Raw genomic sequence first — 288,358 nt, forward strand, 5'->3', positions numbered from 1 at the left:
ACTAGCACTAGCCCATTTTTAGCAGTGATAAAGCTAGCAGACACTGCCGCAAAGTACAATTGGAACGCCGTATTGTACTCAAAGCGGTTGGGCGTATTCATGAGGGACTGCCGCATGAAGCTGCCACCGGCCTATGGAGTGGTAGGGGCAGTCAGGAGGAGAAGCTGTGCCTCGGACCGCCCCCTCATGAATATGCCCATCCGCTTTGAGCGTGGTCCGGCGTTCCTATTGTACTTAACGGCAGTGTATGCTAGCTTTATCCGAGGGTTTGATAAAGCACTTAATCACTTCTAAAAATGGGCTAGCACTAGGAGCTGCTTACCTTGTTATAGGTGACAGGTCCTCTTTAAAAACTTTCACACATGTAATGTCTCCATTTAAGAAAATGTCAAACTGTTTTTTGTCAAACTTTTTATTACCTTATTGAACAACTTCATTAAAAATATAAAGACTAAAAAAAATAAAAATTAATCACCCTGTAACTTTAACATTAAATATCCTATCCAAAATAGTTACATCCAAAAACCTTGTAAAACCACAAAACGTACTGTATCTGGCATCATTCATTTGTTACTATGGTGTTTAAATAATCGGCCAATGCTGAAGCTGGAGATGAAATCCCCACACGTATCGTTACCTGCAAGTAGCTTCCTCAGGGGTCTGAGGAAGCTTACACCCCCGAGGAAGCTACTTGTAGGGAGCGATACGCGATACGTCACATTTTTAAATGTTTTTATTATGTGTTTTTTGTTGTGATATAAATGTTAATTCTTTGACCTTTTTTTGCATGCTTCTGTTCTTTTCATGATATAATGTGTGAATTATGTCATCTTCACTGTGTATGTGAATTAAGAACCTTGGAACAAAACAGTAAGAAAACCACTGACCATAAGTGTGAACTATGTCATCTGCACAAATAAGAACCTTTGAACCACAGAGTAATTAAGGAGGAGATTAATCATAGGCTGGCGCATTGAATGCCGCTGTATGATAACCCCCCCCTCCCCGGCACCTACCACCACAATGGATACATAATTGTGTTAGCATAGCTTTGAGTAAATACCTGAAAACATTAAACTCTAAATGTTATGGTATGGTATTTAGAAAGTGTGCGGGTCCGGGGCAGGACGTCCCATCCATGCCCACATAAGGTAGAAGTGGCGTAGTCGCATCATTAATTCCAATTTCTTGCAGTAAACAAGAATTTGCTATTGTTTCATTGCTTCTACGCCAGAAAACTCGCGTAGAAGCACTGATAGATCTCCCCCTATGGGTGAGTTGCATTAGAAATACGAAGGAAATTACAGGAAATATACCATCATAATAAACACTGATAAATCTCCCCCTATGGGTGAGTGGCATTAGAAATACAAAGGAAATTACCGGAAATATACCATCAGAATAAACTCTGATAGATCTCCCCCTATGGGTGAGTGGCATTAGAAATATAAAGGAAATTACAGGAAATATACCATCATAATAAACACTGATAAATCTCCCCCTATGGGTGAGTGGCATTAGAAATGCAAAGGAAATTACAGGAAATATACCATCAGAATAAACACTGATAAATCTCCCCCTATGGGTGAGTGGCATTAGAAATATAAAGGAAATTACAGGAAATATACCATCAGAATAAACACTGATAAATCTCCCCCTATGGGTGAGTGGGATTAGAAATACGCAGGAAATTACAGGAAATATACCATCAGAATAAACACTGATAAATCTCCCCCTATGGGTGAGTGGGATTAGAAATACAAAGGAAATTATATGAAATATACCATCAGAATAAACACTGATAAATCTCCCCCTATGGGTGAGTTGCATAAGAAATATAAAGGAAATTATAGGAAATATACCATCATAATAAATACTGATAAATCTCCCCCTATGGGTGAGTGGCATTAGAAATACAAAGGAAATTACAGGAAATATACCATCAGAATAAACACTGATAAATCTACCCCTATGGGCGAGTGGGATTAGAAATACAAAGGAAATTATATGAAATATACCATCAGAATAAACACTGATAAATCTCCCCCTATGGGCGAGTGGGATTAGAAATACAAAGGAAATTACAGGAAATATACCATCAGAATAAACACTGATAGATCTCCCCCTATGGGTGAGTGGGATTAGAAATACAAAGGAAATTACAGGAAATATACCATCAGAATAAACACTGATAGATCTCCCCCTATGGGTGAGTGGCATTAGAAATATAAAGGAAATTACAGGAAATATACCATCATAATAAACACTGATAAATCTCCCCCTATGGGTGAGTGGCATTAGAAATACAAAGGAAATTACAGGAAATATACCATCAGAATAAACAATGATAGATCTCCCCCTATGGGTGAGTGGCATTAGAAATACAAAGGAAATTACAGGAAATATACCATCATAATAAACACTGATAAATCTCCCCCTACGGGTGAGTGGCATTAGAAATACAAAGGAAATTATATGAAATATACCATCATAATAAACACTGATAAATCTCCCCCTATGGGCGAGTGGCATTAGAAATACAAAGGAAGTTACAGGAAATATACCATCAGAATAAACACTGATAAATCTCCCCCTATGGGTGGGTGGCATTAGAAATACAAAGGAAATTACAGGATAAATCTCCCCCTATGGGTGAGTGGCATTAGTGGCATTAGAAATACAAAGGAAATTACAGGAAATATACCATCAGAATAAACACTGATAAATCTCCCCCTATGGGTGAGTGGCATTAGAAATACAAAGGAAATTATATGAAATATACCATCAGAATAAACACTGATAAATCTCCCCCTATGGGCGAGTGGCATTAGAAATACAAAGGAAATTACAGGAAATATACCATCATAATAAACACTGATAAATCTCCCCCTATGGGTGAGTGGCATTAGAAATACAAAGGAAATTACAGGAAATATACCATCATAATAAACACTGATAAATCTCCCCCTATGGGCGAGTGGCATTAGAAATACAAAGGAAATTACAGGAAATATACCATCATAATAAACACTGATAAATCTCCCCCTACGGGTGAGTGGCATTAGAAATACAAAGGAAATTATATGAAATATACCATCATAATAAACACTGATAAATCTCCCCCTATGGGCGAGTGGCATTAGAAATACAAAGGAAGTTACAGGAAATATACCATCAGAATAAACACTGATAAATCTCCCCCTATGGGTGGGTGGCATTAGAAATACAAAGGAAATTACAGGATAAATCTCCCCCTATGGGTGAGTGGCATTAGTGGCATTAGAAATACAAAGGAAATTACAGGAAATATACCATCAGAATAAACACTGATAAATCTCCCCCTATGGGTGAGTGGCATTAGAAATACAAAGGAAATTATATGAAATATACCATCAGAATAAACACTGATAAATCTCCCCCTATGGGCGAGTGGCATTAGAAATACAAAGGAAATTACAGGAAATATACCATCATAATAAACACTGATAAATCTCCCCCTATGGGTGAGTGGCATTAGAAATACAAAGGAAATTACAGGAAATATACCATCATAATAAACACTGATAAATCTCCCCCAATGAGTGAGTGGGATTAGAAATACAAAGGAAGTTACAGGAAATATACCATCATAATTAGTCTATATTGCCCTTTTTTTAATTTTTTTTTTTTTACTTTGTTATGTGTTGCTTTCTTACCCTGTTGTGGCATTGTACATGAGGGAGTGCTGCTGCTTCCATGTTGGACAGGCGCTCCTCCAATGTGTCAAAGGCCCCTTTAGGCTACATGCACACTGACAAATGCCCGCACAGCCACGACCCCTTCCCATAGCGATCCATTAAGCACGGCCCATAACACGGGAAAAAATAGGACATGTCCTATGTTTTCCCCGTGTACGTAGCAGTACGGCGCAGCACGTGTGGCCATTGCTATCTATGGGGGATGTACATACATCCCCCATGCGGTCATGTGAACAGTTTGTCTGTTTAGTGTTGAGAGCCATGTAAAGAGGTAAACCTGTTGTGGCTCTCATAATTTGATAAAACTATATTCTAAGAATCTCACAAAAATGCTAATCATATTTTCAACTCCATAGATTAAAAAGCATGAGTGTAAACAAATAACTGAAATATTAATATATGATACAACATAAAGGCAAATGCTAATAAGGCAATGGTTCAAAGCCGTAGTAATAAATAATGAAAAAGAGAAACTATAAGAAAGAGACTAGACATAATGGAGTAAATTTTCTACTACTGTCTAGGAATGAAACAAGTTACTAAGTTACTAGATAGTCTTCCCACTACAATAGATTTATCCCATTATCACAGTGTCACTTCACACCTCCTATTAGTTGTCTTAATTCACATCTGTGCATTAGCTAAATAGAGGCTCTAGACCACAAATTACACATGACATGACAAAAACATTCTTTATTGAATTACAGAAGATAAAACAAGTGATGAACACATTATAACATGGGAAAGGAGCTGACATAAATCACATGGACAGTTTACATAATACAATGCTAAGCATATACATGGCTAAGTGCTCATTTTTGCGCAGCCTTGACCAAACCCATTTTTTAATTTTTATATTTTGATGCAAACATTACAGTACACATAATACATTACAAGATAGAATACAATACAATGCAATGTACAAGGCATTATGCGATAACTTCCAGCCCTTGTGTATATGTGCAGCTTTCTATGGCCGCTCTGTGACAGGACTGCTTAGTGAATTCACAACTGTCACTATTTCCATTTCTAAAACCAAAGAATCTGGGACGATACTCCCAGAAACCCCTTATCTTATCTTATTTCACATCTCCTCAGATTGGGCTAAAGCAGATTCATGTTGTATAAACATATTTACTTTACACAAATGTTAACACTCTCTGAGCAGTTTTCCTGTCTAATGCAGTACATTGTCCGGCCACTAATAAAATATACATTAGTGACCAGTGTTTCATGTTGTCCCTCTTGTCCCTTGCTATCCTATGAGGTGCCCACTGCTATATAATGTGCTACCAATTACTGTACTGTACATTATGTGAGGTCCCCACCATCTGCTGATGTCTCCTATCACACACATGTCTGCTCCCTCACCTATCATCACTTCATCCTCCATCTCCTGTCATGTTCCTTGTAAATCTTCTTCCTGGGACGTCCTTGCTGCTCCCTGAAGTCTTGTGCTGAGATTCCTGCTGTGGGACCTGGTCTGATGTCTTCCTCCTGCAGCCACAGTAACCTTCCAACTGTCATCTCCCAACTGTCATCCTCCTCTAAAGGAAGCCTCTGATTGGTTGCTGATAACTAACACTTTTTTTTTATTTATAGAAGAATTGGATGATTCTTATTGGCTGATTATGTCACATCTTCAGAAAAAAACACACATCTGATTGGTTGGTTTTCACTGTTGTTTTTTAAATATTGAAAAATAACAAAGATTTGATTGATTAATTTTCTTGATGACAGAATCTAAACATTCTTTGGTTCAAATGTAAAACTATGTATGGAAAATGCAGCAATATGTCTCAGGATATGATCTTTAAATTTCATTTATAGTGTATTATCTACGTTAAACACTTTACGCATATAGACAGCAGGTGGCCGGACAAAAGTCGCCTCCTCCCTGTGTGACTTTCCTGTAAGCTCCTCCCTCACCAGAGCTTGGTCACGTGGCCATGGCGCTACTGGAGGTCCTATAGCCCACAAGGGAATCCTGTAGAGGACGTTAGGTGCTAGATGTTAGTGACCATACTGTGTAGGAGCAGAAAGCCTGGAGATCCCGGGGAGAGATGGCTGCCGTGTGCTGCTGAGGGGGAAAGGTAAAGAAGAGGCAGCTGTGTGTGACATGGAGGGGATGTGGGGGTGCAAGCTGTAGGCTGTATGTGACATGGGGGATATGTGAGGGTGGAGGTTGTGTTTAACATGGGGAATGTGGGGGTGCAGGCTTTGTGTGACATGGGGGATGTGGGGGTGCAAGCTGTGTGTGCCATGGAGTGATGTGGGGGTGCAGGCTGTGTGTGCCATGGAGTGATGTGGGGGCGCAGGCTGTGTGTGCCATGGAGTGATGTGGGGGCGCAGGCTATGTGTGCCATGGAGTGATGTGGGGGCACAGGCTGTGTGTGTTAGAGGATATGTGGGGGCGCAGGCTGTGTGTGCCAGGGAGGGGATGTGGGGGTGCAGGCTGTGTGTGACAGGGAGGGGATGTGGGGGTGCAGGCTGTGTGTGACAGGGAGGGGATGTGGGGGTGCACAGTCCTCATCTCCATTCCAGCATGGAGTCTCGGGTCTTCACTGACCTCTGACAGCCACAGGAGGTGCCGTGTGTAACCGGAGGGGAGAGGAGTTCCTGTGCCGCACCTGAAATTGCTGATCCCAGAAAAACACTTTCATGTTGGCCTTTAAGAATATTATTTATCAAAATTTTTTAAAATATGTACCGTATATACTTGAGTATAAGTCAAGGCACCTAATTTTAACACAGAAATCTGGGAAAACCTATTAAGTATAAGCCTAGGGTGGGAAATACCAGCTGTGCCCTAGTATAAAGCCAGCAGCCAGTGCCTCCTAGTATATAGCCAGCAGCACCTGCCCCCAGTATATTGTCAGTCAGCCCCTGCCTCCTAGTATATAGCCTAGTATATAGCCAGCAGCCAGCCAGTGCCCCCATTATATAGCCAGTGCCTGCGTCCCCTCCCCCGTATATATAGCCAAAAGCCCCCTGTCCAGCCTAAAAAAAAACCTGTACTCACCTTTCCGTCAACCCCCTCTTCCGGCTTTGGCTCCCCGTGTGGTCCCATCACATACACCATGACGTCGACCGCTTGCTGACATCATAGTGTGTGCCGATGGTGTCTGGTGGGACCCAAAAGAGGAGCTAGAACTGAACACAGAAGAGGACCTGCAAGGGCGTTGGAAAGGTGAGTACAGAGTTTGAGTATAAGCCGAATTAGGGATTTTCAGCAAATTTTTTGTGCTCAAAAACTCGGCTTATACTCAAGTATATACAGTGCCTACAAGTAGTATTCAACCCCCTGCAGATTTAGCAGGTTTGATAAGAAGCAAATAAGTTAGAGCCTTCAAACTTCAAACAAGAGCAGGATTTATTAACATATGCATAAATCTTACAAACCAAAAAGTTATGTTGCTTAGTTATATTTTAATAAATTTTAAAAATAAAAGTGTGAGTCAATTATTATTCAACCCCTAGGTTTAATATTTTGTGGAATAACCCTTGTTTGCAATTACAGCTAATAATCGTCTTTTATAAGACCTGATCAGGCCGGCACAGGTCTCTGGAGTTATCTTGGCCCACTCCTCCATGCAGATCTTCTCCAAGTTATCTAGGTTCTTTGGGTGTCTCATGTGGACTTTAATCTTGAGCTCCTTCCACAAGTTTTCAATTGGGTTAAGGTCAGGAGACTGACTAGGCCACTGCAACACCTTGATTTTTTCCCTCTTGAACCAGGCCTTGGTTTTCTTGGCTGTGTGCTTTGGGTCGTTGTCTTGTTGGAAGATGAAATGACGATGCATCTTAAGGTCCTTGATGGAGGAGCGGAGGTTCTTGGCCAAAATCTCCAAGTAGGCCGTGCTATCCATCTTCCCATGGATGCAGACCAGATGGCCAGGCCCCTTGGCTGAGAAGCAGCCCCACAGCATGATGCTGCCACCACCATGCTTGACTGTAGGGATGGTATTCTTGGGGTTGTATGCAGTGCCATCCAGTCTCCAAATGTCACGTGTGGTTGGCACCAAAGATCTCGATCTTGGTCTCATCAGACCAGAGAACCTTGAACCAGTCTGTCTCAGAGTCCTCCAAGTGATCATGAGCAAACTGTAAACGAGCCTTGACATGACGCTTTGAAAGTAAAAGTACCTTACATGCTCGTCTGGAACGGAGACCATTGCTGTGGAGTACGTTTCTTATGGTATTGACTGAAACCAATGTCCCCACTGCCATGAGATCTTCCCGGAGCTCCTTCCTTGTTGTCCTTGGGTTAGCCTTGACTCTTCGGACAAGCCTGGCCTCGGCACGGGAGGAAACTTTCAAAGGCTTTCCAGGCCGGGGAAGGCTAACCGTAGTTCTATAAGCCTTCCACTTCCGGATGATGCTCCCAACAGTGGAGACAGGTAGGCCAAACTCCTTGGAAAGGGTTTTGTACCCCTTGCCAGCCTTGTGACCCTCCACGATCTTGTCTCTAATGGCCTTGGAATGCTCCTTTGTCTTTCCCATGTTGACCATGTATGAGTGCTGTTCACAAGTTTGTGAAGGGTCTTAAATAGTCAGAAAAGGCTGGAAAACCAGATAATTAATCCAAACATGTGAAGCTCATTGTTCTTTGTGCCTGAACTACTTCTTAATACTTTAGGGGAACCAAACAGAATGCTGGTGGTTTGAGGGGTTGAATAATAATTGACCCATACTTTTATTTTTAAAATTTATTAAAATTAAACTGAGCAACATAACTTTTTGGTTTGTAAGATTTATGCATCTGTTAATAAATCCTGCTCTTGTTTGAAGTTTGAAGGCTCTAACTTATTTGCTTCTTATCAAACCTGCTAAATCTGCAGGGGGTTGAATACTACTTGTAGGCACTGTACAGTATTATATAAAAATCTTATTGTACAGCACTGTAACTAAGGTAGTAAGAAAATATAAAAATAAAATATTTTATTAATTTATTTTGTGTGTTTTTTGGCATCTGTTTTTTTCTCGGCTTCATATATGAAATGATAATAATAAATATCTTTACAAAAAGTTTTCATCATGGTGTGTTGATGACTTTTCTTTTTCTGTTAGTACATGAGCCGTTTAAGTTCTTGAGGCGACTGCAGTGGCTGCTGCCACTTGGGGCACATTTACTTACCCCGTCCCCGGAGTTCACAGAACGTGCATAGTCCGTAACCAAAGCACTGTGTCGCGATTCACTAAGATTGTGCACCTGATATCATGAATGTGTCATGCACCATCTTTTTAGTGGTGCATGTTAGTGCTAGGGCTTGTGATACAATTTGAAAGTTAAATCCCGCGCTCAGTCCGAATCTGTTGGACCGTCTGACAGCATGGCCTCCAATTCATGTCGAATGGAAACCAGTGCAGCTGCACCATAAAAAGGGTCGCGTGCGACACAATTGCAACACACCAGCTACTTAAATACCTGTGCAATCCATTTTTTCATAGAAGATAGAGCACAGTCCGGAAAAAGTGCGGCGCAAAGCCTAAGTAAATGAGCCCTATTGTCTGGTCGATCTCGCAGCTTCCAGCAGTTGGGAATGGATCTGGGATTGGGCCCGTCTTTCTCAGTCTTTTTATTGTGTTTTTAAAAATGCTGATCAAACGCTACATGTAATTGCGACCTCAGGTGCCTGGGAGATCTGATGATGTTTGCAAATCCAGGTCATCATGTAGTGTCCCAAAGTACACCTTTGGGCCCCTCCACATTAGTGAAAGGGTTAATGTTTATTAATGTCATGTTTTGTACTGAAGTACACTGTTTATAAAGTGATAACACTGTTCCTATTGCATTATCCATGTTCCTATGTCATGATCCATGTATGCTATGTGAATTGATTGTACCACTTTAAGGTTCAAGCCCCTGCTAGGATGGGAGGAAGAACCTGTATATGTAAGAGTTACCTAATATTATGAGTGTCAGAGCAGAGTATATGAGGAAGGGACCACCCCCCCAGACATGTGCTCAGTGAGTGTGTCCTCAGTCAGTGAGTGTGTGCTGAGAGTGAGGAGTGTGTCAGCCGGACACAGCAGCAGGAGCTTGACCACAGGCAAAATATCATCATCTGCAGCACAGAGAGGGAGAAATATAACCCCATCACCAAGGTGAGAGGCTAAGGACCCCCAAGTCACACAGTCTCCAGGAACAGGCCACGGCCTACAACAAGGAGACCATAGAGAAGCCAGAGGAGCTTAGGCCCAGACATAAGGGTCCAGAGGAGATAGAGAGCACTGCCACAGGAATAGGGGAGTGCAGCAAAGTGACAGTTTTGGGGCTTGGATCTTAAAAATACAGAACTGTATTGGAACAAGTGTAAATGTGCCTTCATTATATGGACATTTGTATGCTTGAAGTAAACTGAGCCATCAGCTGGGCCTGTTGGATCATCACTCCTGCCTCCTGGTTCTTATTTTACCATAAAGGGCGCCCCGATTCACCACCTATAAACCAGGAGATTATAAGCCGGGTGTTTGCCCCAGGGGTTACATCAATCCAAAGGGCGCCCCGATTCACCACCTATAAACCAGGAGATTATAAGCCGGGTGTTTTCCACGGGGGTTACACCAATCCACACCCCCTTCCGACGCTACAGAGAGCCCCACATCAGCCAGCAGACTACAGCGATTGGTGGGATTAACCCGCTAGCCACTGTGACCCTACGGCTAGCAAGTCACCCTAAGAAGCAGACCGCCACTCTAGGGACCCGCCATCTTGAAGCCTCTACGTGGGCCACTACGGTGCCGCATTAACCCCTCAGCTGCCACCTCACGTGAGAGGGGCTCCTGCATCCGGCCTGCTGACTGTCACCCACGGGCAAAACAGTGGTCCCGCTCTCTGCAATCGGACTCTTCACCATCTAAATACTGATGACCTGTCATCTCATTGGTGTCAATGATATCCTCCAGCGCAGAGTTCACCAGAGAGATACTGAGTGCATCCAGACTTCCTCCTGCAGTCTTAAACCTCCCAGAATGTGCCATGCTTAGCAATTTTTTAACCCCTTGCCGCAAAATCTCGTATTATTACATCGGCATGTGGCTCACAGGCTGAGCCCTCCCATTCTGGGTGGGTGTTCGCTGCATATTGCGGGCACTCATCACAGGTGTTAACCTGTTATATGCCAGAGGCAACGCTGCCATCTTGGGTCAGACTGTTGCTCCCAGTGACGTCATCGGGGAGCAACCATTGTTCGTCTGCCATGGTGCGGCAGACAGACTCAGAGCTGGAGATCTGTACCAATGTGCTAGTGGCCTCCCACTTTATTGCATCTACCTGCCAGCCCTCGATGGGCAGGACAAAGTCTGCTTCCTAGGACCAATGCCACCGGTGACATTCCCCTGCATTTCCTAGGCAACTCTACGAGTCAGCCCCCAGGTCCCTGGGAATTCAGCAGCCCCTGTGTGGGTCCCAGAAATGGTAGCAATGATAGCCTGAAACTGCACAAAAATTATACCCTTACATGGTTAATATATTTAAAAAAAAATTAAAACCTACATAGATCTGGTATCCCTGTGATCTTATTGACCCAAAGAATAATGGTGAGGTGGCCATGCAAGGAGCAATAATTCAGTTTCCTGTCCTAGCATATGGGATGTCAGTGTGCAAGGACCTCACCTGCAGGGACTTCAGAGTCCAAGTGCAGGATGAGGCCTGACCCATGTTACTCATCTGGGGACAAGCAGTTTTTAGATTTATGTTTTTGAGAGGGAGCACTGACACTATGTGAGGAGGGCAAAATACTTCACAAGAGGCATGGAAATTATTGAAGGCACAGGCACAAAACATATAAGGAGCACTAATGCTATTGACTTATATTGTCATAACGCACATTAAATAAAATTTAGAAAAAAATATTAGGTAAAAAACCCTTTACATTCACATCTATTGGAGTGCTAAAAACCAACCAAGTGATTCCCCGTATCCTTGTTTTTCCTAGTGGGCAGAGGGACCTGGTCCTTTATCCAACTAGGATTTATCCTGCTCATATAAAGTAAGCTAAATCCTAGTGGAAAGAGGGACCTGGCGCTTTTGTCCAAGTCAGTCACATTTCTAGTGGTCAGAAGGACCTGGTCCTTTTGTCCAAGTCTCTAGTGGGCAGAAGAACCTGGTCCTTTTGTCCAAGTCTCTAGTGGACAGAAGGACCTGGCCCTTTATCCAACTAGGATTCAGCCTGCTTATATAAAGTTATATAAAGTAAGCTAAATCCTAGTGGTAAGAGGGACCAGGTCCTTTTTATCCAAGTCAGTCACAGCCCCAGTGGAAAGAGGGAACTGGTCCTTTAGCCAACTAGGATTTAGCCTGCTTATATAAAGTAAGCTAAATTCTAGTTCGCAGAAAGACTGGATCCTTTTGCCCTCTGACAGTTTTCTGTGTAGAAGACACACGTCAGTACAATTTGGCAGGCCAACTGTGTCAAAATACTAGTGCAGGTTATTGCTGAAATCTATGCCATGTGGGACTTCGTGTAGATGTCAATTCCGGCGCCCAAGTGTTGAATGAGAATTACTAAGCAGTTAGAACATCTTAGCAAATACAGAGCCTCCCTTCTGGAGGTTAAGACTTGTGCACAACAGGTCCTTTAGACCACTAGGATTTAGACTCAACCAAAATAGCATCTACCGTAATTTCTATCTTTAACACATTTAAGAAAATGTCATTTTAGCCCTCAAAATTAAATTTTTGTAAAGAGTAATGGTAAAGGCTTTTTTCACAAATCAATAGCTCTTGGGATGTAAAACAACTATTATCTTTGTTACCTATATTCAGCAGTTTCTTTGCAAATAGCCCTCATATTACCTCAGTGCTGCAAGGGCTGATTCCTCTCCACGTGCTGATAAGCTCTATGAGTCTGTAGCTTATTTAGATTATATTTCTCAGACGGTTTCATTGGATGGGCAGAGTTGCTGCTCCCTGCTGACAGAGGAGGAGGTCATGTGACTTCATGTGAATTTAGCAGAGTTGGATGTGTACAGAACAGTGAATGCAGAGGTCTCCTGCAAATAGTGAGCTACACGACCTCCCTTTTCTGTGATTCTACAGAACTTTTTGTCTCTATATGCAACTTATTCTGCTCCCTCCCCCCACCTTGTCATCAGCAGTATCAGCTCTGTGCAGATAAGCTATTAACCCTTATTGCTCACACAGCCTGGTCATACACACAAAACAACTTAGATGTTTTGTCTTCTTTACATTGCTTGAAAAAAAATGCCACACCATAGAGATCCTCTGGCCACACTTGCTCAGGGTCTTCACATGGTGGGCAGTGGCAGGCAATGTCGGGGTTATGGAATGCCTGATGCACCTTTTCACCCTTGCACATCATCTTCTGGCTGCCTACAGATTTGTGACCACCTCTTCTTCCTCTGAGCTAAAATTGCCTAGGTAAGAGATTTGTCATAAAGCATAAGTGACTACTCCATGACCTGTTTTGAATGGTGTTGAGGTGGAGGTGTGTACAAAAATGGAGGTTGGACTGGTTGCATACAATGGGGCAGATTTACTTACCCAGTCCATTCGCGATCCAGCGGCGGGTTCTCAGACGCTGATTCGGGTCTTCCGGCGATTCACTAAAGGTAGTTCCCCCGATGTCCACTAGGTGTCACTGCTGCGCTGAATTCCGTCGGAGTTTACTGAAGTTCACCAAGCCTGGCCGGGTGCAGGTAAGTGCCTGTCAAGTGACACATTTTTTTTATTTTTGTTTTAAATACGGCGGTTTCTCCGAATCCGATGGGTTTTACGACGACCACGCCCCCCGATTTCCGTCGCGTGTATGCCGGCGCCGATGCGCCACAATCCAATCGCGTGTGCCAAAATCCCGGGTCAATTCAGGGAAAATCGGCGCAAAACAGTAAAATTCGGGTAACCCGATGTAAAAACGCGATTCAGGCCCTTAGTAAATTGACCCCCAATGTGTTGGTTCTTGAGGCCCTCTTTGCAATGTAATTGACCAATTCCTCAACTTTGACTGCCCTTCCATTCCAATACTGCTATTGTCACTTACAAGAATACACTGCAAACCCTGGCATCTACACAGTTCACTGTTTCAAATTATTATGCAAAAAGTGTTTAGGAGTGATAAGGTAAGAATTAAAGGCAAGACTTAAGAAGTCTGTCCCACATTATTAAGCAGCTTATATTTTCAGCCAAAATGAGAAACAAAAAAGATGTGTCAGCTGCTGAGAAGCAACAAATTGTGGAGTGTTTAGGTCAAGGCATGACTACAATCAACATTGCCAAGACACTTCATCGTGATAATCGCACAATCAAGAAGTATGTAGCTGATTCACAGCACACTTGTGTGCCTGGTGATAAAGGAAAATTGAGGACACTTTCCAACAGGCAATTACATAATTTTAAAAGAGCAGCTGCAAAAATGTCTTGTCGTAGTAGCAGACACGTTTTTGAAGGTGCTGGTGACTCCAACGTACAACAAGATGCAGGGTCCTTCAGAGGTTTGCAGCTGTGCATAAGCCATCCTGTCGACCTCCTCTATCCACTGCACACAAGCAGAAATGGCTCCATTGGGCCAAATAATACATGAAGCGACACTTCAAAACTGTTTTGTTCACTGATGAGTGCCATGCAGCGCGTGATGGTCCAAATGGATGGAGTGGAGGATGGCTGGTTGGTGGACACCCCATGCAAATACAGCTACGGCGCCAGCAAGGAGGTGGAGTAATGTTTTGGGCTGGAATCATGGGGAGTGAGATTGTCGGCCCCTTAAGGATCCCTGAAGGGGTAAAGATGAACTCCATAATGTATGTGGAGTTTCTCAAACAGCACTTCCTGCCATGGTTCAAGAAGAAAAGCCGTGCATTCTGCAGCAAGATTATTTTCATGCATGATATTTGCAGCATGTGACGGTGCATTAACACATCTGCATCTCTGTCTGCTAGGGGCATAAAAGGGGACAAACTTATGGTGTGGCCATGATGCCCCCTGGACCTCAACCCCAATGAAAACCTCTGGTGCATCATCAAAAGGAGTGTCTATGATGGCGAGAGGCAGTTCACATCTAAGCAACAGCTCTGGGGGGGGGGGGGTGTGTGTTATGTCCTCATGCAAAACAATTGAAGCAGAAACCATCCAAAAACGGACAAATTCAATGGACGAGAGAGTTCAGAACTTCTTTCGAACAAGGGGTGCTATGTGCATATAACATCACCTAGAATGAATTGACTCGAAAACTGTTTTATTTCAGTTTGTAATATATCTTATGTTTTTAATGTCACAAATGACCATTTTTTTTTGTTCTTAATAAAAATGAAAAAGTTGAAAACTCTGCTGTGCATAATAATTTAGAAGATAAATTTTTTAAAAATATACTGTTATCATAGGCAGTTTGTTGAAAAACATTTCAATTTTACTCAAATAGTTGATGACTGGAAAATTACAAATGACTGCAATTCATACAGGTAATTTTGGAGAATATGAGAAAATATTATTTGATAATAATTTGGCACACAAAGTACTTGTGCCAGAGGCACGGATGTATCATGGCCCTTCCCTACAGCACAAGCTCCATCACCACCAACACATTCCTGAGTGTGAAGGACCTTCTCCATCTTTAGCAGCCTGGACAGTTGGCTCATGCACAGCACTATGGGATCCATAGCCTTGTGCATAAAGAAGGAAATGCGGTAGCTGTAGAAATTACAGCTAGCACATGTCCAAACTCCTAATCATGTACAGGTAGGTTTACACTGTCTATCTCGCTCAGAAGAGAAGATGAAACGCGCACTGAGGTATGGCTACATAACCCTCACCTGTGGAATTAACTTTCTTAACTAGTATTCAAAGTTATTCCTACACTGGGGGACTTGATTTTCCTGTGGTGTCTAACACTGACATGTTGCCATATTTTACAACTATATTAGATTTTCTATCTAGTAGTTGTTTGAGTGTCTATTTTTTAATCATGTTTACATATGAATTTTAGTTAGGACTGTATATTTAAATTATGTTTATGTACAAAATTGTCTTATGCATATAAGCATATACTAGTTCTTTATATGGACTTTCATATGAATTGGACCTCATGTGGCAACACAAATACCGTATACTCTCGAGTATAAGCCGACCTGAGTATAAGTTGAGACCCCTAATTTTACTACCAAAAACTGGGAAAACCTATTGACTCGAGTATAAGCCGAGGGTGTAGTATACAGCCAGGCAGCCAGTCCCCCAATGTAATATACAGCCAGGCAGCCCCCCCCCCCCAACATAGTATACAGCCAGGCAGCCCCCTGCCAAAAAAAATAAAAACTTAATACTCACCCTCCGGTGTCCTGATCGTTGGCGCGGGTCCCGATGTTCAGTGCGCAGCTCCCGATCTTCGGCACAGGTCCCGGTGGCTCCTCTTCACTCTTCTTTCTTCTCTGTTCTCTCTCCGGCAGAGTCGCATCCATGCGATCTGCGGCGGGCGCACACTATCATAGGGTGCGGCCGCCGCGGATCGCATGGATGCGACTCTGCTGGCGAGAGAGCAGAGAAGAAAGAAGAGGAGCCGCCGCACCGAAGATCGGGAGCCGCGAGCTGAACATTGGGACCCGCGCCAACGATCCGGACACCGGAGGGTGAGTATTAAGTTTTTTTATTTTTTACTTGACTCGTGTATAAGCCGAGGGGAGTTTTTTCAGCACAGGGAGTTTTTTCAGCACGCGGCTTATACACGAGTATATACGGTAGTTCTTTTTCTATATGAATTCATAAGATTTATTTTTTTATATCTGAGTACATTTATATCAACTAGTATTAGTCTATTATCTTGCTTATCAAGGGTTTAATTATGTTGGGGCTCTGCTCTCTTTCTCCAAGATTGTAATTTTTTTTGTACATATATGAAGTATGCTTTTTAATATTAGTACAGGCAGTCCCCGGGTTACGTACAACATAGGCTCTGTATGCAAGTCGAAACTGTATATTTTATAATTGTAACTCCAGACGAAATTTTTTTGATCTGTGACAATTGGATTTTAAACATGTTGAGTTGTCATAAGAACCAGGATTACCAATAAAACTTAATTGCAGACTCCTTTGATACTGTAACTGTTACAGCTGTTTATTGTAGCCTAAGGCTAAAGTACAGTAAATTACCAACAGTAGGGGACCACCTGTATTCAATAAAGATCATTTATATATTTTTTGGCGTTAATAATTCATATTATTACAGTAGTTTTGAAGGACATATTACATTGTAGTGGAATCTGTTGTAGGTTATTTTGCCTGTATCTCACACAAGGTACTAGAGAACCCAAGAAAGGGGTGTCTGAACTGATGTCTTACTAATTAGAAATGTTTTAGACTCTTATCATTTGGAAGAAGAGATGCTTCTCCTGTCTGTATAAAGAGCCATAGCACAGATCATCAGATAGGCAGTTTATACAGTTCTTTGGTTCTAGGAAAGTTCTTGGGGGTACAATTTAAATTTTGGGACACTAAACCAACGGTCCATCTGGTTGGAATAGTTTCTAAAATTGTCCTGCCAATTTCCCTTAAAATGTTTCAGGGCATACGGTATATTAGCATTTTTGACTACAATGTAAAACTTAAGTGCACTAAATTAAAAAGCACCAATTTTATTAAGCACAAGTCTCATAATAAGTGCAGCACATCTTTTGGCATTCTTTAAGAATAAATCTATGTAATCCGATTTTTTGGCAAATTGTAGTAAATTTCTCATTCCTTCCATTACACCCAACTCATTTTTCACACCTTTTTAAAAAGTGCAGACACATGCAGGAATAGCAAAGCATGCATATGTTCCAAGCAGGACAAGTCAGGGGGTCCCCAAAACTGTATGACCTGTTTAAAAGACCTCTAACTTCATTGTTGCAACAAGTACAAGCAGTTGAAAAAAAAAGTACAAAACAGATAGCAATGCAGTATATGCTTTAATACAGACAGTTCTTATAAACAATTGGCAGTTTATTTACAAGTAACAGGGTGTTATTTTCAGTTCATTCACAGATTGTAATTTCATTGATCTTTACTGTAACCAAATCCCATACCTTCAAAATACAAGCCAATAATATGTTATGTTATAAAGTTGTGCTGCTGATGTAATCCCAGTCTTGCCACTTCCGCTGACATAATATTTTATTATTTAAAATAAATCAACTTCCTCCAGAGGAGATAAAAAGTAGCCTGTGTGCATATATTCCATTTCCACACATTCTAACCATTGTTAGCAACTGAAAAGGTCTAGCAAATCAAACTGAAAATGACATGAAAGAAAAGCTTATTGCTCTGCTGACATTTCCTCATACTGACCAATTCTCTGTCCACACCAAACGAGGAGGAACCAAGCAAGCTCTTGTAATTGCAAGAAGGTTTTTAACTATGGCTTTACATGATCTTTTTCAAATGAGACAAAAACATTATGAGGTTGCGGTCACAAGTTGCGTTTTGTTTGCGTTTTACACATGTGTTTTTTAAACAGCAGAAGCAGAGATTTACATTGTTGTCAACATTGTGTTTACAAAACACAAGCGTTTATGCAATTTACGCATGTGTTTATTACATTGTCAACATTGTGTTTACAATACGTTTTAAGGCAAATCTCCTCTTCAGCTGTTTGAAAATGCATGCATTAAACGCAAACAAAATGCAATGTGACAACGCAGCCTAACATGTTGGGAAATTTGATCATTGGTGGCATTGATGTCAGGACCTGCTGAACACTTGTGTTCTGACATTTCCATTTTTTAAAAAAGGTATACCATCATTGTTTGGGTGTAAGCAGTATTTATCATCAGAAATATCACAACCCAGAATTAAATAGATTACAAAAATGTAATTTATAAGCAAATTAGTCTAGTTCAATTCAACACACAACTTTGTCTCTGTCCACACTCAGGCTGGTTTCACATTGGTCCATGATCTGTCCGTGATTACAGAAGTGTCAGCTCTACTACATAACGGGAAACAAGAACTCAGTGCATCACGGACCAATGTGAAACTGTCTTGGTAGGGTGGCTTCTATTTTTACACATGCCATGCAACATGTCATCCTATTTCTAAGGCCAAGCAGAGAATATCATTCTGGGTTGTGTGTGTATTCAGTGTTCATGAACAATGTGTCTGAACTGACTACAGTTACACTATTATGTATAGTAAATATGATCAGGTCTTACATGTGATGCACTAAAAACCTGTATAGGGTGATACAGGTTTCTTTTCTTTGAATGCATACAACTGCTAGAGGAAGATATAAAGTCCCACAAAGGGTGTGGGGACAAATCTATTTTGATCACTGTATTTAGTGAATAAATTCATACATGTAAACGAGTGCATGTGGTAAAGTGATGTTTACGCACATACAGTCCCATCAAATAATGAAAGAAAACACACAAAATGGTTTTAGTGCAACATTGTCATGCGGGTTATTATTGCTTTAGGGGCTGCCTAATGTCACGAGTCTCACAACCATCTCTTGGATCTAGAAATCCAAAGGGAGGAAATAATGGACCCTCCAGTACTAGTAAAAAAGAATGAGGGAAAAGTACGGTAACTGTTCACAGACCAGTGAATCTTCTGTGATATAACCACATTTCCTACATACACGCTGATATGTGGAGCTTCATATTGACAATGCATTTGTCTTTCATTTTTAAAAGGCATTAACAAACACATATGCATTTTGTACAAAACGTATGGATATGGTAAGAAGCAACATGTGGGTTTTTTTGTTTTAAAATTGCTATGCATTTTAAAACGCAATGTGAACACATAGTGGAAACACAGCTGAAGGATGAATGCACATGGTTAGTATATACATTGGATTTTTTTATGCGATTCCCAAACTACCATTCACACATAGAAAATCTCCACACTGGGAATAACATGACAATTTTCTGCTGCTCTCTTTCTCCAAGAAAACCTCTAGATTTCTGCCTGGATTTTAGATGTACATCTAGTTTGGAGAGTCCACACCTGTGTGCATATAACCCTAAGGGTGATGCCACACATCGCCTTTTTGGTCTGTTTTTAAGCATGCATTTTCAGTCCATTAAAAAAAAAAACACAATAGTTTTTGTAAATGCATCAGTTTTTGACCGTTTACCATGCATTCGGCCGCTTACAATCTGTTTATCAAGATAATTGGGAAAAACGGTCAAAAACTGATGTGGTCAAAACGCATGTTTAAAAATGGACCAAAAACGCCATGTGTGGCATCACCCTAAGGGTGCGGTCACATGGTGCGTTCTTGGTGCATTTTTAAACAGGTTGCCATGCGTTTGGCTTGTTTGAACCTATTTTTCTCAATTTCTGCAAAGGTAAGCAGTTGTGTTAACATTTTCACAGCTGCTTACACTTCCAGAAATGAAGAAAAACAGATTCTAACCAGCCAAACGTATTGTAAAATACAAAAACGTGCACGTTCTACAATGCATTTAAAAACACACCAAGCTCTAATATGGCGTTGTATAGTGCAGATTTAGTCACAAGTGTAGGGGGCAGGATATTAGGTCATTTACAAAATATACATCTATTAAAAGTTCTTTTCTGCTTTCTTGATATATAAAGTGAATCCTCCTTTTACCTCATCAGTTAGACATTCCTGTCCATAAAATGGCCACAGTTGGAGGGTCATGTGATCTAACTGTCCATGAGCAATAGCCCTGCCAGGACCTTGATCTTAACTCATGAAAACGATCATAAGGTCCTAGAAGGATTGTTGCTCATGGACAGATAGAGGTCACACGACCCTCAACCAGCTGCCATTTTATGGTAAGGAATGTGCAGTTGATGAAGTAAAAGACAAGAGTCTACAATTTAAATATGAAGAAAGCGGAGCAGAACTTTTATGGATATATATTGGTAAATGACTTAATATCTTGCCCCCCACATATAACAAAAACATGAGCTAAACTGGCCAACCCCTTTAATGTATGAAAAAAATGTCCTGCTTTGAATGTCATTATTAGCACTAAAATTCTGTGCTTTAGTCTGTTGGATCGGACCAGCTTATGGTTCCATTTCCACAGGCTGAGTGCATTCATGTTCCATATACATCAGTATGCAATGTGCTCCTTGGTTTCCCCTAGTGGTGGCAGCAAACATTAAAAAATGTATACAGTAATTTAATGCAAACTAGGAAACTAGGACTCTGGAGTGGTATACAAGTAAAGAAAATAACCTGAACCATTAAAACAAATATATTTTGCAAATATTCAGCCCATAAGTTTAGATATAAGTAGACATTTAAGCTAATATAGTAACCCTTACAGAACCAAATGGCCAAATCCCATTACTAAGGCAGCAAATCCAGGGCATTGTTGGCACATGCATTGGAATGTTTTGAAACCTAAAATCTATTTCAACACTATACCTGCTGTACTACTTGCAGATTTCTTTTCATTTCTATTTATCAGCACTATCATTGCAGCATCATGACAGGTGCCTTACTAGTGCCCTATAGTGCAGGGAATGGAAACATTCCCAATGGGCAGCTACTATCTCTTTATTTATTACACAAATATACTTATTGTACAATCTTGACAAACCATAGCAAAATATAAACATCCAGGAGTAACAAAAGTAACATGTTTCCTTTATCAATAACTCTTTTTAGGACTAGATCATGAACATGCAGTAGAGAAATAATTGCTATGTATTTACAGTAACACCTAGACACAATGCATGTTTAGTGGCAGACAAGAAAAGTGCAAATCGCCTAAATTACCAAAAATATACCCCATAATGTCAGCTTGCAAACATTGCATGTAGTAAGTATCCAGACATCATTTGGGATTCAGAATTAATTTCTAAGAATGGGTCTACTGGGCCACAGTAGCCATTCCTTCAAAAGGCCATGACGTGAGACAAGTACATTTCATAGTGCTTGCTCTGAAAATGACAAAAAAGATTATATTATCTTCTTACGCTTTTTGTCAAAACCAATGTGTTCTGCATTTTAAAAATGACATACATATACGGCATGTAGATCTCATATACTGTCATATCAGCAGGGTCTGTCTGTACGGCAGCATCTTCTGGTTATATGATATACTATGGGATAGCAGAAATGTGCGCAGTTGTTATTTACTGCTAATGAGAAGCATGGTCCATGCTTGTGTATTAGGAACTCTCTTGTATTGCACAGACTGCAGTCTTCAGTATGCACAAAAATATACAATCATTTATATAAACCAATGATTTGCCAATATACATACTTCCCTTACAATGCTACATGTATATTAATTTGGGTTCATATAGGTCTGTCTAGATTCATTACAAAACACATGCTTAAATGTGAACCTGCCACCAGGAATGTGAATTTTAGCTGTTGTCAGGTTCCAATAACCTATGCCATGCCGATTTTAAAAAGGTCTGTCAGAATTCTTAATCATTTCAACACTTCTTTATTTCACATTACCTGGCTCCATGCCAGCAGTGTGTGTGGAGAGCCCTGGGGGAGGGGGGGGGGGGGCGCGGAGAGGATGGTCTCAGTCTCCTCATGCAATCTTATTCTCCTCCACACTATATCCCTAACTCCAATTTCTGCTCAATGCACAGGACAGGAAGTGGGGAGGGAGTTGGATGAGGAGAGGAGACTGAGACACAGATTTGCCACATGCTGCTGGCAGGGAGCCAGGTGATGTGAAATAAAGCTTAATAAAGTACTGACATCAATCTGAATGTTGACAAAGGCATTTTTAAAATGAGCATAGCATAGGCTAAAAATAACATCCATCGTGACAGGTTCACTTTAAAGAGACAGAACATCCACAAACTCAAAATCATCCACATGCCAGCTTTCTGAAGTCTACTTCTTTTTGTTTATTAGCTTTTCATTGTGCTTCATTGAGGAATTTTATGAGTCACCGTTGGCTTGTATGGCAGATTTAGTGTATAAGTTATGGATCTTATGCCCAATGTTAATGCAGTTAAGAATACACTGTGCTACATTAAATATAAATTTCTTATGTACTTCTATATTTCATAGCAAAAACATAAAATAAAATCAATCAACAGAATTTATTTTAATTATATTTAGTTCTATGTGACATACTACAGATACTGGACAAGAAAACATGTGTAACAAGGGGTAAAATAAATCATGGAATTACAATATATATATGTACTATATTAATGTGCATACAGTACAATATACAGCATGAGGTTAGAACCAATCAGGATGGTGCATCTTTTTCTGAGCCCTGTGGTAAGTTGTTTAAGATATAAAGAAAATATTAAACACTAAAGTGTCTAATAGATGTATTCCCATGCCACCGATCATGGCTTTCAGAGCAGCCTCTCCCTCAAAATCTATTCCAGCAAATTTCCTTTGCCTCACACCCAAAGTGATACAAGTACTTCTATGTTTGTATTTGAGTCTCCCTTACAGGGTGTTAACCCCTCAGGCTACTACCATTGGCACTTCCCACAGAAGTTAAAAAATAAATGGGAGCGGTCAGAGATTTAATTGGAGTGAGTCATTTTAGCAAAGGCAGTTAAGAAAAAACATAATACAACTTGCAGAGTACAAAAACCTCTTCACATTCCTCTACATGCACCTGACCATTAGAATACAGATGAATCATTAGTTTTCAAAAACTAAATATAAAAAGGAGAATAAAATAAAGGGTTTGAAAAGGGATTGTATGCATTTACACTACTGAAGGCCACTTCTCAGCATAGACTTCAATATCAGATAAGGAGGATCACATCTTTGGCCTCCCCAGTAGCAAGTTCAATGTCTTCATTATATACTTAGCATGTTGTGTACCCAGAAGTGCCAATTTTAGAGTGCACCTCAAAAATCCCTTTTAAAATCAATTTGTCATGGACAGCAAGCAGAAGTTTTGAAGATAGATCAATATGATTCCTTTTGGGTCAATAAGTAACGGTAAGTAAGTAGTGTATTACATCGGTTTGCTTCAAGGTCCACAAAACAATAATGTTAATAGGAAAAGGCAACAATCTAATTTTTATGTGTTTTTAGTGGTTTCCCAAATAATTTTAGACAACCCCTTTAACTAGAGACTTGTACTGCTATATCAGGACCATCTCAATTATTCAATTGGGTCTCTAGGGGTAGAATGTAATAACTATAATTATCTGTATCATGTAAATTGATACAAGTTTTATTTTGGTCAAAACAACCTAGGATCCGAATGTAAACCAAATATCTGCTTTTTACATTTACAAACTTTTGGAAGAGAAAGGAAAGTGGATACAGTTACTAACTCTGTAATGGAAACTCCCCAGAAATACAACTTTTCAGTAATGAGATTACAAGAAACGGCACAGGAAAACAAAGAACCATTTGCAGCCACATTTATAAATCACGCTAATCGTTATGTGTACTAATCTGTCTGGTTTAACACAACCAAACCATCCTGTCGACCTTAAAAGTAAAAAGTCGCAACTTCCGTGTTTTGTTCAATGTCTATGTAGTGTCTCAACTCTGTGTCCTGTGACGCTGTGTCCGCCTTTGTTTGTCTGCATAAAAATGTAGTGTGTCCAATTATTTTCCAATTGTTAACAATGGCAAATACACAATGCAAAGAGTAAGCAATAGGATGAGGTTGAAAAAAAAAAAAAAAGTATACGTCGTACCTTTGACTATAATGGGTGGGCGTCAGTTGTATAGTCACCGACAGCACAAAGACAGAAAAATAAACGCAAAAAATGGAGCCGAATCCGCTCACCTTGACAAAATTTCTAATTTCTGCAATCGTATATCAAGCTCTTTCTACGATTTGGGTATTTGCAGGTTTTAACCTCTACATTTTCACACTACTATTTTATTACTAAAAAGCCAGTGACCATTCCCCAATATTGTTCCTGATCAAAGCAAACTTCCTGCATTTCCTATGCAGATTTTCACCTTCATGAAATTCGCAACCACCTTTTCTAAAATGAACAAACACCTAACCTGTCACTATGCTGAGAGGAGATCGTTCTGACCTATTTGCAGATAAGGGTTTCATCCATCAGCCATATATCACCAGAGATATCCCATGACCCGGGGTTTGAATATAATTACATGGGCACTTTTCATGGGCACATATACTTTCAGGATGTTGAAATAAGACGCTGTATGGAGCCAGCAGTGTTCATCCTAGATTATGATTTTCTATCTCATTAGATACATATTCATATGCTGCCCTCTAGCTTCATGAGGTCATAAAAACTGTGGCATAAATATTGCTTTAAAACATGTTTTATAGCTTGTTCCTTCATATTTCTTTTTGGGAAAACCGGTGGCAAAATCCCTGTCCTACTTAGGATATATGGTATTTCAATCAAAATCCACATTCAGGCTTTCCACAGAAGATTTTGACCAGGAATATTCCAGCGGCAAAAATAAAAAAAGACAAATACTGTGTGAACATACCCCCTTAAGAATGCTTCAGAAACATCTTGTATGAAATAAATGGATTATATATCCAATGACACACAACAACCATATATCTTCTATGCCCCATATTAATATATATCCAAAGACCATGGAATCACATAAAATATCCGGCACAAACTGTCAGAAGCTGTCAAAATGGCCCTTTTTATAAATGTGATTCCATTGGTTTTATAGAAGATGACAGCATACCCTAGCATGCTGTAAAATAATGCAGCCCTGTAGAAGTTTGGTGAAGACTGTTCATTCATTAATACAATCACTATTTCTTCTACAGGAAATGATGAGAAGTTATTAGAACTTTGATTCACTTACACACCACTTGGCATTAAAAAATAAAAATAAAAAATCTAACCTAAAACCTAAAAATAAATAATGACAAAAGTGATAATATTTGATTATATTAACAATGCTATTTTAATAAAATAAGCTATGATGGCATTTCAAGGACTTATGGACATGTGCAGATACTGTAGCCATGTTTTCAGAAGGTCCACGTTTTACTGAAATAAGGCTTTGTTCATGAATTTGTGCTCCATACTTGCATTGTTCCGCAAACCAAAAGATCCTATTGACTTTAATGGGGCATCACCACGACAATAAGCCAATATGAATTCTGCCTCAGATGCATGGATTTCCATATAATCCAATAGATAAACGGGTAAAAGAAAATCTTAAAGTCAGAAAAACTACTAAAATGTTACTTTGGGTGAAAAGTCAAAAGGGAAGTTATTTCATCCAAACATTACACAGAAAAACAGCACCTAAACTTTGAATGCATACTGTGCAGGGATTGTTAGGCCTTGTAATCCCAAAGCACCCTTATAATGAAGAGAAACCCATTTATTTATAGGGCTAGCTGTCGTTGAAGATTTTTTTTTATACCACATAGTGCTCCACAGCGCGACATTAACAATACATTGTTATATTACAGCTACTGCGAAAATAGAAAACTATTCCTGTTTTCATGATACAAAAAGGTTGTAACCTCTATATCTGTGGCAGCGGCAGTCAATACACAACGATCCGTCACCCCGACAGACCACATTTAATAAATGTTACATTAGATGCTGTAAAAAAGATGTCACGGTACCCACAGAATGCCCCTTTTACAACCTAAGAAGGAAAGGACCTAATGGAGATGTGAACTAGCTCCAAGATGATCCATGTAGAATCAAAACTATAAGGAGTAATGCAACTTTTGGGGTACAACTGCATCTACTAGGTCAATGTTTGTATTATTGGTACATGACGTTAAAGAGTGTCTGCCAGGCTTCTTCTAATGTAAGTTCTACATATGATATTAGAGCATTCCATTATTATCTGTTACAGTACCTTGTATTCAGTTCAGATTTCATTACTAAGCCTATGGAACCACATACGTTGAGAAGCTGCAGCCTATTCTGGAAATGAGCTTGATAGTTGACAAATTGTTAACATATTTAGAAACTGATAATAATACTGTTGCTTAATGTATTCCTTAAAGTGGGACCAAACCAGAGCTGCATTTCCAGTAGTTAATGTGCCTATATACTGGTTAGAAAACAGGAAGAATCATTAAGGGGTTAGTTTCTGAACTCCAATAAAGTTGAACGCGTCCCTGGTATCCAGTTTCCACATTTTATGGCCGTGTACAGTGATTTACTGATATGTGCAATATTATGAGTCCAAGTTGCGACTGAACCACCGACCGTACATGTCAGTAGCAGTATAGAACCATTTACACAGCAATCTAAATCACAGCATCTTCCTTTGGCTGTAGTGCACCTTCCCTCCCTGCTCTCAGGTTGTTGCCAATACCATTTTCCTTATTGCCTTAGTGGCATGGTTGTTTTAATTATGACACACTTGTTTGAAGGGGTTTTATATAAAATAACCATAAAATATTCCTTAACCAGGAAATGAGTAGTGATGGATCCGTTCAGGAAATCAATTACAAGCTGGTATTATAGGAACAGGAAAAAGCCACTACATACAGCAAACACCATGTAGTAGTAATTGTGCAAAGACTGATGGACACAGCTCTAGCCAAGTGAGCAATGAGCTTGTGCCACTTTGTATAATCTGCAGGGCTGGAGAAGTAGAATTATCTTCCTCTTGTCTAGCACTTTAAGGGTTCAAGGCACTTTGCACAATTCTCTTTTTTACTGCTACCATCAAAGATAAGTGACATGACAGTATCTAAATTGACGATATGAAGGCACGCTGGAGTCAGGTCATCACTGGACAACACCCTATTGCTTTGAGTAACCCAGCTCCATTCTGCCTCATTATAACAAGACCATATGGCACCAGTAGATTCCAGCGGGAAAAGGGCAAGGATGCAGTGTCTTATGGCAGGTGAAACATCACCTTCACTGTGTAACTTGGATATGTTTGACTTTTTTTTATCCTACCGACAAAGTATTCCAAGACTTGCATCTGCAAACATAACACGACCATTGCATGACCTGAAGTTAGTGGAACAAGCCATATTCTTGTGCTGGTTACGTTCCAAGGTCCAGAACGTCTTGTGTGAAACACACAATGAAGGAGCGTTATCATGGGAGATCTTCGATGCCCATGTTTTACCTCGTAGATAGTTTTGTTATTTCAAATCAGAAAATTTCTTTTGTTTAAGGCTCAAAACTGTTTTGTCTTTTTTTTTTCTTGTAGCTCTTTTTGTAAATTTTTTTGCAGTGCACATTCAATGTATTCCACTAAAGCTAGGGGCTCAGTTTCACTTTTTTTCTCTGCCTGTAGTATTGCATTTCAAGTCAACAAAAAGTCTGCCGTGGCAATCAGAGGAGACCTGCTGAAGTGGTGCTCTCTTACATTTCCACAACATGCAAAAAAAAAAAAAATCATTGTCCTATGTGACTTCCACAATGGTCACATAGGACCTCACCAGTTTGTGTTGAGGTACCCTTCTTTTGTAAGGCTCAAGGTCCCAGAAAACACAACTCTTCTGTGCCAATGAGGTACGGGATGTGGCGCACAAGTCACATTTAGATATAATCCACAAGGAAAGCTTTGTGACAAGTCATCAGGCAAAATACATGGTGCGCAAAGTGTCTTGGTGAACTTGTACTGCCTTAGCCAAGGCCTGTGGATCTCTTCCATTGCTCTGTCCAGAAATGTGGCTGCCTTCTCCACTGCAAGAGATGCACAAAAACATAATTTATAATGTTAGTGGAAAAAATAGTACTGAACTCACATGCAAGGAACATTTCCAGAGGTCATTGTATTAACCCCTTCATGACTGCCATACAGCTATATATGTCCCAATTGCATATCCCCCTTGCAGGTAGCAGTTGACCACATGACCAAACCCGACAGCTGATCCAGTGAGCGGCTTCTTTCAAATTGCATTAAAGAGGGTCGGGCCATGCAGGAGGACAGGACATGTGACATCTATTAGGGTCTCTCCTGATCTTCCCCCTGACCGTTGTTCTCTCACTGAAAAGAGATGAACTTCCCATCACTAGAGCTTGCTATGGTGAGCTGATGGGGGGGGGGGGGGGGAGGAAGCTGGATGTTTGGGGAGTAGAGGAAGAATGTATCAAGGAGACTGAGCAGCAAAACAGTAGATTGGTACAGCACCAAAATGCTCCAGTTATTTAAGATAACTTTATTTAAAAATATCACGCTCTTAATCATAACCATAATAACTTGGGTATTTCTGTACTGGATCAAATCTGTTTTGCAGCACTATTAACTCCGGTCCAAGGAGGGATCCACAGCACATAGCCCTGAATAGTGTTAAGCTATTTGTATGGATCAAGTAGACTAAGCACATGCTGGTACAGCGGCATCTCACATGTCATGAAAAAAAAATAAGTAAAAATTGTTATGAAGCTCTTCCAAACAGATTTTCATTTAAAGAAAAGCCAAACAGAACTTCAAGCCTGGACGTTCAGGGACCAATAAACGTTGGTCATGTAAAGGTAAAGGAACTTGCAAGTCAAAGCCTAAGCCTAATGCAGTGCCCAAAAAAAGTCAAAGTCATGCTTTTTTTTTCTTGTTTTTTTTTTTTAAATGTTGCTGTAGTCCCATACACTTCTACAAAAATTGGATTTTTGTACTTACCATAGGCCCCCAACTGTCCTGCTAGGACAACCGTGAGGAGAACATCAATCCTTGATTTTGATGGATGCAAGAATTTTGGATGAATCATGGACCAGGGAGAAGCAAGGACTCAATGAACACAGAGAACCAACTACCCACTCAACCACAGGGAAAATTGGAGTATAAACTGGTCCAAAGGCCAGAAACCCATAGTCATGTGGGACAAAGTAGAAGGATCAACAGAAGAGGTTTTCCCTTCACCAGAGGCTGTAGAAACAAGTGATCTAAGGCTCATGGATGAAAAGTACCATGGACCTTCCCCAGACTTAGGAATAAAGGCCAAAGGGCAGAGGAATAGAATATCTCAAAGAGGAGGAATTCAACAGGAAAAGCAAAAGAGATACCTGCTTTAGCCAGACAAGACACTTGCAAATATGGTGGTTAAACAGCACTGCCCACACTAGATGGATAGAACCATTGTTAAAAACCAGGGCAGAGCAAAATGGCTAGGCAAGCTATGACCCCATTTGGTAGGCATCAAGCCTGAACCAGTGAGAAACTGCAGGGCAGTGTTCAAGGAAATAAATACTACTGTGTATAGAAAACCAGGCACAGTGTATTTCTCCAATACAGCACAACTAGGTCTATAACAAAGCCTAGGTTGCCTCTAAGAACATGGAGAGCTGAGCAGCTACAAAACCCAGGGACCATACCAGTGAGACATAACCTTTAATAAAGTTTCTATTTGCAGCTCTATTGCAAGGGCTTAATCCATCAAAAGGGACAGTGGGACAGACACAGCTATTAAGAGGGTGTCTGGAGTAACAATGATAAGGCCAAACTCCACAAATCTAAAAAGAAGGAATGGTTGAATACACGTGACTCCTGGTTGTATATGGTTCAAATTGGCGCACAAGTTAGGGAACCATCCCTAATCGCATTTAATAAGAAAGTAGCAATCTTCTTTAATTCAAGAAAATGATATTTACATTTGACTTTTAGTATGCAATTCAGAATTAACGTTTTGGTCAAATCAAATGAACTTCATCAAAAACGGATTGCCTTTGTAAGAGATGATGAGATAAGCGTGGTGTGCGTCAGTGGAACAGCAGGATTGCATACTGAAAGTCAAATGAAAATATCATTTTCTTGAATTCAAGAAGATTGCATTGCATTTGAGTGCAAAGTACTTTCTCATTAAATGGAAAAAGCAGGAGATGCAGAACATTCCCTAAAGGGAAGATGGAAGGTCTGATTAGAAGGAGGAGGACAGCCACAGAACTACCCTTCAGCAACCCAGTAGCAAGTCCTTGCTGGAGTCAATTGTCTATGTCAAGGGTAACTTGCAGAAAAAAAGGAGACAAGTAACAGAGCCAGCTACTAATGGTCTCCAACTCCAGGAAATTAGCATACCAGTATCTGCAGAAGAGAGGCCCGAAGATAAGGAAAGGGGAGACAGGATAATCAGAAGGGTCGCTGTGATACTTGCATGGCTTCCTTGAATGGTGTCCATGCACCAAAACTCTGATCAATACTGTAAGCTTTACAGAGTTGCTAAAACTCTGGGACCAGGAAGAATGCTTATGGTGCTATAAGCGGTTTCCAGGGAAAGGGCCTTTGTCGTTGAGGCTAGGCTAGTGACTTCTAAGAGAGCGATCATCATAATTAACGTCTTACTCGACCCCCACCATGGTACAGAGGAACATCGGAAACTACCCTGTAAACAGACAGTTGGATCATCCTAGGAGATAGGGGTATCCCAAGACTGTAGGATGACAATTAGACTGAGGGGTTCGATGGACTAGAGAAACTAAGGTGTGAACCTTGACAGAAACCATGATAGGGACAACCCTGCCTAAGCTGGCAAAAAAGAAGTGCTAAGGGCAGTCGACACAACATCAATACTATCTTGGGAGGTCATGATTAACCAATGAAGAGTGAAGGTGGGTAGACAAGATTACTTATCAGCCCTGAGACCTGTATTGGATAATGTTTGAGGCCAGAGTGAAGGCCAGTTGAGATGAAAGACCGAGACTAGATCAGTATTGAGGGTTTTTGAGCTGAAGTTTTAGAGTGGCAGTCCGATGGAAAGGGTTAAAGTTATAGCAATATCGTAAGAGATGGAATAGGCAAGCCCAATGTTCTCTGTCCTTGTTAATGGGCTTTGCTGAAACGAGAAGGAAAAAGGATAAGGCCCCACAAGAGCAAAGCCAGAGGCTATGTTGCAAGGGAACACCTCTGAGAGCTGTGAAAGACGGTCAACGGTAGTGGAGACCTAGATCATGACACATGAAACCAAGTTTCAAAGCACTTAGGCCCAGTGGTAGCAGGGAACTAAATTGGAAAGGTAATTTCATGGCCAGAGAGACTCCCCATGGAGTGCCCCAGTGGAAAGATGATTGGTACACCAGATGAGTGGATGGACAACATGTACCCCAGCTGGAATAAAATGGATGACAACCTGGGCAAAGGTACAGCGGAGAAAGGTGTACTGGCAGACCTGTGTATAGCGGAACTGGATCTCGGTACCACAGCCACATTATGACGGGAGAAGATGAGGAGTCTGTTGTTAGGCATAACATATGGACCCGATCAGTAGGAGTCGGTCTAAAAGTACAAAGCCATATGTAAGCTGGAATATGATGGAATTGAGAAGGATAGCATACTGACGGATGTCTTCAGGAACTCGCTGGGTTACCCCTTTACCACACTCTCAATCATATTGGTTTTACTGCAACTTTGGCTGCAGAATCAGCTTAGTGGTGGTGGGGATTAGTCTACCGTCTAAATAAGAGTGAATGTCTTATCTGGGAGAAGTCAACATTGTTGTTAAACCTTACAGCAGCCTCCTAGTGGATGGGCCTATGCCCATGGTGCTGCGTCACCCAATGATATTAAAGAGGACATGTCACCCATAAATCAGGCACTAGGAGCTGCTTACTAAAGTAAGCAGCTCCTAGTGCTTAAACAAACGCTGCATGGGTTAGAAGGATAGCGTCACCGTAAACCTCTGGTAACGCTCTCTAACACTGCGGCGAAGTACAATGTAAACCGCTCGCCAAACAGTCCGATGTTTTTAATGTCCTTTTAATAGATGGGCACTTTGTGGAGCAATAACAAAATCCTGGAAGATATATAAGGAACTCTTAAATATTGTTGGCTTTACTGGAGAGACCCCCATCTGGTTCAATAGGAAATTAATAGAAGCAGACAAAATACCGGATAGAACATTTTGGGGGAACTTGGGGATTAGACAGGTAGCACAGATATGGGAGGACGATAGGGTAAAATCATTTAGCAGACTACGGGATACGTATGGTCTAAGACAGTGATGGCAAACCTATCAGGGACCGAGTGCCCAAACTACAACCAAAGTCCACTTATTTATCGCAAAGTGCCAACACAGCTATTTAAGAAGTAAGTTATTGCTCCCTGCTCTGTCACAACATTCATCGTATCGGCTCCTAAGGACACCAATACAGTTGAAATAAGATGATCAAAGATTCTTTGAGTCCTCTGTGCTGATCTTTGTCCATGACTTGTGTGCCCATAGAGAGGGCTCTGAGTGCCACCTCTGGCACCCATGCCATAGGTTCGCCACCACTGGTCTAAGAGATAAAGATTGGATTCGTTATTTGCAACTTTCACATGCCTTAAAAGAGGATGCGCGTAGGTTAATGGTAAAATTTGAAACACATGCAGGACTTTAGTTGATTGTAAAGGGAGGGACCAATAGGAAGTTGGTCTCAAAAATATACAGACACGTGGTAGCTGGGGTATCACAGATGGAAAAATGTAAGGCTAAAAATAAATGGGAAAGAGCGATAGGTAATATTGAAGGAGTAGATTGGAAAAAAAATTCACAAAAACACAAAAAAAGGGTCAATTAATGCTAATCATAGGATTATTCACTTTAAGATTGTGCATCAGATTTATTACACGCCACTAAGCTTGTCTAAAATGGGGGTAAAATAAAACTCCAGATGCTGGAAATGTAGGGCTTTGGATGCTGATTTTTATCACTTGGTTTGGGGTTGTCAGATAATAGGGGAATTTTGCGAAGGAATTTTTGGGTATATTTCTTGTAGGATAGAAATTAATCTAACTAGGTCCTTTCAAACCGCCATATTTGGATTAATTGAGAATCCAGATATAGAAAGGAAATATGGCAGATTAATTCTTAGATTAATGAACTTGGCCTGTGTCTGTTTAGCACAAAAATGGGGTTCGGAAAACCCTCCTTCGATTGAAGCTTGGCATAGCTGTACACTTCGTATCAAAAACTTTGAGAAGAATATATCAAGGAAAAAATGGAGCTCTGGAAAAATGGGAAAAGATATGGACAAAATGGGAATAATGGGGGCTTTACTTCCTCCTTTTTTTTTTCCTCTTTTCTTTTATCTCCAGCGGATCAACGAGGGAGGAGGGCGGGGAGGTAGGGGATATGAAATTGCTTGTGTATACACGCAAATAATGTCAAAAATATCATATGTGGAATGTGAATTTTTGAACTTTGGCACTTATATGAAGAAGTTTGTGGGTAATTTTTAATAACCCGTCAATGATATCAAAGGTGAAATTTAAATTTTCGAATTTTGGCATTTGCATGTAGATGTTTGCGTGTCATTTTTAATATTTTGTACAATAAAGTTTGAACTTAAAAAAAAAAAAAACTGTCCGATGTATTCATGAGGGAGCGTGGGTTGGGGCGATGTCACCGCCGGCCTATGGAGCGAGCGGGCGGTCTGGGGAAGAGGCAGCACCTTTGTACCTCTGATGTTTCCGATAACGCTATCACTCTTAACACTGCGGTGTTTGTTCAAGCACTAGGAGCTGCTTACTTTAGTAAGTAGCTTTTAGTGCCCGATATATGGGTGACAGGTCCTCTTTAAGTAATGGCATTTCAGAGGTAAAAATAAATAGTTAAAAAAAAAAAAGTGTGTGTTGTCATGTGCATGAGGTCTAATTCTAACACAGAATAAATGTGCAAACTACAAAATACAGACGATTTGGAGATCAATAAAAGGTTTACCTTCTTTCCTACAGTCAAAGAAAATTAACATGGCAAATGCTAATTAATACAAATTACTAGTTAAAACACAGGAGCCTTTTAAGAAGATCCTATTATATATACAATGCTTTGACAGTGCTGTAAGGTAAAAGAGGCTAAGTCAAGATTTAAATTTAGCAACTACCTAAATGGAAGACACAGTGTGGGTAATTTAAAGTGTTGGCTAATAGACCAGTGCACTCCACAGTCTTATTGTGCGCTAGATATATGCTGCTGCTATTAGTTGATCTAGTTAAGGACTCTATTTTCTGGTGCCCGGGCTAGGCCACACCCCCTTTCAGCCTAAAAATGGACTAAAACCCTTAATTAATGTGGTGCCCGGCACAGATTGATAAATCTTCCGTAGTGTGTCTGACCAAAAGGAGTTTCTTTTTGTAAACATAACAGTTTTACCTCTCCTTACCCCCACCTGAGCTTAAAAAAAGTAAATCGAATTTAACACACACCTGTCATGTTCCTTGTCTACTAGGTGATACCGTGCTCTGAATGCAACCAGTCGAGCATAATAAGCAGGAGCCGGTATAGATACAGAACGTGTGCAGCGCACATATGTGTGACACAACTGGTACGTGAGGATTTGAAGCTCATCAGCAGTGAATCTGTTATCATCCCATAGAACATAGTAATGTGAAGGACGGCTGGTGCCCTGCAAAGATGATAAGACAAAAAAATATTTGCTTGTGCCTTTTGGTTATAAGATGCAAAAAAACACCAGACACACTATTTGGACGTCATGGCAATATTCTTTAACAGGCTGGATAAACATAAGGACAAACATTGTCCATAAGGCACAATCCCATAAACATAATGTTTTTGGTGTAGTGTTGAATAAAGGTTTAAGAAGCCCTAGAGAAGAAACACATTTACAGAATTTATGCATATAGTGCTTTGCAAAAGTTTTAGAAAACATGCTGCAAAGAATACTTTTAATAAGTGTGTTACAGAGTTGAGGATAAACTAGCAGCATTTTACCTGGATACCCGCATGACTGCACAGATAGAAATCAAACTCAAATGGATGTGTGATGTTGGTGTCAACAGTTGTCCCTGCCGGAATGTTACCACTTTTCCCAATCTGTACAGAAAAAAAAAACAAAACCATATGACAGACAATAATGACTAAACATTTCTAATGGATTATAATAATGGTATCATGTACATCCTACAGCATGTTTTTTTTGAAAGACTGAAAATCAGCATGGAGAAACATGGAGTTGAATACATAAACAAATATAAAAAGCATTGGAAGGCACCACATACCCGCTCACTGCGATCAGCACAAAACAGGCGTGTGTGGTGCCGCTTCTGTACAACAATGTAAGTTATGCCAGGCTGGTAGTCCTTCTCCAATTTGATACACGCATCCCTGATGGCCAGCAGCTCGTAATGCAGAATCTAAAGGAGCACAAATAAAGTTTTTTTGGGGAAAAAAAGTACCATGAACTACACCTGGAAACCAAGTAAAATTATTCCAATACTGGCCATGTAACTACCTGAGGGAGCTGTCCTTCTGGCACCCCATCTCGATAAAAGATGATCCTAGTAGGTTTAAAACGCGTAGACTTGTAAAATTGGATGAGGAGTTCCCTCACCATGTATGAAAGGTCCTCAATGATCTCCTGCCGAGGACGCTGTACTCTTACTGTTGCACAGTATCTGCTTGGATGAGCATCCATGCTACCTACAACCTGTATCGCATAAAAAGTAAGATACTGCTCAGTTTTTTCTTAGTATACATCAAATATTTCATCATATAAAAATATATTGCTTTGTTGCTCACAGCCGTAATTGAGGGCTTCTTTCCATCACCAGCTGGCGGGTGCGTAACATCTGCTCCAAGGAAAATGACTGGCTGCTGGAAGACCGCTGAGCTGTCACAAGGGAAACAATACACACTTAAATATGCTTATCCAAAATGACTCAAAGATGACCATCATGCCAGTTATTAATGCAGTAAAGACATTAGGACATTTGTGTAATTAAAAACCAAATGTATTAATGTGACAAATTTCTGATAAAGAGGTAAACGGGGAACTACTCGCATTTGAGCGTAAACAGACAGCCAAGTGTTAATGCTCAAGTGAGGGACCACAGATAAGACCACATTGTCTCACAATAGCATCCAATATGGAGTAGGTTTTAGCAAGTAAAAAACATACCGTTGATGAGGCACTAATATGTTGTTGATTCCACCTAGTTTTACATTGATCTTTAGGCACAAATTGCTTAGGGTCTGTGGGGATGTCTTGACAACATTTTTCACCTGGACACACTGGGTTGCCATGCCAAGAAGAGTGTCTCCCACGCGTTTCACTTCAGCTGGAAGTTATGGTTTAAAAAAAAAAAAAAAAATTAAATTATCACCATAAAGTGCTGAGTTTTAGAAAAGTGTATAGTATTCAACTCCGTGTTCAATCACTGAGCCTCTTTCTGTACAGCTAACTTTACAAGCTAAAATAAATAAACCTATATTTTTTAGACAATCTATTAATTATACCAAGTCTGTTTGTAGGACATGGACAGGTCTTCCTTCTTACCATATACAGGAGTTTTTCCTGGCAGTATGACTATAATAAGCTGCAGACCAGAATATGTATTCTTGAGGTGTCTGAACATCGGCTCCACACTGTCCGCGCCCTGCGCGTATTTACAGAAACATGGTTGACCCTGGATGGGCATCCCAGCATCCTTTGAGATCTTCCTCAGCTGGTCAGTAAAATTCCTGGAAATTTTTAATAGACAATTTTTAAATACACTCCTTCAGTGTTCTCCGGCAACCTCTTTGTACTGGGACTAACACAGCTCCTCACAAAGTGAAAGACATGCAATACCTTCCAAGACCACTACACTGTACAGAGTTCTACTTGTTCCAGTACAGTATAGCCACTGCAAGCAGCTGATGTATGAGGTCCTTAAATGGGGTTTTCCAATGTATTTTTATAACACTACATTCTGTTACCAAAAAAAATTGGAAAAATAAAAAAGGATTCAATTAACCCACTCCTCCTATCCCAGCTGTGGCAGCTGTTCTTTACAGTTTATACAGCACTAAGTGACGTCAGTAGTGATATCCACTTTTAGTAACCAAGACAAACTTAAAAATGAACATCATCCTGTCCAAAATTTTCAAACTGCCACTCACTTATTCATAAGCTATTTAGAAATAGAAGGCATATAAATATGCAGCATGAAGTTCTGAAAAGCACACAGTGGGGCTTACTTACCAAGGGTCCACGGATCGCATTTCCGTCTGATTTTTTCCTACGTTTTTGGGGATCGCTCCGCTGGGACAGGTATTTGGCAGGCAATTGTGTCACACGCGATTGGATTTTGGTGCAATCGCGACGGCTTTCATGCAACACAAAGCGGGGGGCGGGCCGTCGGACGATCCGACAGATTCGGCCAAACCATGGGATTAAGTTAAAAATTATGTTGCAAGACATGCACTTGCATACACCGGGAAGAAGGAAAACTCCGGCGGACCTGAGCGGAGAAGCGATACATGCAGGATATCCGGTGAACGATCTTTGTGAATCGTGGCAGAAAGCATTATCGTCGGATATCGCTCAGCGGGGATCATGACAGGATCAGGTAAGTAAATGTGCCCCAGTAACCATCATATATGATTGCTGTTTGATATTTCTGCATGAGTATCTGCTACCAAAATTTGATGCATAAAGCTTTGTAAAGCACCTGTTAACAACATGTTTTTCTGACATGCTCTACTACTGATGGGGGAGCAGGGGCTACTGCAACTACCATCGTTGAAGGAATGAGTTACTTTATTAAACACAACTGGAGGTGTAAGAGCTAGTGGGATTACTAATGAAAGTACATTATTCTGACAGCTGGGAAAGGGAGGGTGAGCATTCTCTCCTGTGACTACCATAAGAATTAGCCATGACTGAAATAAAACCAATTTTCTTGTAATATGTTTTTTTATTCATATGTCCAGAAATCTACTACTGTTATGTTAACATGAACTAAATATAATTGGCGAGTATGTGATAAAAGATAACTTTTAATCAATGCGGATTAAAGGATATTATAAAATCACAAAGAAATGCCGACATTAATCCTCTAATGCAGGGGTAGGGAACCTATGGCTCGGGAGCCAGATGTGGCTCTTTTGATGGCTGCATATGGCTCTCAGACTAATCATTGATTAATAGAGATCGGCGTTACCTATCTACTGGGGGGGCATGTGCCATGGTTACCAATATACTGGGGGGCATGTGCTGTGGCTACCTATATACTGGGGGGCATGTGCTGTGGCTACCTATATACTGGGGGGCATGTGCTGAGGCTACCTATCTACTGAGGGTCATGTGCTAAGGCTACCTATCTACTAGGGGTCATGTGCTGAGGCTATTTACTGGGGGGCATGTTATGTTGCTACCTATTTACTGGGGGCATTTGCTCTGGCTATTTACTGGGGGCATGTGCATATTGTATGGCTCTCACAGAATTACATGTTAAAATATGTGGTGTTCATGGCTCTTTCAGCCAAAAAGGTTCCCGACCCCTGCTCTAATGTATTTTTCTTATGTTAACATGAACCTACAACAAGGCATTTCTTGCCCCTTGTTTTTACAATTGGATAGCAGGCATCGCTACAATGTATCCAAGCTTGTTACAGACTCCTCAGGTCATCCTTATGTACGCTCTGAAACTACCTATACAGCTCGAAATACATCCTGAAAGTTTTTCAGTTAATTTAGGCTACTGAAGCATATACACTAGAACTATGGATTATATCCTTCTAACCAAATCAGTCATTTAACTAGTCAGCGCTGTATCATTCTTTGGTGAAATATTGAAAAAACTACCTAGAAAGCATTTAGTAGTCTACTCTGTATTTAGGGCCGTGGCCTTTTTTCACTACACATCATGAAAACCACCAAGAATCATATGTATTTTTTCCATTTTTGGGAGGGTGGAGGTATACCATTGTATCCATGCAAAAGCTGAAAGACTAGTGTGTGGAACCCTAAACGTTCCAATTAGTATCTTAAACAAAATATTTTCTTCTGATTTTTCCATATAGTGAAAACATACATGAGATGTTTCCTATGTGAAAGAACTTACTTAAGCACTTCCTCTCTACATTGTTTTTGCGGAGCAAAGCAAGCGATTGCCCAAACTTTAATTTCAATGCCGTTGTAGAACTGCTTTCCTCTCATGTCCCACACACCCTGGTTTGGTGTTGCAATTGCTCTGTTCTAGGAAAATAAAACACACAATAAACAGATGTCTTGCTTTTCAATTGGAAAATGTTTGAACAGCTTAAAAAACACGATAGTCTAGAATACAGAAACCGATAAGGAAATAATGCTTTATAAAAAAAATACCGGTATATAAAACCAGCTGTAAAAGGTTTGTTGTCTTACTCTTCCTCCATACTGCAATATGGGTGCTGGAAGGACCCTTCCTGTAACCTCTGTCATGTCATCTTTAACTTTGATTCCAAATTCTTGGATGTACGGATCCAAATTGTAGCTTGCATTCTTCATCTGTTAATACAAAGAAATGCATAAAATTATTTAAAGGCGTTTCTGTTTTAAAGAAAATCTATCAGCAGAATACTACCTAATAACTAGGTTATATCAAGCAGATTGACACCTTCCAGATCAAGAAAATCTCCCCTTTGATATAATCATGTTTCTAGGTGAAACAAAACTACAGATATACAATCACCAAATTCACACTAATGTATGCCCACACGGCTAAGGCCAAGCGGGCATACGTCGGCATCATCGTATGGCCCTTAACACAGGGAAAGATAGGACAAGTCCTATGTTTTTCCCATGTACGGAGCGGTATGGCGCAGCACGTGTGTGGTCATTGCACTCCTTGTGGCCATTGCCGGTCTAAGGGGGGCGTATGTACGTCCTTAAAGTTACAGTAAAAAAAATATTTTTAAATACAGAACTCCATTCAAGACCAACTTTAATAGTGGATATCTCCAGTTTTGTTTCCTAGAGAAACACAATCATGATATTAAAGGGTAGATTCTTTTTAATAGTGTTTCTAGGTGCCACAGTTGAGGACATATGATCGTATGAAGTGATCTCCTCTCCATCCTGTCAGCCGAAGGCAGAGAGCAGACGAAGTTTCAGAATACACTTTGCAAAAGTACATTCTTCCTCTAAACATATATGTACAGTGTCAATCCATCACCATGTTCTTACATAAATCAATAGAATTTTATTCCTGTTTGAAGTTGGCCACTGTCATAATGTTTATAAACATCCGTTCTGCACAGGCTATGTGCAAATAGGACATATATAGCCGTATAGCTGTATGGCAAGGGTTTGACATGACACCAGAATTGTGTTTCTAGGTGCCATTGGTCAGATACAGTTTAAAGTTGGGCAATGTCATGATGTGTATACACATGCTATCTGCATGGTGCATGTGCAAATATGACCGCTGTAGCCATAGGCAGTTGCGAAAGGGTTAACAAAGTAGATACAAATGTACCATAATAATCTGCAATATTGATTTTTGCAATTTGGCATAACACTTAGGTCATGCTCTAGATTAAAAAAAAAAAAAAAAAGGAAATAAAATTTTGAATAAAGGAAGGAATCAAAGTCACATCACCCACCAGCCGGCTGATCTCTTCCTGTCTGTCAGGTGCAGACCTGGCTGTTGCTTTGATCATAGTGGAGGTTTGGTTATCAGTCAGCTTCTTGATGCATCTCTGACCTGCCACAATATTACAGACCTGGAAAACAATTTATATGTAGTGTCAAAGTTTATTAATTAAAAAGGCTTTCCACGAAAATTATATTGTTGGTCCATCCTCATAATAGGCCACCCATAGACTGGTGAAAGGCCAACACCGACCATTCAACATGCAGTGAACAGAACCGAAAACAGAGGACAGAGATATTTACTTCTTGCTTTAACCACTGAGGAGTGACCAGCCTGGTGGCTGTACCAAACAGCTGTCCAGTGCATTGGCCGGGTGAAGACCCCACCAATATTGGTCAGAATTTGATATTGGAAAAAGCCTTTAAATGGAACCGGTCACCAGTAGACCCATTTTTTAGCACTCCCCTAGTCCCCACAGAGCATAGTACATACAATGCAAAAGTGTTTCTGTATTAAAAATTGGTTTTACAGAAAAAAAGATATGTTATATTGTACCTTTCATTAGCATCTGCTGTGTGACTAGGCAGTTGCCTATTGGGAGGGACTGGAAAGGAGCAGTTCCCCCCACCTTTGGGAAATTGCTTCTCATGTGACCTTTTCAAATATATGAAAACACCCATCACTTGGCTTAGCGACACCCCCTGCTCCTCTACAGCCAATCCTGAGTGTGGGGAGTTATTCATATAACTGGGTCACATGTTTCCCAAGGGTGGGGGGAACTGCTCCTTTCCAGCCCCTCCCAATTGGCAACTGCCTAGTCAAAGAGCAGATGCTAATGAAAGGTACAATATAACATATCTTTTTTCTGTAAAACCTATTTTTGTATACAAAAACACTTTGGCAGTGTATGTACTATGCTCTGTGGGGACTGGGGGAGTGCTAAAAATGGGTCTCCTGGTGACAGGTTCCCTTTAAGATTACTGTTGTTATAATTGTAACAGTGGGCCAGATATATCAAAATTGATGTGCATGGTATTCAATTATATGGCACAATTGACACTGCTATGGACAGTTTTATTATTGATGCACTTTCATTATACAGTGTGTGACACAATCGTGTCAAGTCACAGTAATAAACGTGTCGCAAACTCTGATTAAGCACTACCACATGTATCCATAAATAGTGTTCCAGATTGACTGATAATGTAAGAGAGAGTGTTAACAGTCCAAAAGGCATCAAATATATGTAAATGACTCTGGGTGATAAATGTTCACATGCATAAAAACTATTTTACCACTTCTTGCTGTTTAGCTAAAAAAAAAATTGTTAAAGACTCAGCAACCTCATGTGTATGCTTTGAGTTACATTTTTCTGCATCAAAATAGTTTGTGTGACCTGAATCTGTCCCAGTGTATCACTTTTACCGGGTTTTTTTTTTCTTTTAACTGTTACTAGTTAATAAAAATCTTTCAGCTCCCACCTCCAGAGGTAGATAAGTGTGCTTCTGCTCTTGCCCCACTTGCAGGCAGGGTAGATGAGGGTATTTTAGCTGTAAATTGTACTTTTGTTTAAAGTATTGGGCTACTGTGCACTCAACCGTCTGACCGCTCTCCAGCTGCAGTGGAAATCTAAAACACAAGATGAGATACAACTCTAAACTTAAGTTCTTTTCTGAGAGAGAAGCATGTGTAAACACCTTTATTTTTACTTACGTTTGATGACTGGCAGGCCTACGGGTCACATTGCAAACTCTGTATTTTCTTTTCATCTGTCCACAGTGTGTGACCTCCACTTTTAAACCTGTTCAAAGAATCAAAATGTCAATCACTGTGCTGAAACTGCAAAGCCTGTTCTACAAGGGATCATTCCACACACCATAGGTTGACCCAGATAATATTTGGAGTCAGAAAATTAGCGACAGAATCCATAGCAAAAACCAGAGGCATACACTAAAAAAAACTATGAAAACTATGGAAGATTAATTGCATTGGTCCAGATTTCAATATTATAACATTCTGTTTGGCGGGTCTGACCATTTGATTTCCATAGAACCGTCACTAATCCTGCATCTAATATGAGAAGAGGGTTTCTATTACCCCTACTAACTTAGCATGTGCACTGCCACTCCATTTATGCTCTATAGAACTTTTCTATCTCATGCAGACTCAATGGCCTGGACTGCATTCAATCGGGTAACATGAAAAACATTTAAAACTTAGGCCAATCCCTTTAGGTAAAATTGTCAGATTTGGAACCACACATAATAAACTTTCTGCCAGACACTAAGTGGCGCATTTATATTATGCAGGCGCTAAGTGCGACAACGTATGATGATAAATCCCAATGGGCAGCTGCCATGCACTTCCACCTGTGGGTTTGTGTTGTAGTTTAGGCACATGGTCTTTGAAAGGTTCACCATCACTGCTATAGGCAGTACGCACTCTACCAGAGGCGCCCCTCTTCACTCCTTTCCATGCACACTTGATATGGAGGTGGCATAATAGGGGAAATTATGCTGTTAGAAATATCGCCTATTTCAAGGCTTGTACATCAAATTACAGGCGTACAAGCTCAGATAAATGTGGTCCTAAAAGTATAATAGTACATAATTGGCCTCACCCATCCAAGACCTTCAATACAATGACTTACCTTTGATCTCTTTAGTGAATCGCACCCTTTGCGAATCTGTAAGTGGTTTGGGTTGCTCATCAATGTTCCGAATATCCAAAACCTCACACATAAATTCTATGACAGGTTGAGCTTTGTAAAAAGCAGTAGCAGACACTGGAAGCAGAAGCAGTTAGGGAAAATATAAGTATGGAACACTTCTCAAATTCCATGAAAAATCTAAACAATAAGCAAATACATGTATGCAAGAGCCTAATTTTCTACATTAATAGCTAGATGCAGAAAGTAATACATGTGTGTGAGAAAAGCTTAAATATAATCCTTAGCAGATTAACAATTCACTCTCACCATCAATGTTGAGCATCATGTTCCACATGGCTGGACGTACAGACTGATGGAACCCAAACCAGACTTCGCGGCCCCCTCCCAGTGGGTGATAATAACCTTCAGGAGGTGAGAAGAAGGATCGGCCTACTGGAGTATACCTATATATAAAGACCATTGCAGAATTTGCAGCATGACAGTAGCCTACTCTATTCACTTCGAAAAATCCAAAGACATTTGTTAAAGTCCTTACCTCATTGAGGCCAGATGCCTCATGGCTACATCTAGTGCTTGCACCGATTCTAGAGGAAGCTGAATTCGCCCACTCCCCAGAGCTTCATGTAGCATCCGCCAGCTTACCACGGCCATCCATTTAATGGATACTTTGAATATCCTATCCTTACCCTCCCCAGGTATGGTTACCTCAAAATCAACCTGCAAAGAAAACATATAAATATATATTATAGTATAGTATAGCCCTGTTTCCTGATGAAATACCCATGGCACCAGGTTCAAAATATAGCTTTACCCTTTCATGACCAATAGGCAATGCTGTAACTGTATAAATGTTCTTTTTTCCATCATAAACTGGTTTTCGGTCTCCAAATATCTGTGGTTTGAAATGTTGGACCATGTATTCAACAACTTCCCTGAAAATACGAAATATATATGGGTTAGAAAGACTAGCTATGAAACATGGAAGTCAAAGATTACAAAACTGTGGGCGAACAAAAGAAAACAAGATTGGGATTGCAGAAATTATGCTTTCCAGTGTATTTCCAATATATTTGCAGATATTTTATTTTATATTCATTATAAGTCATTAAGATACAAAATTGCACTTGTCTCACTAGATTGGATTATATACCCATCAGTCATAGCATTGAATACAGGTGAAATAACACCAGGGTGGAAGCCAAAAGGCAAGGATATGAGAAAATTTTACAAGATCCAAAATGTATAGTATGTGTGTGGTATATACACTTCTTCACAAAAGATTCTCACTTTGCCTACCCATAGCGCCGGCCCTGCAGCCACATGAGGTCATGCAACAGAAGGAAACCAGGGTTCAATGCACCTGGATGTAGTCTCACCATCTCCAGGGGTAAGAGCAATGACAAAATGTAAAAGTGACCAAAACAAAAGCCAAAAAGTATGAGAACAGAGAAATAAATGGTCTATGGTCACAATCTACAGAACCACTGTTTTATGGGTGATGTTTTGCTAATCATTTATACCGCCTGTTTGTTCCAATTTGCACAGCAGCAAAATAATTGATTCACAGTAAGAGTTGATTCATAACTGGACAGGTTGATTTTCACATTGTGTTGTCAACCTGTTCCCTTTCTTTTTTAGAGCAGTGTAGGTGTAAATATCTGCATAACCCCTTAAGGACGCAGCCATTTTACAGCTTAAGGCTCAGCCCCATTTTTTGTATTCTGATTTGCGTCTCTTTATATGGTTATAACTTTTGAACACTGTTACTTATCAAAGCGATTCTGAGATTGTTTTTCCCCACATTTTAGTGGTAAATTTTGGCTGATAAGTTATGCGTTTATTTAAAAAAAAAAAAAAAAAGAGAAAATGATGAATTTTTTGGAAATTTTTGCCATATTTGAAATTCGAAATCATCACTTTTTCAGCAGATAGATTAACCACCCATATAAGTTGTTGAATAACATTTCCAATATGTCTGCTTTACATTTTCATCATTTTTTAAATGTCTGGATAATTTATTTTCATGTTGCGCGGCTTACAAATCAAATTTCGATTTTCCATATTTTCAGATTTGACTATTTTGGGGATAATTATAGTTTTGAATAAAATGTTAAATATTTAGCATTAAAACCCATTATATACATCAACCCATTTTCAAATCTGCACCCCTCAAGCTATCAGAAACTGCTTTTAGGAAGATTGTTAACCACTTCAGATCTTCATAGTAATTACATCAAAACTGAGGTGAAATTTACAATGGTGTGTCGGTTAAACGTTCATTTAGTCCTAAAATTGACACATTTTCAAAAGAGAAAAAGAGAAAAAACTACTTAAAATTTGTTATACAATGTCTCCCGAGTACAGAGATCCCATACATGTGGCCATTACTTGTTTTATGGGCGCACAGCGAGGCGCAGAATTGAAGGAGGGACCTGCAGCTGCCAGGATTTTAGTTCTCATTGGCTCCTTTTGTAGGCTATACAATTTTAGCCTTTTTCGTTATTGGGGCCATTCTGTACTAGATTTTTACTTTTTTGTTCGTGTTCACTGTATAACCTAATAATCATGTTATCCTTATTCTATGGGTCGATACGATTATGGGGAAACCATACTTGAATATTTTTTATGTTTTACTAAATTTGCCAAATAAAACCCTAATGTGGGGAAAAAAAATCTATCATTTTTGCATCGCCGTCTTCCAAGTGGCATAACATTCTTGCTTTTTTTGGCTACAGACCTGGTTGATGGCTTATTTTTTTTGCGGGACATGATCACTTTTTATTGCATTTTTTGTGGGATTAAATAGGTAAAAATCATAATTTTTGGCAGGTTTTTTAAGTTTTTTTTTTTTAACGACGTTCATTGTACCAATTCAATATTTATTTTCTTTTATTCTACGGGTTGTTACGGACGCGGTGATACTATATATATGTGGGGTTTGTGTTATAATGCACAAAAAAGTCTAAATCACATGTCTCTTTATATGTTTTGGGACTTATGGGCATTTTTATTTATTTATACATTTTTTATGAAAACTTCTTTTTTTTTTTTTTAACCTTTTTATTAGTTCCACCATGGGATACGAACAAGCAATTCTCGGATTGCTTGTTCATGATAATATCCTGCAATACTGATGTATTGCAGGGTATTAGAAGTGTCAGCCTAAGCACATGCAGGAAAACTGAGATATTAACTGTTAAACTGCCGTCAGGAGTGGCACCTGATCGTGGGGAAAAGACCCCCCCCCCCAAAGGCAAGTTAAATGCCCCGATCGCGCTGACCAAGGTATTTAACGGGTTAAACATCCGGTGCTGAGCCACAGTACTAGTACTGGGGGGTTAAAGAGGGTACCTTATATTTATTTGTTGATAACATCTGTAAATGAAAACTAGTTAATACACTTTAACTCAATTTACAACCACTAGCTTGGAATTAAAGGGGTATTCCAGGAATCAGCATAATGCATATGCAAATGTATACTCAAAATATAAGCTAATATGTAATTAGTTGTTATTTAAAATGTTGCTCCCCTTAGCAGAAAAATGCTGATGACATAGACTGTAATGAAGAATTAAAATGCTACTGGCCCTTTAATCAGTCCGCGGTCCGTCGCAGAACAGAAGATGGCCGCTGGTCACATGTCCACATCACATGTCCTGCACCTGCCTGGGCAGGTCATGTGATCACCACTATGTTTGGCTGTAGTCAGTTGGTTGCAGCGCATCCAGTATGCCCAGTGTTGTGGTGATGGCAGTTACACATCATTACTATGGTAACAGAGCAAGAAAACCTGTTACATCATCACTGGGAGCAGAGCCTGAGAGGTAGGAGGAGTTACTGAGAACTAAAGGATCATGGGACTTGTATTTTCCAGTGGCGGCCATCTTGGTGATAACTCCACCTACTTTAGAGAGGATATAAAATGTTGTGATTCATAAAATCAAACTATTTATGCTCCGTTTTGTGACTAATGACATTGAGTATTGTTGTATTCATTTATTTATATCATCATGGGTTTTTGTGTCATACATTCATATTCCCGGAATACCCCTTTAAAGTTATTTTTTTGAACAATATTGGAACAATTCTGACATCTAATGTGATTTCTTGAAAATCATTATGAAACTTGAGGTACATTTAAAGGACACCAGTCATCAGATCTCTAACTAATTCTATTACCTCTATCACCACTTAGGACCTGATTGTTTAAGTTTACAGGCATGTAGATGGACAATATTTTCTAATGGCTGTTTATGAAAATATATTTTTTGTTGGTGGTTAATTATCCTGACAGGTTCTCTTTAAGCTCCTTACCAAGTTAGCTCCTGCCAGAGGCACAGTTATAAACGGCAATACATTGTTGTTGCTGTAAATATTATACTGTACAAAAAATCACAATCTCTTAAAGTCAAATAGTAAACCAAGAAAAGTTAAAAAGCTGTAAAATAATTGAAATAAAATGCCCCAAATGCCTTCTTTCTCCAATAAAAAATTAGAAAAAAAACATGTTTAACTGTTGCTAAACATGTGTGGCAGACATCATTAAAAAAAAAAAAAAAAAAAAACTCACCTCACTATAAAATTATGTTTTTTTGCTTTATACAAAACATGTTAAAGTGCTTAAAAACATATATGCACCAACGTGGTACCAAGTGTATGCTGGGGTCGGCAGCAGCGCACTGAATGAGTGCGCTGCTGCCGGCCCGAGCATACACTTGGTCACGCACGTAAGACAGGACACAGGTGATACACCCTTACTTCCACTCTACCAGCCACCTGTCTGAATAATAGCATTTTAGCCTGAAAAAACTATCGTGCATTTCTGGCTTATACATCGTGCGCAGAAACACGAATATTATTTTGGACCTGAAGAAGGGGAAATCCACCTAACAAATGCACTGATCAATAAATGTTTGACAAAAATCTGTTTTTATGTACTGATATGCATTTGATTATGTATAATATTATATATGAACTTTGAAATTCAGTTTAACTCGACCAGCAGCGCAGAACCATGTCTGGTAGAACCGCACCCGTTTTTTCTGTACCCCAGGATTTTGTCAGAGTGCAAGGCAAGTTATAACACACAATTATATTGTAATGCAAATGCTTAGAAAAGGCACTGCAGGTGTAATACGCTTCTGCAACCTGAAAATGAGGTCCCTGGTGACAGGTTCCCTTTAAGCAATGGGGTCCTAAAGCTGTATGCAAATGATCTGTGAGATGTCCAATGAGTCATTATCATATTCAAGCCGTCCAGTTTATTCATGAGTGGGAGGCACAGCCACATCGCCCAGTGCTTGACGGTCAGTCTGTATAATGGTGTGAGGTATAATGGTGCAATGCCTCCTCCATGTGCTTCCTGGTGCTGACAGCCACACCCCCTGGAGCCTGTGTGTTTATAGGAGAGATACAACAGCTCCAGGCAGCCATGTTATTGCAGAACATGTCAGGCACTTGTGTAGCTGAAGTCTTTGTCTCACATGTGTATAGCAGAACATGTCAGGTACTTGTGTACCTGATGTCTGTGTCTCACACATGTGTATTAGGAGGGAGAGCATGTCAGCAGATAAAGCACAGACACTAGCAATGCTTTACTATACATTACACACAGACATAAGCGGGGGGAGGAGAGGGGAGGGGTGACATCATTGCCTCTGACCATGTGACCCCCCCCTTCATTTACATAATAAATAAAATATCATTTTATAACATTCATGTATGAATTTACTAGATAAAGGCTGTGATGGGATCCTTGTGAGCTGCTCCAACAGGTAGAGGTGACAGAAATAGTGACAGAGACCTGATGACAGCTATCCTGCATCCTGATCAGAATAGAAAGCTTTCCATACAGGTGTATAACCATCACGAGAGCTTTGCATACATAGCAGCATAAACTTTGGATTGTACAAATACAGTATGAAAGACATGTAGAACCATTACATTTACACTTGAAACAATTGCTTTGTCTAGGATTCACCTGTTGACACGCCGAGGACATTTGTCTGGCTTAATGTCCACTTCATAGTGGTACACATCAATCTTCGGAATGTCCACCTCAAAGTAGTTGGCAAGAAGTTTTATTGGTTTCCCAACTGTGCCAATCCCAGGGCGACGTGGAGCTTGAAACACCTGATGTAATGGTGGAACAAACCCAGTTTGGGCTATCAGAAAGGGAAAAAAAAAAAAAAAAAAAACACAATTACACTACTATATTTAAATTTAAAAAGCCATTAAAAAAATTAAAAACTAAACAAATAACAGATAGCTCATCTTTTACCAAGAAAAAATACAGTAGTCACAAGATTTCACCTGGAGCAATGTCATAACAAGCATAATATTTAGTACATCACCCTATGCAATGGGAACAATAGGCAAGGCTTCTGCCCATTTCTCCTACTTTAATACAAAAACATAGTGGTCTCCATCACATTGGCTTCACTGGACACCCCAGCGTTGAATTCTGTGGTGTAAAAATCAGAGCATCGCTGGTTCAAGTTCAAGTTGGTATAAGTAAAAAAAAGTTTTTAAAAAGTAATGTTTAAAACATTTAAATAAATAATAAATAAAAATTATACGCTCCTAAAATGTCACTTTTCCATACGAACACTTAATAAAAGTATAATAAGCACAAATAAATTTTGTAGTGGTAGTGGTATGTACATTCAAAGGGGTTTTCTTGTTATTTACTTGTTATTTAAGAGGGTATTCTCATCTGGGCATTCACATTCAGTTTCATTAATCTGCCATATATAAACATTTCTTCAATTAGATGTTATTAAAAAAAATGTACCCATGTGAAGATAAATTCCCATAAATGTAGTGATATGGTCCCTTAGAAACAAGACCGTGTCCTCGGATATGGCCCCCTCTGCTGGAGTGATTACACAAAGAAACAAAAGGTTTTGGTATATGAAATTGCCGGGAGTGACTGCATGTCCCCCAGCCGTCCTGTATTGGGTCTAGGTGGTCCAGGCAGGACCCAATAGTACATGTCTGGCCCCTGCTGCCAAAATGTGAGGTGGTCGTATGCGTGGGAGCAATCTCGTTTCTAAGGGACAACATGGATACATTTATGAGAAATTATCTTCACACAGGAACATTTTTTTTAATACCATCCAATTGAAGAAATGTTTGTGAATGTCCAGATGGGAATACCCCTTTAACTCTTCCTCCTCATTCTTCATATTCTGTATTCTGGGTGGGTGGTCGGTCTCTGGATGCAGGGGTAATGGGCCCAGCGACAACATCCGCAGTGCAGGGGTAATGGGCCCAGCGACAACGTCACAGTGCAGCGGAAGTTGTCAATGTGTGCATTAGCTCTGTACTGTGATGGTTAATAAACATAGTGATATCACCGTACAAAAGATATTCAATACAAAAATGTCACAGTACAAAGGTAATGTACTCAATATCACTTAAGTACAGCCACATCACTTGAATAAAGTACAGCTTGATCATTGTTTAGGAATAATTAAAAATAAAATACTGCAGCAAATAGTTAATTGATCCACACCGTAAACATACATCCCCTGTCCTCTCTTTATTTAATTAATAATAAAGGTGTTCTTTTTTTTATTCATCATACATGTTTAAACATGTAAGGCTTTTCTCCCATTGAAGTGGGCAGTATATTTTTGATCAAGAGACACAAAGGGTTAAAGTAAAAAAGTAAAAGCATTACTTGATGTAACATTTAGGGTCATAATACTTTCAGTTGACAACTAGTCATAGGCTGAGAGCAGACCAGAAGCCAATAGGGTCACAACAGAACCTCTGTCCGACTGTGCTGTCTTTGCCTTAACACACTACTGACAAACCAGATGGGGTCAGTAGTGAACCACGAGCTCCTCATTTTTAAGAAATACCATAGTAATAAAATTGTATTTAAATCGTCTTATTTTGGCAATTTAATAACCATCATTTTTATTACAATTGATTACAACACCCAGAATAAGCATTAATAAGCCCTAAGAGTACATTTGACTCTTAAACATCTAAATAGTTTCTCAAATGTGGAGCAGACTTGTAACTGGAATATAGAAATCTAGGAAAAATGGATCGAATATTTATAATTATATGTCATAGGAGAGTGGTGGCGAACCTATGGCACGGGTGCCCGAGGCGGCACTTGGAGCCCTCTCTGTGGGCACCCAGGCCATCGCCCCAGAATGAAGTTCACCAGACAAAACTCAAAAGAATCTTCCTGCAGAATCTTCCTACAATGATAGACGAATTTGCCCTCCTCTTTTCAACTGCGTTAGTGTTTTTAGGAGACTGAACGATTGAAAGTAATCAAAGAACAAGGAAAAATAAATTGCTGCTTGAGTTGCTGGCACCTTGCAATAAATAAGTGGCTTTTGATTAAGCCACTCAGGCTCTAAAAGGTTCACCATCACTGATCTAGGGGAATCAATATGTCTAAGGTGCCCACACTTCAGATGTTGTAACAGCCTTTGTCTAGAAATGTTAGCAAACAACCTAAAAAGATTGAAGTAATGAAATAGTGAAACTATTACTACAAGAAGTAAACTGTGTTGTAGTCTGGAGGATGAACAGGCGGGAGATGTGAACCCAAAAATCCTCATTTTGTCCTTTTATCCTAGAGGCTGAAAGAGGACAAGAGGAAAGTCCCAAATCAAAAGAAAGTGTGGAAAGAGGAGGGGTGTTGCCAGGAGAAAAATGATCAGCTATAGTAAACATGTTTTTTTATCATCTGGAAACTGCAAGGTCTCACAAGTCCCTATTGTCATGTAAATGAGCATGATGGAGCACTGTTTTGGCGGGAGACAATAACATGTTGAATTAAACAGGGCATTAACCCCGCTGCTGCCATACTGGCCTGTAGTAAACGTGTGAAAGCGTTACAAAGATCTATGTGATACGATGTATGAGATATAGGGTAAAAGCATAACTACAGGACTGTTTTAAAAAGAATGAAGTGTAATCATTGTAAAAAAGATTATTGAGTATCATCATGTAATACTTTCATCAGTTTCATTACATATAATGAAAATCTGCAAAAGAGAATATATATATGCTAGCTAAATAAAATAGATGTGAAAATCTGTGTTACAATGATTTCATGTAAGATCGGGTCTGAAACCTGTGGTCTAAGAAAACTCTATTGGTCCCGAGCTTCAAAGTACACAAAGCATGGGCTTCCCCACAACCCCTCCTGCTGGAGAGGCTGTCCATCTGTCAGCCAGGTTGGGGGGAGGGTTATTCCAGACACAGAAAGGAGATGAAGAGTCACTGGGGTGGACTAAGTGGGGGCCAGGCAAATAAATCACAATGTGGCTACAATTGCCTCAGCCTTTTCTATGGATGCAGGGTCAGATGAAGTGTCAGCATGAAATGACACCATAGAAATTATAGATGGCAAACTCAATAAGATCCATGAATACAAAGACCAGTGATAAAGCACAAGTCTATATGTTTGTTTGTTTTTATCAGAGTTTGTATTTTAGTACAATCAATTAAAATAGAAGTTCCAAAGCAAACGATGTAGCAATGTGTAAAGCAACAATGAAAACTGTTACAAGGGCTATAATGGATCTTTATTAAAGATTGTGTTAACTTGTATTGGTGTCATTCAGTTTTTTATTAAAGAACTTGTATTAAAGACTCCTTGTATTAACTATATCACCATTTCCATTAGTTAGATTCATATACAAGAGATACTGATTTGTATAGTGAACCGTGACCTACACTACTAGCGTCTTCCTAATGTAAGAGTCACAATGGCCCAATTCAGTGGCCATATTACAGCCTCATAGACACCAATGCTACTCAAATTGAACAGCAGAGCTGCAATTAGGTCCATCTATAAAATCAGGTGCATGGGCTCATACTGTACCTTTCATTAACAGGTGGGGGGGTAGTTGCTGGACATTTCATTAGTGGCTTGGGGGAGGAGAGGTCACTGCTGAACATTTCATTAGTGGGGGGCGGGTATATGGCAAAAATTTTTAAAAATAAACTATTTTTTAAACTCAAAATTTTCTAGCTTTCCAACACATAGAATACCAACTTGATAACTAACATTTAACGAGTGTCCGCTTTATGCTGGAATGGTTATGAAGCTTAGAACTTTAGGTGTGATTTTTCACTTTTTAATTCAAAATAAAACTTTGGATGGACCTGCTTAGCTTTCAAGTCACTTTGAAAGGCCTAAAAAAATAGTAAAACACCATTCATTACCCCATTACAGAAACTACACTATCAAGGTATGTAAAACAACCGTTATGAAGTTTGCTAATGGTTTAATTGTTTCACAAGGATTCAAATAAAATCAGGTGCAATTTTGACATTTTAATTTAACGTTTCAAATTACTCATGCTCAGTGGATAAAATACCACCCACACATTCTGGTAAACTGCTTTCATATACAACCACAGCTTTTTGTCATCCATGCGATTACACTCTGGAGTCGACACTGTCTGCGCCGTGGACCCTATTTAACCCCTTACCGACACATGCCGTAGTAGTACGGTGCCGTCCCGGTGCACGGAGAGAGCTCGAGGGCTGAGCCCTCTCCATAGCAGGTAAATCTTTTCTAGCACTGATCGCAGGCGGTCTCCCGCCAATCGCTGCCGGCGGCTTAAAAAAAGATGGCAACGCATGGGTGCCGAGGAACGACGCTCCGAGTGACGTCATGGGGAGCAGAAATCCGTCGACATGACACCCTTGGGTCTTACGAAGTAGCATCCCACTGTAGTATGGCAGGTGCGGACTGGAAATTTGAAGTGGCCCTGGAAAAAACTGTAGAAGTAGCGTCATTCCGTAGGCGGGGTCAAAACAAGTAGGTGGGACCATTCCTTTAGGCCATCTATCAACACTGTTGATAGTTGGTCTAAATTAACATGTGCAGCACAATGAAAGAGACGCATACTGCCTCCCTTGTACAGGAATAAAGAATAAAGCTTCTTTTTTTTAAGAACACAACTTAATAGTGACTTATTTATCGGAGAAGGTATTGTATTGGTTTTTTTGTAAATATATATATATATATATATATATATATATATATATATATATATATATATATATATATATATACACACACACCATGCTAGTAATGGGTGGGACCCCCTTTTGCCATCAGAACAGCCTCAATTCTTCGTGGCATAAATTCAACAAGGTGCTGGAAGCATTCCTCAGAGATTTTGGTCCATATTGACATGATGGAATCACACAGTTGCCGCAGATTTGTCGGCTGCACATCCATGATGCGAATCTCACGTTCCACCACATCCCAAAGATGCTCTATTGGATTGAAATCTGGTGACTGTGGAGGCCATTTGAGTACAGTGAACTCATTGTCATGTTCAAGAAACCAGTCTGAGAGGATTCCAGCTTTATGACATGGCGCATTATCCTGCTGAAAGTAGCCATCAGATGTTGGGTACATTGTGGTCATAAAGGGATGGACATGGTCAGCAACAATACTCAGGTAGGCTGTGGCGTTGCAACGATGCTCAATTGGTACCAAGGGGCCCAAAGAGTGCCAAGAAAATATTCCCCACACCATGACACCACCACCACACGCCTGAACCATTGATACAAGGCAGGATGGATCCATGCTTTCAGGTTGTTGACGCCAAATTCTGACCCTACCATCCGAATGTCGCAGCAGAAATCAAGACTCATCAGACCAGGCAACATTTTTCCAATCTTCTACTGTCCAATTTCGATGAGCTTGTGCAAATTGTAGCCTCAGTTTCCTGTTCTTAGCTGAAAGGAGTGGCACCCGATGTGGTCTTCTGCTGCTGTAGCCCATCTGCCTCAAAGTTCGACGTACTGTGCGTTCAGCGATGCTTTTCTGCCTACCTTGGTAGTAACAGGTGGCGATTTGAGTCCCTGTTGCCTTTCTAACAGCTCGAACCAGTCTGCCCATTCTCCTCTGACCTCTGGCATCAACAAGGCATTTCCGCCCACAGAACTGCTGCTCACTGGATGTTTTTTCTTTTTCGGACCATTCTCTGTAAACCCTAGAGATGGTTGTGCGTGTAAGTAGATCAGCAGTTTCTGAAATACTCAGACCAGCCCTTCCGGCACCAACAACCATGCCACGTTCAAAGGCACTCAAATCACCTTTCTTCCCCATACTGATGCTCGGTTTGAACTGCAGGAGATTGTCTTGACCATGTCTACATGCCTAAATGCACTGAGTTGCCGCCATGTGATTGGCTGATTAGAAATGAAGTGTTAACGAGCAGTTGGACAGGTGTACCTAATAAAGTGGCGAGTGAGTGAGTGAATATATATATAAATCTACTATAATACTGTCCATTAGGTATGGGAATATAGTTACTATAATACTGTCCCCTAAGTACAAGATTATAAGTACTATAATACTGTGCCCTATGTACAAGAATATAACTACTATAACAACACCCTCTATGTACAAGAATATAACTACTATAATACTGCCCCTATGTATAGGAATATAACTACTATTACTACTGCTACTATGCCATATAACATCGCCAGCCAGTCCCCTGTGTATAGCCAGCCTCCCCCCCCCAGTATATAGCTAGCCAGCCAGCCTCCACCACCCCCGTATATAGCTAGCCAGTCCCCCGTATATAGCTAGCCAGTCCCCCCGTAAATATAGCTAGCCAGTCCCCCCGTAAATATAGCTAGCCAGTCCCTCCAGAGTATATAACCATCCAGACCCCCCCCCACAGTATATAGCTACCTGCCCCCCAGTATATACCCACCCAGCCACCCCCACACAGTATAAAGCCAGCCCCTGCAGTTGTAGACAGCCCCCACACAGTATATAGCCAACCGTCCCCCATCCCCACAGTATTTTAACAGTATACAGCCAGCCTGCCCCCCCTGTATACAGCCACCATCCCCAACTGTGTAAAGTCAGCCTGCACCCCCCTGTATACAGCCAGCCAGTCTCCTGCCCAGCACATAAAAAAATAAACAATTAACTCACCTTTCTGATGCTCCCTCAAAACTCTGCTGATGCAGTCCGGCTGGCAGTGACAGCTCCGTGAGCGCTGGCATCGCACAGACTGTGATGCAAGTCGCTTGCTGACGTCATATTCTGTGTGCAGACGGCGCACAAGGAGCTGTCACCACCGTCCGGACTACATCAGTGGAGCTTTGAGGGAGAGTTGGAAAGGTGAATTCATTGTTTATTTTTTTTAGACCGGCCCCAAAAGTCCCAAATCGGCTACACACCAACCCCAAGCCAGATGGGTTCAATGGTCAGTCCGCCCCTGGAGACGCCAATACCAAATTTGTGGGGCGCTTTTTGTACATTATTACATGTGTTTTAATCCTCTTCCCCCCCGAAGGTTGGCTTGAAGAAGCGCCCCTCTAAACGCTTGTTCAAGCTCATATTGTGCTTACTCAGTGGGGTTGATTTATGAAGCTCTCTGAAATTCAGAATATTTCTAGTTGCCAACCAATCACAGCTCCCCTTTAAAATATTCATGAGCAATGGTAAAATGAAAGCTGAGTTGTGATTGGTTGCCATGGGCAACTAGAAATGTTCTGAATTTAAAACAGCTTTATAAATCTGCCCCAGTGAGTTACAGTCGGGACCTGCATGGAGGCAGCCCCAGGGTCTGAAGTAAGTTGATCAGGTCCCGCCCCACCCCACCCCACCCCACCCCCCTTCCCCGGTAAGTGGCGCTCACCCTGCAAAAAGTGACTTCTCTTGTCATCTGCATATGATTGTAATTTAAAAGGTGGTTACAGATTCTCCATCTCTTAATGCAGCACATTTTTTAATGCTTTCTGAAAACTAGAAAATGGGCACAGGTTTCTGTAGGGAATCCCGTTTTATAAATGGGATATTTACAAGTCTTACCTCAAAGTGAGTTACATGTGCCTCCAGAGAAGCAAGATCAATAAAATTAATTGTGCAATTTAGCAAGTTTTCCAATCTACATAAATGGAGAGGTCTGTAATTTTATTGTAGGTACACTTCAACAGTAAGAGACAGGATCTAAAAAAAATTAAATATCACATAGGATTTTTAAAAAATTTGTTTGCATTTTATCGCATGAAATAAATATTTGATACAATATAAAAACAGAAAGTAATTTTATATTCATGAATACTATGATTAAGGCCGCATTCCCACGACCATATGGGGGACGTATGTACGGCTGCATGCTTAGAAAGCAATGGCCACACGGTGCCACACTTACAGCTCTGTACACGGGGAAAAGATATGAAATGTCCTATCTTTCCCTGTGTTACGGGCAATATGTAATGGATCGCTATGGGGGAAGGAGGGGTCACCCCTCCTCTTTTCCAACGTGGCTGACGTATGACGTGTGCATGTAGCACATGTAGTCCCAATAGGGCGACTGCTCATAAGAGCATGTACTATTCTTGTCAGTGTTTGCTGACCTCCTATCCCAAAGAAGTCTATGGTGCACGTGTCATGTGGGTTTCGTGGGCATTTGCAAAAACGGCCCTTTTTTGGGGCCATATAGCTCAAGCTCTGGAAAAACAGCCACTAGAGATGGATTTTGCGCCATTAGGAAAAATATGTTTGTGCAGGAGGCCTTAGAGATCACCTGACCCTCTATCTGCGGCCCTTTTATGGCCAGGAACGTCTGGCTGATGAGGCAAAAGAAAGGAGGCTTCACTTTACGTATCAACAAAGAGGTGCAGAAAACTTTTATTGGCTGTATATTAGTAAATTATCGAATATCCAGTCCACCACACTTACACAAGCCCTTTAATATTTGGTACAGAAATCTTTATTGGCAATTACAGAGGCAAGACTGATGATTCCTGTGGTTTTTGACCAAGTGTGCACACACTGCACCAGTGATTTTGGCCCAGTCCTCCATACAGATCTTCCAAGTTTCTGGGCCGTCACTAAGCAAAATTGGGCTTCAGCTTACTCAAAAGATATTTTTGATTGGGTTCAGGTCTGGAGACTGGATAGGCCACTCCAGGAACTTGAAGTAGTGGCTTCTTATGGAGCCTCTACTTAATTGCTCTGACAGGGTGTTTTGGTCCATTGTCCTGCTACAAGATCCTCTTATACAGGAAGGAGGTTGTTGACCAAAATTTTGTGATACATGGCCCCAACTATCCCCATCAATACGGTGAAGTTGTCCTGTCTCTTTTGCAGAAATCCACCCCAAACTTTGATGTTTCCCCTGTGCGTCACGATTGGGACAGTGTTCTTCGGATTAAACTCATCCTTTTTCCCCAGAACACGGCAAGTGGAGTTGATACCAAAACTTTTTGCCTCATCTGACCACAAGGCATGATCTTCCATGGAAAACCAGAGTGCATTCACATGTGGCATTGATCGCATATATTAATTTGGAAAACGCAGCGCTGCGTAATCTGTGTGCGCTATATAAAGTAATTGTAATTATTATTATTATGTGTTTCAAAATGCAATGGATCCGCTGAAAAAATATATCTGCCTAATTAAATGGCTGTTAATATTTGCATTTACAAAATGCAACCATTAACATATGGACGCATTAATGTTGCATTAAAACCGCATGTGTTGAAACTACAGGTTGCGTTTTATAAACGCAAATCTCTCTTCAGCTGATCCATTATGTTTTGAGACAAATGCATTCAAAAAGTGTGAATGCACCCTTGAGGTGCTGTCAGATAATAGCGTTTTGATTCCGGTGTGAAACATAATCAAAACGCACAAGGGTGGGCCATGGCCAATTGCATATGCGTATATATATGCAAACACATGCGATCGGCAACCAGCACACAGTATCTTGCATTGTCTAAATGCAAGGCAACGGGTGCTGTTTGTATGCAAACGCATGTGATTGACAAACACATATGCCGATGTCCGTGGCCCACCCCCGTGTGTTTGATTCCGTTTTTAAATGGAATCAAAACACTATAGTCTGACAGCACCTTTAGGGACATTGACAGTCATTTTTTTTCCCTTCCGATTTCGTGCCCATTGTCTTGTAAGACACTTCAGTGTTCTTTGACAGCTCTTTGGTCTTGCCCTTGATTAGAGTGTGGACAGTTGTCTTATATACAGGTAACAAAGAGTTCAAGCAGGTGCAATTATTCCGGGTAAAGAGTGCAGAGTAGGAGGAGCTTCTTAAAAAACATAAGGATGTGGTCACATGTGACGTTAGCGTCTGCCCGATTCCACGGAAATGCATATCCAAAAGCATGCTATCATAGCCACAGACGTGTGACGTGTTAGTATGTCATGTCACATGTCGGCTGCGGGTATATGAAGAGGGCTCAAGGGCTCAGGTGGGTTTTCACTGCAATGTGCTAACCCCGATCGTTGGTGTCAATTCTTTTATTGCTGCCAGCAAAACTTAAAAATAAAATAAGTTTAAAAATAAATTAAAAAAAATTCAAATCAGCCCCCTTTCCCAAGAATTCATATAAAAATAAACAGTAAAAATCATAAACATGTAAGGTATCGCCGCTTCCCAAAAGGTCTGATCAAAATATAATAACGGTTATTCCCAAAAGGCTGTACAGTCCTCAAAATGGTAGCACTGAAAAAGTCCTCTCATCTCGTAAACGAATAAAACCACACACTAAAGAATGAAAAAGATATCAGCGCCAGAAGATGGCAAAACGACCCTGGTCATTAAGGGGTAAAACAATGCCTGATGCTATTTAATGATCGTATGCAATTCCATGAAACGCACATGTGGCTGCACCCTGACAGCACTGAGAGAACCTGAATTCTTTCTTTTGGATCAAAAATTTGGGTTGCTGTCCCACAGTGCATTTTTAAACACACCGAAAAAGCATGCGTTTTTCATGATAAACATGCGTTTGGCTGGTTTGAATCTGTTTTTCTGAAACTGTAGGTAGTTGTATTAATGTTTTCACAGCTGCTTAAACTTCCAGAAAAGAAGATAAACTGATTCAAACCAGCAAAATCCTTGGCACACATGTAAAAAAGCTTGCATTTTAAAATGGATGTGTTTTCAGTGCGCACCATGTGACAGCACACTTATTTCATGCAAAACGAGCTAATTATTTCAATCATACAATGTGCTTTTCTTGTTTATTTTTCATTTCAGTCTCTCACAGTTGAAGTGTACCTAGAATGAAAATTACAACTCTCTCAATTTTTTGAATGTGGGAAACTGGCAAAAATTGGCAGTGTAGCAAACACTTATTTCCCCCATGTATACTCCCACAGCAGCAAATTCTTAAAACCAATTGGTGGAGGCTACATCAATACATCGATAACCATAGACTCTGTAGTTTGTAAAATGATAATCAACCTAGTTTATTTCATGAACGCTTAGGCAGGATGACATGCTGTATGCTGCCTCTATGTAGAGCCCTGTGCAATGCACCGATCATATTGGGAGTGAGTGGACCCCTTTATCTCAGGGACAAACCATGGATTGTTTTGAAGTCTGTACATGTAAACCCTTGCATACTGGTATAAAGCATATGTAAAATTAAATAGTTCCTTAAATTTAACCATAAAATAGAATGAATGAGAGCCAAGAGAAGTAAACTTTGGAAGCACAGTGAATTATAAAATGCCTATTAGTGCATGCAAATCTTAATCAGCTCCTTCTATTGTAGTTAGCATCGATAATACCTATAAGAAGGATGTGGCTACCGTATGGATAAAAGATAACTATGTCTGCAATATGAGCCATTCAAGGTGAAGATCTTGCCAAGGTTACCACTTTTCCAGGGTTTTTCATAGAGTACACCTACCAAATTTAGCTTCTCCAACCCAGTAATAGAGTTATTTGGCCCGAAACCAATATCCCTGGAGAGGTCTGTGTCAACACCATTCGCTTGGTAGCAGACTAGATATGCGGGATTTCAATTACCTAGTTAACCCTTAAGAGTTTTGGGATTTTATCTCAATCCTTTACTTTTGACATGGACTTTCTGATTAAAGGTTGTCTTGGTGATCACTACAGATTAGATAAAGCTAAAAAGAGTTATTGATAGCTTCTGACAATACCTGTTTTTCTGACACAGTTTTGATAAATTAGGCTTCCAGTGTTAAAATTTGATGTCTGAGTTTTGAGGACAGTACGTTTCCAAGGGAAGACAGGGGAGTTACCATAAAGTTTGTCAATACAAGCTGCTCAGAATACATCCAATGCTCCTTGAGAGAACAGTCTGCACATACAAGCTAAAGGAAAACAATTGCAGTCACTGATCCCAAATCCTACCACATACAAGTCAGTTTACCACTGATCCAACCAGAGTTACAATTTTCAATATTGCTACTGAAGCCGCACACACTACGAGATTTGTGCAATTGTCAAGTATACTAAATAAATAAAATTGAGGAAAATCCTGCATGTACACTCCAGGACACAAAACCAAAAATAAAAATACTTAGAAAAGTTATAGAGTTTTAGGTCTTAGGTCGTAGAACAGATGTTTAGCTAGATAGACACAAGATCAGTACATAGAAGAAATGTATAGATAGATGGATAGACGTGAGATCGGTACAAAGAAGAGATATATAGAAAGATGTATAGATGTGAGATCAGGACATAGAATGGATGTATAGACGTGAGATCAGTAGAAAGAAGAGCTGTATAGATAGACGCGAGATCAGTACATAGAATGGATGTATAGATAGATGGATAGACATGAGATCAGTACATAGAAGAAATGTATAGATAGATGGATAGACATGAGATGAGTACATAGAATGGATGCATACATAGATGGATAGACATGAGATGAGTACATAGAATGGATGTATAGATAGATGGATAGACATGAGATGAGTACATAGAATGGATGCATACATAGATGGATAGACATGAGATGAGTACATAGAATGGATGTATAGATAGATGGATAGACATGAGATGAGTACATAGAATGGATGCATACATAGATGGATAGACATGAGATGAGTACATAGAATGGATGCATACATAGATGGATAGACATGAGATGAGTACATAGAATGGATGCATACATAGATGGATAGACATGAGATGAGTACATAGAATGGATGCATACATAGATGGATAGACATGAGATGAGTACATAGAATGGATGCATACATAGATGGATAGACATGAGATGAGTACATAGAATGGATGCATACATAGATGGATAGACATGAGATGAGTACATAGAATGGATGCATACATAGATGGATAGACATGAGATGAGTACATAGAATGGATGCATACATAGATGGATAGACATGAGATGAGTACATAGAATGGATGCATACATAGATGGATAGACATGAGATGAGTACATAGAATGGATGCATATATAGATGGATAGACATGAGATGAGTACATAGAATGGATGCATATATAGATGGATAGACATGAGATGAGTACATAGAATGGATGCATATATAGATGGATAGACATGAGATGAGTACATAGAATGGATGCATATATAGATGGATAGACATGAGATGAGTACATAGAATGGATGCATATATAGATGGATAGACATGAGATGAGTACATAGAATGGATGCATATATAGATGGATAGACATGAGATGAGTACATAGAATGGATGCATATATAGATGGATAGACATGAGATGAGTACATAGAATGGATGCATATATAGATGGATAGACATGAGATGAGTACATAGAATGGATGCATATATAGATGGATAGACATGAGATGAGTACATAGAATGGATGCATATATAGATGGATAGACATGAGATGAGTACATAGAATGGATGCATATATAGATGGATAGACATGAGATGAGTACATAGAATGGATGCATATATAGATGGATAGACATGAGATGAGTACATAGAATGGATGCATATATAGATGGATAGACATGAGATGAGTACATAGAATGGATGCATATATAGATGGATAGACATGAGATGAGTACATAGAATGGATGCATATATAGATGGATAGACATGAGATGAGTACATAGAATGGATGCATATATAGATGGATAGACATGAGATGAGTACATAGAATGGATGCATATATAGATGGATAGACATGAGATGAGTACATAGAATGGATGTATAGATAGATGGATAGACATGAGATGAGTACATAGAATGGATGCATATATAGATGGATATACATGAGATGAGTACATAGAATGGATGCATATATAGATGGATAGACATGAGATGAGTACATAGAATGGATGCATATATAGATGGATAGACATGAGATGAGTACATAGAATGGATGTATAGATAGATGGATAGACATGAGATCAGTGCATAGAATAGATAGAGGAATAGACATGAGAGGAGTTCATAAAATGGATGTATAGATAGATGGATAGACATGAGATGAGTACATAGAAGAGATGTATAGATAGATGGATAGACGTGAGATCAGTACATAGAATAGATAGAGGAATAGACATGAGAGGAGTTCATAAAATGGATGTATAGATAGATGGATAGACATGAGATGAGTACATAGAAGAGATGTATAGATAGATGTGAGATCAGTACATAGAATAGACATGAGATGAGTGCATAGAATGGATGTATAGATACAGGGATAGACGTGAGATTAGAAGATAGAACAGATGTGTAGACAGACAAGCAGAGCCCCTGTAATAGCTTCAGCACTACACCCCTGCACCTGCCCTACACGATGTGCTGCCCTTCCTACATCTGAAGCAGTTTCCCCTCATGCCTCACACAAACTTCTCCAGAGAACTAGAGGCTCCCACCTGTGAAGTGAACCTGTTCTCATCCAGATGAATCCGGCGGACCCCTCACATCCCCTAATGCCATTGTTTACCCCATCCCCCTCCCCTTGGCATCACACTCCTAATTTGCATTTCTTTAGGGGGTTTTCTCTGTCCATTAACATTAGTTGCAGAGACTCTTCTCCCTCCTCCTTTACACTGCAGCTCTACCCCTCCCATCTCCTGGAGGTAGAGCCCCGGGGCTCTGCTCACCTGGTGTAGAAGGTCCAGCTTCCATCCCATCCACCCAGCTTGTTCTCAGCTCTTCTATAAAATGTTGCCTGGTCCCTTGCTGCTCTGCTGCAGCTGCTGCCTCTGTTCCCTAAGCCTCCAGCATGCCCACGCAAGCGCAGCTGAGCCCCCGCCGAGCAACCAATCACAGAGCGCAGACTTCTGGGTGATTTTTTTTTTTTGGCCGCAAACAACTTTATTCATAATTGCATGTTTGTACAAGGCGATTCTTTTGATAGGACTCCTTCGCCGTTCGACTGCTGAGTCTCTGATGTGTCTTACAATGAGCGGCATCTTCAACCCCTCCAATGCAAACGTGGATTCTGTGAAGTTTGTTGAGTTATATCACTCTATTTCCCTCACCCAAAACCCCATCCTGCCTACCCCATTGGCCTGTCACCAAAAAAATAAACCCCAGGTCTGCTGGAGCCTATTGTGCGTAAAACAAGTAAAAATAATTTATTATGAGCAAACAAAATAACATTCAACAAAATAAACAAGTCCCATTTTTTAAGGTGTTGCAGCTACAATTGTTGCAAACACTAAACTGGGCCTTTATTCTCCACTAGTTGCAAGGGTCTCCCAGAGTCAAAAAGTTTTAGGCCCCTGTACGGGCTTTTGACGTGCAGAACTTGCATTGCACTTTGACCCATTGTAATCAATGGGCTTTTTCAGACTTGTCTCTTTTTTTCTCATGCACACCCAGGGTTTTTTTTTTAATGCGCTTTTAAATCTCAGCATGCTCTACTTTTGCAAGTCACGTACATGAAAAACGCACCTTACAAAAAAGATGCATCAAAACCGCATTGCACTCTGAGACACATGCAAGTGCAAAGCAAGTGCAATGCGTTTTTCACTGATCAATTGCCACAGTAAAGATAGAGCCCAGTACTGAGCCCTTTTCACACACATTATCTGCGTGTGTAAAACACATTGAAAACACCAAAAAAGAGCATGTGAAAAACAGACACTGAACAAACTCTGACTGAAAACTGATGAAAAATGTACATTTTTCACTGACCAAACCCTGATCGCACTTTTCAGGGGCATAGCTTCTGTATTTTTCTGTTGACAGATCTGCTTGAGGGCTTATTTTTTGCAAAAAGAGTTGTTATTGTCAGTTGTATCATATTAGGGCACGTAACTTTGTTTGATGACTTTTTAGAACATTTTTTGTGAGGGTATTTGATTAAAAACTCTATATTAAGGGAAGTTTTTCGTGTTTTCTATTTTTTACGTCATTCACCAAGCGGGTTTAATATTGTTTTAGATCTATTGTACAGTTTGATATGGAGGTGGTGATACCAAATATGTACTTTTTGGTTTTATATACTTTATTTGGATTTTATATGCAATTGGACTTTTATTTTATTTATTATAAAATTATTTTTACTTGTTTTACATTTTTTTATTTTTCAACACTTGGGCTTGAACAAGCATTCATCTGATCGCTTGTTCAAGCCCTTACACTGCAATGCACTTGTATTGCAGTATACCATGCCGGGCATGCTCAGTTACTTACAGTCCGAGTCCTGCCAGAAGGCGGAACCTGGTGTGAAGAGGAGTCGGCACCCTCGGGCACGAAGGATCGGATGCCCCAGTAAGCTCACCCAGGTATTAGTGCTGGGTTTGAGCTGTCCCACAATCTTCTACTGATGAACCCTTATAGAAAGGCGTTGTATTAGAAGAAGTAACCTTTATGACCGTCATAAAAAGTGCAGTCATTAAGGTGTTAAAGAAAATGGTTTACCACTTTGTGACTGAGGGTCATTGGTGCCTGAACGTCCATGTCGATATTTGCAGTTCTATTATGTGCTTCTTTCCATGACAATATCTTTGGAAATGATTTAACCCCCTCAGGACTCAGCCTATTTTGGCCTTTAGGACGTAGTCCCATTTTTCAAATCTGCGCTGTGTCACTAAGTGCTTATAGCTTTGGAACGCTATGAGATATCCAGGGGATTTTGAGACTGTTTCCTCGTGACACATTGGGGGACATGTATTATCGTATATGCGCTTCGTATTTTGTTTTTTTTTATTATCGTATCTGCAGGATTTTTTTTTTTTTGGGCGAAGGATTGTTGCGGATCATTTATAATGAATTTGCGCCAGAAAGAACAGATGTTTCCGACTATTCCAACTCCTCCGTCTGTTTTTGGCGCAAGAGGGCGTGGCCTAACTTTTCCACATTATCCGTCAAATTTATGTGTATTATGTCGGCATTTTTAAGCGCACAATAGACCAGAAAAAAAATGGTCAGAGAGCAAAATTAAGAAGCAGTCCATGCAAGATTTTGGCGCACATCTCATTGATGTTGGCATTTTTATGGCGCACAACTGATTATTACCGTCTACCCATTATTTACTAACAGCCATGCGCCACTTTAAAACATCGGGCTGTACTTTCCGGAGACTGATCTCCGATGACGACAGTCGTGCTTGCGCCAGAATTAGTAAATCCCCCCATTGTATTTGAAATTAGTTAAAAAATTTGGATGAAATCTCTTGTGTTTAGTTATGAAAAAAGTTCTACATTCTCTACTTTTGATACAGTCATAGTGCCCAAATAAATTCATTCCCAAATATCTGCTTTATGTCTGCATGGTTTTTTTAAGATTCCACATATTTTACTAGAATGTTATGAGGCTCAGAATTTAGGTGCCATTTTTTTAGAGAAATCACCAAAACCCGTATTTAGTGGGACCTGCTTGACTTTTAATTATTGACCGTGAGAGGCCTAAATAATAGCTAGACTTGTAAATTACCCCATTATGGAAAAGGCACCTTCAACGTATTAAAAAGCACTTTTAAGAACCTTTAGTTTTTTTTTTTTAATGGGTTGAAACAAAATGGAGGTGCGTTCTACAAATTGTAATATTTTTTGACAATACACTCATTTTGGCTGGAAAATCAAACATTTGAAATGGGAGAAATTCGGAATCAAATTTTGGAGCTTTTTTCATTTAATCCAAGTACACTGATCCCCCATATGTGGTGGTATCCTGCTGTATGGGCGCACGGCCGGGCATAGAATGGAAGAAGGCGCCATCAGGAGCTGATTTGCATTGTCAAATTGTACAGGCTATTATTATTATTTTTTTTTTTTTAAAGGTGTACCTATTTTTTTGCCACATGAGATGCACTTTTTTCTGTTACATAATTTTGGGGCATCTATAGCTAATTGGTGAGACTCTTAGTTGGTGGATGAAATGAAAATCATCAATTTTTAGGAGTTTTTTTTTTGGCCATTTACCATACCATAAAAATAGTATATTATTTGTATTCTATGGGTCGCTACGATTAAGAAAAGACCTCATTTATATAGATTTTATTCAGAAAAATTTTGAAAAAAAAGGTAATTTGGCGAAAATGTTAATTTTAGCATCACCGTTTTTGTCATATGCATAACTTTATTTTTCGGGTGACAAATCTGGTTAAGGGCTTATTTTTTTCAATAAGCATTGTTCTTTTTAGTGGTCTTATTTTAGATTGCGTAACATTTTTTAAATCACTTTTTAGAGCATTTTTTAAAGGGTATTAATTAAAAAATTTTTGAGCGTTTGAGGTGGGGGTTTTATTATGCAGATTGTCACCAAATATGTGGGGGTTTTGTGTATTGTATTTAATTTTACTGAATAAAAATAAATTAGGAGAAAAACTTGTTCATTTTTAGCATTGCCATCTTTTCATATGCAGAACTTTTTTATTTTTCATAACTTTTTATAAATCATTTTTTAGAACATTTTTCAAAGGCATTAAAATTATCTTTTCGGGATATTATTTGCGTTTTTTTCCGGTGTTTACCATGCGGGGCCAGTAACTATTCTTTTTTATTATACAGATTGTTACAGACACGGCAATACCAAATATGTTGGGGGTATTTGTGTATTTTATACTTTATTAAGTGTCTTTATGGGAAACTGACATTTTAGGGACTTTTTTTTAATTTATTCTAATGTTTAGACTTTACTTTTTTTTCTTATACTAACTTGAACTAGCGATGCTTTGATCGCTGGTTCAAGTACAATACACTGCTCTACAAAACTTATTGTAGAGCAGTGTAAATGTCTGAGTATGCAGATGCATGCGCAGACAGTTGACAGTCAGACCCGGAAGGTTAGGCACTATTGTGTCCTGGTGCGCGTAGCCGTTACAAGATTTTTTTCAGTTTTTGGAGTAAACAAACACAAGAACCCCAAACCCAACAGAGATCACATCGAAAAATGATCAACATGTCCATTGTCTCATTCTAGATTTTAAAAGATTAGGTCCATGGGAGGGTAAGAGAGCTTCCCATAGGCCAACAAGATCTACACACCCCAGGATTAAAATGCCAGAAGAGTGGAGGACTTCACAATGCAACGGAGGCAGCCTAAGCATCCAATGTAAAATCTTATGAGACCAAGTAAGTAGCGGGTTAGCTTTCTAGAAGTCTATCCATGGCAATTTGGCCTTATCAATAAATTCTGACCTGGTCAGAGAGCCCGGGTCCAACCACTGCTAGGCAATTCGTTTATGTGCAATATACAATAAGCAGCCCACTGGCATTTTGCCTGCCACCATGGGTCCTTCACATATTCCAATACAAACAAATGGAGAATGCACAATCTTTATTAAATAAACATCATTAATATCTACCTCCACCTATCTGAAGTTTGGGCAGCACCAGATCATAAAGGAGTATATCTACCATCTCAGCATGATACGAACATAAATTTGGGGGTTCTATATTCTGTGGAGCAGGTACAGTTGTGATACAGTATGCTCCCTCTCAGTGAAGTTCACAGGCTAAGATTTCTTTACACAGATCTTGCTCTATAGGTCCTATATCCCCCTCCCAACGTCCCCTACTTTATCAGGAAATCCTTCCAAAATTAGGTCCAGTATATACCGATGCACTATAGAAATAACCCCTAAGGAACCTAGTCTCTTTCTAAGAATGCAAATAATTTTATTATTGGATATAACATTCTCCTCCCTTGGGTAATCAGACCTAAAAGGATGTTGGATTTGAAGGAATCTAAAAGATTTAGTTGAGGCCAATACAAATTTAGTCTGCAGCTGCTGAAACATTTTTTTAGCCCATCAGATATAAGGAGGTCTGCCACTCAAACCCCCTTCTGCTTCCACCCAAGGAGTAAGACTTGGGAGTTGAGGGTTATCCTACAGTGGTAAGTATTGTGAGAATTCCATGAATCTCTCTGATTTTCCACCATATCTTGTGAAGCAGAGTTGGAGTAGGATATGAGGAACTAGAGAGTAAAAGCTTTGGTTTCCAATGCTTCATACAAATTGTCTACATTCGAATACCCTGTAGAAGGGCTTTATCACAATAATTTTTACTTTTTTTTTTTTTAAATGATATTTGATAAAAACAAACAAACAGTCTTAGCAAGTAATTACATCTTATCGACTAATTTTAAAATTACCAAAAATGTGAAAATAAACTTAATTTTTCTGATTTACTAAAAAACATTTAAACTGAATAAACTAACTAAAATATGTGCAGCATCATTCCATCACCATCATTCCAAGGGGGCTGTTACACAATAGTGTTTTGATTCCGTTTTGAAACTGAATCAAAATGCACAGGGGTGTGCCATGGCACCCAAAGGTCTTGCATTGTCCAAATGCAAGACACCAGTTACTGGTTGCCGATTGGACGGGACGTTTGCAGAGAAACACAAATTGCAATTGGCCGTGGCACACCCCCATGCACTTTGATTCAGTTTCAAAACACAATCAAAACTCTACCGTCAGAAAGAACCGTTCGCCAATTCTTTCCTGTAGCTCCTTCTATACTCTGCATTCATCTGACAAGCTGGAGGGAAGCACACTTGAAACCGCTGTATCTTTTGTACCCTGTACCTAAAAACACAATTCTGGTGTCATATCATATTAAAGAGAAGATTCTCCTTTTAGTATAAGGATTGTGTATGGATGCTTCACAGAACTGGAGATATCCACTCCAAGTTACAATCGGACATATCAGAAATGGAAAGCTGTATATAAAAATCTAAATGTTTTACTGCAACTTTAAGAGTGGATATCTCATACATACACAATCCATATATAATCTATAGAGGGGAGATTTTTCTGCTTAATAGGACCCCAGGATTGTGTTTCTAGATGCCAGGGAGATATAGCTGTAGATTATCACAATCATAACGTTTATAAATGTCCTTTTTGCATGGGGCATGTGCAAATAGGACAACTATGGCAGTTGTGAAAGGGTTAATAAGTGTTCTGCATTGTTTATGCAAGTTTGTATAAAGCTTAGTCACACTTTAAAAATACTTGTACTGAGCTCAGAGAAAACACAAAACACAATTATTTGGCAACTTGCCATATATTTCATTTATTACACATTAAAAACAAACAAATTATTTCCCTGCAAGGTAAAAAAGAAACAATACAGCCAGCATCTTAACCTAGCAACATGGGCCAGTAAGTTGCCCTTAAATAGCATAGGGAAAAATAAAAATAATAAAAAGTGTATTTTACCTCGTATTGCTATAGACATCCATTCAGAATTTCATAAAACACAATTTGAACATTACAAGTCTAGCAACAATATTGAAACAAAAAAAAAAAATTACATCAAAATTTAAACAATTGCAAACTCCTGTACAAGGAATCCCCTTTGTAGACATAGAAACACTATAGAACTTAACATGGTAAAAGTATCATACTTATACATTAGGAGCATAAAAAAGTGATAACTTGTCAAACTTCACACATCATAAAATTAGCCCAAAGGAAAAAAAAATTATTGAAGTTCATTTAAATGGTTTTAAATGCCCTCAAAGAAAGCAGACATCCCCCATCATTTAAAGTATTAGAGAGTCTTCCATAACTTCCACCCAGCTTCAAGAACAAGCGTAGGAATATGGATTTCACGCATCTTCTCATAGGGAAAAGAAAGCAACTTTGGGTACCTACAAGTCCATCTATGCCTTTAGTAGTCATGCCTTTGTCAAAGTGATTCAAAAGCCAAGTCGAGGTACCATCTATCACAATGAAACGTTGTTCTAAGACCACCGTTATTCCAGGAGATTTATTACATTTAAGTCAGACACTGACAAACTATTTGCTTGTGATAACGTCACACATGTTCCACTTGTAAGATTGTCATTAGCACAATTTTGTTAACTCCTAGACCTATTTAGACTTGGATGCTACAACTAAACCAATAAAACTCACATGGTTCATACTCTGCACCCTGTTCACTATCCTCACAGACACAAATGGGGCTGCTACATACAAAACACAATGTTAACTAAGCAAAGCTTATGTAGTTGGGAATTTATTGAAATATCTGCAAGACACACATGTTCATCCACGTGTAAAGTAGAAGACTGAACAATTAAAAAACTGTCTTAACCATAGCTGATGTTCTAGGTAGAACGCCACAACCATAATGGAAACGCTTATCGGTTCCACCACCACTAAAAGTCTATGGCAGTTTGCAGGCAGCAGGTTAGGTTTAAGTGCAGTATCTGCTTGACTGAAACTTTGCCTCCTTTTCTGGTGAAATATCATGCTTTCACAGTTCATCCTCTGGCTAAAACTCCGAGCAGGGCTATTCAATGCAAGTTAAAAATTAGACAACATTTCCATTGGTTTCAACATACACACAGCCCCAACTTGTCCCATCCTGCACCCAGTTAAAATATTTTATAATGTCCAATACACTTCACTATAGTATTGCTGCAACAAAGGTTTTAAAAACTTACAAACACACCTACATAGCGCTAAACCCCCACCCCACCAATATTATACATACATCAAGAAATTTAATAGCTAAAAAGCTGAGGATCATATTCTTTTTTCTAAGCAGTAAGTAACCCTATGTCAACCCGACTGCACAGATCTGAATGTTCTCATTTTAAGATGCGTCCTGGCTCAGTTTTAAATATATATACAGAAACGTGCAATTGACCCTTCCTCCCCAGTCACAAGCAGGCAAGCTGGATATTGCAGTGACCGCTGCAAAATTAATGGCACAGGTTAGGTTTGTCTTATGCACAGGCAGGGGAAAAAAAAAAGAAGCTGTAGATATGAACACAGTACACCTCAGCCATCCCAACCCCTTCAACACCAGGTGATGGGCCACCATATTTTGCTGTACATGCCAAAATGCTGGATAAGACCTCAGTGCTACTGCATAAATACACCACCTTTTGCATGTCCCAAGCTGAAAAATAGTGTGGACCTCCACCTGGCATGAAGGGATTAACAAGCAGCAAAGCCCAAAAGCAGCATTAATACTCCCCCCACAGAAGACATATATATATATGTATCTTCCACTATCCCAGTGAGGTATATTTTGTTTGCGTGTGGGGAAACAAAAAAGGAAAAGCAGAAGCTGGAAACAATTGCCATGCTGCAAAACAGTGGAGTGAAGGGACAAAGCAAACTAAAGCAGTAAATGATTTGAGGTATTTACAGAGAAAACGAAAAGCTGGCTGACAGTAATCACATTATAGAATATTGTACAGGTGAAGACAGCACAGTTCAGGTTTATTTGACACCTTTCTGAAACAAAAAGGAGCAATGCAGCATTTTGGGGTCAACAAAAAAGGTAAATGACATGGTCAGGGCCCTGTTGGTCAGTGGGTTGGGGGAGGAGGTGGTGGGGGGGGGGGTTTGTGCAATATGGTTTGGTTTGAGATCAGAGAGACTCATCACAGCTGGAAAATGCTGGTATAAAATTGTGACGTTTCTACTGACTCATGGCTGCTACGTTAGTTAATAGGGAGCTGTGTGCCCTTTCAGGGCCTGCCCTACTGGCAGAATAAAGAAAACTGCAAGACCCTGATGCCAAAGACAACCGTGGGATGCTTGTAAGTAGGATTAAAACCAAAGAGAAACCCCCTCAGCTGCACCAGTCTTTTTCAGACAGAAAGTTGGATGCTACACATACAATTACACAGAAATGCTGTTAGGAGAGAATTATTGCCAGAAAATATTCCAAACTCCATTCTACAAGTGTAAAAATTGGTATCAAATCACAGCAGCATAACATGGGCGTTTTCATGTGCTGGCAAAATACTTACATTTCATTGGATGGGAGGTGGAGGTCTCCTGGGAAGGTGGCAGGGAAAAAAAAAAAAAAAAAGTACAAACCGTAATGGCAATCTGCATTTTTTTTAAAAACCAATGGCAGTGTGCGCCACATGGCCCTTATATTAAAATCTTATTTATATTACACATTCATTTAATACAGAAAATTAATTCATTTGCAATATAGTGCAATAGTTTTGCAGCTCATACACACTAAAAAGTACAAGTCTGCAATGCTAAGAACCTGACAGACCGCAATACCTGTAAAAAAAAAAAATTAAAAAGGTATTTTACAGTAAAGACTAAACCTCATTTAGCAAGTTTATGGCCCCACACAATTATACTTTAACACTATAAATACACTCACAAAGCAGCATGTAGTTAAGACAAAGTATGTCAACGTTTGCTATAACCAAGGATGGAGAAATGCTGGCTTTTAAATGAAAAACAAGTGAAAAGACACAACATTTGGAGCAAAATCTTCAGATATCTTGCAAGTTTGAGGTAAAGAGTCAGTCCAACGCATCAGAAGACAGTAAGTTTTTGATATAGTTAAATAAACAGACTATTCCACAACTTTCCTCAATTCGGATCAGACTGTGAAGAGACTCAGTGCAAAAAGTCCAAAGTGTGCTGGTAGGAAGCCAAGAGCGCCATCCCTGACAACAGGAGACTGTTTCAACCATATGTTTTAGGGCTCTGAGGAGAATGGAGTTGGGTGCAGCATCCCACTCATCTGTCAGGCAAAGTACATTGTATGCTGGGTGTCGTGATGAATCTGAACAGCCTTAGCCAGAGCTTGAGGGTCGCGACCATTACTCTGCCCAGACACATGGCTTCCCTCGGCACTGAAAAGAAAACATTACATGGCGTAAATGCCATCACTACAAATTCACAACTTTTTACACATACATACATGGGCACATTAAACTTTACTTGCTTTACAATCAATTAAAGGCAACACAGAATGTTGAGAAAGCTTTAGGTTTGTCATGTTAATGGCCAGTCCTCTGTGTAGGATGTGTTAAACGCACAGCTTTCCATATCACTTCTATGCAGTCCCACCTCTCCACTCACAGTGGTTGAGAGACATGTTTACAGGATCCCCATTCTAAGTGAAGATGCCCGAGGCATGTCCTGTGGAAATGGGTTATAGAGTTTTGTTTTTAATATTCCAGGATTATAGCTGGATTTGGAGCACTGGAGATCTCTTCACTGAACACAGCCCATGCGAGTAACTGCTACAGTGCTCAACCAAAAGCCGACTACAGCACTGACTCAAAGGGGAAGAGCCGTGCTGTGTTCAGTGAAGAGATCTCACACCAGTGCGCTCAAAATCCAGCTAAAAGCCATTGTTACACAGATCTCCATAGCTGTTACCCAACGCGGTCTACAGCTTTAGGCTGCATGCACACCAACGTTGCCCGCCGTACTGTAGCACAGCGGGCACACGGCGGCGCGTGGGGAGAGGAGGAGGGGGAGAGCGTTGCTCACCCCCGCCCCTCTCCATACGGATACATGGCGCACGGCACCGTATGCCGTGAAAAAAATAGGACATGTCCTATTTTTTCCCAGGGTACGGAGCGGTACGGTGCCACACTGTACCGCTCCCATAGGGCGCCGCGCACCCATTGCCGTCTATGGGGGATGTATATCGGCCGTATATACGTTGGCCATATATACGTCCCCCTTGCGATAGTTAAGGTCACACTCACACATAGCATGACGCATGAGAAGAGGAGATTTGCCAAATTACATTGCTGCCAACATTTAGACAATACAAAACACCAGGTGCTGATTACCGTTCGCATGCGTTTCCATAGAAACACATGCAATCGGGGCAGTGTCTCACCCCTGTGTACTTTGATTCCCTTTCTAAATGGAGTCAAAGCAGTACTTGTGACCGCACCAGTACATGGCTAAAGCTGATGATAGATTCCCTTTAAAGGCGACGTCACAAGAATTGTGCTTTTACTCTGTTTTGAATCGACATCAAAGCACACGGGGCGTGCCATGGTCGATTTCATATGCTTTAATATGCAAGCGCATGCAGTCGGCAACCAACCCCTGGTGCTACCAATCGCATACTGTTCCAATCAACCCTGGCGTGCCCCCTGGTGCATTGATTCCATTTCTAAACGGAGTGGAAGCAAATTTTTTAAAACTGACATCAAATGTTAATCCTCTGGACCATCCTTTTTCTCGTTAAGCTCTGCAAAGCATGGATAGGGAGTGCGAATTGGATCCACCAATAAGGGTCAACATTAACCCTTCATATAAACCTTAATAGTTTCGGAGACTTTAGAAGTTAAATGGGTTTTTTTTCCACAAAAACATTAAGTGAATGTACTATTTTAAATTATCACCTAACCACAGTATAGGGGATTACTAGGCGATCACGGAGGGTTCGACTGCTGGGATCCCCCGTGGTTCCCCCCAGCAATCCAAAGAATGAGGTTCCTGTTCTCACTAATGGATGCATCTCAATAATATCTCCATATACCCAGTATTGTGTGCCGGGAATGTTCAAATCATGTCAAGCAGTGTTCCTGAAATGCAAAAGTTTCACTTTTTTTATTCTATTATATGAGAAGTGGATTTATTTGGCAATAAGCTATTTGCAAACATGTATTTTCCCTGTTGGACAAGCCCTTTAACAATTTATAAAAGTACTATCAGGATTAAACTTGAAAGGGGATCATCCATCATGTAGCTACCGGAGACCACATAAAAGGCATGTGTTTTGGTTTTATAAAATAAACACAGCACAGGCTTACAATGGGAATATTAGTGTAAGGTCTAGGAGGTTAAAAAGGACTTGTTACCACAGCTGATGTTCAGTAGTCTCAAGCATCATGTGCTGTGAACAGCCCTTATTTGGAACCTTTTACGTAGATCAGTTGAGCACCATGCTCTAAAAGATTTTCATTCCAGACCCTCTAAATTTTGCTCAATCCAAGCATTACTTATATATGAAAATTAATTTTTGCTAATTTTCCCTCAAGTTTCAAAAGTCACGGAACTAAAGGCCAAACCATAACTAGAGGAGGGGGGAAACAATATCATCAACATAAACTGGTAACACATTTGAGGAGTTTTGGCAATCTAAAAATGTCATTACAATGTTGTACTTTGTATTTTAAGGTCCCCAATAAGTGCTCCACAAGCATGTGCTGAACTTGACAATGAGATTGATTTATCAAAGGTGTTAATAAGGTGCATAGTTAGAAGAGACAGTCTTATGCTGCACCAGATTTATTGCAGGGACTGATGCTGGATGATAAATTTGGCATAGTAGAAGACAGTCTTAGTCATACTATGCACCTCGCATTAGTTGGCTTAGTTTATACCAGAAATCTGTACCAAAATTCGGACGCATTAGCAATATTTTTGGCATAGAACTGACTGGTAGCCAATTCACCCCCCAAGGGTGTGTTCACGTGTGGGGTTAATGCATGAGGTTTCAAACGCATCACAAGATTTGAGAAAAGAAGATTTGCCTAATTACCATACTGTTAACACATGCATTTGTTAACGCATGTGTTGTGTAAGCGCATTGTTAACGCCAATGTAATAAGGCAGGTCTCTTCTTGTCAGCTGTCCTAGGGCGTTTGAAAACACAGAAGTTACCAGTTGTGAACGCACCCTACAAGTTCCTTAAACTTGTCTAAAACACTTAATACATGCGGCAGAGATAATTCTATTGCAAACAGATTAATCAATCTGTGAAAGATAACATGTTATAGTTCCAAGTTAGTGTCAGATGTCTTCCAATTATATAATATCAAATACATACAGCCCCCCTCCAAAAAATGCTGACATCCATTTCAAGTATAAGGTCATTTCTTTCACATGAAAGAACATACTCAAATTTCAAGCAGTTTTACTGCTGTTTTATCACTTAGTGATGGTCAGTGTAAAATTCCAGAGTGTGGGCGAGGACTCTCTAAGCAGACAATGACCCATCTAGTTTTGTGAGCCGACTAGGTGGTTAGATTATGAGGGTACATGATTATACACACATTTACCTTCTGAACATTCACTAGTATCAGACACATAGAAAGAATGAGACGAGACCGATCAGAGATTAGAAGATCCACTAGATGCCTATTGCACACAATGACAGTCAGCTCTCCTACATCCCTGCTATTCCACAACACACTACATCTGCTGTGCCTTCCTCCCCAGATAAACAACTTATCTGTTCTCCTCATGCAGCTGCTGCCAGCAGGAAGTCAGTGTTTGTATTAGTCAGCGAGCTCTGTCCTGGACTGCAGGGAGCAGAGAGAGAGAAACTCTGCTTTAGGGCCGTCACACAGAAATCCAAGATGGCTTCCCCGACCCCAAGTCAGAAGTTACAGGGTGCTGTCTAGGTGCAACTGAAATTGTGTACACCAGGACTGATAGAGACAGGTTTGACTGAATAAGAGAATGTGTTATTTTGTTATCCTGAGTAGGTTTAAGAAACGCATCTTTGTGGGAATACCCATTTCACCTAAAGTTTTTTGTCAGGATATTAGGCAATGTACAAATATACATTTGGTAACCCCTTAATCACGTGTGATGTCTAAGTGAATAAGCTGCAGGTGAATAGAGGGGGCTCACAGGCTCACCCACCGGTAACACCAGCGATTGGTGCAAGCAATGATCATGGGTGTTAAACTTTTGACTGCTATAGTCAAAAGCCAGCCGTGTGTGGGTGCCGCCGTTTTTTTTTCAGATCCCGAGGCTGTATAGTTTCTGAGAATTTGTGCCAGTGGCACATTGTAACAGATCTATGAAATCCCCATTTATTGCCATTTGTAGTTCAGCAGTATATGGTAAGATCAGACAAACTAGGGTTAAAGTACCCTAGGCGGCCTGAAAAGAAATATAAAAGAAAATTTTTAAAACAAAAAAATTAAATCACATTCATAAATATAAGATCAAGGTACAGGCAGTCCCCGGGTTACGTACAAGATAGGGTCCGGAGGTTTGTTCTTAAGAATTTGTATGCAAGTCGAAACTGTATATTTTAGAATTGTAGATCCCGACAAAAAAAATTTAGGCCCCAGTGACAATTGGAGTTTAAACATTTCTTGCTGTAGTGGCACCAAGGATTATCAATAAAGCTTCATTACAGACACCTTACAGCTGATTGAATGCTTTACTATAGTCCCAGACTGCAATAGAGAGCTTCAGAGGGGTCTGTCTGTAACTATGGGTTGTCTGTAAGTCAGGTGTCCTTAAGTAGGGGGCCGCTTGTACTGGCAGGACGATTGTTGATGGACAGATACAGAAGATCACATGACCCTCCATTTGCAGCCATTTTATGGTCAGGAATAATAAAAACAGGAGGCTTCACTTTACATATCAAGAAAGAGGAGCAGAACAGTTAACAGATGTATATTGGAAGATGACCTAATATACTGTTCCCACACTTATACAAAAGTGGCCAACCCCTTTAATATCCTCTCTCTAATGAGTAGGACTAAGTTTTCTGATTGTTCTCTGTAGTCAACAACAATTATTCATGGATCTTCTTTTCTGATCTTTAAAAAGACTTCGGTTTAGCAAAAAAGTAATGCAATGACAGCAACCACGTGAGGGTCATATACCTTTTCACGTATCCATGAAAAAAGTCAGAGAAAATTAGGTTTCTCATTCAGCAAATGGCACAGAACAGAACAGAGACAAGTAGAGTCACCTAATAAGATGCTTACTCACCTGTCATGATCTTTGTCCACAAGATGGTACCTTGCTCTAAATGCAACCAAGCGAGCGTAGTATGCAGGAGCAGGGATGGAGACTGAGCGAGTACATCGAACATATGTGTGACAAAGTTGGTATGTTAAGAGCTGCAACTCATCAGCAGTGAAGCAGTTATCATCCCACAGAACTTGGTAATGGGATGGGCGACTGGTTCCCTAAAAGAACGCATATTAACCATGTTAATAGACTTTCACAACTTTCACATTGACAGCCAAAGAGCATAAATGTGACCACTGAATACCTGAATACCAGCATGGCTACAGAGATAGAAGTCAAACTCTGATGGATGTGTAATGGTGCTGTCAACCGTAGTCCCTGCTGGTACATTTCCACTTTTTCCCACCTAAGAATATAAAAAAAATATTTTAGAAAAACACAAGTGTTGTAGAAAACAGATTACATCATTAATTCTAAAAACATATTGTGCACAGGTATTGAGAATGGTAAAATACTTGTAAAGGAATAAGCCACTCATTAAACTCTTCTACCATTATGCAACAGCTTGTTTTCTTATAATGTGATCATTTTTAGAAGTTTTGTTTTTTTCTGCAAACATACCCTTTCAGTTTTGTCAGCACAAAAAAGTCTTGTGTGATGACGCTTTTGGACAACTATGTAAGTAATTCCAGGTCTGTAATCCTCTTCCAGACTTATGCAGGCTTTCCGTATAGCCATGAGCTCTGGCCAGGCCACCTACAAGAGTTTTAGAAACTTTAGAGACTTATATATGCTTTAATTTATGAAGTTAATACTTCAAAGCAATTTGAAAAATGCAGATTGATAGAAATTATACACAAAATCAAGCTTTATAATTATGATAATGAGCTGCAAGGTCTCTGGGAACCATAACCTGAGCCTCACCAGGAGGACAGTGCCAAGGGAGCAGAAGATGGGGTGAGATGTGCTCCTGCACACTAACACTCTTTGGAAGCTACTGCACAAATGTGCTGGTAAGGGCCCCTTGAGTCATTTAAGCTCATTAACAAATTGTAATAGTTTATTTTACAAGGAAGGAGGCCATGAATAGATATAAAAAGATTACAAAAGTCCTAGAGCTGGGATCTATGAGTAAGTGTCCCTGCTTTATCATGCTTGATTTTGATGGTAGATTTTCTTTAAAGCAGAATGGAACATGATCTCTCACCAAAATAAAAGTCCCTGTAAGATTGCTAACACAATGAATTCAGAGTGTGAGCAGTGTAGAAAGCAGAGGGAGGAATGAATCTGAAGTGACAAATGCTTCTTCCGTTATCCATCAAAGTCTCTAATGTCAGATACAGATAGAGATAGATAGATATATATTATATATATATATATATATATATATATATATATATATATATATATATATATATACACACACACACATACAGGCAGTCCCCGGGTTACGTACAAGATAGGGTCCAGAGGTTTGTTCTTAAGTTGAATTTGTATGCAAGTCGAAACTGTATATTTTATAATTGTAGATACAGACAAAAAAAATTTTTGGCCCCAGTGACAATTGGAGTTTAAACATTTCTTGCTGTAATGGGACCAAGGATTATCAATAAAGCTTCATTACACACTCCTTGCAGCTGATCATTGCAGTCTGGGACTATAGTAAAGCATCCAGAGAGCTTCACCAAAGGTCAGAGGGGTCTGTCTGTAAATATATATTTGAAATCGGACTACCAATACATAAACATTAATTAAAGAAAATAAAATATTTAAGACCCACCTGTTTCATTTGCCCTTCAGACACTCCACCGCGGTAATAGATAATACGCGTGGGCTTGAATCGAGTTGACTTATAAAACTGAATGAGAAGCTCACGCACCATGTTGCTAAGGTCTTGGATGACTTCCTGACTATACAAAAGTTCTTGGGTTGTGTCTTGTCGAGATGTCTGCACACGCACCGTAGCACAATAGCGGCTAGGATGACCATCCATGCTGCCCACTACAGCAGCAATAGAGGGTTTCTTACCATCACCAGCAGGGGGGTGAGTCACATCAGCACCCAGAAATATAACTGGCTGCTGAAACACAGAGGGCCTGCAAATACAAATACCAGTTTTAAAAGATTCCTTTACAGACACTTTAAAAGACATAAAAATTTATTTACAGAGTTTTCTAGTTAGGTTTCATCTTGTACACTGTGTTTCCTTTATAATTGTGAATTTAGCCACAGCTTCTGAGATCTTATACACCAAAAACTAACCAAACCAGCAAGAAATGGCAAGGACGTTATCCTCACTGAGCAAAATGCTATACATTTTATGATGTACTGGAATATGTAATCAGAAGTCTTCTGTTGTAGTAATCCTATGAAAGATTTATAGGATGTCATTTCAGTTCAAGGCTGCCTACATGAACAAGTAACAGAATGCAGAAACCTAAATGCCCATAGGACACACATTCTACCAGTAGGGCAATATTCTCTGCTTTACCTTGCTGCATTCACTACTGCAACATTGCTGAACATTTGCTAAGCACACAGCGAGATAGGCTGTACAATATTCTAGCTACGGTTCAGAATCTGCATAGTAAGCAGTTATGATCTTGTTTATCCGATTTAAACACATTAGGCACAAAACAAAACAACAGTATGATATTTTTCAAACATTTACTACAAAAGTGGCCAACCATTTGCTGGGCAGGGCTTTATTACCTTTGATGTGGGACCAGAACATTGTTTATGCCACCAAGCTTAGCATTGATCTTCAGGCATAAGTTGGACAGTGTCTGTGGAGACGTCTTCACTACATTTTTAACCTGCACACACTGAGTGGCCATGCCAAGGAGTGTATCGCCTACTCTCTTCACTTCAGCTGCCACGAGAAGAAAATAAGATTTAATGTATGAAAAAAAAACCCTGTATAACCATCCAATGCAGTCTCATTAAAAGGACAGGTCTACCATCAATAATACTGATGGTAGACGTGTCTTAAGAAGTTCTGACTTTTATTATAACTATATCTGGCTAGGTCCCCGGGGGTGTTCCTGTTGGCCCTCCCTCTGACTGCCTCTGTACCATTTGTACAATGCCTTTAGGTAAGTGTGGCCTGCCTTTTGATTTTGTTTTCTGACTTTGTCTATTAATACCGGATGGTACCTCCGGTTTATTGTACTGTCATTATAGTATATAGGTCCACTGCCTCCCAATACTAGTCCTACTTTTGGACATAATACATTTTCTGATATACCTTTTTCGGCACAATTCCTGAGGCATTAATAGGGTAGGGGGGGCCATAGGTTCTTTGTGTCAGTCCCATATCCATCTGGGACATTGTTTTGTTCCCCCTATACTTCCGACTTTCAGGAATCTCTTCTGAAAGTGGTGTACATATACTGTATGTGTTATTTTGAATAAAGTGGAAATTTTTTACATTTGCAGGTTCTTTGGTCTCACCAAGTCTTTAAGTTTATTCACTGCACCCATTGTGATTCAAGTCCCGGCTGGTTCTGCCAGGCACCTGCTCTACACACTATGGACGGCCAGGACTTATCGTAACAGGGGGAGCGAGTAAATTAAAGACAATTGGGCAGATTTATCAAGCTTTCTGAAAGTCAGAATATTTGTAGTTGCCCATGGCAACCAATCACAGCTCCCCTTTAAAATATTCATGAGCACTGGTAAAGTGAAAGCTGAGCTGTGATTGGTTGCCATGGGCAACTAGAAATATTCTGACTCAGACAGCTTGATAAATCTGCCCAAATGTGTTTCAGTGACTTACCAAGAGCGCCCTAGGCTAATTAGTACAATTTTTATGAACTATATTTCCACAATAACAGCACAAAGCATTATAATAAAAGAAGTCCGGAGTAATAACGTTCAAGAACTTCCTTAGTAGGACATGTCTACCATCAAGTTAAAAAGTCTCACATGCTACGGGAAAAAAAAGTAAAAAAAAAAAAAAATATATAATATACATATACACATATATACATATACACATACATACATATACACATACATACATATACACATATATATATATATACATATATACACATATATACATATATACACATATATACATATATACACATATATACATATATACACACATATATACACACATACACATATATATACACATACATATATACACATATATACATATATACACATACATATATATACATATATATATATATATATATATACACACACACATACACCCAGGGCAACACTAAGGCTGCGTTTACATGATGTTTTGTGTCATACGCTGTAAGGACACGTCAGGAGGATCGTGACTTATGGCACTGTATGCCTGAATGTGGGGAGGGAGGAGTGTACATCGCCAGCAGCCTACAAACAGGGTATTCCTCCAGTGATGTCACTATCCTAACATGGTTCCTCCCTCCTGCCGTGTGAGGAGAGATGCAATACGCTGCATCCATTCCCCATAACCATGAATTGCCTCCTACGTCACTCAACCAGAGGCTGCAGGATGAAAAGACGTAGCTTGCTACATTTTTCCATCCTGATTTTTTTTCTGGTGGACAGAACAGTTAGTTGCCAGACGGAGGAATCAATGTATACGTTTAGCTTAGACAGAAAACACAAAGTGAACCGAGCCTTATACTAGTCACAAGACCACTGTCATTGGTGATTAACCCTTAACAGGGTTTCACGGGCCGGGCACTCTCCATAGCCCGTAAGTTTTTGCTGCATATTGCAGCAAACACTTATCAGTAACTTGCCAGTAACACCCACAATCTGTGCTATCCCGCCACCATCTTGGTTTAAGATTGTCGCTTCCCGTGACATCACTGGGAGGCGGCGATCAGTTGCCATGACAGCCTCAGGTCTTCCGGGGCTGTCTCAATTTCCATTTTGTAATGAATGCGATGGAAAATCCCCATATACTGCCATGCTAGTATGGCAGTATGTGGTAGGATTGATAAGACAACCTAGGGTTCTGAAAAATAGTAAAAAAGTAAATAAATTAAAAAACCTAAAATTTCAAACCCTCCTTTTCCTAGAAGTCATAAATAGAAACAAACAGTAAAAAAAAAAAAAAAATAAATTAGGTATTCCCGCGTCAATATCAAAATATAATAACATTTTTTCACTGCGTTTAACCCCATAACGGAATATAGCGCCCGAAGTCGAAAATTGTACTTTTTGCCATTTTGAAAAACAAAAAATTCTATAAAAAGTGATCAAAAGGTTGTACAGTCATAAAAAATAATAGCATTGAAAACGTCATCAAAAGTCGCAAAAATGACACCACCCACATCTCCATGAACCATAGTATGAAAAAATTATTAGTGCCAGAAGATGGCAAAATAAATAAATATTGGTACAGAAGGATTTTTGTAAATGTATGACAAAATTATAAAACCTATACAAATTTGGTATCCCCATGATTGCATCGACCCAAAGAATAAAGCAGCGTGTCATTTGGGGCGCACACTGAAAACGGCACTTATAACTCTTATTTTTACATGTAAAGAGCTGTGTGTCAGCTTGTTTTTTGTGTAACAAATTGCACTTCATATTAACAGTATTTAATATTCCATGCCGTGTACTGGGGAAAAAAAAAAAATTAAATGCAGTGAAAATGGTGAAAAAAAAACGCATTTCCAACATTTTTTTGTGGGCTTGGATTTTACAGCTTTCACTGTGCTCCCCAAATTACATGTTTACTTTGTTCTTTGGGTCTGTGCAATCAGGGATAACAAATTTATATACCGTATATTCCGGCGTATAAGACGACCCCCCTACTTTCCTGTTTAAAATATAGAGTTTAAGATATATTCGCCGTATAAGACTACCCCTTTTCCAACGCATACAAAACACCAGTAAAAATTTTTAAAAAAACAGATTTGAATTTAACATGGTCCTTTTTTTAATGTAAATTCTTATGACATGCAGGTATATAGCAGGAAAACTGTTGCTCATAAACATAAGCCATACAACAACAACATTACCATTACAGCACAGCCCCCAGTAGTATACAGCACAGCATAAAAAATAAAAAAAAAATAAAAAAAAAATAAAAAAAAAAAACTTATATACTCGCCCTCCGGTGGCCTTGATGTCCGCGCGGCTCGTCTTCAGTGTTCCGCGCCGTCTTCTTTCTTCTGCCGGGCGCCGCCATTGATCTTCCCCGGCAGGCGCCTAGTATGACGCGCCGCTGCTGACGTCATACTAGGCGCCGCCCCGGGGAAAGGCATAGCGGTGCCCAGCAGAAGAAAGAAGACGGCGCGGAAGACTGAAGACGAGCCGCGCGGACATCGGGGGCCAACGGAGGGAGAGTATGCGCCCCGATGTCTTTTTCAGGCTGCCGGCAGCCATCGCTGTGCAAACACCCGCGATCGGTGCTAGCACCGATTGCGGGTGTTACCGGTAAGCCTTTGCTGCAATATGCAGCAAAGACTTACCGGCTATGGAGAGGGCTCAGCCAGTGAGCCCTCTCCATGCACCGGGACCCGACCGCCGGCGTATAAGACGACCCCAGAGAAGACAGAAGATTTTTCTGTCTTCAAAAGTCGTCTTATATGCCGGTATATACGGTAGCTTTTAGAATGGTTTCTTACATTTACATAAGTGTACGGAGTTGTGGGTGATGTCATTTTTGCTACTTTTGATGACGTTTTTAATGCTACTATTTTTAGGACTGTACAATCTTTTGATCACTTATTTAATATTTTTTGAAATGGTAAAAAAGTGCCATTTTTGAATTTGGCCACTATTTTCTGTTACGGGGTTAACTGCAGTGAAAAACCATTATTATATTTTGATCGGGCATCTTCAGACAAGGCAATACCTAATGTGTATAATTTTTACCGTTTTCTATTTACCGTATATACTTGAGTATAAGCCGACCCGAGTATAAGCCGAGACCCCTAATTTTACCACCAAAAACTGGGAAAAACTACTGACTCGAGTATAAGCAGAGGGTGGGAAATGCATTGGTCAACCCCCCTCCCGGTAGTATAAAGCCTGCCCGCCCCCCGGTAGTATACAGCCTGCCCGCCCCCCGGTAGTATACAGCCTGCTCCCACGGCCCTTAAAAAAATAAACTTAAATACTCACCCTCCGATGTCAGCGCGGCTTACCAATGTCCCCGATGTCAGTGCATCCTGTCTTCTTTCTTCTCCGCGGCTCCTCTTCACTCTTCCGGCATGGACGCGGCCATGTTTTCTTCTAGCAGGCGCATACTATGACGCGGCTGCTGCTGACGTCATAGTATGCGCGGCCACGAAGAAAACGTGGCCGCGCATACTGTGACGTCAGCAGCGGCCGCGTAAGCCGTGCCGACATCGGAGGGAGAGTATTTAAGTTTATTTTTTTAAGTGGGTAATTTTTTTTTTGGTAAGACTCGTGTATAAGCCGAGGGGACATTTTTCTGCACATTTTTTGTGCTGAAAAACTCGGCTTATACACGAGTATATACGGTATATGACTTCTATGGAAGGGGGGGATTGATTTATTTATTTATTTTTTCTTTAGTTTTTCCAACTTTATTTTTACTATTTTTCAGACCCCCTAGGGCAGTGATGGCGAACCTTTTAGCCGCCAAGTGCCCAAGTGCATCCGAAAACCCCCCTTATTTTTTTCAAGGTGCCAACCAAACTAAAAAGCAGTAATTTATTGCTCCCTGTTCCTCAACAATGTTTGATCATATTGGCCTCCTGAGAACAAGATGGGAAATTTGCATCATTTTAGCTTCTTCCCAGTGTTCCTCTGTACACAGAGAATCGTGGGGCCAGTAGGAAATGCTCCAAAGATAATTAGGCCCTGTCTAATCATTCTCCTTCTTCCCACATTCCCAAATAGCAAAGTAAGTATCACTTTAATATATGGCTGAAAGCAGCATCTTTTAAGTTGCTTGGAAATGCAGGAAGATTCTTTGAGTCCTGTCTGGTGTGCTGGGGTGATGGCCCGGGTGCCCACAAAAAGGGCTCTGAGTGCCACCTCTGGCACCCGTGCCATAGGTTCGCCACCACTGCCCTAGGGTACTTTAACTCAAGGTTGTCTGATTGATCCTACCATATTCTGCCATTTTACAGTATGGCATTATATGGAGATTTTCCTCCTAATTTACGGTGTTACAATTTGAAAATCACACATTGTAATGAATGGGTGAAAACGAAAGCTCAAGGATTCGGAAGACCCAAGGCTGTCATGGCAACCGATTTCCAAACCCCCAATGACGTCACGGGGAGTGATGATCTTCACAAAGCATGGGCGACGCCATTTTTTTGATGAAGCCAGCAGCGATGGATGGGATTACACCCACGAACGGTGCTAGCATTGATCGCGGGTGTTACCAGAAAGTGTTTGCTGCAATATGCAGCAAAGACTTACTGGCTATGGAGATGACTCAACTTGTGAGCCCTCTTCATGCACCCGAACTGCGCCGTAGTTAAATACCATCACTATGAAGTGCAATTTGTTACAGAGAAAACAAGCCCTCACGTAGCTCTTTACGTGTAAAAATAAAAAAGCATTCGATTTTTGATGGCAATGAGTGAAAAATAGAAATGAAAAAACAAGGGCCAGGTTGTTAAGGGGTTAGAGAAAGTCCCAGTAATAAAGGCTTTAACTGTTATAAGTTACAACATGGACAACAAATGTTCAGTGTTGTCCAAATTCAAACTGGTAAACTCATCCAATTTAACTTCATAGTGAACAGCCTGTTCTGTGCCTTATCGTGACAGATCCAGAGAACATTGAAAGGCCAAAAGACAACTGTCAGGAGCTATAGAGGCCATCACTAAAGGGTTCAAATAAATCTTGTATATATAATTTAAAACTTTTTTTTTTTTTTACAGCGACTTACAACTTTATAGTTCTAACTTACTATTGAGCCAATGGAAGTTAAGCAGCAGATTGCAAGCCACTACTACCAAGTGCTACAGCCTCTTCTCCCCCCCCTTATAAATAGATTGTAAAATGACTAAGACTTTATTCACTTACCATATACTGGCGTCTTTCCAGGAAGGATAACCACAATAAGCTGGAGACCAACATATGTGAGTTTTAAATGTTTGAACATCGGCTCCACACTGTCCGCGCCCTGCGCGTATTTACAGAAGCATGGCTGACCCTGGATGGGCATCCCAGCATCTTTTGATATCTTTCTTAGCTGGTCTGTGAAGCTCCTGTTTAGAAAATATGTATTTGAATTGTATGTTCATTTCATGTTACAATTTTTACATTCAACAGTAGGTACTTCGCTTTTGAGTAGATTATCTGTTGAATCTCTGTGTAGGAACACGGAGGTAAGCCAGATAACGCGACACTATGTTGATCAAATTCGACAATTATTTTATTCCATTCAAATAAATACAATCCACTAAGTTTTGGTCAATTATTGACCTTCCTCAGAAAACTGACTGCTGGAGAGCAAATAAAAGGAGTGACAAGATAAAGAGATATAGGCCACTGTGTGGCTCTGTTTGGGTATACAGTGTAGTGGGTATCGCGGCAGCGGGTGGTACCCTACTTATGCACTAATTTCCCAAGCGGAGTGACGTGTATACAGATACAGTGGTAAGCTAAGCTGCTGGGGAAGTATTCACTGGCTGGCTCTAAAACTACTACTCCCTACCGTGCTGTGCTTGATTCACAAGTCTACAGCATAGATTATTATTACAGCCAGGCGTTGAGCTTTTCAGGGGACATCACTAATTTAATATTTATTTATCACACTCACTTTAACAAATCCTCTCTGCATTGTTTCTGAGGTGCAAAACAAGCAACGGCCCAAACTTTGATTTCAATGCCAGCATAGAACTGCTTCCCTCTCATGTCCCATACACCCTGGTTTGGAGTAGCCACAGTTTTGTTCTGAAAAAAAAGTTAAATGACAAAACAAGTTTGTAAATAGTGCAAGAAAGATTTTCCTCTCAAGCCTTGTAGAAAAAACAGATTTTAGAGGGGTTATAGGTCATATACATCGGACTGGTGGACATTGGACCCTCATTGAAGGTTGCTTCTAGTAGGCAAAGCTCTCAGACACAAAACCTTAAAGCAGATGGCCACTCTTACATATGTTGCACAAGTGCCTGATGATCAGTTAATGATCAGGCGATTCAGCATGATTCTTTTATTACATTTGTGAGCAATGAAGAATAGTTGGGGTTGCAGTAGCACGAGTATGACTCACACTTCCCCCACCCCCTCTCTGTGGGTTAGTGAAAAGATTGACACTGTGTGAGATGCCATGTGGTCGGTCTGGAACAATGAGAGGGAAATGTATATGTTTGCAGAGGGCAGCATGTTAAGAACAGAGAAAAGTTGACGAGGCAATGGTACATATACATGTACTTAAATAGCTAATGGAACAGATTTGAAAGAGGACCTGTCACCTAAATTTTCGGCACTAGGAGCTGCCTACTAAAGTAAGAAGCTCCTAGGGCTTGATCAAACGCTGCAGTGTTAGAAGGATAGCGTTACCAGAAACCCCAAACACTGCGGCGGGGTACAATGTAATCATTGAGGGGGGCGGTCTGAGGCGCTGCCTCTTCCCCGGACCGCTCCGCTCCCTCGGTAGGCCGGCAGTGACTGCCGCATGCTAGGCGTCTAGCCACACCCCATGCCCGCCCCCTCATGAATACGTCAGACAGCTTTGCGAGCTGTCCGACAATTACACTGTACCCTGCCGCAGTGTTTGATAGAGTTACCGGAGGTTTCCGGTAATGCTATCACTAAAGCTGCGGCGTTTGATCAAGCACTAGGAGCTTACTTTAGTAAGCAGCTCCTAGTGCAAAAAATTTAGGTGACAGGTCGTCTTTAAACAATTTATAGGAATCATAACCTATTATTATAGATCAAATGTTTCAAAACACAACTAAACTGCTGCAGGTTTAGATAAGGCAAGTTAGTAACAAGGAATTTCCCAGAGGTTTTTCCATTGGGTTTATAATAAGACTCCTATAGTTACTTCTGTTTCAAGGTACTGCTTTGCCTACTTTGCTGTGTGACACGGCACTGCCCTGAATGAATTGAGTGATGAATGCAAAGAAGAAACCAAGGTTCTGATAAACACTTGCATTCAGTATGCCAAGAAGCTGTATGAAAAGGTTCAACTCTCCAAACAGCCACAGCAAAATAAGTCGGTCATTCCAAGTCTGATTTTTAGAATATTGCAACTTTACAACAGAGCTCATCTAAGTTTTCAAAGAAAGTTGATCACTCATAAGAGAAAAGTGCAATAGAGGAAAGGATAGTACTGAGAATCTCCATGAGTAATTGTCTCAACACAGCAGCTGGAATTGCTCACCAGTTCATCGCTGAATAGGGCAAGGATCTGTCTCGTCATACAGTGTCTTTAGGTTTAAGAGCATTTGGACTTAAAGACCACTCTGCATTGATTAATCATTAGCAGAAAGAGCCAAACAGCTAGACTCCACTTTGATGAGTAGTATGTTGGGTGGAGAGAGGAGAAGTGGTCCTCAGTTCATATTTGTAATAAAAGCAAGTGTAATATATTTGGGTTTGATGGGAAACATAAGCCAACAAACTGAGGAAAGACTGAACCCAAACTGTGTGAAGGAACCAGAGAAAGGTTGGTGGAGAATTGTTATGGAGAAGTCCTATGAAAGTGGAAATGCTTTTTGCATCAGTAGATCGACCTTTAATTCAGCCATATCGCAGAGTTAAAGGGGTATTCTCATCTGGGCATTCACTTTCAATTTCATTAATCTGCCATATATAAACATTTCTTCAATTAGATGTTATTAAAAAAATGTTCCTGTGTGAAGATAATTTATCATAAATGTAGTCATATGATCCCTTAGAAACAAGACTGTGTCCTTAGTTACGGCCACGTCTGCTGGAGAGATTGCACAAAGAAACAAAAAGTTTCTGAATATTAAATGTCTGGGAGTTATTGCATGTCCTACAGCCGCCCTGTGGTAATAATCGCTGAATCCAGGTGGTCAGGCAGAGCTCATTAGCGCATGTCTGGCCAGCGCTGCCAGAGTGTGACGTGGTCGTATCCGGGGAAGCCATCTCATTTCTAAGGGACTACATGACTACATTTATGAGAAATTATCTTCACACAGGAACATTTTTTTTAAATAACATCCAATTGAAGAAATGTTTGCATATGGCAAATGAATTTAATTAAATGTGAATGCCCAGATGAGAATACCCCTTTAATGCAAGAGTATCAGAACCTTCAACACCAGGGTTCCTTCAACACAATAGGCTACAAATTTTCATGCAAGACAATGCCCCCTGTCTTACAAAAACAGGTAAAACAGTTCCTTGAAACAAACATTGAAACCATTAAATGGCCAGCCCTGAGTCCTGATCTAAACCCTATAAGAAAGTGGACCAAAATCACACCAAAGTAGCTTGAGAAACGAGAGATTTCCTGTGGCCACAGAGGTGCTGAAGTCATTCAAAGCAAAGGCCTGTACACTTCCAGATTGGTGACTGTTGTAACCTTCAGAAAATTTACAGTAGTTAAACTATTTCTGTGTGCTACAGTCTTTGCTGTTCTCTAATTCCGATCAGGTTTTTTTGCAAAATAAAAGGATATATATGTTGACATATTTTATTTAATTTGTAAAATACTGTTCAAGTGACCTGGTGTTCCCTTTACAAAAAATAAATTAAATAAATAAATAATCAAAACGTTGATCAATGGAGATTAAGATCTACCACCAGAAGGAAGTCTTGTAAACCAAGCAGACTAACATTGAAGTGCGTCTCCCCTTTGGCATGACCTTTTAGCTTCTTTCTTATGCACTAGCTGGAGCCCCTCAGGTTAATTTACTTAATTTTAAACCCTTTTTGTAAAAACCATGGCATAAGAAGCTAAAAGAAAAGCAGATACTAGCAGAGGGGGGACACATCTGCATGTAAGTGTGTTTTGTTTACAAGTTTTCATCCTGGTGGGAGATTTCCTTTAATTACTTTTATTTCTGCGTACTAGGTACCCAAGTATGGATGAAACTGGAACAGAAATTGTGAATGAAACCACTTACCCGGCCACCATACTGAAGCATGGGAGCTGGAAGCACCCTCCCGGTGAGCTCCGTCATTTCATTATGCACAACTATGCCAAATTCTTTCAGATATGGGTCCGGTCCACCCACCATGCTATTGCTCTTCACCTGCAGAAATAAAATTATATCTACATTACAATTTATATGGATGCACACACAAACACAAAAATAAATGAACCCAACAGCAGACTAAGAACAGTTTTAAACTCACCAGCACTGCTTCTACCACCCACTGCTCACAGAAACATTGCCAAAACATAACTGCATCAATTTTGTATTCTGACACTTTGTCCTAAAGGGTCCTGGTTCCAATTTTCTTTTTGCATTCCAGCAGGAAAGGTCCAAGATACAAGTTTTTAAGCACAAAAAAAAATGTGCTGAAAAACAAACTCTTCTTATACTCAAGTCAAGAGTGGCAGGTCCATGTGCACAGACCCATCGGTGACCTGAAGCAAGAAGAGGACCTGCCCGCAGCGTTGTAAAGATGATCACTTAGTTTTTATATAGTACATAGAGCTGGCAGGCTATATACTAAAAGAAGATGGCTGGCTATATACTACAGGGGCTGAAAGAGTATATACTGGGAGGCTGTGATCAATGTATTTCCCACCCTCGGCTTGTACTCGGTTTTCCTAGTTTTTAGTGCTAGAAAACACCTATAAATCATCCCATCCCATTAAGACCTTGTGTCAGGGTAACCCCAGAGAGATGTAGAAACGTCATATATGGACAGATGATGGTAGTTCCTGATGCAGTCTGTTGACAGCCCAACCATCAGCAGAACCTGTAAGTACTCTGGATTCTAAGTTGTATAAAGTCAAGAAATATACAACAGAAACATTACAATATAAAATAAAGTTATTGAAGCATAACTAAACTTTTTAACTATAATACAAAAAAAACAAAACCTAGCGGTGCAATAATTTTTATAAAAGGAGGATTGCAAACTTGAACCATCGACATTAAACTTTTTTTAATGTTAACATCTTTGTCAACTTTTTCCCTTAATTTAGTAAAGAATCTAACAATTTTACCAATAGAGACATGTTAAAAACTTTTCACCCATGAAGCAGCTTACATGCATGGCTACACAAGGCCCAGCTTGCCTACGGCTTCATCAGCAAAGTTCAAACTGTCCACTCCCTAGGAACACTCACCAGCCGGCTGATCTCTTCCTGTCTGTCAGGTGCAGACCTGGCTGTTGCTTTGATCATAGTGGAGGTCTGATTGTCAGTCAGCTTTTTGATGCATCTCTGTCCAGCCACAATGTTACAGACCTGCCGAAAATTAACCAAATCAGCGCGAGAATTTGTTTTATAAACAAGATGCACATTGATTTAAGGAAAAAAGGGAGAAAAATGTTAAATTCTTTCATGGTTTTCTATTTTCAATATACATACTTACCTCAAGGGGTAAATATGTGTGTTTCTGCTCCTGGCCCACTTGCAAACAAGGTAAATGGGGATATTTCAATTGCAAACTGTATTTCTGCTTGAAGTATTGGGCCACTGTACACTCCATTGCCTGGCCATTCTCTAACTGCAAGGGAAAACTACAAGAAAAAAAAATATATTAAATATTGTGTTAGACATTATGTGCAACCAAGTTAAACACATTTTAGTATATAGTATTATATTGGAAGAAACCCTTTTGTAATATATTTTGTAATTTTAAACTTTGTAGAAAGAAATTGAATGGCACTCACCAGAGCGCTGACATTTTGTTGTTAGCGGGAGGGAGGGGTGGAGTGCAGGACATCACACAAGCTAAACCACGACAGCTGTTTCAGTGTCTCGGCGCTTCAACTGGTCTGTTTACATGAAAAGGAAGTGACTATGCTTTAAGCTGGGTGGGTAGGTGCTCCGTTAGGAGTACCTTTCTATTGGTCTTTATTTTGTATCCTATTGGATAATGCTTGTGTCAATCACCAGCTTTCATTTACTAGATTGTGTACAACTGTTAACTAGTCCACTTTTGATGCTGTGTAGGGTGATGTCGCACGTTCAGTTTTTCATATGTCAGTTTTTTGATGCCAAAACCAGGAATGGAGTAAAAGTAGGAGGAGGAGCAGTACCTTTCAATTATTTGTCTCACCCATTATGATCCACACCCGTTTTTGTCTTCAAAAACTGCATCTGACAAACTGAATGTGTGACATCACCCATAGGTCAAAACTTACCTCCCGTCAAAGGCTGTGTAGGGTGGGTGAAACATTTGGGATCCGCCCATTTCTCCCAGTGGATCAGTAATGCGCACTAAGGCACTGCTCTCTCCACAGGAGGAAGGCGGATTCTGGATGTAAACACACCCCTTAGCATGGTGTGAGTTGTGACGTGCGCGATGCATTTTCCGAACGGACAGGGCGCGTTCATAACTAGATGCTAGCGCACAGGGGCCGGGCTCGGGCCAATCACATATGCTTTTCCCGAGAAACGCATATGCGCATGCCCAAGCCCCACCCCCTGTGCGCTAGCGTCGCATTGCGAATGCGACGCTAGTGGAACGTGTGAACGCGCCCACAATGTTTTAGTAGTAACAGATGCTTTTTAACCAACAAAGCCACCAATATATTAGATACGTCAGTGTACTTAAAAAGGTTGTGTGTAGCTCTGCAAGCTAATCTTGTTTCAGCACTCGCAGTGTGAACAGTGGAACACGGAATTGTGTTCACTTCTGAATGTTCCATATTCATTTTGTTGCAACATATTTACAGTAAACAGCTCATATTTTTTGGATCTGAATACTTTGGTATTTATGTCATTTTTTATTTTCAATATCATGTTCAGAAACTAAAGTATTCAGATCCAAATCCAAAAAAATACTTCCTGTAAATATGTTGAGACACAATGAATATGGAACGTTCGGAAGTGATGCGTTTTGCAATTCCGTGTTCCACTGTTCACACTGCGAGTGCTGAAACAAGATTAGCTCGCAGCGCTACACACAACCTTTCTAAGAACATTAACGTATCTAGTATATTGGTGGCTATTTATTGGTTAAAAAGTATCTAAATATTATTACTACTAAAACCGTGTCCGTTCGGAAGATGCATCGTACACGTCACACCTCACGCCTTGCTAAGGGGTGTGTTTACATCCAGAATCCGCCTTCCTCCTGTAGAGAGAGCGGTGCCTTAGTGCGCATGACTGATCCACTGGGAGAAATGGGCAGATCTCCGATGATTCACCCCCTCACAGCCTTTGATGGGAGGTAAGTTTTGACCTACACAGCATCAAAAGTGGACTAGTTAACACAGTTGTACACAATCTAGTAAATGAAAGCTGGTGATTGACACAAGCATTATCCAATAGGATATAAAAGAATGACCAATAGAAAGGTACTCCTAACGGAGCACCTACCCACCCACCTTAAAGCATAGTCACTTCCTTTTTATGCAAACAGACCAGATGAAGCGCTGAGAGCGTGAAACAGCTGTCGTGGTTTTGCTTGCCTGCCCGCTAACAACAAAATAACAGAGCTCTGGTGAGTGCCACTCAATTTATTTCTATAAAGTTTGGATTTTATGGACTCTACACACAAAGAATAGAGCACCATCATTGGGTCACCGGTACTGTATCAGTATTAGATGTTATTTTGTCACATGCTTATAGCATTGTGTAACTTCTGCACATTTAACAAAGGAGCAGTAGGCACTTGGCCCACTCTTTTACACAAATATGTTTTGTAAATTGTATTAGAAAACTGCCCTCCCTTCCTCCTCCCAAAGTTCCTCCTCCACAACACACTGAGGTACTTCTGTATTTCAGTATGTATATTGTGCGCTGGCTCCCATGGCTACCTATGGCATGAGGCTGTTGTATCACTAAAACACTGTAAACAGAGAAAAGCCTAGAAAAGATGGCAGCCTTCCCAATAAACTTGGGCAAAAAAAACCCCCACAGAAAATAGGTTGAGATATGAAAGAATTGTTTGATTATGTAATAGGCCATATAAAAGATTATGCTAAATTTATAGTTACATGGTTCATGTTCCTTAAGGCCTCACACACAGTACTAAATATGGGGGCCATTATCTAGCCACACAAAATCGGGGCTAGCTCACTACCCCAATAAAAGTCTACAACGCACGGTCCGGGACACCAACTCACAACACCCACCAGTCTCAACCCTGCCAAAACTTTCCGATTCAAGGCCTTTTTCGGCACATGGCCCAGTGTAGGAGTCCTTAATCTGTATTCATTGTATTATTATTATTATTTTTTATTTTTTTTAACTAGTGGTCATGAAGACTGTAGGACTTTTGATAAGAAGAGGAGATGCTTATCACAATTACATTACGATTCATTAGAACACAGACTGGAAGTTTCCATTATTATTACATAAATAAATCTAATTCTACATACAAACTCCTATATATGTTTCTTTCAATTTGACTTCAACACCATAGTTAATTCTATTGGCAATGTGTTTAGTGGAAAGTATATATACAAAAAGCCTTACGTCTGATGACTTGCTGGTCTCCTGGTAACATTACAGACCCTGTATTTCCTCTTCATCTGACCGCAATGTGTAACTTCCACTTTTAGACCTAAAGAGCAGGCATTCAACATTAAAACACTAACTACAGATATAAATGAGAAGGAAAGGGAGGAGCAAAAAAATATGCAATTGACCTCTTATTTCTTTGGTGAATTTCACACGCTGGGAGTCTGTCAGAGGTTTGGTTTGCTCATTGATGTTCTGAACATCAAGGACTTCACACATGAATTCGATGACTGGCTGAGCACGATAAAAAGCAGTTGCAGAAACTAAAAAATAGAAATAGGTCTAGGTTTTAAAATTAATGAATGACACCTGACATCAAATGCAAATATTAACACACCACAGTTTTTCCAGCTACCGTTCAGAAATCTAAACTCTGAACAAGAAGTAGCTTCACCCTGCTCAACAGGAGGATAATTCACAAATATAGATAATTAAAGGACATCTATCATCAGTTAACTGAGAAGTCCATGAGGAAAAATGCAAAAATTAAAGCCACATATTTTAAGTATGAAAGTCATCTTGTCCGCAGATGTTCACACATTGCGTTTTAAAGCTTAAGTTGTAATGTAATAAGGCAAATTACCTCTCCTCAGATGTTGTAATGTGCTTCAAAATGCAACATGTGAATGCGCCCTGAGGCTGTGGTCACACATTGCGCTAGCGTTGCATTTAGCATTAGCATCACACATCCCCCCGCCCCAATATGCACCGGCCCCCTTTACAGTAAGGTTTTAAGCCAGGTATACATGTCAGCATTTGCTCACACACAAGTCACACCAAAGTGGCAGGAAGCCGCCTAGTTATAAGATAAGTTCACACCTGTATTTGGCAGGTTCTGTTGCACTTTAAGGTGCAGTGAAAGCCAAGCATTGCCTACTAACCGTCAATATTAAGCATCATGTTCCACATCGCAGGGCGCACAGACTGGTGAAAACCAAACCAAACTTCACGACCCCCACCAAGTGGATGATAGTAACCTTCAGGGGGTGAAAAGAATGAACGCCCAACAGGGGTATACCTGCGGTGAATTATAAAAAAAAAAAAATTAAAGTGACATACTAATCAGATTAAATAGAAGTATTACAACCTTAAGATTAATTCTTAAAGAGAACCTGTCACCACATTTACACAAAGAAAGCTAGTGATCGTTAAAGGGGGTTATCCAAATTTACTAATAATTTAGGGTCTGACTGGGGCGGGCTATTTAAAAATAATAAATGTGTACTTTCCTCCTCCGGCGCGGGATCCGGGGGCGCGGGACATCAGCAGTGCCAGAGGAGGTAATTACATGATTATTTTTAAATGGCCCGCCCCAGCTTGGCCCTAAATAATTAGTAAACTCTGATAACCCCTTTAATAGTGCTCTGATGGAACCTGACACTTAGCAAAAAAAAAAAGTTTCCCTTACATCCCTAACTTTATCTTATATTACCTGGAATCAGAGGGGGTGTAAACTGCTCGGTCGGCCACTGCCATTTACTCCTACCCATGTTCAATGCCTCTTCTCAGAAAGTCATGTGACCAGGGTGATATCATCTAATGTTCTTTACCCAGTTGCATACATGAGATGGTTGTTGCAAATGTATCTGATAGTATGAAATCAGAGCATGCTTCCATGGACTTCTACTTCTCACCATCCTCCATAGAAGCAAGCTGTGATTTAATGTGATCAAATACATACATGGTGGTAGAGGTTGCAAGTGTAACATGAACTAAGGTGACATGATATTAAAAGGGTATTCCCATCTGGGCATTTACATTTAATTCTCTTGCCCCATGTAAAAATTTCTTCAATTGGATGTTATTAAAAAAAAATGTTCCTGTGTGAAGACAATTTCTCATAAAATGTTGTCATGTTGTCCCTTAGAAACAAGATAGCTTCCTCAGTTACGACCACCTCGCATTTTGGAAGCAATGGCCAGACATGCGCTATCGAGTCCTGCCCGACCTCCTGGATTCAGTGATCATTACCACAGGATGGTTGTGGGACATGTAGTAACTCCTGGACATTTCATATACAAACACACTTTGTTTCTTTGTGCAATCTCTCCAGCAGAGGTGGCTGTATCCAAAGAGTCAGTCTTGTTTCTAAGGGACAATATTCACAAAATCTAATTGAAGAAATGTATATATATCGCATATTAATGAAACAAATGTGAATCCTGAGACGAGAATATCCCTTTAAGTGCTCAATGATGTAACAGAACTCTCAATGTTCCACACAGTAGCATGTCCTAGCAGTAAGACCGATCAATCAGAAACAAGGAGGCAGCGCAATACAAGTTAAAATATGCTATGCAGGAGAGTTGTATACAAGTCTACAAACTGATTTTTTTTTTTTTACTATTACAGCAATGGAAAGGAACCATTTAAGGATCAGGGCATTTTTAACTGTAGTAGTTTTAATAACGTATTTTGGGTTGGATGGGTTAAAGTACAACCGTAAATCTCAATTTGCCAAGCTTTCTGATTGCCATGGGAAATCGTATAGTACAGCTAGAGACAAAAGGAGGCTTGTTGAGATGGTCTGTAGAGCCTGTGATGTCACAAGCATGAGACGCATCACATACTTCAGGCTGGCCAATTACAAACATGCTGTCCTCTTCTGGCTTCAATGGGATGAGCTGATATCACAAACAGGAAGTGCCCAACCACATCAGAATTAGCTGAACCTGAAACTAAATTTATATATACACACCAGAATCTCAGGCTAGGAAGAAGCCAGCAGCATTAAACGGGTATCATTGGAATTGTTGGCACATCTGGAGAGAGCCTGTGATAACACTATTTTTGTCAGTAACTTTTAAGGTTATGCTTTAATTTAAATACCTCATTGATGGCAAGTGACGGGTGATGACATCAAGAGCTTGCACAGAGTCTTCAGGAACCTCACTCAAATGTCCAGCCAAAGCCTCCAAGAGAAGCTGCAGGCTCACAACTGAAACCCACTGAATAGTCACTTTAAAAGTCTGGTCTTTGCCCTCACCTGGAAGGGTCACTTCAAGATCAACCTATAGAGAGGAGTTAATAAATTATTTATAGTTCAGATGATGTGCACAGACATTCAGTAATGATTTAAGTAACAAAACTAAGAAACAAAACTAATCACCCTGTCTCTGCCAATAGGCAATGGATGCGCCGTGTACATATTTCTTTTTCCATCATATCCCGGCTGACGGTCTCCAAAAATCTGCATCTTAAAGTGACGGACCATTGTATCGACCACCTCCCTACATGTGGGCAGAATGGTTAGCTGTAGCACAAGAATTAAGGAGTGGCTGACAGAAGAATAAATCTAAGAATAAGTCTAAAGATATTACCTGTTCACTCTTCTCGGTCTTTTCTCAGGTTTAATGTCCACATCATAATGGTAGACATCAATTTTTGGTATCTGTACCTGGAAATGGTTGGCCAGGAGCCTAATTGGCTTTCCTAGGGTTCCCAAGCCAGGACGCCGCGGAGGCTGGAAGAGGTTGGTCGGTGGAGGACCTTGGAATAGAAGGTTATACTGAATTAGAATGCTAGTTATATAGAATGATAAATTACAAGTTCTGTTCTTTAATCTGTAAAGCACTACAAAATTTGCTGCTTCTATATAAATAAAGCTTTTTATTAGGAAACCTACTATGAGGAACTACCATCAAAAGTAGATCTGATGGTTCCTCCTGTCTACTTCATTTCTAATCTGTAATTTAACCCCTTAACGCAAAGACCCTTTTCCATTTACATTTTTTTACTCCCCACCTTCAAAAAATCTATAAATTATTTTTCCATGTAAAGAGCTGTGTGAGAGCTTGTTTTCTGTGTAACAAACTGCACTTCAGTGACCATTTAACAGTGAAAAAACCCCCATATTTGCGCAGTATTCTTGTGGGCTTGGATTTTACGGCTTTCACTGTGCGCCCCAAATGAAACTTCTACTTTATTCTTTGAGTCGGTGCCATCACGGGGATACCAAATTTGTAAAGGTTTTATGTTCTCACACATTTACAAAAATGAAAAACTCCTGTACAAAAAAATTCTTCATTTTGCCAGGGCCGGCTCCAGGTTTTAGTGGGCCCCTTTGCAGTTAACTCGCGTAACGGCATGGATTCATTATATACAGCCCAGCCCCCCCCCCCCTCCTCGCCCCTAATACATTACATGCAGCCCCCTCCTCGCCCCCAATACATTAAATGCCGCCCCCTCCTCGCCCCCAATACATTAAATGCAGCCCCCTCTTCAGATTTCACATTATGTGAAGCCACCTTCCCCACATGGATTATATACAGCCCTCCTCCTCCCCATTCATTACCAACAGCCCCTACACTAGCAAATGTGACCATTAAAAATAAAAGAATAATACTTACCTCAGTCTTCTGCTCAGGTCCGGAGCTCCCCCCTCTGTCTTTCTCCTTCCGGCAGCCTCACAGCGCTTCAGCCCACTGTCACAAGTGACCGTGACCGCGGAACTTGTGACCACGGCCATGCAGAGACAAAGCGCCCTGCAGCACACTGAGCGCCGCTTTACGGCGCCAGCACCCGGCATGGCCAGGCTGCTTGAGACGGGGTTTTGGCCACGAGTGGGCCCTCCCAGCAGCTGAGGCCCCGGCACTTGCCCGGGTTTGCCAGGTGCTGGCGCCGGCCCTGTCTGGCGCTAATAACATTTTAATACCTCAGTGTACGGAGCTGTGTGTGGGGTCATTGTTTACCACTTTTGATGACGTTTGCAATTATACTATTTTTAGGACTGTAGGGCCTTTTGATAACTTTCTATAGATTTTTTTTTTTTTAAATGGCAAGTGCTTGACAAAGATTTTTGGTGAATCGAAACGTTGCAGTTTTTTTTATGCCTGTGTGAATAAAGGTTCATCACCTTTTTCATTACATCGGACACTGTGGACTTTTCCTTTCTATAGTTAATATATTTTGATTGGACATTTTGGCACGTGGCGATACACAACATGATTTTTACATGTTTATGAATTCTAGGGAAAGGGGAATTTGAATTAGGTTTTTTATTTATTTTTTTACTTTTAAGATTTTCACTTTAGCCCAAGGTTGTCAGATTCATCATAAACTACTACTGTATGCCAGTATATAGGGATTTACCACATCATTCATTACAAGTTGCACATTGTAATGAAAATGTTAAAACCAGACAGCCCCATAAGACCAGAGGCTGTCATGGCAACCAATCCCCCCCCCCCCGATGACCTCACAGGGGGCAGCAACCAGGTTAAAGAGATGGCAGCGCCAAAGCTGCCAGGCGCCAGGATTTAAATGCCCCCAACAGCTTTGCCGGAAGCATTTACAGGGTTAACACCTGTAATTATTAGGGTTTAGGTTTATCTACACTTTTATTTAGCTTCTGAACAGTCTACTAGTATCTGACACACAGAAAAAGAGGAGAGTCATGAGATGGATGTTACACACTAACACTCGGCTGTGCTGCCTCACCTAATCAATAAGATGGTCAGCACTGCTATGCCCCAACTTCCTTCGTATAAAAAGCTTATCTTGTCTGTAGCTTGTACAGTCTCGGCACTCTGCTGCTTGTCCGCAGGAAGTGCCTGAGCTGGTCTTGCAATGCAGTGAGGGAGTGGCAGGAGGTAGAGAGAACTGCAGTGTGCAGACAAGAGAAGCTATTAGTGTTAAGATTCCAACCATAGCCAGGAGTTTACGGTCCAATCCAGGGACAATAAATTCCAACCTGTCAGTTCTGGTGTTTACAATTTATCTGTTGAAAGGCTGTATTTTGAATATCCTGAGTATATTTAAAGGAAACCTACCATATCAAATGGCAGGGGTAAGCTGTAAATACCGAGCACCAGCTCAGGGTGAGCTGGTGCCGGTGCTTACTTTCATTAGTGTTATTAACCACAGTATCACGGTTTTAACACTTTTTAAAGTTTATAGCAGAAGCTGCTTCGGTGCTGCGCGTGACCTTGCGCGCGCAACGTCTCCGGCATTTCCTATGTAGGCGCGCGCACGCAGCGCCGAAGCAGCTACAGCTATAAACTTTACAAAAAAGTGTTAAAACCGCAATACAGTGGTTAATAACACTAACGAAAGTAAGCACCGGCACCAGCTCACCCTGAGCTGGTGCTCAGTATTTACAGCTTACCCCTACCATTTGAAATGGTAGGTTTCCTTTAAGAATCTTGTCATCGTGGGAATACCCCTTTGATAAAATGTTGCATGAACAAAAATATTGAGACCCCATTTCCTGTGGGATTTACTCCAGCTGTAGGCATTAGAAACCAATAGCTTCTTATGTTTTTATTCCAATGCTTAGTAGAATTCTGTACGAGAGTCTGCTGCTGATAAATGATCCAATATCAATTTCATTTTCCCCGTAGTGTGAAATGGATTCTGGTAATTCCCATACACTATACTACAACAAAATTCAGATACAGGTTTCCACCCAGAAAACTGCATGTAACATATGTGAAAGTATGTGGGTTAATAAAGGTTTATTCACATGAATTTGTTCGGCAGTTAAAAAGAACCATCAACCTTTTAGATATCTTTATACATGTTCCACTCAAGCCTCTATCCATGGGTTTAAAGCCATCATTCTTTGAAAAAGAAAAAAAACAACAACTTTTATTGATGTCCTTTGTTCGAGTCATGCTGCAGTATACAGTCCAGCTAACCAGCTAAAGAGAATACCTGAGGAAAGTATGAGCGACAAGGTTGATTTTTTTTCACATAGCCAGTGTCCTCCCTGAGGACTGCTCCCCAGCAGTGTCAGCATCAGTGAGGAGGGCAGGGTAGCTTGACTTTATGGACACCAACAGGAGGAGGAGGGGGGGGGGGGGAGGGGGGGTGACAGGTTCTCCAAATTTGTCAAAGTTGCATGAATCTGTAAATGGCAGTAATCAGTTCAGAGAAATGTGCTTGCCAGGTTGTCTGCTTTGGAAAGATATGTAGATTTTACGGATGCACATTTAAAATTTAATTTCCATATTAAAAACTTATATAATTTCTTGGGGAGACAAAAACAAAACAAAAAAAAAAAAAAAAACACACACTTCTGGTTGACACCCATGGAATGACAAGAGACCTCCTCGTACAAGGGAAAAATATAGAAAGTAAAGTCTCCTGGAAAACAGAAGTGATGTCTCGTTGCCTGGGGTGTCAACTCAATCGATGAAGAGGGTCCCGTGATCTACTGGAACCTCTGGCCAGAAACAGGAATTTTTGAAGATATGGGCCTTGGCTTCTTGGGAGCTCTATACTATTAGCCACCTGTTCACATGAGTGTCCTTAACTTGGCTGCCTGCACAGACAAATCAGGAAGTCCTTCCCAATGCACTGCTTTAACCTATTTATAGACACGAGAATTGTCCCTCAAGTTAAAAAGTGCACAGTCTTGACGTAACCAAGTGGACCTAATGTTTCCCAGAAGAAGTCTGCACTTCATAATATAGAAACCAGTGAAGGTATTAATCATTCAGCACTGACCATGTGTGCACAAAACTTTGTTCTAGTAATTCAAGAAAAACGCTGGCTAATGTACTGTTTCCTAACTACAGTACTAGTTTATGCATAGACTGGCAAGTAGTCAGTCAGCAGCATAACATTATATTGTAAGGTTCCAGCCTCTAGACCTCAGCAACAAGTACTGAAGGAGACAATGCACCTCCAGCAATTGAAATCTGGTGCTTTAGTCTCTTATGCATGAAACATTCCAAGCCAAGATATGTCATGATGTGGACTCTGCATACATTTAGGATGCAACTTTTATCATTCAAAGCCACTATGAAGAAAAATGACGTTCTTCATTCCCAAAAAGGTGGAAAGTGAAAATAAAGGAAGCACACTGTATAATGAATGTAGTGTCCTCATCAGCCTGTAATGCAGATGCAGCCTATACAGGAACACCATGAACTGCAGACCCCTGCAATCTTAATTTAATCCTATATCCTAAATTTCAAAGCTGGAAACATTTTTTTATCCACCGATTGACAATTGTCCACCTTCTAGCAACCAATTTATTATGTCTGAGGGAAGCAGTGACAAGCCGGCTGGTGGTTAACATAGGGAAATGTAATGAATTACACTGACTTTTCAAAACTATTACACGCATGTTACTGAAGTGCCTCTCCATACTAGCTAAATAGGGACTCCCAAGCAGGTGTGAAACATGAACATATGAGTTCTTGGGTAACCCAGATCATGTGTATAACTACAGTAGCCATGGATAAAGGGGCGTATTATTTTACATTAATAATGGACCATGGTTAAATTCCAATAAACAAGGGATGCAAGCTCAATCCAAAAGGCTTGTTAGGGAAGGCAGCCGACACTAAACTGAGATCACTGTATGCCAGTCTTCATACCTACCACAATTCAATTGGCTTACCAACAATGTTGAATGTCAGCTTTAGGTTTAATGGCCCTGTACTTGGTACATGATAGGGAACAGCAACACAGTTTGTTTCTACAAGACACTAAAGTCAGCAGCAGAATTGCTGTAAAAGGGAGGACTCAGCTACAAGGAAGTAACATGGAAACACTACTTGCACACCAATATTGAGCAATGGCTAGGTGTAGGGGAAGATCTGCTACCTGCTGCCAGACAATCCTAATTCTTTGGTGCCCACAGATGGCACCCCATGAAAAGTTGAAGATGCAGCCTTGCTATAATTTGAAGGACTCCTTGTGATAGAGAGCAGAGGCTTGCCATGGACACATTTCAGCATGTAAATTCACAGCAGGCAGTAGTAGCTGCTTCCTGGCTCGTCCAGTGTGTGCCCGCAGGCAGCAGCCCTTTAACTGCACAGGCAGCATACAATAACAAGTGGCCGGTGCCACGCACGTAGACACAGGGCGCCCCGATCCCTGGCACACGTGCTGTCTGCCCTTATACAGCCCCTTCTCCAATATGTAGCCATCCATACGCCCCCACTTGTATCTGTCGATCAAAGCCGACCTGCCTCAGGTGAGGCCTAGCCTCCACAGGCTTCCCAGGCCTACAGCGAGCCGAGGAGGAAGGACTTACCAGGCCCCACCGCCTCCATCTCCGCAGCAGTCCTCTCCGGGAGTCTCTTTTTCTCCGGAATATTTGCTCCTGGTGGGGGTCCCTCCACGGACGGAATCGGGTCGGGGGGAAGGGATAAAGCCGCCGATCGACGGGGCGCTTCAGCTGTCAGAGAAGTGGCGCAGCTCGGGGTAGAGCAGTGTGCCGGGGAAGAGTTCTCTGTCCCGCGGGGGTAACACACAGAGGGATGATGGAGCGGCCGATCAGCTGGAGAGTACGGCGACACCGAAGACGGAAAAGACTGGGGACCGAGCATGTAGAGTGGGGGCGCGCACTGGGGATACGGGGGCGCGCAGCGGGTTCTGGAGCAATGCTCAGCCCCGGCGAGGGGAGGAGGAGGCGGAGGAGGGGGCGAGGGACAGCAGCACTGGATGTCACCTATACACATTGTGCTATACCCGCTAATATTCCCTCTACACTCTAGACACAAAAGGAAGGCTACGGTGGAAGCCTGGAGGGTGAGGGCAGTGCTAGCCTTCCTTCAAGAACATCACTACAATTCTACATCAGAGGATTTGGATGCCCAGATATTAACAACGTTGATTTATAATGCTCTAAGCTGGCCTAATGACGACATTTGTAGTTACACGGGACTGGACGTCTGGTAAACAATGATCATCACCAGCACCCCCCATATTACCACTGCGGTAAGTGGGGTGGTGGGTGGGCGCGCATGTGCAGCTCATTCCATTCACTTTTATACTGCAGCTCTATATTCACATCTGGGCCTTTCAAGATTGGCCAAAATGTATGGACCAGTCCCCGATCTACCATACAAGTGAATGGAGAGTTGCATCGTGTGTACCACCTATCCTCTGTCAGCAGTAAGGACAGAGCGATCTGGTCATTCAGCCTGTGGGATGGACAGGGCTAGATTAAGGCTCCCCCCCCCCCCATGCCAATGTGTGGCTCCTCCCACAATGTGTCTAAAAGATACAACATACTGTTCCATATATACCAGTGATGGCGAACCTTTTACAGTGCCTTCACTACAATCAAAACCCATTTATTGTAACATGTGATGGCAATTTAAGCTATTAGCTTCTTTTTAACTGCTCCGCCTCTATTCGTATAAGAACACGTAGTCCTGTCCAGTGCCCACATAGGGGGCCCAAGTGCCAACCCCCACACCTGTGCCATAGATTCACCACCAGTGAAGTACTGTTTTAAAAATCAGTCCAAGCGCTAGAGATATTAAAAACAATTGTATCTTAAGGTTTAGATCAGGGGTCCCCAAACTACAGCCCACAGACAGTTTCTATCCGGCCCCTGTCGCATTTGCCCAGAGCCAGATCATCATTGGCGCTAGGCCCTCAGATCTGGGTTGATTGGTTGGGGGGCCCCCCAGCTAGTGCTCCAATAGCGCAATTGTTAGGCTCCTGCTGGGCCCCCCGACGGCCCCAATCGGGCAGGGGCCTCCGTCCAGACAGGAAGCTCCTGCCAGTCACTGTATAGTCCTCGATGGGGCCGGAAACTTAAAAAGATTTGGGCCCCCGGCCGCCACAATATATGAAATTAATAGTGGGGAGCAGCATAGGAAGTAATTAACAGTGTAGGGGCAGCATATGAAATAATTAATGGAGAGGGGTCCCAGTATATTTGATAATTGACCCAATTAATTAATTAAGCCAATATATAAAATAGTTCACAAGAGGGTGCAGTATATTAAATTAATTGAGAAGGGGCCAGGGGTGAAACCAGCCTTTCTGCTGTCGGAGGCAAGCTATAAAAAGACGCGCCCCCCCCCCCTGCCCCCATATATGTAATATATGAAGGAGTGTCAGGACCATATTGGTTTAATTTGAAAATAAAGCAATGTAAAATACATCGTGTGCCACCAAATACATACAACAATCCGCCATATACCGGTGATAAAAAAAAAAAATAAATAAATCATGCCACCATAAATTATAAAATACATCCGGCATCCTTCATGTAACATATAATAGATCCAGTGTGCCGCCATGTACCATATAATACATACAGCATGTCACCATATAGTATATAAATGTATATATAGTATATTTTACGTGGCGGCACGCTATATGTATTATATGGTACATGGAAGTACGCTGTATGTATTACCATATATACTCGTGTATAAGCCTAGTTTTTCAGCAAAAAAATTGGTTTTTAAAAACCCTAACGCGGCTTATACTCAAGTCAAAAAATAAAAAAAATTACACGGGTCCTTTGGGCCCCCTCGAGATGCCGGCAGCTCACAATGACGTTGGCAAGCAGCGGATGTAACCGAAGGACCTGGAGCATCGGAGACGGGCTGGGCAGGCTGTATACTGGGAGGCTGTGTCCAATGCATTTCCCACCCTCGGCTTATACTCGAGTCAATAGGTTTTCCCAGTTTTTTGTGTTGAAAATAGGGGTCTCTGCTTATACTCGAGTATATACGGTATATGGTGGCACGCTCTATGTATTATATACTATATTAGGGGTGTTCCTTGGTGTTCTTTGGATTCTGGCAAAAAAAAAAAAAAAAAGGCAAAATAATTTCCTGATTACAGTGGAAACTTGAAGATACCTTGGGTGTAAATGTTTTATCTAAAGTTAGGACCACTCTGTCATCATATTTTGAGATAAGGTTCCCTAAGGGAGAGAGCTTTAATCTCCCCCAGACACCTAGCTGTAGATATAGCTATGAGGAAGGTTAACTTGAATATTAGCCCTGTAATCCCTATGCTCTTTAGGGGTTCAAATGGCAGGCCCGTAAAGTAATCCAATACCAGGGATAGATTCCAGTTTGGAATATTCCGCCTTAAGTGAGGTCTTAATCTAGAGGTGGCTTTTACGAACCTCTGAATCCAGCACTAAGGGCTGATAGTTGTACTTTGAGAGAGCTTGTCTTAGGACCCTTGTCAAATCCTGCTTGCAGGAAGCCCAGCACCTGTGAAATATTAGGGGACAATTGATTAGGAGAAACCGTGCCACAAAAGAAAACAAATTTCTTCCAGATTCTGTAGTAAATTTTATGGGCGACTGGTTTACGGCTAGCCTTCATTGTTGTTATTACCTTATCCGATAAGCCCTTAGATCAGTGGTGGCGAACCTATGGCACTGGTGCCAGAGGTGGCACTCAGATCCCTCTCTCTGGGCACCCGCACAATCACCGAGCACAGAGTTCGTCAGACATGACTCAAGGCCTCTTTCAGTCTCAGGACCCTGGAAGGAAACTACAATAATTTCTACTGTATTGGTGTCCTCAGGTGCCTTTGCATTTTAAAGCAGTGACAGAGCAGGGAGTAATAAGTTACTGCTTTAATTGGCACTTTGCGAAAAATAGGTGGCTTTTGGTTGTAGTTTGAGCACTCTGTCTAAAAGGTTCGCCATCACTGCCTTAGATAATAGCAGCATCCTTTCAGAATCCATGCAGAAAGCTCGAGAGCCTGGGGATTGGGACTATGTACTGGGCCCTGGAACAGGAGATCGGATCGAGGTGGCAGCAGAAGAGGTTCTGCCAACGCCATCTTTTTTTAACCAAGGGAACCAGTTCTTTTTTGGCCACCAGGGTACAATGGGGATTACTTTTGCTCGATCTTGTCTGCTCTTTTGGACAACTCGTGCTATCAAAGGCATAGGAGGAAAGGCGTCCATCAACAGCCCACTCCAGGATTGGCTGAAGGCATCTTTTTGAGTTAAGGGGACTGCTGGTTCTAGCGAGAAGAAATGGGGAAGCTTTGAATTCTTGCTGGATGCGAACAAGTCCACACTAGTTGTCCCCATCTTTGCGTTAACTGTATATAGACATCCTTGTTCAAACACCACTCGTTTGGGACGATTTTCTGTTGATTGAGATAATCCGCCATTTGATTCTCCTCTCCCCTTATGTGAATGGCTGAAAGCGAGTAGACATAGCTCTCTGCCCATGCAAATATCTTGCTTGAGAGATTTTTTTGTTCCTCCTTGATGGTGTAGGTATGCCACCGTGGGGATGTTGTCTGAATATATCTTGACATGCTGGTCTTTTAGTTCCAGAGTACTGGTTTTCAAGGCCTCTAGTAACGCTCTTAACTGTTGTTAGTTTGAGGGCCAAGTTTTGATCGATTCTGGCCACAGGCCCCAAATTGGATGGCCTGCCACATTTGCTCCCTATCCTGACAGGCTTGAGTCTGTCTGAATAGCTATCACTGGCCAGTGGAGCAAAGGTATTCCTCTCTCAAAATTTGTCAACTTTGTCCACCAGTCCAAGGACTGTTTGACTAGGATAGGAATTTCCACACTCAGATGGAGAGGGTTCTTTTCCCAGGAGGCCAGCACCCAGTTTTGCAGTGTTCTTGTACAAATTTTGACTCCATTGCATGCATTGAATGCACGCTGTCATGAGCCTGAGGATTTTCATTGCTTCTCTTATAGTACAATACTTATGGCTGGATTAGGGCAGTCGCAAAACTCAGTCTCCATCTTGAATTTTCTGTAAAGAACGTATGAGTTGAGGTTCTTCAGGTTGCAGATAATCCTGAAAGTCCCATTCGATTTCCTTATCAAGAAAAAAAGGGGAGACCTTTCTTTTTATGTTCCGGGGCTACTGGAATAATTTTGTCCAATTTCAGTAATTTCTGGACCGCTGCCCATAGTTGGACTGAAAGATTCTGTGATGTTTTTTGGTCAGGAAGAATTTTGTGGGAGGAAAAGTAGTTAATTCTATTCTGTAACCATCTTTAAGAAAAGACATAATCCATGGATTTGTTGTAATCAAACTCCACTGTAGATGAAAACACTTTGCAACCTTCCTCTTACTCTGGCGTCATTGTTTTCTGTAGGCCTGAGCTGAATTTACTGGAGATGAGGAGGAAGCCCACTTCCCTTGTTTACCTTTCCCCCTGTAGGATAGTCTTATCTTTAAGGTCTCAAAAGGGCTGTTTCCTTGGGTTAGTCTTGGATTCTGGGAAGCCTTTTTTTCCTATCCGCTGCCTTTTCTAAAATGCTATCCAACACTGGCCCAAACACATTCTCCTTCAAAGGGAATACCACATAAATTTGGATTTTGATCTAAAATCTCCACTCCATTGACATAGCCAAAGAGATTTTCTTAATGAAGTGGACAATGCTCCTTCCTTAGCACTGATCCTCACACCCTCAGCTGAGGCGTCTGCAATAAATGCCGTGGCTGCTTTCATTGTGGAGAAAGTACTCACTAGGACTTCCCTTGGGGTTCCATCTCTAATATGGTTCTCCAGTTCAGCTATCCAATGGAAGAGGGTATGGGCTACAGACGTTGTGGCGATGTTTTTCTTCAATAAACTATCTGCTTTCCTATCTAGCTGATCTCTCAACTGAATAGCATCCTCAAATAGTAAATCAGTCATCTTTGTCATCTTCGTGACCTGAATATCTACCTTTGGGGTGGGATTCCATAACCTGGCTTCATCTAAATTCTTTAGACATGGAGATCCTAGTCTCGGGGGTCCCTCCTAGTTGAGGGCGTTTATTGGAAATACACGTCCTGTAAGGACTGTGGCTCTTCTATCTTGAGGGTATCCCATATCACCTTCAAGAGTGGTTCTAGATCCTCAGTTTCTAATAGATATCTAGATGCCATCTTGCTTGCGGAACCGGACCTAGATGGTCTATTTCTAAGGAATCTCCTCCTTCAGATCCCTCCGAGTCCGACGCTGAAGGAAATTCTTACTTCCTTTGTCTCTTCTGAGGCGGTCCCTGAGGGATCAACGCATCTATACATGATGTGACTGAAGTCTGTACTTCTCTAATAAAACTGCACAGTTGGTCCACAAAGGAGCTCCTTTCCTCATTGAGCAGATTGTCTATACATTTTTTTTGCATACAGTCTTTTTATAAGCACTTGGTAGTCTCTCCAGACACATTGAATTTTTTATATGCAGACTTCTGCTTCACTGAAGTACTCTGATCTTTGGATTCCCCTTTTTCTTTCTCCTTCTCCCTGGGATCCTACCATGGAGAAGGAGCGCATAATTAATATGATAGAAAATAACACGTCCTTTTTATATATGTGGGATAAGCTGGCGACACCACCCTATCCCTACTTACAGGAGCTTGGGATAGGAGGTCCAAGAAGATTCAAAGTCGCTGGACTCTATGTTCCCAATGGTGGGACTATAAGAATCAACCAGCCTAAACCATTAACAATAATGTATGATGGCCTAGACTCGCATGAATAGCGTCACATGACTAAGTGGCAAGATGTTACCTGGTAAGGATGAGCCAGGTGAAGATCTACCAGGTTCTAAAAGGAATAAGAAAAATTATATATATTATATATCAGTGGTGGCGAACCTATGGCACGGGTGCCAGAGGTGGCACTCATAGCTCTCTCTATGGGCACCCTTGCCATCACCCCAGGGTAGAGTTTGCCAGACAGGACTCAAGGCCTCTTGCAGTCCCAGGCAGCCCAGGACACCAGAAGGAAGCTACAATGATAATCCAAACTTCTTCTCCTTCTTTCTACTGTATTGGTGTCCTCAGGTGCCTATACAATTTAAACCTTTGAAAAAGCAGGTAGTAATAAGTTACTGCTTAAATGGTCGCATTGGCACTTTGCGAAAAATACGTGGGTTTTGGTTGTAGTTTGGGCACTCAGTGTCTAAAAGGTTTGCCATCACTGATATAGATAGATATCTATCTATTATAATATATAGAAAAAAAAAAACAGCAGCACAGTCCTAATCAGCAGCAGTAATGGATGCTATCCCAGTCCAATAAATATCCAATAGAAAAAACTGCAGCACTCCAAAATAGCGAAAAACAAACTTGGTGTTTATTCCACCTCGCGCAACGTTTCGGCTGTGTTCAGCCTTTGTCAAGCAAATGTACATACATACACACAGATGTTGTAGTAGCGGTCATAAAAGACATCACAAACTATTTGCATGCAACCAACCTCTATGGCCAGGAATGCTATACCAAACAGTGATCTCGGAAGCAGGTAAGTCGAGACTCTTACCGGAATAGTTAGACCTCAGATCAACGTGAGCACCTCGCAATTACAATTTTCAAACTCCACGCTCCTGCTTCCGGGTCGCGCTTGCATGACATCACATCTGGCCTTGGTCACTGTGGCGGAAGTAGTTGGCAGGATCTGACTGGAAGTCCATACCGTGTATTGACATACGCTGACAAGCGTGCTCCGGGTGTCGTTGGCTTCCCGGACCCGCAGACAGAGCCGGAGAAGACTCAGTTCTTCAGGGCAGAGGAAAGGGCCGTAACCCGATGGAGGCCCGAACTGATTGGGGTAAAGGACGAATCCCCGCGGCTCCGTGATTCTCCCCCTCACTGTCCCGACTTATGGGAAGCAAGGAGAGAATTTTCTCTCTACTCCCTGCCCTGTGTAGGGACAGGAAGCCACTAGGGAATGGATGCAGGGGTGGGGCATTTAACCTCGGCTTCCTGTCCCTACAGAGGTTAAGAGTCATCCTCCAGTTGGGGCCATCATGGGGGACACCATGGAAAGCAGTTATATTTTGATCGGCCATTTTTGGACACGGCGATACCTAATGTGTTTATGATTTTCTCTGTTTATTTATATCATTTCTATGGAAAGGGGGGGTGACCTGAATTTTTTTTTATTATTTTTAACTTTATTTTTACTATTTTTCAGACCCCCTAGGGCAGTGGTGACTAACCTATGGCACGGGTGCCAGGGGTGGCACTGAGAGCCCTTTCTGTGGGCACGCAGGTTGTCAGCACAGGACAGAGTTCACTAGACAGGAACAAATCCACCAAATCTTTCTGCAGTCCCAAACAACTTATGAGAGGCTGCTCTCATTGCTATTTTACTTAATTGGCTATTTGGAACTGCGGGAAAAGTGAGAAGGTGTGGACAGGGCTGCATTATCTTTGGAGGTCTTCCTGCTGGACTTACCATTCTTCCTCTACAGAGAGACCCTGGAGAGAAACTACAATGAGAGTCTGAATTAGCACTCCTTTCAACTGTATTGGTGGCCTCAGGGGCTGATGCAATTGAAAGATGTGGACGAACAAATAGCAATAAGTTACTGCTTAAAATACCATCTTGGCACTTCAAGGTAAATAAGTGGATGTTAGTTGTAGTTTGGGCACTCAGTCTCTAAAAGGTTTGCCATCACTGCCCTAGGGCATTGATGGCAAACCTTTTAGACGCCGAGTGCCCAAACTACAACCAAAACCCACATATTTTTCGCCAAGTGCCAATGCAACAATTTAAGCAGTTACTTATTACTACCTGTTCTTTCACGGGTTTAAATTGTATAGGCACCTGAGGACACCAATACAGTAGAAATAAGGAGAAGTAGTTTGGATTATCATTGTAGCTTCCTTCTGAGGTCCTGGGATGCCTGGGACTGCAAGAGGCCTTGAGTCCTGTCTGGCAAACTCTACCCTGAGGTGAAAGCAAGGGTGCCCATATAGAGGGCTCTGAGTGCCAATCGCATTGTATTCTTGTTTTACAGATTTCACTGTACACCCCAAATGACATGTCTACCTTATTCTTTGGGTCGGTATGATTACGGGGATACCAAATTTGTATAGGTTGTATAGTTTTATACATTTACAAAAATTTAAACCTCCTGTACAAAAAAACTTTAGGATTTTGCCATCTTCTGGCGCTAATAACTGTTTTTATACTTTGGTATACAGAGCTTTGGGAGGTATTGTTTTTTGCGACTTTTCCTGATGTTTACAATGCTATCATTTTTAGGACTGGACTGTATGGCCTTTTGATCACTTTTTATAGAATTTATAATATTTTATAAAATGGCAAAAAAGTGCCATTTTCTACTTTGGGCGATTTGAATTTATGTTTTTTTATTTTAACTATTTTTCAGACACCCTGGGCTGTCTGATCGATTCTACCATATACTGCCATACTAAGACCCGTGGCCGTCATGGCAACAAATCACCACTCCCTGATGACGTCACAGGTAGCGACGATCCTCGGCAATATGGCGGCGCCCATGTGCTGCCATCTTTTTGAAGCCGCTGGCAGCTTCGTCGTCGGCAATCAGCAGTGCAATATGCAGCAAAGACTTACCAGCTATGGAGAGGGCTCAGCCCGTTGAGTAGGCTTTGGGGACCAGTTTTTGTTCCAATTCATAGCAAGTTGATATGGCCAATTTTAAACATCTTGCGATAATAGCCTTCGATGCCTTCTTTCCTTTGTTAGTTCACTGAAATTGAACAAACAGATTTGAGCCCTTGTTCCAAGTCTGTTACCTTGATGTATTGTACGACAGTCCTTACGTGTAAGGTGTGCCATTTAGATTGTTTGGGGGTTACTTGCATTCATTCTTAAATGATGGAAGGATTATCTCCTGGTGCCTCTGAAAATTAAACATCACTTTAGGAGAAAAGGTTGGGTCAAGAGAAATTGTAATCCTAACGTCCAATATACTAAGATATGGTTCATTTATAGAAATGGCATGCAACTCTCCTGGTCTTCTGGCAAGAAGTGGTCTTGAGCGTTAGGAATTTGATATAGATATCTACTAATGGTTCAAACCGATGCCTCATGAGGACATTAAGAACCATCAACAGATCCCACAAAGAGACTGAGGTACGAGATTGGGGACTAAACCTAGAAGAAGCTTCAATAAAAGTTTGACCCACCTGTTCTCTGCAATTGGCGTGTCAAATAAGCAACCAAAGGCAGATACTTGTATTTTCAGAGTACTTGTTTTGAGACCCAGGTCCAGACCTCATTGAAGAAATTACAAGATCTGAACTATTAGGCGGTTTATTTTTACAGACAAAGTTTTTCTAGATTTTCAAATAAATTGCAGAGGTAACTGGTTTCCTACTTGCCTTCAGGGTCTGGATTACCTTTTATCAGACACTCTTGGGATTCGAAGAAAGACCCTTCCGGATCCATGCTGATACTTGAGGCTTGCTTGTTTCGGATGCAGAACAGGTAAATGATAGAGAAGATCCTCCGTTAGAGGTAGAGAAACTTGGTCCGCTAGAGAGTTTAAAGGTTGAGTACCATCTCCTCTTTGGCCAGTCTAGAACTATTAGAATGACCTTTGTTCCATCCAAGCAGATCTTCTGTAGTACTTTTATTATCAAAGTTATTTAGTGGATAAGCGCAAGCTAGGTCCATGTCCCACCTGTGGCTGAAGGCGTCCGATGTGTGGTAAGTCGCACTCATTTCTAGCGAAAAGAAACTGCAGCACTTGCTGTTTGCAGGTTGCAAACAGATCCCATTGGGTATTCCCCTATTTTAGAGATGAGGAATGAAAGACTTCTTGATTTAGGCAGCATTCGTGAGGGCCCAGTTCTTTTCTGCTCAAAAATCATCGCCATCTGGTTTTCTACTCCCTTCAGATGAGTGGCTGAAAGGGAGAGTACTTTTTCTGCCCAGGAGAGAATTCTTTGGGAAAGATAGAGAAGTTTTTCAGATTTTATTCCAGCTATATGTAGGAGACTGTCGTCATGTTGCCAGAGCATCCATATATATGATGGTTGGTCAACAGGAGAAAATTTGATTTTAAAGCCTGCAAGAGGGATAAACTTTTAAGTCTTCATCTCCCAGGAGCCTTGCACCAGTTGATCCAGAATTTGGCTCCCCAGCTGTCTGGATAGTAATCTGAATGGAAATGCCAATAAATACCTTTCTGAATATTTTATGTCTTTGTCCACCAATGAAGAGACGTTTTTACCTGATGTGGAATCTTTATTTTCGTATTAAGGTAATATGAGTTTGTTGTCCCATGATGAAAGGATTCAGTTCTGAATGGTTTTGGGACCAGGAAACAGACTGAATGCAGGCAGTCAATTTGCCAAGGAGCTTCATGGATACCTGATCTTTTCTGATAAAAGATTGGATCTGCTGCACCAGAACAATCGTTTTTTCCTGTGGGAAAAACATTTGTTTCTGGGGGTCCAATAAAACACCTAGAAATTTCTTTTTGTCCGAGACTAAAGCTAGTCACATGAAAGTAAGGGGTGCGTATATATAGCAGACGTACATATGGCATATATACGTCCCCCAGACACTTCTATGGCCTCACGGTGCCGTACACATGCGGCACCATACTGTGCCATAGCCCGTAGAAAGATAGGACATGTCCTATCTTTCTATGGAATACGGCGCCCTGCACTCTGTATTCCTATGGAGAGGGGCAGGGTTGAGCAGCATGACGTAAGATGCCGCACGCTTCTCCTCCCCGCTCCAAGCTGCAACCCCGTCTCTCCATCCCCGTGAGCTGCGTTAATCCGCGGAGCATAGATGTCGCAGTGCTGGCGGTAACTATGGTTGTAACTGGGGCTATTAGCGGGTTATCTGCGGGGTCCTCACCTGGGACTGTGTACCGGAGACACCGGAGTTCCGTTCTTTTGCCGAGGTGCTTGGCGTCCCCAGCATCAGCATACGAAGAAGCAGATGGCTCTGTGAGCGCAGTGACACCTAGCTGTTGGGAGGAACCACACTGCCCACACTTTGCTCGGAGCTCCATAGCTTTGTTACAGTTGCAGGGGGATTCATGCTGGACCAGGACGTGGTGCTGTAGAAGATCAGTGCCGTAAAGGGTGAGCCCTGGAAACCGCTGGAGCCCCCTGAAGGTCCGGAGTCTGGATGAAAGGGAGGGCTGCTTGACATAAGCCGCTTGAAGATCGACACCAATCTGCCGGACCTCTCCAGTGCTCTCTGAAGAACGTGATCCCTTATTGAAGGCTGTGATAATAGAGAGGAATACTAGGGTCTACGGGAAATATGGCACCAGCGTCCGCGACTAGAGGTGGTGAGATGTCTCTATAATTGACCCATTTGTTCCCACATTCCTAATATTTCAAGATACTAACAGCAGAAAAACCGCTAGGCTAACCTGCTTAGTACCTGCTTAAGTGTTTGCTACCCATTGCATGACTGAATTCCGGGCTATAAACTAACAACCGCAGCGCACATATATTAATAACAACTCTCCAGTTTGGCACATCTCTCTTATGAACATTCAGCTGTTTGTTTGATTAGATGGATGTTGACTAACTTCTGTCTGCCCGATTATCTGCTAACTAACCAACTTGCGCAGCCTGGACATATTAATAACTTCCTCTAACGTGTATAACCTCACTGTATGGACATATACAACTGTTTGTTAGAGCTTTTTCCTGCCGTTTATCTCGTAATTGTGTGTTTTACCCGACTATTTCTTAATTGCTCGTTGATGCATGTACTGTTGGAACACACGTTCATTTTTGTGTAGTCCGGATATCTTTTTGCATATATAGCGACCCATGTGAATATCAAGGCGCTACCTTCCCTAAAGATAAAGCATCAAGTAAAAGTGAATATAAACTAGACAAAATGTGGCAATCCCCGCAAACTAGGACAAAAGTTAACCAAAAAATAGGGGGAGAAACTAAAGGAGTAGCAAAGGCAGGGGTGGCAGGAATGACAACAGCACATGCCTCCCCGGATAGTATAGCTATAGAAGAGGTAGATACAGGGCATAACCAAGAGGGCAATATGACGTTGGATAAAAGCTCTGTCTCGGAAATATTATAAGCAATTCGTGACTGTAATACCTCTATAATGGATCTTACTAATAAATTTGATACAGAGACAACAATGATAAGAGGAGACAAAAAAAAAAGGAAAAAATGAAAGAAAGTGACTCTAAAGTAACTGAATTGATGGATAATGACAGCTTTAAAAAAAAAAAGAAATCAATGATCTAAAGGAGGGGAATATATCATTACAGAATAAAATTATTGAGCTGGAGGACAGGACATGCAGAACCGATATACGGATTATTGGTATGCCGGAAGGGGTAGAGGGGAAAAAACCCCTAGAATTCACAGAAATCTGGTTAAAGGAGGTTGTGGGGAGTGAGCATTTATCACCGCTCTTCTGCGTAGAAAGAGCTCATCGAGTCCCAGGGAAACCCCCACCCCCGGGTGCCAGACCAAGGCACTTCCTGGTAAAGCTGTTAATATCCAAAGATAGAGACAGTATATTGAGGAGAATGAGGGAAAAAGGGGAAGAGGCCCTCGCGGGTTCTAAGATCATGCGTTTCCCAGATTATGCCAAGGCTACACAAGAAAAAATGAAAAAATTTCAATATATAAAAAAAGAGATTACAGAAAGCCAATCAGATATTCCTTACTGTTCCCCCTCCAAACTCAGAGTTATATATCAAGATAAAGCCATCTTCCTCAATACTTCAGAGATGGTAGCTTAGACACTTATTGATTTGCTCCGTAGATATAGATTTACGATGTAACTAATACTGCCAAATTAAGTTCACGGGTGATGTGCGGAGATGGGGTGGGGAGGATGGAGAAGTGGGGTTGAATGGGTTGAGACCTACAAGGTTTGTGGGCCAAGAAGAGGGGTGGGAGGGAGTTGGGGGGTGAGTTACTCAGTCAATTGTTCCTATTCCTTTTTTTCCTTCCCCCTCTCTTTCCCTGATACATGAGTATTAAAATTATGACATGGAATGTCAGAGGTCTTGGGGACACCATTAAAAGAACAGCTATATTTGACTATTCACAGACATCTACCAGCTATAATTGTTCTCACTGAAACACATCTTACGCCAGAGACCCTATGGAGAGTTAGACGTAATTGGATCGGTATACAATATCACTCGTGTCATACGTCCTCATCAAGAGGAGTGAGTCTGTTGGTTCACCAGAGAATAGATCTAAAAGTACTGAAAACTAAAATAGATGGTCGCTACATTTTCATTGAAGGAATACTGGAGGGTCTGCAATGTATGTTATCCTTGGTATATATCCCCCCACCATATTCCTCTGATGTTATAAATCAATTAGCACTATTTATGGAAAAATGCTCTGACTGTCCAGTTTTATCATGTGGGTCTATAACTGCGTGATGGATGGCAACCTCGATAGAATATCAGCTGACGGTTCTAGGAAAGCGGTAGGAGCCTTCCCGTTGAAAAGGCTAAGTGATGAAGTCGGCCTGATGGATGTTTGGAGAGTGAAATATTTAAACAAGGTTGCTTTTTCATGCTTTGACCTCGCCTTGTGTAATAGTAGTTGTCTGGCTTATATTGTAAAGATGAAGTACGAACCGAACACCACATAGGACCACTATATTATGGTAGTGGATATTAGGTAAAAAAAAAGTAACAACGGGTACCCCAATGCCTTTCCGGGTTAATGAACACTGGTTCGCAATACTGAATATTGATCAGGAGTTGACGGGGGTAACTGAGGAGATTTGGCTTAAGAATAAGAAGGAAATAGATGTCGTATGGGATACACTTAAAGCCTACATTCGTGGATATCTATTCAATAGGATTCAATGGATAAAGAAATTAAATAAATTACAGGAGGAATCATTTAAATCCCAAATACAGATATTCGTAAAAGCGAATTCAGCTCTAATCACTCGGATGAAAATTTTGCGAACTTAAAAGAAGCACATAAGAACTATACACAATTCTTGTTAGATAAAGCACAACATGCAACCTTTTTTGCAGGTTATAAAAAAATTTTCGAAGGGGGGAAGCCTGGTAAGACATTAGCTAAGATTATTCGGAATCAGGAACCAAATCTAGGAATTAGTGCGATCAAAACTAGGAAGGGTAGTATTACTAATGACCCCGGAGAAATACAAGAAGAGTTTGTTAACGCATTCTCAAATATGTATGCATCACAAAAAGGAATTGGGGTAAGAGACATTAAGGAATACTTGGAGGGTATAGACTTTCCACAATTAACAGCACAACAGAGGGAGGGGCTGGATGAACTAATATCGGTGGAAGAAATTGGGGAGGCATTGGACTCAATATCGGGCAATACTACCCCAGGATCAGATGGGTTGCCCTTTGAATTATATCGTAGATGCAGGAGGGTGCTATTGCCCATCCTGGAGGAAGTGTTTACATACTCTTCACAGGCGGGACAATTACCTGCCTCTATGAGGCATGCCATCACCACCCTGATATTAAAAAAAATATAAAAATGCACTGATTATCGAATCATACCGCCCCATCTCTCTGTTGATTACAGATGTTAAATTGTATGCAAAGGTTCTGGCTCGGAAATTGGGAATGGTAGTAGGGGATATCATACACCCAGATCAATCTGGTTTCATACCTGACAGACAGGTTGCTAATAATTTTAGAAGGGTATTCGCCACAATCCAGATGAGCCGGGGGGGATCCCGCTCCATCCTGTCGATAGATGCCGCAAAAGCATTCGACAGGGTGGAGTGGGTCTTCCTCTGGGAAACCTTGAGAAGCTTTGGATTTGGGCAGACAGTTATTGAATATATTAAATTGATGTATACTCAACTTGGCCAGGATAAGATTAAGTAGTGGTTTAACAAACGAATTCGGGATCGCCAGGGGAACAAGACAGGGATGCCCGTTATCCCCGATTTTGTTTGTACTGTTCCTAGAGCTGTTAGCCATTAAATGTAGGAATAACCCAAGCATACACGGTTGGGGATGTAGTAGTCGCCATGATAAACTTCTGCTGTATGCGGATGACATGTTGTTCACAGTGGATCAATCTGAGAGATCTATTCCTGTAATAATGGAAACAATTCAGGAATTTGGAGAACAAGCAGGGCTTGACGTGAACTGGTCCAAGTCTCATCTCTTGCCCCTAGACGATTTTGATACGGATTGTATAGAGGAGTTGGATGTTTTGCCAAGAGGGGAATGTCTTGATTATTTGGGGATAAAAGTAGGGGCAAAACTTAGGACCTATTTAGAGGATAACCTAGTACCGCTAATACAACGCATTAGGAAAAAAAATTTAAATTTGGACAAAATTATCGCTATCTCAGGCAGACAGACTAGAACTCATAAAGATGATATTGTTACCTCAATTACTATATGTTATCACAGCTTCACCAATATGGATCAATAAAAAATCTTTAAGATCATTGAAAGGATGATGAACGACCTCATCTGGGGAAGGAAGAGAGTCAGAATTAAAATCGATGTATTTTATAAACTAAGAGGTAAAGGAGGATGGTCATTACCCAATTTTTTCCTTCATTTCATATCTACAATGTTACAATATTTAATAGGAGGAGGGGATGGGATTATAATCCAAGCTATATCACAAGTACCGTATTTTCCGGACTATAAGGCGCACTTAAAAGCATTGGATTTCCGTGGAAATCCAAAGTGCGCCTTATAGTCCGGTGCGCCCTATGTATGGCGCTGGGCACAGGGCAGCGGACCATACTTACATAGGTCCCCGCTACCGGAGACAGCAGATCTCCAGCGGGACCTGGAGCGGGGACCTATGTAAGCATGATCCGCTGCCCTCCTCCACCTCCCCCTCACCTTCCCCGCTCACCTTCCCCGCGTTCCCCGTCGCGTCCCGTCGCTGCGTCCCGTCGCCGCGTCCCGTCATGTCGGCTCTCCGCCACGCCTCCGCCAAGCCTCCGCCACGCCCCCGGCCCCCGGGCCTTATAGTCCGATGCGCCTTATATATGTAATTATTACATATATAAGGCGCATCGGACTAATGCGCCTTATAGTCCGGTGCACCCTATAGGGCAAAAAATACGGTAGTAGGGATGAACACGAATAATGGGCTAATATTATTAGAGTCAGGACGGTTAGATTCACTAGCAGTTAGGGGGATACCATTATGCAATTGCTTTAGGAAAGTTTGGGACTGGGTAAAAATAAATTTTGATATAACCACTAGCACAAAATTCTCGCCAATATGGCAAAATAAGGAGTTAAAAGAGTTGGAGCATTTTCAGGGTAGAGTTTTCTGGGAATATAAAGGTATTCACCTAATCTCACAAATCTGCACAGAAGGTAGGGTAATGTCTTTTGAGACCTTGAAAGATATGTTTAATATAAATAACCAAAATTTTTATAATTATATTCAGTTGACTCACAGAATAAAGAGCTTAGGAGAGAAGAAGAAGACTCTAGAAGTTAGGTATTATCACGTAATAGATTTTTTGCGCAAAGCTTAATGGCGGGAAGAAATCTAAAATATATAAATATATAGCCACGAATTTAAAAAATTCAGAGTTTCACGTTAGTAGAAGAAAGTGGGAAAGGAAAGTTGGCATATTATCAACAAAACAATGTAAAGTATATTTCAAAAAATGAATATCGTTAGTTAAGAATCAATTCGATTAATTCAATTTAAAATTATATACAGACTATTATTCCCCTGAGGTGGTAAACCGTTTTAGGAAGACACATTTAGGAAAGTGCTTAACCCCTTAATGCTCTGCGCCGTAGCTCTACGGTGCAGAGGTATAAGGGATGTATGAAGAGGGCTCATTGTAATGAATGTACTGCAAAAATGCCATATATTGCAATACAGAAGTATTGCAGTATATGGTAGGAGCGATCTGACCATCTAGGGTTAATGTACCCTAGATGGTCTAAAAAATAGTGAAAGAAAAAAAAAAGTTTAAAAAATAAAAAAAAATGTATAAAATATTAAAAGTTCAAATCACCCCCCTTTCCCTAGAACGGATATAAAACATAATAAACAGTAAAAATCACAGACATATTAGGTATCGCCGCGTCCCAAAATGCCCGATCTATCAAAATATAAAAACGGTTACGGGCGGCGGTGAGGTCCGAGGCGGGAAATGGCGCCCAAATGTCCGAAATGCGACTTTTACACCTTTTTACATAACATAAAAAATGATCAAAATGTCGCACAGACCTCAAAATGGTAGCAATGAAACGTCGCCTCATTTCGCAAAAAATGACCCCTCACACATCTCCGTGCGCCAAAGTATGAGAAAGTTATTACGGTCAGAAGATGGCAAAAAATTTTTTTTCTTTTTTGTACACATTCGTTTAATTTTTGAAAATGTATTAAAACCCAATAAAACCTATATAAATTTGGTATCACCGCGATCGCACCGAACCAAAGAATACGGTAGGCATGTTATTTGGAGCGAAGAGTGAAAGTCGTAAAAACTGAGCCCACAAGAACGTGCAGGGTTTTTTTTCAATTTTTCCACATTTGGAATTTTTTTTCAGCTTCGCAGTACACGGCATGTTAAAATAAAATAACATTACGGGAAAGTAAAATTTGTTACGCACAAAATAAGCCCTCACACAGGTCTGTACACGTAAAAATGAAAAAGTTATGGATTTTTGAAGTTGGAGAGCGAGAAATGAGCCGAAAAACCGTGCGTCCTTAAGGGGTTAAAATGTCAGGATCCAAAAGCGGACTTTCTCCACATGATGTGGAATTGTGTAGGAGTCCTTAAATTTTGGGAGGAAGTACACACAGAGGTCTGTTGAGCAACGAGCTTGAAGGTCCCTATGACACCTGATGTTTTGGTGTTGGGAAACACGAGTGATATTGTTGGTCCTATACATTTAATTAGATGGGTGGGGATGGCATTACAAGTAGCGCGATGTACAATTGCTTATGTTTGGAAGTCCCCGAAAAAGCCTAATATAGTAGAGTGGGAAAATAGGCTAAATAAAATAAAAAAGTTTGAGGAGATCAAATTTGCAGACCTAGGGAAAGGTGAAATCTGGCAGAAAAAATGGTTATGTGGAAAATAGAGCGGAACTTTTTTTTTTTCTCTCTTTTCTTCTCTTGACTGAGGGAGGGTGGGAGTAAGGGGTGGGCGGGTATTGTTTATTAATCTATGATAAGACACTCATTGTATTCAGAGTTGTATATCTATATTGGGAATGTTATATCGAATGTTAATGTTTAAATATTAAGGATAGAATTAATGGCCTATAACTGGAAATATATAGAGTTTAGATTATTGCAGATTACAATATCACTGATATCTGATAACATGTGCAACATCCCCCACCGGGGCCTAGCCTTTTCTCGGGGCCTGGAGTCAGCCGGGGCCCGCAGTACCTGAGTGGCTGGCGGTTGCGGCCTAGGCACGCTAGTGTCACGGTGCTTGGTACGGGGGAACCGGAGGGCTGTCCTACAGCCTGGCAGGTCTCCAGCAGGGTGGTGTTGGCAAGAAATGATTAGGGAGAGGCTGCTATAGCGGATCTCCCTGGGGCAACCCTGTGGTGTCTAGAGTATGAGTCTCTGTGTGGTGGACAGGGTGCCGTGATGGTGACAGCTGTAGTAGCAGGGACCAGACGGAGGCAGAGGTTGAACAAAAATAACTTACAGTTCTTTATTGGGAACCGACAGGAACTTCAGCAACGTGCCTTTAACAGAGTGATGGAGTGCTGAGATGCTTTTGGAGGGAGCCTCAGGAGGTAGATCGCCAGCCTGGATGCAGAGGGCAGGCTGGGAGGTAGCTGTGTCCTAATAGGAAGCTTCAGCTTGTCCTGGAGTGCTTCAGGTATCACCCTTAAAGGTAGGATGATACCCCTTTCCTCACCAACTCTAATCTATTAGCTCCACTCTTCAGAGGCAGGGGCTAGGCTCTTCCTGCTCTTATCTGGTATGCTGGCTGAATAGAGTCTGGACTGGGTTTCCCTAGTCTACTTCTCTTCTCATCTGAGCTAGGCTAAACTAGTCTCTAGCTGTTCTGATCTTGTGCCCTGCAGACCCAGAGGGTCTGACTGGACCTGGTCTCTTCTCCCTCCTGGGAGAGACTGCTCTCTAGAACATTCCTGGCCAGGGGTTTTGTAACTCCTCTGGTCAGGTGGTGGCTGCTCCTCCAATTACATCTCAGCTTACATTGGATAGAATGCAATACAAGTGATTGGACGACAGATCTTGCATCATACAAAACACTTAACTCCTGCCTTGCCAGGCAGGATCTACCACTGCAATGTCCCCTGTGTGATGTGATGACATGCTGTGGGACGTATTCGCAAGCAATTCTTTCTCCATTGCATCGGCGAGGGTGTTGCACATGTATGTTACATAAATTGTACATATATTCTTGACAATGAATGTCTTTGATAGTTCTTGTTTTTATTAATTTTGTATGCATAAAATATCAATAAAAAGATTTACCAAAAAAAAAAACATGAGTTTTCAAACAGTTGAATAGGAGATTTGCCCAACTACATTGTTGTCAACATTGCATTAGCATAGCACAAGCGTTAAGGCAATGTTAAAGCATGCATTAACAAAGCATTAACAAATGCACTGACACATGGGTTTTGTAAACGCAATGTTGACACCAATGTAATTAGGCAAATTTCCTTTTCAGCTGTTTGAAAACGCATGTGTTAAACGTAAAAAAAGCGACGTGCGACAGCAACCTAAGGCCGCGGTCACACGTACCGCTAGGGGTCCGTTCATAACACAACGCTAACGCACAGGGGGCGATCCTCGGCCCGAACGCACATGTGTTTCCAAGGAAACGCATGCGATAAGCCAATTGCATGCATTTCTCTGGAAATGCATGTGCGTTCGGGCCGAGGACCGCCCATGTGCGCCATTATGAACGGACTTCTAGTGGTATGTGTGACCGCGGCCTTAGGGTGATGTGTGGACTAGGCGTTTTTTGGTCCGTTTTTAACAGAGTGAAACCGCATGCTTAAAACAAAAAAACGGATGAAAAACGCTTCTTTGGAGACGCCCCAGTGGGTGTGGCTTTGTCTGCGTTTTCAAATGCAGACAAAGCGCTGCGTGTGTCATCACCCTCAGGGTGCGTTCACACATTCAGTTTTTCCGATGCAGTTTTCAATGCCAAAAGCAAGTGTGGTTCATAATGGCTGAGCGCATACCACCGAGTGGTGCTCCTTTTTTTTACTCAACTTCTGGTTTGGACATCGAAAAAACTGCATCTGAAAAACTGAAAGTTTACGTTTTGCCGGCATTTTCATTGCGTTTGAAATGCATTACAACAGCTGAGGAGAGGTGATTTGCCAAATACACCATGTGTTAACAAAATGCATGTTAACACATGTGTTAATATTGCGTTTACAATGCCTTTTGTAAATGAAAATGTTAACAGTAATGTAATTAGGCAAATCACCTCTCCTCAGCTGTTGTAATGCATTTCAAACGCAATGAAAACGCAGCCCAAAACAAAACATGTGAACGTGCCGTCGGGGTGTGACCACACAGTGTTTTTCAGATGCAGTTTTTGCTCTCAAAACCAGGAATGGAGTAAAAGTAGGAGGAGAAGTAGCACCTATCAATGGGTGCGTCCACAAGCTCCGTTTTTGGAACCAAAAGCAGCTGTATATGATAATGGGTTGAGACAAATTGAAAGGTGCTGCTCCTCCTCCAACTTCCATTCCTGGTTTGGGCATCAAAAACTGCATCTGAAAAACTGAACGTGTGCACCCTCAGTGTGCGTCCTCATGTCAAGTTTTTCAGATGCAGTTTTTGATATCCAAACAAGGAGTGGAGTGAAAACAGAGGAGGGGTAACTCTCAATGATATTTGTCACCCATTATGACCCACCCCTGCTTTTGGCTTCAAAAACTGCATCTGAAAAACTGAACGTGTGGATGCAGTCACGCGGTGCATTCTTGGTCCATTTTTAAATGCACTGAAAAATTCATGCGTTTTTGCATGTTTACTATGAGTTTGGCTGGTTTAAATCCTGCATTAACATTTACACAACTGCTTAAACTTCCACAAATAAAACAGATTCATTGCTGTAAGTGTAAGCAGCTGTGAAAATGTTAACACAGCTGCTTACACTCAGCATAGAAAACCGCTTTCAAAGCACCCAAATACATAGAAACATAAACACACATGCATTACTACTTATCTAACACCAAGGGGGACATTTACTATGGCGTTTCCGCCAGTTTTGTGGCGCTCTCACCACATGTTCTGCTCTCCTACCTATTTATTAGCTGCCGGGGACAGAAAAAATGACTTTTTCCGTCTGCTCCGACTCTTCACCGAAAAGGGGCGTGGCTTTGGCGGAGTGGAAACTCAGACAGAATTAATATGTGTCACAGCCATTTTTGGGCGCTGTAAACTGGCGGAAAGTAGACCAAAAGAAAACTGGTCTAGCAGGGACTGTTGGACACATTTCTGGTGCTTGGGACAGATTTTGGTCCCAGGGACAGAAAATGGGCTCGGGGACAGAAATGTCTCTGCACAGCTCTACAATATTAAATGTGTATCTTCTTTCCGAGAGCAGGTCGGTAACAAAGCCAATGCAGACACCGACACTAAGTAAATGTCCCCCCAAGTGTTTGTTGTTCAAGGGTTGTCCAGTTACAAGTTAACCCTTATCACAAGATAGGGGCTTATTTGCTGATCGGTGAGGGTCTCAGTGTTAGGCCCCTGTTCTCATGAGGATGAATGGAGCAGCAGGTTGCATGTGTGACTAGCCGCTATGCATTTGCTCTTGATCCATGGGGGTCCCACCACAGAGACCACCAAACAGCAAGTTAGTCCCACCTTGTGAATAAGGGCCAACTCGTGAATGGACAACCCCCCTAATGGAACAGACAGGATCAGTTAAAGACAGAAGCCAATTGGCCCAATAAAACATTTTGCTGCGCATTTAGAAAGCAGACAGCACAGGGTTATTTTACACGGTCGTATGCACATGTGGAGTATCAAGCATTAATGACATGCGAGTTTCCTGAATACACCAGGAGTGCAGCCATTTCATAAACTATCACATCACTTATCATCCCTTACCATTTCTTGGGCACTCTGCAGTTCCATTCCTTACAGCAGCCTGGCAAGTAGTATCCAACCCAGACAACGTTTTTCTACCCATTTTACTTAAAACACCACAAAAATAAGAGGAAAAAAAGAACAAACCGCTGCGACCCTGTGAAGGAGTTTATATGAGGTAACAGTGAGGCAGCACACTCCACCCACACTGCTCTGGGCCCGCACCTGGACACACTAGTCAGGTGATCTACACTGGTGTCATCCAAACTACATGAGAAGATAGAAGAATCACAACTCTGCACTAAAAACCTGTCCAGCATACAAAGTACTTGGTTTACACCGTGTAAATGAGTGGTTCGTGACCGCTCACACCTCTATGCTTCGTTATCCTGCCATATATAGAACTGTACCAATAGCGACACCTACAGGTTGTCTGAAGCTATTGCACTCCATACTAGACACAAGCCTAGAGGGAGGAATCCAATGCCCACAATAGGAAAAATCCACCAACTCTGTAATCAAAAGTCTAATTTTCTCATCGAATAACTTTTATGACTATAGATTGTGTAAATTAGTTTATAATTTGAAATAAATATAGAGAATCCATGGGCATTAGCACTATAGGGCTCTGCGGTTAGGAGGCATAATTGGGGGCTGTGAAGACATGGGGTAGGGGGAATGTGAGGGACATTCCTGAGGGCTGTGGATGACTTCTTAGTGGGGGGACATTTCAGGGAGCATTACAGGGGGCCATGGATGACATAAAAAGGGGGCTGTGGGAACTTCTTAGTGGTGGGGGGGTGTCGTTAGTGAGGACTGTTGGGGATTTTTGTGGGGGCTATGGGAGAAATTACAGAGGTCTCTGGAGGCACTACAGGTGGCTCTGGGGGACATACCTGGGGGCTCTGGGGAACTTCTCAGTGGAAGTTGTGGGGACTGTGGGGGACATTTCTGGGCACTGTGGGGGACTTCTTAGTGGGGGGCTGTGGGGACTTGTGTAGGTATTATTAGGACGGAAGAAACCCTATTGGTTAGTCTCTGAACATCCTCTCTCCCCACATTGAGTTCAGCATTGTATGAATGTTCTAGACGGGTCATGTAACACACCGGGGGTCATTTACTAAGGGCCCGATTCGCGTTTTCCCGACGTGTTACCCGAATATTTCCGATTTGCGCCGCTTGTACATGAATTGCCCCGGGTTTTTGGCGCACGCGATCGGATTGTGGCGCATCGGGGCCGGCATGCGCGCGACAGAAATCGGGGGGGCGTGGCCGAACGAAAACCCGACGTATTCGGAAAAACCGCCGCATTTAAATGCCGAAAATGTGTCGCTTGGGGAGCGCTCACCTTCACCTTCTATGGGATGGTGCATTCCGGGGCGTTAAGATTATTTTCGGCGCTGCAGCGCCACCTGGTGGACGGCGGAGGAACTACCATCTTAAATCCCAGCCGGACCCGAATCCTGTGCAGAGAACGCGCCGCTGGATCGCGAATGGGCCGGGTAAGTAAATGTGCCCCACCATGTTCTCCCTAGTAGGAATAGTACAGAGATGTGTATGGAGAGCTCTTAGTTCAGCTAATGCACAAAATTCTTGTGATAATAGCGTGGGTGGGAGTGCATGTAGTGTAGCCTGGTACTGCTGGGACTGTGAGGGGTAATATTCAGAGCAAGGAGATATTCTGGTATTGGTGAGCCCCCACGGCGGTAGAAGGCCAATCCTTTTCCTGTTATGGCCACATCATAGAAGAGTTTTGGACCACCTGTGCGCCTTCAGGTTGTGCTGGCACAAGAAACTTGCGGGTGGCAAGGGACGTTTCAGCCTGCACATCCTTAAAGGAGCACTCCTCAGCCCAGGAGGGGCCTGCTGTCTGGTGCATAGGGGTACTGGGCATCTGTATGTGGCTTAGGGTGCCCTCAAGTGATGACGCCACAGCGGCTCCATGTTGTGGGGCCGGATCTCCAGGGGGAGCCACATCCACCATCTTGATTTTGGAGATGATCTTTGTGGCCGTGGTCCCAGAGAGGGTCTGTGGTGGATGCGATGAGGATTTCTCAGCCATGTCACTGGCGACCAAACTGGATGCCGTCTCAGCGGGAGCTACCGTTGATCCAGGCTGGCTGACATTTGTGGTATAGGCAGTACAGTGTGCCAGCAGATATGTTGGGGTCTTGTGGCGTGAACAGGGGAGCCGCCACTGGGGTCAGGAACCTCCGATCCCCCAAGTAGTGGTTCTTGTGAGGGGCACACTAGGTGGTTTGGGGTACCCATGCTTTTTGGGTCCCATTTGCTGCTGAGTTGGGTCCCATTTGTTGGATAGCAATAAATACAGCTATTATGGGGGTTCATACATCTGATCTTCTCTGTAGCCAAACAACACCTTCCCCTCAGTATACGTCTATTCAATGTGTAATGTGTAAATGTACATGCAATTTGTATAAAAATGGGAAGTATTTGCTAATATGTATCTGCCCAATACCTGTTTTTGGGTCTGTAGCGCCTTGGGCGATATGGCCCATATCTGATGGCACCGCCCTATAGTTGCCTCTCTCTGGAACCATGTCAAAACCCTCATCCGATCCCTATTACGTACTGCAACACCAATAGTCCCAGCTGTTTTTTTGCTAGGAGATAAGCCAGCAAGGGTCTAAAACAAAACCCATTGACTAATTCAATTCATAGCACAGATAACCAGAATACACATAGCAGCAAATGGACTTGCACTATTGAGCCCTGCCTGACCACATGGCTTAAGCAATCATAACCACAGGATGGCTGTGGGATCTGCAGTATGTGTCTTTGTGCAATCCCTCCAACAGAGTTGGTTGTATCTAAGGAGTCAGTCTTGTTTCTAATATGACTACATTTATGAGAAATTATTTTCACACAGGTACATTTTTTTAATAACATCCTTTTGAAGAAATGTTTATATATGGCAGAATGTGAATGCCCAGAAGAGAAACCCCCTTTAAGGCGACCAGGACTGACACCTTCCAGTTGTTTGAAGGAATATGGAACCCTTGGATTGCTTCGCAGGGCTCCCCCAATCTTGAGAGGGCATTGATACTATCACCCTAAAGATTTATCAGTAACTTCATGGCTTATATGAGCCCTCCATCATGGAAAACTTTCTCACTTACTACACTTACACCAATCTTTAGTTGAAGCCCTTTTTCATTCTCTTCCTCCCCCTGTTGGCCCCTTCCCCACCTCTTCCCCCTTACACTTTATTGCTCAAGTGATACAGTACCTGGCTATGTATCTGATGAGACTGTGTTACACTTCCCCCTGCGAGGGGCATTTGTTTCTCCGCTTCTATTGTAAGGCATCTTTATGCTTCTTGATCAATAAAGTTATGTTGAAACACAAACAAAAAAAATGGAAAGTATGTTTATGTGTGCTAGTAAGACTTAGTGACACCTGCATTCGTAAGCACCCGTAAGACTTTATATTATTAATAGTGGAACTAAAAGTACAGCAATCTTTTTTTTTCAGCTATTAATGACAGAGGTTCTTTTAAAATCTATGGAGAACAGAGGTGAAACCTTTAACCCCTTAACGCCGAAGCCACTTTTCACCTTCCTGACACGGCCCATTTTTTCAAATCTGCCCTGTGTCACTATAAATGGTTATAACTTTGAAACGCTTTAACATAGCCAAGTGATTTTAAAACTGTTTTCTCGTGACACATTGTACTTCATGTTAGTTGAAAAATTTTGGTGGTATGTTTTGCATTTATTTATGAGAAAATCAGATATTTGGTGAAAATGTGGAAAAATTCTCGATTTTTGAACTTCAAAATGTTCTACTTTTTCCACATATAGTTATAACAGCAAAAAAACTTAATAACTAACATTCACCGAATGTCTACTTTATGTGGACAAGGTTTTTATGCATACTCTTATTTTTGTAGGATGTTATGGGCCTTTGAACGTTAGGTGCAATTTTTCACATTTTCATAAAAAACGCAAAATCCTGCTATTGAGAGACCTGCTCAGGTTTCAAGTCACTTTTGAGGCCTAAATAAAAGTAAAACCCCATAAATTACATTATAGAGACTACACCCCTCAACGTACGTAAAACAACTTTAATGAGGTTTGTTAACCCTTTAATTGTTTTACAGGGGTTAAAACACAATCGGATACTATTTTGAAAGTAAAAATTTTTTTGGCTAAATTAATGTGTTTTTCAAAAGATGTACAAATTCTCAGTGGATAAAATACCAAAACGCTCCACAAAATTTGATACCCAAGCCCTCCCGAGTCTAACAATACCCCATATGTGGTGGTGATTGCTGTATGGGCACACGCCAGGGCATCGAAGGGAAGCTGCGCGATTGAGAGCAGATTATGCATTGTTGTCAGGCTTGCAGGTGTGGATCCTCTGGACCACTGCAGACGATGACTCAAGCCACTACCTGGGACCGGAGTCTAAGTGGTACCCGGTTTTCACCAGAGCCCGCCGCAAAGCGGGTTAGACAAGCTGCCGCATGGTACTGCAACACCCTCGCCGATGCAATGGCGAGGTAGTGCTTGCGAATACGTCCCACCTGTAGGTAACACCACATTACACTACATGGTCCTTATAGGATCAAGGGGAAATTGCAGTGGTTAATCCTGCCTGGCAAGGCAGATGTTAATCTGTGATGTAATTATGTCAACCAATGTCTGTGTTACATCCTGTCTTTGTGCACTGAGAGGTAATTGGAGGAGCAGCCACCACCTGACAAAAGGGAGGTAATAAAACCCCCTGGCTAGGAATGTTCTGTGTTGTTCTTAGAGAGAAATCTCTCTCAGGAGAGAGACCGGTCCTAGTCAGGCCCTCTGGGTCTGCAGGACGCAAGCAGAGAGTAGTTAGCGGAGCAGCAGCTCAGAGACTCTAGCACACCAGACCAGTGCAGGAAGAGCCTAGCCCCTGCCTGAAGTGGAGCAATAAGACTACAGTTAGTGTAGTGAGGAAAGGGGTATCATCCTACCTTCAAGGGTGATACCTGAAGAGATCCAGGACCGAGCTGAAGTATCCTCTAGGACACAGCTGCCTCCCAGCCTGCCCTATACATCCAGGCTGGTGAAATACATCCTGTGGCTCCCTCCAAATACCTCTCCAGTACTCCACCTGTTAAAGGCACGTTTCTGCAGTTCCTGCCGGTTGCAATAAACGAACTGTAAGTTGTTTTCTTCAACTTCTGCCTCCGTCTGGTCCCTGCTACTACCCCTGCCTTCATCACCGGCACCCTGTCCATCACCCAGAGACTCACACTCGGGACATTACGGGGTTGCCCCAGGGAGATCCGCTATAGCAGCCGCTCCCTCATCTTTTCTTGCCAACACCACCCTGCTGGAGACCTGCCAGGCTGTAGGACAGCCCTCCGGTTCCCCCCGTACCAAGCACCGTGACGATAGCGTGCTTAGGCCGCAACCGCCAGCCACTCCGGTACCGCGGGCCCCGGCTGTCTCCAGGCCGCACCTCAAGGGCTAGGCCCCGGTGGGGGATGTTGCAAGTGGCGTCACGAACAGGATATAGACTTCTGTGCCTTATTACGGCATTAAAGACTTTCCTTTATTAAAAGACTGTGCTGCCTAACCCTGCTGCCATCCGGGTTTAGGTCTAAGGACTTGTACGTTTCTGGAATGAACTGTGTTATACTGCTGCCACGTGCGGTCGAGCGCCGCTCCCGCACTCCAGAGGTTAATCCTGGCAAGAACTGTACCAGCTCTGCTACATCCGGCGCTGCCGCGCCCGAAGATTTTTACCTCAGAAACTGTGGCGCAGCAAATAATTCCAGCCCGCCAAAACCTTCACTGGCGGGAAACCCAGATGACGCATCAAGCTCCACCCACGCGCGAAGGGCGCGAACCCCGCCTCCTGTGGCGCAGGAAAAATTAGAGCCCGCCACAGCTCTTGGCGGGAAGGACTTGGACTCCTCCCACTGGCTCGAGGCGGACTTCCTGCCCTGCCTCAGAGAAGCGCCAGAACTGGAGTGGACTTTGGACAGAGAGGACAACGCCATGTGGGGTCCTCCGCCTTTCCCTCCTGTGGAGCGTCCGGAGTTTTACGAGGTCCTAGAGACTATGGTGGTGGTCTCTGCGCAGCCCGTCCGAAGACCCTCCGCTGGACATCGGCTGCACCGAGGATTGACTCGGGCCTTCGTCACCAGGACATGTTACCAAACGGTGACGCAGTACCAAATCCCACCCGGGCGGTTCCTCGTCCCTATCCCGGCTACCATCCCGGTACCGCGGGTCCACGTGGAGGCGCCACGTGGGGAGGCCCCGACTCCTGCTGAGCCAACGCCTGGGCCTAGTGTTGTCGCTCCACCTGCTCCGAGGCCTACTACTCCTGCTGCGCGGCCTGCTAGCCCCGCTGTGGTGGTTCCTGACCCTCCGGTGGTTCCTGCTCCTGTTCCGGCACCTACCTGTCGCCCAAGGAGATCCGAGCCTGAACCGGAGCCACGAGCCCCAGCACCGAAACCTCCGCAGTCTCAAGGCCGAGGTGAGGCCGCCCGCCTGCGACTCCGAGACGCTGTCTCGGACCAGCGACGCCGAGAAAAGGAGGCCCAGCGGTATATGGCCGGCAGATCCACAGCGGGAGCTTGGGTCGAGAAGAATCGCACCACCGGCATGGTCCGGTTCTTTGACAAGCGGAAGGGCTATGGCTTCGCCACCCAGGACTACACCGGACGGGAAGTATTTATACCCCGCCGGTCTGTCAAGAGGCCTGATCTGCCAGAGAGCCTGCACAACCTGAAGCCGGGAGAGTGTATCGAGTTCTCCCTGCAGGAAGGACCTCGAGGACCCTGGGCGGCTGGTGTGATCCGGACCCCCGACTCCGACGAGGACCGTTACTTCCCGCAGGACGACTGGTATGAGGACGACGAGTGGCCGGAATCTCCGAACACCTCTTCTTCCTCGGCTGCAAGTCCCCGGGCGGTGACCCACGTGAATGCCCCATCCACAGTAATTGTGAGTACGGGTCCCATTGCCATCCATGGGCCGGGCATGATACAGGGCGCCACCCCCACCGGCTCCCCTGCCGGGAGCATTGCCAGGTCCCGCGGCTCTTCTGTGGGAGAAGACATCCCGGCTAGTGAACCTTGTCCGGAGGTTCCATCTAGGCCCGCATCTCCCCTTGCCGGTTACCAATGGGGTGATGACCCGGCCCCGGAAGAACCGGAGCTGGAAGGAGCCGCGGCGCGGCCGCTGGACTCTGTTTATTTCTTCCTGGACCCCTCCGTGGTCCCTGGCTCAGTTGAGCCCCCGGCTGGAACAGCCGACACCCCGGGCGACAGCGCTCCTCCCCCTGAAGGTCCGGAGGATGTTGCTGCACCTGCAGTACCCACTACTGCCACCGGGTGTCCCCAGCCGGCACCTACTCCCGCTGAGGATGCACAGGATTCCCTGCAGGAGCTGGATCCTGTCTTTGCTGAACCCAGCGATACTGACTAATCCCTGAAGGGCTGTCGCCCTCTCCAGGTACTATGTCCACTGTACATATTGTGTATTTATCTCCATATCCCTATAGAGCCAGAAACTGTCCTGAGACTCTTACCCTTATTTATCTCAGTCAAGAGTCAGTCATGTGCTATGATAGCACCCTTCCTCTGCCACAGCAGAGACCCCTACCAAAGGACTCTGTCTCTCTGCACATAGAGGAGACCCTTTGCTTCTTCATTGCACTTTTCCCCACATCAAGGGCTGTACCCAGAAGATGGACTTTGTTACTAGAGACCTTCTGAGAGACTTTTGCCAACCTCCAGGAAAAGTTGCAATGTAATTTATTATCATTTTGCACTTAATGCCTTCCTTTTTAGGTATGGACATTCTGCTTGCACTTTGTATGCCTTTCCTTTGCAGGAAAAGAGACATTTGCTACCGTGCTACTCTGAGTAGCCTATCTATCTGTAACGTTATGTTATAAGATGTGTACCCATTGGGCTGCTAAGCCAATGTGAGTTTACAAAAATGTTTGCACACTGTCATATATGCCAGTAGTCTGCATTAACCCTTTCATAGGCTTTTCAGGTTGTAGTGTGGCTGTGTCGGACCGTCTTTTATGTAAAACACTGACCGCTACCTGATCCCTCAAACTGAGGTTTGCACATGGGGGTAGTCCGTAAACTGCGGGTCTTTAGGGGACCGGGGGTGTTACACAGATAGCACCTGGATGCCACTCATACATGGGTAAGGTTGTCAGTCAGGAGGTACTCGTGTCGCATATGCTCATGCAATGCAGATAGACACCATATAATTGCCGCCAGGGAAGAAGCGTTGATCAAACAAATATACAGGCCTTGGTGCAAGGAGTGGATTACAGGACATGACACCACACCTTTCCTACTGTACAGTTCGGTTTAATGGCGTCAGCGACCAACTGTCATACAGCTACATATATTTTTGTCTTAGTCCGACACCAACCCAGGTGCCTGTCTCCAGGACCATGGGCGGTTTGTCCCTACACCTCACATAGCCTGCACTTTCCAGAAGTGCCCTTAGCCCCCTCTGTGCCCAAACCATCGGTAGTCGAGCCGAGGGCGGCTCTTTCAATTGCCCCCGGGGTATGCAACACCCTCGCCGATGCAATGGCGAGGTAGTGCTTGCGAATACGTCCCACCTGTAGGTAACACCACATTACACTACATGGTCCTTATAGGATCAAGGGGAAATTGCAGTGGTTAATCCTGCCTGGCAAGGCAGATGTTAATCTGTGATGTAATTATGTCAACCAATGTCTGTGTTACATCCTGTCTTTGTGCACTGAGAGGTAATTGGAGGAGCAGCCACCACCTGACAAAAGGGAGGTAATAAAACCCCCTGGCCAGGAATGTTCTGTGTTGTTCTTAGAGAGAAATCTCTCTCAGGAGAGAGACCGGTCCTAGTCAGGCCCTCTGGGTCTGCAGGACGCAAGCAGAGAGTAGTTAGCGGAGCAGCGGCTCAGAGACTCTAGCACACCAGACCAGTGCAGGAAGAGCCTAGCCCCTGCCTGAAGTGGAGCAATAAGACTAGAGTTAGTGTAGTGAGGAAAGGGGTATCATCCTACCTTCAAGGGTGATACCTGAAGAGATCCAGGACCGAGCTGAAGTATCCTCTAGGACACATCTGCCTCCCAGCCTGCCCTATACATCCAGGCTGGTGAAATACATCCTGTGGCTCCCTCCAAATACCTCTCCAGTACTCCACCTGTTAAAGGCACGTTTCTGCAGTTCCTGCCGGTTGCAATAAACGAACTGTAAGTTGTTTTCTTCAACTTCTGCCTCCGTCTGGTCCCTGCTACTACCCCTGCCTTCATCACCGGCACCCTGTCCATCACCCAGAGACTCACACTCGGGACATTACGGGGTTGCCCCACGGAGATCCGCTATAGCAGCCGCTCCCTCATCTTTTCTTGCCAACACCACCCTGCTGGAGACCTGCCAGGCTGTAGGACAGCCCTCCGGTTCCCCCCGTACCAAGCACCGTGACGATAGCGTGCTTAGGCCGCAACCGCCAGCCACTCCGGTACCGCGGGCCCCGGCTGTCTCCAGGCCGCACCTCAAGGGCTAGGCCCCGGTGGGGGATGTTGCAGTACCACCAGGTCGTTCCTCAGGCGTGACTTGTCTGCAGTGGCGGCCAAGGTTGAGGTACAAGAACGGCAATCAATCTCGTGGTCAAAGTCCAGGCACAGGGTCAGGGCAGGCGGCAGCGATGCAACGTCAGAGTTCAATCCGGGGTCAGCAACAGGAGGTCCAAGCAGAGGGGTACGGGAACACAGCACACAGGACAGCAGCACGGAGGAACACTGGTACACAGGAACACGGAGGAGCTCAGGTAACACAGGAACGCAGGAGACACAGGAACGCAGGCTAATCACTTTTTCTCAGGCTTTCTCTCAGGCTGTGAGGCACAAAGATCCGGCCGGGCTTGCAGGAAGAGGAAGGGTTATATAGAATTGGGCAATATGGCCATCGCCAATTAATGGCACACTGGCCCTTTAAATTTGGAGAAGGAGCCGCGCGCGCCCTAGCAGTCCGGGACGCACGCTGACCGCGGAGGGGAGCATGCCGGGAGCTGGGCCAGGTGAGACGCGCTGGCTGCGCGCTGGTGGGAGCAGAGCAGCACGGGTGAGTCCGTCGCGGGTCGCGGGACCACCCGTAACAATTGTCACTTTTTATTGGCTATACAATCTTTATTTTTTGGCAATTTTTGGCTTATTTTTTTGCAACTACCCAAACAAATAAAAAGACAACATAGAGGCCAAAGGACAGCAAAATGCCAAGAATAATGTAAAAGGAAAACAACAGTTTAAATAAGTAAAATAGCTGAATTAAAAAATTTAACTCTATAGCTGCTCAGTGGGCAACATACCCCCCCTCCCCCCCCCCCCCCAGGCCAGACCTGTAATGTCGTCTGTTTAGTTCTCTTTCTCAAGAGGAAAATATCACCAACAATTCCCCCCTTTTGAGCTTTGCTGGCCTGTAACTCCATCCTGAGCGACCTCCTCAAACTCCAGGTACCCACAGGTAGGCTAAGCCCTTACCTGCTGGACTCACATTACTGAGTTTCCATAGTTCATAGGTTTGTAAACAGGCTGGTTCTCCAACAGGCAGCATCATCCTCTGGAGTTCCCTGGACAGTCCTCCAATCTTTTCATGAGCATGGGTAATGGATCCATAGGGGGCGATGTCATCCGGAATGTATATGCAACAAGCCGCTCCCACCATCTTACAGACTCCTCCCTTCTCAGCAAGGATCATGTCCAAAGCCATGCGGTTCTGGGAAGCATCTCCGATATAATTCACAAATCTCTGTTGATTACAATAAAAACATTTAACCCAACTAACATCTTTGCTCATAGCTATCTGGGGAATAAGGGACTCTAGATCTGCCCATATCTGATTGTGGGCCTTGTACTCATCTGGGACCCCCCTTGGTGCTCCCACTGTATCTATATAAACGTTGTCATCTAGGTGCTTCTCTCAGACCTCCAGAATTCTTTGGGATTCTCTACCTTTTCTTATGTGTCTAATCAAACTTATCCCTGGGGATCACGTGGAAGTAATGCACAAACTTTATCACAGTACACTCACCTTCCCAGCCTCTAGGCCTGACCTGATTCTCCTATCCCCACCAATCCAGTACACTTCAGACACTGCTAATACAGGGTTACCTCTACTGTCAATGTTAAAGAAGGTCATTGTCTTGTTGCACTAACAGTAGGTAAAATCTCCTACCCTGGGGGAATCCTGGTCAGCCCTATAGTCACAGTGATAGTCATGGTTGGGGTGTCCCTGAGCATACAGTCAGTCAGGAGAGACCAGCTAGCAAGAAGAATAAGTAAGTTTGCAAAAAGAGAGCGTGCACTGGTCAGCAGGACTTGGAAAGGACCGTCGTAGTGAGGCTCCAGACTCTCTCTCTGGTCTCTCTTTAACACCACGTAGTCTCCAGGCTTCAGGTTATGCAACCTGAGGTCTCTGTCTGGATCTGAAAAGGAATCAGAAACACTTTTGCTGACCTTTTCCAAGGCCTGGCTCAACTGTGTGGCAGGTTCCACCTTGTTTCCTACCATCAGCTATAGGGTCTGTGGGAAGTAGGGGCCTAGTCTGGGTGCACAGCCAAAAAGTACTTCAAAGGGGGACAATCCCATCTTTCTGATGGGGGTGGTCCTGACTGAATAATGGGCAGCAGGAAGGCACTTGCGCCATGGTTTCCCTGTTACTTCCACGGCCTTCCTGGATCCCTAACTTAAGAGTGCCATTTAGTCTTTCAATCCCACCACTAACTCGGGAAGGGCAAGGGATTGTGCAGGGCCTGTTCTACACCCAGGAGGGACAAGGTTTCAGGTCTTTACCTGTCCAGTGAAGTGGGTTCTGCGACCAGACTCTATGGTCTCTGGAAGTCTAAACCTGCAGAAAAATCTCACTCACCAACTTCTTGGCTGCAGCTCTGGCAGTAGCCTTGGTCATGGGAGAAGCTTCTGGCCATCCTGGAAAGAGATCAATGCACACAAGCACATATTCCTACGTGCCACTTTTTGTCTGCAGTTTCTGGAAGGGATACAGCAGCTTGGGTGTCACCTTCTGTGGGGTCTTTACCACCTTACCCGGGTTGTGGCGGGCACAGACTATACAGTCTAGTGACCCATGTAGTAATGCCTGGGGCAAATCACTTGCGGGTTATGAGAACTAGCATGGCCATTTTGGATATATGTATGTGTCCATGGGCTACTTGACTTACTGTCGGGTGCAGGGCTCTGGGCAGGCACACCCTCTCTCCCAGCATCCAGGTCCCATCGACATCCGGGCTCCAGCTTTCCTCCACACTTCCTTCACTTCTGATGACTCTCGGGTCACCAGGGACTGGAACACCCGTGGATCAAACTTTTTTGCTCAGAACTCACCGCTGAGACTTCAGGACAGTCTCTGGGTTCCATCTGTGCAGCTGCCTTTGCCATCCCGTCAGCCACATACTTGGCTTGTGGAGTTATGTGTGCTTTTACTTTTACAATCCTCACCTCTTGTGGAAGTAAGAGAGCATCCATGGGCTCTCTAACCAGCGTGCCATGCTTAAAGGGGGTCCCTGCAGAGGTGAGGAAATCTCTAGCCTTCCATATGGGTTCATAGTCATGTTTAGACCCCAGACCTACACCTAGAGTATAGATGTTTGCCCTTTTACCTTCCACCAGCTGTAGCGCTTCCCTGAGTGCCATCACTTCACCTCCTATGCTGACCTGTGTGGAGGGAGTGGTTCTGCTTGTACTACCTTATGTGCGCCACTGACCACTGTACATCCAGTGTAGAACCATCTGTCTTCTCCTGCAGACCTGGAGCCTTCTATGATAAAAACTCAACATCTGGGTTAATCACCCTTCTCTCCCCCCCTCTCTGAATCCTGGAAGACTGGTGACAGAAAGGCAGGATTCAGAGCTGTGCACCTTTTCAGTGTGACGCTCTGGGAGTGCACACTGGAGTCTATCTGGCCTTTGCTCAGATGCTTGGGCTGTACTTGGGTGAGGAGACTGTGCAAGGTATGTGGGGGTTGCACTGTAACTGAGTGATCTAGGGTCTAGGATCAACTCACTGGCCTTGCTGAGCAGATTGCTGGCTACAGCTACCAACACATAAGGGGCTCCCCTCACGACAGAAGTCAGGTACACTTGTGTTTTTAAGGCTGTCAACCAGCCCCCACTTTTGTAAACACTTACACTGTCTATTCTGTCCTAAGCACAACACAGATTGCTTCAAGGCCAATCATTCACAGACACAGATTCCAATCCCAACCACGCAAAAGTCTGCCCCCATGGTCTGACCCTCTTGTTAACTCTTTAAACTCCAGAAAGCAGGTACCAAAGACATTGCAACACTTTTTATAGTAATTTTTCTCTAATTGTCAGGATCAAATAAGTTTTGATCCACCTCGATATATTGTCAAACAAAGAAACTAGCTACCAGAGAATTTCTCACAAAGGATGCACCACCAAGCCACTGCCTGACTTGACTGACTCTATGCCAAGTCACTGTCTTCCAGACTGACTAAAACATGCTGCTGTCCTTCGCTAGTTCTCACAGTCACACAACACCGCTCAGACTCCCCGAAAAGAGTTAAATGCGCACCTGGCCAGGGCGGGTCTCCGCAATCTGAACTCTGTCACAATCTATGGGAAAAACAAGTCCCAAACAAACAGTATCCCAGACCCTTTGATAATCCGACTATTACAATAGAATATCTCCCACTCTAGCATTGCAGACATCTAAGGTTTACTACTTCCCGTCTCACAGCTTCAGCTAACACCACAGACTGTCTGACCATCCCTCACTGTCCAGTCTCTGTCAGTCACCGTACAAGTGATCCTTTGCCACAATTATAGTCAATTATAGTGAGCATACTTTTATATGTGGACATTTAAGGCAAAGTACATAATATCATACAAGGAGATGACCTTACCCAGTCCTTTTCAGCCAGTGAAACAGAAGTGACAGTCAAGACAGACAATTAAAGTAGACTTACCCCGATAAGCGCTCTTTGTCAGTTCTGGTCACTGGCCGCCTGGACTGCTGCGGAAGTCACCTCGATGTTCAGATGTCCATAATAGTATGCCCAACCTGGGACGTCAATTAATGTTAGAGATTTTTATCTAGGACTCAAAACAGTCCTTACTTCATGTTGTACAGGTGACTTTCAAATTAAATATTTCATATTTCCCGGTACAAGGAGGAGAGAACAAACCCAAGACAAACGTCAGTCTCTTAGTGTATGTAAAGATCTTCTCTCTCGTTTAATCTCTCAAATGCATAATATCACAGACAGAAAAAACAACATTGGGGGGCGTGAAGAAGGAGATAAGAACACTGTAATGCTATTGGCCATAATGAATACACCGGCACATTCTGGGAAAAAGGTTATAGGCCTTGTTCACAAACATGTTTATCTACAGAATGTATGGAGAATGTCTCCAGAAACTTCTTGAAAAACAAAACAAATAAAAAGACAACATAGAGGCCTAAGGACAGCAAAATGCCAAGAATAATGTAAAAGGCAAACAACAGTTTAAATAAGAAAAATAGATGAATTAAAACATTTAACTCTATAGCTGCTGAGTAGGCAACATACCCCCCCCCAGGCCAGACTCGTAATGGCATCTGTTTAGTTCTCTTGCTCAAGATGGCCGCCGTAGAGGAATATATCACCAACACATAGCAACCAATCTCCATGTTGGAATCCGGAAATTACTGCGTGAAAATGACAAAGAAATAATCTGTCATCCATCATGCAATAAATAAATATGAGTGGTCTGAAGCTGAATTGTACCACCGATGCAGCCAACCACTATTGCCCAAAGAAACAAAGTGGCTACAGAAGGATAGTACTGCGCATCAAATACTAAAATCTGCAAAAACTGAAGATTTGAAAAATAGACGGCACTCACCAATCTCTGTTGAAATGCTTTATCTTCTTTATTGTGAAGTCAAAAATGCGTACTCACATGGACATACAAGGGAGGGGGTGAAAGTGGAATGCCCACAAGAAGGCAATGGCTGTTTTGTGCAACACTGTGCTTCTTCCGGCCTCCGTGTCACATTTTTGAGGGTGAGGGTATTTGTTGAAAAATAATATATCACGGGAAGTTTAAAAAAAAATTTTTTTACGTTATTCACCGAGCGGGTTCAATATTGATTTAGATTTACTGTACAGATTAATACGAACACAGTGATATGTACACTTTTTTTTGGGTGTTTTTGTGTTTTATATACTTTATTAGGATTTCATACGTAATAGGGGACTTTTATTTTATATATTATTCTAAAATGATTTTTACGGTTTTTTTAAATTGTCCCACATTTGGGCTTCAACAAACGTTCATCCGATTGCTTGTGCACACGCCGATCCCTGGGACTGTGGCAGGATGGATCGGATCCCCTGCTAAGCTCACCGGGGGTGGGGGGGGGGGGGTGTTTGATCCACGGGGGACATACTTACATTCGACATGCTTGACCGCGGTGTGTAAGGGGTTATACACCCGGGATCTGAGTTTTTCTAATCCAATTAGTGCTGGATCTGTGATGTCACAGCCAGACAACGGCCCTTGCAGGACACTTCTTCTGACAAGCATACGTAGAAAGGCAGCACATTAGAAGGAGTACCCTTAAAGGTGTCCGTAAAAACCCCATACGGCGGTCAATAAAGGTGTTAAAGTTTTAGGTGACGTGGCGGCGGCAAAATAATCCAAGATGGTTTTACGATAGTATCTCTGGTTTTTAGAAAAGAATGGTTTATTGTTGACAGAATTCTTGTATTTATTCTACAAAGCTCAACAAAAAAAAATGGATGACTACAATACTGTGAGTGGGAAATCAGGTCTGGTTACAAAAACTATGCAGGTTAACAAACTGGGAATCTGTGCCCTATGAGATCTAAGCAATGCCCACTGCTGAAACAGTAATCTGAAATCTATAATACACATAGGAATACAGTAACCCCTTAAGGACGCAGGGTTTTTTGGCTCATTTCTCACACTCCACCTTCAAAAATCCATGACTTTTTCATTTTTCCATGTACAGAGCTGTGTGAGGGCTTATTTTGTGCGTAACAAATTTTAATTATCCATGATATTATTTATTATAACATGCACTGACTGGGAAGCAGGAAAAAATCCCAAATGTGGAAAAATTGAAAAAAAAAAAACGCATGTGCGTCACGTTCTTGTGGGCCTAGTTTTTAGGACTTTCACTCTGCGCTCCAAATAACACCACTACTTTATTCTTTGGTTCATTACGATCGCGATGATACCAAATTTATACAGGTTTTATTTTAATACATTCTCAAAAATTAAACGAATGTGTACGAAAAAGAAAAGGGAAAAATTTTTTTGCCTTCTTCTGATGCTAACTTTTTCATACTTCGGTGTACGGAGCTGTGTGTGTGTCATTTTTTGCAAAATGAGCCGAAGTTTTCATTGCTACCATTTTGAGGTCTGTGCCACATTTTGATCACTTTTCATTAAATTTTTTATGTCATATAAAAAGGTGTAAAAGTCGCATTTTGGACATTTGGGGCGCCATTTCCCGCCTGGAAGGTCACCGCCGGTTATAACCGTTTTAATATTTTGATAGTTCGGGCATTTTGGAACACGGTGATACCTGATGTGTTTGTGATTTTTACTTTTTATTATGTTTTATATCAGTTCTAGGGAAAAGGGGGTGATTTGAATTTTTAATATTTTATTAATTTTTTTAATTTTTTTGAACTACACTTTTCTTTTTTTTTCACTATTTCTTAGACCCTCTAGGGTACCTTAACCCTAGATGGTCAGATCGTTCCTACCATATACTGCAATATAACTGTCATGGCAACCGATCGCCGCCCCCGATGACGTTTGGGAGAGCAACGATCGGAGGAAACATGGCGGCAATATGCAGCAAAACCCATCTCTGTATGGAGAGGCCTCAGCCCGTGAGTCTTCTTCATACACCCTTCATAGCTCTGCGGGGGATATATAGACTCGTCCAGACTTAAAGGGCCAGTGTCCTCTGGATTGGTTCCGCTAATCCGGCCTCGCCCTTATAATCCGGAACCTCCCTTCACTCCCGGCCGGATCTTCAGAATTGTTTCAGCATTCTACAAGGAACTTCTATGGTTTCCACATCTCGCTTTCCACAGCTGTTTCTGTTGAAGTGATTTCCCTCCTCTGTGTTCCTTCAGTGTTTCCAGACTCCTCTTTGTTTCCTGTCTCCAGCGTTCCCATACACTCCTAGTGGCTTCCGTGTTCCAGAGTTCCCAGATGCCTCCAAGGCACCAACTCTCCTCCAAGGATTTCTCCGTTCCTGCCTGCCTGGGTCCTGTGCCAGCTACTGCCTGCTTGCCTGCCGTGAGTTCCAGCTCATCCTTACAAGCCTCTTTCCTGCTTTATTCCCAGGCTTGGACTGTGTTCTACATCCCTTTTATCCCTGGCTGCTACCGCGGGCCTAGTTGCACCCATGAAACGACCTGGTGGCACCCCGCCGCAGTAAGACCATCCCGCTTTGCGGCGGGCTCTGGTGAAGACCAGGGTGCCACTGGGTTGCGGCTAGTACTCTCTCCATCTCCCACGGTGGTCTAGAGGGTCCACTTGTCCACAGACTCCTCCCTCCGGACTCTTGCCATAGAGACTTTCCTCCCTGGTACTCCCAAGTACCTTCTGTCATGTGACTGTATCTAGTATACCTGAGTCTTGTAGTTCCAGGACCGAGGTTACTAATAGTCAACACCCAGTTGATCCTTTCTGATCAACTATAGTCAACACCCTGTTCAGGAGATCCAAAAGAACCGCAAAAGGTATTAAACCAGTCTGATACAAGGATTAAAGGGGTAGCTGAGAATGACATTGGGGCACATTTACTTACCCGGCCCATTCGCGATCCAGCGGCGCGTTCTCTGCACAGGATTCGGGTCCGGCTGGGATTTAAGATGGTAGTTCCTCCGCCGTCCACCAGGTGGCGCTGCAGCGCCGAAAATAATCTTAACGCCCCGGAATGCACCATCCCATAGAAGGTGAAGGTGAGCGCTCCCCAAGCGACACATTTTCGGTTTTTAAATGCGGCGGTTTTTCCGAATACGTCGGGTTTTCGTTCGGCCACGCCCCCCCGATTTCTGTCGCGCGCATGCCGGCCCCGATGCGCCACAATCCGATCGCGTGCGCCAAAAACCCGGGGCAATTCATGTACAAGCGGCGCAAATCGGAAATATTCGGGTAACACGTCGGGAAAACGCGAATCGGGCCCTTAGTAAATGACCCCCATTGTGTATTATATGCATATTATAGATGTCATCATCTCCGATCTGTCTCATCTCTCTGTCTGTGTGTCAGATATGAGTAAATGTTCAGAAGCTAAATGAAAGTGTATATAAACCTGCACCCTGATAACCTAACCACATTGTGAACACACAGCATCTCATAGCAATAGAGGGATAATGAAGTGTCTGCTTAGAGTGTCTGCACCCCTCCTGACAGTTGCTGTGACCAGACAGCTGGTGACGTCACTCGGCTGTGTGCATATCTAGTGTAGATTAAGATCTTCTATCTTGTACAGCTCGCAAGTATCCTGTGCGGCCAGATTTCCACAGCGAGCGCAGGAGGGGTTTCATAAAAATGAAGCTGGGGGAGGGAGGGAGGGGTTTGCATAAATTAGGTAGTGGTGGATCAGGCAGGCTTACGCAGGCTTACACAGTGCTGTGAATAGGGACAGGTAGGCGTGGCCGGCCACAGGGTGCCGGAAGGTAAGTACATCTTTATTTTTTTTTAAGCAGCCCCCTCCTGGCCACTTGTTGTTTTGTTTTTTTTTTATTAGTCTTGGACAACCCCTTTAGGAAGGACTGAAACTGTGAGAAACAGGAAGTTGTGTAGAGGTTAAGAATGCAGCATGGGGAGAACATGGAAAGACTGAATCTCTCACAAGAGGCGAAAGTACAGATATATATATATATATATACATGCAGAGACATGTCTAATGGAAGAGATTTATTAAAACGTGCCCAACCCCTTTAATGAACATTAAGAGACATCTATTGTATAGATTATTTTGCAGAAGAATAACAGACTTGTTTACCAGAAAATCAGACAGCTTGACATTTAGAATGACAGGTGATGTATGGAAAGTTGTTTAAACTTTAGAAACTTGCTGCTACAGAATATTATGAGGATTCAATGTAAATATATGGGAAGACACTTGGGGCGGGGAGATTTACCATTAGTGTCTGAGGTAAAACTGTTCCAGTTGCCCGTGGAAACCTATCAGAGTTTTAGCTTTTATTTTATAAACAGCTGTGGGAAAATGAAAGCTGAGCTATAATTGGTTGTGTCATAGATACTTCTGATAAATCTTCCCCTTTGTCTTTATGATGAACTATAACCACTCATCCCTGGTAGAAGGTATATAGGGAGAATAGTCCCAGTCATTAGTGTCTTGCTGTTAGGCAACAGAGCTTAGAGGAGAAGACTGCCAGTCTACCTGAGCAGCCAGAAGAAGAAGCTGACATGAGGATACGCTGCCATAGACCCTGCTCTTTTGATTTGCTTCTATTGGGCAATAAAGTAGGAAACTGTCCACTGCAGACTCGCTGGACTTATTTCTCATTGAGGTGTACTGCAGTAACCCAAAATGGTCATTTTTTTGTAGAGGGTTGCCTGTGGGGTCTGATGATTTCTATGTAGGCCCATTATCACTGCTCTAATTTTGCTATAAACCAGAAAGATTGTAATGACTACAGTGAAATCCACCGGCATTAGCGTCCTAATTCTAGCCTAAGCCGTGGACATCTGTTGCTTTTGTCGCGACAACAGATGACATCAACAGCTCCTGTATGGAGACGGAAGTCACCCCCGGCTCAGCCACTGGTCTACGTCATCGTGGTGCACTCAGAGCATTGGTGGATATCCAACTGGCCCCGCCCACTGTTGGGAGCGCGAATTCCGAGGCGGCTGCAGGCTGTATTGGCGGGAGCTGTCAGCGGAGAGCGCAATGGCTGCCAGCCCCGAGCTTCAGGTGAGAAAGCTGTGGTGGTTTTGTCCTGTGTGTTTCTACATAAAGGCAGCTCAGCGCTTCTGTGTATACAGGAAGCGTGTGCTCCTGTGGGCATAGTGTACACAGTACTGCTGCACAGCTGTGTGCTCTGCTGGAAGGTCTGGTTGTGAGTCTTTGTTTATAAAATCTATGACTTTAGGTTCAGTTTATCTTTATGTCTTTATGAATGGGGTTCATCAGTTCTATATGTATATAGTAACCTGTAGCTGCTGTCCTCTACCATATACTGCCATGCTTTGGGCCTGTCTGGTGTTCTGCTTTGTGCGGCCGTATTCACATCTGCATGGTTTCTGTTTACAAATGACCAACCATTAATATCTATATTGTATTGAGGATAGATAAGATTCCTATATAGAATTCAAGGGAAATGAAGGGCAGCTTGGTTTTTTTCTTTCTTCATATTTTAAACTTTTAAAACATCAAACTATTCCTTTTTTTTAATAATATTACTAGTATGCATAGCCTAAGGATTCTGATCTCTCAAACAATATACCGCAATACTATTATTACAATATACAGCTTCACTATAACCGTGATCGCTAGTACTAACAACATGACTGGGAGTAAAATCTCCATCTGCAGCTCTCATTACCAACAATGCATTGAACTGCTATTATCTCCGGTCACTAAAACTACAATCCCGTGATTATTTTTAAAGCAGAGTCCTGGGGACCAAATTGGTGCATCTCTAATGACACTCTGCTGCTTATCTAATTTGCATATGTGTGTGTTTTTATACCATATGCAAACAGGCAATTTATGGGTAAATAGACAATTTCCTTTTAAAGAAATACTAAAAAGAATATCTTATAATCTATCTGGGGGTGCTGTGTGTTTAGTGGTGACCATAATGGTGACAGGTTACCTTTTAAAGGGCACCTGTCAGAGCGATTTAGGACACTAAAACACCCAGAGGTCCTTTTATGGACTGGTGGTTTAGTGTTACAAATCGCCCTTCAGCTACGGTAGTACCTCTGCTATTAAAAATCTACCCCCTCCCCCCCGGCTCTAGAGCTGCCGTGCAGTCGGACAGTGGGTTTCGTATGAAGGTTTTATTATTATAGCTGGCAATTTGGGACGCTTAACACTGGTCCATAAGGATCTGTTGGGGGTTTAGTGTGCTAAATCAGCCTCACAGGTCCTCTAAGTTTTCATTTACTTTATTCTTAATTGGTTTATTATCTTTTTAGGCATATTTGACCTCAGAAGATAACAACATTGGGCTTAAAGTCTTGGAGAGTGATTCAGACAGCGGCCAGGGAAGCTGTAGAATGGCATCACCTACAGACAAGCAAGAAGGTATGAACTACGTGGATAATGGAGGTATTGTACAGTCTTTCATAGATGACCCTACTTCTCGGCTATCTACGCCTATCTACTATCTGAAATACCTTTTATTCTCCTTACAGCACTGCTTAATAATCTTACAACCTTGCATTGCACCAATGCCCTGTTCTTCTTGGAAATTTCAAATAAATTGGGTTTTGGGATAGTACTTCTCTACACTGCAAGACACTGTGGGATATGTGCGCTAGTGGTTAGCAGAATAGACAAAGCATATGAGAAAATGTGTTTCAGTAGGGCTACAGGTTCACTTTGAATAAATTCTTAAAATAAGTATTGTTCAGAGCTGCATATCTAGTTTTACAATGGCGACCGACACTCTACAATGCAGTGCAGGAAAACTTTTTTTTTTTCCCTTATTTACCTTACATGGACCTTATGTCTGATTTAGAGTTCATAGCTTATTCTAGGGCTATAATATTAACACTCAAAAGGATTTTCCAGATTATCTAGCCAAAGTGTTTTTGTCCTAAACTTCTCTAAAAATTACAATAAGATGGCATACAAAGGAAATACTTTCTACCCTTTTCCCCTGTAGTCATTTTTTTTCAAAACTTTCTAAAAGCACTAAGAATACTGTATGCATAATTTTAGAAGATTAAAAATCAACATGTTATGCTTCTCTTTAGATTCTGACGACGATGTATTAGTACTTAAGAGATGTAAAAATAAGCGTGTTTTTGAGGAAAGTGACAGTGAGCTCGAGACTGATGACACCACTCTGGTTACTGCCAACCCTAAGCAGAGTCTTGAAAGTGATAAAGAAAACAAAGAGAACAAAGTCACAGAGCGGTTAAAGCCTCGAAGAATCTGCTCAACTCTTTTAGACAGTGATAGTGATGGAGACCTTGGCACAGTTAATGAAGTAAAAAATTTGGAGGCTATCATTGATAAAGAAAGTCTACAGAAAAACACCTACTTCAAGTCTTCCAAAAAACAAGCCGGTGCTGAAGTGAAAGAAAAGAGTAAATCAAAGCGGAGAGCAGAGGAGAGAAGAAAAAAGTCATCAATTGAAAAAATAAGAAAAGATAAAAAGCAAAATTCAAGTGTAAGTTATACAAGACAGGGCTCAGACTTTGGTAGTAGTGTTTTACACAAACTTTTTATTTTATACATGTTTCTCAGATATTTGAATATTTTCACTGCCCTCAGAGCCTTCTAGGATTGCTCAGTGCATTGAATGTTTGGTTTTTTGGTACTTGACTGCAAGTCCCTGTAACCTACACTTCACACTCTAATATGGCCCTAGTTATCACTGTGCACTTACAGCGAACTTTTCACCAGCTTTTACACCATGTCTTTAAGTTTGGTTAGTGAATGATATTATTCGGCTGTAGTTTTGCATATTGCTTTTCTGTCCATCTCAAACCATTGATGGATCTGCCTCTGTACTCTTATCATTGTAATGCATATATGGTGAGGCTTCTCCTTTGCTGGAAAATATCATTATACTGTACAACTCATCTGTAAAGACTTTATTGCTACCTTCCATAGGCTTCTGCCTAACCATCTCTGAAATACATTTTATTTATTAAATTAAACATCTATATAAAGGTTTTTTCCAATGATTTGGGCAGATTTGTAAAATATAGACTGTATGCAAATGAGCCTGAGGGGCTCCTGGCTCCATAGGTGTTAATGAAGCATGGAGCCCCTAAGGCTCATTTGCATACGGTCTTAAAACCTGGTGGTAGATGTCCTTATTACAAAAGTTATTACAAAATTTAGGGCCAATTCCCATCAGCATTTTTGCTTCTGTTTTGCAGTTTGCTTAAAAAGAAATGGATGGATAACTGGTGTCCATTTGTATCCTTCTATTATTTGAGCAGATAGTTTGACACAAACTTCTGAGCAACAGTTAATAGAAGTTACTTGTGACTAGCGAAACAAAAACTGAAGTTTTTCTTGTGTAAATGAATTTGTTTTTTCCTATCAGCCACAAAGAGAAGAGGACCAGGTTCCATTAAATGATAGTGGCTGTCTTTTAGCTGATGGGGATCTTTTTGATAAGGATGAGGAGAGTGATAATCCTGAAGAGGAATCCCTAGAGGCTATACGTGCAAAAGTAAAAGACAGATTCAAGAGTCATGCTGTAAGTATAAATGAAGAGTCCAGTGATCTTAGGCTGCATAGTCTGTCAGTTTTCAAAAAGCGTGTACTCTTCTCAAAATCTCTCTGGAAGCCTCAATTCAATGATGAATTCCAACTGTAGAATTACATGCATAAAGGCTAAGAAAATGCACTTCACCAGAACATTTTGGTGGTTGGCATTCCTTTATGACTAAGTTTAAACAGGTTTTTATGTTCAAACTTGCATCTTCCATGGATTTCTATAGGTTTTAGGGAAAATTGTGTAACTGCAAATTTAATACACTGCAACACTATTTTCACATGGTCTGCAGTGACAACATTTTCAGCTCAGTTTGATAAGCCCAATTTGTTGTTTTCTGTTAACAAGCTCTCTCAATATGGAATGGCTGTCGGTTTTCTTGCTAATTTGTCTGTTTCCATCAGTTGTCATTCCCAAAGAAAAATTATTGCTCTTTAGAATTAGTTTTTGGCTGTTTTCTTTAAATGTATTTTTCTACTTTATCATCTTGGACTGGTTGCACATGGTCTGACTAATCCAGTTATTATGTATTAGTGATTTTGTAGCAGAAGTGTGTTTGATATAATTTACTCAAACACACTTCAAACTTTGTCTGAAAAATCCTATCCTACAGTTTTGTGGCGGAAATTGAATCCACAGTGTGTCAATTATTACTCTTGCTTTTTAGTTACTAGATATTAATTAAGTGTTTATATTTTTGTTATCCAATAGCCTATATCTGATGAAGTGGAGGATGAAGAAGGGCTTGAAGAACAAGCTACTGCATCCACAAGAAAGGTATGGTATTTCCACAATACATCTGTATTGGCTCACAATGTTATGTGATTGGTAGGCTTCGAGGCTCTTCTACCCCAGCTAATTCACGTTAGGGTTTTGTATGTAATACATTTATCAAAATCTGTCAAACTAATCGATTAAATGTATTTGTTTTTGCCTTTGTATACCACTATGGTGGTAATGTACAACTTTATTCTGCAGAGTCGTGTTTTTAAATTTTTTAAATTTTTATAAATTTCTGATTTATGTTTAAGGAGAGAAAAGCAGCACGAATGAGCAAGGAAGCCATAAAGCAGTTGCACAGTGAGACACAAAGGCTCTTGCGAGGCAAGTTTAAAAAGAAAAAATATTTTATATATATATATATATATTATGGACTTACCTTTCCACTGTATCTAGTCCAGTTGTCACAAATTAACTAATTGCACAACTGTTTTCCACAGAGTCTGCTGTGTCTCTGCCCTATCACTTACCTCAACCTAAAAGCATTCATGACTTTTTCAAGCGCCGATCAAGACCAGTAGCACAAGGAGATGCAATGCAACTTATAAAGTAAGAATTATTTCTTTTTTAAGTTCTTGTGCCTTTTTTCTTTATTCCTCCTTAGTGACTAGCTTATTTTGAACTGTAATGAATTTGATCATAGATTTTCCTTTTAAGCTTTCTTATTTTCGTTCCACAATTGTAACTTATTAGATGTTCTAATTTTATTGCTTGGCGCCATATCTGGCTCATTCGGCGTCGAATGGACTGGTTTTTTTAAAAAAATTTTTTAATTTTGTTTCAACAAGGTTTGTTTCAGAAACATAGGAAAATGCCTTGCAATAGGTCAAGGCACAAGGTGTACTCCACGCAGTGGGATTAGTAATGAAAACCGAATTTTCTTGATACATAGCCGCTGTATTGTTCCAAAAAAATAAAACTTAGGGGAAGCAGGGAGGGGATTTTTCACATTTTTAAAGGCATCATGATATGCACCAAATTTCTTATTTACTTTTTTTGTATTTGATCATACTGAGCTAAATAATTAATTGGAGGTGGCATCTGGACCACACAGTGAAAGGTGTAAAAGCCGAACTCATTTGAATTGACCTTGTACTCACCTTTCCAGTGCCCCCCGCAGGTCCTCTTCTTGCTCTGTTCTTTTGGGTCCTCTTCTTGCTCTGTTCTTTTGGGTCCTCTTCTTGCTCTGTTCTTTTGGGTCCTCTTCTTGCTCTGTTCTTTTGGGTCCTCTTCTTGCTCTGTTCTTTTGGGTCCTCTTCTTGCTCTGTTCTTTTGGGTCCTCTTCTTGCTCTGTTCTTTTGGGTCCTCTTCTTGCTCTGTTCTTTTGGGTCCTCTTCTTGCTCTGTTCTTTTGGGTCCTCTTCTTGCTCTGTTCTTTTGGGTCCTCTTCTTGCTCTGTTCTTTTGGGTCCTCTTCTTGCTCTGTTCTTTTGGGTCCTCTTCTTGCTCTGTTCTTTTGGGTCCTCTTCTTGCTCTGTTCTTTTGGGTCCTCTTCTTGCTCTGTTCTTTTGGGTCCTCTTCTTGCTCTGTTCTTTTGGGTCCTCTTGCGATGCTGGCGTTGCACATACAATGACGTAGGCAAGTGGCTGACGTCATAGTGTGTGTCGGCCATGCGCAGGGGCCCGAACACTAAGCCGAGGACCTGCGTTTGAAAGGTGAATACAGTATTATTATTATTATTATTATTATTATTATTATTATTATTATTTATTTTTTTTAAATGGGGGGGGGGGGCGGACACTGGCTATATATTGCAGGGGTGGAGCAGGGACTGCTGGCTATATATACTAGGGGGGAGCATGGGGCTGGCAGGCTATATATACTGTGGGGGCTGCTGTGACCAATGCATTTCCCACCCTAGGCTTATACGTGAGTCATCTTATACTCGAGAATATACGGTGTATATATTTTTTTTTTATATTTTCTAGGTCTTCTAAATACCAACCTTTAAATGCTGAAGACAAAATAAATGCCCAAGCACAAACCACAGAGCCTACAGGTTACAACTCCACAGCAGACTTTATGGTAAATTCAGAAGTACTGCCTCAGAAGCCACCAACAGCTGGTCTAGATGAAGCTTTCAATGATGTTTCTGTCGATGTGGACCGCCAGTCTTCTGGTAGCATTGAGATCAAACCAATAGGTGTTAGTAATTCAGAAAAGTCAACATTACTTTCTGATGAAGCGGATCAAACTATTGCTACTCTGCAACCTAAGGAGGACATTAAAGAAGATAACCATATCATTTCACAGAATATCTCTGATGCAACTGAGGATAATGTCTTAAATGTAGCTGTGGTACAGGAGAAGCCCAAACTATCAAAAGTAGAAAAACTACGTGCCCTGGGCATCAACCTGTCAATAAAACCTTGCCTCTGTCCTGATGATGGATCTTTTGTCAATTTGGATGAGCCAAAACCTAATAAAGGTACCTGATTTACATTTACAAACCTGCACGGAGGGTCCCGATTGTCTTGGCGGTGCACAATAGGCTCTGGGGTCGCTATGACCACAGCATCTATGGGGTTAAACTGGCGGGATTGCTGTTACTGCTGGATCCACACTACCGCGTACTGCTGGGATCCCGCAGTGATCGCATGTGCTCAGCTTCCGTAATTCTACGTCAAGATGCGAGAACTACCTGCATCCTATTACGTCAGGGTGCGGGAAGGGTTTAATATGTGATCTGTGTGCTTTAACTTCATATGTCCCTCATGAGGTCATATAAGACCCCCTGGGGGACATTTCCACTTTAACTTCTAGTTTTCACCTGTATCTGAGACATCTAAGAGGCCCAGTTACAGGGGGAAACAACGCCCTTTGGGGGGCAGACGTTTGCTTAGAGCTGGACTGGGTCAGATTAGACTCGGCATCATGTTACCAGCGCAGTGCCAGCTCTCCTATCTGCGTCATGCTACTGTCAGCCAGAGACCCAGTCCTGCGATTTAAAAAAAAATGTACATGTCTGGCAGGTACATTTTTAGGTTTGTTTATTATGTGTTCTTCCTTACTTGACACATTTTCAGAAATTTGTTTAATATTTAATGTTATCATGACTTGGTTATGATTTTTTTATTTTTTTTCCTTTTCTAATTCATGTAATATATTTTCGATTCCTCAGATCTTGAAGCACTGAAGGAGCGATTCCTGAAACATAGTTTGCACAAGGTAAAGGCAGTGACTGAGAGAAAAGTTAATCTCAACATTGTTCGTAAAGAGACAACTGCTGAAGGTAAAGAAGAATTAAGAGCAGATATTGTACCAGTCACTGTAGATGTTGAAAACCTTGAAGACAAAATACAAGGCAAGCCGGGTATGTAGAGATATATAATCTCTATTTATCTATTTTGTGTGTATATGTTTGTGTTATTAAAATTATTTGACTTGCTTTTGTTCAGGTGAGAAACTTCAGGTTTTAAAGGCAAAGCTTCAGGAGGCAATGAAGCTGAGACGTATTGAAGAGCGCCAAAAGCGGCAAGCATTGTACAATCTTGATAATGAAAATGGCTACGAAGATGAGGAGGAGGAAGAGGAGGAGGAAGAAGAAATGACAGATGAGTCTGAAGAGGAGGATGGGGAACAAGGGAATGAAGAGGGCTATACAGAGGTAAATGTAAAGCTGGTCATATAGTTCTATTTGATAAACTTTGCTCATTGAATTGATGTTTTGTCAATTACATGATGAGTTACTTGAGCTCAACTCATCAGATTTGTTGCTATAGCCAGAAGCCTCTCCACAGCTTCTATAGCTGTAACAGCAGGTTCTAGTTTATGGGCCTTTACAGAGGTGATAGGTTCCCCTTTTCAGTTCATCCCTCAGAAAATGAGGCATGAATTATGTTAACACAAAATTAAAGTAATTTTAAAAAATTGTGCTGCAGTAGTTGAGTATGAGGGACCCATTTAATGTCAGTCACTTCAAATTGACATTCTAAGAGTACTTTTGATTTTATTGTAGATTTTCTATTTTATATATTTCATTCAATGTTTGTTTGGACTCCTTTAGACTTTAGAAAATCTGCTTGGAGAAGATGTAAATGAAGATGAACCAGTAGATGATTCTTTGGAGGAAAGTGGAGTAACTGAAATGTCAATCTCTGTTCCAAGGCCTGTTGCAACAGAATCAACTTTAATGCTGTTTAAAGATAGTTCCACTAAAATTGGGTAAGGCTTTAGAGGAAACCTGTTGGCTGCATTTCTGGCACTTAAAGATCCTTTAGGTTTAGGGTGCAAATCGCCAATATACCTGCGCAAAAAAAAAAAATCACCTTTTATACGTGTCCCTCTGGAGGATATCCTTGGCTTTCTGTTCCTAGTGGGCCTCAGCGGATATTGTGTGTGTGTGCGGGGGTGGGGGGTTGCAAAAGAAGAAACTCTTTAAATGTAACTTTCACTAAAAAAAAAAAAAAAAAAAAAGTCCTTCCTTGAAAATATAAGCTTTTGCTCCCCGAAGGCAGGGAGAAGAAAACAACAATTGCGAGGCCAAACTTAAAGGTAATCTACCTCTACATAACAATCAAATTAAGCTAAACATACTCGCCTATTGTCCTCTTCATCCTGATCCAGGCACTGATGTTCTTTAATCCTGACACGCTGGGATTACCTGAAAAAAAGGCTTGTGGAAAGTGGGCTGGAGCGCTGGGAGGCCATGTCTGGTGCTCCGGGCTGCTAATTATTCACACTTCGTGCGTGACCGCACCTCCCTCTCATGCATGAATTCAAGGCTCCCGTGTGATGTCACCTTTTTCTCCAGCATGAGCTCCAGCCTGCGTTTTAGTCGTCTTTTTTTTTTTTTTTTTTGCAATCCTGGTGTGTCAAAATTAAATAACAGAGCCAGGATTGGGTTGAAGAGGACAATAGGGAAGTATATTTAGATTAATTTGACTGTTATGTAGTGGTAGCTTTCCTTTAATTAGTGCATTACAGAATACCATAATCTCCATGACTTTGACTACTGTGTTGCTACATTTAAATAACTATTTGTTCATTTATGACTGTTAATGTTTCATGCAGAGATTCTATATCTGACAAGATGGGACATGATGATGAATGTAAAGGCAATGACAAACTCGGTAACTACAATTATGTTATTTTTTTATTAGAGCAAAATCATTATTTCCACATTCAAATACTTTTTTTTTTTTTTTTCCCCCCACCAAAAATGTTTTGCAGAGGAAGATGATTTTCTCTTGCCCATGACAAAAGACAACAGCCACAATAGTAGCTTTGAGCTTATTGGGTCCATGATTCCTTCATACCAGCCTCTTAACAAAAGTGGGAGAAATTCACTCCTTCCCGGTGTAGGTGGATTCCGGTCACCTTCACCAGTTACCTTTAAAGCAAATTTCCTAAGCTCTGCATCAAAGGTTAGATTTACTACTTGTTTCTATTATTTCTTGTAGTTTTATTAAGATTTTAATATGATTAGATTGTGTTTTTTTTGTTTTGTTTATAGTTATAAAGTAACACTGACTTAAGATTTTAATTCTGAATGTAAATGTCTTAGAGTTCAGGAAAGATGTCAGAGCCGTCGCTTCCTGTGGAAGATTCACAGGATCTGTATAATGCTTCACCTGAGCCTAAAGCATCTTTTGCCTGTGCCGGAGTAGAATCTCGGTTCCACTTTTCATTGGAAGATGACACTCAAAGCCAATTACTGGATGCTGATGGGTAAGCTCTATCACCATTGTCCTTAGTTGCATTACATTTATCAAACATGAAAGTTTTCATTTAAAGTAAGTAGCTCCTAGCGCTATCCCATTATAGGCAGTGCTAAACTGCTAGCTTTTACCGAACACTGCACTGCCCTACCCTCAGAATGCCAGACCAAGCTTAGTAAGCAGCTCCAAGTTGTTTCGATTTCTTTTGTATTTGCTCTGCTGAAAATAGTAAACAATTAAATTGATGCCTCCTAAACATGTAGGGCTACATTCATGTCATGTATTTTGGATACATTAAGCACATATGGCAGAAAGCTTTTGGCATATACCCTGAGCATACCTATATATGTACCGGCGGGCAGAGGCATCTATCCAGCAGTAAACACTGGATGGAAAAAGGCAGCAAGTGACATCTTTCCATCCTGGGGCTATGGTTGGTGGATGCAACTGTATTGCCTCCACTGTGCATACACTGGGAGGGACCCACTGATTTAACTGTCCATATAAGGACAGTTGTGTCACTCGGTACACACTTGAAAGCACTCCACCCTCCCACTTTTAGAGGGGAGGAGCCAATCCTGATGTATCCCAGTGGAATACATCTTAACCCCTTAAGGACGCAGGGTTTTTCGGCTGATTTCTCGCTCTCCAACTTCAAAAATCCATAACTTTTTCATTTTTACGTGTACAGACCTGTGTGAGGGCTTATTTTGTGCGTAACAAATTTTACTTTCCTGTGATGTTATTTATTTTAACATGCCGTGTACTGCGAAGCTGAAAATTCCAAATGTGGAAAAATTGAAAAAAAACCGCACGTTCTTGTGGGCTCAGTTTTTACGACTTTCACTCTTCGCTCCAAATAACACGCCTACTTTATTCTTTGGTTCAGTGCGATCGCGGTGGTACCAAATTTATATAGGTTTTATTGTGTTTTAATACATTTTCAAAAATTAAACGAATGTGTACAAAAAAGAAAAAAAAATTTTGCCATCTTCTGACGCTAATAACTTTTTCATACTTTGGCGCACGGAGATGTGTGAGGGGTCATTTTTTGCTAAATGAGGCGACGTTTTCAGTGCTACCATTTTGAGGTCTGTGCGACATTTTGATCATTTTTTTATTTCATTTTTTTATGTTATGTAAAAAGGTGTAAAAGTCGCATTTCGGACATTTGGGCGCCATTTCCCGCCTCGGAGGTCACCGCCGGCCGTAACCGTTTTTATATTTTGATCGGGCATTTTGGGACGCGGCGATACCTAATATGTCTGTGATTTTTACTGTTTGTTATGTTTTATATTCCTTCTAGGGAAAGGGGGGTGATTTGAACTTTTAATATTTTATAAATTTTTTTTATTTTTTAAACTTTTTTTTTTCTTTCACTATTTTTTAGACCATCTAGGGTACATTAACCCTAGATGGTCAGATCGCTCCTACCATATACTGCAATACTTCTGTATTGCAATATATGGCATTTTTGCAGGTCATACATTACAATGAGCCACTGGCTCATTGTAACGAACCTGCATAAGCCATGTAGCCTCGTGTCAAAAGAAGACCCGAGGCTACCATGGTAACCGATGACGTTCGGGGGCGTGGCGATCGGAAAAAAGATGGCGGCGGCGACTTTGCCGGCGGCGTTTAGAGGGTTAATAGCCGCGATCGGTGCAAGCACCGACCGCGGTTATTAGCGGTGGGGGTTTTGTGCAAAATGCAAAAACCCCCACCTCTGTATGAAGAGGACTCAGCCCGTGAGCCCTCTTCATACATCCCTTATACCTCTGCGCCGTAGAGCTACGGCGCAGAGCGTTAAGGGGTTAAAGGAAACCTACCATTTAGAATGGCAGAGGTAAGCTGTAAGTACCAAGCACCAGCAAAGGGGGGGGCTGGTGCCGGTACTTACTTTCGTTAGTGATATACACCGCGGTATCGCGGTTTTAACACTTTTTAAACTTTAGAGCAGGAGAGGCTTCGGCGACCTTCGCCTGTTCTGGTCTTGAGTTTAAAAAGTGTTAAAACCGCAATACCGCGTTCATAACGCTAACGAAAGTAAGTACCGCCACCAGCTCATCCTGAGCTGGTGCTCGGTACTTACAGCTTACCCCTGCCATTCTAAATGGTAGGTTTCCTTTAACACTCTTTTGAAGGGTCGGGCGGATTCCCAACATATCCTTTCATTACGACGGAAGGCAAATATGATGCTGCCTTTGTAGGACCATCTCTGTTATGACTACATTTTGCTTGGCTCTATTCAAGGATTTTGAGCTTACAATTATCCTTGAGCTTGCAATTTTTTGTTTATAAAAAAATTCTTTGAATGTTTTATATACTGTCTTGGTTCAATTTATTGTCTGAAATTGTTATCTATCTTCAAAGGTTTTTAAATGTAGGGCACAACAGGAGTAAATACAGCTCTGCTAAGCAAAGGCTAGTATTGGATACAATGGATGAGAATGCTATGGATGCTAACATGGGAGAGCTGCTGGACCTGTGCTCTGGAAACTTCAGAGGTTCTGTCTCAGACTCCAGTCAGCATGATGAGGATGTTTCCAAGAAAGATGCCATGGATGAACTGCTGGGGCTATGCTCTGGAAATTTTGTGTCACAAGGTAAAAGCTGCTAATATATATTATTATTATTTATTAATTATTATTATTATTATTATTATTATTATTTAATAATATAATAATAATATGTGTATTCTGACTAACTGAAGTCTATTAAGGTGTTCATAGCAGATGCTACTGGTAAATACCAAGGTCTTGTATCATGATGTTGCTAAGAGAAATTATCACTAGTATTAATACCATGATCACTTTATTCTCTGGGTCAGTACAATTCCAGAGACCCCCAATTTTTTTTATTTTATTAGGTTGTTCAATTTTCCTTGATTTTTATTTTTTATGACGCCATGTGTCTAAATATCATGCTGCACTCATACCCATTTTTAATTTTATGATTTGTTTGCTTTTATAATGCTCTGCGCTATTTGTGTAGTTGAAGAGGACGTCACCAGATTTTGACTAGCTTGAGTAACCATACCTGCTAGGGTATGGTTACAAGTCTTCCCCATATCACCTAAAATTATCTGACAGTGCTTTTGTGACTCTTGTCTGGTGCCTGTGACTCTTCTCTCTCCCAGGCTAGTAGTGAACCATGCCCATTATTCTATATGAAGCCCTCTGAACAGATGGGAAATATTGTGTCAATTTATTTTTACATGGTGCCTTGTGTTAGTCATGACATGTGACCAGAGTGACATCATCGCAGGTCCTTTAACCTTTTAAGAATAGTAAACTGTACATTGTGTATTTGATTACATGAAATCACAGCAGCCTCTGTGGAGGATGTAAAGGAGTAGAAGTCCATGGAGGCTGCTGTGACTTCATGTTCTCAGATAAATGCATTGGGTACAGTTTGCTATTGTTAAGAGGCTAAAGGACCTGAGATGTCACTCTGATCACATGATATGAACTGTGACCACTAAGGAGGCATAATGCCTAATGAAGGATTAGATGGGAGGGGCCATGTAATGTAAGATAAAAGGTGATTTATGTGCATGTAAGCAACAATTTTTAGCTTAAAGGCTGTCCGAAATTTAATAGGGCTCTTTAGGAACCTGTCACTTGCTGTATATGTGTGAATGTGGTGATAGGTTCCCTTTAACAGGCAGTCTGGTAGACCTTGTGATGAGATAAAAGGGTGGGAGGGAAACGGTGCTCCCAAGTGCAAGATTATGCTATGGTATGTGGAAAATATTCAACTAAAGTGGTCACTCTCCTCGAGTGGTTGGGTTGGCAGACTGATGATAGGCATAGCCATCTCCATTGATATACCAATGTCTAGTCTGCTGAGGTACAGTCTCACAGATGAAAGTAATCCCGATGAGTGGGTCCCTATAAAGAAGGGACTTTATCTATTGGTTCTAATACTACTCTCTATATACCACTTTGAAAACACTAAGATGAAGTTCTGTGGTGCTAGATGTAATGTAAATAATTTTCTATTTTTGACCCATGTCCGCTTGCATGGCCAGGAAGCTGTAGTTCACACACTGTGTTTGTATAGAATTTATTATAAAGTCAAGTTTAGTACCACCTGTAGTACCCTCCCTTGGGAGAGAGGACCGTTTTAATTTACCTGTAAACTCAATGTGCAAATATTCCTATGAATTATCTTGATTTGTTGAACATGATGAAGAGTCCCGTGTGTGATGTGAAACGCACTGTCCTTGTCTTTTTATTGACCTTTATGCATTGTGTTAGGGACAGACTTGAAGTCCTTCATTAGGCAACCCAGCTGCCCTTCTGCAGAAGTGTTGACACAGGCGAGAAAAGTACTTATTTTACCATTTAACTCGCCTGGATACCGGGGACATTATAACCGTTGCCTTCTCGCCACTTGCTGTTGGCATAGTACTAGTATAAAGCAGGGTAGAATAGGATTTACCCCCTCTTCAGTACTTTAGTAGCTGCACAGATTTGATAATTTTTCTCCAAAAAATTATACATGTGAAACTGCCTGGTCTTTTCTTATTCAGCTGATTCATCAACACAAGAGTCGTCGGGCTTGTTGAAAGCTAACTCACAAATTAGAAAAGATGATACTGTGGCTTCCTTCCCAGCAAAGCGGTAAGTAGTGAAATAGCCTTTGTTTATTGCTACACCTACTAATAAAAGTGCTGTAGTTTCAGGCAGACGGTGGTGTTCTTTTATTTTACTGATATCATTTGACCCTTACTTGTCTAATAATGACCTATCCTTGGGAAGAGTAATATCAACGTCCTAAACAACCCTCCTAATGTGTTCAATGTAATGTTAATAACAAAATAATCAAATCATTTTCTCTACATATAACAGAGAGAATGATGATGAGGAGTATGGGGAAGAGGAGTTCGGTGACTTTCAGCTTCTTCCATGTGATGAAACGGACAGTGAAAAGGTTGGTAAAAACTTTGTTTCAAATGTGCAGTGTGTAATGTCTAACATTGTTTAAATGACTTTTCCCGTCTTGGCTATTTATGGCATATCCACAGGGTATTATCAACTTGTTGACATGTTCCTATAGTACACAACAGGTAGAAAGCATACCTTTTTTGTTTGGTTTTATTTTCAAAAAAAGTCTTCTGCTCTGTTTCTGAGAAAATTAGTTCTACCTGGCTGCCTGCCAAACATAATGGCAAGTCATGCAGTGGTAATGTGCAGTGAGCAGTGCAGGCTACATGTGAGCTTCACTTTCTCTATGCACAAGCACTGAGGTGTAGTCTGCAATGTTGTCATGCCTGCAGCTAGATTTAAACTGCGTTTGCTGGGCAGATCGCTTGAAGGGAGAGGAGGGAGCTGCTTTTGAGGATTCGGATGGATGAGGCCCTGTGCACCAACCTATGACTTGCCCTCGCGTTTGGTATGTGGCCAGGTAGACTTTTAAACTTTATTTTCTCAGAAACTCAGAATGTTCACATACCTCCCACCATACCTAATCATCACAATTCATAGCTCCAGACTATCCCTTAAAGTCTGCTGTCTTGATGTCCTCTTTTACTCGGCTTTATCCTTCAAGCATCACATTCAGACCCTTAATACAACCTGCAGCCTGCATCTCAAGAATATCTGTCGTATCTACAAGTCCATGCCCTTATCTTATCTTACCCTACTGAAATATTCTACTGTGGTCTCCCAGTTAACTCTCAAAATACCCTTCAAATCCATTCTTAACTCTGCTGCCTGGCTTAACCATCTCTCTCCTTGCTGCTCCTGTGCCTCTCCTCTCTGTTTTCTCCACTGCTCACCCATTGCACAGCGAATTCAGTTTAAATATTGACTAAGTCTTCCAAAGCTGCCCACAACCTGAACTTATCAGTCAATACTGTCCCACACGTAATCTCTTCTCTTGACAGGACCTTTTGCTTCACTCTATTACCATCTGCTCTTCTCAGAACCATCTGCAGGATTTATCCCCTGCATCCCAAAATATTTGCCAAACCTTCAGATGTGACCTGAAAACCCATCTGTTTAGTATCACCTTTAACAAGCAACAACAACACTACTATGTTCCCTCACTTCCCGTCTCCATCTTCCCTCCTATTGGGATTGTGACCCAGGAAGGGTCCTCCTCCCAATTGTTCCAGATCACTTTAGTTCTTGTATTTGTAAATGCATTTTTTTTTTTTAAATCAAATAGTTTTTATTGATTTTTGACAGTTTTTTACATGTATACAAACAATCCCCAATACGCACCCCCTCCCCTTTCCAAAGACAAACTCCCTCCCTTCTACCCCTCAAACCTACTGGTCAATAAAGCATTTTACAATAAGTACTTCAAAGTTTCAGTGTTGCATGGCTGTACAATGAATGAGTAAATATAGAACTGTACAGATTATACAGAGTTTAAAGTATTACATAAAGGCAGAAAAAGGATTATGTCTCAAATGTGCAGATGGGAGACCCGGAGAGTCCAGCCAGGGGCCCCATATGCGCTCGAATTTTGCATTAGCTCTTCTTTTACAGTAGACACTTTTTTTTTTCTAACCGAATGATATTATTCATTTTATTTACATACGCCTCTAACCCCGGTGCCTCGGGGCGAAGCCAGTACATAGCTTGTAAGTTTTCTGGCTTGATACAACATTCTGCTGATTCCTATAATTACCCCATCTTCCAAGTCGTTTTGATCTAATACTCCAAAAAGACAAATCATCGGTGTGGCCCTAATTCAGTGATGGCGAACCTATGACACGCGTAGCCATTTTCACTGACACGCAGCCACCCGGGAGTTTCAGCCTCGGCTGAGAGACTGTCAGCACTTTCCTCTCCCCTCCTCCCCCGGGCCGGCCCTCCCCCCTGTGTGAGCTGTTCCTCGTGTCTCCAGGTATCAGAACGGGGCACAGCAGAGGCCACATCCCAGCAGCTGCCACCTCTACACTGACCAGCTCCAGAGCAGGGACCAGGGAGGACAAATACTCCCATCATACAGTGAGAAATGTCAGTGTACCTCACTGTACCTCTGTCACCTCTACACTGACCATCTCCACAGCAGGGATGAGGGAGACAGACGCTCACATCATACAGTGAGTAATGTCAGTGTACTGTATGATGAAAGACAGTCATCAGGGCTTGTGTGTCAGTTTTGTGACGTACAAGCCCTGAAATAATCGCAACGCCTTGCAAATCGCCAGACATTGTGATTATTTTGCTCCTCTTGAAGGAGATGTGGACTGCGGCGCCTGCGCCTTCGCTATAACCTGTGAACTTTCATGACTGAAAGTTTGTAGGTTTCTAAGCATTTCCATACCTGTCTGATTGTAACAGATCTATTACAATGTGTGATTTGCACATTGTAATAAATAGATGATGTGGAAAATCCCCATATACTGCCATACTGTAGTATGGCAGTACATGGTAGGATCAATCAGACACTCTAGGTTTAAAGTACCCTAGACGTTAAATAATTATACATATTACATACATATAGTTATTTAAACTATAAATATAACAAAATTATGTTTTTTTTGTCAAGGTGACAAACCACCGGAGTTATGCTCGGTTTTTTGGCGAATTTTGACACGCCAAGCTTAAAAGGTTGCCCATCACTGCCCTAATTGTTACCCCAAACACTTTCAAAATCAGGTTTATAACGTTTTTCCAGAACATACTTAGTTTCCTGCACTCCCACATCATGTGTAACATATGTGCTCCTTGCACACCACATTTTGGGCCACTGACCCCCCCCCCCCTCCCCCCACACACACTCCCTAAAGCCAACCCGGTATAACCAATGGGGGGGTGCGGTATACTCTATGTATTAAATATAGTTGTGACAGCCGGTGAGCCTCAGAGTGAAAGTGAGGGCACAGCAGATAACACATCAGCCCATTGCTTGTCCGTAAATGGCCCTAAGTCTTCTTCCCACTTAGCGCGGGCAGTCAGGGGGTATTTCTCATGTTGGGAGTCTAGAAGCGTATTATATGTCCTGGATATATATCCTTTGGTGCCATCTGCAATTGTGAGGGCCTCTATTAAATCATGGGTGGCAAGTATTAGAGCTTCCGCTCTATTCTGTACTTCTAAGGCATGCCTTAGTTGTAAGTACTGATAAAAACAATCATGTGTGAGTTGAAATTCCTCTTGTAGTTGTTCAAAGCTTTTTAGAATTCCCCCTTCATATAGCTGAAGTAAACCATGTATACCCTTGTCTTCCCATCTCCTAAATCCCTCTAGACCCATCACGGGATTATTCCATAGTGGGGTAAATCTTGTATGGCCCTCTATTCTTAGCAAATCTTTAATTTTCCGCCAAAGTTTCTGGAGTAAAATAATAGTAGGAGCAAGGTCATGTGGCCTACCCTGTGCTCCTAGTTCCAGTATATAAAGTGGGGGTCTACCTCCTCCGTGTATCTGCAGCAGAATTTCAGACGATAGACGACTATTAGGATGGCCCCAGCCTTTCAAGTGCTGGAGTTGAGCTGCTAGGAAATACAGCCATGGATTTGGAGCCGCCAGTCCTCCCTGATCCTTCGCCCTTTGTAGTATCTCTAATTTAATTCTAGCTGATTTCTTACCCCAGATTAGGGTTCTAAACATCCTTTGGATTCTATTAAACATACTCAGTGGGATCCACACCGGGGAATTATGGAGAATATACAAGAATTGGGGCATAAGTATCATCTTACATAAGTTTGTTCTACCAATTACTGTCAGGGGAAGACGGCACCAAGTGTCCACCTTAGCTGTGGCTCTCTCCATTAATGGGCCTAGGTTATTGGATAAGTAATCAAGCACTCTGGGCGAAATCCAGATGCCCAAGTACTTGAACTTTTCAACCAATTGAATCTGATGCAGGTCCAGGTCAGTCGATAAGGGGTCTAGTGGCATCAGTACAGACTTATGCCAATTGATGGTAAGGCCTGAATATTGTTCCGAACTCTGTTAGTAAGTTCATGAATAGGTCAAGCGATCTATGAATGTCTCCTATAAACAGCAGCATATCGTCTGCGTATAACGCAATACGTTCCTCCCTCAATGCATAGCGGAAACCACGTATATCATGGGAGGATCTCACTAAGCAGGCTAAGGGTTCTATAGCCAGGGCAAAAAGAAAAGGGGACAGTGGGAACCCCTGTCTAGTGCCCCTGTGAAGGGCAAATGTTGCAGACAGAAGACCATTTGTTGTAATTTGGGCTCTTGGCGATTTATATAGCATTTTGTATGCATTTCAAGTATCTAGGTCCAAAACCCATTCTCCTCATGACCGCCCATAAAAATGGCCATTCAACACTGTCAAATGCCTTGGCGCCATCTAAGGACAGTATTGCTCTAGTGCCCTCTCCCTCTTGCTGCATCTGCAGATTAATGAATAGCCGCCTAAGGTTAATGGCGGTAGATTTGCCAGGCATGAAGCCTGTTTGGTCGCTATGGACCAAACCCAATATTACCCCAATTAATCTATTGGCTAAGACCTTTGCGATCAGCTTGACATCTGTACACAATGGTGAAATTGGTCTATATGACTCAGGCAGTGTTGGGTCTTTGCCCGGTTTTGGTATTACAACAATAATTGCGTCACCCATAGAAGCTGGGAATTCCCCTACTTCCTCCGCTATCTTAATGACCCATAAGCGTTCCGGCAATAGGAGAGAGCCATAGGTCTTGAATACCTCCCCTGGCAGACCATCCGCCCCCAGAGCTTTCTCATTCGGAAACATTTTAATCGCCTCTTCCAATTCCTCCAGTCTCATTGGGGCATCTAGCGCCTTCTGTTGGTCTCTTGTTAGTTTGGGTAAGGAGATTTTATCCAAGAAGCCTTCCATATCTACAATCGATTCATTTAATCTAGATGCATAGGTGTCCTCGTAAAAAGCCCTAAAGGTTTCAAGAATATCTTTTTCCGTGGATATCATTTCCCCCGATTCATTGACTAGAGATGTTACTCGAGAGGAATCTCTCTTAGCCCTTATGACTGACGCCAGCAATTTACCTGTGCTTTCCCCACTTTCAAAGTATTTCCCTTGGACAAAGAATTTCCTTGCCTCTGCAGTTGCTATTGTGTGTGCCTCAGTAGATCCTGAGCTTCCACCCAACTGGTCCTATCCGCCTCTGTGCCGCTGTCTACATAGCTTCTTTCTGTATCTTGTACCCTCAGCTGTAAGACTTGAAGATATTCCCTTATAACCAACACGGGGGAGTGATCGGACACACTCCGGGGTGCATAATCGACTTCCCTTACCAGCAGCAATGTTTTCTCATTCCCCAGTGCAAGGTCAATACGTGAGAGGGAGTTATGTGAACTGGAGTAGCACGAGAATCTCCGTGTGGTTGGGAACCTGTGTCTCCAGATATCCGTGAGCCCTACTTCATATAGGACCCTGGCCATAGCAGTATCTGAGCTATTAGGCTGGATACTTCCTCTGTGGTGTCTATCGTAAAAAGGGTTGAGATAATTATTAAAAAATTCCCTATAATAAGAATAGGAAGCTCTGGAAAGTCTGCAGCTAAAATAAGAATCTTATTGAGTACACCAGAAGTGTAAGGTGGTGGAATGTACACTGCTATGAGGAGAAATTCTTTAGCAAATATCATACAGTGAAGAGCTACATATTGACCATCTGGGTCTATAGTACAGTTAATACATTGGAATGGAATTGCTTTGTGCACCAACACACTCACACCTCTAGAGTACGAGGAGTAGGTGGAATGGAAAGCAGCCCCTATTCATGACTTTCCCATGGTTGCCACTGTGGACCCCGTAAAGTGAGTTTCAGATAAACAAATTAATGCTGGTTGATACTGTTTGATAGCCGTTAATACGGCATATCTTTTAGTGGAATCTCTAAGACCCCTTACATTCCAGGCAACAATTCTAACTTTACCCACCATTACCCTGAGAAGCTAATATAATAGACATTGTACACCCTCTGTTTAAATGCCATTGCCCAGTTACAACATATACAAAAAACAAAAGGAACCAACATGTAACTACGCACCGTCGGCGCAACCAAGGGGAAAAATAACAGCTACAACCTAGGATCTGCATATTAGTAATAGACTAACAATAAGATGTAGGTCGGAGTTTACTGATGCTATATGAGCATCTACCACTGCAAAATAAACAGAATAAAGTGCATCCTGTCTCTTCTGGTACATTTATACTGTATATATACTTGCTTCCAATGCTGTAGATCAGTCCCGTTGAGGACTACGCCTCCTGAGATAATTTTCGTGAGCGTCCAGCCACGAGGTAGCTTCCTCAGGCGAGTTGAAAAAATGAGTGGCCTGCAATGCAACAACCCTTAGCTTCGTTGGGTAGAACATAGAGTAAGGCAAATTTAGTTGTCATAAACGCCTTTTAACTCCCTGAAACGTGGCCCTCTTTTTCTGCACTTCTGCCGAAAAGTCCGGAAAAAATGATATCCGATTACCATCAATTTGTAGGTTTTGCTCATCTCTTGCTTTGCGTAAAATAATGTCCCTGTCCTTGTAGTGCAGAATGCGGATAAGAACTGGTCGTGGTGGGTTACCAGGCGGTAACGGTCTTGACGGGATTCTATGTGCACGCTCCACAGCAAACAGAGGCGTCAATGCTTTGATAACAGCCATTGCTCAAAGAATTCGCTGGGGTTACGACCTTCTGTTCTTTCCGGCACCCCAATGACACGAATGTTGTTCCTCCTGAGTCTGTTCTCCATGTCATCTTGTTTAGCGAGTAGGGTCGCCATGTTGTTATGCATGCGAGAAACCTCTCTTAAGTGGTGGGAGTTGGTCTTTTGTCTCACCCACTCTACCCTCCAGTGCTCCCATTCTTTCAGACACCCTCTGCATATCATGCCTCATGATATTGATCTCCATCTATAGGTAAGGTGGATGATTTGTCCTTTGAAGCGCCCCTACCGCGCTGAGATCTCGGGATATCAGGCGCCCTGGATCTAGTCGCGGGCGCCATCTTGGATTGGGGAGTCTGCAGACTCGGCCATTCTGAGCCACCCGGTTCATCCCCTGGATCAGATGCCATCTCTCGCTCCTCTCCACTACGCACCTGACAGCCATGTGCGAACTTCTGGAGGCGAGTAGCCACTTCCTCCGGGTCTATGGCACAGCTGCGGCCTGCTTGCTGAGCTCCCACCGGCATATCCTCAGTCGGCTCCTTGGCCTTCTTTTTGCTGTTACCGCCAGCCATATGATCCCCGGTCTTCTCCGGTATGTCTTATTATCACTCCGGTGCACAGTAGCCAGTTCACGGGCAGGATGCAGGATAACAGTACGGGTGTGCAGCGGGATCTCTCCTACATGCGACCGCTCACTTCCTCGGCCAAGCCACGCCACTCGTAAATGCATTTTTTAATGTAATGGTCTTGTACAGCACCATGGAGTAAATGATTCTCTATGATAACGGTGTGTATTTTTTTTCTACCTATTGTAAACTATAGGAACCTGTCATTGGGTTTCAACTTAAAACCTGATAAGTCATTTTAAAAGTCCCTTTAAGTGTTTAAAATACTTTCTTGTAAAGTAGAATTATATCTGCACTTCAACAGAAGCCAGTAGGTTTGGACAGCCAAAGAGTTGAAATGTTTCGGCTTGTAATGTTTTCTTGTGTGGTTTGCTTTTAATCTAGGAAGGAGAGGAGGAGGATGACGACGACGACGACGACATAAAGGAAGATGAGGATGATGAGGAAGAAGAGATTTTAAGAAAACAAGGGAGAAAAAGAAAGCTGTAAGTAACTGTAGTAACAACAAAAACGTGGTACTTTGAAATGGTAGAAGGGGGAAAAAATGCTAGTTTATATTTTTTAATAAGCTTAAGGCTTAGTTCTGTAAGTAACTTGCATTCAATTATATACTGCAGCAAGCTCCAAGACTTCATGGAAGATGAGGCAGAACTTTCTGGAAGTGATATTGGCAGTGGTGATGAAGATGAAGGTGAGGATGATGAATATGAAGAAGAGGCAATTGATGAAGAACTTCCTTCAGATGAAGAGCTTCAGGACCAAGTCAATAAAATCCACATGTACGTGAAGACAAAAAAAGACCACCTGCCAATCTTATTCTGGCTTTATTTTATTATTTTACATTCGAGTAGACATGTGTTATGACACAGTTTTTCACTTTTAGGAAAGTTACTATGGATGAAGATAAGCGCCGCTTGCGACTATACCAGGAGCGATACTTGGCTGATGGGGACCTTCACAGTGATGGTCCAGGAAGGATGAGAAAATTCAGGTGGAAAAACATTGGTATGTTAAACAATATAATATGGTATTGTTTACAATGCTTGGGGTTTGTCATTTGACCTCAAAATATAAAATTGCATCTGCAGACTTTGGCAAAATTGGTTTTGCATTTTATCTATAACTTGGAGAACTGTGACTTTTGGCAAGGTTTAGGGGTATATAGGTAGAATATGGGGAGGCAGGTAAGACATGATCTTTGGTTGAAGACTTTTTTTTTTTTTTTTTTTTTTTGTTTAATGATTGTTTGTTTATATAATGTTAGTTTTTTTAAAATAGTTTTGTCTGAATCTTTTGCATATAAATAGCTACATTTCAGCGAACTCTTTTTGGTCTAAAGCTCTACATAAGAAGAGGTTTGTTAAAGGGAACCTGTCACCAGATTTTCACTAATAAACATGATGACAAGTCCCCATTGCACTATTCTAATTATTGCCCACACTGTTTTTGGCTTAAAAAAAAAAAAAGCATACTTCCTATCTGCAGAAAATGGACTAAGGAGCAGTGAGTCACTGCATAACTCCAGCGTCTCCTTCTCTTCATGTCAAAGGGAGAGGGGTTATGAGAGACATGCCTGCAGCCATGAGCTGAGAGAGACTCTGCCTTGCATGAATAACACTTGGCCCTGTGACTCTGCTTCTTAGGCTTACAAGGTTCATACTAGAGTGTACAGATAAAGTAGCGGCATTCACCAGTAGACATACAATAAAGAAAATGTTTTGCAAGTGACACAAGCAGGTAGGATGCAAGCTGCAGCAACGTGGCCATTTTGTGCTCACAGGTGCTTTCTCAAGCTTACAAAGTTCATTTGCCGAAGATGGGAATTATGCATTTTTCTAGCTGAAAACAGTCGGTGCAATAGCTAACACAGTGCTATGGGAACCTGTCATTAGGTTTATTATATACAATCTGGTGCCAGGTTCCCTTTAAGCTGTTATATCTATCTGCATGTTTTCCCTTATATATAACACAAGCTGCTTTATATGATAACATGCAATTTAAAATGTATTTCTTTTGTCATTTTAGATGATGCTTCTCAGATGGACATGTTTAATAGATATTCTGAAATGGATGACCAGGAAGCAGAAAATGAGGAAATGGATGAGGCAGAAGCCAAAAGGCGAAAAGAGCGCTTTGAACGAGAGCAGTGGTTACGTGAACAGGTAGAATACTATAAAGTGTGTGACTGTCTTGATAACTTTTGGCAAATCTGTGATAGTTACTACTTTTGGTTTTATTTTTTGGACTCCAGAGAGTCATATTGACTGTAATAAAATTCAGGAAATATATATTATCGTTGTTCTTATTATTCTTTAGCTTGAAAATGGTAACAAGGAAGAGGAGGAGATTGGGGAAAACAGTCAATTTATGAAATTGGCAAAAAAAGTTACAGAAAAAGTATTGCAGAGGAGAGGTGAGTAGTTGTCTCGGGGTTCATTTGAATCACTTTTTAATTTTTTATATTGTTTGCTCAGTAAGATTCTCTTTACATTTTCAGGCAAATACAGGTATTCAAATTGTGTTTTCAATTTGTGACTAATGCAAACTGGTCAGGAAAAAAAATCAACCTTTCTACAGGTTAAAGCCATACTGATATGAACATACAGTATATTTATGTAACCTTTTGTATAAAATAATCCTGGTCATAAAAACCCTGAAGCCTGGTAGAAATTTAAACAAAGCTTAATATATGTATAGTTTTGTATGAGCCTGTTCCCCACTTATTAACCCTTTCACGACCCGTGACGTAATAGCACGTCACGGGTCGGCCGCGGGTGCATGGAGAGGGCTCACGCGCTGAGCCCTCTCCATAGCCGGTAAGTCTTTGCTGCATATTGCAGCAAAGGCTTACCGGTAACACCCGGGTGTTTTCACCTCGATCGCCGGCGGCAATGCTGCCGGCGGCTTCAAAAGGATGGCGGCGCGTGGGCGCCGCCATCTTTTCGAGGATCGCCGCTCCCCGTGACGTCATCGGGGAGCGGCGATCCGTCGCCATGGTAACCTCGGGTCTCGCGAAGACCCGAGGCTACTTCAGGTTAACCCATGCATTACAATGTGCTATCAGCACATTGTAATGTATGAGTAGTAAAATCCCCATATACTGCCATACTGTAGTATGGCAGTATATGATAGGATCATGCAGACCCCCTAGGGTTAAAGTACCCTAGGGAGTCTGAAAAGTACTAAAAATAAAAATAAAAAAAAGTTAAAAAAAAAAAAAATTATAATAAAAAACCCTAAAAACTCAAATCACCCCCCTTTCCCTAGAACTGATATAAATATAAATAAACAGTAAAAATCATAAACACATTAGGTATCGCCGCGTCCGAAAATGCCCGATCTATCAAAATATGATAACGGTTTTTCACTGCGTTTAATTCCGTAACGGAAAATCGCGCCCAAAGTCGAAAATGGCACTTTTTTTGTCATTTAAAAAAATTAAAAAATTCTATAAAAAGTGATCACAAGGTCGAACAGTCCTAAAATTGATAACATTGTAAATGTCATCAAAATCCGCAAAAAACCACACCACCCACAGCTCTGTACACCAAAGTATAAAAAAGTTATTAGCGCCAGAAGATGGCAAAATCCCCAAAAAAATTTTTGTACAGGAGGTTTTAATTTTTTTAAATGTATGAAAACATTATAAAACCTATACAAATTTGGTATCCCCGTAATCGTACCGACCCAAAGAAGAAAGTAGACCTGTCATTTGGGGCGCACAGTGAAATCCGTAAGATCCAAGCCCACAAGAAGGCGGCACAAATGCGTTTTTTTTTACCAATTTCACTGCATTTGGAATCTTTTTCCCGCTTCCTAGTACACGGCATGGGATATTCAATACCATCTCTATGAAGTGCAATTTGTTACGCAGAAAATAAGCCGTCACACAGCTCTGTACATGGAAAAATAAAAAAGTTATGGATTTTTGATCATGGGGAGTAAAAAATGAAAATGAAAAAACAAAAAAGGGCCAGGTCCTGAAAGGGTTAAAGCCAGTAGTTTCATTTCAAGTGCTAAATTAGCAGCCATACAAAGATGCATACAAAGAAGCCTTGCAAAGATGCACAATGTGACCATACAGTCCCAATTTATTTTTACTCAACTTTTTATTCACAGCAACCATAGAAACTACCGACGCAAAAAAGCAAGGCTCTAAAGATGCAACTGAAATACACAGGCCATTTAGTCTGCCAAAGGTGGGTTTTGATAAATATATTTTTATACAGTTGGTTATAAGAATCATTTCATCATATTTCAACATGTACTTAAATCGAAATCTTCTCTACATCAGATGAAAACAGGCTCTCTATTAAACAAACCAAAAGAAGTACTTCAGAAACTAGCAGCAATGTCAGATCTAAATCCCAATGCACCAAGAAACACAAGAAATTTTGTCTTTCACACACTGTCTCCGCAAAAGAAAGAAGAATCTGCAGATAAACCAAAACCAAAGGTAATTTGCTTAAAAATGTAGTACTCAAAAGCTTGGCTCCTTAGGGGTTTATCGGAGAATATTGATAAATTAAGGACTTGCTGGGACAGGCTTTTTTAAAAAAAAAAAAAAATAAACGTCTCTTCTTATGTCCAGGTCTGTCTGATCCGTGCCCCTGTTTGTTTACAGGGGCACAGATTCTGCACTTGGGGAGCTTGCGGGCGACGCGGCCACTTCCATCCATCACCATATCCCAGCGTCTGTAATGCTGAGAGAGGGGAATGGATGGGAGTTCCGGTTGGAAGCTCCCCAAGGGGCACGGGTCAATGGACCACCGTTTATATTTAAAAAGCCTGCCGCAGCCAGTCCCTAGCCAGTGTCAGATAACCCCTTTTAATGTTAATGATTTCTATAAATCATTACATTATAGTCAGTGTTTGTAAGCCCTGATCATAAAAAGCCCCCTTTTGTCCCTCAACTAAATTTTTATATTTGTATATCAATCTCTACAGGTAAGAAAAATCATATCTGCTGCAACCCCTTCACCCAAACGTTTCAAGTCTGATCGTTCAAATGCTGTCCACAGTAAAAATCGCAGCATCTTTCCTTTCCTGGAGAACTAAATGGCTGTACTTGGTTCATATTCAGTAAAAATACTCAATGTTAACTGAGCGTATTACTCCAATGTCTGTACTCTCTGGAAGGTTACATTATTTATTGTGGAGACATTTTTGTTATTTAAAAAAAAAAATTAATGTCTCCATCTTTATTGTGCTGACGAACATGAATTTTGTGTTTATAACTTGAATTAATGCATGTTCTTGTGTGTATGGTGTATGTTTTATAGGTGTATGATCTACTATGTAAGAAAACAGATTTTTAGAGAAAAATTAGCCACTGTTTTTACATAACTATAGTTTTAGTTGGTATATTAAATACATTGTTAAATATCTTGAAATAGTATTATAAGTGGATTCTCGTATCCGCTACACATAGTATATTTTCCGTGGGGATTCAGATGCATTGGCAGAGCGGAAGACACAAACGCTACATTGTTGTGTGTCTTTTATAAATTCATCTGTTTCATACTCTGTTGTGTTTTGTAAGTATATTTGTTTTTAAGTTGTATTTTTGTAAATTGTTATAAATGTAAATTATCTTTGCAATTAAGATTTTATAAATAAAATTGTTCTTTTAATTTTCTATGTTTGTTAACTCTAGGTGTATAATTGGCTGATTTTAAGTTGGCCACATAAGATGCAGATCTATATATGGTTGAATAGTAGGATCATTCATGGAAAATCTGCACAATTGGTGAAAATTCAGATTGAAATTTGCAAGTATTCCACAAAAATTAACTCAATAAAAATTGGCATGTTCCATGTGCAAAATTCTGCGCCGCATTTTAATTTCCAATTTTGTACGAATAAATCTCTTTGTGGTTTTATATTACCCAGCAGATTACATTCACAAGATATTACAAATTTTCCTATAAAACTATTTTTATTTTAGACAAGGTATGCAGACCTCAAGGTACAATTACGTTAAATGAATGTCCAATCTTAGTTGCTCTCCATACTGGCTAAATGAAAAGGTGATATGAAAATAATATGTATCATAATAGTAAGAGGCTTGGGAGAGGACTGAGGAACCACATTGTGGGGAGCAGAAAATAAATCTGTCTGAGCTGTGTGCCTCATCTGTAAAGAGAGAAGGCGGTGCTCCCAGTGGCCCCCCAAACTGTGCTCCAAGCGCTGACTAGATCCGACTCTCCTCCACCCACATCAAATGGTTGAACCAAGATTCTCACTTCATCTCAAGACTACATACCAGCTACAAGAAAAGGTGAGGGTTGGGCCAAAGGGAATACACTAGCATTTGTTGCAAACACTGCAATTCTCAACACACTAAATATGCAAATAAGTGTCTCTGTACACGGTCTATATCTTTATATTCTACAGCTGAGATTATTATAGGAACACATTACTTGTCAAATTTAAGCCACCACTCTTCATAGACCAACTGCTATGCCAAATAAAGGAAATGTAGGTTAGGGGCACATGTCACCCTGTGCTTTGGGGCCTGTAGAAACTGCAGACAAAACCTCACCTCTCTAACGAGATGACTGAGAAAGTGGGATTCTGGCACTCCCCCCTTCATTGGGCGACAGATTCATGAAATTCTCCAACTTATTTTTTGGTGCATCTTTAACATAGACCCAATTCTTTTGGTCACTGCATGATAAATGTGTCCAAAAGACTTCAACACTAGGGTTGCTTGATGCATCAAGGTACTTGTACTTCAGAGAATTCCCATACAGCAAACATCGGGCAGGGAATCCTTCAAAGGAAATGCCTATGCGATCAGACAGACCTGCTCCCAGATGTTTGCATTGCATTTCTAAACACACCCGAAACATTCAGATAAATATGTTCAAGAAAAAAAAAAAGTATGGACTATTGTGATACTTTTCCAGGTATCGTATCACTCAAAATTTTATCTGTGCAACCCTACTGTACCCAATAACGCCCCTTTCTGTACAGAATTTTGCATCAGGCATGTCGCTGAAACTTAAATACATGTGCAAGCAGTTTGCCCGTTCTTTTTGGTGCAGTCTGACAGCAAACTGACACAAAGACTTTAATGTGAGCCTACATGTTCTCTCCTCATGATTCATGCCCTCAAAATTTACAACATATAATTCAAAAAATCTACTTTCTGCTATAAAAGACATAATGTTTAGTTGCCGCTTCTAAATGAGGCCGAACAGGGCATAAGTTTGGGGAGGAAGCTACTTTACCCCTTTACCTCTGCTCCTATTTCCACATTAATGACCAGGCCATTTTTCTTTTTTTTTCTTTTCAGGATGAAATGGTTTTAATAGAATCACTTTTGTTTTTACTACTGGTGCACTATTATTAACCCTTTCTGTGCAGTATATCTAAAAATGAATCTAAGTGAATCAAGATATTGGTAAAATTCTTTCCACCTTTTATCATCCATCTAAATAACATTAAAAAAAATTTTTAATTTTTAAAATGTTCAATATACATACAGCGATACCAGATCTATAGGGTTTCAGCGGAGCTAGGAAGACAGCTGTTTCAGTGCTCCTGGGAGCCAGAGATGGTAGACAGCTTTTCAAATTCTAGGGTGCTGAGAGCGATTCTGGAGGCAGTAAAGTCAGCCATGCCTCTCATTCAGGGTTCAAATCTAAAAGTCTAACGAACAATGTGACATTGGTAGCATTTGTAAACCGGCAAGGAGGTACTCGGAGTCACCTAACCTCTGATATTACGTTTTTCTCTGCCATGAAAAAAAAAAAATATCTTTCAGCTATCCATATCAGAGGGAAGGAAAATTGGAATGTGGATTTCCTGAGTCGCCATCAGCTGAGACAAGACGATTGGTGCCTCGAGGGAGGCATTTCAGATGATAGTGAGGTTATGGGGGCTACCGCATACAGATTTACGTGAACCGTCGGGTCCGGGAGTTCTGCAGTGAGGTGAGATTACAGTTTGGCTGTACAGGAGGTCTTGGTTCTTGGTACTAATGTAATTGTCAGTTTCGGTCAGCAGGCTACACTTGTGGCTGGACAAAAGTATTGGCACCCTCAGCCTAATACTTGGTAGCACAACCTTTAGACAAAATGGATGCCAACAACCGCTTCCGGTAACCATCAATGAGTTTTTTTACAATGCTCTGCTGGAATTTTAGACCATTCTTCAAACTGCACCAGGTCCCTGAGATTTGAAGGTGCCTTCTCCAAACTGCCTTTTTGAGATCTCTCCACAGGTGTTCTATGGGATTCAGGATTGGACTCGTTGCTGGCCACTGCCAGTGCTTTCTCTTAAACCATTTCCTAGATGTTGATGCCTTTTACCAAAAATCTCTACTTTTGTCTCCTCTGACCAGAGAACATGCTCCCAAAATGTTTTAGGCTTTTTCAGGAAGTTTTGCCAAACTCCAGCCTGGCTTTTTTATGTTTCTGTGTAAGAACATAGGACAAAAGGTTGAGTCAACTTTAATCCATAAGTAAGATAATAATACCAAAGAATTTTGGACAAAAATGAGTAGTAACTGACGGAAATGCAGGGGTGCAAATACTTTTCACCACCACTGTAAGAAGGGGCTTTCTGAGAATGTTATTGCTCTGTTACATTAGAGACTAATATGTCTAAGACACTAGATTTCCTAGAGAAACGGTTAAAACCGGCTATTCTTAAAGTTCACGTTTGAGCCTTGAGTCCACTGTTTTAGAAGCCCCAGGCCTCCATCCCTGGGTGTTGAGATTTATTAGAGCAGCCTCCTGTATTGCCCCTGCAGAGAGGTGTACAGTTCCTCCCTGGGATCTTTCTCTGGTGTTGAACTCGCTGATAAAAGAGCCCTTTGAGCCCACAGAAGATATCTCTTTAAAGTGTTTAACTCTTAAGACCATTTTTTTTTGGTGGCCATCACTTCGGCCAGAAGGGTCAGTGAGATCTCAGCCCTGTCCTGTAGGAGTCCCTAAACCAAAGGTCTGGACAATAGGGTGGTTTTAGTGACTGATTTGTCTTTTTTGCATAAAGTAGCTTCTAAGTTCCATAGAACTCAGGAGGTTGTTTTGCCAACATTTTGCACAAATCCTTCATCAGATGGGGAGAGAACTTGATGTAAATAGAACGGTAGTCAAGTACTCAGAAGGGACTGGTGACTTGAGAAAGTCAGACAAATTTTTTGTTTTATTTGGAGGAAAGGGAAAAAAGGCTTCCCCCCCAAGTACAATAGCAAGGTGTATTGAGTTGGAAATTTCCGCAACTTATAAGCAGACAGATCTTCCAGTCCCAGTAGGGTTAAGGGACAATTCCACTAGGGCAGTCTCCTCATCCTGGGCAGAGTTTAGAGAGGTCTCGGTCATTCAGATCTGTCAGACTGCTACATGGTCATCCCCGCACACTTTCTTTAAGCACAACGCATTGGATGTGGCTGTTGCTCATGAGCTATCGTTGTGTAGAAGGGTTCTTTCCTCTGTTGTCCCACCCTAAGATATTTTCTATCATATTCACTCTGGTGGGTGCTGTCATGGTCAAGGGGGAAGCATGAATTACTTACCATAATGTTGTTTCGGGAACCACGACCGCACCATGTATTACCCTCCCTAGGTTACATGCGGCCCCCTACTTAAGGACACCCGACTTACAGATGACCCCTAGGTAAAGATGGACCCCTGTGACCTCTGGTGAAGCTCTCTGGATACTTTACTATAGTCCCAGGTAACAATGAACAGCGGTATAGTGTCTGTAATGAAGCTTTATTGACAAAAAATTTTGAAACTCCAATTGTCGCTGGGGCAAAAACATTTTTTTGTCTGGGTCTACAATTATAAAATATATGGTTTCGACTTACATACAATTTCAACATAAGAACAAACCGATGGACCCTAACTTGTATGTAACCCGGGGACTGCCTGTATTTTAAAGATTTTGAGTTCATCTTCCCCCACATGGTGACTGCATTGACTGCAATGTTTAATGGCTTTTTTACATTGGCGTTGTTTTTCACGTCCCTGTAATTTCCATGGATGCCTCACAAAGCCATTTTGGCTTTGGGTGTTTTCACATTTGGCTAGTATTTTCACAGATCCAGTGTCCGTGGAAAAAATGCAAAAGCATGTCCTATTTTTTTCACAGATCACGGAGGCAATAGACGTATATTTTTTTTTCACTGATGAGGCTGAAAAAGCAGGTGGGATGTCTTCAAAGCAAAAACATTCACACTTTTTTTTTTTTGTGGACAATGAGACACACAACAGAGACAAAACGCAACAAATGGCATTGATGTTGTGCAATGTGAAAGAGCCCTAAGGATTTAAAGAGGACCAATCACCACAAATTAGTGCTCCCATCTAAACATACCTAATCAATCTACTCCCCGGCCCCTTCTAATGCTGCCCATTTCAAAGCCCTGGCATTAATCAAACTTCAGTAATCGACGCGTAACATACATGATGTCCGATCGACGGGCGGGCTTATTCATTAAGGGGCCGTCCAGGCACTCCTCCACAGGCCGCCACTCCCCCGGGCACCAGTTCCCCGGGCAGCTTTTCCTATGCACTATATGCCGGCAATCTTGGCATCTAGTGCGCAAGCACTGCAGTCTTCATGCTCTCGGCACTTACTGCGTATGCACAGCATGACGATTAGAGCACAGGGGAGTGCCTGGACGGCCCCCTAATGAATAAGCCAGACTGCTTGTCCGTCGATCGGACAACAAGTATGTTATGTGTCATATGCTATAGCGCCGATTACTAAAGTTTGATTAATGCCCGGACTTTGAAATGGGCAGCATTAGAAAGGGGCCAGGGAGTAGATTCAGTAGGTATGTTTGGATGGGGGCACTAATTTGGGGTGACAGGTCCTCTTTAAACACCTGGGAATGGAGCCTTTTCAATCCAGAGTGTTAGTGCTAGGGTACTAATATCCCGGTGGTGGAACAAGCAGGACATTAGGTCCTGCAAACTATTTCTAATGTGGTTTCGTAGAAAGGCTTCAGAAGTACCATTAATGACAACCATAAAAAGTCGATACAGCGGTCATTAAGGGGTTAAATTAGTTTGAAGAGCTTTGAAAATTGAAGGTTTTTATCTTCAAGAGCTTGTCTTCATATTCTATCATTTTTTAAAATGAAAATACAATCTTAATTATTAGAAATCAATTGCCTGCTGAGGATTAGCCCTCAATTCTGTACTCTTAATGATAAAATGCTGAATTTTTGGATAATAATTGGCCATTTCACAAAAGCTTCACTACTCCACAGCTTGCTCCTTTTTCTCTTAACATCTCATTAATTTAACACAGATTAGCACAGGCTGTTACCCTCACTGTGTGTGGTTCTACAATAGGGTTAATTGGAGCTGAGAGTATTTTATCCCCCAAATCTGAATCTTGGTATTCATGAACATCAATGAACACTATGGGGGATATTTATCAGGACCTCTGCGCACCGCCAGTGGCGCAGAGGCCCTGAAATAATCGCAAATGCTAGCTTATTGCTAGCTTTTGCGATTATTTTCCCCAATCCGCCACCTTCGTGTCAGGGGGGCGTGAAGGGGGGGGGGCGCGGCTGGCCGAGTGCAGTGCGCGGCCGGCCGAGCGGAGTGCGCGGCCGGACGGGAGTGGGCCGGTGTTACTGTCCCCGCGCCTGCGCACTCGCTGCTGCCGGCGACTTTTCAAACGTGAAAAGTCGCCGGCTGCATTTTTTTCTACGCCAGGCCCTGCCGAAACCCTGCAGAAGCCTCTTGATGTATCGGGCTGCGAATTTGCAGCGGCGGGGCTATCATATGCTGGCGCGCGAGCCCCAGCGTATGATAAATATCCCCCTATATCTTTGCATCACCTATAAACATGTCCTCAGTGCTATTGGTAAATAAATGCTAGAATCACTGGTGCTTGGGAACATAACTGCTTACACAGAATGCCGTCTTTCACACCAAGTTTTTTTTTCCAGTATCAATCCAAAATTTGTTTCTTATATTTATTTATTTAATTTAAAGTGTTTAAAAAATACATAAATATTATTGTAAATGTATTAAAATGCCAGAACAAACACATGATAAGTATCATTTGTAATATGGAAGCCAAGAAAACTAGCAACATATCAGTACAAATCTACTTTATACTAATATTTTTGTGTAAGGTCAAGTTTATATGTCTGTAAGGTGACCAAAAACAGAGCTGCCAGAGTTGGCTGTCCTTTCCATTAGGATATATCACAAGGGACATGCATTGATATTGTTAGCTAGTGGTTAATCTATGCTGTACAGTACCAGTATTGTGGATGAGATGTTAGGTAGTGTACTGAGTTCCTCTGCATTAATGCATCTGTACAGTCTAGATGACAGCCATAGATACAAGATACAAGCCCACAAGAAAATGGCATAAATGCATTCTTTCAAGAATTTCACTGCATTTGGAATTTATTTTCTCCCGCTTCCAAGTACATGGAATGGAATGTTAAATGCCGTAACTGCATAGTGAAAATCTTACGCAAAAAAAACCCCTAATACAGCTCTTTACATGGAAAAATAAAAAAAAGTTATCGATTTTTGATCGTGCGGAGTGAGAAATGAAATGCAAAATCGAAAAAGGGCCTTGGCAGGAAGGGGTTAATTAATGTGACTCAACATTTACTATTCCAAAGAGCTAGTTTTTACTCTTTAAAATGAGATATCAGACACTGTTCCTTATATACTCAAGTATAAGCAGAGGTACCTAATTTAACCACAAAAAACTGGAAACCTATTGACTTCAGTATAAGCCTAGGGTGGGAAATTCATTGGTCACAGCCTCCCCAGTACACAGCTAGACAGCCCGCTTCTGCCCCCTAATATAGCCTGCCTGCCAGTCTATGCCTCCTAGTATATAGCCTGTCAGCCCATGCTCCTCAGTATATAGCCAACAAATTACCCCTAGTGTATAGCCTGCTGGCCCCTGCCACCCGGGTATACCCAGCCAATAGAACAAAAAACCTGTACTTACTTTTCCGAAGCTCCCCACAGGTCCTCTTCTTTCTTTCAGTGCTTTCTTTTTATGCTGAAAAACACAGCTTATACTCAAGTATATACTGTAACTTTTATTCAAATGTATTTTCATTTAATTATTGTAGATTGTTTCCCCGTTTTATGTCAAATAAAACACTTTTCAAATATTTTTTAGGTAAACCAAAAGAGCCTCCATTTTGTTTGAGCATACTGTTAAAAGAAATAAGTTATTAATTAGCATTTTGACTTATTAAAACCTGACAAACAAAATTAACATTCTATATCTTTTTTTGTAATTTCTGTCCTTGATCATGGGTGCTGCCATCTTCCCTGTACTTTAGAAACAGTATTTGTAACATGACTTTCAGCAGCAATGGTGTGGAGCCAAATCCGTGCGGACTAGATTTTAGATGTATAATTCTGCTGTATGCAGGGAGCTGGGCTGCATCTTTCACTAGGCACAACATGTGGAGTTTAGGAGGATTAATTTTGGGAAGATGAGGCAATTTATAAAAAAAAATAAAATAGTTGGGTGCAAATCCCGATGGCTTTAGTGCTCAGGGGTATCAGCAGTGTCATTTGGATGCAGCCTACACTAGATGAAAAAAAAATTATTAACTGAAAGAGAATTACCAAACTACCCATATCAGGACAATAAAAATAAATTTTTTTATTAAAGTGTGATTTTAAAGTGTTAGGTTTCCTTTAAATTATCATAAGACTGAAGACAAGTAGAGAATATCCATATCAAGTGAATGAGGGTGCATGTATATTAGGATTTTCTCCTTTTCTTCTCTTATATTTGTGACTTTTTTCACTGATCCCATTTTGGCTTATGGACACATACATATTTGTTTTCTCTTCCAGGCTTCAGTGATTTTTCACTAATGTTTTACTGATCCATATTTTTTAATAGGATTTTTCACACTTCAGTTTTTTTTTTTAATTATCAGTGGTCAGTTGTTTTGAACCTGTTCTTTCTGTGTTCACTGACAACATTGGATCAGTGGTAAAAAACTGAAGTGTGAAAAGCCCATGTAAAAGAATGGTTCAGTAAGGCTTCAGTGAAATATCACTGAAGCTGGGAAGAAAAAAAACTATTTGTATGTGTCCACAAGCCAAAATGTGTTCAGTGAAAAATCACTGATGTGAAAAAAACAGCCAATGCGAAACCACCCTAAATTAGCAACTTTTGCGACTTTTGTGTGACTATTTAATAAAAAATTGCAAAAAACCCACAGTCCAGCTGCCTGATATATCAACCTCTAAGATAAATCAGGCTAATCCAAAAAATCAAGGATAATCAAATATCCTAACTAAAGATAATGACCCCCAGGGAATCTACGTATGGTGGTGGCAACTATGTGGGGTTCATAAATTTTCAATGTTGTTCATAGCTACACAATCAATAAATGAGGTGTCAGTAGAAATAATGTCATGTTTAATGTCAGTTATGCATGATGCACACTTAACCCCTACACGCAACAGGGAGTTAATAGTACATCCCTGCCGGATGATACTTCCCGCACCAGCACATTCTATTATGCCCAGCTTCTGGCACCAGCTCAGGAACGGAGCCGACACCAGAAGCAGCTCGTGTCAGCTGTATATTACAACTGACACCACACTGACACTCCTGATCAGAGCCGGCTCTGATTGTGAGTGTTAACCCTTTACACGCCACAGTGTTCCCCCTAAGGATCGGACCCCTCTTGCCGCTTACTAGGGGATCTGATCTTCTTCTGGGCAGCTGAGTGCCCCGTGCTACCCCAGCAGTCCTACAGTCAGATCCCTTTTGGGTCTGACTGTAAACTGTCTGTGTACTTAATAAACGTTCAGAAAAAAGATAATTTTAATCAATACCCATAAAAAATGCTCTAAAAAGTGATTCAAAAATGTTACACACTCTAAAATAATACCACTAAAAAGAACAACTCTTCTCGCAAACAATAAGCTTTTAACCCCTTACCGACATGTGACGTATGTGACACGAGCTCTCTCCATAGCCGGTAAGTCTTTGCTGCATATTGCAGCAAAGGCTTACCGGTAACACCCGCGATTGTTGCCAGCACCGATCACGGGTGTCTTCCTGCTGATCGCTGCCGGCGGCTTCAAAATGTTGGGGGCGCCGCCATCTTTCTGAGGATCGTCGCTCCCTGTGACACGAAGACCCGAGGATACTTCGGGTTTAACCCATGCATTACAATGTGCTATCAGCACATTGTAATGTATGAGGAGTAAAATCCCCATATACTGCCATACTAGGGTTAATGTACCCTAGGCCTAGGGAGTCTGAAATATAGTAAAAATAAAAATTAAAAAAAAAGTAAAAAAAAATATATAATAAAAAAACATAAACTCAAATCACCCCCCTTTCCCTAGAACTAATATAAATATAGTAAAAATCATAAACACATTAGGTATCGCCGCGTCCGAAAATGCCTGATCTATCAAAATATAATAACGGTTTTTCACTGCGTTTAACCTAGTAACGGAAAATTGTGCCCAGAGTCGATAATGGCAGTTTTTTGCCATTTAAAAAAAAAATAAAAAATTCTATAAAAAGTGATCAAAAGGTCGCAAAGTCCTAAAAATTATAACATTGTAAACGTCACCAAAAAAACGACACCACCCACAGCTCCATACACCAAAGTAGCGCCAGAAGATGGCAAAATCCCCCCAAAACATTTTGTACAGGAGGTTTTAATTTTTTTAAATGTATGAAAACATTATAAAACCTATATAAATTTATTATCCCCGTAATCGTACCCACCCAAAGAATAAAGTAGACATGTCATTTGGGGCATACAGTGAAATCCGTAAAATCCAAGCCCACAAGAATACGGCACAAATGCGTTTTTTTACCAATTTCACTGCATTTGGAATTTTTTTCCCGCTTCGCAGTACACGGCATGGAATATTAAATACCAACATTTTGAAGTGTAATTTGTTACGCAGAAAATAAGCCGTCACACAGCTCTGTAAAAAGAGCTGCGGCGTTACGGGGTTAACCAGATTTGTCAGCCAAAAATTTTAAAAGTTATGCATCTGAGAGGCTGGTGATGCTGACCCCCAGGCGAAGGCTAGCGCCGAAACACGCGTCGGGGAACTCTGTGTCAGACAACAGGTGGATTTTTGATAATGGGTATGTGCAATATGCTTTCCTCAGCTCTAATGTTATAGGCCAGTGATGGCTAACCTATGGCACTGGTGCCAGAGGTGGCACTCAAAGCCTTTTCTGTGGGCACTCAGGCCATCACCAGAGATGACTCCAGGTGTCCCAGACAGCCCAGGACTTGCTGTGCACAGAGCTATTTCAAAGTGACAGCTGTACCTGGGACTATTTTCTGCTTTATTGGTGTCCTCAGGTGCTGTTATCAATGAAAACTGTGAGAAAGGAGTATAAATCACAAATTAAATTTCTGTGTTGGCACTTTGCGATAAATAAGCGGGTCTTTGTTGTAGTTTGGGCACTCGGTCTCTAAAAGGTTTGCCATCACTGTTATAGGCTGTGACACACCAATGTGTCCTGGGTACTGCACATTGCAGTAAGGAGTGTTTTATGGATGTTTACAATGTGACAAACTGCAGGATTGCATTTGGGAGCATAGCTACATTGCACTGTGCACTTTAGTACTTGATATTTGTCCCGTGCAGCAGCACAATTGTTTTTCCATCAAGTCTGTAGTGTGAACTTCTCCTTAAAGGAAACCTACCACTTCTGAAGGTAGGTATGAGATGCAAACACCGGGCATCAGCTCAGGGTGAGCTGGTGCCGGTGCTTAGTCTCGTTAGTGTTAAAACCGCGGTATCGCGGTTTTAACACTTTTTAAACTTTATAGCAGAAACTGCTTCGGCGCCGCGCGCGACCGTGCGCACGCAACGCCTGCGGCATTTCCTATGTAGGCGCGATCGTGCGCACGGCCGCGCGCAGCGCCGAAGCTACCTCGGAGAGGTAAATCAAAATGTGTTTAAACCGCGATATAGCGGTTTAAAACACTCGCTAAGGTAAGCTCCGGCACCAGCTCACCCTGAGCTGGTGCCCGGTGTTTACATCTCATACCTACCTTCAGAAGTGGTAGGTTTCCTTTAAACCCCTCCATGTCGTGTACAGTAATACCTATTCCCATGTATCACCCTGTATCATATGTCTGTCTTTATGTAGTGTACTTGTTTTCCTCAATATGACCAGCCTGTTAATAGCTTTTTATTGTTTATTATTTGTTATTTAATAAAGATGAATTTTTTCATATTCTATGGGTAAAATGTTTTTTTTTTTGTTCTTGAGATAGGTGTTGTATGTTTATAAGCCAACCGTACTGATTGATTAGGAGATAGCAATATAGGTAGACTATGGTTAGGGAGATTCCATTATGAATGGACGAACTACTATAAATGACACGACTTTTGTTTTCTACCTTATACATGCAGCCATATTATTAGTGTTGATGCTAAAATGAACAAGATTTTCTCCAAATTAATTTTTATTCGGTAAAATTGAATAGAATACACAAAAAAACCCACATTTTGGTATCAATGCATCTGTAGCAATCTGTTTAATAAAACAAAATCGTTACTGGGCTCGCATGATGAATGCCATTAAAAAAACTCAAAAACACTTCGAAAAAAGATAATTTTTAAATTAATTCCCTTTTAAAATCCTCTAAAAAGTGATTTGAAAAATGTTACACGCTCCTAAATAAAACCACTAAAAAGAACAATGCTTTTCACTAAAAATAAGCACTAAACCAGATTTGTTAGCCAAATAATAAAAAAGTTATGCATTGTCACGGATGACCCCGCAATCTATGTCTCGGATCGCGGGTGCATCCGTGCGCTGCCCGGCCACGGTCTGGACCTATGGCACGGGTGCCCCCGCAATCTATGTTGCGGATCGCGGGTGCACCCGTTCTCCACTGCTGCCACTGCCCCCGCACCCCAGGACGATGCTTACCTGTCTTGGCTCCGGTCCCCGGCTCCTCCTCGCAGACTAGGCTACGCGCGCTGGCGACTCTCTAAGAATTTAAAGGGCCAGGGGTCCTCCTTATTGGCGCTAGCATCCCAGCTCTGCTATATAGCATGGCTACTCCCAGCATCCACTGCCGGATCTTCAGGTCATTCTGCTGAACAGAAAGCCTTCCTGAGCGTTTCCAGACGCCTCCGTGTTCCTGTGGTGTTACTGTGGCGGTCCTGTAATCCTGTGGCGGTCCGGTATCCTAGTGGTCTTCTGAGGTCCTGGCATCGTAATCTCCCGCGGTGGTCCAGGAAGTCCACAGACTCTGTCCCAAGAGACTATCTCACGCCCCACTGAGTGACATGCATTTGAACACGGTAATGCTAAAATTAGCAAGGTTTTCTCCAAATTATTTTTTATTCAGTAAAATTGGGAAAAAAATAAAAATCTATATAAAGGAGGTATCTCCGTAATTGTGGTGACTTATAAAAAAAAAAAGAATATACCATATATAATCGAGTATAAGCCAACCCGAGTATAAGCTGTGGCCCCTAATTGGGAAAACTGGGAAAAACTATTGACTCGATTATAAGCCAAGGGTGGGAAATGCAGTGGTCACAGTATACAGCCTGCCAGCTCATGCCCTCAGTATATATCCAGAAGCCCCTTTCTCCCAGTATATGTCCGGCAGCCCCTGTGCCCCAGTATTTAGCCTGCTTTCCCTGCCCCCCAATATATAGCTTGCAGCCCCTGCCCCCCAGTATATAGCCTGCTTCCCCTGCCCCTAGTACATAGCCATCAGCCCCTGCCCCCCATTATATAGCCTGCTTCCCCTGCCCCCCAGTATATAGCCTGCTTTCCCTGTCCCCCCCCAGCATATAGCCTGCAGCCCCTGCCCACCCAGTACATAGCCTGCAAACCCTGCCCCCCACAGTATATAGCCCGCTTCCTCTGCCCCTAGTATATAGCCATCAGCTCCTGCCCTGCCAGTATATATCCAGCAGCCCCTCTCCCCCCAGTATATAGTCTGTAGGCCCTGCCCCTGGTATATAGCTCCTTGATATACCGAGCCTATAAGGAAAAAAAAAAGATTGAAGCTCCGGCATCAATTCTGTGTCCCCATGACATCATGTGCGTGACTGACAGCGTGCCAACACGGAGCCGATGCTGGAGCCTTGATGTATAGAAAAGGACCTGCTGGAGGGGCGTCGGAGGATGAGTACACTTTTTTTTTTTTTTAAACAGGCTTGAGTATAAGCCGAGTTAGGGTTTTTCAGCACAAAAAACTTGGCTTATACTCAAATACTATTTTTGGTATGGTAAACGGCCATAAAATAAAATAAATAAATCTTCCCAAAAATGGATGATTTTTATTTCATCCACCTACAAAGAGTTAATAAAATCTTATCAAATAGCTATAGATGTCCCAAAATTATATATCAGAAAAGTACATCTCATGGCAAAAAAATAAGCCGTCATAGGCTCACATTATAGCCTGTACAGTTTGACAATGCAAATCTGCTGTGGATGGGACTCCTTCCATTCTATGCCCGGCCATGCACAAATAGAGCAAGGTTACCACCACATATGAGGTATAGGTACACTGAGGAGAAATTGGGTATCAAACTTTATGTAGCTTTTTTTTCATTTAATCTATTGTGAATGTTTAACTTTCCGCCCAAAACTAATGTACTGTTGAAAAATTTCACATTTTGTAGACTGCACCTCCTTTTTGTTTTAACCCCTATAAAACACCTAAAAGGTTAACAAATTAATGAAGTTATGAAATAATTTGGGTGCTATGACTATCTGCTTCAAAAGTAGAAAATGTAGAACTTTGAAAATAAAGAATTTTAAACATTTTTCCCAAATTTCCATTTTTTTTAATAACAACACAAAAGATATCATCCAAATTTTTAAACTAATTTGTTTTCTCGTGACATATTGTACTTCAATCTCAAAATCCCTGGGATATGTTAAAGCTTTTCAAAGCAATAGCTCTTATAGTGACACAAGGCAGATTTGAAAAATGTGGCCATGTCCTAAAATAGGCCAAAATAGGTTGAGTCCTGAAGGGGCTAAAGGACATCTACCACCAGGATGAATGATTGTAAACCAAGCACACTAACATGCAGGTGTGTGCCCCCTCTGTCTGGATCTGCTCTTCTTTTAGCTTCATATGCCCTGGGTTTTAGAAATAAAATACTCCGGGCTCTATAGGTTATAAGGGAGCCTGGAGCCCCTAAGACTCATTTGCATAATTTTTAAAGCCTTTTTTCTTAAAAAAAACAAGAGCCAAAAAAGCTTAAAAGAAAGTGGATCTTGCCAGAGGGGGACACAGCATGTGTAAGTGTGTTTGGTCTACACTCCTTCATCCTGGTGGTAGATGTCTTTTAAAGATGAAGATAAGTATATAGTTCATTGATATTGAAGATCAGCAACAGCCCTTTATTACTGGTAAGTATTAGCACTTGCCTATATCAACCAAAATGGGAGAGTAGTTTTTGCTGTCCTACTTGGTAGTCACATGTTGCCATGGGCAACTTAGATCACAAAACACCTAGCTAACTATAGAGGCTATTAGATATTATATTTTAATTGGCAGGGATCCTCTAATAAGCCTGTGAATTCAGCTGGATAGTTTATAATTGAGTCAGTGAGTAAGATATGATATGTATTCTAGCTAGCCAGTCAGCAATTAATTTGGAACCATGAGCTAGCACTGACGCCACCTTGGCTCTTATAGTTAGGCAGACAGGTGGCCTGAGGGCCACGATTATCTAGACAGATAGCATTATTGCAGTTACAGCCTGTATAGTTAGCTAGTTCTGCAAAGCACAGTTATAGAGTCAGCTAGCTACAATAATTAATTGAAAATAAATTTGAAAAAAGTTACATATTCTGCTATATGGTTTTAAAGCGTCAAAACTAGCTGTTTAAAATAGGTATTGAAGTCACAGACTCTATAGTTAGCTAGCTATTTGTTCTGCAGAAAACAATTATAAAGACAGTTAGCAAACTTGTTTTATACATTACAGCTCATATTGATATATACCAACTATACTGGGGCTATCTTTGATATTAGTGTGGTCCATGTCAAGTAGGAGAGAAATGACTAATGTTCTGTTCCATTTTGGTTGATAAAGGCTAGCGCTAACCCCAATACTTTCCAGTAATAAATACACAAATCAATAGCTCTTGGGATGTAGAACAACTTTGCTTATTATGTTTGTTACCTATATACAGCAATTTCTTTGCTATACCCCTCAAATCAGAAGTAGCTGCCTGTGCTGACAAGCCCTGGAGTCCATCCTGTAAACAAACTCTACATACTCATGGGAGGGGAGGGGCTGCTGCTCCCTGCTCACAGAGGAGGTGGTCATGTGACAGTGCTCTCTCTCTGTGTATAGCAGAGCTAAGTGTGTATAGAACTGTGGATACAGATGTCTCTTACACAGAATTGTTAGGTACAAGATATCTCCTGTTCAGTATCAATCCCTCCATTCTGTGATTCTACACAACTTTGTCTCTCTCTGCACCTCATGCTGCAGCCATTCCCCCACCTTGTACTCAGCACTATCAGCTCTGTGTAGATAAGCTATTAATCCTTAGTGCTCACCCATCACAGGCTATAGACCTCATGTGACTGGTTTACTTATCATTTCTACCACTTATTACATGTTCCATGTTGCTCCATGTGATGGAAGCTGCCAGGCTGTCACCATATACATCCTGTATGTACACTGTGCTGTGTTCAGTGGATTTACTTGTGGGAATCTAAATGGATTTAATGCTAAATTACTTTGAGAGATAACACAAGGCATCATGGGATATGGGGGCAGACTCAACTTCAGGGCCGGTACAGCGAGATGGATGTCTCCACCCACTTCACCACTTTGAATGTGCATCATGCACAAAACCTATATAGCAACCAGAGATGAGCGAACATACTCGTCCGAGCTTGATGCTCGTTCGAGCATTAGCGTACTCGAAACTGCTCGTTGCTCGGACGAATACTTCGCCCGCTCGAGAAAATGGCATCTCCCGCCGTTGTGGTTTTTGGCGGCCAGAAACAGAGCCAATCACAAGCCAGGAGACTCTGCACTCCACCCAGCATGACGTGGTACCCTTACACGTCGATAGCAGTGGTTGGCTGGCCAGATCAGGTGACCCTGGAATAGACTAGCCCCTGCCCGCGCTGCTCGCATCATTCTCTGTCTGGATGCCGCTAGGGAGAGAGCTGCTGCTGGTCAGGGAAAGCGTTAGGGTGTTCTATTAGAATAGTGTTAGGCAGGAGTGATTCTACAAGAACCCAACAGCCCTTCTTAGGGCTACAATAACGTTTTATTTTACTTTTTTTTTGTTTGCCTGTGGCTGGGCTTGCTGTCACTAGTAGTGCAGCTAGTACCATATTGTGAGTAATTTGCAGGGAGACTTGTGTTTAGCTCTTAGTGACACACATATCCACCTCAAACACCCAAGTGGGACAATTTATTAGGGGTTTGATTTGAATTAGGCACAGTCTGCTGATTTTTTTTTACGTTTATTTCTTTTTATAACTCAAAGTCATCAGGCACAGCACAAAATCCAGTTGTGTGCTGTCAGTGTATGTTAGAAGCTAGCCATAGCAATAGGATAGCATTGTTTTGTTTAAACACAAAAAAAAAATAAAAATGTAAAGTTTACACTTTAATTTGGAAAATGTTTAATCCGAGGGCTAGGGGTAGAGGACGAGGGCATGGACGTGGGCGTCCAACTACTGCAGGGGTCAGAGGCCGTGGTCCTGGGCGGGGTGAGACACCACCTGCTGATGAGGGAGCAGGGGAACGCCGCAGAGCTACACTCCCTACGTTCATCATGTCTCAAGTTACTGGGACTCGTGGTAGAGCACTGTTGAGGCCAGAACAGTGCGAAGAGGTGATGTCGTGGATTGCGGACAATGCTTGTAGCCATTTGTCTACCAGTCAGTCTTCCACGTAGTCCACCCATGTCACCGAAATCAGCACTCCTCCAGCTCCTCCACCTCAGCCTCCTTCCCCCCAGTCTGCCCCCTCCCAGCAAAATTTGGCATTTGAACCGGCATACTCTGAGGAACTGTTTTCTGGACCCTTCCCACAGTCACAAACCACTTGTCCGGTTGCTGCTGAGCTATTTTCCGATGCCCAGGTTTTCCACCGGTCGCAGTCTGTGGGTGATGATGACATTATTGACGTAGTGGAAGAAGTGTGTAAAGAGGTGTCGGACGATGAGGAGACACGGTTGTCAGACAGTGGTGAAGTTGTTTTCAGGGCAGGAAGTCCGAGGGGGAAGCAGACTGAGGGATCGGAGGATGATGAGGTGACAGACCCAAGCTGGGTTGATAGGCCAGGTGAACACAGTGCTTCTGAGACGGAGGCGAGTCCTATAGCAGAACAGGTTGGAAGAGGCAGTGGTGGGGCCAGACGGAGAGGCAGGGCCAGAGCTGGTGCATCAGCGCCAAATGTTTCCCGTAGTCAAGCTCCCCTAGCGAGGGCTAGATTTTCAGAAGTCTGGAGGTTCTTTAAAGAAACACCGGATGACCGACGGACTGTGGTGTGCAACCTGTGCCAAACCAGGATCAGCAGGGGTTCCACAACTACTAGCTTAACTACCACCAGTATGCGCAGGCATATGAATGCTAAACACCCCACTCAATGCCACCAAGCCCGTTCACCTCCGGCCGGGCACACCACTGCTCCTTCCCCTGTGTCATCTGCTAGTCAGCCCCCTGCCCAGGACCCCGGCCCAAACACCTCCCGTGCGAAAACCCCATCTTCGCCTCCACGATCCTCCACAGGATCCACCAGCGTTCAGCTCTCTATACCCCAGACGCTGGAGCGCAAAAGGAAGTATAGTGCAACCCACCCACACGCCCATGCCCTCAACGTCCACATCTCCAAACTGCTTAGCCTGGAGATGCTAATAGAGTCCGAGGCCTTTCGAAACCTCATGGCGGTGGCCGCCCCTCGGTATTCGGTCCCCTGCCACCACTACTTTTCCCGATGTGCCGTCCCAGCCCTGCACAAGCACGTGTCAGAGAACATCATCCATGCCCTGACCAACGCCGTTTCTGACAAGGTCCACCTGACCACGGACAAGTGGACGAGTGCTGCCGGGCAGGGCCACTATATATCGCTGACGGCACATTGGGTTAACTTGGTGGAGGCTGGGACCGAGTCTGACCCTGGGGCTGGACATATACTGCCGACGCCGAGGATTGCGGGGCCTACTTCGGTCCAGGTCTCAAAGGCCTACTATGCCTCCTCCTCCTCACACCCCTCCTCCACCTCCTCCTCCGAATTACCATCCGTGGGCATGGCGCCATCAGTCGGTAGCTCTAGGCACAGCAGCAGTGCCATCGCTAAGCGACAGCAGGCGGTGCTCAAACTGCTGAGCCTAGGCGATAAAAGGCACACCGCCCAAGAGCTATTACAGGGCATCATGGCGCAGACTGATCTGTGGCTGGCACCACTGAACCTGAAGCCAGGCATGGTTGTGTGTGACAACGGGCGTAACCTGGTGGCGGCTCTGCAACTCGGCAGACTGACACATGTGCCATGCCTGGCCCATGTGTTAAATCTTATAGTTCAGCGTTTCCTCAAGACATACCCCAATCTGTCTGATTTGCTCACGAAGGCGCGCCGCATCTGTGCGCATTTCAGGAAGTCCAGCACAGATGCTGCCACTCTCAGGGCAGCGCAGCGCCACCTCCAACTGCCCGCTCACCGACTGTTGTGCGATGTGCCCACCAGGTGGAATTCAACATTAACCATGTTATCCAGAGTTTACCAGCAGCGCAGAGCGATTGTAGACTGCCAGATGCCAACTTCCACCAGAACTGGTAGTCAGGTCAGTCAGCTTCCTCAAGTCTACAATGAGGAGTGGACGTGGATGTCTGATATCTGTCAGGTGCTGAGTAACTTTGAGGAGTCAACACAGATGGTCAGTGGCGATGCTGCCATCATCAGCCTCACCATCCCGCTGCTTGGCCTGTTGAAAAACTCTCGTGACAAGCGCAAAGCTTCCGACTTCATGCTGACCAAAGAGACGGGGGAAGAAGATTCCCTTGTTGATAGCCAAAGCACCCTTAGGTCTGTTTCTCAACGCATATCGGAGGAGGTGGAGGAGGATGAGGAGGAAGAGGAGGAGAATGTTGGCGAGACAGAAGAGGGGAGCATTGCTCAGTCCTTCACTGTTCAGCGTGTATGGCCAGAAGAAGAGGAGTTGGAGGAGGAGGAAATGGAGAGTCAGGCCAGTGAGGGGAGTGAATTCTTGCGCGTTGGGACTCTGGCGCATATGGCAGATTTCATGCTAGGCTGCCTATCCCGTGACCCTCGCGTTCAAAGAATTTATTCCAGCTCCGATTACTGGGTATTCACTCTCCTGGACCCACGGTACAAGCAAAATCTTTCCACTCTCATCCCTGGAAAGGAAAGGAGTGTGAGAATGCATGAATACCAGCAGGCCCTGGTGCACAAGCTGAAACAGTATTTCCCTTCTGACAGCGCTAGCAGCAGAGGGCATACTTCTGCGGGACAAGTAGCGAGGGAGAGTAGGCGAGCAGGCAGCTTGTCCAGCACTGGCAGGGGTACGCTTTACAAGGCCTTTGCCAGTTTTATGTCACCCCAGCAAGACACTGTCACCTGTCCCCAGTCTCGGCAGAGTAGGGCTGATCTTTACAGAAAGATGGTGAGGGAGTACGTAGCTGACCATACCATTGTCCTTAATGATCACACAGCTCCCTACAACTACTGGGTTTCAAAGCTGGACATGTGGCACGATCTGGCGCTGTACGCCTTGGAGGTTCTTGCCTGCCCTGCCGCTAGCGTGTTGTCCAAGCGGGTTTTCAGTGCAGCTGGTGGCATCATCACCGATAAGCGTACACGCCTGTCGACTGACAGCGCTGACAGGCTGACGCTTATCAAGATGAATAAAGCCTGGATTTCTCCGGATTTTCATTCTCCACCAGGTGAAAGAAGCTCAACCTGAATAATGTATGCACTCCTCCTCCTCATTGTCCTCCTTCTCCTCCTTTTTGTACACTAAAGCAGAGGAAACTGGCTATTTTTTGCCAGGGCCAACTGGCTCTAGCTATAGTACTCTATGTATTTAATTTTTCTGGAGGACCACCTACCTGCTCCTCTGGTTTGAAAACTTTTTTGGACTGTCACATACAGGCACTGTCCAAATTAAATTGTCTCCATAGCAGCCTCCACATGTCGTCTTTTTAGCTGCCTCCACACGTTGTCTCCATTGCTACCTCCACACGTCATCGCCATAGCTGCCTCCAAAAGTCGTCCATATAGCTGCCTCCATACATGGTCTCCTTATCAAACGAACTGTGTCAGGCAGAATTTTGGGTTGTTTTCATGGCTTCCACATCAAACTTGTTAACTTTGTCGCCACCCTGCTGTGTAATCCACAAAATATACTGGCAATCTTTTATCATTTACCGATATTATTTCAGCGCTTCTTGCGCATCTGTTTACATTCCCCTCACCCACCATAACCCAAACTTATAAGAACGCTACTATACTTGATCTTATACAAAAGGTTCTTAGAAATGCTGTTTGGGGAGTAGCCTAGAGACAGGGGCTTGGATAGGCGAAAGCTCGCCTGGCAGCGGAGCGCCAGCTCCATCCCAAGATCCGACTAACATAGTTTTAACTGCAGCACCTTTAATCTACTGCTAGTTCACTGCCTCCATACATCGTCCCCTTATCAAACGAGCTGTGTCAGGCAGAATTTTCAGGTGTTTCACCAGATACATAGTGGAACTCGGCCCATCTGTCGCCGCCATGCTGGAGACCTGAAGTTGCAATCATAGCAGCGCAATATGAATGCCCCATACTGTCGCTCTTAAATCATGGAAGTCGTCTCCATGGCTGCCTCCACATGTCGTCCCCTTATCAAAAGAGCTGTGTCAGGCTCATTTTTCGTGTGTTTTACCAGATACGTTATGGAACTTGGTCACTATGTCGCCACCATGCTGTGTTATCGACTAAATATACCGTCAACCTTTTGTTCACAAAGGAAATCATTTCAGCGCTTCTTGCTCACCTCCTTTGGTTCCTCTCTGCCACCCATTGGTTTGAAGCCTGAGTCCATTTAGGGTATGTCGCCATAACACTCTCTAGCCTGCCGCTGCTGCCGCTGCCTCTGCATGTCGTCCCCTATAGTGTCAGGGTCAATTATTGCATGTTTTAGATGCTATCTAGCCTCATTCGGTCACTCTGTCATGGCCATGCTGTTGCCCATAATTTTGGCATAATGGTACGATTAAGCAGCCTCAGAGGCATCCATGCATGCTGCCCCTGCTGTTTCCTGTCCATTTCCGTGGTGTTTCCATCCTTTTCTGAGGTTCCCAGGTGTTTGGCCAAGCCTCCCTGTGCAGAGCCTTGGTCCCCTTGAAAAATGCTCGAGTCTCCCATTGACTTCAATGGGGCTTGTTATTCGAGACGGGCACTCGAGCATTGGGAAAAGTTTGTCTCGAATAACGAGTACCCGAGCATTTTAGTGCTCGCTCATCTCTAATAGCAACTCTATACAAACATGACATTTCTACTGGCACATAATTTATTGATGATGCAGCTATGAACAACATAGAACGGTACTAGTTGACTCAGGGAGTCCTCTATGAATGAAGCGTGTATATGATCACCACGGGTTAATATCCTACACAATACTCCACAGAGCTGCCACCACCATATGGGGATTCCATGTGTTTTCAAAATGTGATATGCATATTCACTACTACCTTTAGTTTTATGAATTTAATAAAAGTTATGTTTTAGTGTACTGGTAAGGATATCTATTGACTGTACTTGATCTACATTACATGAACTCTCATCACATGCCCCTTGTTTTGTTAAGGTAAACCTAGCTGATAGATCAAATCCTGTCATTTCTACTTTTCTTATTTTCCTAAAATATACTGTAATAGAAACAATGAACTCAAGATGGCGCAGAGACAGAAAAGTTTTGAAGCTAAGGAATGTCAATAAGACTTCAATGTGCGACAGCAAGGAAGTTCTCCAATCAAGAGACCACATGAACTGCTTCCTTCATAATTTCTATATAGTTTTGTGAAACCAAATAAAGCTTGTGCAGTGCAGATTTTTGCCCTGGGTAATAGCATTAGCAAATCTTGCATCAGTAATTTGCATGCTTATTGATTAGAAATATGCAGCCAACGCACACTAAAAGAGGATGTCTTAAATCCTACCCCATCAGTTTCACTCGACCCACAGGCAACAGCAAACTGAGGGTGCATTCCCATGTTCAATTTTTCAGATGCAGTTTTTGATGTCCAAAACAGGACCGGAGTGAAAAAAAAAAATAAAAAAAAAAGAGAAGGAGTAGCACCTTTCAATGATATGTTCTCACCCATTATGATCCACACGATCCAGCTTTTGGCTTCAAAAACTGCATCTGAAAAACTGAACATTGCCTTTGAAGCTTGTATACTCCACCAATCAGAGTGAAGCAAACAAGACCTATGTGCGCAGCTGAAGTTATAGTGTGATCTGCGGAAGTCACAGTGCACATAGCGTATGGGTGACGGCTTCTGAAATTAATGGCTGCCATATTCAGTATTTCTGGTGGTTTGGATAGGGTACAAGAGTTGGGGTGATGCTTGAGCAGTTTCTAGTTAAAGGGAAAATTGCTGTAGTGGAGGGAGAAAGGAATGCTTAGAGGTCTTGTCAGTGCTCAGTTTGTTAGCTTTAGTGGGTAAAGTGGGGTAGGATTAGATTGTACACATAGTGAGTTAGGTTAGTGAACAAGGCTTAGTGGTCAAGAGTTAGTAGACTAGGGTTAGTAGACTAGAATTAGTGAGTTAGGGTGCTAGGGTTTGTAGGCTACAATTAGTGCAGTAGAATTAGTGGTTTATGGTAATGAGAATAGAGTTAGTCGGGTAGGATTGGGTGTTTTCATGTGACAGGAATTGCAGAAAGTACCTTTAGGGCTTATTCAAACGACAGTCACAAAAAGGCCATTGGCTTTTTATTTTGATGGACAGCACACAACTAGGCATAATACACTACTTTTTGACGATTAATCTCTGTTTACAACTTCTAGTAAAATTGCAGTTTCTAGAAATCTGGCTTGGGACTTGTGTGTTTTGTGGTGATGGGGAGATTGGTTGTATGTTACTACTACTGGCACTGCTGTGGTACCATTGTTTATCTCAGGGGTTGGGTGGGGTAATTGAGTGTTTTGTGGTGACCCACGTGGGGGGTTATGGGGGAGGCGGTGGATCCTTCTAATGTGTATGGGCCAAGACATTAACTTGATGCCATCAAGAGACGTAAGTATCTAGGGTGACATCAACTCAAACTATGGCCCTGGCAGAGTAACAGAATTGGAGGAGGAAGTTTAGCTCATCTTGGTTATTGCTTGCCAAACAACTTGGAATAGCTTAGGAATACAGATGGTTTTGTGCAATGGGATGGCCCTTAGACTATGGAGGGGATTTATCAAAGAAATAGTTGTGATTCCCCCTTATGTCACCTCCACATCAGGACCTGCATGATGGGATTTAAAGTTAAAGACAGTATAACAGCTCTGATTACTACCATGTGTGTATAACCTAGCTCTGAGAATTTTCATTTATATTCAATTCAGATACTTCAGTTTATTCCGCCTCTCCAACTGAGAGATTTATTGTGAATCCTGCACCAGAAGATTGACATGATCTACAGCAGTGATTTTCAACCTATTTTGAGCCGCGGCACACTTTTTATACTTAGAAAATCCTGGGGCACACCACCAACCAAAATAGCACAAAATGACACTAAAACAGTCATAAAAGGCCTCCCTTTACTAATAAAAAACCCCTAGCAGCCTCCCTTTACTAATAAAAAAAACCCCTAGCGGCCTCCCTTTACTAATTAAAAGACCCTAGCGGCCTCCCTTTACTAATTAAAAGACCCTAGCTGCCTCCCTTTACTAATTAAGAGCCCCTAGCGGCCTCCCTTTACTAATTAAGAGCCCCTAGCGGCCTCCCTTTACTAATTAAGAGCCCCTAGCGGCCTCCCTTTACTAATTAAAAGACCCTAGAGGCCCCCCTTTACTAATTAAAAGGCCCTAGAGGCCCCCCTTTACTAATTAAAAGGCCCTAGCGGCCCCCCTTTACTAATTAAAAGGCCCTAGAGGCCCCCCTTTACTAATTAAAAGGCCCTAGCGGCCTCCCTTTACTAATTAAAAGGCACTAGAGGCCCCCCTTTACTAATTAAAAGGCCCTAGAGGCCCCCCTTTACTAATTAAAAGGCCCTAGCGGCCCCCCTTTACTAATTAAAAGGCCCTAGCGGCCCCCCTTTACTAATTAAAAGGCCCTAGCGGCCCCCCTTTACTAATTAAAAGGCCCTAGAGGCCTCCCTTTACTAATTAAAAGGCACTAGAGGCCCCCCTTTACTAATTAAAAGGCCCTAGAGGCCCCCCTTTACTAATTAAAAGGCCCTAGCGGCCTCCCTTTACTAATTAAAAGGCACTAGAGGCCCCCCTTTACTAATTAAAAGGCACTAGAGGCCCCCCTTTACTAATTAAAAGGCCCTAGCGGCCCCCCTTTACTAATTAAAAGGCCCTAGCGGCCCCCCTTTACTAATTAAAAGGCCCTAGCGGCCCCCCTTTACTAATTAAAAGGCCCTAGAGGCCCCCCTTTACTAATTAAAAGGCCCTAGCGGCCTCCCTTTACTAATTAAAAGGCACTAGAGGCCCCCCTTTACTAATTAAAAGGCACTAGAGGCCCCCCTTTACTAATTAAAAGGCCCTAGCGGCCCCCCTTTACTAATTAAAAGGCCCTAGCGGCCCCCCTTTACTAATTAAAAGGCCCTAGCGGCCCCCCTTTACTAATTAAAAGGCCCTAGAGGCCTCCCTTTACTAATTAAAAGGCACTAGAGGCCCCCCTTTACTAATTAAAAGGCCCTAGAGGCCTCCCTTAACTAATAAAACCCCCCGCCTCACTTTACTAATAAAAAAAAAAGACCCTAGCTGCCTTCCCTATACAAATAATAACCTTATATACTTACCCTTGATGTCTTCTTCCGCGTACCTTCACTCCTAATGGTGATCCGCCCACCTTCTGTAGCTCCTGCACCGCGCGCCTCTGGTCACGTCGCATCAGTCATGTGACATGGGCCGCGCGGTGCAGGAGCTACAGAAGATGGGCGGATTGTCGACGCGGGGCTTGTAGGTAAGTATGGCGGCAGAAACACGGGGCGCGGCGGCAGTGCTACACAGGGGCACCATAGTTCGGGGAACTTTTCCCGCGGCACACTCAACCATGTGCCGCGGCACACAGGTTGAAAATCACTGATCTACAGCAATGTGTTTGCCATACTTCTGTCTACAAAGGAGCTTTAATCTAGGTGTGCAGTGGCCCATTATGTTCCACTTCTAGTATTATATTACAAATACTGCCTTGCATGACCTGTGGCAGTAAAATGGGATCAATTACATATAAAACATATACAACAACTTCCCAGCTCAATATATAACAGGAATATTTTGAAAAATGAAACAAGAATTTGTAAACTTTCTTTAGTAAATTTACTGAATTTCTTAAATAAGATGTGAATGCGACTCTCTATGTTTAAGGTAGATTAATTAGTTTATAATGCCATAATATTTTAGTTTCTAGTGGCAGAAGTGTTAACGTAACACTTCATTACTCTGCCAGCATCTTTTCTTCAGATCTGTCCCATAATTACGGATGCTACTTCACCCCCATAAGCTTCATTTACACAAATTTGTGTCTAATGATTTCCCCCGGCAGTGTTACAAGCTAAGAAAAGGACTGAAGTGAAAAGGCATCATTAAAATCCCCTCTTTTAATGAGTCAATGTATATTAGCATTTAACCTCTCACAGTGCAGAAAAAAGGCTGCACTGCACCTTTTAATGTCTGTATTTATCAGCAACTTAGAGGTTAATAGCCACCATGATTTTACGTTTGCAGCCTGTGCATCATATGCATATAATCTCTCTTGCCCCTTCATCATTCTCTTGCACCCTTTTAGTCTCTCACATCACTCTGCCATCTCATTTTCAGCTATTGATCCTTCTCCTATTGCCCTCCAGCTCCGATTCTCTGTTCCACTGACACAAAGGAAATATATGTATTTTATGTGAACATGTTTTCTATTGTTGGCATAAGAGAAAGGTACTAAATAAATAAGCAAGTCCTTTGTTATCTCAGGATTTATGAGCACTGTGACTATGGCATTGTCCTCGCTTGAGTAATTAAGGAATTTTCATGTTAAACACCAACATTAAAAATGGATAATTTTGTCTCCATTTAGCTTATTTATGTCAATATTCTGTCAACTTTTCTTCCTTGAGCTCTGTCAAAATGTAGATATTAAATATAGATGTGTAATACAAACTTTCATCATTTTAGGATAAACCTGTAATTGCTTTGTTGGTGAAAATAATCCTCTTACAGATTGAATGTAACATATTGCAAAAAAAAAAAAAAAATTAAAAAATATCTTGTGAATACAAAAATGTACATTAAGTATGTATTGCACATACATGCGATATAATATAACATACGAATTAAGCAGTTCTCTTACACTGGCAATCTTTTCATAGACTTAAGTGACTAAGAAGCATTAGGGCAGGTGTGTGAATCCTGTGATTCTCCCTACTGTAATTCACCTCCATGTGGTCACAGCCATCAGGGAACTTTGTTTTCCTTGCTTCCACATTCCTCTCCAACCTTCAAGAAAATCCAAAGGAATCCACATGGAGACCAATTCCTAATTCCTGTGATTGGATGAGGTCAAATCATCCATCCTTTGGTAGGAATGCCAGTTCTGTCCATGCTCATAAGGCGTCGCTTTATTGACTTGTAGTAGGTTCTCATTAGAAAATTCTAGAGTTGGAGGAGGTAGGGAAATGAGACAGGGGAACAGAAGAGACTGTGGAAAGAATCAACCTGACAGCCTTCAAAAAATATTTTCATCCGGGACAGTCCCAGACGACATGCCAAGGGAGGGAAGGTCAATCAATTGTGGGGGAGAACATCACAGGAATCTCATCAGGAGTTACTAACATTTTGGGCTTAATGACACATCCGTTTGAAATCTGTAATTTTCATAGACAGCATACTAACCCTTTTAAGTCAGTTTGCTTACTGTCAGTTTTGTATCCACATACCTTTTTTCACTGCTGTTGTTCTGGGGGGGGGGGGGGTTAATCCCCCTCCAAAAATGGATAGTTTTGATCCATTAAACAACAAACCACCTGGTTCCCCAGCATCATCAGTGAAGAAAAATGAACACAAATGTTATCAGTTTGTCATCATTGATCTGCAAACATGAAAAAAATAGCTCTAATATATTTTCAACAAAAAACAGATTCATTGATATAAACGGAAATGCGAAAAAACAAAAAAATAAAGGATTAGTAAGTTATTATTTAAAATCACAGGTATCATACTGACAAAAAACAGATGTGTGAATAAGCCCTTATGTAGGTATGGGAGGGAGCACACCTGTCTTTACCAGCTCAAATGATTCTGACTAGTTCCTTGTTTATCCACATGTTTTTGGAGCTACTATCAGGGGAGTAACCAGGGGAGTAAGCAGCTTTCCCTCCCAATCAGTCCAAGGGTAGTGGGTCGAAGTTTTTTGAAAAAATTTGATTTGACCCGAATCGATCCCACTACAACAAAGAGTGCACTCTTTTTACATTTTTTACACATCAGAGGATTCCATAGATTACGACAGAACCTGTTCTGTTAAACGCTGGCACACTGAGCCCCCAAAAGGGTGGAGAGGGTGTCGTCAGTACCGGTGGCAGCAACATAGTAGGGCACAGAGTGGCAGAATGAGTGTGAAGGTAGTGGCAGCAGCATCATGAGGTCAGGGAGTGGCTTAATGACAAATTCTGGAGCTGGCAGCAACATGGTAGGCCACAGTGTGGCACAATGACAGAGTGTGGAGATGGCGGTAGCAGCATGAGGTCAGAGAGTGGCACAATGACAAATTTTGGAGGTTGCAGCAACATGATAGGCCACAGAGTGGCACAATTACAGAGTGTGGAGGTGGCAGCAACATGGTAGGCCACAGAGTGGCACATTGACAGTGTAGAGGTGGCAGCAACATGGTAGGCCACAGAGTGGCACAATGACAAAGTGTGGAGGTGGAGGCCGCAGCAGCAGCAGGAGGTCAGAGAGTGGTACAATGACAGAGCGTGGAGGTAGCGGCAGCAGCAGGAGGTCAGAGAGTGGCACAATGACAAATTCTGGAGCTGGCAGCAACATGGTAGGCCAAAGAGTGGCACAATGACAAAGTGTGGAGGTGGCAGTATCAGCCACAGCAGCAGCAGGAGGTCAGAAAGTGGGCCAATGAGTGTGGAGGTGGGTGACATTTCCATTCCTTTGTAAAGATTGTGGGAGACAGATGGAGCAACTGGCAGCAGATGCGTGGCATCAGGCGGGTGGCAGCATCAGAATATTGGCAGGTAGTTAGACTCATTTCTCAATGTTTGGGGGAGGCATCATTGCTGATCTAATCTAATGCATAAGGCATTGGTGTGTTGAAATCCTGGCCGATCCACACCTGATTCATCTTGACAAAGGTCAGTCTCTCCACATTACGAGGGGGTACAAAGGCCCCCGCTGCACTGAAAACCCACTCTGATGCCACATTACTGGCCAGCAGGACAGCTTCTTTACTTTAAACTCTGCAAGTTGAAGCCACACATCAAGTTTGGCTGCCCAGTAGTCCAGGGGATCCTGTACCTGGGGTGGTAGAGTGCTGTCCAAGTAGGCCACCACCTGCTGGTGCAGGGTCTGCTCCATGCCATGCTGCTGGTGGCGGCTACCCTCCTCACTAGGCGGGTGAAGGAAGCTGCTCATTAAGGACTCCAGACTTAAGCTGCTGCCGATGAAGCTGCTACTGCTCCTACCCCCACATGTCCCCACAGCAGCCTGTCACGGGTACCCCTGCGATCCATATCGCGGATCGCGGGTGCACCTGTGCCCCTCACCGCAGCGCCGGCCCTGCTCCCATGAACATACCTCTCCACGTTCCCGCTCCCGTCCGGACTAAGCCCCATGCGCACCCTAGGGGGTACTTTCGTGGTACTTTGAGATTTAAAGGGCCAGCGCACAGGTGATTCCCGTTGGCCACTTCCGGGTCTGCATTTAATCTGGCAGCTCCCATCATTCCTCGACGCAACTTCAAGCCATTCCTGTGAAGAAAAAGCCCTCCTGTGTCTCCAAGCTTTCTTGTGACTCCAAGCGTTCCTGTGTCTCCAGCATATCCTGTGTCTCCAGCATATCCTGTGTCTCCAGTGTATCCTATGTCTCCAGTGTATCCTATGTCTCCAGCGTATCCTATGTCTCCAGCGTATCCTATGTCTCCAGCGTATCCTGCGTTCCTGTACCAAGTGCCAGTCTGTTCCTGTGTTCCTGTTTCATGTGCCAGCTCCAGGTTCCTGATTTGAATCCTTCTGTTTCTTACTATGCTGTTCTCCCGCAGTCACCCCGGGTACGGACTGTCTCCTGCATTACTACTCTGGTCCCAGGTATCAACTAGTACCATTGCCCGCGGTGGTCCAGGGGGTCCACAGACTCAGCCAGCAATCTCAGCAGAGAACTTCTAGGCCAAGATGCCTCCACCCTTCAACAGCTGCTTGACTCTCAGCCTCAGCATCAGGCTCCTTTGACTACTCCTGCGGCATTTCCAGCGCCTACCCCTGCGACTTCTCCTGTCCTCCCAGCTTGTCCACCGGCACCAGAGCCTAGGCTAAAACTATCTATGCCTGATAAATAAGATGGCATCCCAAACTGTGCAGAGGTTTCATTACACAGATAGATTTAATGCCATCTCAGTTTGTCACCAAACACTCCAAGGTGGCATTCATCATCAGCCTCCTCTCAGAGAAGGCCCTGGCCTGGGCTACTCCTCTGTGGGACAGGAACAATCCATTTATGACCACCCATATTACTTTCCTGTCTGAGTTCCGGTCCGTGATTGAGGAACCCGCACAAGCCTCCTCAGCAGAAACAGCGCTACTGAATGTACGCCAAGGAGACTCATCTGTGGGTGAATATCCTTTTTACCCTTTAAAGGGTTTTAGGCTATTGTGACCTGACAGAAGCTAAATATGACATTCCTGGTGCAGGTACCATTTAAATATTTACATATAAATTAAATAAAATTCAGATATGCCTTTGTTAAAAATCTGATAAAAGGATATATAAGATTGAGATGGTATCCCACTTATAAGGCACCAACACCTACACCACTGGTTGGAGGCTTACCTTAGGTGCTTTACTGTTAGAGCAGCAATTAAAAAATACAACAGTACCGTCTTCTGCAATATGCAGCATGAATTAAAAATCATCTTTTATTCTTTTGTACAATGCAGTAAGGTAAACCCGCCACCTGCAGTCAGGTAACCCGGCTCCTGCAGCCAGTTCACTCTGCCGACTCCATGCATCTGGTGTCCCAGCCCTGCCTTCTAGACCTCCAGATAGAAAAAGAATGACATCACAATTTGGAGGCTGGGAGTGGGCAGCGCAGACTGACTGCTGGTTGCAGGATAACTGACTGCAGGAGATGGGGTTACCTGACTGCTGTCTCTGGATGTTTGATGATGGGTTGTTTGTATACGTAAAGTAGATTTATAAGTAGATTCAATTTATCTTCCTAAATAGATGTAATTAAGTCAATATTTTGTTAACCTCACCACTTCTTGCTAGGAATTATGTAAAGAATACCTTCCATCTATGCATTTCTTGATGTTAAGCTATTGCTTCTAATATTTGTCAAAGAGACATATTGGGGGTAATTTACTAAGGGCCCGATTCGCGTTTTCCCGACGTGTTACCCGAATATTTCCGATTTGCGCCGATTGTACCTGAATTGCCCCGGGATTGTGGCGCACGCGATCGGATTGTGGCGCATCGGCGCCGGGATGCGCGCGACGGAAATCGGGGGGCGTGGCCGAACGAAAACCCGACGTATTCGGAAAAACCGCCGCATTTAAAAACCGAAAAAGTGTCGCTTGGGGAGCGCTTACCTTCACCTGGTCCGAGGTGGTGGATTCCGGCGCGATGAGATGACTTTAAGCGCAGCAGCGCCACCTGGTGGACGGCGGAGGAACTACCTTCTTAAATCCCGGCCGGACCCGAATCCAGAGCAGAGAACGCGCCGCTGGATCGCGACTGGACCGGGTAAGTAAATTTGCCCCATTATTTAGAAAGCCAGATGCTGCCAGGTTGTTGGAAATGTGTATCAAGTATTAAAGAAAGGTATTATGCTTTTGGTCTGGGTTCCTAATAAGACTAAATATATTTGCTATAATTATCTTCTAATTATACAAGGCATTGTGTAGTACTTATTATTAACCTATGTCAGCACCAGAATAAAAAGCTTACTGAAAAAAGACAGAGAAGAATTAAGCTTAGTATAAAGACAATGCCATAACTAAACGAACTGCATAAATACAATATCAGAATTAAAATGATTAAATAGATACAGCACAAGAACCATGGTTTCTACATATATACAACACCAGAACAAAGCTTAATACATAGATAAATTACCAGATACAAGTTTTCTGCATACATACAGTATAGGACCAGAACAGAAGTTACATGTGGGTCCAGAACCCAGCTTACTACATTTATAAAGAACCAACACAAAGTTTCCTATATAAATACAGCACTGAAAGAGAGCATCAGAATCAAGCTTACTACATTTTTTTTTAAATTAACAATAAACTTTATTGAATGGAACTTGGAGAAACAGTTTGCTAGAAACATGGCACAGACTTGTTGGCACAGAGTGGAAACATAATGCAAATAAGTGTAGATGGTACGATCAAGAAGACATCTCCTCAAAAACATAAGTATATACAGGCGGTCCCCTACTTAAGGACACCCGACTTACAGACAACCCATAGTTACAGACAGACCCCTCTGACTTCTGGTGAAGCTTTCTGAATGCTTTACTATAGTCCCAGATTGAAATAATCAGATGTAAAGTGTCTGTAATGAAGCTTTATTGATAATTCTTGGTCCCATTGCAGCAAAAATTGTTTAAACTCCAATTGTCACTGGGGCCAAAATTTTTTTGTCTGGATCTACAATGATAAAATATACAGTTTCGACTTACATACAAATTCAACTTAAGAACAAACCTCCAGACCCTATCTTGTACGTAACCCGGGGACTGCCTGTACTTTTAATTAGTAAAATTTGGGGGCATCATATTGAAAGCAAAAGAAGCTGAATGCGTGCTAAAATACAGTGATAAGTATAATAGAATAAAACAATATTAAACAATATGTAAATACAGTATCAGCACCAGAAACAGCTACACTAAACTGAATTGGGGAATTTATGAATGGCTCTACCAAATTACATAAAGCATTATTAAAAGCTAAATACCCCTCTAACATACGCCTTTAAGGTATCCCAAACTAGTAACAGCTCCGAGGTGCCATGGTTTTTTTTCCCAAAATTCAGTAATAAGCTCCATAATTCCTCCTTTATCATCAAAAAGATTCAGCCAATGAGGGTTTAGTCTAAAAGAGATTTCACCCTTCCTTCTTCCCATAGAATTCACTCTCAAGACCACCGGGAAATGATCATATATATTAATGGCTTCATACCTCATCCCTCCTAATGAATCTTGGGCCCTAGTGTTTGCCAGATATAGATCTATTCTGGAGAACCTCTTGTGGGTCTGACTGAAATAGGAATATGCCTTTTTTTCTGGATACAGAAACCGCCAGACATCAAAGAGACCGGCTTCCTGAGAAAAATTCCTCAAGTTTGGTGTACTGCTATTTTTATAGTTCCTCCTGCCTCTCGTCCTCATTCTATCTCTCTGCCCATCCGATTCAGGAGTAAGATGGGTCTCCAGTAGACGCACTATGGATGGGAGATGTCTTTTAATTATGTCCTCTACCATACATCTTTTCGTTTGGTCCCCCAATCCCCAAACATTCCACGTAACTATATGTAATTCCATTTAGAAGTGGACAGAAAAAAAATTTTATAACCAAGCTGTCTGCGTCCATTCAGGATCTCTACCCCACCTCCAACCAACCTCTTCCCTCCCCCTTCCCCCCACAAATTCCCCTCTCCTCACCTTGACCTACATCTGTTCTCATTCTGCAGGTCCCCACCTTCAGTGCATCCCCCCTCCCTCCTTGTCCAACCCATACTCCTCCTAATTTATTTATTTATATTTTACAAATGTTGTTAGCCATTCTGTGGCTTCCTCACTATTGTAAAAAAAAGTATGCCTTATCATTGTGGATAACCCTGAGCTTAGCTGTGTACAGCAGTGAGAATTGGCCTCAATTATAAATCTGGGTCTTCAGGACAGTAGAATTAAAGAAGTAATAAATCAGTAGGGAGGGTTGGAGAAGACGGAAGAGGGTATATTGGAATAGTTTAGGACAGTGATGGCAAACCTTTTAGAGGCCGAGTTCCCAAACTACATCCAAGTCCCACTTATTTATTGCAAAGTGCCAACACAGAAATATAATTTGTGATTTATACTCCCTTCTCTGTCACAGTTTTCATTGATACCAGCACCCTGAGGACACCAATAAAGCAGAAAATCGTCCCAGGCAGAGCTGTCACTTTAAAATAGCTCTGTACACAGCAGGTCCTGGGCCGTCTGGGACTGCAGGAAGATACCTGGAGTCCTCTCTGGTGATGGCCTTAGTGCCCACAGAAAGGGCTCTGAGTGCCACCTCTGGCACCAGTGCCATAGGTTAGCCATCACCAGGGGCGTCGCTAGGTCAAAAGATCCGGGGCTCGTGCCCCGGATCTTTTGACCGGAGCCCCGGATCTCCCCAGATCAGCTGGTCCCTGGTCCCGCTGTCTGGGGAGATTTTTTCACTCTCATCTCTATCTGTGTCATCAGGACACAGATAGAGATGGATAGTGTAATGGTGCACGCAGGCTCGGACTGGCTTGCCGGGGTACCGGGAAATCCCCGGTGGGCCCTGGCACCTGTCACTGTGCTCCCGTTCTACCCCTGCTGTGGACTGTTTGGTGCTGTGCATCTTTATCCTGAAGATGTCACAGACTCCTGCACTGGCACTTGTATGCTGCAGCTGCCGGAGTTCCCCGCCTGCTCCTCCCCCTCCCAGGCTCCTGCCGACCAGGAAGTGATAGAGATGCCGGGACGGAGCTTGTGGAGGAGGAGGTGAGAAGTGAATATGTAATGACCTGGTAATGACTGTGCTTGCAGCAGCTGCTGCTGCTTTGATTCTCCTCCTCTTCTGCTGCTGCCCTGTATACAGTGTGATGTATTGTATGTATTCATGTCTGCTCTGTGTATACTATAGGTGTATTGTGTGCTGTATTATGTATACTATGCGTGTTAATGTATATATAGGGTATGCATATTGTGTTTCCAGCATGTATTAAAGTGTATATAGTGTGTATATAGTGTGTCCGTGTGTATATAGTGTGTCCAGTGTCTGTCCATGTGTGTATATAGTGTGTCCATGTGTGTATATAGTATGTCTATGTGTGTGTCCATGTGTGTATATAGTATGTCCATGTGTGTGTCTATGTGTGTATATAGTGTGTTCAGAGTGTGTAGGGTATGCATATTGTGTTTCCAGCATGTATTAAAGTGTATATAGTGTGTCCAGTGTGTGTCCATGTGTGTATATAGTGTGTCCATGTGTGTATATAGTATGTCTATCAGTGTGTCCATGTGTGTATATAGTATGTCCATGTGTGTGTCCATGTGTGTATATAGTGTGTTCAGCGTGTGTCCATGTGTGTATATAGTGTGTCCATGTGTATATAGTGTGTCCAGTGTGTGTCCAGTATGTCCATGTATGTGTGTATATAGTATGTCCATGTATGTGTGTATATAGTATGTCCATGTATGTGTGTATATAGTGTGTCCAGCGTGTGTCCATGTGTATATAGTGTGTCCATGTGTATATATTGTGTCCAGCATGTGTCCATGTGTATATAGTGTCTTCATGCGTGTATATAGTATGTTCATGTGTGTTCATGTGTGTATATAGTGTGTCCATGTGTATATAGTGTGTCCATGTGTATATATTGTGTCCAGCATGTGTCCATGTGTATATAGTGTGTCCAATGTGTGTTCATGTGTGTATATAGTATGTCCATGTGTGTATATAGTGTGTCCATGTGTATATAGTGTGTCCAATGTGTGTTCATGTGTGTATATAGTATGTCTATGTGTGTTCATGTGTGTATATAGTGTGTCCTGTAAACATTTATAGTAAATAGACTATGATATGTATATACATATGCTATATGTAGTTAGAGTGTTAGTGGCGTAACAATCAGGCCTCATGATAGAAGGGGTCTGCTACCTGCGGGTCCATTACGGGAAGATAACACAAATACAATTGATTATTAGAGTTCACGGGCAGATGCATGTCTATGCGCTCTGGCCATGCACACTGTGTGACATTATACAGTATGCACTGGGAAAGCGCACACACATGTCTATACCCCTGCTACAGCATGGGACGCCACAAGGAGACTGTCAATGGACATTTTATTATTAAGTGCTACCACCAGACATTTTATTAGTGAGGGGAGGCCGCTGCTGGACATGTTATTAGTGAGGGGAGGCCGCTGCTGGAACATGTTATTAGTGAGGGGAGGCCGCTGCTGGGACATATTATTATTGAGGAGAGGCCGCTAGCTGGGACATGTTATTAGTGAGGGGAGGCCGCTTCTGGGACATTTTATTAGTGAGGGGAGGCCGCTTCTGGGACATTTTATTAGTGAGGGGAGGCCGCTGCTGGGACATGTTATTAGTGAGGGGAGGCCGCTGCTGGGACATGTTATTATTGAGGAGAGGCCGCTAGCTGGGACATGTAATTAGTGAGGGGAGGCCGCTGCTGGGACATGATATTAGTGAGGGGAGGCCGCTGCTGGGACATGTTATTAGTGAGGGGAGGCCGCTGCTGGGACATGTTATTAGTGAGGGGAGGCCGCTGCTGGGACATGTTATTAGTGAGGGGAGGCCGCTGCTGGGACATGTTATTAGTGAGGGGAGGCCACTGCTGGGACATGTTATTAGTGAGGGGGTGGCAGCGCAATTTTAGATATATGGGAGCCCCAATCCAAAGGTCACATTAGGGCTCACTGATGTCTTGTTATGCACTGTATAGTGTATAATTAACCCCTTCCCACTCAGGCCCTTTTTAGTTTTTGTGTTTTAATTTCTTTACTCCCCACCTTCAAAAACCAAAACCTTTTTTTTATTTTTCCATGTACAGAGCTGTGTGAGGGCTTGTTTTCTGTGTAACAAATTGCACGTCATAGTGACGGTATTTAATATGAAAAAAATTTGTAGTAAGTTAGATGGTATTTAATGAAAAAATGCATTTGCACCATTTTCTTGTGGGCTTGGATTTTACTGATTTCACTGAGCGCCCCAAATGATATGTCTACTTTATACTTTTTGAAAAAATTGTCACATGCATGAGGCCTTAGTCTGCGTTCACATCATGGGGGAGATGTATCAAAAGTGTCTGAGAGCAGAAAATAGCTCTTTACAAAAGCAATCACAATATCTGATTGGTTGACATACTAGTCGTTAAGGGAATTTTCGCAGCCTTATATTGTACATGCAATATTTCCTCTTAGCAGTAGGTGGGCCCCCAGAATCAACTTTACTGGTGGGCCCTAGGCCCCCAGTCCGACCCTGGGTGCACGGAGCCGTCAGGTCCCTGCAGCACTACACAGAGCAGGAGACGCGATAATTGTGACTACATCGCGTCTCCTGCTTCATGCAGCTCAATACAGCAGCCGGGAGCAGGAGACGCGATGTGATGACGTCACCGCCGATCGTCCTGCACAGAAGACAGGATAAGCAGGGAAGACAGAGGTGAGTATTAGTGATTTTTTTTGTTAATTAGTAAACCGTGTGGGCATTACTTTATAAAGGGTATAACTGTGAACAGGGGGCATTATGTGGACTAAGGATATTACTTTATATGGGGGCATTACTTTATATGGTGACATTACTGTGAACAGGGGGCATTATGTGGACTGAGGATATTACTTTATATGGTGACATTACTGTGAATAGGGGGCATTATTTGGACTGGGGGTATTACTTTATATGGGAGCATTAATGTAGACTGGGGACATTATGATGGACTGGGGACATTATGATGGACTGGGGACATTATGATGGACTGGGGGAATTACTATGGACTAGGAACATTACTTTATAAAGGGAGCATTTCTATATAAAGGGGGAATTACTGTGGACTGGGGGCTTTACTTTATTAGGGGGACATTTCTTTGTAGAGGGGGCATAATTGGACTGGGGGGGCATTAATGTAGAGCGTGGGTAATACAGGGAATTACTGTGGGCATTATATGTTGACTGTGGGCAATAATCCGGGCATTACTGGGGAGTTTGGGGGCATCACTAAGGAATGTGGACTTATTTAGAGGGAAGGCACTTTTAGGTAGGGGTTCCTTTCAGTGGGCAATGTTAGGACAGGAGCCACAGTCGGGGAAGAGGAATTATTAGGAAGGAGAATTGGGCAGGGGGACACAATTATGGGGCGTAAAGTATAGGGTCTTTGAGGGGGCATTCTTTAGTGTTAGGAGTCACAGTAAGAGGGAATTAGTAGGGTATACAGAGATTTAGTGAGTGGCATTATAGCACATAGTCAGGCCACATTTATGTAACATTTATTGGGTGGGTGGCACGATGGGTGTCATTATTAAGTACAAGTGACACCTCAGAGAGGGATAATGCAATGTATGGGACCATATACCAGGATATTAGACGGTTCATTATAAAATGGGGCTAATGTACAGTGTCTAAACGTGAATGTGGAGTTTAATGCTTGTGGGTCATTACTAAGTTTGGGAGCCAATATCAGGACAGTATACTGCCACAATGTCCCGCATTATAAATTGTGGGGGCCACACTGAGGGGGGGGGGGGGTGTTATACAGCTCAAGAATCGTAAAGAGGGCTTTTTATGGTGTAGGGCCTGGAATGGGGGTAATTTTACAGCGTGTTATACTAGGAAGCATTATTTGTATACTGGTGCTTATAAATACTGTTACAGAGTTTTAGGGGCAGCAGCAGGATGACACTGTGGGGGACCGACATGTAGGGACAAGAGGAAACTGAATAACATAAGATGTGTTTGTTGTAAACCACACAGGGATGGCGTGTTTCTGAAAGTGGAGATATGGATACGCCGGGCCTGATGGAGAAGATAGAGAACAGGTACAATGCGAGGACATGTCACCGGCATTTAGTGAATGGAATAGGTAGGGATTTCGCCTGTGTTTCCTGTAACTGTATAGGTACAGTTATTGTTGGTGCAGGAACATGTAAGGGGGTTATGTACGGCAGTGGACACTTCAGTAAATTTTTACATATGCATTGGGGCCCGTGCCCCAGATCTTTTGCTACCCTAGCAACGCCCCTGGCCATCACTGGTTTAGGATTTACTATCAGAAACTGTACCAATCTGAGGCGGGATGGCCTAAATCTAGAACTCCAGTCCTATCTAGACAACATTCATTTCCCCAAATTAACAGGAAAGCGAAAAACTTGAGGCACCAGTGTCCTTAGAGGAAGTAAAGGAGGTTATTGGGGCTGATTCCAGTCCAGGAGCGGGTGGTTTCCCATACAGGGTCTATAGGGAACACTCTGAGATTCTGGGGCCCCTTCTGTTCCAGGTGTTTAATGAGGTGAGGAGAGTGGGTCATATTTCATACTCCATGGAGGAGGCAGTTATAGTGGTCAAAAAAAGGTTAAAGATTTAAGGGATGTAGGATCGTATCGCCCTATATCCCTATTAAACTCAGATGTGAAAATATATGCCAAAGTGATAGCGAATAGGTTCTTCGGTGCATCCGGATCAGAACGGGTTTATACCCGGTAGGAGTACAAGTTATAACTTGCATCGCCTCTTTTCTGATATTTAGCTGGGTGTTGGGGGGTGCGACTCCATCCTGTCACTGGATGCCGTAAAGGCCTTTGACAAGGTGGAGTGGCGCTTTCTTTGGGCGGTATTACAGAGATTTGGATTTGGCCTAGGGTTTATTGAAGGGGTTAGGGCAATGTACCAGTCCCCAAAGGCTAGACTTAGAGTGGGGGGAAGCAGTTCAACTTCTTTTGCATTAACCAGGGGTACACAGCAGGGATGTACCCTCTCCCCGCTCCTCTTTGTACTTTATATCGAGCTTCTGGCTATTAAGATAAGAGAAATGGATACCATCTATGGGTGCGGGAATGGCAGGGTGAGGGATAAGATATCCCAGTATGCGGATGATATTCTGTTTACACTGCGAGACTCAGATGAAGGGATTCCAAGAGTGATCGAGGTAGTGACAGAGTTTGGGAAGTTCTTCGGGCTGTTAATGAATTGGGAAAAATCAACAGTACTTCCTTTGGGGGAAGAAATTAACCTACAGGAATGCAAGTTGAGGAATCTTAAGAGGGGGAAAGTTTAAATATTTGGGGGGTTCAGGTTTCGGAGGAGTTAGGTAGATATGTAGAATTGAATATTAACCCACTAATTAGGGTAAAGGGATGGAAAAAAATGCCATTTATATAACCCAGTGGACCAGGGGGATTTGGCTATCCCTGATTTTGGGGGGGTATTTCCTTGCATCTCAATTGAGCTCGTTCGCTTTAAGAAAGGATTGTTAAGCATTCCAAATATGAAAATCTATTAGAGCTACTTGAGAGTGATGTATTAATACAAGGGGTATATCGGATTATGGATACTAGTAAATTATTGAATAAGTGTTGGGACACAGCAATAGAGTGGTTGAATGTTAGGGGGGTGTTCTCTTTTAGTCCAATATGACACAATTTCAATTCTGAGGAATTTTTAAATATTCCAGAACACTATTTCTGGATTAAGTAAGGGGTTAAATACATTTCCCAAATTGTAAATAGGGAAGGTAGCATCACTATGGATACTTTGATGGAATTGCCAGAAATAAGAAGGATGGGGTCATTTAAGGCTTTTCAAATTTATCATGCGGCTCACAAAATAGAAAGGGAAAGATTGGGTGTGGAGATCCATGAGAGTGTGGAAATTATAGGAATAGGAGCAAGACACAAAGGGGTTTTGTCACTGTTATATAAAAGTATTATAAAAAAGAAATGTCAATATGAACACTATCCTGCAAGGAAAGGGTGGGAAAAGGAGTTAGGAGATATAGGAGAAAGAAAGTGGCTAGAGATATATAGGAATATAAGGCGTTCATCACTGGGTGGAAATCACAGAATAGTTCAATTAAACATTATACAAAGATTGCATTATACACCTGAGAATATGTTCAGGATGAAGTTGAGGGAAAATGCCGATTGTGAGAAATGTCTCAACCCAAACGCAGGCTACCTTCATAAAATATGGGAGTGCCCAAAAATGTGTCCCTTTTGGGGAAAAGTGATAGAAGAAGTGTTCTGGGAATAGGAAGATCTCAAGAATGGATGCTTTATTTGGGGTGATCGACTTGGAGAGGCTCTCGGGGATCGAAAGAGACAGGTGCAATAAAATGCTGTTCTTAGGGAGACTGTTAGTGGTGAGGAAATGGAAAAGTAAAGATCCACCAGTCTTTAGGAACTGGGAAGACTTGGTGAAATTAGTTGGGAGCTATGAGACTACACATTATAAAACAAAAGGTAAGGGGGAGTATGGAGAGATGGTTTGGGGACAGGAAGTATTGGAGTAGAGGGTCCCTTCAGGACCCATGGAGTGTGTATATTCCCCTTTTTTTCTCTTCTTTTTATGAAAAGCAATGTCAAGGGTGCCCCTGCAACCCCAGCGCGACTTACCTCGCCAGGATCCAGCGGCGTCTCCCACGCACCCCTGCAGCATAGGGGGCGCGCGCCACCTCTCTGATTTAAAGGGCCAGCGCGCCAATAATTGGCGCTGGCCAGATGCCCTTCTCTATTTATTCCCAGCCCCTTCCTGTCTCACAGCCTTAGAAAAAGCTCCCTAGCGATTCTCCTGCGTTCCTGTGTCTCCTGCGTTCCTGATCCCTTGTGTTCCTGCTCCTGAGTTCCCGTGTCCTGTGTCCCGTATGCCAGTGTTCCCAGTCCCATCTGCCTGGACCACCCGTTGCTGACCCTGGATTGAACTTGACGTTGCATCTCTGCCACCTGCCCTGACCTTGTGCCTGAACCTGACCATGAGATTGTCTTCCACTAAGGTACCTCGACCTCGGCTGCCACCGCGGGCTATTTGCACCTGTGGAATGACCTGGTGGTACCCTGCCGCAGCAAGTCCATCCCGCTTTGCGGTGGGCTCTGGTGAAGACCTTGTGCCACTTAGACTCCGGTCCCAGGTGTCAGCTAGTACCACCTCGGGATCCCCCCCTTTCGATGGGCCACCGGAACCCTCATTAGCACCGCCAGTTTTGGAGGGGTTCCGTGGTGATATAACATGAGCCATATCATGAAGATCTCTGCCAGTGACCGACGTATGTTGGTTTCTCTAAAATGTGGTGACACATTTTAGAGAAACCAATATTACAGTCTTTCCCTGGGAATCAGGCAAATCAGTTATAAAATCCATAGATATAACTGCAGGGTTTTTTTGGGAAGAGGGAGAGGATGAAGGAGTCCATCAGGATAATGATTAGATCTAGCACAACAAAACTCCCAACTGGTACATTGTTATGGGCAGAATCTTGGACAAATATGGCTAAATATGGTAAATTTTTGCGGTTAGTTATTACCATCATTGTGTGTCTAGCCCCCTCAAGGAAGTGTCATCATTCCTCAAAAGAGAAGAGAACTTCCTTGAGGAGAAGGCTGAAGGGTGTAGATTTGTAAGGGATTAAGGACCTGAGACAAAATGGCCCCTAGCCCAAACACAGAAACATCAACCTCCACAATAAAAGGTCGACTCAAGTTTAGCTGAACAAATAGATCAGGAAATATCTGTGCGCCTAAACGACCTTCCCAAAAGACACCTTCCCTAAATTTATAACAACTTTACATGGATCACTTTCTATGTCAATTATCTTGGTGCAATGTGACCCACTATATGCTTACTTGTTTTCAAACATTTGGAAATTGTCCAGGGTGTTGGAGGCATCCTGTTTTTTAAAGTAAATTAATTTAGTAGATGTTACTAAATATGGCATGGACTCATAAATGAATCCATGCTAGTTTTCAATGATCGAAATGCCACAAATAGTGGTGCAAAACAGTTGTACTTCTGTACCCTGTGGTTTCAACTTCAGCACCCGATACATTATTACGGGCGGCGCCTAGTATGACATCAGCAGCGATGCGTCATACTATGCGCCTGCCGGCCGGGGGTGATTGGTGGCGGCGCCCAGCAGAAGAAAGAAGACGGGCGCGGAAGCCAGAAGACGAGCCGCACAGACATCGGTGGAGCAGCGCTGCACATCGGGGCCACCGGAGGGTGAGTATATAAGTTTATTTATTTTTTTAATGCTGCGAAGGCTGTATACTACTGGGGGCTGGCTTTATACTACTGGGGGCAGTGCTGTATACTACTGGGGGAAGGTTGTATACTACTAGGGGCAGGCTGTATACTACTGGGGGAAGGTTGTATACTACTGGGGGCAGGCTGGGCAGGCTGTATACTACTGGGGGCAGGCTGGGGTGGCTGTATACTACTGGGGGCAAGCTGTATACTACTGGGGGCAGGCTGTATACTACTGGGGGCAGGCTGAACTGGCTGTATAATACTGGGGGCAAGCTGGGCTGGCTGTATACTACTGGGGGCAAGCTGGGCAGGCTGTATACTACAGGGGGCAGGCTGGGCAGGCTGTATACTACAGTGGGCAGGCTGTATACTACAGGGGGCTAGCTGGCTATATACTGGGGGTCTGTGACCAATGCATTTCCCACCCTCGGCTTATACTCGAGTCAATAGGTTTTCCCAGTTTTTGGTGGTGAAATTAGGGGTCTCAGCTTATACTCGTGTGTATACGGTATGGACATTTTACCAAAAATGCACAGTAGAATATTTTTCTGAACATCTTCCTATTCTTTACTCTCTGATAATTTGTGGTAGGTTGCCTTTAAATTGCCTTTTATTTCTTATAGTGGATCATACCTCCTATTCTCTGGTACTCACATTGTTGCCTTTCTTTTCTGCCCTTAATCCCCCCTGGCTGCTCTACAAGATTTTGGCATGAGGATGTAGTTCCCAGGTAAGCGGTTTATCACTGGCAAGTGTACACCTGGGAAAGCCAAAGGAACATGCTATCCCTGAGGCCAGACTCACTTTCTTGGCCTCTAATCTTTCAGCAACATTTTGACAACTGTATGCGCCCAGAGGCTTCATTTTTTTACATTTTGTTTTAATAATCAGCTCGTCTATCTAGAAAAGTATTTCATCTTTGCTCTGAATGACCCCTTTTCTACCCTGTCACACAGTGACATTAAAAGAGGCTTAACCCCATAAATACCAAACAAATTTGATATAACTTCTTGGCTTACAAGACTTCTGTGACCTTTTTAGCAGAGATAAAATGTTGTTGTTATTTGGTAGCTGCAGTCCTTAATATTTACAGAAACTGTATATACCTATGTTGTAAAACAAGTGAAGAGGTTAAAACACTGCAAGGCCAAATTTCTTTAGCAATGTTAGCTATGGCTTTGTATATGCTATATTCAGTAAATCTTATTTCTAGTCCCTCAAGAGCAGAATTTGATACAGGGATAGAAGCTGAGCTCTGTGATTTATACAGATGTAACTAGCGCCAAACAAATGTTTATGGCATACTATATTGTTAACTGTGTTGCTCCCATGATACTTTTGTAGGTGAAAGTAGGTGTTTGGTGAAAGTACTAATAATTTTTCAGAGAGATATAAGAATGGTGCAGTACGGTCTAACATGGGATATGGCCCATACACTGTTGCTGTACGTGGAAGCCCTCTAATACCTGTGTCCACCACTGTCTCCAGGATATGGTGCTTGACATATATATGAGACTAGCTGTGTATTCTTTATAGTGTAGACATTGCAGTATGATTTGCTGTGTAGCTTTGCAGAGACAAACTCCTAAAAAAGGGAAGTACTTTACTTTAAAAGCACTTAGGCAATTTCTTTTTAGTGATTGGTGGCACTATGCCATATATTGGGGCAGATTTATCAAGCAGTCTGAAAGTCAGAATATTTCTAGTTGCCCATGGCAACCAATCACAGCTCCCCTTTAAAATATTCATGAGCACTGGTAAAATGAAAGCTGAGCTGTGATTGGTTGCCATGGGCAACTAGAAATATTCTGACTTTCAGACGCTTGATAAATCTGCCCCATTGTGTTGCTGGGAAAACCCTTTTAACAAGAAACGGCACGTGTAGTTTACAAAGGACAGATATATGCAAAAATATTCAATTAAAGCACTATTAGATATTTTTATCTACTGATCCAATCATGACACAGTTTTCTATTTTGTATTGTATACTACACATCCAGGATTAGCTATTTATGGTTATAAATATGAGCTAACATGTACATCCACATTTAAGGATGGTAGAATTTACCTGTTTTGGGTAGACTTATATATAAGAAAAGAATCCAGACTAGTTCTTTCTCATTTTCTTCTTTTGTATGGACCACTCAGCCTAGTGAGACAGGTTTGTCCCTGATAACATTAATTTGCTGGTGACAAGGATAGGAACTGACTATTCATCTCTCTCAGATGCCCAGTGCTACAGATGGAGTTAACACTATGTCACACTCTGGGGCCCCAAGTCGATCTGTTATAAATGAGCTCAAATCAAAAGGGAAAATTGAAATCTAACTCAGATGTTCTTCCCTAAAGGCCCAAGCCAGGGCCAGAGGGTAGTATCACTCACCAGCAAGGCCGCATGACACCTTTCCAATCACAAGTATGATTGGAAATGTTAACCTCTAAACTGCTAGTGGAAAGAATAGACCAATCTACAATGTATACTGATGAAATGTTGGATGAAACTGTACCCCAAAAACAGGAATCATAAAAACATAATTGCTGCAATATTACATTTTTTCAATATTCAATATTCATGCACAACTATTGATTTGACCATTTTCATTCAGTTGAGTCATTGAGCAGATCAAGGCTGGGTTCCATAAGGTGGACTTGAAGAGATAATTCTGCATTGTACAGTAGCAGGCGCAGCATAATGAAATGATATCTCATCCACATGACTTTCTTAGCGAATTTTTAACCAGCTGTTTGTCATCCTTTACAATGGAAAGGGACAGCTGCTACGATCTCAGATGTTTGACTCCACAAAACTAAAAAGCCCATTTACACTTCTATGACACTGTAAATTGACATTACAGAAGCACTTGCACCCCATGTGACCCCAAACCATTTACCTAATGTATTGATTGATAGGTAAATACTGTTTTACCTAGGTGTCATCGCTGCAATTTTACCGCCACCCAAAGGACATCAGACAGCCACCAATACAAAGATTTGGACCGTCCTGTATATGTGGATGGTTTACCTGTTAACAGTAGAGTAATTTCTGGCTTTACCAACTACATCGCTTCTTGATGTCCCTAAATAGTGCTCACTACTATCGCAGAACACTCCCGGTAAACTACAACCACCATCTTCTCGCTTAATTTTGGACTACCCACTTTAACCAGCACCCAGGTGTTGGAGAGTTTTGCAGGGATCGGCCACCCTGAGGGTGTGGTCACATGTCGCATTTAACACATGCGTTTAAAAACACATTGCAACAGCTGAAGAGAGATTTGCCTAATTAAACAGCTGTTAAAACTGAAATGTTATCACATATGTTAACAATGCGTTAACAAATCAGTTTGTTCATTGTCTCAGTTTTTCACAAGCATTGTCAATGCATTTTCAATGCAATTTCAATGCGTTTTTCACGTGTGAAAAGGACTCATAACTGAGGTCTATCTTTTCTATGGCAAATGATGCGTGAAAAACACATTGCACTTGCATGTGTCTCAGAGTGCATTGCGTTTTTGATGTGTCTCCATAGACTTGTATGGTGCGTTTTTCAGGCATGTGACTTGAAAAAGTAGAGAATGTGACATTTAAATGCACATTTAAAAAACCATGCATGTGTGCATAAAAAAAATGATAGCACGCGCAGAACATGCGAGTGAAAAACGCATGTGTAGAAGGGGTCTCATGTAGACTTTCTACAAACTAGTGTTTTTCACATGTTCTGCACATGGTTTTGACATGTTGAACTTGCCTTGCACTCTGTCCCATTGTATTCAATGGGTTTTGTTAGACTTGCATATTTTTTCGCACATATAGATGGTTTTTTTAACAGTTTTTTTTAAACTGCTTTTTCAAGGCACACACCTGAAAAACGCCCCATACAAATCTATGGAAACACATCAAAAACACATCACTCTGAGAAACATGCATGTGCAATGTGTTTTTTTACTGATCAATTGTTCTAGAAAAGATACACCACAGTGATCAGTAATTTTTATGCATGTTTTATGCACATGAAAAATGGATAAAAAAATGCACAACGCTAATGAATCAGATCGAAAACTGATGAAAATCACAGGAAAAAACGTTTCTAATGTGATCTGCAATGGAATTGTGAAACGGTGATTTTCATTTTTAGAAAGTTTCTGTGAACCACACTTGTGGTATCTGCCAGATACAAACCAAAAGAGATAATTGTACCTCTTCTCCTTGGATGTCTAGTGAAAGCTCCACAGTATACATCTATACATCTAGTTTTATTCCATTTATATACAGCAAACTGTGTTGAAGAACAAAGGACAGAGAAGCATTGCTTTGTATTACTGAATGATGATGTGAGAGTAAATATCTAGACTCCACATGAGTGTTTGACTCCATCATATAACAAATCTAGCACTCCATCATGTTTTCTTTTATTGCACCAGTTTGAGAATTATGGAGAGATTTTTAATATTAATATTTGTTGCTCAAAGCAAATCACGGCACACTGCTCATTGTGTATACTGCTGTTGAAAAATGAAAGCTGCAATGTGATTGGTTGCTATGAACAACTAAGACCTTCTGATTTTAGATAGTTTTCATAAATCAGATCTGAGTTATTGTACAAGTAACTTGAACGTTTTTTCTGTGTAGTCCTATTAATAGTAGTAACATTAAGTATTCCATTGGAAAAATGTTTTCCTTAACAACCCCTAGGTGGCACTATGATACAATGCAAATGTGTTACCAAATGACTGTGTTCTATAAAGTAAATTTTAGACATCTACAAATACTTTAAAGTAAACATATTTCAGATATATTGTCTGTAAATCCAGTATAATCAGTATATTAATGTTACGTTAATATTCCATTTTTATGCAGTTATTGGTTATGCTGTGATGGAGAATATATATGGTAATGTATTAAGGAATATGGAATGTGGATCACTGTAAGAATACTATAATGTAGGATAGAAGTAAGGCTCATTTCACAGTTCAGTCCCTTCTGTCTGTTAAAAAAGTAAAGAATGGAGGTTTAATGTATCACTTAAAAATCCCATTGTCAATGTACATTTGATGTCATCTGTTTTCTCCTGTTATCCATGCGTTTTTTTGACACGATAAAACGCACGGTTAACGTATATTTGCCAAACTAACCATAATGGTAGAGATAACATTTACATTGATGTCAATGGAATTTTTAACTGATACAGTAAACCTCCATTCACTTTTTTAACAGCGGGAAGGAAAATTCGTGTGAATTTAGCGTAACATGTTTATTTTATTTGTAGAATTCTAGCATCTTTAAAAAAAAAAAACTTTAAGATCACTGAGAGGTCTATTCATCTAAGCATTTTGCCCATTTATAAATGTGTCTATCAAGCTCGAAAATCTGTGTTCCTAAGAAGTACATTGTGAAGCAGTACATTATAAATTTAGCAGCAAAGACAAGGACTGTAAAAAAGAGTATATAGTAATCACAATTAGCACAGTAAATGTGTAACAGTCTGATATGGTGGAATTAAAGGGATTTTTTTCAACCTGTTGATGTTATAGCATATTACCATATCTGATGGAATCTTTAGTGATTTCTTAGAATATAGTGCATCTAGGTCATATTTGCTGCGAAAAGTATTACAGAAAAGTAAGCAAATTCTGTTTACACATTGGGTTTTCTAGGGATTTCCAAAATCAGTAATAAAATCATTAATGAAATCATTGGGAAGCTATTGGCACTAAGCCACTTGTGGAAAGGACAGTCAACATGCTGTATACCTTGAGCAGAATCCAGGAGGAAGCCAACCCGAATATAAAACATGTTGGTGAAAATCCATGTTGGTTTTTGTCTCTAGCTTTCTAATAAATACTAAAAGTGGATACTGCCGTGTGGACATATTTTATGTATCATTTCATCAATATAAACATTACTTATAATTGTAATGATTGTTTGTATATATAGCATCTTTTTTGTATTGTAGTACATCTTTATTACATCTTGACAATTTTTTAGTACTCAGTACAATCCATTTCTTGCGAGAAGCTACATTGTACCATTTTCCACTTTGTTTGGGTTGATTTTCCTAGTCATCATTTGTCTGATAAAACAGTGTTGTCAAAAGTGGCTTTCTAATTGCCCTGTTCTATGGATGCATACTGTAGAACTAATAATTGTGGAGCATGTAAAGGTATCAGCCTCTGGACCACAATACACATTCAGTAAATATATAGTAAATAATTGCCATCTGTCTCAATGTTAAACAACCAATGTTGAAAGACAAGGATGCTTTGTGGGCTGACCTGCTAATACGCCACAGTTATTATGAGGTTCTGGCTTGTTAATCTTTCTAGAGCATCCCTTGAAAAATCTTGAAATCTATTCTTAGGAGATGCTTGCGAGGATTTCCTCCATAACTTTTCAGTGTTATGATGCATGTTATAGTAAATCTGTTTTGCCAAAGGATTCCCTTTATGCTCCTGCCACCTTTTTTAAAAGTAGTGACCAGGTCAACACAGACCAAAGAGTCTTAGGGTGATGTCACGTATGGCGTTTTGAACGCGTATTTGGGCCATTTTTAAGCAGTCCGTCAAAAAAGGCATGCGGTTTTTGAAAACGCCTGTTTTTGACCAGTTTGAGCCTGTCAAAAACGGATGCATTTTTTAACGCACGCGTTTTTGACGGACTGATTAAAAAACGCGTTCAAAACGCCACGTGTGACATCACCCTAAAATTTCATGGCAAATGCTTGAACTTGCAATTTTTGCATGGTTTAGCTGATACCTCCTTGCATCATGTATGCGTGATTTAACTCTTTGAATGTAATGTAAAGTACCTTGACTTTTGATCCCAGTAGAGAACACTGTGAGTTTTTATCTGCTGAAAAGAGATGTGAACGGAGTGTCAGTAAAATCAGTAAGGGTGATGCCACATATGGCGTTTTGAACCCGTTTTTGTTCCGTTTTTAAGCAGTCCGTTAAAAAATGCATGTGTTTTTTGAAAACGCATCCGTTTTTTCCAATTTTTAATTAAACGGATTGCTTAAAAACTTACCAAAAACGGGTTCAAAACGCCATGTGTGGCATCACCCTAAAGCCGCTGCAGTGTTTTCTGTGGCAATTATGTAATGTAAACTGAATATGAGCTTAGTGACCAGCCTGGCCTTATGGTTTTGTATGCATCTTAAAGGGGATGGTTCATTTCAATAAATCTGGCATTAGACAGATCTCTGCATGTATATGTACCTGTACCTTTGCCTCCATTGAGAGCTTCAGCTTTTCGCTATCCTCACCATGCTGTCCTCTGCATATTCACAGAACCTTCATCTGTCTGCTCCAGCCTGTCCTCATGGTGTCTCCCACTACGGCTCTTGTATCAATGTTAGTCTCACTGAAAGACATAGTTAGAGGGGAGTTTTATGGGCAGCATTATGAGTCATATTTCCTGTTGCTTTCGTACCTGCTGTTAATAAGTATTCATACATGTAATCAAAGAATCATGGAGTGTCTGCAGACAGCACTAATGTAAGTAGCAGGACTGCTGAATCAATTAATCCATATTCAGGGATCATTATTATTAAGGCAGCAAAGGAACATAAGCAACTTATCTAAAAGAGTGGCCAACGCCTTTAAAGAAAGTGCTTTAATAAGCTTGGAGACACTAAGGCCCCTTTCACAATTGCGTTTTTCACCCGCGTTTTCTGCACGTGCTTTTGAACTTGCATTGCACTCTGACCCATTGTAATCAATGGGTCTTTTCAGACTTGCATTTTTTTTCACGCACACACGCACGTTTTTTTTAACGCGCGTTTAAATCTCGACATGCTCTACTTTTGCAAGTAACGTGCGTGAAAAACGCACGATACAAGTCTATGGAGATGCATCAAAAACGCACTGGTTACAATGGGTCAGAGTGCAATGCAAGTTCTGCGCGTCAAAAGCACGCGCAGAAAACGCGCGTGAAAAACGCAAGTGTGAAAGGGGCCTGAGACACTTGCAAGTGCAATGCAAGTGCAATGCGTTTTTCACGCATCAATTGCCATAGAAAAGATAGAGCTCAGTCCTGAGTCCATTTCACGCGCATTTTCTGCGCGTGAAAAACGCATTGAAATTGTATCGAAATTGCATTGAAAACGCGCGTGAAAAACTGAGGCACTGAACAAACTCTGACTGAAAACTGATTGCACTCTGATGCAAAATGTGCGTTTTTCACTGACCAAACCCTGATCGCACCCTGATCAAACTCTGACGTGATCTGCAACGCAAGTGTGGAAGGGGCCATAGGGTTAAAAAAAGAATTGGTGATATTCTGCTTGTCTCCTGCCTCATACAGCTGATGTTCATGTTTAATTTGAAAGTACATTATAAAATAAGGACAATCGAACAGAATCCAAGCAAAATGTAAAGGGTTAATCTTTTCACTAACCGTCTTAACTATCTATTATTATTTGTATTTATGATCCCTGTATCTGGAAGGAGAGCATGGGGTCAAGGTCTGATCTCTCCCTGACACTGCTGCGGGCAAGCTTCCCCTAAAAGTAGTTCACCTCCGCAGTCAGGAGAGGGCCTGGGGGGTCTGACAGAGCAGAGCTGTCAGTCACAGCTGCCCACCTCATTACGGGCAGCTTCAGTCACACTAACTATCGGCTTTAGGGCAAATAGTTTTATTGTTAATGTAAAGATCAAGGAGGGATTGCATATTTACTGGTGCTTATGACACTATATTAAGAGGAGAGCTCCTTACAAGCTGAAAGCCATCACGTGAGACGCTAGAAGCTGACATTCCTTTGTTGTCCACTTTAATACAATGTTTTCAGGCCCTTTAGGTAGTACTGATGACAATGCACATTCATTATACATTAATGTTAAGGAGTGAAGCTACATGCATACACAAACATCCAGTTCATCTTAGCTATATTGCACAATATGGATACTTGTGCACAATTGTAATCATCGACCTCAGACAAGAAAATACATTGCTTTACTTATTTCGTACTAAAGTAACTTCCTTTTTATATCATGCTATTATCATACCTTTGCTGGAAACAATCTATAAGTTTGTAGTTATACAAATCTCTAAAAGCTAAAGCTCAACGTTTGGATGAATATGTCAGAAAGTATTCTGAGGTATTTAAAGGTCAAATTAATGACTAGATGACATTTGTATGGTAAAAATAATCTTGTAGCCCTGTCTGTATTGAAACAGTTACATTACAGGAGCATTTCCCCCTCCCCCTTACAGCAGGAAAAGGCAGGGGTTAGAGTTAAGGCAGCATGGAGAAGGTGAAATGTGCTCCAGCACAGTGTAACAGCCTGTAAAGATACAGCACGTGGTGGTGGGGAGCTCTGGTAACATTAGCATAATTTTAAAAGTAAGGAAGGAGGCAATGGAAACAATTGACATGGATAGCATGTTTGATTTAGATTTTCTTGAAGTTATGTTGGAGATATATGAAATGCTGTGGGTGTCTTAAATTTGTCTCACAAATCACAAGAGTCACTGCAGAGTTGAGACATTTACCTGAATGACCGAATATGTCCAACTGAAGAGGGCACTTTCTATGCTGGTAGATCCACCATATTCTGGCAATCACTGTTTGGTTTAGCATTCAATCTCTCTAGTAATAGACCTCTGGTGTCACAATCATCTATACCTGGGCGAAAACAACACTTCCTAGGACAGAGGTGGATTTGTGGTTGCAGTAAAGGAGAAGAAATATGTTCATATTAAATCCATGTTAAATTGGCTTTTTTATTATGTGAAAATAGTCAATATACATGGCAAAATATGCCAGGAAGATACCATGTGTGGACGTAAACAAAGTAGGGTGCATTTGTACAAGTTCAGCACAAGACACAATCAGCAATGGTAAGAACTATATATGGGCCCTAAGCAGATAAGAGCAAGGTCACAGCTTGTCATTAGTTTTGGCCTATGGAACTACAGTTGCGAGTGTTAATAAGGTGGCAGTGTCAAATAGCTTTACTGTAGCTCTAAAGGCTAGACATATGCCTGATCCCTGACATTACAATGAATGTATTTGAAGATAAATCTTCAAATCTTCTTCAGAAGGGTATGGTGCACACATCCTACTTTTCCAATCTTTATCTCATATTAACAAAGTAATCATTGGAACCTGCTGTCAATTATGGAACTGTAAATATTGTTGAATTCATGACTACTATCAACTTTGTGTTTTGGGAATTTGCACGTTACAAGTTGTTATTTTTTGCATTATATGTTGTCCCTGTTTTGACATGCATCTTCCTAAAGTTTCCATAGAATTATAATGCAACATTAGGCTGTCCTTGTCAAACAAAATGGGGTCCTGAAAGTTTCCTAGGACTTCTTTTTGTAAACCTTCACTTTGTTATGGAATCACATGTATACAAGCTGTGAATGTGTCTTCCACACGCACGCTGCCTAAAGAGAGACACAGAGGGGTCTCTGTTATTGTCCTGCTCCTTCCTGAATAAAAACAAAGATGTCACTTTGCCTTGGGCCATCCCATCATCATGTGCCCATGTGTTAGAAATTAAAAAAGTGTGCTGTCTTCAGAGGACATCCTGAATTTCTTTTTCTCTGCAGCTGTCTTTGTCACGCTGTTCTTCATTTTTCCATATTTTTGCTACCATTGTCCTTATGCTTTTCAGATGCACTCCATATGAGAATATGCACCACAATTGCAGGTAAGAAATACAAACGTGTTATGTAGATGTTAAAGGGGTATTTCCCATCTGGGCATTTAAATTTAATTTAATTCATTTTCTTCAATTTGATGTTATTAAAAAAATGTTCCTGTGTGAACACTGGCTTTAATTTCTCATAAATGTAGTGATCTTGTCCCTTAGAAACGAGATGGCTTCCTCGGAGACGACCACCTCTCATTTTGGCTGCAGTAGCTAGACATACACTATTGAGTCCTGCCTGACCACCTGGCTGCAGCATTCATTACCACAGGACGGCTGCGGGACCTGCAGTAACTCCCAGACATTTCATATGCAAAAACTTTTTGTTTCTTTGTGCGATCCCTCCATAGAGTCTCGTTTCTAAGGCACCATATCACTACATTAATGAGAAGTTATCTTCACACAGGTAAAAAAATTTTAATGACATCTAATTGAAGAAATGTTTATATATGGCAGATTAATGAATCTGGATGTGAATGCCCAGGCGAGAATATCCTTTTCATGTACAGGGGATGTCCCAGTTCCCAAACTGTAATAAACTGCATTAAGTAAAACACTCAACCGTATTGAAAAGAAAAGCCTGGAAGTTAATCTGAGTTTATAATCCCATCCCAAAAAGATATTATTAATACAAAAATGGTTAGGGTTTTCAACCTGTAGCATATGTACCCCTGGAGTACATGACATTTTTATAGGGGTACCATTCTAGTGCAGCACTTTCTAAAAGCCTTGAGAATTCTTTGATGTAAGTCACAAGAACAGTTGAATCAATTATATAGGCTATAACTGACCTATCTTTCTTGTAAAGGGAGTAATACTAACAGATATACTTCCCTTGTACAGAGCAATTTTTCTATTGCTTAAAAATAGCATACAATGGTACTCCTGTTCTAACACAGCCCAGATTGGTCTATATCTTCAGGAAATGCTGATGAGCCAAACACTGGCTAAGTTGGGTTTCTTCCGCTGCCAGTGATTGAGAGAGTGGTCATTTTTTGGGGATACCCAAGCAAAGACAGACCAAGAATTTAGGAGAATTTTCTAATGTAATATTGTCCCTATTTTTATATAATTCAATGTCCTTAAACACAGATATGTTATCTTCAGTCAAACCCCTTTCAATTCAACATGATAAAGATAACAATTGAGGGTTGAATATAACATAATTATTGTCTTAAAAGTTGTACTAAAAAGATTTTACTTCCCCAATATGACAATAATTCTCTGCAAGGGAAAAGGAATGCTAAATCTCTTTCCTTAATCTGGAAAAATAATCTGATTCTATTGACTCTCCATGTCTATAAAACATGTCAGGGCTGATTAAAATCTCCTGTTTCTCAGTGAGACCTTAGTGATAGTTCTTCATTGCAAGGGACAATAGTATCATTATATGACAATAGAAGTTTGACAAGCACATAATATATCCAGAAAAGATGCACTTAACCAAAGAACAGCGAGCGCGAGAGGCAGCTGCTGAGAGGGTCAGAGGTCATTGCTTCTAACACAGTCTGATTCCTTTGCTTATAGCCACAATGTTCTTTCACTCAAGCTCTGATAATGTAACACCCTACTCCTTTAATAATAATAATAATAATTCCTTTATTTATATAGCGCACACAGATTACACAACGCTACACAGAATTTGCCAAATCGGTTATAACAGAGTAAAGGTATAGAACACAGATAAACAGTTGTACTTATTTTATGAAATGTGATGTAACTTATTACAAAACTTAATGACAATTGCAGTGTGCCACAATTAGAAACATGTGGTCTATTAGAATCAAGAAGAAATTATATAATTATAAAATATACAATGTATATTCTATTTTTTTTAATGCAGTTGGCAAATATGCAACTGTTCCCGGCCCCTTCTCAAAGCTTGAATACTCCACTTTTTCATTGAGTTTTTTTTTTACAAATAAGCCTACTGTCTTTTGGAAAGTAAATTGATGAACAAAAATTATAATAAATTAAGGAAATAAATGTGGTAAGTTCCTTCTACCTTATTCAATGATATACATAACAAGTATAGACATTTTTAAATCTAAGTCAATGTCATTTGAACCAGAACCATTTGCCCTTATTCTTAAAGGAAATAAACCCCATAGTAAACATAAAAAACCTATTAATACTGACCTCCGCTCCTCTACACCTTGATTCTGGCGCCAAGTGGGATCACCTAGAAAGCAAACTTATAATAAGCAGCTTAGAGCGCAGGTACTAGATGTCCGGAGCTTCGGGCTGCTAATTATGCACGTCCTCTCCACCACCTATCCATGTGCTGTGAGAAGGAGGTTGACTTCACGCCTCTCGCATGACGTCACCTTGATCTCCCATGCTCCCAGCATGGGAGAGGGAGGGGACGAAGGCGTGCATAACTAGCATCCCTGAGCACCAGACATTTTGTTCCCGTGCTCTGTCCTGCTAATTATTAATAATTTATTTCCTTTAAGTTAACCATTTGCTTTTTCATTGATGACCACAATGATGAATAAGGGAGTTTATGTAATGTTTTGTCACTATTTGTGTTGACTAAGACTATGTATAGTCAAACCTCTATGAGAAAATTGCTCAAAATTGTATTGAAAATATTTTTCTTTTTAGCCTTATAAGTAGAATTTATGGCACAGCAATTCTGTTCTGCATTAGGTTGGACTTAAGTACTTGTGCACTGTATTACTATACATTTATTATATAGTATGTATTACTATTATATATATTTTGACCAAGCTGTACTTTATACATGCAGGTTTTATCTTATCATGTATTTGTGCAACATAAATGTTTCACACATCACTGCAGAAGCTTTGACATTACTGCTGAAATTTGACAGCTATAAAAGTTTTCTTTTACAGGATGGCTCCTATTATTATTCAAAACTGCCATATTTTTTCAGAATATCCTATTTGTAAAAGTTGATGTCTCATCATAGACTTTAGTGGCATATCACTGGATCTCAGGTAAACTATAAAAACATATTACATTACAAACATACATTAAATACCCACATAATTTATATCTACATGTATCATGTCTACTTTAGTTACATTTTTATTAATATATTCCCTGTTATATACAGTTTTTGTAAATGCATCTACAGTGTAGATCCAAAAAACGGACACCTATTATAGTTACATTTGCAAATGTGCTGATATTATTATTATTATTATTATTTAAGTAATAAAAATATTGTAGTCTGTTGAATCTATCACAACATAAACATTATGTTTTTCCTGTCCTTTTGCAGTCTCTACACCTGCTTGACATATATATTTGTCACAGACTTTCATTTCGGTCCACCTCCCATCCACGCCCTGAATTAAGTGTCTGTGTGGCTACAGACACCCAAACCCTCTTTGAAAGAAAAGAAATGTTTTAGACATAAGTTTTCCTCTTGCCCTCCCCAAATCACTATGAATAAATCATTGTTCTATTAAAGCTAAGCAGCTGTTTTCCATCAATGGCTGCCTATTGCTGGAAAGAAGCTGTGGCACACGGACAGGCTTTAAACTCTTTTCACCTCCTCCGAAGCGTAGCTGTTTATATACCCACAGCCTTTTGGAGAAGGGATTTTTCGCACGAGCAGCGTGTAAATGGCTAATTCACTGTTTTTTCAGTCAGTAGGGTTAAGTGGGCTAAATGTTTTCAACCCCCCCTTCATAAAAAGGCCTTAGTCCATGAAAAGCTATATTTACATTGTAATGACTAAAGAACAGTTTAACTGTTGAATAGGCAGCTTACAGGGGGTGTGCATGAGGGGTGACACCAGCACCTCTTCAGCGGTAGTAAGGATTAGATGTATTGCCAGCTGCCCCCGATCCAAAGCCTTGTGAGATATACTAACTCCCTCTAGGATTTGGAACAGACTTCATTGTTCAAATAATTCCTGGTAGGCATGAGTTTGGGGTATTTTGTCCATCATCTGATTGGCATTCAATGTGCAGGAAGAACATTCTTTGGAAAACATATGAAAACTTTCCAGCCAACAGCTTTATTCAACCAGCAAAGATAATGCATGATAGATGTGTTTAACCACTATGTCATCTGGTTTCTTATAGTTTCTTATATTAATACATATTGCAAGCATAGTTGGACTACATTACATTACATTACACTACATTTTTGGGCTTTGAATTAAAGAATAGTAGAGAAGATTTAAGTGGTTGTCCGATTTCATCAAATAATTGTTATTGTTTATGTAAGGAATAGTTATAAAATTTTCCAATGTACCTTCTGTATCATTTCCTAATCATTTTCTAGATCTCGCTTCTGGGGCACATTTATTTACCCCGTACCCGGAGTTCACTGAGAGGGCATTGTCCTACGATAATGCACTGTGCCGCAATTCACTAAGATCATACGCCCGATATCCTGCATGTGTCGCTTCCCCCGCTCAGGGCCGACATCTTTTTTGTGGTGCATGTAAGTGCTATGGATTGCGTCACAATTTGAAATCCTGCGCTCAGCCCGAATCAGTCGGATCGTCGGACGACACGCCCCCCCAATTTGTGTCGCACGGAAGCAAGCGCAGCTGCGCCAAAAAGGGATTGCTTCCCCCAAAATCCCCATGCAGACACTTTTAAATATCTGTGCAAGACATGTCATCCTCAAATAGTGTGCTAAGTCTGAGGAAAGTGAGCAGCGTGACCCTTAGTAAATGAGGCCCTCTATGTTTACTTTCTGTGGATAGAGATCTGTCCATCGTGATGTGTTGGAACTGCAGGTGCACGAGCCGTTAGTATAACAAAGCTCTGATTACTCGTGAGAAACGGCTCGTGCACCTGCTTGTCACATGACTATGGACAGATTCTATCCACAGAAACTAAACATAGAAGCTGTCTATACAATGACAGCAAGCAGAGTAAATTGGTATTGGTATCTTTTCCTTACACAAACCATATCAATTATTTGTTAAAAGCGGACAAGTGCAATGTATATATTGTGTTGTAGCACTGTCCAGAAACTAGAATCTAACTAAACATCACATGCATAAAACCTGTTTAGTAAAATACATGACAAATAATTACTGCCTTATTTTTATTTTACAATTTTCAAACATTTAGCTTGACCTATACACTGTGATTTTTAAACCTCTTTAACTTTTAATGGAATTTTTTATGAAAAATAAAATCCCCTGCTAAAAATGCAGCATATAAACATAATGGGGGATATTTATCAGGACGGTGCGCAGAGGCCCCGAAATAATCGCAAATGCTAGCTTATTGCTAGCTTTTGCAATTATTTGCCCTGATCCGCCACCTTGGGACGTGAAGGGGCGTGAAAAGTCGCCGGCTGCGTTTTTTTCCCTACCTGGCGTAGGATAGACGCTGCGCTGTAATCAGCCCCAATACATCAAGAGGCGGAATCCTGCGGAAGCCTGCGAATTTGCAGCGGCGGGGCTATCATACCCTGGCGCGTAAGTTAATCTGGACATCAAAACTCTTAAATGGGTGAGTAAAAGAACTAAGTGAGGTTATTGTTATTAATGAAAGCACATTGAAATAACAAATCATTGATAAACCACAGAAGGTGATGATATTTACATATACCATATATATTGGTACAATGTATGGGAAAAAAAGCATGGGGGTAAACAGGGATTCTATGCCAGAAAACTAAAACTAGCAATCTACCAGCCCTTATGATTATTTCTAGCTCCGAGGCAAGGGGGCATGGAGGGGGCCGTGTTGTAGTCGATTAACCCGGTGCAGGGCGTTCCTGTGCACAAGCTGCAGCAAGCCAACTTTCAAAGGCGAAAGTTTGTATGCCGTGGAATATTTTTGCATCAGTTAGGACCTGGCAAAGATCTAAATGATGTGCAGCCAGCGACTGGATACATCAAGAGAAAGGAGCCTCTTTATGTATCGGCTGAGCAGGTGTGGGTGAGACATAATCATATGCAGATGCATGTATGCCAGTGTATGATATGTAACCCCCCCCATGGCGTGACACAAATTTTTATATTTTGTTCCAATGTGCAAAATGATACCTTCAATAACATGAACACAGCAGATATGTGTGGCTGGATAATGTACTGGATTGCAGCATTTAGGCACAACATGAGAGATTTTAATACCAGGTCACAATTATAAAGGAAGAGACTATTTATCATTATCTGATAAGAAGAGTAGGGCCAGGCCAATATGGGGCATCATGTTGCAGAATGTCCATACGTGTCCCAGCCTATAGTTTCAATATGCAGGTTTTCTTAGCAGAATGTGAATCGCAAAATTTCCATCCACTATGTTAGATCAGGTTATTTTTATTTTTTGCATTTTCATTTTCTATCGAAGAACCTTAAATCCAAAACTTTGATTAAATTCATATAGAAAAGTTACAGTGGATTATTTCCTTTTTAGCTGTTTACAGAGGTCACTGGCTGAGATTCTTCAAAAGTGAGGCAAGCCACAGTAAGTGCAGTTTGCCTCACGAATGTGCGCCAGATAATTGTATAGTGGCGCACGGTCTTCAATTATCTGGTGCACCCTGTACTGTTTTGGAAGTGTGCACCATTTTATTTTTTGTGCAGCTTTAACAGTGTGCGGGACAATTTTGTCGAATCACTGTATTAATTGTCTTGCAAAATCTGGCTAAGCATTAATACACCCCTGTAACCCGTTCCTGACATGCACTGTAACAGTACAGCGCAGCAGGAGGGTACTTCCCAATAAGCAGAGTATAATTGCGGCGTAAGTTATGGTGCTGGCTCACAAGCAGAGCCTGCACTATAGAACAACCAAATTCAGAAATTCCTTTGATCGCAGGTGTTAAGTCCTTACACATCATGGTCAAGCATGACCGTGGTGTGTAAGGGGCTTGACATGTGGTCATGCTTGACCTTGGTGTGTAAGGACTTAACACCTGCGATGAGAGGAATTTCAGAATTTGAATTGTATTTCATTGAGTTACAATTGGGTCCTGCCAGGAGAAGGATCACACTTCCCCTGGGGGGGGCCTTACACACCCCAGGGGTGGGAAGCCCCTTACAGGGTCAAGTTTCTTAGTTCTGACCCCTGCGATTTTCTAGTTCATCTCTTTATGAGAATGTACACAACTGCAGTGTAAACTTAGCTGTGAAATAAGAATTGCATATTAATGTACCAGTAATAATGTGTAAAGAATGCATTCAATGGCTTTTGACTGATCAAGGGAAAAGGTGGATGAGGGATGCAAATACTATTCCCAAGCAGGTAATGGTCCTCTTCACCTTTCCCCTTTAGCACCAAGAACAGGCTATAGCTGGAAAAAACTGTCCACATAATAAGAAATGACGACTTAATAGCTCTCAAAGTGCACTGAGAAACTGACCTGCCTTCCACCAGGCAACTCATTTATAATGAAATAATGCATGCAAAAGCACCATTAAGACTGCAGCCCCCTCCCTACCGCTGGTGTGTATGCTTCTGAAGGGTGAGAAATCTTTCTAGCAGTCTGAGGGTCCACTTCAGGGGCGTTGCTAGGGTGGTAAAAGATCCGGGGCACGGGCCCCAATGCATGTGTATTGCACTTTCAGTAATGCCCCCTCCTGTACATAACCCCCTCACATGTGGCTGTGCCAATAACAAGGTTACTTCTGGTATATACAGCTACAGAGAACACAGGAGAAATCCCCATCACCACATCTTATGTTCCTCATTGTCCCTACATCTTGGTTCCCGGGCAGTGTTATCCTGCTGCCGCCCCTAACAATCTCCCCAAATACTGTAAGGCTGCGCTCACACCTTTGTCTTGCATTTAAACAAAACCAGGTGCGTGTTACCCATCACATGTGTATTACTGGAAAATATATGTGATCAAACCAAGGCCTGTCCTAGTGCCATGTGTGAACACGCCCCAAGAAATGTCCTCACACAGCCCCCCAGTAAGTAATGTGCCTCACACACAGCCCCCCAGTAATGTCCCCACACAGCCCCCCAGTAAGTAGTGTCCTCACACAGCCCCCCAGTAAGTAGTGTCCTCACACAGTCCCCCAGTAAGTAGTGTCCTCACACAGTCCCCCAGTAAGTAATGTGCCTCACACAGCCCCCCAGTAAGTAATGTGCCCCACACACAGCCCCCCAGTAAGTAGTGTCCTCACACAGTCCCCCAGTAAGTAATGTGCCTCACACAGCCCCCCAGTAAGTAATGTGCCTCACACAGCCCCCCAGTAAGTAATGTGCCTCTCACACAGCCCCCCAGTAAGTAGTGTCCTCACACAGTCCCCCAGTAAGTAATGTGCCTCACACAGCCCCCCAGTAAGTAATGTGCCTCACACACAGCCCCCCCAGTAAGTAGTGTCCTCACACAGTCCCCCAGTAAGTAATGTGCCTCACACAGCCCCCCAGTAAGTAATGTGCCCCACACACAGCCCCCCAGTAAGTAATGTGCCTCACACACAGCCCCCCCAGTAAGTAGTGTCCTCACACAGTCCCCCAGTAAGTAATGTGCCTCACACAGCCCCCCAGTAAGTAATGTGCCCCACACACAGCCCCCCAGTAAGTAATGTGCCTCACACACAGCCCCCCAGTAAGTAATGTGCCTCACACACAGCCCCCCAGTAAGTAATGTGCCTCACACAGCCCCCCAGTAAGTAATGTGCCTCACACAGCCCCCCAGTAAGTAATGTGCCTCACACAGTCCCCCCAGTAAGTAATGTGCCTTCACACAGCCCCCCAGTAAGTAATGTCCTCACACAGCCCCCCAGTAAGTAATGTGCCCCACACAGTCCCCCCAGTAAGTAATGTGCCTCACACAGCCCCCCAGTAATGTGCCCACACAGTCCCCCCAGTAAGTAATGTGCCTCACACAGCCCCCCAGTAAGTAATGTGCCTCACACAGCCCCCCAGTAAGTAATGTCCTCACACAGCCCCCCAGTAATGTGCCCACACAGTCCCCCCAGTAAGTAATGTGCCTCACACAGCCCCCCAGTAAGTAATGTGCCTCACACAGCCCCCCAGTAAGTAATGTGCCTCACACAGCCCCCCAGTAAATAATGTGCCTCACACAGCCCCCCAGTAAATAATGTGCCTCACACACAGCCCCCCAGGAAATAATGTGCCTCACACAGCCCCCCAGGAAATAATGTGCCTCACACACAGCCCCCCAGTAAATAATGTGCCTCACACAGCCCCCCAGTAAATAATGTGCCTCACACAGCCCCCCAGTAAATAATGTGCCTCAGACACAGCCCCCCAGTAAATAATGTGCCTCACACACAGCCCCCCAGGAAATAATGTGCCCCACACAGCCCCCCACTAAGTAATGTGCCTCACACAGCCCCCCACTAAGTAATGTGCCTCACACAGTCCTCCAGGAAATAATGTGCCTCACACAGTCCTCCAGGAAATAATGTGCCTCACACAGCCCCCCCAGTAAATAATGTGCCTCACACAGCCCCCCAGTAAGTAATGTCCTCACACAGCCCCCCAGTAAATAATGTGCCCCACACAGCCCCCCAGGAAATAATGTGCCTCACACAGCCCCCCAGTAAATAATGTGCCCCACACAGCCCCCCAGTAAATAATGTGCCCCACACAGCCCCCCAGGAAATAATGTGCCCCACACAGCCCCCCAGGAAATAATGTGCCCCACACAGCCCCCCAGGAAATAATGTGCCCCACACAGCCCCCAGGAAATAATGTGCCCCACACAGCCCCCCAGGAAATAATGTGCCCCACACAGCCCCCCAGGAAATAATGTGCCTCACACAGCCCCCCAGGAAATAATGTGCCCCACACAGCCCCCCAGGAAATAATGTGCCCCACACAGCCCCCCAGGAAATAATGTGCCTCACAATGTTCTCCCCCTTCCCTAGTCCCTGTCATGCTTCTCACCTCACAGATGCAGCTCTCTCTCTTTCTGTGCGCTGCTTTCCCCTGCAGGTCACGTGATAATGACATCATCACAGGTCCTTGAGCCTCTGGAACTCCCGGAGGCTAGGTCCTTGCAGGGGAAAGCAGCGCCTGCACTCGTTCTCATCACGATCTGAGGACACAGATCGTGATGAGAACGAGAGGGAAGGAATCTCCCGGGCAGCGGGGCAGATGATCTGCTGACCCGAGGAGATTCGGGGCACTGGCCAAAAGATCCGGGGCACGAGCCCCGGATCTTTTGACCTAGCGACGCCCCTGGTCCACTTCATACTTTTAAGAGAAGGCTAAGACATCCACATATTTCTACACTTAAATGGAAATGCCGTTGTAACTGTACAGCTGGCAGATAATTAAGCATTTAATAATGGTAATAGAATAACACAATTTTGATACCAATAGTATTGAATTGCTCATTTGATAGTGTATAAGACTTTTGGCGGGTCTCATGGAGCCAGGGCCGGTTTTAAACAAGGTGGGGCCTTGGGCAAAACTAAAAAAGGCGCCCCAAAATAAAACTATGTTATGAAGAGTCACATTCTGTAAGAGGCTTCCTTTAGTCCTGCATAATAATAACACATTGTAGTTTACAAGCTTTATGCAGCACTGCGGAATCTGTAGGCGCTATATAAAGAAAGGAATTATTATTATTACAAACAGTAGCATGAGAAGGCAATCTGTAATATGGAACTGTAGGATAATTTTATAGGAAATACAGATGATAGGTAGATTGTTGATAGAAGATAAATATGAAAGACGGTAAATTTATAGATAGATGAGTAGAAGAGGGATAGAAGATGGATTGATTGATAGATAGCTAGCTAGCCAGGAGTCAAATAGGTAGAAGATACATAGATAAATCGATAGACAAAAAGTTACATGAACATATATATAGGTAGGAAATAGAGAAATTATAGGAGATAGATAACTAGATGGATAAATTAAAGATATATAGACAGGAGATAGATGATAATTATCTTTACCCGGACATTCAAGGACCAATACAGCCCCTTAAGGATAGGGGGCCCTCGGCAAATGCCCAGTTTGCCGCCCCTTAATGTACAACTGTAAAGTATAAAATCTTTTGCCTAACTCTGCCCTAAGCCAAACTAATCAATTCTCTAATTTACACTTATTAGCAATCTGTAGGTGTTTAGCTGCTGGTGCAGGCTTTACCTTACCTGCTTTCCTTTTGCCAAGCATGGTAAGCATGGGAAACCGTATAAGATGAGAGGAGGCTTGTTGGGAAGAGCAGTAGTAGAGTAGTGCATGAAAAAATTACCTTGATTGATGTCACAAGCATGTGATCACATGCTTCAGGTCGGCAAATTACAAACATGATGCCCTGATTCATATGAATTCCCTTAGCTGATGTCACAACCAGGAAGTGCAGGTTATACACTACAGGGGCTGGCAGGCTATATACTACAGGGGGCTGGCAGGCTATATACTACAGGGGGCTGGCTGGCTATATATTACAGGGGTTGGCAGGCTATATACTGGGGGGCTTGCTGGCTATATACTGGGTATGCTGTGACCAATGCATTTCCCACCCTTGGCTTATGCTCAAGTCAATAGTTTTTTTGTGTTAAAATTAGGGGCTCGGCTTATACTCGGGTCGGCTTATACTCAAGTATATACGGTATATAGAGGGGCTAGGAGTTAGTTAGACTGCCTTCAAAGCTGTAATTGGACAATATGAGCTAGTTTTACAAACAGAACAGTGATCATGTATGTGACACATGCAATTAAGACCTTAAATCTCACCTGTATTAGTGGTTCACTGGTGATCGCTCATTGGTGGCAAAGCAGCGACTGCTCTCTCCCTGATCTTCGGTTTTATTAAACAGGCTGTATCTTCCTCCCCTTCTTGCTCCTGTCCCTGTCTTTTTCAAAATCTTGTCGATTTAAGAGTTGCCCAAAACAATTTGTATGCCCATGTCCTTATATACCAGGTTGGACCCCTGTGAATGCAGTGTATGATTATGTTATGGAGTCTTGTGCTACATATGGACATTGTCAAAAGGCCTGAAATTAATTTAACTTCCCTCCCCTATATGCGAATATACGCTCACTGCTTTCTAAATGGACCTCACTCCCTTTGTCACTGCTGGGTCGCATTTCGGCCATTAAAATGACCATATTACCTAAAATACTCTATCTTTTTGAGACCCTCCCTATCCCGGTACCGCTCAAGGACCTTCGCTCTCTTCAGACTTCCATCTTAAAATTTATATGGGCCAACAAACGGCACCGTATTGCAAAAAGTATCCTTATGGCTCCTAAAGCCAGGGGAGGCCTTTCCCTTCCTAATCTTATACATTACTACTGGGCTACTCATCTTCGTAGGATTCCGGCATGGTCCACGCTACCAGCTTTCTCAAGATGGATGGAGGTGGAGAAGCTGTGGTTGGCACCAGCACATCCTAACTCCCTCCTATGGAACGACCCACACTCCCCTCCCTCTTCATCCCTACTGGGTCCAATGGCTCTAACTAGAGATATCTGGCAACGATGTAGCAAGCGCTTTTTGTTGGCTTCCACCAACTCGGCGATGACTTCCTTTTTGTTCCATCCCAAATTACCGGTTGGCCTGACTGCGGCGGGTTCCGCTGCCTGGCATCGTGCTGGCCTCTTCCACATAGCCGACTTGGTGGACCCCACAACGCGAACTCTAATATCATTCTCAGACCTCCAATCCAAACACAACCTTCCCCCTTCCTCTCACTTCCAATATCTACAGATTAAGCATTACATAAATTCCCTATTCCAGTCAGGCCAGGCCTCTATTCCTACCTCTTTCGAACGACTATGCAAGCTTAACTCATCAACTTCGGGACTTATATCCTCGATATATGCTATTTTATCTGACCCTGTACCTGACCAGCTAACGAGACACCACTATATGACTAAATGGGACACTTACATAGGGGAAACAATACCTGACGAACTTTGGCGCTTGGTTTGGAGACGTGCGGCAAAATCAGCCACGTGTATGATAAACAAAGAGAACCAATATAAAGTGCTTATGCACTGGTACCATACCCCGCAACTACTACACACTCTCAACCCTGCCCTCCCTCATACCTGCTGGAGGTGCGGTGGGCTGCAAGCCAATGTCTACCATATTTTTTGGGAATGTCCCCTGATAGCACCTTTTTGGAATCAGGTTCAACAGATCCTTTCCCAGGTTCTTTCGTTGGATCTCCCACTATGCCCAAAAACCTACATACTAAATATCTTCCCTCAATCTCTTAGGAGGCACACTCTTACTTTGGTCCTAAACATACTAACGGCTGCAAAATGCCTCATTGCCAAGTATTGGAAAAAGGCAACTCCTCCTTCCCGGTATGAGTTATACGCCCGTATAAAGGAAGTCAGGTCTATGGAACATCTATCAGCTACCCTCCAAAACAAAGTGGATAAATTTCAGCAAATATGGGATCCATGGGACTCATATTGGATCACCCAGGATACCCCATAAGGTTGACCTGTACCTCCCCTACCCCCCTTTGTCTTCCCTATGTTTTCAGTCTTGTCTTTGTTGGTCGTGTCATAATAGTTTTTTCTCTTTTTTTATGTGATCAGTAGGAACTCATCTACTACTGTTATTTTCCTAGTATCTGTTATGGTATTCTGTATATTACCCTCTTGCAGAGGGTCTTGTTTATGTCCACAAAATTAGTGATGGTCGTGCTTCGCTTACGCTGCATGTTTAATGGCTTCTTCTCTTCACTTGCTCACCACAATGTTTCATAATTCTCATGTTATCCCCTGGACTTGTTTCCTTCTTGATTCATGTGTGGTATCAACTCTGTAAACATGCTGAGTGGACGGTTTGTATTATTTTATTGAAAATTAATAAAAATACAATTTAAAAAAAAAAAAAAAAAAAAAAAAAGGCCTGAAATTAGACAGCATAGAAGTACAGATAATTTTTTTTACTTGTTGGCTTTGCATGGGGTCTCTTTGAAAGGTGGCAGATTAGTTCAAAGACAATTGATATAAGTACTGTAGAAGCCCATTTGATAACAGGTCACATAGTGCATATGCATGGCTGCAGGTCATCATTGCTATTTCAGTATAACATCTTTCTTGGTTTTTTTCGACTCTCACTGCATTGTGCAATTGATAGTTACTTGTAAATGGAAGGTCCGATTTATTTTTCTGTTGTAAAGTTATAGGTTTCCCTCAGCTAAATACTAAAGCTCATTTGGCTTGAGAAAGCGCTGGATTAGCGCGAAACGGCCCGTCGCCTGGCCCCGCTCTGTTTTCTGTACGCACCCTAATAAAGTGAATTCTTCGCACGATATCGGTGAGTGCCGCTATACTTTGTTTGCACTACATGGATTGTCTTTGCTCTTGCTGAGCACCACTATGATATCATTTTGATGCAAGAAGGCATTAACACCCTGTCTGAACCCCTGCCGGGACGTTCTGGTGAGCCGTGTCTTAGTGATCGGATGGTGCCGGATTCTTGCTCTACTTGTGTTTTGACTCAGCTAAATACTTTGTTTCAATTTTTTAACGCCACTTGTCTTTGCATAAAATTAGAAAATGTTAATTGACTTCTACTAATCATCCATAAATATACTATACCAGTAATTATTTTTCAATGGTTACATAAAAGTTCAGTTAAAACAATTTACATTTACTGCACATAGATTGTTATAGATTATTATTTATTTCAAGTGTAACTAAAGTTGTTACTAATCAATTTTGTCTCCTTTATGTTTTACTAGGGGGGTAACCTACACATTCTGTATATTTTCATTTCATGCAGTAGCTTATATTGATAGCACAAATCCAAAGACAAATTACAGGCAGTCCCCGGGTTACATACAAGATAGGGTCTGTAGGTTTGTTCTTAAGTTGAGTTTGTATGTAAGTCGAAACTGTATATTTTATCATTGTAATCCCAGCCAGAATTTTTTTGGTCTCTGTGACAATTGGATTTTAAAAATGTTGGGTTGTCATAAGAATCAATATTAACACTAAACGTTCATTACAGACACCTGTGATAACTGTTACAGCTGAATATTGTAGCCTGGGGATAAAGTACAATAAATTACCAATATCCAGAGGTCCGTTTGTAACTATGGGTTGTATGTAAGTCGAGTGTTCTTAAGTAGGGGACCGCCTGTATAGTTAAATTAATGGTGGATGTGTTGGGGGGAGGGAGGAGTGCTCTGTAGTTTGACATCAGCAACCAGTACATAAGGCTTTCTCTCCCCTTCCAGACAAAGAGCATATATATTAGCATTTATTGTGTACTCTGCCATTACCTGTTGCCGGCTATGGTGATGGACATAAGAGGTATGGGGAAGTAGAACTGAACCTGCATTTGGACTCCCCAAGCCTTGGTGTCTCTCCATGCTTGAATAAATGCTGGCTGGGGCTGAGTACACACTCCTGGCAGATCTCCCATCTACTCATCAATAGTGATCTTATAAATAAGACTCTACTCCTAAAGACCAGATAGGCACGTGTACCTATGATCTGCTTATGCTCTTCTCCATTATACTATAAAACACTGTGCTCTCACTTCTATAAGCTTACCATTTGTATGCCCCCACTCCTATACAATATGAAATCCGGTGGTCACCACTCCTAAAGCTCTGTGTTCATGCCCATACATACTTTGAACTATTACTCCACTACCATATACTATTCTCTAATAACTCATTGAGTCCCTTCTCTAATAGTTTATGAAACACTGTAGAACTCATACACACAAACGCATGCCGGGTGGAGGAGGGGTGAGCGTTCCTCACCCCTCTGCTCTCCATAGAAAGCCGAGCAGGCACTGCTGTAAAATGGCATACTATAGGACATGTCCTATATTTTGCATAGCGGCCACCAGGCTCGGTCATGGTGAGGTGAGACACAGTGTGCTCACTGCACCGTGACCGGGTGCCAAAGATCTCTATGGAGGCTGTGATCGGGCCGCAAATTTGGCTGCCATATTTACGACCCCCATACGTTTGTGTGTATGAGTCCTGTCTGAGGCAGCAGAATAAATATGCAAAAATTGCCCTGCCTATGTTCTCTGCTAAAATTCAACCATATGGACCACAGGGCCTCAGTTAATGTGAATATGTATTATGCTGGGATATCTTCTCTTGTCCAGCACAGTGTATACTGTAAAGCCAAGACTTTTTGCTGTGCTCCATGGCTACAACCTTTAATGGAAATATACCATCAAAATTAAGTAAGATAAACCAGGGACACTTACTCATAGATCTAGACACTGTGACTGTGGTAATCTTTTTATATTTGTTATCCTTGCTTCCTTCCCTCTAAAAGCAACTTTGTATTATGTTTATGAGCCAGAAAGGCTCTACACGTGTTGCAGAAGCCCTCTGTGCTCTGGCTTCACAGGCTGTTGTTACAGTACAGCAGCAAGTCTCCTTCTCAATCTCCCCATGCACTTCCTTTAATCTTGGCAGTAGTAAGCACATTCTGGAAGGGGGGCAGTGCTCCTACACAGTATAACGACCTATGAATCTGCAACATAGAGAGGCTCTGGGTGGTATACCACTGGCTCATTAGCATCATTTTAAAGGTTGATTTTAGTAGGAAGAAGGCCATGGATAACAAATATAAGGTTACCACAGTCACAGTGCCTGGATTCATGAGTAAATTCAACTGGTTTATCATTATTATTTGATTTTCTTTAAACTTTGTTGCTCACCAAAGTTCATCTGAATTCACAGGCAAATTGCAAAGTTAGGGCAGAGATAGAGGGGTTAACTATCCCCAGACTCTTATTTGAAGGTCTTAGACAAACATATTTTAGTGATTAGGGAAGAGGATATTGTTAGTTCCTGCTAGAAGATAACTTAACATCTCCCAGTCCTGAGAATTTCACCCATGCAGAGAAAATTCTGCAAAGGAGGAGGTTATTTCTGGGGGCTATGACTCTGCTAAAAACATACATTCTACCTGTCTATTTATCTAACACATCATCTGTAGATCGATTTATTATGCCAACATGCAGAGTATTCATAATTAGTGTTAAAACAGAGAATAACATTTTCTGTGAGAGTATACTGCTGATAAATAAAACCCTTTTTTATTTAATGAAGTAGCCTATGTGATCTCCAACTTTACAGGAGGCTAGATATGATAAATTTACAAAATTGTTTTACACATATGTTTTACACATATTGAGGGCTAATTCCGATGTCCATTATACCGGTTTATTATGTGCAACTTATGGGAGCTGAAAATCCCATCCTGACCACCAGTCTTTTGAAAGATACTAGCTAGCTGCATAATAGATAAGTATAATGCACCTAGTTTGCTACAACGCATCTCAACATGCATGATGCAGTATAGTGGTTAAAACTCTTCGGCTATTTGGATACACTTTGGGTCTAAAGCAATGAAAAGACAGCTAGACATGATGCAGTTCCATTTCATACTTTATTGATTGGAAAGTGTTAAGGGTAGCCAGTAGGAATTTATTGATAGTTGGACAACCCTTGAAGACTTAAAGACTTAAAAGGGGTATTCCAGGAATAAGCATAATTCATATACAAATGGGTCCTTAAAATATAAGCAGAAAAATGATGTTGACATACACTGTAATTAAGTATTAAAATGCTTCCGGTCCTTAAATCCATTAACCCCTTAACAACATGGCCCTTTTTTGTTTTTGCATTTCCATTTTTCACTCCCCAGCACCAAAAATCTTTAACAATTTATTTTCCATGTAAAGAGCTCTGTAGTGGCTTGTTTTCTGTGTAACAAATTACACTTTGTCACGGGTGCTCCCGCGATCTCTGTCTCCGATCGCGGGCGCACCCGTGCCCCTCAGCGTTCCCCCGGACCTCTGATCCGCTCACCTCCCCTGGCTCCAGCGATGTCCTCTCCTGCTCCCGCGGCGAGCGTCCCCGTCTCCTAGGGTGCGCGTGCGCCAGCTCGCTCAGATTTAAAGGGCCAGCGCGTCGGTTATAAGTTTCTGCCTCTTCCTGTGACCCTTGCTGGATCTTCAAGTCTTTCCCATGAAGAGAAAGCTCTCCTGTTATTCCAGTGTTCCTGTCATTCCTGCGTTCCTGTCATTCCTGCGTTCCTGTGTGCCAGTCCGTTCCTGTGGTCCTGCGTTCCTGTGTGACAGTCCGTTCCTGTGGCCCTGCATTCCTGTGTGCCAGTCCGTTCCTGTGGTCCTGCGTTCCTGTGTGCCAGTCCGTTCCTGTGGTCCTGCATTCCTGTGTGCCAGTCCGTTCCTGTGGTCCTGCGTTCCTGTGTGCCAGTCCATCTCTGTGGTCCTGCGTTCCTGTATGCCAGCTCCTGCACTTCCTGTCATGAGTCCTGCTGTTTCCTGTATTACTACCTTGGCAGCCACCGTGGGCTAGTCGCACCTGTGGAACGACCTGGTGGTTACCCGCCGCAGCAAGTCCATCCCGCTTTGAGGCGGGCTCTGGTGAACACCGGGTTCCACTTAGACTCCGGACCCAGGTCGGCTAGTACCACCTCCCGCGGTGGTCCAGAGGGTCCACAGACTCCCAGTTGTGACACACTTCATGGGGGAAAAGAAATCCAAATGCGGTGAAAATGGTGAAAAACTGCATTTGCACCATTTTCTTGTGGGGGACGAATAGTACTACCGACATATTGAATATTGCATGTTACAACTCACTAAATATACAACATATTACGTTGCTCATTTTATTATAATACATTGAAGATAATCTACCATTATTTTGCATAAAACAACAATTATTGCATCTATTTCCCCCACATTTATAAGAACCTTTAATACTCAGCCAAGAATCACTGGCTTGATAGTGATCTGAAAATGAGTAAAGAAGGCGACGCTAGATTTCTGATGGTTCGAGCCCTACAGGAGACAAACTGGTATCCAGCACGTAAAATTGCTCTTAGCTTGTCATCTGCAAATAAAAGGGGTAAATATTTCTTTATCATAGTCAGGGTCGGACTGGGGTGCCTGGGACCCACCAGAGGAATTGATTTTGGGGGACCACCATACCGCTACCTATGGTGGTTCACAGTGGCTGGATTGTGCTTAGCACTAACTTACCAATAAGAATAACTAACTATGACCCTTAACCTCCTCTTCTCTTCAGCACATAAGACTAGGCACTGACATTATAGAAATAGTCTAGAATAGTCAGTAATTACAGTTATAAGACTCAGAAGTGGGATTCAGTACCTCACATGTCACACGTCTTCTCCTTTGGGTACTGAACTGCAGGACGACTTCTCCCTTTATTTTCTTATCACTGGAGAATTTTCCACCAGATACCTTCATCTCTGTGTGACACATCTCCACACTGTGCAACTAAAAATATCACTGTCACTACAGCATAATGTCATCTGGATAACAATGCCCCACACTGTGCTAGTACTACTCCTATCCTGTATATATGGGGACAGCACAGTACTACTACTCCTATCCTGTATATATGGGCACAGCACAGTACTACTACTGCTATCCTGTATATATGAGCACAGCACAGTATTACTACTCCTATCCTGTATATATGGGCACAGCACAGTACTACTCCTCCTATCTTGTATATATGGGCACAGCACAGTGCTACTCCTCCTATCCTGTATATATGGGCACAGCACAGTGCTACTACTCCTATCCTGTATATATGGGCACAACACAGTACTACTACTCCTATCCTGTATATATGAGCAAAGCACAGTATTACTACTCCTATCCTGTATACATGGGCACAGCACACTACTACTCCTATCCTGTATACATGGACACAGCACACTACTACTCCTATCCTGTATATATGGACACTGCACAGTGCTACTACTCCTATCCTGTATATATGGGCACAGTACAACTACTCCTACCCTGTATATATGGGCACAGAACAGTACTACTACTCCTATCCTGTATATATGGGCACAGCACAGTACTACTACTCCTACCCTGTATATATGGACACAGCACACTATTACTACACTTATTCTGTATGTCTGGGCACAGCACTACTACTCCTATCCTGCATATCCCCCTCCCCCTTATTACATATAGTCTTCTAGTGCCCATTAATTATATATATTCCTGCAACCACTCCCATTATCATATATAATATTCTAGGGGCCTCTTTAATATATGTATATATTCCTGCAATTAGTGAAAATAACAAAACTCACTCACCTTTAGCAGAGCTCCCGCGTCCTCTTCTTCTCTTCTCCCAGCTACAGCACGACCGACAGGAACAAGATGCGCGGCAGCGTGAGTATATCATGACGCTGCCGCGCATCAGGGGTCACAGTGCGGTGCGTGCCGGCAAAGAAAACCGGGCACTCGAGTGGCTGCTTACGGCCGCATCGAGTACCGGTACTGTCACGCACTGGCAGGGGCCTCAGGTGGGGATGGAGGCCCCTGCCATAGCGGACATACCGGGGGCCCACTATGGACTAATCCGACCCAGCAGGCAGGTGCCTGCCGTAGTGGCGGTAACGGGGGCCCACCGGAGGATCCACCGGCCCTCCGGTGGGCCAGTCCGAACCTGATCATAGTCATCACTGTAAGTAGTAAAGAACATCCCCCTCTTAGTACCTGATACAGGATTTCTTCTATCTTTTACATGTATTTGAAAGTAATAAATCTCTAGTTTTATCATTCACTATATTTTCAGCACTTCTAATATGCTGGTTTGAATAGCCTCTACATCTCAACCTGTCGTAAATATGCCTTGTTGTGCTGCAACTTCTATGTGCCCTCATAAATTCACCCCCTGGTAAATTTTTTGTCACATGATGTGGGTGACAGCTTGTCACCTGAAGAATTGAAGTGCCACTGACAGCCTTTCGATATAGAATAATATTAATATCTCCTGTAGCAGGATTTTCCTCCAAAATTAGATCTAAATAGGGAATTTCTTTTCTACCAATTTACAGTTTTACCAAGTTACAGTGGTTAGCATTAATATATGTGATAAAGTCGATGCCCCTTCTCAAAACACCATATGAGAAGGTTGTCATCGATATACTATACCTATCATACCAATATATCTACTCTTTGAATGAATTTGTTGTAATATATATATATATATATATATATATATATATATATATATATATATATAATATACATACACTCACCGGCCACTTTATTAGGTACACCATGCTAGTAACGGGTTGGACCCCCTTTTGCCTTCAGAACTGCCTCAATTCTCTGTGGCATAGATTCAACAAGGTGCTGGAAGCATTCCTCAGAGATTTGACATGATGGCATCACACAGTTGCCGCAGATTTGTCGGCTGCACATCCATGATGCGAATCTCCCGTTCCACCACATCCCAAAGATGCTCTATTGGATTGGGATCTGGTGACTGTGGAGGCCATTTGAGTACAGTGAACTCATTGTCATGTTCAAGAAACCAGTCTGAGATGATTCCAGCTTTATGACATGGCACATTATCCTGCTGAAAGTAGCCATCAAATGTTGGGTACATTGTGGTCATAAAGGGATGGACATGGTCAGCAACAATACTCAGGTAGGCTGTGGTGTTGCAACGATACTCAATTGCTACCAAGGGGCCCAAAGAGTGCCAAGAAAATATTCCCCACACCATGACACCACCACCACCAGCCTGAACCGTTGATACAAGGCAGGATGAATCCATGCTTTCATGTTGTTGACCAAATTCTGACCCTACCATCCTAATGACGCAACAGAAATCGAGACTCATCAGACCAGGCAAAGTTTTTCCAATCTTCTACTGTCCAATTTCGATGGGCTTGTGCAAATTGTAGCCTCAGTTTCCTGTTCTTAGTTGAAAGGAGTGGCACCTGGTGTGGTCTTCTGCTGCTGTAGCCCATCTGCCTCAAAGTTCGACGTACTGTGCGTTCAGAGATGCTCTTCTGCCTACCTTGGTTGTAACGGGTGGCGATTTGAGTCACTGTTGCCTTTCTATCAGCTCGAACCAGTCTGCCCATTCTCCTCTGACCTCTGGCATCAACAAGGCATTTCCGCCCACAGAACTGCCGCTCACTGGATGTTTTTTCTTTTTCGGACCATTCTCTGTAAACCCTAGAGATGGTTGTGCGTGAAAATCCCAGTAGATCAGCAGTTTCTGAAATACTCAGACCAGCCCTTCTGGCACCAACAACCATGCCACGTTCAAAGGCACTCAAATCACCTATCTTCCCCATACTTATGCTCGGTTTGAACTGCAGGAGAAATGCACTGAGTTGCCGCCATGTGATTGGCTGATTAGAAATGAAGTGTTAACGAGCAGTTGGACAGGTGTACCTAATAAAGTGGCCGATGAGTGTATATATATATTCCTGCTCCCTCCCAAACATATATGTTGGCTAATGATAATGGAAAAACACAATCCCATTGGGCATTCCTGTATTTGTAGATAGTAATCCTCATTAAATGAGAAACAATTATTATTCAGTAGAGTATGTGTGACCAGTAAAATATACTGCTGCAAATCAACAGTATAATCTGTATATTTCTGCATATGATGCTCTAAGGCTATTAATGTCTTTCATGGGTGCCCCACAACCGTGCCCCTCTCCGTAGCGCTGCCCCTGGCCCCAGCACCAAACTCACCTCTCCACGCTCCTGCTTCTGTCTGGCCTGGGCTGCGCTCGCGTCCCTGCTACCTAGGGCGCGTGTGCCGGCACTCAAGGATTTAAAGGGCCAGCGCACCGCTGATTGCCGCTGGCACTCACAGGTTTCCTTAAAGGCCGGCAGTTTCCAGGATTCCCTGCCGGATCTTCAAGCAATTCTTGTGAAGTGAAAGCTCCTCTGTGTTCCTGCGTTCCAGTTCTTGCTCCTGTATTTCTGTGTTCCTGTTCCCTCCCGTGATCCTGCTCCTGTGTTCCTGTGTATCTGCTCCTGTGTTCCTGCTGTGAGTTCCAGTGTTCCTTCCAGCACTGTTCTCCCGCTGTTACCCCTGGCTCAGACTGTGTTCTGCTTTGCGACAGGCTCTGGTGAAGACCTGATGCCACTTAGACTCCGGTCCCAAGTGTCGGCTAGTACCATGTCCCGCGGTGGTGCAGAGGGTCCACAGACCCAGAACACTGACAATGTCATATAATTTGTCATGTGGTATGTTGGTATACAATATGGAATATATATGGTATATATGTCACACGTTACCCATATACAATCCGCGTGCCAACGCAACTTTGACATAGTCCTCAATACTTGTTTTGTATCCATTATTTTTGAAAATTGGCTGTAAAAATGGATCTAACCAATTATTCAACTGTTCTAACAGGGAGTCTACCCCTGGGTTCATAGAGCGAAATGGGGGTGGAAAAATCCCCTTGTGCATTTTAGGGAGAACATGGAAAATAGGGTATAACAGATATTTAGGGATTAAGAAATCATCCTCATTTTCAGTATTTATACCTAGCAATTTGCCCCATTTTACAGTTTCATTTAGAATATGTCTGACTTTATCAGTAGGATTCTATGCCAAAATCTTTTTCATTGAGCATATCCATGACAGATTTCTCATCCAATCCACTATTAAGCACTTTAATGGAACTCCCTTTATTAGCCATGCATGTAGTCACAAATGTATTAACCTGAAGCATTTCAATGCATTTTTCTGGGACCTCGTAAGGTTATGATTAGTATGTTGATGCGTATTGCTCAATTCTTGTAAATCTCTTTTATACAAGTGTTTGGAACACATCCATCCCTGCAGTTCTCAATGTGGTAGGATAATACTAAGGCCCCTTCCACACTTGCGTTTTTCAAGCGCGTTTTCTGCGCATGCTTTTGACGCGCAGAACTTGCATTGCGCTCTGACCCATTGTAATCAATGGTCTTTTTCAGACTTGCATTTTTTTTCACGCACACATGCACGTTTTTTTTAACGCGCGTTTTAATCTCGGCATGCTCTACTTTTGCAAGTCACGCGAGTGAAAAACGCACCATACAAGTCTATGGAGACGCATCAAAAACGCATTGCACTCTGAGACACATGCAAGTGCAATGCTTTTTTCACGCATCAATTGCCATAGAAAAGATAGAGTTCAGTCAGGAGTCCGTTTCACGCGCATTTTATGCGCGTGAAAAACGCATTGGAATTGCATTGAAAACGTGTGTGAAAAACTGAGACACTGAGCAAACTCTGACTGAAAACTGATTGCACTCTGATGCAAAATGTGCGTTTTTCACTGTCCAAACCCTGATCGCACCCTGATCAAACTCTGACGTGATCTGCAACGCAAGTGTCGAAGGGGCCTCAGAGTTCTTCACTGTTAATGGTGGAATATCCATTTTGTCCATTGTAGATAAATGTTGCAAATCCATAATAATACATTGATCCTGGAAATCAAAACCATTATACTCATTATTTAACCCGTTAACGCTCAGCGTCCGATATATCGGACGCTGAGCTCAATGACTTAGCGCTCAGCGTCCGATATATCGGACGCTGAGCCCATGCCGGTTCAGCTCAAGATCTGAGCCGAACCGGCATCGGGAAACACGGGGTGCCGGCTGTGACTGATAGCACCCCAGTGTAACACCCGCGATCGGAGTTGACTCCGATCGCGGGTGCTTAACCCGTTAAATGCCGCGGTCAGCGCGACCGCGGCATCTAACATGCCTCTGGGGGGTCTTTCCCCCACGATCGCCCCCCCCGAACCGTTTTCGGGGGGCGCCGATCGTTGCTATAGCAACTCTGGGGTCCGATCTGGACCCCAGAGTTACCTGCAAGAATTGCCGGTAAGATGGCGTCTGTGACGTCATCTTACTGGCACAGTGCCAGCCTATGCAAGTGTATAGGCTGACACTGATAATACTCTGCAATACATCAGTATTGCAGAATATTATCATGAACAAGCAATCAGAGGATTTCTTGTTCATGTCCCATGGTATAAAAGTGAAAAAGTAAAAAAAAAAATGTTATTCAATAAAAAAATAAAGTAATAAATCACTAAAAATGCCCAAAACCCCCAAAACATATAAAGAGACATATAACTAAAAAAAAAGTCTAAATCATAACACAAACCCCACATATATAGTATCACCGCGTCCATAACAACCCGTAGAATAAAAGTAAATCATTATTGAACCCCCACGATAAACGCCGTAAAAAAAAACTGCTATAAACCTTCCAAAAATTATGATTTTTAGCTATTCAATCCCACAAAAAATGCTATAAAATGCGATCAAAAAACCATGGGTACTCCGACATGATACTGGTGCAAAGTACATCATGTCCCGCAAAAAATAAGCCATCAACCAGCTCCGTAGCCAAAAAAGTAACAATGTTATGCCACTTGGAAGACGGCAATACATAAATGATAGATTTTTCCCCACATTAGGGTTTTGTTTGACAAATTTAGTAAAACGTAAGAAAATATATTCAAGTCTGGTATCCCCGTAATCGTATCGACCCATAGAATAAAGATAACATGATTATTAGTCTATACGGTGAACACCAAAAAAAAAAAGAGTAAAAAATCCAGTACAGAATTGATGCTTTTCTACTCCTGCCATCAAAAAAAGTTCCTAAATTTTCAACAATAGGTGATACCAACCCCAAAATGGTAACAATGGAAAAAGCATCTCATCGCGCAAAAAAAATGGCATCACATGGCCCCAATAACGCAAAAGCGAAAATTTTATAGCCTTCAAAAGGGGCCAATGAGGAAACTAAAATCCTGGCAGCTGCAGGGTGCTCCTTCCCTTCTGCGTCTCACTGTGCGCCCATAAAACAAGTAACGGCCACATGTGGGGGGTCTTTGTACTCAGGAGAAATTGCAGAACAAATTGTATGGTGGGTTTTCTCTTTTTATATTTTGGAAATGTGTAAATTTTAGTGCTAAATGAACGTATAAGGGAACAATTTGACCATTCTAAATTTCACCTCCATTTTGATTCAATTACTATGAAGATCTCAAGGGGTTAACAATCTACGTAAAAGCGGTTTCTGATAGCTTGAGGGGTGCAGATTTGAAAATGGGTTGGTTATATAGGGGTTTTGATGCTAAATATGTAAAATTTCATTCAAAACTGTATTTATCCCCAAAATAGTCAATTCTGAAAATCCGGAAAAGCGATATTCTTTTTGTAAGCCGCGTGACATCAAAATAAATTATCCAGACATATCAAAAATTATGAAAATGTAAAGTAGACAAATGGGAAATGTTATTCAGCAACTTATTTAGGTGGTAAATCTATCTGCCTGGAAACGCAATGATTTTGAATTTCGAAAATGGCAAATTTTTCAAAAAATTTATCATATTTTCTTTTTTTTTGTAAATAAACGCAAAACTTATCTGCCAAAATTTACCACTAAAATGAAGTACAACATGTGGGGAAAAAACAATCTCAGAATCGTTTTGATAAGTAACAGTGTTCAAAAGTTATAACCATATAAAGCGACGCAGGTCAGAATCCACAAAATCGGGCTGAGCCTTAACCTGCAAAATGGCTGCGTCCTTAAGGGGTTAATGTCCGATCTATGGTTCATGCACCATTATCCTCCATGTCAATATGTACTTTCCTTAAAAAAATGTCTTAATGACAACATTCTCACAAATCTATTGACATCCGACAAAGTATTATAGACGTCATACTTAGTTGATGGAACAAAGTTAAGTCCTGTACTTAAAACTTGGATTTGATCAGTAGATAGTCTACTTGCCGATATGTTGATAACTCTTAACTATTGTATTTCTTTTTGGTTGGATTCATTGCTTCAGGCTTCACAAGAAGACACCATACTACTACATGTGGCTCTGCGTGAGTGAGCAGATGCTCAGTAAATTTTGTTTGGTTCTAAATTTACAGTCACTTGGAGTGACACATGGAAGAAAAGAGTCCTTAAGGGGTTAAAAGGGATGTCCAGCATTATATATTTATTGACCTATCCTCAAGCATAAAAATTAAATATATTTAAAGAGAAGGTAAGTTATAGTAACAGAAAAGTAAAGTGTTTTTCCTTTTTGAGCACAATTTTTGGAAACACAGACACACAGGCTACACTAGTCTACAATCTTGCATCTTTTATGGAGCATAAGAACAAGAGATATCTCAGTCAGGACAATTATGAGAAATGATCTACAATTTCTAAAATTGAGCATAAATGGCATAATTACCAGAATTTATATAAAATATTAGTATTTAGACAACCATTGCTTGTATATACACTGTGTAGTATTTACACAAAAATTCTGCACTGATACATTAATTTGTGTTAATATTTCTAGGTTTTTCAGTTTTTGGAATTTTTGCCTTGCGGGGTGGAATTTAGAGGGTTTTTGAACTTTACCACATGGTGATCATGTGAGCACATGATAGAGAATTCTGAGCGGAATATGAAGGCATGTCCATGCTATTTATGTCAATGACAACAGTTCCCTATGAAGTCCACAGAAAGCTCTTTGTTTACTTGTCTGACTGGCACACAGAGGGTTAAAGCCTCCAGCATGCTGATGAGAGATACATTTTAACTTTCCAAAGCACACAATACAGTGGCCATAGGGATATTGCATCAGCATTCGAAGACATGTTTGTCTAGGCTCCTTGAAGGGACGTTAGCATCAAAATCAGTGTACTTTCCTCCCGCATGAGAGGAGGAGAGAGTGAGTAGAGCTGCGTTCTATTTCAGTTCTTTATAGCCTTTTGGGTTAGAGTTTCCAGTGCCTACTAGTAAATCTAGATAAAATATGTCAATGGTGCAAAGTAAAAAATTTATATTTTGTGACACCAATTCAAAACAATACACATAGCAATCAACAATACTAGCTTCTGTATTCATGTATAGAATATTTATTTTTTTTAATTCTACCGGGGACTTTTCTGGAACAAATGTACCTCTTGAGTACATTTTTCACTGCCAGGCAGAGTTGCTTTTCTGTTTTTCATCTACGTTATCTTACCTATAAAGTATGGAATTATTTGTATACAAATATTTTTTTATGATTAAATATCTCCACTCCATCCCTGCATTACAGTTTCTTCAGATATAAACCTGCAAAATAGAATATGTATGATTTTGACTTTTTACAATATGTCTTATGACCTACAAATCCCATCCACACACAAGGAATATTTTTTAACCCTGAAGCGAACTACAACAATAGAGCAAGTTGTGGTGTCGTAGCCACTCTATGGAGAGAAAGGAGATCTCTCAATACAAGGCAGGTATCAGCTTTGTTATGAAAAAATAGTTCAGCCTGCACCAACTTAACAAAAGTATAACTTATAAAAATGTATTGAGGATATATGTTAAAAATAAGGGACATAACTCAAAAGCTAGAAAATCGGTCACATGTTTTGGACATACCCGTAGCATAGGCATATTCCGGGAATATGAAGGTCTGATATAAAAACCCATAATGCTATACATAACCGAATACAACAAAACTCAATTTCATTAATCACAAAATGGAGCATAAATAGTTTGCTTTTATGATTCACTAAATTTTATGGACTTTCTAAAGTAAGCAGAGTTATGCCTAAGATGGCCACCATCTATAACTACAACTCCCATGAACCTTCAGTTCTCAGTAACAGCTCCTCCCTCTCATGCTCTGCTCCCAGTGATGATCTAACAGACTGTCCTGATCTGTTACCATAGCAATGATGTGTAATTGCCATCACTGCACATTGCTTCACTGAGATGGGTATTACCACAACAATGGCCATACTGGATGCACTGCAACCAACTGACTATAGGTAAACATAGTGGTGATCACATGACCTGCCCAGGCAGGTGCAGAACACATGATGTGGACATGTGACCGATGGCCATCTCCACAGAGACAAAGTCACAGGACTGATTAAAGAGCCAGTAGCATTTAATTCTCCATTTTAATGTATGTCCACAACATTTTTCTGCTAACAAATAATTTCATAATAACATAATAATATATGTTAATGACCCACTTGAATATGAATTATGCTTATTCCCGGCATACCCCTTTGATCATATCAGCTATATTATGCAGCCACACCTGCCTTTAACTGCCACAATCAGTGCTGGCAGCAATTAAACAACTTAAACAGCACCATACAGAGGTGAGGACATTTAGCTGTAATGTTTTTCCATGCTTAAAGAAAATGATATATTTCACAAAATAAAATATTAAAAATAATTTTTAATAGATTGTAATGCTGAAATTAATACAGAAATAATATTGAAATATATGCAGTATAAAAAGTTAAGACTGTAAATATCAATCTAAAGACAATATATACTACAGTACAACAAGTTAGTGTCAGGGCTATACGCATCATGCTTCATATGAGGGAAAGTCTGTCCAAAGGAAGTGCTGTGCCTGCTGCTGTTCCCATTTTCTACAAGGAGTGTCACTTATTGTGTAAAGAAGTGCCAATGGTTGCTGCTGTGCAACAAAGAAAACAGGTGCCCCAGAAGAAAAGGAAACATCTCAAGAAGCCAATTTGTTAAAGTTGAAAACAGAATTTTCTGTAAAAAAACAGATCATGGATAAACAGGAAAGTTAAGTCTGCAAATCTTATAAAGTGTCCTACATAATTTCTGTTTATTTGTGGGGGATTGAGCAATGGCAGACTTCCTTTAGGCTCATTTAAGAGTTAATTGACACTTGTTGGAATGCCTTTCAACAGAATGATAATCATCTTCACCATACATATGATGTGCTTTTTGATCATTGACTCATGTAAAGGTATACTTAAGTGCTACCTTACATGTCTGCTACAGGACCTAAAAATTGACCTATTAAAAAGTGTCTTTAAATTTATGTTTATATGAGCTTGGTTAAATGATTGGGGTCATGCATGTTATAGAATTGGACATCCAGGATTTTAAAGACATAAGGGAGGGTGTTTCTTTCAGTGCTTCTACTCCAGAAACTGGTATAGAAGACCTGATAAATCTCCACCATAGTCAGAAATTGCATATTTATCAGCAGCCTGCATATCCAGGTATGTTTTTTTTTAAAGGGGTATGCCCATGAAGACAAGTTTCTTATATGTACTCAGCATAAGAAAATAACACATTCCCTAATTCACTGTTATTAACAAAAATGCAGCATTTCACAGATATAAGTCTAACCTGTCCCTATCAGTCCTTGTGTACACAATTTCCGTTGCCCCTATACACGACCCAGTAACTTTTGACTTAGTGGTGGCCATCTTGGATTTTTGCGTGAGATCGTGGAGCTGAGTTTCTGTCTTTCTCTGCTGTGTGGCTGTAGCCACAACCCCTGTCCGTAGCTAAAAGTCACTCACATCCTGCCAGAACATGTTAAGCAGAGAGAGAGAGAGAGAGGCTGCAAACTACAAACTGCAAGGAGCTAAGTGATTGGGGGGGATAGGGGAGGCAGGCACATGTCAGTGAGATGTAATATAGCTGTTTGTGCAATAGGCATCTCGTCATCTCTGACCTGTCTCATTTCTCTGTTTATTTGAGTACAATGTCAGAAGGCAGATGAAAGTGCATATACACCCAGAGCCGGATCATCATTGGCACAGGGTCCAACTGAAGTACCTATACTTGATGTAGAGGTGTCTGCATACGCAATGTCTGGTTTCCTTGTAGATTGACTATATGCACATTTTTATCGGATTTTATGTGAGTAGAACCAGGAATAAAGACTTTTTACTTATTGAAACCGTTTACGCTATGTCCATACTTATTTCCTCTAGACAGCAAAGCTGAATTACGGAGGATATTTGTGGAAAAATAACTGCCTAATGATCTTTAAAATGATCTTTATTGTGTTAACATCACTAGGGGATTCAGATGTAAGAATTTTCTTTCATAGGAAAATTCCTTTAAAGACTTGTACCATCATGGAGGGGCATCTGGTGGGCAGTGCTGGGGAACAGGTGCAGGTTATAACACAAGTTTAAACATATAGGGGCAGATTTATCAAGCCGTCTGAAAGTCAGAATATTTCACAGCTCAGCTTTCATTTTACCAGTGCTCATAAATATTTTAAAGGGGAGCTGTGATTGGTTGCCATGGGCAACTAGAAATATTCTGACTTTCAGACAGCTTGATAAATTTGGCCCATAAAGTATATTATAAATAGGTATAAAAAGTTGTCCCCTCTAAAAACCTATCCTAAGAAACCTTTCACATATCCATGGGATATGCTGTTACCCCACAAATAAAAAGGGTGTAGGCATATGTGGCGTTTTCAGTGTGTTTTTAAATGCATTGCAGAAACACATGCGTTTTTACATGTTACCATGTGTTTGGCTGGTTTGAAAGCAATTTTCTTCATTGCTGGAAGTGCAACCAGTATTTTGCTTGTGTTTCTGCAATGAATTTAAAAACACACTGCAAATGCCATGTATGACCACCCCCTTCAAGATAATAATTCAACATGTATATAAATATATACTTGTGTATATGCATCACAAGTATTCACAACAGCAAAAGAGCAGGAAAATGCCATATAAACTCATCTCTCTATGGCCCCTTCCACACTCGCGTTGCATTTCACGTCAGAGTTTGATCAGGGTGCGATCAGGGTTTGGTCAGTGAAAAACGCACATTTTGCATCAGAGTGCAATCAGTTTTCAGTCAGAGTTTGTTCAGTGTCTCAGTTTTTCACGCACGTTTTTGATGTAATTTCAATGCAATTTCAATGCGTTTTTTACGCACATAAAATGCGCGTGAAATGGACTCAGGGCTGAGGTCTATCTTTTCTATGGCAATTGATGCGTGAAAAACGCATTGCACTTGCATTGCACTTGCAAGTGTCTCAGAGTGCAATGCGTTTTTGATGCATCTCCAAAGACTTGTATGGTGCGTTTTTCACGCGCGTGACTTGCAAAAGTAGAACATATCGAGATTTAAACGCGCATTAAAAAAACGCGCGTGTGTGCGTGAAAAAGAATGCAAGTCTGAAAAGACCCATTGGTTACAATGGGTCAGAGTGCAATGAGAGTTCTGTGCGTCAAAAGCATGCGCAGAAAACGCACGTGATAAACGCAAGTGTGAAAGGGGCCTATCCCTCCTTCCCACAAACTTTCTTTTAAACCATTTTCCCTTGCAATTTCCTAATCTGCCTTCCGGTCTGGAATATATTAGCCATAAAGCTTTGCATAACAACTAGATCAGGAGAGGAATATTGGACAGGACGGCCCAATTGAAGTATTGTGAAGTATTTTTAGTGCTACCAGAGATTGATTCAATGGCAATAGAATCTACAGTTGTTGATGTTGAGTTCTGTTCAGACATTCAGTAGTGTGTGTAAAAATCATATCTCAGTCCTTGTTAAATACAGATGTATCAAAAAGCCAAAGAGATGCCCAAAATGGCTTGTAGGAAAAAGAAAGTACAGACAGAGAATACATTTTTATAAATTACTATTTAAAACATAGAAAAAAATGGGTATATACTTTATTGATCCTGGATATGTGTGATGTATGTATGATTGCTGTGAAATTTTCCCTGGAACTTTCCCAACATTCCTCTCTGCAGAGGGCCCTTTTAGTTAATTGCATTCTTGGAAACCAATCTGATCTATTGCATAACAGAGGTCCAGGTTTTCAGAAGCACTCCAAACCAGGAGTGGAGTAGAAGCACATGTTTATGATATGTTGTCACCAATTAAAACCCACACCTGATCTTGGCTTCAAATACTGCATTAGAAAACCTGAAGGTGCGGCCAGACATCACAGTTAAAACTGCACCGTTATCAGCGTTGGTGCATTTTGTTATTTTAACAAGTGAAAGACATGAACTGAACAGGTAAATACCATTTGTTGAATAGGTTTCCCATTCAAAATCAAATTCATCTGTTCAGTTCATGTCTTTCACCCGTTAAATGGACAAAACTGCACCTAAAACCACCTCAAAACTGATAATGATGCAGTTAAACCTGTGGTTCTGGTTGCAGTTAAATCTGCATCACAATCAGCTTTGATGTGGTTTTAGGTGCAGTTTTGTTAATTTAACAGGGGAACAGGGCCGGCGCTATGGGTAGGCAAAGGTGGCAATTGCCCAGGGCCCCCAGGGAGAAAGGGGAAAATCTCTTCTTTCAAATGAATCTTGAATTTTGTTTCTAGGTGCTATGGATCCAGAGATATTCAGGTTTACAGTGAGAATATCAGGTGCCATTTTTATATATAAATATTACTTCCGACTGCAGTTTAACAGTTAATATCTCCATTTTTCTGCATTTTAGAAACACAAATTTAGATTCATATAAAAGAGGAGACTCTCTTCTTTCATAGGAAAAAAGAAGTGAGGTTCTATGAGTCACAGAACCAGAGATACAGCCCCCTGAAGTGTCTCCCCCATCTCCAGATTCTTAGCCATCAGGCTGCAGGGAGTATTAGCTGCACACAGGAGCTGCTGCACCTCACACATAATGGAAATATTCACTTTATATGTTACTAGTACTACATTTTGAGAAGGGATAATATCAACTAATACTCATGTTTTTAACCCTTCTCTATGCAAATCTAAGAACACACTTTGGGCCACATGTATCAATCGTTTTTTTCTGTTGTTTTTGCGCCTTTTCATTCAGGCGCACCATTTTTTGTGCCATTTTTGCGACTAAATGTGACTAAACGCTAGCTGTGCAGCAAAAAATAACCAGCTTTCCCTCATTTATCCTAGCAATCCAGATGTTTTGATGCGCCTAATGATATTCATCACTTGCGACATTTCATTTAGGCGCAAAAACGGGCGCAAAAACACTCCAGCCCGAAGCTGGCGTTATCTGAGAAGAAAGCACTGAGCCCCTTTGCAGAACAGCTCATTTCTAGCAGAAAAGCTCATCCAGACACTGCAGACACTAGAACAGATCATACAGACATGAGATACTCTGCAGACACTAGTACAGATAATACAGTCATTAGATACTCTGCAGACAGGAGCTGCAGACTCTATTTACACTTCATCACCTTCTATTTACAAAACATTCTGCAGAATCCTGAGCTCAAAGCAAGAGAGAAGAGAACGTTACAGAATGTTGCAGATACGACATACAAGTGTCCCCCATGTAATTCTGCACAGTATCACCAGTGTTTCTGAGGGGGATACTGTGCAGAATTACAGGGGTGCAGCAGGAAATCAGCACTGGGGGATCCCCTCCAGGAGAATCCCCTGCTGAGGAGGTCACTGGGTGCAGGGTGTCACACACCTGGGTGCTGCTGTGAGTGTTATCTTCATTCTGGGCTGTGGGAGAAGCAGAGAGGAGCTTGTAGCAGGATCACATGTAAGTGCCTGAATCTAACATTACGCCGAAACTGCGCCAAAATTGCGCCTAAAAGTAAAGTGATTAATAAGAGGCAGGAAATTAACTTATCACAGATGGTTGTGCTAATTCTGTAAAAGCTTGTGATAATTCTGGAAAACAGTGCACCTGAATTTAGGCACAACTACTACACCTGTGCGCACAAAAGTGATAAATGTGGCCCATTCTCTCTTATTCCCTTTTATTTTGTGATAGTTATTTTTTGTTGGGAAAATTGACTGATACGATGAACATTCAATCCTCTTCGCCTAATGTGACTACACCGCGACCAGAACATGTCCATAAAGTTATATGTAACACCAAAAACACACACATGTCCTGGTATAAAGTTTTTATTTCCCATCATCCTCCATTATTTACACCTATGTTATGACGTTCTCACTCTCATTCTTATGAAGCGCGGAGGGTTCTGTTATTGTGATAATACAATGGCGCACATCTAAACGTGACTTCTATTATCTCATTAGAGAGGTTTATGGATATATAGTTATTTATTTGGGTTACCATTGTCTAAGGAACAGACAATGATACATCTGTGTGAATTTTCTGCAGTTCCCTTTGCTGCATGTTTTGGTTAATATATTGGTGTAGGGTCTGTATGATCTCCTCACATCTTACTTTTTTAGGAAAGTAGATTTTCTTTATATAAGTATTCTGGATTTGTACATATTTTAGAGGAAATTTTGAATGTTAATTGCCAAATGCATCGCCTAGTTGTCTGCTTTCAAAATTCTATAGGTTTTATGGTGCATTTACTTTTTATTCTGTTTTATTGATATATTTTGCAGGTTGTGACTGTCTAAAAATGTCTAGCTGAAAAGCAGATATCTAGTTATTACAGTTTTAGTGATATTATGTGGATTTATTCATGTGAACATATCAATAGGGCACATTTGTGAACTCTACAAATGTCCATGTATTACATTTAGGAGATGTGAAGGTAAATATTTTCTGTTGGATCAAATTTTTTGCCATCAAAGTCAAATTTTAAGTATTTTTAATAAAATGTTTCAATTTGAATCAAAATTGCATGAAGGCGCCTATGTCTATAAAATCTTTGATGCAATTTTGAAAATGGGGCAAGTGTCTGCTTTCAGAAAATATCGGTCCCCCTCCCCAAATTTTTTGGAGTGTGGGAGGAAACCGGAGGACCCGGAGGAAACCCACGCAGAGACAGAGAGAACATACAAAATCTTTGCAGATGTTGACCAGCGCTGCAAGGCTGTAGTGCTAATCACGGAGCCACCATGCTGCCCATAAATCTCTTTATCATCTATCTATCTCCTATAAAATTCATATTACAGTTTGTTTTACCATACTAAAGGAGCCTCTTGCTGACTGTGACTGGTCATAAAATAGTTTTATTTTGGGGCCCCACTTTTAGTTTTGCCCAGGGCCCCACTTTGTCTAGAACCGGCCCTGCAGGGGAATGACATTTGTGGAACAGGTTTCCTCTTCAAAATCGAATTCACCCATTCATTTCATGTCTTTGACCTGTTAAATTAACAAAACTGCACCTAAAACCACCTCATTTTGATTCAGTTGTAACTGCTGGATGTGACTGCACCCTGAATGTGGCAACACAGTCTCAGCTAACTTACAAATGCTATTTTTGACTGTTACCAATACCCAAGCAACAATACAGGAAAAGGGCAAAATTGTGTATGTACCCAGAATTAGTACACTCATGATAATGTGTGTGCACCAAATCTAGAAAATAGAACTGTTGGTTATGTGTATGCTGTTCTATATTTTAGTTTGTTGCATACACCCATCATCTAGGGACATTTAACTTTGATTAAAATAAATAGCACAAACTTTATGTCCAAAAATAATAATAGCACCCTCATTTGTTCCCCCACAACCTACAAATGCCTACCTTTATTATTTTATTGGTGGTACAAAGGGGAATTATTACATTGTGAGCTGAAAAGTAGCGTTTTTTGAAAAACATTGTTTTTCTAACACATTAAAGAAAGAAATAGAAACTTTAGTTCCAAAATTGCATACAAAGCATGACAGCCAGGCACAGAAGGTCCAAATAAAACTACTACAATATAGATGAGGAGCCAAGCCCTGAGGCACTGAGATTCACAACCTAAATAAACTGTGCTCAGAGGGTCTCCTCCTGTCTCCCAAGACAAGATTATTGTAGAACTTGTTAAGGGACACATGGGTCCCACTTGGCTATATACATTTTCAGACTAGAAGAATAGAAGGAGGGAGGAGGACAGCAGAATGGGGGAGGAGAAGGTTTATAAGCAACATAAGAAACGAGTATGTAGAGTGATCTGGCATGACCTGGTAAGTATGTAGTTAGCGCAAAGGGGTTGTCATTTTTGTGTGGTGGCTAGAAGTTTGCTGTCAAATTCCTGTTACTACAGCCTACAGGTAGCACAAATAATAATAAATAAGTAGATGCACTCCACTGGGTATAACAGCTAATTGTTTGGTTTGCTGGTGCTGGTGCTGTTTGTTTCTGGCTTCCTCCATTGTGTAGTGGGTGCCGCCAGTGGCCATGCAAACAACTGCATTTACTGTGTAGCGGCCATAGAGGGTTACTGCATCTCTGCTCCCATTCTTTTCCATTGGAATGGACAGTTTGACACTAGTTGTTCTTTTTTTACACCCGATTGTGGCTGTGATTTACACTGTGATATTGTGGCACAATGCCAAAGAAAATCTACTCTCAGGAGGAAGGGTTGTAAACCAAGCACACTTACATGCTGGTGTGTGTACCCTCTGTCAGGATCTACTCTTCTCTTAGCTTCTTAAGTCCTTGTGTTTAAATTATGCAAAAATGTATGCAAAGCATGTAAGTGTGCTTGGTTTACAATCCTTACATGGTATACAGGCAGTTAAAGGTTATGTGGTAAAAGTCCTGGATTTGGTCTAGCCAGCATTGAAATACTTTGGAGTATGTGTATGTTGCTAGTGGAACGCCTACTCCATCCAGTCTTTGGTCCTGGGTTTTTCTATAGCCCACAGGTGCAGGTCATGACTCATAAGGCCCTGACAAAAACTGCATGTCTTAGTTAATCAGTAGGGTGGCACCATATAGGAATCTGAAGTTTGCGGGTTGTTTGATACAACTAAAGGTAACTGACTGCCACCATGTTCTGTCAGTGAGGTTCGGGTGCAGCTATGTGCAAGTATAGTGATGGACCTGCATTGTATTAGTCAATGCGCAGTCAAGCAGGTTTTGTTTTTTTATGCCTCTGTAAAGGCTGAATTTATGATGTTTGGCTTAAGTGTGTAAATAAATAGTGGATTGTCATAGTGGATTGGAGCAGGCAAAGTGCAGTGTATACACTATACACTAGCTGCATGTCCTGGATGTTGACAGTCCCGAAGCTACAAGCCACATCAATAAAGGACTTAAAAAGCAGCTTGTCCAGTCCAACTTTAAGCAGCAGGAAACTAACTTCTAGTGAAGTGGATAGCAGCCCGATGTCCAAGCAGGATGCCAGGAATGTGGTCCATAAAGCCATGACAAAAATGAAAGCAGAAAATGGTGTGAAAGCCTACGTGATGTGTTTTGTGGGAGGTACCCCATGGGAGGATGGAGAGGGAGGCCAGGTCATATTGCAGTCCATTGCCCCAATTCTCAGAGCCCATGGACTGCACTTCTGTCAGAGGGTGTCCCCCTATACTACCCCGGACTACACAGCTACTAGCCCAGACTCTGCTGATGAGCGCTGCCTATGCCAGGTGACTTTAGAGTGTGGACCGAGACTCTTTAACCACATTATGAGCCTTCTAGTGCTATGATTTGCTGTGAGCTGACAATGTGCTTAGATTATCAGGGTACAGGTTTATATACACTTTCATTTAGTTTCCAAAAACTCACTAGCATCTGATGCATAAAAAGAGAGATGAGGCAGATCAGAGATAAGAGATGATGAGATCCATGAGATGCATATTACAAATGACATTCTCAGCCCTGCTATGACAGCAACAACATACATTGTCAGCTCTGCTATTCCTCCCTCCCCTCCCCCTGGAGAAAGACCTTATCTGTCTGTGGCTTGTAGTTCTACTCTCCCCACTCTGCTTCCCTACAGGAAGTATCTGTGTAAGCTTGTGTTGGAATGCAAGGGTGGGGGCTGTTACAGGGAGGAGTTCAGTGCAGCGTCAGATAGGAGAACAAAATGCCCTTCCCGATCCTAGACTTCTGATTTAGGGTTGGATCCCGAGCCAACTGAATTTATATACACGAGGACTGATAGAGACAGGTTAGAATTATATCTTTAAAAATGTGTATTTTTGTTAACAGAGAATTAGAGAACGTGTTATTTTGTTTTCCTGAGTATATTTAAGAATCTTGTCTTTTTTGGGAATACCCCTTTAAAGAAATCTTTCCTTTGCTAAAGTGTGCTTATGCAACTGAAAAATGGGCTAACCAGTAACTACCAGATAGTCTAAGACATTGCCATTAATAATTATTTATAGAATAAATATGAGGAAATGCATTTCCAACTGTAGTTTAAGAATACATTCTCTTAGTGAACAACATTGTATATTATTATTTGTAACTAACTTGCTTCTTTTTTATTCAGAAATTACCAGCAATAAGTGTAATAAAGCATTTCTTTTGAAGTTTACATCTGGGTTTAATGAAATCCGAAGTAGAGGAAACACGTCTCTCAAGGAGATCCAAAGAAATTAAAATAAACAATAGCTGGCCTGCTGCCTCTTTAGCCCATCTTCTAATTCCCCCTGCCCCCACCCTTTGCCTGACTTTGGTCAGAGGAGCCTAATTGTGAACATATGGGGATGCTCCTCTGTCCCAGACATGTCCCCTAAGTCTAGTAGCAGAAGAGATGTTTCCTATAATAAGACTTTAATATGAAGACAGAGTATTGACGGGCCTCACTGTCCTGTCAACTTTAAATCCTATTCCACTGCGTAAATACCAAGGTAATTCAATTATAGGCCATCCATATGTTAAAATGGCAGGTTTATACATAATAATGACATGGATATGAGTCGGATTAGCCAGCATTTTGGTTTGTACAACTTGTACTACATTTCTAGAAATAGGACACTGATCAATTGATTTTATTCTGATCTTTGGAGAAGGCACAGGATTTTTTTTACCTTGATATGATGCAACTGATGCCCTCCTCATCAAACTTTTTTACTTTCTGTGGATCAACAAAAAGATTTTAGGTTGAACTTGCACGTGTGTCATTTATAACCTTGTTTAGTACAGACAGTGCCTGGGTTACATACAAGATAAATTCTGTAAGTTTGTATGTAAGTCAGAACCGGTATAATTTGTAAGTTTTACTATAAAGTATTTATTGTGACAATAGGATTTTCATATTTTTTGGGTCTCATTAGAACAATTAAAGCTTTATTACAAACATACTTCATAACTCTCATGTTGACTATTGCGAAATATCAGTAAATTATTGGCATCAAAGTGGGCAGAGAAGTCCTTTTGTAAAGATGGGTATTCTGTAAGTCGGGTGTCCTTAATAGGGGACTACCTTTATATTTTTAGATGTGCTGGTGATGATATATGTAAGAAAACAAATAAGACTGAAATAACATCCAAGATATACTGGAGTGCTGTTTCTATTTGGATTACTCTATTTCGATTTCATGCAAAATAAGGAGGAGGCAATTATCACTTAAGCACTGGATGGGTGATAAATGCTTGGGAATCGGAGGTCAGGAAGTAGATGCTAAGACATCATAGTATCATAGTATATATAATATAATATATAAGACGCATGTCCATCAAGTCCAACCTTTAAGAATTAAATAAATGTTTTATCCCCATAACCCGTGATATTTTTTCTCTCCAGAAAGGCATCCAGGCCTCTCTTGAACATGTACATAGAGTCCGCCATAACAACCTCCTGCGGCAGAGAGTTCCACAGTCTCACTGCTCGTACAGTAAAGAACCTTTGTCTATGTTGATGGTAAAATCGCCTCTCCTCTAGGCGTAGAGGATGCCCCCTTGTCCTGGTCACAGGCCGAGGTATAAAAAGATCTTTGGAGAGATCCTTGTACTGTCCGTTCAGGTATTTGTACATTGTAATGAGGTCTCCCCTCAGTCGTCTTTTTTCTAAACTGAATAATCCCAAATTTTGTAATCTGTCAGTGTATTGTAATCCCTCCATTCCCCTAATATCCTGGTTGCTCTCCTCTGCACCCGTTCCAGCTCTACTATATCCTTTTTATACACTGGTGCCCAAAACTGTACACAATATTACATGTGTGGTCTGATAATTTTATTTGCTTTAGCAGCAGCCGCCTGGCTCTGGTCACTAAAATTAAGTTTACCATCCACCAATACCCCCAAGTCCTTTTCAGCTCCAGTTTTACTAAGTAATTGACCATTTAGAACATAATTATACTTTTTGTTTCCATGGCCCAAGTGCATAACTTTACATTTATCTACATTAAACCTCATCAACCATTTCTCTGCCCACTCCTCAAGCTTCCACAAATCCCTCTGTAATGCTAAACTATCGACCTCAGTATTTATTACTTTGCACAGCTTAGTATCATCTGCAAATATTGAAACTTGACTGTGTAAACCCACTACAAGGTCATTAATAAAAATATTAAAAAGAAGTGGCCCCAATACTGACCCCTGTGGCACTCCACTGGTAACGTCAACCCAATCTGAGAATGTGCCATTAATAACCACCCTCTGTTTTCTATCACTAAGCCAATTACTTACTCAAATACACAGATTTTCTCCTATTCCCAGCAGTCTCATTTTATATACCAACCTTTTATGTGGCACGGTGTCAAATGCCTTTGAAAAGTCCAGATATACAACATCCACAGCATCCCCCAGATCCAGTCTTGAACTTACCTCCTCGTAGAAACCAATCAGATTAGTCTGACAGGACCGATCTCTCATAAACCCATGCTTACGCTGGGTTATAAGGTTGTGCACAGTGAGATACTCCAGGATAGCATCTCTAACAAACCCCTCAAATATTTTCCCCACCACAGCAGTTACACTCACGGGTCTGTAGTTTCCAGGATCGCTATTTGATCCTTTTTTGTATATTGGTACCACATTTGCTATGCGCCAGTCCTGTGGAATATTACCAGTTCTCAGTGAATCTTCAAATATTAAAAAAACGGTCTGTCTATCACCGTACATAATTCATGCAGAACCCGGGGGTGTATGCCATCTGGCCCAGGTGATTTATCTATCTTAGTGGTTGCGAGGCGTCGTCGTACCTCTTCCTGGGTTAAAATGTTGACATTCCAAAAAGAATTTACATTATTCCTCATTGTGTCTTCCACCAGGGGATTTTCCGGGGTAAAGACAGTTGAGAAGGCGACATTCAGTAGATTGGCCCTTTCCTCATCTCCTTCCACCATGACCCCTATGTTATTTCTAAGGGGACCCACACTCTCTGTTTTTAGTTTCTTATCATTTATATACTTGAAAAATAATTTGGGATTATTTTTGCTCTCCCTGGCAATATTTCTCTCAGTCTCTATTTTTGCGGCTTTTATCTGGTTTTTACAGGATTTATTTTTCTCTATATAATCCTGTAATGCCTCATCGGTACCTTCACGTTTTAGCACCTTAAACGCCTTATCTTTCTCGCTTATTGCTTTCCTTACAAGACTAGTTAGCCACATAGGCTTTTTCTTGTTCCTCTTATGCTTTTTCCCATAAGGTATGTGTTTCTCACAGGACTTTTTCAGAATGTATGAGAAAAAGTCCCATTTTTGGGGGGGGCTTTTGTCTTTCAGAAAATTATCCCAGTCTATGCCTTTAAGGTCTTCCCTTAGTTGCTGAAAATTTGCCCTCCTGAAGTTTCGAGTGTTGGTTTCCCCTTCCCTAACGCTCTTAGTAAAGCGTAATACAAAATCAATGATGTTATGATCACTATTCCCCAGGTTCCCCCCAACCTGTAGTTTTGATACCCTATCAGGTCTGTTGGTTAGGATAAGGTCCAGCAGTGCCCCCCCCCCTCTTGTTGGCTCCAGGACTAGCTGCAACAGGTAATTGTCTTTTGTTGTTGACAAGAACCTGCTACCTTTGAAGGACCTGCAGGTTTCTGCCCCCAGTCAATATCTGGGAAATTGAAGTCCCCGATGATAAGTACTTCACCATGCTTTGAAGCCGCATCCATTTCACTTATCAGCATTTCCTCTGCTGCCTCCATTATATTTGGAGCCTTATAACAAACCCCTAGTAATATTTTATTATTCTTTTTCCCTCCCCTTATCTCCACCCATAGGGACTCCACAATTGCGTCACCGATGTCATCTCGCAGGACAGGCTTGAGGCAAGAATTCACATATAAACAAACCCCTCCCCCTTTTTTATTTATACGATCCTTTCTAAAAAGACTATAACCATCTATAGTAACAGCCCAGTCATAGCTACTGTCCAGCCATGTCTCGCTGATACCCACTATATCATATTTCCGCTCCAACATCAAGAGTTCCAGTTCCTCCATTTTGTTTGTGAGGCTTCTGGCATTTGTGTACATACACTTTATATGGTTTTCCCTGTCCGTATTCCTTTTGCTCTTATTCCCCAATCTCATTCCAGCCCCCCTTCCTCCCCCATGGACTATGACTCTTCCCAGCTCTCTATCTACACTGTCTATTTGCTCTGCACAAGTGTAGTTGCCCTCCCCCAGGTCTCTAGTTTAAACACTCCTCCAACCTTCTAGCCATTTTTTCCCCCAAAACAGCTGCACCCTCCCCATTGAGGTGCAGCCCATCCCTACAGTAGAGCCTGTAGTTGACAGAAAAGTCAGCCCAGTTCTCCATGAAACCAAAACCCTCCTTCCTACACCAACTTTTGAGCCACTTATTTACCTCCCTGATCTCCTGCTGCCTTTCTGGTGTGGCACGTGGTACAGGCAGTATTTTGGAGAAAACTACCTTTGAGGTCCTTGCCCTGAGCTTATGGCCTAAATAATTTTAAGGACCTTCCAGCTACCTCTTACTTTGTCATTAGTGCCAATGTGGACCATGACCGCTGGTTCCTCACCAGCCCCTCCCAGTAATCTGGCAACCCGATCCGCAACATGCCGAACCCGAGCACCTGGCAAACAACACACTGTTCGGTATGCACGGTCTTTGTGACAGATTGCCCTGTGTGTTCCCCTAATAATCGAATCTCCCACTACCAGCACCTGTCTGATCTTGCCTGTGCTCCCATTACCCTTCTTACTGGAGCAGACAGTCCCCTGGTTGCTAGAGGCCATGTCTTGCTGCAGCATTGCTACCCCAGAGCTGATATCCCCCTCATCCGCCAGCCTGGCAAACTTATTGGGGTGCACAAGATCAGGACTAGACTCCCTACAACTCTTCCCTCTACCCTGTCTTCTACATGTTACCCAACTAGCTGCCCCCTCACTGCACCTCCTTACTTCCCTCCCCACACCCATCTTCTCCAGAGAGTTTGTGCTCCAGGAGCAGCAAACTTCGCTCTATATTGTCAATTGCCCACAGCCTTGAAACTTGCTCATTTAGATCCAGAATTTGGGCTTCCGGATGAGCAATTTTCACACATCCCACACAGCAGTATTCGAAACATCGAAACATCGAACATCGAAACAGTGCTGTCTACAGTTGGGAATCTATTCCTTTTGGAATAGATATACTGGTTTGGCTTTAATCCTGCATCATGTCATTAGGCAAAACAATACCTTATCCCATTCTGGAAAACATTTTCAACCTAGGTTAGCACAAGTGAGATTGCTGATCACAATGAGGGAACCTGGTTCTCCCTTGCAACTAGACTACAAGTTAGATGAGTATGAATAATGCACCCTTTATCTCCATTGCAAGGTGATTGTGCTTATGATAAAGGGCTGATATAACCTGATAACAGATACGGTAAAGCATAGTCCAGTTTACCTAGCAGTTTTCACTGTGTGGTGAAAATAACACAATCCATTTAGTCAGTATAATCATTGAGAGACAAAATGTATGTAACACCCATTTCAGGCCAACCTCTGCAGGAAGGGTGTATTGTGACTTCAAACTCAATATGACACAGTGCCTCCACCCGAATCTTGCTTGGAGCTCTGTAAGTCAGCAGAAGTGTTTTCTTCTCCTGCCAGAGGTTGATTTGGGGAAACCCCTGCCTAACATAGGTACACACAGGTCCTCACCTGTGGGGCTGAGCTGTCTCTAGTCCTCTGCTGTTTTAGTCTCAGTGCAGGACCCTCTCCACTCTGCAATGTGCTGTCAGTCCTCTCTGCTGTACATGAGGTATGTCTATCTTTTCCATGTTCCTTCACCCACAATCCCCCTCTCCCCTAGGCGGCAGTAGCCCAGAGAAGCAGGTGGTGCTGGGATATGTAGTTCAGTTTACTCTAGTAGAATATGTGTTTGTGACTGCTGGTCTTAACTTCTGTTTCACATTCATTACATTGTCCAATGTATATGCTGTGCTCAATGCAGGGGTTGCACTCTCCCCCAATGAGTCGTACTAAAAGGCCGACCAAGATATGGCGACTCACTACCTGAAATGTAAATGGATGTTAAAGTATCTTGACTACCATCAGACACCCACACATCCTTTGGCCACATAGAGGGAAAATATGGCCACTGACCAGTGAAATTGGAGTATACAACTCTAGGGATCTTGCTCGGTACTGTGATCTGTTCTATCATAGGTCAGCAGCATGAATTGTCTAATGTTGCTTTTGGGACAAGTGTGTGGTGCAGGTGTCCTCTCCTCAACCCCTAGCTATTGGCTTATAGGCCCAGGTTCTGTGATGGCTACTTCTTTGCCTGGTGAATCTATTTGTTCTACCTTATCCCCCGACTGTGGACAGAAGAGGCCAGCCTCCGGACGGGATTCATCTTGGTTGTCCACTTGTATTGTAATGAATAATAGGGCATGGTACTCTATTCAATCTATAGTCTAGCTCCCACTCATCATTGAATTCACTGCCACTACTTTAGGGGTTGACTACTGGGTTGACCATGCGCCTATGACTGGGACTTCTTCTTGGAGGGTGGGTAGCTGACTGGACTCTGATGGAATCTGTTAGAATAGAATATTCTATTCCACTGGCAACATATGTTGGCAATGGTAGGTCTTTGTGATTCCACCTCCATTCTCAGGTGTTATTCTGTAAGCTGGAAGACCAGACATCTTTTCTACCACCACATAGGGTTCTGGTCTCCAACAATCAGCAATCTTGTGTTTTCCCTGAAGATCCAGCTGTTGAATGAAAACCCTATCTCCTGGCTGCAGAATGTGTTCTCAAACTCTGCAGTCATAACGGATGTTGTTTCTTGTTCCAGCTTCCCCAGAAGCTTGATTAGCCAATCTGTAGGCCTTATTCAATTCTTCCTTTACTTGGGACACATACTTTATGTAGGTCTTCCCAGATGAATAGTCAACTTACAAAACTAAGGTGGCGGAAATTTCTCTGAAACTCCGAGGAATTTTGCACTTCCTTTGAGAGGAATAGTGCTGGCTTTATGCTTATGACACAGGGCTTTCACCTCTGGAGTAGGCAATTCTATCCAAGTCTCTTTCTCATCATTCCGCTGCTGCCTGGGAAGGTGAAAGAGTGTGCCAGCATCAATGTTTGTGCTTCCTCACCTATACTTCAAGTTGAACTAATAAACAGCTAGTGCTGCAAGCCATTGGTGCCCAGTTGCATCAAAAAACTGGACTTTTTTCAAGGGACAACTTTAGCGCATCTATCTTTAATCGGTCCAATACTTAGAACAACCTCTGGTTGTGTTCGTCTAAGGTCTGTTCAAACACAATCATGTCATCCAAATAGACCAATACCTCCCGAAAAAAACTGGCATTTTTCAAGGGACAACTTTAGCGCATCTATCTTTAATCGGTCCAATACTTTGAACAACCTCTGGTTGTGTTCTTCTAAGGTCTGTTCAAACACAATCATGTCATCCAAATAGACCAATACCTCCCGAAAATTAATGTCTCCCTTCACCTGATCTATGCATCTTTGAAAAGTGGCATTTAAACTCCTTGAGGCATTCTTTGGAACTGGAAGAATCCAATGGGACAAATGAAAGCAGTCTTCTCTTGATCCTACTTGTCATTGATATTTGGTAATAACCACTTTGAAGATCTAGCACAGAAAACCAAAGACTGCCCTGTAAGTAATCCCCAGCTTTGTCTATTCTAGGGCTAATATACTGGTCGGGGACTGTGCGCCGATTCAATGGGGGTCATTTACTAAGGGCCCGATTCGCGTTTTCCCAATGTGTTACCCAAATATTTCCGATTTGCGCCGATTTTCCCTGAATTGCCCCAGGATTTTGGCGCACGCCGCATTTAAAAAAAAATGTGTCGCGAAAATTGCACTTACCTTCACCAGGTATAGGCCGGTGAATTTCAGGGCATTCCAGCGGGCCTCGGCGGATTTCAGCGCAGCAGCGACAGCCGGTGGACAGAGGAGGAACTGCCTTAGTGAATCCCGGCCAGACCCGAATCCACTGCAGAGAACGCGCCGCTGGATCTCGAATGGGCCGGGTAAGTAAATCTGCCCCAATGTGCGGTAGTCCACACACATCCGAATATCCCCATTTTTCTAGTGGGCAATAACGATGGGTGAAGCATATGAGCTGTTTGACTCTAGGATGACTCCTGCATCTAGTAGGCCTTTTAGGTGCTGCCTGACTTCTTCAATATCTGCAGGGGCTAGCCTATGGGGCATCTCTCGGAAAGGCTTCATATCAGTCAGCCTAATGTGATGCTCCACTCCCTGTGCCAGGCCCATATCCCAGTCACCTAAGGAGAAGGTTTCACTACGTTCCATCATGCTAAAACAGCAATAACACTGAGTAAAATTGTTAAGTAATGGGTTAAAATGATCTTTATTGTTTAAACATCACAAGGATATTGAAATTTGAGAAATTTCTTTTGAGGGAAAACCCTTTTAAGGAAGTAAGACAAGAAGAAGCTATTCTGGCAGCCAGGGAGCAAAAATCCAAGAGTCAACAAGGCTAAACGAAGTCAACAAGAGGAGGAGCATCTGAAAATCCTTGAAAAGCAAATAGAACACGATTTCTCCTCTCCTAAATAATCAGAAAAAAGTAATGTAGCAGTTGAAACAGACTGCCAATGCAGCTGCTGAGAGTCAGCAACAATCCACAAAAAGTTCCAGTGTGGGCGGTGACTCTGTAAGCACACACATTCTGATCCCTGTAGTGCTGTGAGATACAGTGTGCCGACAATTTGTTTAGGTTATCAGGGTACAGGTTTATATATATTTTCATTTTCCTTTTTATACATTGTACTACTATCTGACACATAGAAAGAGAGATTAGACAGACCAGAGATGAGATCCATGAGATGCATATTGCACACAATGTCAGCTCTGCTACATCTCTGCTCTATCACACTATTCCCCTCCCCTGATAAAGAACTTATCTGTGTGTAGCTTGTTGTTTGCCGGCAGGAAGTCAGTGTGTATCAGTGAGAGCTCATCTTGGAATGCTAGGGGGAGGGGCTGCTGTAAGGAGCAGACGGAGAGATGAGCTCAGCTCTCCACAGCGTCAGGCGAGATGGCTGCCGACCCTAAAGCCAGAAGATCTGGGGTTGGAAACCAGGGGCAACTGAAATTGTGTACACCAGGACTGATAGAGAAAGGTTGGACTTATATCTGTGAAATACTATACTTTCGTTAATAGCAGTGAATTAGAGAATGTGTTATTTTGTTATCCTGAGTATATTTAAGAAACTTGTCTTCGTGGTAATACCCCTTTAAGTAACAGATGGAAGGAATTAGGAATCTTCCCCTGGTCAGAACACCTCAGTCGTTGAGCAATGGGATCATTGCTAAGAGCACCCCGCAGTACTTGATCTAGGCAGCATCAATCCACATCTCGAGAAGAGCCCGTCTTTGGATACAATCCTGTGAACTAGTTTGTCTAGTTGGTAAAAAAAGTCAGATAACTTCTCACCTGGTTCTTGTTAAGTAGTGCAGAACTTATAAAACAGGTCTGTGGCATCTTCTGGAATTGCAAAAGCATCTTCAAGAGCAGCCATGTAGTCTTGATAAGTTGCTTGATGGTTACTTCGCCAAGAAGCCTATACCACTTCCATGGCAGGACCCTTCAAACACTCCACTATTCTGTGTTCTTCACCACATTAGTACATTGCCACTCTTGCAGGTACTGCATGACAACATCTCTCCATGTGTCATACCCCTCTTCCCCAGCCAGGGTTGGATTGACACCTGAGAAAGTCCTAAGACTTGAAGACTTGACTCTGGCTGGTTTTTTCTCTTCTGCCAGGGGTTGACTATATAGAACGTTTATTTTGCAATGTTTTGGGTTGTGGTTATGGCTAACATAATTATGTTGTTTATGATTAAGTTTGTTTTTCAATACATAGGAAAGGGGGTGAATAGAATATTTGTACTTAAATTATTTACTTTTACAATTTTTCCACCCTAGTGTTTTTCAATGGTGCCCTTGAGCCACTGCCATTTAAGTACTGATTGGGAGCTACTTAAATGGTTACGACTAAATTCACAACTCATCTTTTCCATCTGTTGTAAGTATATGTTGGGAAGATTCCTGACATACTAACAACTGAGGGCTGGAACATATATCACTCTATGCTTACACCGTAAGCTTGTACCATGGAATATTTCCACTTGTTAAATCCCTAAGTCAAAAACATGAGGTGGAGCAATCATCGTCTACAGGCAGGGATTTGCTGCTGCTTATGTTGTCTTCCTCATACTATATCAGTCCATATACCTTTACTTATGGAACTACCACAGTGTATGTTTAAGGACTCTGGGGTAGATGCTGTACAGAAACTTCTGTCTGTCTATTACAGCTTAAGCCACCATGCACATAAATGTAATGGGGACTGATATATCGGGCCGCACTAAGCCTATGGTGCCCAGTCACAGTGTGGTGAACATGTGTTGTTTCACCACATCATGACCAATCCTCTCTCCTGCGTGCAGCTGTATACTCGCCCGGGCATATGTTTGTGTGCAAGGGGCCTTGCTTATACTTTTTTATATAGCAGCAGGATACATTTATGCAATATACTATGCTTTTTCTGCCATATGTGATTTATACTGCGCAGATGGAGGCCGAAAGGATGTCTCTGTCTGCTAGTATATGGACACGTTCAGTTTGTACACTGGAACATTTCAAGATGTACATGCTAAACGTGTGTAAAATAAGAGATGCTCAGCCTGTGACACAAGCGATGATTGTGGACACTTCCCTTAATATTTTATCTATTGATCTAATGCATATTTGTATCTAAGCTTTCTGCATATGATTTTGAGATTATATGATTCCTCAAAGGAAGAATTTTAACCCATGCTATCCTGTTGGACTGAGAACAGTATTGTTACAATTTCTATGGAAAAGAAAGTAAACACATCTACAGAGCCAATTCCTCTGCATAGCAGCAGATATAACCTGGAGCACTAGAGAACACATAACAATGGGGTTTTCTTAGGAAATGACGCATATTGTTATGAGGATGGTAGGAATTCATCCAGCAGTTGATGTGCTCTGCTGCACATAGGAAGTGTGTAACCACTGACGTCTTCCTGCTCAGGAAAACATTCCCATCCTTTAGCTGCAGCGGGAGGAGCTGGATCCAGAGCTGGAGAAGGGAGCACCGCAGAACACAGTAGGTGACTCTGTCCTTATATAAAGCCTCAGAGACATTGAGGACACATAGTGACATGGATGGATAGATTGCAGGCCTGGATCTGCTCCCCTGCCATTAACAGGTTGTTTGCAGGGTGGGGGTTATGTCTATATCAGTGGGAGTAGGTGATTGAACAATGTATCTTTATGAAGAACCATTGTAATTTTTCCTCTAAATATGTAACACTTATTTTACCTTGTGAGAAGATGGTTCTGGTTGTGTTCCTGTTCTATCTACAACGATATTCTAGCCATATGTGTGTTACAGTGGTGGTAGGGATACAGTGTACAGGAGGAGACTGCAGCTGTCGCTGTCCTTTCAGCACCACCAAATCAGTGCAGGAAGGAAGCAGCATCAGCACCTCCTCCTGCCTCCCCCAACTGACCATATACAGATGTCACCATCATATACAGCTGCAGTTTCACTAAGATAGTATATATTTATATACATGTGACCTGGGGAGAACTGGAGACTACAATACTACAGAATTGGAATGTGTCAGTAAGCCTACTCACCTCTCTGTATTAAGGGGTAAACATTCATTAAATTCCTCTGTACAGTAAAAGAAAACTGAATTTTAGTTTATTTTAGTTCCTCTCTAAATAGGTATGCTATTACACTAAAAAAGGTATTGACTTGTTTCTATACATGGTGCATATATATGTTCAATATTTATTTTACGTATAAAGCATGACCATCCACATTTGATCAGTGAAACTGTTAGTGTATAGTAGAATATGTATGTATGCATGTAGAAAGCGCAGAACATGCAGCATATTTTCTAGATCTAAAAGATTATGGTGCTACACATGGGTTATGTGTTCAATAAAACTTATTGACCGTAAGATTTTCCTCGGTGTTTAAACATATGCACTTCATGATGAAATATTTTAATATCTATCTACAAATGAATGTGTAAATTATAATTATATATTTCAGAGTGAGGTCAAACAAACCTCACAAACCAAATTCATTTTCTTTTAGATGACAACATAACATTATAAGAAATGCTCTTCTATGAGGATCCTTATAAAAGCAAGGGACAAACAAGCTTAATATATAAAAAAATTTAACAGAGACTTATAGCAATTCAAAATTCTAAAAAAATCTAGTATTTCCAAGGAAACCTTATGTTTTCATATGTGTACGTACCGATTGACACATGATTTGCCATCACTACAGTTTTGGAAAGCAGAAAATTGTGTTTCTGAACAATTATACCCTTGTTAAAGTATTAGTGATCTCTTCATGTTGGTGGTGTTAAATGCCCTTGTGTCTCCTACAGATACAAAGATTCCTTCTGTTAATTCTATTTCAGGATCTCACTATTCATGTGACTTTGACATTAAAAGATAAACTGCATTTTTTTTAAAAACAACTATTTGATATCCCAAAATAAACACCAAAAATATAAAGCCTTTTAACTTATCAGGAGACTTGATTTAAAAAGGTCAGTCATCATTAATTTAGCTTTGAAACCAACACAGATTTGAACTCCTCTGGAATTCGGTGATGTGGCTGTACCTTATGATCTTCTTCATCTCCTTTTTCATGCTTGAGAGCTGACCTAAAATTATGGACTTTTGAAACCCCTAAAGGAATCTTATGCTGTGCATTGGCTAGAACAGCACTTAAAGAGTAAGACTTCTTGTATACAACTGTGTGCATCACCTGGGCTGGAACCCAAACTCATAGGAAGCTAAATGGCCACTCCACAAATTAGGCAAAAAGCAGGACCTGCACTGGTGCGGTGAGACACAGGGTGCTCTCCGCACTATGATCAGGGGTAATGGACCTCTATGGGGGCTGTGATCACGCCACAAATTATTCCCCCCAATACGGTCTTGTGAATGGAGACTAAGACTGTGTTCACATCAAGCTTTCAATAACATTTTGAACCAAATGCTGCAGTGAGGGGCTTGGCCTGATCGCAGACATGGTTCTACTGAAATGCATTGCTTACATTCAAAACACATGGTGCTTGTTCTCTATTGCAAGTATTTCAGTTGAAATACAGTAAAGTAGAACAAATGAAAATAATAATCTTTTGATATATCTTATTACAGAAAAAAATATTTTTCTCCACTTATTCATCTTTCTTCCTTTATCCTATCTCCAGCATTGATAACTAACACTCAATTTAACATATTGGGGCACATTTGCTAAGAACAGTGCAGTCTGTACTATGTGCAGTTTGCCTGCGTAGTGCACCAGATTCATGATTTCTGGCTCAGGTTCATCAAGAATATGGCACCCTCTGCACTGCCCTGACTGAGTGCACCACTTTTTTTTTGGTGCACCTTAAACACCCCCTTCAGTGCAGAAATTTGTGTTGCAACAAAGTGGCGCAGGCATTTCTTAAATACATGTGCAATCGGTTTGCACTGAAAATAACGCGCAAAGTCAGCCAGAAAATTGGTGTACGTCCTTAGTAAATGTGCCCCATTGTCAGCTTACTGAGGCATCAGGCTAGAGTTGCTTATGTAGAGGTACAACTGATGCTGCTTCTACTGTCTCGTCTCCTTGCTGAATTGTAGCTACACTGTTCAATGCTTCTGTAGAATGTCTTTTATAGACCATAGTAGCCATAAGTTCTCCTAATTTTACAGTGTTTACTAAAATAAAAAATTAAAACTGAGGACAGAAAGCTTTACACTTTTTTTTTACATTGAGGTAAATATAAATGAAATACTTTTATTAATGAGCACAGATAAGAACCCAACCGGATCTTCTATTCTCTCTGAGTGTTGTGCATGGGAAACATGATAGCAGCACCTCTACTCCCTTAGCTTACGTAAAATGGGTAATTAGAAATGGAACTTGTACAGGGGAATACTGTATATTGCTAAAATGTAGGGTACAAGTCATATAATAGACAGAAATATTAATATTCCTTATGTACTGAACAACTGAATAATATAAAGAGAACTAATAATGATTTGCTTGTTAGTTTAACAGGTAACGGAAAGGACGTGGGTTGCGAGATGTTTGGCATACAGAAACCTGAAACCAGCCCTCACAAGTCTCCATTTTATGCTAGCAAGCCTCTGGGAACCATACCATTTTCTAGTGACAAGGAGAGGAAGCAGGACACTAACTTTAACATTTTAGAAGAGGTGTATGATAAAAATGAAAACTGGAGACATGATAAGAGAGAGGAAGGTGAACAGGAAGATAGAGTAAATGAAGACAGTGACAAATTTCCATTAGAAGATAACCGAACCAACCTAAAGAAGAATGCAATGGTAAAAATGAAAGCTGTCAAATCTGAAGGAATTAGCCTGTCTTCATCAGAGGAAGAAGTTAGAAGCCCCCCAGAGGGGGCAGAAATAATGCAGTTAGGGATGGACACACCAACTAATGAGACAACAAAGGGATGCAACGAGTGGCCAGGATCACCATTAGAAGACAACGGTTATGCCAGCAGTTCACTCAGCATTGACAGTCCTGACAGTCTAGCTGGCACTACATGGGATGACACCAAAGCCCCTACTTTAACATGTAATGAACAGGGGGATCCTGGAATGGAGAACTCTGAAGATGATTCCTCATCAGATTCCGAATCGTTCACTCAGACACTGACAGAAGCTTTCCAGAGTCTGCATGACAAGGAGAAACTAAAGGAGCAAGAAAAAGAGAAACATCATGCACAATTGACAATGTATAGAAGGCTGGCTCTGCTGAGATGGATTCGAAGCCTTCAACAACGGGTGAAAGACCAACAAAACAGACTTCAGGAGAGCTTTGATACTATCCTAGACAACCGCAAGGAGATCTTGAGATACATCCAGCATGGGTGCAATAAATCACCAACTAAGGAAGCAGCATGAGAAAAACCATGCCATATTATTCACCCCAGAGTTCTTCAACCTTGAAATAGGAGATGTCACAATAACATAATCTTATGTGCGGCAAGACAGAATTCCTCCCCCTATTACCACTCTAAAATAACCAACCATTTACTTAAAGTGGCACTGCATATATCACTTTCATAATGTTAAACCAGGTAATAAAGTGGCAACATTAGAAATGTTCACATTGATTCATTTGCACATCAAATAATTTGTCTTCACAACTGTATTGTGCAAGCAATAAGAAAAATACATTCCACAGCTAAAATCCATGATATTGCTTAAAGAGGACCAGTCACCAGGTTTACCCCACTAATCTACTAGCCCCCTTAGGTAGTGTATGAAATGTCCTTTGTACAATTACCTCTTTTATGTGCAGTTTTAACTGTTTACCTATAAAAAAAAATCTCCCAAAGTCAGAACAATATGACTCTTCTCACTTCCTTTTAACACGAGGCGAGTCAATTTGCAGGGGTAGTATCACTTCATAAGCCCCTATCTTCTGTTCTTTAGTACCTAGAAACATGCTTTTTATGTCATCAGGGTTATGGATTTGTGAGCTACAGAACTGGAGATACAGGCAGCTTAAGACATAGTTGGAAATGCAATCTGCAGATAAGGACAAAGTTCCAAACTATTTTATAACTGACTATATCTCCTGTTCTGTATTGCACAGAACCATAAGCTTTATAGAATCCAAAAACATGTTTGTAGGTACAATAGAACTATTGAACTATAGTGTAGTGACACTACCCCTGCCACCACTAAACTTGACTCTTTGCATCCCATTTTCACATACGTTGAGTCATATTTGCGTGACTTTGGGAGATTTTTTTTATAGGTAAACAGGTGAGATTTCACATAAAAGTGGGAATTCTACAAAGAATATTTCATACCCTGAGGGGACTAGTATTTTAGTGGGGTAAAATCTGGTGACCAGTTCCCTTTAAAGGACATCTATCACCAGATCACGAATTGTAAACCAAGCACACTGACATACTGGTGTGTGTCCCCTCTGGCAGGACCTGATGTTCTTTTAGCTTCTTATGCCCTTGGTTTTAAGAAAAAAGGGCTCTAAAAATTATGCAAATGAGCCTGAGGGGCTCCAGGCTCCATTAACTCCTATGGAGCCTGAAGTCCCTCAGGCTCATTTGCATAATATTTTACATATTTATATGTATTATGGTAACATAAAAAACCTTAGTGTAATCAAGTGTGCTATGTTTATATATTGACCCTAGTATGCGTGATACCACAAATCCAGCTCGTCCTGGAATGCAGGGGAAGGGGTAACTGCAGGGAACGAAGTTCAGCTCCACAGCTTCTGGCAAGATGTATGCTGACCCTAAGTCAGAAGAAACAGGGTCGGATACCAGGGGAAACTGAAATTGTGTATTACCAGGACTGATAGAGAGATAGGTTGGAATTATATATGTGAAATGCTAATAATATTGAATAAGAGCATGTGTTATTTTGTTATCCTGTTTAGCTATTTTTCATTTTTGCTTTTCCATGTTTTACTTTCCACCTTCAAATATTTATAACGATCTTATTTTTCTATGTAAAGATCTGTATGAAGGCTTTTTTTTCAGGGTAACAAATTGCACTTTATAGTTACAATATTTAATATTCCATGCCATGTTCTATGAAGTGGGAAAAAAATTCCAAATGCTGTGAAAATGGTGAAAAAACACATTTGCACCATTTTTCTGTGGGCTTGGATTTTTAGATATAATTCTATCCTGTCTGTATCTGTCCTGTTGTACACAATTTCAGTTGCCCCGAGACACGTTGGATTCCTGTGTGACCGTCGTACTGCTGAGTCTCTGTATCTTTCTTCTCTGTGCCTGTAGCCACGCTCCTTGCAGTGTCTGCTCGGAGCTCACACTGATCACTTCCTGTCATCCCATTGTGAGCAGTGAGGAGCCGCAATCTACAAACCACAAGTGATCTGGGGGAAGGGGGACGCAGGCATGTATCTGTGACAACACAAATGTAGCAGTGCTGACCGTTTAAAAGTCTGTCAGCCTCTGTGTAATAGGCATCCCATCATCTCTGATCTGTCTCATCTCTCTCTTTCTATGTCCGAAGCCAGTTGAAAGTGTAGATACACCTGTACCCTGTTAATGTAACCACAATGTCACCCCACAGAACTAGATGGGTCATAATGTGTCTGCTTAGAGAGTCCCCGCCCACACCCTGGGATTTGGAAATGAGCAGCCTAGGGGGTAATAGGAGCTAAAGTGGCAGTAAAATTCTAACGTAGAGGGTAAAAATTATCTTTATTGTGTAAATGTCAGTAGGGGATTGTGATGTGAGAAATTGCTTTCATGGGAAAACACCTTTAAAAAAAAATTCTTCATTTTGCCATCTTCTGGTGCTAATAACTTTTTTCATACTTTTGAGGACGTTTTCAATGCTACCATTTTAAAGACTGTATGGCCTTTTTATCACTTTTTATATAATTTTTTATATTCTTAAAAATTGCAAAAAAAGTGCCACTTTCTACTTTTTTCCATCACGGGGTTAAACGTAAATAACCGTTATTATATTTTGATAGATCGGACATTTTAGGTGGCAATACCTAACAAGTTTATAACTTTTTTAAAACTTTTTAAAATGTTTTACTTTTTTTCAGACTGTGAAGACACACACAGCTCTACTATACACATGAAGACACACACATCTCTCCTATACACACACATAACCTCTTCCCCTCTTCTTACCCTGTCCCAGGCAGAATGTCCCCATTCTCGGCAGCATGTGGTGATGTAAGGAGCATGTGATCAGTCACATTATTATTATTCTGACATTAGCGCAAATCCTGTAGGACACCCGGGAGAGGAGAGAGCAGTGCGGAGCCTCTCCTCTCTAGGAGATCGGGTGCAGCTCTATACCAATCTCCATTACAGCGGTCATAGGGTCTGGCAGTGCTGGATCCTACTGACCTACCTACCTAAGACGCTGGTACTTTTCTTATAGTCCAAAAAAATACGGTAGTTTTGCAGATAATAGCAAAAAAGGAAGTTTTTTTGAGCTGTACTGTGTAGTATTTGGTATCTCTGGTCAGGCCCATTTTGCAAAACTGGTAAAGATGATTCATAAATAAACAGTGGTAAAAGACATGAGTGAGTAATGCAAAAATCATGCTTTGCTGGCCACTTTAGTAGAGTTTATGTCCTGCGCTTTTAACGGTGGCCAATAATAGGGCACTTTATTTAAATACTAGCTGTAGCTCCCAATGTTGCCTGGGATAGTAAATAACTGCTCTTAGCTATAACAAAAAAGAATGGGTTATCAAAAAATATTTTATTTGTATCTATCTCTCTCTCTGACTGTCTCTGAATGTTTCTGTCTCTGACTGTCTCTGTGTCTATCTTTTTGTGTTTATTTGTCTCTGACTGTCTCTATTTATGTCTCTGACTATTTTGGTCTCTGATTGGGTTTCCCAGTCTGTCTCTGTACCTGACTGTCTCTGTCTCTAGTCTGAGAAAGTCAGAGACAGTCTCTATCTCTGACTGTCTCTAATTATGACTTTCCCAGACTGTCTCTGTACCTGACTGTCTCTGACTTTCTCCAACTGTCTCTGACTTTCTCCAACTGTCTCTGTCTCTCTGTGACTGTGACTGAATTTCTTGGACTGTCTCTGACAGTCTCTGACACTGTCTGAAGTTGACTGCCACTGTCTCTGTCTCTTGCTTTCTCCAACTGTCTCTCACTGAATTTAGCTCTAACTGTGTCTGTCTCTAACTGTCTCTGTAGTTTCATTTTCCCACAGCTTTTTATAAAATTGTCACAGCAGCAGCAGACAATGGCTCCTGTATATGGTGGCAAAATGTGGTGATTGTAAACACAACGGTGCACATTTCTTTAGCAGACTTACATGCATACACACACATATAAGTTTTATATATCTACTTTTAACGAATCAAAACAATTGATCTGAAATGTTTAATCCCTTTGATGCTGTAGTTAATAGTGAGGGATAGTGAACCCCTCTCTGAGGTGTTGAAACACCACCACAGGCACAAATCTGGGGTGCCAATGCCACTTCGTGGCAGTCAGAGGCCTCACGAAGTCCCCTAGGCTGCCACCAATATTTAACATCTATAACAATGGTATCCACAACATATAAATGGTCCTCTACCAACAAATACAATAACTACACACATACTAATACTAAAAGGAACCATATTTTACCACCAGAAATATACACAATAAATAACCCACATTTTTTAACCATATACAAACATCTTTATTTATTTATTTAAATCACATGGTCATCAGGACCTAAACATAATTAAAACACTAGCAATGGTAGTGGTCATGGTCCACAATACAAAATCCGAACACTTCATACCAACCACAAATAATTAGAAAACAGGGTATATCACTAATCAACAAATAGCTAGAGATGAAAGTATGCCTACTAGTCCGTAATCAATGTACCAAGTGAAAATACATGTATACTGACAAAAAATGGCATAACTTCAAATACCAGGGGAAAACCAACCATAACACCACCACAGCATCACTTTGGGGTTGTTACTAGTCATCAATATATGACTAAATGGCTTAACATAGTGCCTGTCAGTTTCTCACATAAGAAGTGCAGTGTACTATATAAGAATCACATTATCACATGTTAAATTCTAAAAGGCTAAAAAAAAACAGGATAAAAAGTTGAGTATAAAAAAACTAAGTACATTAAGAAAATTAATATAATGTATTGGAAAGAGAATATGTAATGTGAGTAGAAAATAATTAAAATATGCATATTGGGGGAGATTTATCAGAAGGAAATCTGTTCTAGTTGCCCATGGCAACCAATTATAGCTCAGCTTTAATTTTATAAACAGCTGTGGGAGAATAGCTGATCTCTGATTGGTTGACATAGACAACTAGAACAGATTTACCTACAACACTTCTGAAAAATCTCATTTATCCTCTCAATATCCTTATACCCATTAAGACCCATGCTATACAACTGAAAGAATATTATTTACCCGATGGTATGCTTAAAGAAGACCTGTCACCAGGATTTCAAGCCTCACGCCAGTTGCTGGTAAAATCTGCTGGTAAAGGGTCAAAGGTCCTCCCCATTTCACCTAAAATGATCTGCCACTTTTGTACTGTACCTCAATTACAGCCATTTTCCTCATATGCAAGTGAGTAGACAAAGAGTCAGTTCCTGCATAGAATAGTCATGTTTCCTTCAGGCTGCCAGTGAACCATGCCTCTTTCTTTTGATTGACAGCTCTGCTCTTTCCGTCCAGTTCCTGTCACTACCACAATGCTTTCCCTCTCACTTCATGGTGTATTTAGCAGTAAGCACTGTGTGGGAAATATCTACCCCCAACTATTTCAAGGATTAAATAGATCAACCAGGTAAAGTGGTTCAACCTGGTAAAGTGATATTTCTCCAATTTGCTATATTTTGCAGTTTGTTCTACGTGGTGTTCCCACAATGTTACCAATAAATAATGTTATGACGATACGCCCCTTTCTTGAAACTATAGTATGGTGTTTTTAGTGTGTACTTACCGTG

The 288,358-nt window shown here is 41.7% G+C and overlaps 4 protein-coding genes across 11 annotated transcripts; 2 read left to right on the forward strand and 2 right to left on the reverse strand.

The window, feature by feature from the left end:
- Nucleotides 1-17,624: 17,624 nt before the first annotated feature.
- Nucleotides 17,625-64,512, reverse strand: LOC140118661 (protein argonaute-1). Its single transcript, XM_072136837.1, has 19 exons — nt 64,376-64,512; nt 49,477-49,660; nt 44,308-44,428; nt 44,032-44,213; nt 43,803-43,939; nt 43,476-43,610; nt 42,539-42,626; nt 42,307-42,454; nt 40,836-40,955; nt 39,616-39,738; nt 39,314-39,447; nt 36,763-36,947; nt 36,385-36,544; nt 36,006-36,096; nt 35,719-35,913; nt 35,486-35,620; nt 35,199-35,300; nt 34,673-34,872; nt 17,625-28,242 (listed from the first exon to the last, which is right to left on the reverse strand). The coding sequence occupies exons 1-19, from the start codon at nt 64,398-64,400 to the stop codon at nt 28,134-28,136; spliced, it is 2,574 nt and encodes an 857-aa protein (XP_071992938.1). The 5' UTR covers nt 64,401-64,512; the 3' UTR covers nt 17,625-28,133.
- Nucleotides 64,513-70,721: 6,209 nt separating this feature from the next.
- Nucleotides 70,722-128,459, reverse strand: LOC140118659 (protein argonaute-4). 2 transcript variants are annotated; one of them, XM_072136836.1, is made up of 18 exons: nt 128,142-128,459; nt 99,994-100,162; nt 99,783-99,903; nt 99,503-99,684; nt 97,555-97,691; nt 96,802-96,936; nt 96,629-96,716; nt 93,573-93,720; nt 93,326-93,445; nt 92,148-92,276; nt 88,865-88,998; nt 88,126-88,310; nt 81,859-82,018; nt 80,927-81,242; nt 79,768-79,902; nt 79,451-79,552; nt 79,165-79,364; nt 70,722-74,306 (listed from the first exon to the last, which is right to left on the reverse strand). In XM_072136836.1, exons 1-18 carry the CDS (start codon nt 128,221-128,223, stop codon nt 74,198-74,200), a joined length of 2,652 nt encoding a protein of 883 aa, XP_071992937.1. In that variant the 5' UTR covers nt 128,224-128,459; the 3' UTR covers nt 70,722-74,197. The 2 variants fall into 2 exon arrangements, with proteins under 2 accessions (XP_071992937.1, XP_071992936.1); XM_072136835.1 differs by lacking the exon at nt 128,142-128,459 and adding an exon at nt 105,663-106,003.
- Nucleotides 128,460-147,951: 19,492 nt separating this feature from the next.
- CLSPN (claspin) lies at nt 147,952-175,898 on the forward strand. 6 transcript variants are annotated; one of them, XM_072136838.1, is made up of 25 exons: nt 147,952-148,110; nt 149,340-149,448; nt 150,123-150,541; nt 151,430-151,585; nt 152,315-152,380; nt 152,635-152,707; nt 152,824-152,932; nt 154,310-154,809; nt 155,503-155,694; nt 155,780-155,988; nt 156,388-156,545; nt 157,395-157,453; nt 157,554-157,747; nt 157,888-158,051; nt 160,415-160,647; nt 162,579-162,669; nt 162,898-162,979; nt 170,645-170,745; nt 170,878-171,039; nt 171,144-171,265; nt 172,286-172,422; nt 172,577-172,673; nt 174,380-174,459; nt 174,555-174,716; nt 175,208-175,898. In XM_072136838.1, exons 1-25 carry the CDS (start codon nt 148,087-148,089, stop codon nt 175,316-175,318), a joined length of 3,810 nt encoding a protein of 1,269 aa, XP_071992939.1. In that variant the 5' UTR covers nt 147,952-148,086; the 3' UTR covers nt 175,319-175,898. The 6 variants fall into 6 exon arrangements, with proteins under 6 accessions (XP_071992939.1, XP_071992944.1, XP_071992941.1 ...); XM_072136843.1 differs by having other exon boundaries at nt 147,974-148,110; nt 149,340-149,472; XM_072136840.1 differs by lacking the exon at nt 147,952-148,110 and adding an exon at nt 148,125-148,247 and having other exon boundaries at nt 149,340-149,472.
- A 102,889-nt stretch (nt 175,899-278,787) lies between these two features.
- C2H1orf216 (chromosome 2 C1orf216 homolog) lies at nt 278,788-283,001 on the forward strand. 2 transcript variants are annotated; one of them, XM_072136844.1, is made up of 2 exons: nt 278,788-278,938; nt 281,910-283,001. In XM_072136844.1, the coding sequence occupies exons 1-2, from the start codon at nt 278,811-278,813 to the stop codon at nt 282,787-282,789; spliced, it is 1,008 nt and encodes a 335-aa protein (XP_071992945.1). In that variant the 5' UTR covers nt 278,788-278,810; the 3' UTR covers nt 282,790-283,001. The 2 variants fall into 2 exon arrangements, with proteins under 2 accessions (XP_071992945.1, XP_071992946.1); XM_072136845.1 differs by lacking the exon at nt 278,788-278,938 and adding an exon at nt 278,983-279,041.
- Nucleotides 283,002-288,358: the final 5,357 nt, after the last annotated feature.

The sequence above is a fragment of the Engystomops pustulosus genome, chromosome 2, assembly GCF_040894005.1.
Source record: "Engystomops pustulosus chromosome 2, aEngPut4.maternal, whole genome shotgun sequence".
Classification (NCBI taxonomy): Eukaryota; Metazoa; Chordata; class Amphibia; order Anura; family Leptodactylidae; genus Engystomops; species Engystomops pustulosus.

Excerpts from the sequence above, each read along its gene's own strand:
- C2H1orf216 (XM_072136844.1), top strand. The coding sequence starts at position 278,811 with ATGTGCTCTGCTGCACATAGGAAGTGTGTAACCACTGACGTCTTCCTG. Across the intron at positions 278,939-281,909 it reads AGGGAGCACCGCAGAACACA|TTTAACAGGTAACGGAAAGG; the intron begins GTAGGTGACTCT and ends TTTGCTTGTTAG.
- LOC140118659 (XM_072136835.1), bottom strand. The coding sequence starts at position 105,957 with ATGCTCGGTCCCCAGTCTTTTCCGTCTTCGGTGTCGCCGTACTCTCCA. Across the intron at positions 99,904-99,993 it reads AGACCGAGAAGAGTGAACAG|GGAGGTGGTCGATACAATGG; the intron begins GTAATATCTTTA and ends GCCCACATGTAG. Across the intron at positions 96,717-96,801 it reads ATTCACCAAAGAAATAAGAG|GTCTAAAAGTGGAAGTTACA; the intron begins GTCAATTGCATA and ends CCTGCTCTTTAG.
- CLSPN (XM_072136843.1), top strand. The coding sequence starts at position 148,087 with ATGGCTGCCAGCCCCGAGCTTCAG. Across the intron at positions 148,111-149,339 it reads CTGCCAGCCCCGAGCTTCAG|GCATATTTGACCTCAGAAGA; the intron begins GTGAGAAAGCTG and ends TTATCTTTTTAG. Across the intron at positions 155,989-156,387 it reads ATGAAGAGGGCTATACAGAG|ACTTTAGAAAATCTGCTTGG; the intron begins GTAAATGTAAAG and ends GGACTCCTTTAG.
- LOC140118661 (XM_072136837.1), bottom strand. The coding sequence starts at position 64,400 with ATGGAAGCTGGACCTTCTACACCAG. Across the intron at positions 43,940-44,031 it reads AGGCATCTGGCCTCAATGAG|GTATACTCCAGTAGGCCGAT; the intron begins GTAAGGACTTTA and ends CTTTATATATAG. Across the intron at positions 34,873-35,198 it reads GCAGTCATGCGGGTATCCAG|GGCACCAGCCGTCCTTCACA; the intron begins GTAAAATGCTGC and ends TCATCTTTGCAG.